This window comes from Phlebotomus papatasi, chromosome 1 (assembly GCF_024763615.1).
Source record: "Phlebotomus papatasi isolate M1 chromosome 1, Ppap_2.1, whole genome shotgun sequence".
Taxonomy (NCBI): domain Eukaryota; kingdom Metazoa; phylum Arthropoda; class Insecta; order Diptera; family Psychodidae; genus Phlebotomus; species Phlebotomus papatasi.
Genome location: NC_077222.1, coordinates 106,232,994 through 106,521,351, shown reverse-complemented (window position 1 = coordinate 106,521,351; position 288,358 = coordinate 106,232,994). Strand labels below are relative to the sequence as shown.

At 34.8% G+C, this 288,358-nt stretch overlaps 16 protein-coding genes across 31 annotated transcripts in view; 9 read left to right on the top strand and 7 right to left on the bottom strand.

Annotated features, from left to right (window-relative positions):
- LOC129799088 (bicaudal D-related protein homolog) overlaps positions 1-24,661 on the top strand; it is an 89,055-nt gene extending 64,394 nt beyond the window's left edge. For both annotated transcript variants that reach the window (XM_055842712.1, XM_055842711.1), the window contains 7 exons: positions 9,252-9,548; positions 14,597-14,785; positions 15,001-15,078; positions 19,171-19,366; positions 19,432-19,694; positions 23,321-23,578; positions 23,655-24,661. In XM_055842712.1, the coding sequence (XP_055698687.1) occupies positions 9,252-9,548; positions 14,597-14,785; positions 15,001-15,078; positions 19,171-19,366; positions 19,432-19,694; positions 23,321-23,578; positions 23,655-23,789 (1,416 nt within the window). In that variant the 3' untranslated portion in view covers positions 23,790-24,661. The remainder of the gene's footprint in view (positions 1-9,251; positions 9,549-14,596; positions 14,786-15,000; positions 15,079-19,170; positions 19,367-19,431; positions 19,695-23,320; positions 23,579-23,654) is intronic.
- Positions 24,662-27,197: 2,536 nt separating this feature from the next.
- On the bottom strand, positions 27,198-47,759 carry LOC129799087 (ectopic P granules protein 5 homolog). Its single transcript, XM_055842710.1, has 5 exons — positions 47,621-47,759; positions 46,800-47,515; positions 37,528-43,049; positions 28,126-28,216; positions 27,198-28,059 (listed from the first exon to the last, which is right to left on the bottom strand). The coding sequence occupies exons 1-5, from the start codon at positions 47,651-47,653 to the stop codon at positions 27,243-27,245; spliced, it is 7,179 nt and encodes a 2,392-aa protein (XP_055698685.1). The 5' UTR covers positions 47,654-47,759; the 3' UTR covers positions 27,198-27,242.
- A 3,703-nt stretch (positions 47,760-51,462) lies between these two features.
- Positions 51,463-52,934, top strand: LOC129799085 (pinin). Its single transcript, XM_055842709.1, has 3 exons — positions 51,463-51,691; positions 51,839-52,443; positions 52,511-52,934. The coding sequence occupies exons 1-3, from the start codon at positions 51,561-51,563 to the stop codon at positions 52,831-52,833; spliced, it is 1,059 nt and encodes a 352-aa protein (XP_055698684.1). The 5' UTR covers positions 51,463-51,560; the 3' UTR covers positions 52,834-52,934.
- Positions 52,935-55,632: 2,698 nt separating this feature from the next.
- Positions 55,633-61,373, top strand: LOC129799083 (uncharacterized). Its single transcript, XM_055842707.1, has 2 exons — positions 55,633-56,346; positions 60,522-61,373. Exons 1-2 carry the CDS (start codon positions 55,681-55,683, stop codon positions 60,585-60,587), a joined length of 732 nt encoding a protein of 243 aa, XP_055698682.1. The 5' UTR covers positions 55,633-55,680; the 3' UTR covers positions 60,588-61,373.
- A 688-nt stretch (positions 61,374-62,061) lies between these two features.
- Positions 62,062-96,172, bottom strand: LOC129799082 (la-related protein 1). The gene is made up of 8 exons (XM_055842706.1): positions 95,328-96,172; positions 94,552-95,097; positions 89,925-90,033; positions 89,745-89,842; positions 73,496-74,412; positions 66,910-68,885; positions 63,458-63,773; positions 62,062-62,505 (listed from the first exon to the last, which is right to left on the bottom strand). Exons 2-8 carry the CDS (start codon positions 95,092-95,094, stop codon positions 62,232-62,234), a joined length of 4,233 nt encoding a protein of 1,410 aa, XP_055698681.1. The 5' UTR covers positions 95,095-95,097; positions 95,328-96,172; the 3' UTR covers positions 62,062-62,231.
- LOC129799084 (peptidoglycan-recognition protein SC2-like) lies at positions 83,531-84,374 on the top strand. The gene is made up of 2 exons (XM_055842708.1): positions 83,531-83,620; positions 83,717-84,374. Exons 1-2 carry the CDS (start codon positions 83,560-83,562, stop codon positions 84,232-84,234), a joined length of 579 nt encoding a protein of 192 aa, XP_055698683.1. The 5' UTR covers positions 83,531-83,559; the 3' UTR covers positions 84,235-84,374.
- Positions 96,173-100,416: 4,244 nt separating the features above from the next.
- On the top strand, positions 100,417-108,482 carry LOC129799073 (endoplasmic reticulum metallopeptidase 1-like). The gene is made up of 6 exons (XM_055842691.1): positions 100,417-100,511; positions 100,571-100,607; positions 100,677-102,152; positions 106,784-106,968; positions 107,028-107,186; positions 107,748-108,482. Exons 1-6 carry the CDS (start codon positions 100,503-100,505, stop codon positions 108,408-108,410), a joined length of 2,529 nt encoding a protein of 842 aa, XP_055698666.1. The 5' UTR covers positions 100,417-100,502; the 3' UTR covers positions 108,411-108,482.
- Positions 108,483-108,559: 77 nt separating this feature from the next.
- On the bottom strand, positions 108,560-169,081 carry LOC129799078 (multiple coagulation factor deficiency protein 2 homolog). 2 transcript variants are annotated; one of them, XM_055842700.1, is made up of 5 exons: positions 168,870-169,081; positions 117,689-117,900; positions 117,369-117,625; positions 113,745-113,893; positions 108,560-108,963 (listed from the first exon to the last, which is right to left on the bottom strand). In XM_055842700.1, the coding sequence occupies exons 2-5, from the start codon at positions 117,785-117,787 to the stop codon at positions 108,770-108,772; spliced, it is 699 nt and encodes a 232-aa protein (XP_055698675.1). In that variant the 5' UTR covers positions 117,788-117,900; positions 168,870-169,081; the 3' UTR covers positions 108,560-108,769. The 2 variants fall into 2 exon arrangements, with proteins under 2 accessions (XP_055698675.1, XP_055698676.1); XM_055842701.1 differs by lacking the exon at positions 108,560-108,963 and adding an exon at positions 113,139-113,602.
- On the top strand, positions 120,326-121,749 carry LOC129799074 (transcription initiation factor TFIID subunit 7). Its single transcript, XM_055842692.1, has 2 exons — positions 120,326-120,524; positions 120,591-121,749. Exons 1-2 carry the CDS (start codon positions 120,438-120,440, stop codon positions 121,692-121,694), a joined length of 1,191 nt encoding a protein of 396 aa, XP_055698667.1. The 5' UTR covers positions 120,326-120,437; the 3' UTR covers positions 121,695-121,749.
- LOC129799081 (putative riboflavin kinase) lies at positions 125,931-126,971 on the bottom strand. The gene is made up of 3 exons (XM_055842705.1): positions 126,613-126,971; positions 126,381-126,532; positions 125,931-126,320 (listed from the first exon to the last, which is right to left on the bottom strand). The coding sequence occupies exons 1-3, from the start codon at positions 126,698-126,700 to the stop codon at positions 126,093-126,095; spliced, it is 468 nt and encodes a 155-aa protein (XP_055698680.1). The 5' UTR covers positions 126,701-126,971; the 3' UTR covers positions 125,931-126,092.
- LOC129799075 (gastrula zinc finger protein xLCGF3.1-like) lies at positions 130,176-136,223 on the top strand. Its single transcript, XM_055842694.1, has 3 exons — positions 130,176-130,479; positions 130,548-131,228; positions 135,896-136,223. Exons 1-3 carry the CDS (start codon positions 130,333-130,335, stop codon positions 136,166-136,168), a joined length of 1,101 nt encoding a protein of 366 aa, XP_055698669.1. The 5' UTR covers positions 130,176-130,332; the 3' UTR covers positions 136,169-136,223.
- On the bottom strand, positions 136,162-137,441 carry LOC129799080 (peroxiredoxin-5, mitochondrial). Its single transcript, XM_055842704.1, has 2 exons — positions 137,267-137,441; positions 136,162-136,844 (listed from the first exon to the last, which is right to left on the bottom strand). The coding sequence occupies exons 1-2, from the start codon at positions 137,351-137,353 to the stop codon at positions 136,383-136,385; spliced, it is 549 nt and encodes a 182-aa protein (XP_055698679.1). The 5' UTR covers positions 137,354-137,441; the 3' UTR covers positions 136,162-136,382.
- On the bottom strand, positions 141,027-141,941 carry LOC129799079 (DNA polymerase zeta subunit 2). Its single transcript, XM_055842703.1, has 2 exons — positions 141,829-141,941; positions 141,027-141,772 (listed from the first exon to the last, which is right to left on the bottom strand). Exons 1-2 carry the CDS (start codon positions 141,833-141,835, stop codon positions 141,198-141,200), a joined length of 582 nt encoding a protein of 193 aa, XP_055698678.1. The 5' UTR covers positions 141,836-141,941; the 3' UTR covers positions 141,027-141,197.
- LOC129799077 (cobalamin trafficking protein CblD-like) lies at positions 145,557-146,749 on the top strand. The gene is made up of 3 exons (XM_055842699.1): positions 145,557-145,819; positions 145,938-146,254; positions 146,325-146,749. Exons 1-3 carry the CDS (start codon positions 145,669-145,671, stop codon positions 146,595-146,597), a joined length of 741 nt encoding a protein of 246 aa, XP_055698674.1. The 5' UTR covers positions 145,557-145,668; the 3' UTR covers positions 146,598-146,749.
- LOC129799076 (transmembrane protein 198) lies at positions 147,970-168,844 on the top strand. Of its 4 annotated transcripts, none has more exons than XM_055842695.1 (6): positions 147,970-151,104; positions 154,630-154,939; positions 155,194-155,407; positions 163,687-164,000; positions 164,075-164,395; positions 168,038-168,844. In XM_055842695.1, the coding sequence occupies exons 2-6, from the start codon at positions 154,886-154,888 to the stop codon at positions 168,143-168,145; spliced, it is 1,011 nt and encodes a 336-aa protein (XP_055698670.1). In that variant the 5' UTR covers positions 147,970-151,104; positions 154,630-154,885; the 3' UTR covers positions 168,146-168,844. The 4 variants fall into 4 exon arrangements, with proteins under 4 accessions (XP_055698670.1, XP_055698671.1, XP_055698673.1 ...); XM_055842696.1 differs by having other exon boundaries at positions 147,970-151,215; XM_055842698.1 differs by lacking the exon at positions 154,630-154,939.
- Positions 169,082-169,498: 417 nt separating the features above from the next.
- Positions 169,499-203,493, bottom strand: LOC129799071 (lachesin-like). 11 transcript variants are annotated; one of them, XM_055842687.1, is made up of 7 exons: positions 202,972-203,493; positions 194,357-194,653; positions 186,734-186,945; positions 186,237-186,447; positions 180,460-180,587; positions 170,036-170,204; positions 169,499-169,784 (listed from the first exon to the last, which is right to left on the bottom strand). In XM_055842687.1, exons 2-7 carry the CDS (start codon positions 194,427-194,429, stop codon positions 169,639-169,641), a joined length of 939 nt encoding a protein of 312 aa, XP_055698662.1. In that variant the 5' UTR covers positions 194,430-194,653; positions 202,972-203,493; the 3' UTR covers positions 169,499-169,638. The 11 variants fall into 11 exon arrangements, with proteins under 11 accessions (XP_055698662.1, XP_055698657.1, XP_055698665.1 ...); XM_055842682.1 differs by having other exon boundaries at positions 169,499-169,802; positions 202,967-203,486; XM_055842690.1 differs by having other exon boundaries at positions 202,967-203,486.
- Between the last annotated feature and the right edge of the window lie 84,865 nt (positions 203,494-288,358).

Below are 288,358 nucleotides of genomic sequence, written 5' to 3'. Positions count from 1 at the left end.
TTTCAGGGCTTGATTTCATAAATCCAAGTTGAAATTTAGAGTAAAAATAAACCTTGATTTGTAATGTTACACTCGATTTTTCACTATTTTACGATGCTTCCTCTAGAAAATAAGAAAATAAAACGATAAGAGAGTCATGAAGTTTGTCTAACTTTCTTTTGGTTAATTCAGGGTTAGATTTAGGCTTGAAACAAGCCTCAATTTGGGTACATTTTACACTATATTTCATCATCAATGTTTTCAAAAGACTTTTCTGTTCATAGAACACCAAAAAATACACATTTTGCCTCTAACCTTTTGATGGTTTTTTTAGGGTAAGATTTTAGGTTTGAAGCAAGCCTTAATCTGGGCACATTTTACACTTGATTTTTTCTTCACTGTTTTAAAAATGCTCTTCTGTTCATAGAACACCAAAAATACACATTTTGCCTCCAATCTTGAAATGGTTCGTTTAGGGTTAGATTTTAGTGTTAAAACTGGCTACGATTTGGATACATTTTACACTCGATTTTTCGTCAATGTATTAACGAAATTTTACTTTAAATAAAACACCAAAAAAATTATACAATTTGCCACTACTTGAATGATTCATTTAATGTTAGATTTAGGTGTTAAAACTAGCCCCGATTTAAGGACATTTTACACTCGATTTTTTTCTTTAATGTTTTGAAGAAATTTTTCTCTATATAGACCGCCAAGAAAATTCAATGTGTCTAACCTTCAATTGGGTTCACTCCTTTAAATATTCAACATAGCTTTTCATCTGCATACAACACCGAAAAAAAATCATGCAATTTGCCTATTCAACACGCACTTTTGCTTTCATTTGACTCGATTGTAAATCAATTTAAAGAAAAATCGTTGCTCTCTCTCCGAGTCATTTTGCTGTCTCTGAATCTGTTTTGCTTGCAAGTACCTCTTTCGATGAAATCATGCAATTTATCGAGTACGACCGAGATACATTTGGTGAGAGTGGAGAAAAAATTACCACATGACTATAATTCTACCTCAGCAAATCAATCGAAAGTGAAAAATTCACTGGAAAAATCAATAGCATATTGCAGTATTTCCATGTTTTAATTCCACCCACTTGTTAACACATTTTTCCTTTACTGATCTCTCCCCCACTGATCGCCAAAAGATCAACAAGTTGGAAAATCAATAAGTTCTTGTATTTCATGTTTTTTTTTCTACTGTTGCTGCAAAAATAAAGTTTTGGTCACTCTTCTGTACACCCACGGTCATCAAGCACCTTCTTCTGTGACTTTGCTTGAGGCGGAATTAATTTAGAATGAATAATTTATAGAACCTGAGAATTATGGTAATTTTATGGTGGTCAAAAAAAAAATATACAAGAGAGACGATCAATGCCAACGCAGAGCATTACTTGAGTTGCTAGAGTTGAGGCAAGAGGCATTCAATTGCTATGATGATTGTAATTTTAATAAGCAATAGCTTAACGTTGAATTTAGTTGGATAATCCACAGAACAAGTTCGATTTTCACAACAGATATAAAGTCGTTTAACCATTTAAGGACGAATGGGACACCGGTGTCCCACTCGTCCTTAAAGGGTTCACAAACGATCAAGTTTTAAAATTCAGAATAACTTGAAGTGCCTCTAGGGGTGGTCTACCCAAATTGTTATGTTTAAAAAATTGTTCTCTGAAATTCTTTGAATGAAATTGGCTCATTTTACTACTCGAACTGAAAGAGAAGTTACATAATACGCTTTTTTAAACTTGTTATCAGTCTGGAGTATAAGCGATAGGAGATATCCATTTGCGGTCTTCAGTGACCCACCCCATAAGTGCATATGTTTTTTATCTGCATATGTTTCTAACGTTTTGGAGGTAGTCAAGGTGAATATTCCGTTTATAAAACACCTATGACCAGAAAACTGTTCGATACAGAATTTTCAGGGGTCAAAGTTAAGCCACTTTACAGGGCCTATTTCTCAACCGATTAAATTTGGATTTTTTTGCAAAACTTTAACATTTCCAACCAGGCTACATCGGATCGGTAATGAATCGATAAAACTCGTAATTGATGTAAGTTTATCGAACATTTTTTAAAGGAGTGGCGGCAAAGCGTCCGAGGCTTTGCGAAATCCTCGAACTCGTGACTTAGATACTATACCTAAAAAGCGATTTGCATCATTTACCGTTTCCCGGTTCTGAATCGATTTAAACCGATTCATAAATCAGTCAAAAGATTCCACAAAATAGTTTAAAGAGTAATAAAAATGATTTTTGGGCAAAAATTATTTATCAGTTTATAACTCTTTAAGGACGATTGGAACACCGGTGTCCCATAAAGAAAATAATTTTTCCTGACTACCCAAAGTCATTTTTTTCTTATGTCTGTACATAATTGTAAAGTATAAGGTTGAAGGAATCTAGAATATTTTTTGCAAGTCTCTAGCTATTTGCTAGGTAGTAAATATTTAAACTCAAAAATGGAGAATTTTTAAATACTCAAAATCATAATTGATTTTATTTATTTTTTATACTTCCAATTTTTTTAAGCAAAACCCTTTTGGCAAGAAAAACTACAACACTCATACGTAATATTTTTCATTAAAGCGAAAAATATTATTCATTGGTATTGTCAGGAAAAATTACTTAAATTTTTGGGCTATTTTTGTCCCTATCATTCATAGAAGCACAAAATACACCGAATCAGACTGTGTTGGACTTTTCAAGGTTAGATGTAAGACTTATCATTGATTATGTTTCTTAGTTTAATTTTTATTGTTGATTTTCAGTCCGTAAAAAGTGTCTCGTTGTTAAAGGGATAACCGGTTCATTATCGGTTCACAACCGATTTGAACGGATTTATAAATCACTTAAAATGTTTCCCAAAATACATCTCAGGAGTAAGTTAATTGAATTTCGTATAAAAATTAGCTATCGGTTATGAACCGGTTCATTGCCGGTTAAAAACCATTTGGAACCAGTTCAATATTGTCGAAAATTCCAAAACCTTTCCAACGAGCCAAAACATGACCCCATTCACTCGATAAATACGCTCTCTAAGCTCTTTTTAACTTTTGACCTTGAAAACCCGTTATTAGGAGTAATTCAATGGTATATTCGTAATTTTAAAATTTTTTTTTAATGCACAGAAATGCAAGTGAATTTTACATTTTCATGAAATTAGGGTTTTCTTTACCTGGAAGATAATTATATATTTGGATACATTTCTGATGTAGGGTAACTGTACAAAATTTCGGTACAATTGCATGCAAGCGCCAAAGTCTTTAATTTGTAATGCAATATTTTTAATACAAATTTATTTTTTTCTTACTTTTTTTAAGGAGTGTTGCTTGGAACCTCGTAGACAGTTTATCGTCTCTGTTTTCTCTGAAACTATTCTTAAAGCATTTGAAAATGAATGCAAATATAGACACCGTTTTGGGTTATATTTCGGCCACCTTGATTCTCATAGTTCCTTGTCCTTTTGGAATGCTTGCAAAGTCTTTTTCACATCATATTTTTCGTAAAAACGAAATTTTTTGTTATTTTCTGTATTGTATAATCTCCAGAGTGTGAAAAAATGAAAAATTTATGGAATTTTGAGGAACAAAAGCATCCGAAATTGCAAGCTGGACGAAATTTGATGCAGTTACCCTATATTTCGTTATTTTGTACAGGATTTTTCGGTAATAGTCAGTGGTTTCTCAGTCACCTCAAGAAGAAAAACACCTTTTCAAACTTGTTCAGAGCTTTCAGACCTGTATGGGGACCTTCTCCAGTAGTGGTAAACTAAGGATTTTCTATTAATCGCTATTTCGCGTGGGATTGGAGAGTATCATAACTTTTAAAATATCAGTTGAAAAGTTTTTTAGGAAAATTGTTTTTACTAATTATTATTTTTAAATTAATTGTAACTTTTTGAGGTATAAGTACGAGTTCAAATCCGATGCGATTTGGCGCTTTTTAATACCCACTTCGTAATTTTTTAATTAAATCTACCAACAAAAGATGTCTTTTTTACAAATTTTTTTATCTACTAAAGAAATGTTCTAAGACTTTGGAGTTTCTTAAAGAAAAACAATAAAAAACAATTTTGTAAAGCAGCGTGCTTGGCAAAGAGTCAGGTTGACAAAAATTCAAAAATCCAAACGGCATTTCTTACCGTTACACTACTCTTGCGCAAACGCAATTACATTTAATGCATTTTCTTGAAACCATTGCTCATCTAATTGAAAATTTCTGCGAAAATTCTTCAGTTGCGTGTTTTGAAAGATTATTAGGTCAATAAGGCAGATAAGTCCCCATCAATTAACCAATTAATACAACTATTCATTAGTTACCAATGTAGAAAATCAATGGGTTTTGATCACATAACCGTCTTATGCAAGCCATTCCCGCCCAAAATTCCCCAGTTTACCTCCCCAGAAAAGCCATTAGTGAAAAAATCGCCACAGTGGATGATCTCAAAGCTGATTAATTCCTCAAGAGAGCTGTTTGGACTCTCGAAAACCGGTCGTGAGCTTTTTACTCTCTTGGTGACTTCACCTTAACCTTTGCGTATGAGACGCAGAGACACGCCAGCATAAACATGATTCATAAAGCCATAGACTTTGTGATGTAAGCTCTTGGAGAGATCCTCCTTTTTTTTCTTGATTGGGAAGTTTAATGGTCTCTTCTCCCCCGATTGAACAATTTGCCAGGGGGATCTATTAAGTAACTGCAAGAGAGACATCAAGAAGTGCAATTTATGGAGCTCTGGGCAAGATGAATTTATGGGCAGGAAGTCTATCTTTTGATACACGATCTGTGTGTCTAGCCAATTGATTTCCACTTGAATGCCAATTTTCACTCTTTTATTCCCCTCTGTTTTGTTTTTCTGCTCTTGGTGGAAATGAAAAGTTTCGATACACAACTCTTGATGTCGAAACTATTCAAATTCATGTTGCATCTTCCGGTCAATCTTCACTCTCATTGGAAAACAATCAAGAGATTCCCTCTCTGGGATTTTTGCATCTTCATCTGGTGCAAAAAGTAGAGTATGTCAGTGATTGAAATTGAATTTGGTATCGCGGTCATGTGAATTTTGCTACCTCTTCTGCCAACATTATTTTTTTCTGTCAGCTTCTGCATCTCTTGCATGTCCATCATCAACACTGAATTAATTAACTCTTTGGCCATGAAGTGGCTTGATTTGATGCTTTAAGTGGGTTTTTTTTGTTCCTGCCTCTCTTGAACTTAAATACTTCTGCGTGATTAAAGTGAAGCAATGTCTTGGATGAATTTATGTTGTCAGTTTTTTTCTCATACTCTTTCTTTCTCCCTAAATTATCAATCAAAAATTACATTCTAATTCCCAGCAATAGGCAGACAATTTAACTTTTTTCCCTCAATCTAATCAGAGATGTTTTTTTTTCTTGGATTTGATGAGATTTAAGACTCGCACTTGAATATGCGCAATTTCCTTGTGATTCAGCTTAAAACCACAAGATTGATTTTTCTTGCACGAGACAAGAAATCCCGGAAGGTACTTCATTTAAATTATTCTTACCAATGAAACTTTCCTACGGATGCAACTCGAATGAAATTAACTGGGCGTTTGAAATTTAAAATTAATCACTAGGCTATGTATAAGGGAGTTATAGGCAATATGAACAAGGCGATCTTTTCCTTAATTTTTGTATTAAAGGTATAGAAGAAAATTAATAAGTTAAAAATATTTGTGATCAATAAAATATTCATAGTTTTGGTCAGTAGGGGGAAGTGGGGCTAATTTGAATTGCGGCAGCTTTAAAATAAAAGGTTTTCTCCTATTTTTAAATAGAAATAGATCTTACCGTGATATATTTTAGCTCCACAAACCGATACAGTGACCAGAGCTGAGAATATTAAATAAAATTGAAAAAACCACCCCACAAATTCACACAAAATCTTTTATGATCATTGTAAAGGTTTACTGTTTCACTTTCTTCTGTACAAAGTTCAAAATCGTATGTAAAAATTAATTGAGTGTGTCAAGTCTTAAAAAAATCGATTTTTATGTTAGGGGAATGTGGGGCTATTTCAGACACAATAATTTCTATGGGCTATGTGGTAAAATGCTTTCGTTACGACACAAGTATACCATGTTCAAATCCCTTTTAGGTCACAAGAAAGAGACTTCACTGAGAGATATCCGAAAAAGTTAAAATAACATTCCGGAAATGTTAATTTTACGCTGCAGTATTGATCCGAAATCGGTGTAAATATTATGCTTTTTAGGTGTATTATGGGTTAAAGTTACCCTTTTTCATGTTAATTTTGCACTGAAAAAGGTGTAAAATTAACATTAAAAAATGTTGATATATTTTTACACCTAAAAAGTGTTAAAGTTACGAGGAAAAAAAGTTAATCGCACCCTCTTTTTTTCTCAGTGTTTAAACCATTTTGAAAAACTAATTTTGAATTTGACTAATTTTGAAAAACTTATTTCTGTGGAGGTAATATCCAAATCGCCACCGAAAAGGGATTTCAGTTAATTTAGTTCTTTAATGACGTAGAAAAAAAAGTCTGACAGAAGTACAGATATAATTTTTTGCTCTATTCTTGCTTCGCAAAAAGTCATGTTAAATATTTGCTCGAAGTGACACTCGGAATGCTTGACATCGCGTCTATTTTGATAATATTTTCCTTAATTCTCTTTACTGATTTGAATTCTGGTTCACAAATTCTTCTCTCTTTATATGAATAATTGGGGTTTTTAATAAATTAATGCAAAGAATTCAGTTCCCATTATAGATAATTTCTTTTCTTTTCAAAAAAAAAACATCATCTATTAATCTGTAAGGAACTAGTTCCAAAATATGAACATTCTATCCACAGTATTTCTAGTACATTGATTTAATGGGTTACACTAATAACCCTGATAACACTGTGTAAAAAAAGATTATGAAAAAAATGATGAATAGAAAATTTGTTTGTGATAGGGCCTTATTCCTTCATAAGGGGAAGTGGGGCATATTTGAATTAGGGCAGCTTTAAAATTGGGCTTTTTTCACACATTTCTAAATGGAACTAGACCTTAGCTCTGCTCAACTTAAACCGCACGGCTTTAAACAGCCGAGTTGCACAAAAGTGAATTAAGTTCATGAAAAGGACATTTATTTTTATGAAATTGAAATTCAAACGTTTTGCTAACCTTAAAACCACATCTACACATAACTCACTTCTGCAGCAAACGTTTACGCACTGTTGTTGACGTTGTTGATAATTCAAATGTCTAGAATACCAAAAATTCGAAACAGCCAGCGCTAAAGCGACTAATCTTCTAATATAAAAAAATAGCATTTAGATTTTGAAATTAAATTTCTATAGCTTCAGCACACCTCAGATCAAGAAAATGTCAATAAGTCAAAATTCACATCGCTTTCTTTCTCAATCCTTTTCCATAAGTCTCTCCCAGTCTTTCATACACTTCTTCTTCTTTTAAACATCACACTAAAGTCAATTCAGTTCAGCCTAATTTGAGATACGAGGGACTGGGATAGGCATATTCAAAAATTTTTGAGAAAAAAAGGAGGTAGATTTTGATTTCATAAAATTTTCCTGATCTAAAAGCTGTACCAGAACTGTTCATTTTTCACTAAAAAATCGCCCAATTTGATACTATCAGATAAACTTTTGCTTTAAAATTATTGGATAGCACTTAGTTGTTCTTTTTCTTTATATAGGAGACCGGGGTCATAAATATTGTAATAAATAGGGAGGGTGGTATTTATTCAGAATAAATAGTGGTTAGCTCAATATTTATTCTAAGGCAAACTATAACAGGTCAAAGTGTAATCTTATCTGTGGCTAATTCTGCCTCGGTCTTCCTTATTGTTTTCTGTAAATCAGACAAACTTATTTAGAATTAAAGCGCTCGGGGTCAGTTAAACAAACCCCATTAAAATAATTTCAATGAAAAAGAGAAAAATAAGCAAAATTTAAAATCCGGGCAACGCGGAATTCCGGACAAACCAAATTGTATGTTCGAACTTTGATAATTCTACTAATAAATTTAGTAATTATGCAGATCTACAGTAACTTTGAAAATTATTTACTTTTGAGAGTGTTGTCTGAATATTGATTTGTTAAGAATTTCACGTAGACCGGATTCTAAATTTTTACCTTCGTTCCACTGGTTTTTCAATAAGTATCTGCGAGTTTTTCTCTCAATAAATAAAGCGTTAGAATGTGTACTACTTTTAAAATACATTAAGAATAATTTTGAGACCGTAAGCGAAAATGAACGGATATGGTCCTGCCTTTAATTCAATTTGCTGTCAATTAGACAATTCTTAACCGATTTTGATCACTGGATATTTTGGGAAGGTCATTTCAAGGACAAAAATTTTCTCTAAAAGGCATTCGTTGAACCTATATAGATATCAAAAGGTTATGTAGCTGTTGAGGTCCCACGGGGGTACTTAAAAAGTTTAAGTGTGGAAATATGCTTCATACTGCCCTGCTATCCCCTAATAATGCGAAAATATTGATGTTTTGCAATTAAAATTCCTAAGGAATTTTTTATACTGCCAAAGTTACTGAAGCATTTTTTTTAAATAAGTAACAATTGACCTACGCATTAGAATAGAAAAACAGCTGTAGGGAATTCTAATCGAAAGAAAATTCTAGTAATTAGAAAATACCAAAGAGTACAAATAATTTTCAAAATACTTTGTTTCGTTCCAACGGTTTTATGACAAAATCTCCCTCTTTGTGAATAAAATTTTCTGTTTTATTATTATTATAACACCTTTTTGTACTTTTGGCTGAACAAGCTGCGATAAATGGGATGAATCGAAAGAGAAAAGACGCGAGGAGGCAATCACTTAATCTCCGTGTAATTAGTAAAGAAGAAATATGTTTCAATTAATTTTATATCACTTTGAAGAGATGCACTATCTTCTTTAATGCTATGAAGGAAGATTTTGAAATGTGGAAAAATCTAATTTGACGCCTGCCTGAACTTCAGCTCTCTTGATGGCAAATTGGCCCAAAATCCCGTTGGTAACTTTCCCCTTTTGACCAGAGTTCCGCGGAGTTGAGAAGGTGCTGGAAATTGAAGTTGAAACGGTATCTTGAAGCATAAGATAGTAAATGTATTGAGAGAAGGAACTCCCTCTAACATCTTATCTCACACCTCTAAATCAATCAATTGCTCAGATCTCAATGCTCCATAAATTTATTCATGCTCTTTTGCTATTTATATACTCCCGGCATCTGTTTACAGTCTTGTGCCTTTTTTTCTCCGCAGAACTTGGAGCAGGAGAAACATGTGCTGCGTCGGAAATTGTCTATGGCACAGAGCGATGGGGATCAGAGGGTGTTGGAGTTGCAGGCGGATCTCAAGGAATTTCAGACAAAATTGGAGGCACAGGAGCAAAATGTGCGGCAGGCAGAGCGAGAAAAGACCCTCCTGATTGAGGAACTAACAGCACAGAATGCCCGACTGACATCGCAATTGCAAGAGGCAAATCATCAAGAGGCTCAGCTCACGGCACAATTGCAGGAAGTACGAGATCAGTACAGTTTGCGCAACACGAGTTTACAGGTAAAGTCAAATTATGGGTTAACGAAACACTTGCACAAACACTAATTATCATTTGGCATGGAAATTGGGCAGGAGGGCATTTTTAATCCGTGCTTTTTTTGGCACGTGCAACATAAGATTGATGGCATCACATGCGGGGTCACCATCGTGATAACTCAATTTTCTCACCTATTCCGCAACGTCATTTAGCACATTGTGATTGTTAGGTCGACCCTTTCACAGCGCGATCGTGCATTATTTAGTGTGAGAAAATTGATTCTTTAAATTCGCTCTGTCTTTTATGGGTTACATATCAATTTGTAAGATAAAAGAGGGCTGATTTGAGAACTGATAGTATATCAGTATATCAGTTACTCATGGACTTACTGTTGGATTTCTTTTATATTGATGCGAACAAAGCCAAGAAGGATGAAAGAATTATGGAAATTGAGAAATATGAAAAGCGGAGGTCTTTGTCCTGAACATTTTTTTAGCACATGACTGTTCTCAACTGATTCTGCATTATCGACTTTTCTTTGTGTTGGTTCCTGTCTCGATTGTTTTCCCCAGTCCTCGTCGTGTTCCAAAACCGCCAAACAGTCGTGAGAGGCACCATTTAAAATGAAAAGTCGATAACGCAGAAATACATGAGAACAGCCATGTACTAAAAATGTTTGGAATATTTTTTTAGCACATATCAGTTCTCAAGTAGTTACACATAATCAAATTCTCTTTGTATTGATTGCTGACGCGACTGTTTGATGGTTTTAAACAAAGTAAAAAATGTAATTCCCTCTGGAAATAGTCTATTTTTATGGAATTGAGCATTTTTTACTTTAAAGAAATTCATTTTCTATATACTCATTTTCCCGCAATTTCAGACAATTCAACCAGGTAACACTAAATTTACTTCGGCTTTTAAATTAGCTCAGGTCTGTTTTAGAACATGGCGAAGACTGGGGTAAACAGTCGAGACAAGAATCAACACAAAGAAAGTACGATAATACAGAACCATTTAAGAACAGTTATGTGCTAAAAAAATGTTCAGGAGAAAGATTTCTCCTTTTCTTCTATGGAATACCACCATTAATCACTGATCATAAAATCCAAATCAACATATCCTCAATTCTTCCGGTGTTCGTCAGTAAATTTTCCTCTCTCAAATTAAAAGAATCATGTTTTTTTCTCGAAAGCTTCGGAAAAGGAGAAATCTTTCTCGTAAACATTTTTTTTAGCACTTGACTGTTCTCAATTGCTTCTGTATTATCGTTTATTCCAGAGCTTTAGAGAAAAAACCTGATTCCTTTAATTTGAAATAGGGAAATTTTCTAACGAACACCGGAAGAATTGGAGATAGTTTGCCGTCCAGACTCCAGAAAAACCCAATCAACATCATCAAACGTAGTTTTTTCCTCAAAGTAAATATTATATTTGCTTAAAGTAAATAATATTTTAGTTTTATTTTCAAAAAATTGTATACCCAAGTAGCAAAATTAAACCAATTTAGGGGAAAGTGCCCATGCTTTACACAGTCCCAAGCTTTACAATGACTAAATTTTTCCTATGTTTTTGAATAAATGCGGCTCTGCGATATATTTTAAACAAAAGACACTTTCCCCTAGTTTTTAAAATATAGATGAGATGAGTCACATTTATTGAAAAACATACGAAAAATTCAGGCATTGTAAAGCTTGGGACCGTGTAAAGCATGGGCACTTTCCCCTACACAATTATAAAAATAAATGCCAGCCATCAAATTTGTTCTCTTATTGGTAAGGTAGATAGTTCATAAAAACTTTATTCGCACTCCATTGAAAATACTTGAAGAAGTCCTGAACTCTAACCACTATCTTACCTCAATATTACGTTAATTTTACCTGTAATAAATATATCAGAACTAGGGTTTAAGGAATACCTATTGACACTTTAAGAACTCGTGTCAGGACCTATTGACACCCTACTCTGTACCATTTGGAATACGAAATTTGAACACTTATCCTTATCGAAAAACGTAGATTAATAAAAAAAACGCCATATTACTTACATTTTATTAGATACATTAAATAAATTTCAACATTTTGACAACTGTCAATAAGGGTTCGCTGTCGCAGAGGTGTTCATTCGACCTTAATCAAAGAATAATGTTAGTTAGTTTTGCTAAGTTGACTCAAAGTAAGATTGACGTCAATAATACGTAAATTTTTGTAATCGCAATTAAAAATTTAGTTTTTCTCTCAGTAGTATTATATCTAGAGGGGAAGGAACACTTTTTCGACGCAAATTCTTAAAGCGTTGACAGGTGTTCATTTCACCTTATTATACTTTCTAGACCGCGAATTCTATGTTGAATTGATATCTATATCCTTCAATATTTAGTCATGTAAATATTAGATATATTTTAAGTATTTCTACCTCTAAAAAATTGTTAATTTTTTTTGTAACGGAATTTTTTTTTAGGAAAATTCAAGATTTTTGTGTAATTTAAGAAAAAGAAATTTTGTTTTCTGAGATATTTTAAAAGATAAAATTAATATTTTTGGTAAATTTAAAGAAAAAAATTTAATGTTTAGTGTGAAAGGGAAATTTAGAGTTTTGCGAATTTTGAAAGAGAAATTTAATATACCAGGCAATTTTGAAAACAAAATTCACTATTTTGAGTAACTTTAACCCTTTAAGGACGATTGGGACACCCGTGATCCAAAAATAAAATTTTTCCTACGGCCTTCTAAAGCTGTATTTTGCTCTAAAAAAGTGAAACAAATGTTTTTTTCTGACCCTCGATTTTTGACCTTCCCTTCCTTATAGGGTTAAAAAAGTAATGACCAGCGCACAATAATTTTTGTTTGTAAACTTGTTTTCAAAATTTCTAATGATAATGAGCGAGATGACTAGATTCAGATCTCACTCACTCCCATTGAAATATCAAAAACGTGTTTACTAAACAAAAGTTATTATGCGTTGGACATAAATTTAGTATTTTGGATATTTTTGGAAGGATATTTAGTGTTTTGGCTAATTTTAAAGGGAAATTTTGCATTTTTTTACAACTCTTAAGGATTTAATGTGAAATTTCACGATAATTTTTGCGAAATCAGCATTATTTGAATGAAAGAATTTAGAAGATAATATTATAGCAGTGTATTGATATTTTTATCATGCAATTTCTTACAAATATATTACTCATAATACCATTACTTGTTGAAAAGAAAAAAAAAACAAAAGTTGAATAAAATTAAACTTACCAAATGGTAATTTTTCTGGTAATAATCACCTCATTTTAACGTGGAGATAATTCCCAACTAACAAGTATAATGTACGGGTGCCCAAATAATTATTATGACGATACGATAAAAATAACATTATAATGACTCCATTTTGCAACTTGGGTATTTAATAAGAAAATTGTTTTACTGATTTTATCGTTTTTTTTACATTTCTAAATTTATTTTAATAAAAATCGCCCTTTTTCCTGTTATCAAATTTTAGTCGACAAATTGAATAATGAATGGCCTACATAAAAGTCGTTTTTGGCAAACATTTTTGTGGTAAAGGCAAAACCGATTTTTTAAAATTCTCATAAATTTTATAGCGTAGAACTTTTCACTATTTTTCTTATTTGTCACAAGAAAGCGATTAATAAACCCAGATACTAGGTTTTTATTAAGTATTAGTATTAGTAAGTAAATAAAAGAGGTTAAGTACGATAGTAAGGTTATGTTAAAAATAACTTAAGCCAAAAACATATATATTTGTTCAAGTAGCGATAGCAACAAATATGATTTTGAAGCTCATTTGAAGAATTATTCTCGATATGTAGATGTCCGATCCTATGCCAAAACAAAAAAACATAGAAAACCTAAATTATTTTTTTGTGGTTATCATAATCTAATCCGAGTATCTTTACATTGCATTTATCACATGCTTTATTTATTTTATAAAAAATAGATTTTTATTAAGAGAGAAATTTTTCTTGGACAAGATACTTGTGCAGTTTTAAAAAAAATGTATTATTGGTTATGTAAGGTTATGTAGTTTCGAACATAACCTCACTTTGAAATTTAATTCCTTTACTTAATTTTTATCTAATTATATTGTCTCCATTGTCTCACATTCCCTAAAGTAATTGATATATTATCTAACAAGCAATAATCCTTTCACTTGAATAATTTAAAAATACAGTAGACTCTCTCAAATTCGGGCATATGGGACCGAAATGTCAGCCGAATTAGACAGAAATTCGGGCGACAAACTTTTTGAAATGCAACGATTTTTTATTCATGTGCATATAGATATTGAGTTTACACACTCATATATAACGTAAATTGCATGAAAATCCCTCAATAATGCAAAATCACATCAAAACTAAGACAAACCATGCCAAATTTAAGCATATTTGATTCATTTGATAATCATAATCAAACTTGAAAAATGACAACAAACTTTTTTCAAATGTAACCGCTGCCCGAATTAAAAAGTAGCCCGATCTTAAAAGAGCCGAATTTGCAAGACTCTACTGTATATTCCCTTGTATTTTCTCTGTTGCAATTTAAATGGAACACCCGGTGCTTTAGCATAAAATTTGTATATAAGAAAATATTAAAATGTGAATATTTCCAAGCTAAATTCCCAACTTCATTCTGCAGTTTTTGAATAACCAGAAACATAATTTCTCCTTGCAAAGATAAACTAGATTTAAAATAGTCCATGGGGAAGTTGAATTTACGTTTTTAGAGCTTTCCAAGAAAGTTCTTTAGCAATTTAAGAGAGTCACTTGGGGAAATGCATGGGAATTTTCTTTCGTGTGAAAACTTATGTCAGGGGCCGGAGCTGAGGGAGGGAAGGAGGGCAGAAACTTATGTAAGCCAAAGTGAAAAATGTGGAGATGCAATAACCCAAATATTTTGCCAGCACTGCGATATAAAACATTCATGTTACCATTTTTATGGGCTACTCTCCTCATTCACCTGGGAAAGGTGAGAGACAGAGGGAGAGCTGATGATGAATTTTTCAGCGGGGTAGGAAGGTGAATTTTGAGGTTTATCCTTTTCCCTTTTTGCTTGAATGTTTAGGATCACGTGAGCAGTCTTGAGAGTCTCAAGGATGAGCTGCGCCTTGTGGCTGAGAAGAAGAGTGAACTGGAGAAGCGATTGCAGGCGTGTGTGCGCGAAAGGGATGCCTTGAATGCTGCCTTGGAGGAGGCCTCAGACCGGATACATTCACTGGAGCGCCATGCGAGAGAGCAGGAGACAAAATTACAGGTGAGGTGGTTGTCTTTCTCCGCGGGGGGAGCTCTGTGCGCCGTCACGGTGAATAATTCATTGGGAGCTTGGGATGCTTGGAAGACGGAATCTCCTTTTTGGCGATTCCTTTCTACCAGGAAGCACCATTTGAGTTGATACCGTGGTGGCGAATGGAGCCGGAGGTGGGTGAATTGGACAATAAAGTGTGGAGGTGTCTCTTTATGATGTTCCAGACCACCATTCGGACACTGGATCGCCTCCAGCGGGAGAACAACACGCTGACTGAGCGACTTGAGTATGCGGGCAATCAGGTGAGTGCCATGATGTGAATTCAAATGAGATTGAGGTGTCCTCTCTTCTGCATTTTATCTGTGATTCTTTCATTACCGCAGCTATAGTCATTCTGCGGGTCGGACAAATATCTCCGATCGGTATCGTATTTATACAGTGTCTCGGATTGGAAATGGTGTGTTGTACGAGATAATTGGTGTTGCCCGTGTTGCCATTAATTAAATTTTGTTTTTAACGAGAAAGTCGGCCAAATTAAAATAAAAACCAGCAATCAATTTTGTCTGGTCGCGCCCTTGAATTTAATCCATTTAATCCCTCTGATTCCAAAAATGAGAAGTCGTTAAAATCGGTCTAAGAGCCGACAGACCTGAGGATTAGCCGAAAGATGGCTTAGCGAGTTATATTAGAAATGATGGTTAAACTACATTTCCATCATTTTCCACTAAGTCGTCTCTCGGCTTAAGTCGTAAGTGTGTCTAGGGCATAACCGACAGGACCGATTACCGCTTTTTTACGTGCTTATTGTAAAAACAATCCGACGTAATATAGTTATCTAGAAGGTGATTCCGGAAATCTCGGGAACAAAAATCACTCAGGGAAAGCTCATCAACTTTTTCCAGAGCTTTCGGTTCAGTCTCCAAGCTTTCCTCAAAGACTTGACCACCTTGACCATGAAGGTTTGGAGATTGAGCCAACAGAGCCGACAGCTCTGAAAAAAGCTTATGAGTTGTCCCTGAATGAGTTTTGTTTCCCAAAGATTGCCGGAAGCCCCAACTCAAGGGGTTGACATAAGCTCTGAAAAATGTAACCGGTTTTAATGTATTTTTTCCCCTGTTTTCGTACACATTTCACGAGATATCTTCAAAACTACGTAGGTTGCCAATTTAGGGTTTTCGGTTGCCTCTTCGTTCTTAAATTGGCTTTTATTTTGTATTAGTATTTTTGCTAATTCATTCTACAATGACAGAAAACAGCTAATAAACTCAAAAGTCTTTTCGGCTCGCTAGAAACATAATGTCATGCCCCTGCCCCAACTAGTTGTGTGCCTTTCGACCGAGTTTCATTTAGATTTTGAACCGGTTTAAAGCCCTAAAAAATTTTTAACTTTTCAAAGAAGACAGGGTCAAAAATTGGAGGGTCAGACAAAATCACTTTTTTTAACTTCTGAGAGCAAAACAGGACTTTAGAAGGCCATAAGAAAAAAAATGTTGGGACAGCGGTGTTCCGATCGTCCCTAAAAGGTTAAGCTTTGAAACGTTTAGAAGAAACACACAAGTTTGCAAGAAATCAGACGAGATACTTCGAGTACTTTTATAAGGATAATCCTTAGGCCATCCCTAAGTGTTCTTATGATTCTTGGATCATCCTTAATCATATAAATAAAGCAAAGCTTGCGAAAAACAGAGGTGGAAAGTTACCTGTATCTACGGTATTCTGGTTGTATATAAAGTAAACGAGTTTTACAGGTTGACTGGAAAGCCTGTGTACGTGTACGAAACATGAAAAAGCAAACATAAAAAAAAAGCTGTTCAATGCACTTGATTTAATGATTCTCCAAAATTTTTAATCCATGGTGGTTACGTTTTCCTGAAAGTTTTGAGAGAAATGTTTTCCACAGAGGAATTGCTTCCCGTTTTGGAACAGATGGAAGACTTTGGAAGCTAATTTAGCGGTGTTCAAGTTCAATCAAGCAATTCTATGATAGATTTCTATCGTTTATCGACCGTTATTAACCGTTTTAATCTAGTCCCCGACGAGTGGCCTTCAAAGTTGAAGCCAATTTCTTAATTTCACATACAAATGCGTATGGGAATTTTTCTGCACTCGTGATCGTTATGCTCAATATTTAAAAAGTGAGAAGTTTTTCCGTATTATAAGATACCTTTCCGTATGGAGGGATAAATACACTAAATTTTTGTTTAAATAAATTTTTTCCTTGGAGCACTGTGAGCTGAGTCCGAGATCAATTTAAGAATTGGCTTCAAACAGCTCCATATAAAAAGGCCAACTTGCCAGGCGCTTGGTTTTAATATTCGTACGTTTGTGCGTTCGTTTCTAATTATATTCCTAATGCAAGAATTAGCGTGGACTGTCCAGGAACGTCACCTTTTAATAGGGATGTTTCTACCAGGCTCCCGGTACTCCCTTTACCAAGTTTCGTCGTGGACCAGTGACACTCCTTAACCAGATAAGCCTGGAATTATATTATTACGATTTCTCCAAATAGCGTTCCTAAGTGTTAGTCTGTGAGTTACCCTTCGGAAGGGATATCATAGAGGATCAGTAGAGTTAGTTCATGTAGGGGTCGTAGGGAATGGATCGTTAGGAGGAACGCTGAGGGTCCTGAAGATTCTTGACAGATCTAACATTACAATGTTACGAAAATCGTTAAGATAAAAATCATAACTTACCCTTCGGAAGAAATATCGTAAAGGGTTAAAAAGTATTGAGAGTTAGACCATTTTGGATCGTCGTAAGGAGTAGATCGGTATGAAAAACGCTGAAGGTTCTGGAAAAAACCTCAGACAGCCAAGGCGCTCTTCCATACTAATATCTTAAGACCTCCGCCCCTACACATTCCCTGACGGATCTAACAAATTGAAATCTCGTCTCTGACTTCCTCAAGAAGCTCAAGAAACTTACTTTTCAACAAGTTCTTATTAAATCGTTAACGTGCGCAGGACCACTCTTCCAAACAGCTTTCTCATAAAATAAATGCAGTAAGGGATCAAGGTAGTAACTCGGATCACAGGTTTGATGTTCGGATTTAAAAAATTTAGCAATTTATATTTTTATTAAAACAATTTACAAATATGTGAGAATCGTAAAAAGCTACTTATTTCATCTACGTCAATGCACCCATTTAATTATCTTGGCAGGTCATAAAGTTAATATTTATTTCTATAAATAAGTACGATTTGTTTCACGTGTTTGTTGGATCACAAAGATTTTATTATAATTTTTTAAATATTGTATTTAGAAAGAAAAGTAGGGTAACGTGTGGTATTTCTGAACAAGGTGCTTTTCGGGACATAATATAGGTATTTTGGGACACATCAAAAATGCTATAAATAAATATTTGTTTTCTAATTATTTTTAAGTTCTATATAAAATATTAAGCTCTTTACGTATCAGATAAACACAAGACTTCTGAAATTTTATTTAATTTAAAGCGTGAAATATGCGTGAATTGTGAGTGTCACATTTCACTTTTTACAATACCTTCAATGTGGTCAATTTTGCAGATGTCAACACAAACAGTGCTTAGTTTTTTTTCGAATTAAGTCACTTTAAAAGTGAAATTTAAACAAAATTTTTATGAAAGAGTGAAGTTTAGACCTTATACTTAAAGGTAAATAATCAGGCTCGGTGAAATTTATTTGCATAATAGCGACTTTTGCCTGTCCCGAAATACATACACAACTGTCCCGAAATATACCACCACTTTTACTTCTTTACATATTTTGCTATTTTATATAAAAAATTATGCATTTTTCAACATTTTTCGATCAGAATCTTATTCTGGATAGCATAAGGAACATAAATATTTGTATCAACAAAGAAAAAAATAATTTGAGAAGTCATTAAGCTGTTTGAAACTTGAAAGTGCTAAAAAGTATCCCGAAATACCACACGTTACCCTAATAAAAGAAATGAAAATATTATAAATAATTTAAAACTAATGTTTCCCGTTTTTTTTGTCTGTCGATCAGACCATCATTATTAATTGCAGTAAGTAAGAGGGGGGTCCCTCGAAGTCCCCAAGTTGCTATCTCAAACCAGATAGCTCTACAAGCATGGAAATTTTCAGGAAAATTATTAATTTGGAGTTATCAATAGATAAAAAATGATGAAAACGATTAAGTAGAGTATCTCGGAATTGAAAAAAATTCTATTCATCAAAATTTATTTTTTATGAGTCTCCCAAATTTACAATGAAAGAATCACAGATCCCATGGGCTAGTACAAGCTCATCACTGGGTTTTTTTTACGACACGGCGACTTCATTGAATATTGAAGTTGAGGACCTTGTGGGAAGATTGATGGATAGACGCATGTCATTTTGCTGACGAATCTCTCCTTCATCTGCAATATATTTTTTCTTGCTTCAGGGATCACCCAAATCCACCCAGGGACCACGGTCACTTCTCGCCGAGATGGAGTGCGAGGAGGAGCTCGATGGTACGACGGAGGATCATCAGAATAATCAGCAACACCCGCATCCTATCATCATGGAAGCCAAAGCGGTCTACAAGCAGCTAAAGACACTCTGTGGCACCCTCAAAAGTACCCATGATGATGATTCCGGTAAGCCTAAATCTTCCTAAAAATATCAAACTCTTCCTGATCAATCTCCTCTTGCATTATCCCAGGACTCCATTCGGATCTCTCTCTGGGCTCCATGGACAACACAATCTCCTCCCAGCCATCAGATTTCGGCCTCAATGGTGCCTCCGACAAGGAGCCCTTCCGGCAGGGAATGCTCTCAGCTGCAGCTGATGATCTCATGAGGAGCATCATGGCTCTGGATTCAGTTCACTTCAAAGCGATGCTGGATCAAGCCAGGGCTACAAATGCGGACCAGGAAGACGAATTGAGGCGGCGGCAGGACATTATCATGGAGCTCGAGAGCAAGGTGAGTTCTTTGAAATTCAACACAACACTTCCTCCAGGAAACTTTGGTAAATTGTTAAACAAGAAGCGTGGAATATTTAAAGATGCAATAATTTAGCTCTATAATTTCTCAGTCACGTACAGTACTTTGCAAAATTCTTGGAAGAATATTTCTAAGAAATTTCTTCTCTGCTCTTGAGTTTGTAGAACAAATTGAGAAATTTTCTTATGATTTTTATGATTAAGATTTTAGTTCCACTGAGGCAATTTTGGGCTTCAGGAGAATCTTTATAATTCTTTTTATTCATTTTTTAAATAAAAATAAAATAAATTTAAAAGAAAATAGTCCGTGAATAGATTTTTGTAGGAATCAACAAAGACCCAATGTCGATAGCCCAAACTGTTTTGTCCTCTAGGTCCACAAATTAGAAACGAAAAACTAAAATAATGAATTTAAAAAAAAATCTCGAAATGCTAACAAATTTGAATTGAGAATGAAGAAAGATTGCGTGAGATTGTTAAGAATCTCATTCAAAACGCAGAATTTTATTCATTGAAAAATCATAAAAATATGCAAATATGTTTAGTTTGAGATGGAAAGGCAATATTAAACTCAAAAATAACCCTTACTGTCCTCAGTAGACCTTCAATGAGATTCTTGTAGAATTTTAAGAATTCCCATATGGCTTATACGTTATTTTAAAATTTGAGGTTATCTTAGACATAACCTCAAAATAAGAAACAGGACAAATTTTGTAAGACAAAAATTTGAAACCTATAAAGCCGGCTATACACTTAATAAAATTTACTGCTATATTTCTTTTCAATATCCAATATTGACAAGGATTGCCTTCACATTGTAAAGATTTATTGACATAAAAGTTTGAATATTGAAGAAAATTGTCCAGTGTGTAGGCAATCATTGCAATATTTGTTTCAATATGGAGCATTTTTTTTCGATATTTTATTTCATTATTTTGAATTTCTACACACTAGGCCAAATAATGGCAATAAAAATTTTCAAAGTCACATTGAAATAAAATTTCAAAGAAATTCTAAATATCAAATTTATTTAATATTTCCTTCAATATTTTTTTTAATGATCAGGAATCTTCTTCGTTCAGAACATCACAGAACTGCTGGGATTTCCTTATTCATTAATGAAAATATATCCAAGATCAAAATCCAAGTCAGGACACATCTCTTCCTGCTTCCTCCAGAAAATCCCAGATTCTTGGAATTTCGCTGTATATTTTGTCAAATCTCCCCAAGAACTAGGCTTTGTTAGCACTTCTCACCTGTTTCCTCCAGGAAATCACAGTTCCTCTGGAATTTTGTTGTGCACTTGGTCGAATACACCCAGAATACCGAAGTTGGTCAGAAGATTTCTCCTAGTTCCTCCAGAAATGTCAGATCTTCTGGGATTTTCTTCTGTATTTTGTCAATAACACCCAAGGCACCCAAGTACGTCAGAAAATTTCTCCTGGTTTCTTCGTGAAATCACAGATTTTCTGGGATTTTCTTTTGTATTTTGTCAAAGACGCCCAGAATACTCAAGTTGCTCAGAAGATTTCTCCGGCATCCTCCAGGAAATTACAGATCTTCTGGGATGTTGTTATGTATTTTATGAAATACGCCCAGAAATCTTCTGACTAACTTGGATATTCTGAGCGTGTTTGATAAAATAGACAAAATCTCAGAAGATCTATGATTTCCTGGAGGAATCAGGAGAAATCTTCTGACAAACTTGGGTATTCATGAGCATTCTTGACAAAATACAGAAGAAAATCCCAGAAGATCTGTGATTTCCTGGAGGAACCAGGAAAAATCTTAGACCAACATGAGTATTCCGGATGTACTTGTCAAAAGATACAGTAAAATCGCAAAATCCCAGGTGATCTGAGATTTTCTGAAGAAAGTAGAGGAGAAGTTCTGACAAAGATGGATTTCTGGGAAGAATTGAGCTGCAGATACAGCAGAATCTCTGGTCCTGTTTACGCTGGATATTCTGAGATGTCTTCCTGAAGAGCAATTGTGATCGCCGTCACGCGCTTTATCGTACGTTTTAGCAGTACTTTTTATCATAGAACGCTTCCCGCCATATTGAAAATGTCAATCTTCGGTTTTGGTGCTAAGCGACAAAAATCGAAGTTGGCAGCCTTGAGTCGCTCAGTCATTTTATCAGTATGATATACTAGCATATGCTCGCGTCACGATAGATAAATGATTTTACTATTGTAAAAACTATTTTTTTCAATAATAAATGAGATAATAGCGATTATTTTAATTATTTTAGGTATACCGTGTAAGATATCTTATGTAATTGGAGTGATTAGGGTAGTAATATTGTAAGCGATTTTTCATTGCAGAAAATTCATTTTACAACCGAAAGAAGACTCTTATAACAATTATTAAAAAAAAAACTTCTTAAAATTTTCTATTCGAAGTCCAAAAAATAAAAGAATAATTGTTATATATTCAAGGTAAAATATTCCAACGATAATAGTTATAAAATTCAACTTTGCACTAAAAATAAACTTTTTGCTACAAGAATTGTTGGAATTATTACAAACTTGAGGAAAGGAAATAGAATGAAATCGCTAAACGGCTAAACTGCAAAAAAGGGTGTCTTTTACGGCCCTACTAGCAAATAAAAATTTAATTCACATCGTGGAGATTCGGTAATATTCGGACACCATCTGAGCGAAACTGAGCGTCATTTTTATCATACTATGATAAATAACGTGACGGCGATCACAATTGCTCTTCTGATGTTCATAAACATGCTAATTCCAAAAGTTTTTCGATGTTTGAAAGGAACTGAATCTCTGACTAGACTCGAATGGTATTTTAATAAGTTGTAACATTGAAGTCAATTTGTTCATTGTGTAGGCAAATATTGAAATATTGGTTTCAATATTCGCTTCAATATTGAAGTTTTATTTCAATGTCTCTTTGAAATGCTATTATTGCAATAATTTGCCTAGTATATAGACAGCTTAATATCTGGTTATAATTTATTTACATCTCTAATTCTTCAACTATTTAAATAGCGCTTTTAGCCAGTCTTTTCGTATGTTTCTTTGACCATTTTAGTGCCTTTTTCATTTGAAATTCATTGAAGTTTTCAATTAGAAAAATGAAGGTTAGAATTTCTAAAGAATCCTACTGATATTTTTCGTGATAATGTATACTTTTAATGAAAAGTAGTGTCATTGAAATTGCTGTTTAATAACCTCAAACATTTGAGAAAGTATAACCTTAAAATAGCTACATTACTTAGGAATTTGGAGGTTAAGTTTGTTAATTAACCCTTTAAGGACGATTGGAACACCAGTGTTCCATAAAGAAAATAATTTTTCCTGACTACCTAAAGGTTTTTTTCTTATGCCTGTACATAAATGTAAAGTAGAAGGTTGAAGGAATATAGAATATTTTTTTCAAGTCTCTAGCTATTTGTTATCACTTCACCCATTGAGTGCCCTATAAGTCAGAAACAGTCCTGAGGCATCAAGCAGAGCATTTCTCAATGTTATAGTCTTTTTAACCTCGGAAAAAATATTTCAGGGTTTAAATTTACCACTGAATCCCCTAAAAACGTGTGTTAGATTAACCCCAATTAATCCATTTCAATGTATTTCTTTTTAGTTATCCGTGTGTGAAGTGGAATTGAATAGTGCTCTAGAGGAGAGAGATCAGGCTCGAAAGGATGCAAGTCAGAGTTCCCTGGCACAGGATGAGGCAGTGGCACAGGCGAGACTGGACAGAGACAACGCCGTGTCGAGGAGGACGAAGGCTGAGGTGGATCTTGCGAAGACGCGTGTTGAACTGATGCAGGCTAATGGACAGCTTCTAGAAGCCATTCAGCAGAAAGTTGAGCTGTCTCAGCAACTTGAACAGTGGCAGGTGAGTGTCTTAAAATTCCTGAGATTTTTTTTCTTAGGATATTTGGGAACTAATGAGGGACTTTGACTCATCCTAGATGGATATGCATGAACTGATTGAGGAGCAGATGAAGATGAAACTGAATGAGACAAACAGGAGCAAACAGACCAAATCAGATGCTCCTCCAGTGCCTAAGAGAACGTATAGGATCCTGAGTCTGTTCCAGCGATGATCACCAGGAGTCAACAAAATAAAAACTATTCCTGTGCATTTAATCCTTCACAGATGGCACCACCGCCTACGTCCTTTCCTTCTCACGGGACAGATGGCGCTAGTGCCTCTGTAGCGTACTCACTGAGAGTTTATAGAATTGAGATTTTGTGTGGGAAAGAGCATCCCAAGTACTGCGATAATCCCACGAGGAACATATTCTACCTTCATGTTGTACTTAATTGGACCAAATTAATTTTTAATGTAGCCTAATTCTTTTCCTTCTATTTTTTCCCGTTTTCTACTTCTTCGATGTAGTTTTAACTTCAGCGCTTCTATTACTTCTTCTTTTGATTAATTTATTATCGATTGCGTGTTATTTTTTGCTCCTTCTGTGCTGTTGTTGTACCGAAATGAGAGAGAAATTAATTACATTCCTTAAGAGCCTTCAATGCGTCTCTCATTTGGGGATGAATATGGTTCTATTTGTGGGAATTTAACTGAAATTTCCTGAATTAAACCACGAATGTGCATGAACTTTTGGGCACAACTCTGTGAGCTCCTGTGTCTTATTTTCTAAATAAATAAAAAAAAACAAATAAAACTCGAAAACGACGAAGAATTAATCCCCCAAAGAATTTAAGAGAAATCCTAATTAAGCTTGTTGTCAGGATTTTAACTGATTTTTTTCTATAGATAAATTCTTATACTAAAAAAAAACAATGTTAACTATACTGTGTAAAATCACTCTAAAATGAGAAAATATTTAGTTTAGCCAAGTGAATCCTTTGCACGTCTTTGTAAAATCCTTAAACATTTTACCATGTTGAATTGTGAGAGAGAGAGAAGAGCAGATTGAAAAAGGAATAAAGTTTTTTTGTGGAAAAACACAAATAATTTTTGTTTTATTTAGAATGCGTATTTTTCGTCAAAGGAACGGTAAGAACTCTCAACAATGAACTGGTGCAATTGACTTTAGAGGAATGTATCCGGTGATTGCCAGTGAAAATGTTAGTCACTCTAAGATGAAAACACTTTTTTGGTTTTGCCCAGAGCTTTCGATTCTGATGGGGATCTTCAGTTGACTACTGAAAAAGATCCCCATCAGGATCGAAAGCTCTGGGAAAAACCAAAAAAGTGTTTTCATCTTAGGGTGACTAACATTTTCACTGGCAATCACCAGAGACATCCCTCTAAAATGAACGGTAAGTAATTCAATTGAAAATTGAAATTGAGGTTAGATATAACAGAACCTCAAAAATATGGGAAAAATGTGTAGCCAAATTCTTTTAGTTCTAGGAAAGATTTTTGTAAGCAGTGGGCTCCATTCTCTTTATTAACCAACAAAATTATTGTTTTAGGTTATGTACAGCTTAACCTAAATAATTCAAGATATTGGATCAGATTCTTTGCTAAAAAGATTATATCCAGAATTTTAAATTCTATCCTTATTCATTTATTTAGATTTAGGCGATAAATTAATTCGAAAAATTTCAAATTTTGTTAAACCTAACCTAAAAAAATCAAGACGTATTTTATGTGGCAGTGCCTTTTAATCTGCACTGTAGAGGAATTTTTGATTTTCCGCGACAGAGACCGACTTAATATTAGAAAGATAACTGATCCCGAACCTCCTGGACATGTAAGTCTTTACCATGGTCTTTACTTTACCAAACACATACTCAATTAGGAAATTTCTTGTTCAGTGATCCTTTTTCGAGGTTAAATCTCACATAACCTTTAATTCTAGAGCTACCTCTTTATCGTGTTTATAATAATAATATTTTATTCACAAAAATGATTTTATCAAATCATTAACCCATTCCTTACCATGGTATTACACATTATACGAAAATTTAGTGATTTTAGATGATTTATTCCTGGGAAATTATCCGAATTGCTGTCGGGAATGGGTTTTGTATCTTTAATCCTTCAATTACTTGGGAAAAATAGTCGGACAAAGATGGAAATACACTCAGTCCCGGCATTAAGTCCTTCGGGATTATGCACCTGACGGAATTATGCACATACAATTATGCAAGTTTGCCTACCATCGGGAGTCCATTTGTCAAATCATTTTTGAAATACGCCTGAATGTATACTATGTTGCGACGCGGAAATTTGAAAATATTTTGCTACTTTTCCAGAATAAAATTTTGATTTCTTTTATTAAGGTAAATTTTTTAAATATTCCAACCATTTATTTAAGAACTTTGGCCAAAAGGTACTGTTTACTAATGCATTTCTTTTAAATAGTTGAATCTTTTTGTTTGAACTACTGAGAAACTCTGAGAAATTTTGCTAGAATCTTCCTCGTGTTTTTCGACAATTTTCTGGTCAGAACACCACCGGGAGTGGATATTAGTCTCAATTATTAATGTCCACAATAGCTGCTCCTCATCCAGTAGCGTTTTTCCAAGAACTTTGAGGTGAAACCTCAAAAAATTGAGGAAAATCTGTGGAATCCCGCGTGTCAAAGTCTTCCTCCTGTTTTTTGACAATTTCCTGGTCAGAACACCACCGGGAGTGGATATTAGTCTCAATTATCCCTGTCCACAATAGCTCCTCCTTATTCACTAACGTTTGTCCAGGAAATTTGAACTCAAACCTCAAAAAATTAAGGACAATCTGTGGAATCCTGCAATTCAATGTTTCCCTCTTGTTCTTTGACAAATTCCTGGTCAGAAGACCACCGGGAGTGGATTTTAGTCTGAATTATCCCTGTCTTCAACATCTCCTACTCTCCCAGTAAGAAGTACTCTCCCAGGAAGTTTGGACTGGAATCTCAAAAAAATTGAGGAAATCCCTGGAAAGAGCTACTGTTACTGCTGAAGACCTCACGGAATGGTTTCAGAATTGTCTAGGATATTTTACAGAACACAACTGCATTAAACTTTTCATTCAAATGAGCATCCGAGTTTGATCGAATTCAACAGAGTTAGAAAAAGCATCGCAGTAAGTTTCCATATATTAATATTATCGTAATTTTATTAATTTTCTTCAATGTTATTGCTAAAATTCTTTTTCTATCATGATTCTAAATGAAACAAGGAATAATTCTATTGATTTGGAATGGGGAAAAAATATTTCATCAGTCCAAAAATAAGCGTTAAAGTCGTACTCTGTGAAAAGCATCGGGGTTACCTCTCTTTACTATAAGGACAAAACCAACTGTGTCCTCTACCTTTTAGACAAAAAATCTATCAATTTGCGTAGAAATCAAAAAAAAAATCCTAAATTTAATTTTACTGATTAAACTCAAAAGAGGTTGCATAACAATCCGATTTTTCTTCAACTTGTTACCAAGTTAGAAGTCATACCTAAAGAGATATCAACTTTCGATCTCGGTGACCCCCTGTAAAAAAACATTTCCTGGAAACATCCTAAAAGAAATATCCCCAATCTTAAGAAGCTATTAAAAAAGTCCCTAAAATATTTACAATCCTTTATTTAATAAAAAAGCATCCTGGAATGACTAACTCCACAAAAACTCAATATCACTAAGCAAGTTATCAGTTCCGTAGAACTTCCGGAGGATTGATGCAATATTTTTGCTTTGCTGACTCAAATCTCCGCTGATTTGGTGACTGATCTGCGAAATGGCCTCCCGGTACGGATTGAATTGCTTCGACTGCAGCTCGACATTGAGAGCACAGCGCTCTCGCTCCAAATCACATTCAACGTTGATCACCTTGAGCATTTCAACCATGTAGCATGCCAGACACTTCCACAGCACTTTGGACCTCTTAAGCCGCGTCAGTCCAATTGCATTCAGCACACTCTTTCCCCAGTCATCGGGCTCATTGGCCAGATGCACCAATCTCTTGGTAACATGGACCAGAAACACCCCATTCTCCGGGCTTTGATCGCATTCCCTGAAGCTGACTATGCAGAGAAAACCCCAAAGCAGAGCCACTTTCAGCTCATTCTCCTCCGTCACCTTCGCCCCATTCAGCCGCTCAAACACCAAACCCTTCAATGTTAGTCTCTTCCTAACATCCCTCTCACTCTTTAGCCCTACAGTAGCCCACAAATGCAGACAATGCAGTGATTCCTGCCCAATTAATGTCGGACGCAAATTTACCATGTAACTCCACAGAATCTCCTGCACAAACTTCCATCCAACATTTGAAATTACAGAAGAATTTCTGAAGTAGCTTTCAATAGTCGCTTCCAGGAGCGCATTTAGTGGCTCTGAGGCTTTTCTGCTCATGGCAATTGCATGCAAAAGTGACGTTACAGCAATGGGATTTGCAGTCTCCCAGATTGTGAATCCCTCAACGAGGAGTTTACTAATCACAAGAATCATTTTACTTTGAAGAAATTCAGGGCATTTCGAGGAAAAAAGAGTCACTTACCTGGACGTTGAATCAGCTTCCTGGGGAATTTCTCTGACCATTTCCACGAGGATATTGAGGCCTTCTTTGGGGAACTCCTCCTCTTTCTCCACTGCAAAGAGAAGGATCAAGAATAAGCACGCCTTTATTTGGAATTTTCTAAAATTACTTTCGAGAAAACCATTTTTTATTTTATTTGAATTGTAATATTTTAATAGCCCGGATAAAAGGTAAATTGTTACTCAAGGTGACCATGAGCATAAATTTAGTCCTTAAGTCCTTAATTAAAAGTAGAAACTGAAATAAAAAATGAAATGGACATGTTAATCGAAGCGATGGCAATGCCTACAATGGTGTCAGAAGTGGGATAATAGTCAGTGTTATGATGGAAAATTCACGCAGCTTTCAGAAAGAAAAAAAAACCCAGGAGGGGAATTCTGTAATTTTCGTGGCATTGTCACGCGTGAGTTCGAAACGTGACAATGCCAATCGATCTTGTTTTGTCATATCATATGAGTTCCAAAAATGCAATTTATTGATTTTTTAATGAAATCCCTTTACTTGATGATTTTATGAAAATACAGTACATCTTGGTTCTTCTTCTTCTTCTTCTGTTTTATGTAAGGCTGTCGGACTCACTCGGGTCCATATAGCCACTTTTGTTCACTTAGTTCAAATTTAGGTTTTCCGTTATCCCATGTACTTCACTAATTTCACTATTTTATTTGTATTTTAATTTATTTGTCTCTTGTTTATTATCACTCTTTTTTTTATATCACTTATTATTATTATATCACTTATTGTTGTTATACGATCACAGTTTTTGAATTATTATATGCTCACTTTTATTTCTTTGATATATTTGTAGATCTCTTTATATGTTTTTTCATTTGCTATTTTAAGAATATTTTTTATGCTCACTTTTTCATTATTAATGCACTTATAGTTTTCTCTTATCTTATTAAATTTTCTGCATTGGATCACTATGTGATTTATATCTTCCACGGTTTCGCACTTATCGCATAATTCTGTGTCCTCTTTTTTTATTAGTTTTAGGAACTTTTTGTCACAGCAATGTCCACTTCTAATCCTTTGGATTATTTTTATTTGATCACTTCTTAAATTAATATTTTTGAACCATAGTTTTTTTTCTAATATTCCCTGTCTGATGTCATGGTTGAATTTTCCTTTAGTTTCACAATTTTTTTTCCACAAATTTGTCCATTTTTTCCACATAAATTCTTTTCTTGTTCTGTCCACCTCTTTTCTACTTAAGCTACATTCGATGCATATCCCATCCTTCGTTGCTTCCTTAGCTGCTTTGTCAGCTCTCTCGTTTCCTTTAATATTTATATGCCCAGGGATCCATTGTATGGTAACTTTTGTATTTTTATTAGCGCTCACAATTTCTTTAATTTTGTTTTCGTATATTTTTTTACTCTCTTTTAAAAGTGATAAACATGCGCTCTTGGAGTCTGTTAATATGACTATCTCTTCCGCCTTTTTTGCAACACTGAGTTTGATTGCAATAAATATTGCGATGAGTTCTGTTTCTTTGATCGATATTTTTTGTTTTATTTTGCACTTTAACACTTCTTCCGTTTTTTCGAAAAATATTCCAATTCCTGTGTCTTCGTCAATGATGGATCCATCCGTGAATATTCGCTCTTGATCCTTATATTGGTTTATAGTTTCATATGCGTAAGCTCTCAATTCTTCTGTGCTAGTATCCTTTTTATTGCTCACTTTATTAACTAACTCTTCTTTGATTGTTAGGTTGTCTGGCATTCTTTCACTCTTTCTGTCCCTTGCGATGTCTTGTATGTATTCATGCGATCTCATAATTTCTAATGTTGTTCTTGTCTCGGGGATTCGAAGGTCCATCATTTTCTTTTTAGCTATATATCTAGCTGTAGTATTTTCAAGTTCCATTGCTATAGGTAATTCTGCGCTTTCTGCTAGTATAGTGTTTACTGGCGTCGACTTGACAAAACCAAGGATTGTTCTTAGTGCCTGGTTCGCGATTATCTGCAGTTGGTTGCCTAACTTTTCTTCTGGTACTGCATATTGTATTACTGGTGCTCCATAGATTATTCTCGATTTAACCAGTGCATTGTATACTTCCAACATTCTTTTAGGATGCGCTCCCCCATTCATGTTACTAAATATCTTTAACAGGTTTAGATACGGTTTACATTCTTCCTTAATTTTTCTTATATGAGCCTTGAAATTTAGTCTTTTATCTATAATAACTCCTAATATCTTTTGTACATTAACTTTTTCTATAGCTCTCTCATTGATTTTAATTTCTATGTTATCATTATCTTTAAAGTTCCCAAAAATCATATAATTACATTTTGCTGTGTTTATTTCTAATTTGAGTTTGTCAATTATCTTTGTAAATTCTTCTAAGTAAAATTTCGCATTACTTATTAGTTCTTCATCATTCCTCCCTGCTATTAGTAAGGTGATATCATCTGCGAATTGCATTACTTTACAATGTTCTGAATTTAACTTGTGCACCTTGGTAGTATATAAGTTGAAAAGCAAGGGACTCAATTTACTACCTTGAGGTAATCCTGAATTTGTATTAATAAATTCTGTGTATTCGTTCCCTACTATGTGTACTTTCCTGTTTAATAGGAATTGTTTTATCCAGTTTGTGTATTCTGGCGGAAAATTCATTTTTTTTAATGTTCTTATTAGTATTCTAGTATCTACTCTGTCAAATGCTTTACTTAGATCTGTAGCTATAGAAATTGTCTTCATATTTTTACTTCTATTCTTGTTAACAAATTCCACTAGGTTTAACAAATAGTCATTTACTCCTGTATTTTTCCTAAATCCATACACATTATCATGTAGCAGTTTCTTATCGTTCACAAATTTTTCAATTTTCTTTTTTAGTATCGCATGGAATAGTTTTGCTATATTGTTGATTAAAGATATAGGTCTAAAGTTCTCAATACAAGTATGGTCTTTAAAAGGCTTTGGTATAGGTACTACTTTAATTTTTTTCCAATTTTCAGGTAGCTTTTGACTTCTCCATAGATCATTGAAACTTTTAACTATACTCTCTAGAATTTCTTTGGGCATTAGCTTTAGAATCTTGTTAGATATTTTGTTAATTCCCGGTGCGTTATCTTTACTACTTTTGATTGTATCTATTATTTCATTTAGATCACAGAATTCTTCAGTAACAATAATTTCATTGTGTACGTTATAATCCACTTCATTTTCTGCTTTAAAATTCTTTTCCAAAAATTCTTTTCCTTTTTCTCTTACTTCAAATAGGTTATTTCTTTTCTTGGATCTTTTTTTGTTGAATTTATTAATATTTTCCCATAACTGTCTGGCGGGCATGGACAGATCTAAATTTTGTACAAACTTATCCCATGCCTGTCTTTTCGCTTTTCTTATTTCGATTTTGAGTTTACAAGATACTTTTTTGAGTTCATTTCGTGTGAAAGTGTTCTTAGTTTTATTATAAATTTTCTTTTTTCCTTTTTTTATTTTCCAAAGTTTTTCAATAGTTTCATTCCACCATGCTTTCGGTTTGTACTTGTTATTACTTTCATCTATTACTATAGTGCTCTCTTCTATTATATTCTCTAGGATTTTCTCAACGGTTGCTATATCATGAATTTCTTCTGAATTTATTTTTTTGATTTTTTCTTCTATTTTTTTATAATTAATTTTGTTCCTTACTTTTTTATATCCTACAAATTCATTTGATATTATTTCTATTTTTATTGGGTAGTGATCGGTAATTAAATTCTCTTTATCTACGCTCCAAAATGTATTAGTTAAAAGGTCTTGAGATACAAAAGTTAAATCTATGGCTGAATTTATATCTCTTTGTAAATTTAGGTATGTGCTTTCTCCGTTATTTAGACAAGTAAAATTCGAGTCTAATATTAAATCTGATACTATTTTTCCTCTTCTATCGTTTTTTGATTTGTTCTCCCATAATTCATTATGTGCATTGAAATCTCCCCCTATAATCACATTACATTTCCTATCATACTTATTTATTAGTTTCACTAGATTTTCTTCTACTGTTTTTGGGGTTCTCTCAGGACTTATATAGCAAGATATTATGTTTAAAGTCTTGTTCTCAAAATTCACACTCACCTCACATGTCTCTATGGGAAAACAGTCCGTGTTGTCTAATCTCTTAACATTGTAGTTGTCTCTAACTAAAATTCCAGTTCCTCCATGTCCTTCATCCCTTGGATTTAAAAATACTGAGTAGCCTGAGATCTTAATTTTTTCATCACTTTTAGTCCATATTTCACTTAAAATCGCTATATCTGCTTTAATTTCATTTAGGTAGTGTTCTAAAATGTCCTTATTATGACGCAAACTTCTTATATTTATTTGCACTAAAATCATCATTACTTCTTCTTTGTTATTTTTTTCACGCGATTTCCACTGGTTTTTTTGACTTCCTTCTTTGCCTTGGCAGCATTTCTTGTTGTAACTCCGTACTGTTCAGCAGACCGTGGCTGTTCTTCTGTTTCCTTCTCCAGAGTGTTGTCAAGAAATTCTTCGGATGTTGCAAAACCTTCGAACTCAGAGGAGTTTGATATATTTGCATCAGTATTGTCTGCCTTGTCCTCCCTTTCAGTTTCCTGCTCTTCTGTATCAGTTCTTGCATCTTCCGGATTTAGAGATTGCATGCTCTCAATTTGTTGCTCCTCGCCTTCTTCCCTCACTATATCTATGCGCTCAGAAGTTTGCATTGCACCTTGATTGTCGTTGTGATCAGTCTTTTCATTTTGTTCTCTGTTGATGCTATTTGGGTTGTGCTCTGGTTCTTGTCCATGGCTTGTCGTGTCGTTTGCTGTTGTATTTGAATAACTTTTCTCATTTTTCTGTTCCATGTACATGTATTTTGCCATTCTGTGGGTGATTCTCTCCCTCACACTGATTCTCTGGATTATCATCTCCTCCTGGTAAATCGGGCATTGTGTGGATGACGCGAAGTGCCCGTTTCCGCAGTTTGCACACTTGATTGGACCGATGCATCTCTCACTATGTCCGGGTTCCCCACATCGAAAGCACCTTGCGATCCCTCTGCATCCCGAGCCTTTGTGCCCAAATTTCTGACATTTAAAGCATCGGAGAGGGTTCGGGATGAATTCTCGGGTTGGTAGGTTAAGATATCCTACTTTTATATGAGATGGTCTCTCCGGTGTGTTGAAGGTTAACAGGAAGAGTGGGGTTGCCTCCATTTCTTCCTGGTTCTCCGACCCTTGCACATTATCTGTTCTATTTTGTATTGGCGCTCTCTTTTTCTTGATGTTCTCAATTTCCACTACTCCCTGGCTCGCAAGTTTTTCGAGCAGCTCTTTTTTGTCCCAATATATCATGTACTCATCTCTAACCAGAGCCTTACATTGATTCCATGCTCCATATTCTTCTATTTTCACTGTCATGTTCCCAATTTTTGTAATTTTTTTAAGTTCCTCAGCTTGCTGAGCTGTTTTGGCAGTGATCAAGATGCTCCCGTTTCCTCTACGAACGATTTTTTCCACCTCTCCTACATGATTAAATGCTTCCTCTACCAGATATGGAGGCGCTCGTGCCAACGACTCTCCTTCTACGGACTTTGCCATCAAATATTTCCTTCCTCTTTTGATTACTTCATGCTCCCAGTTCGCTGCTCCTTCTAATTCTCTTCCGATATCCTCTGGCTGGCCCCACATCGGAAAGTTTGCAACATTTCTCGCCGGTGGGGGCTTTTGCTGCCTGCTCTTGAATGGATTCATAGGGACGCCGTCGTTTTTAACCTCAATTTCACTTCTTCTGATTGCTTTTTCCCTCTGAATCAAATTTCTTTGCGTAGTTTCTATTATAATTTAATCCTTCTATTTCAAAATGCGATTTGGACGTTCAATTTGAATTTTACAGCTCTAATTTTTATCCGTATATCAATTTTCCTTACGCTCTGAATTTCATAAGCACTCACCGTATTCGCGCCTACCACGTGATCTCCCACACAGTTGCTGCACTTTACATCTTGGTTGATTTGTTTAACAAAATTCATTGTCATTTTAATTGCCAGAAATCTCAAATAGGTGACTTTTGACAATTTCACGTGAGCTGAATTGGCTATGTCACGGCTACAGAATCGCATTTTCGAAAAAGCTCTCCTAAGATTCGAACCCAATTTGTCATATGACAAATTCTTAAACACTTAATCTTAGGAGAGCTTTTTCGAAAATGCGATTCTGTAGTCGTGACATTGCCGTTTCAGCTCACGTGGCATTGTCAGAAGTCACATATTTGAGATTTCTGGCAATTAAAATGACAATGAATTTTTTTTAAACAAATCAACCAAGACGAACTGTATTTTCATAAAATCATCAAGTAAAGAGATTTCATTAAAAAAATCAATGAATTGCATTTTCGAACTTATATGATATGACAAAAAGAGCTCCCCCATAGCAAAATTCCGCGGAAATTCCAGTTGAAAACTAGCGTTCAATTTGCAAAAAATCCGCGGAATATGACGCAAAAATTTCCACTATGTTTTCCATGGAACTTGGAGCCGGTAATTCCATTGGAATCATAGCTCTCCATGGAATTTCAATTACGAACCACTGGAATTCCAGCGTTAAATTCTGCGGAGTTCCGTGAAACATTTATATGGAAACTCACACATGAAACGTCCACGGGATAAGCTGGAAAAGTCACATGGAAATTTCCACTATTTTTCCATAGGGTTTTATATGGTTTTCTCCGCTTTTTTTCGAATTTCAAACTAATAAAATGGTGTTGTGACAACGTGGATAATTTATTTCCAAACCTTCCGCAAACATTTTTAGTGACTCCTGCGACGAATTATAATATAATTAATTATGCGACACTGCGTTTCGTGTACATTATAGTGAAGTGATTACATTAAATAGGTCGCCAACCTAAAATAAAACTGTTTTTTATATCACACAATATCTATTTTATGAAAAAGTATTTTTTTTTATAAAATAGTTTTTTATTATCTAAAGTGGTAATTCGTTATCGCTGATTCAGTAAAACTTATTAAAATCCCCGTGATCTTTGCTATTTCTTTAATATTCGGAAGTAAAATCACGAAGTGTATGTGACAGCTTCATTTTTTCTCCATTTTATTTTGGTGGAAAAATCCACATAAATTTCACGAACATTCCATGGATATATTCCACAGAAAAAATCCATCAAATTTTCCTTGGAACCTATTATGGAAAATTTCCATGGATTTTTTCAAGGAAAAATACTGGAAAATTCCGAGGAATTTTTCTCTTGTTATTCCTATTCCGCTTTCTTTTCCTATGGGGATATATGGACATACCCCGTCAACTCATTGCTCTATCTGCCGATTTTACTCGGAGGTTTTTTGAATTTTAACGGTATATTCTAGTACATTCAGAGAAAATCTGCAGATTCTCAGCAGAATTTCTGCATTGGAAATCTGTATAGTCTCCATTGTCTCAACAAAAATATTGTTGATTTATCAAGAAACTGTAGAAGTTACAAAGAAAATGGTATGCTCTGCTTAATAAGCATTACCGATTAAACATTTTAGAAAAGCAAAAAGATTCAAGACAAAAATATTTAATAATTTCTTAAAAATCGCCCATGAAATGATACAAAAACACGAAATTTAGGTTGACATTCTGCTTAAAGTTTTCACTTCACTATTCTCTACTTAAAACACGGCGTCACAGAATTCTTCATTTTATATAAACACTGTGATATCACCAAGAACAACTCTATTGAATTTTGCAAACTTCAGTGAAAAATATTCCATCTTTTCAGACACAGCTCTCTGGAAAGTCTGGAATGTAGATAAAAATCTACAGAAAATCGGCAAAATATCTACAGAAATTCGTCAGAGTGTGCACCAGAATTCGTCAGAAAATCTGTAAAAATTTCTGACGAATTTTGTCCCAAGTCCAAATAAAATTCGTAGGAATATCTACAGATTTCTCGGCAGAGATGTAAATATATTCTGCAGAAATCTTAAAGATATCTGACGAAATTATTTGACGGGACATAATATGTTGATGGCTGAACAGCTACTCCGCCTTCTTTTCTTTCATTTCTAATATTCTTATATGAAATGTGTAAGCGAGAATGAAAAAAGAATGATTCTCAGTAGGTTAGACAGAGATACCAGTATTGTTCCCGAAATATATAGATTTTAATGCATTTTATTTTCAATAAATTGTTAATAAACGAATTAAAATAGAAAATTCAAACTAAAAGGAAATGAAAGAATATTAAATTCACTCACTTTTAGGCATTGTAATTGGCGCATAAAATGTTCTAAGTGGGAGAATTATTAGAAGATCGAAAAAAAAACAGAGAAAAAAGGACAATTTTGTGTGCACTTTTTCAAAAAATCTTTAAAAAATATACTTTATTTTCATCCTAAGTTCTTGTGTGTTTACAAGAGTTATAGAGGATGAAATTACGCGTTATTTTAGCTTTATTTGACTACCACCGGATAAAAAGGACCGGAGATATAAATTTTTGAATTTTAGAAAACAGCAAAAAACTAAAAATACATATTTAAAAAAATCTGGACGTGACCCGGACAAACGGACTTCAAATTTGAGATCCCTAAATGACCCTCTAACAAGTTTTGGCACTCTCGTCAAAGACACCCACAAAAACCTAAATTTTGTCGCACAGTGTAATGAGACTTTCTACAAATTATCTATCAGTTGCCATCAATAATCGCATAATATGTATATGCGCTCTGTGTCCTCGTGACCACATTTCTCCTCACAGGGACATTTTTGTTGGTTATGATTTACCATCCTTTCTTCAGATGCATTTTCAGCCTGGACTTTTGTACAGTATTTTCTGTAGAGAATTATCGGTAGAGATTAATCTCTTCCTGACCGAAAAATCAATTTTTTTTTATGTAAATCAACAAGATTTTGACAAGATTCGTACAATATTTTACAAGATTTTTTCAAGAGCTTGTTTAAATATGAAGCCTTAGGAAATTATGACTTTTGTGCACTGGGCTTGGATTTGTCCCATTCAATTTATAGACACAAGAAAAATACCCAAAAAATGAAACTGCCCCTTCTTCGTTAACTCTTTCAGGACTGCAGCATGCTGCAAGCCAATTTCACAATTTTTCTATCAAAAATATCTAAGCTCAGGAATTAATTGAGGTCCTACAAAAAATATCTTACATTTGGACATCCTTTTAGTTTTTAATCATCCAGAAGAATAGGGTTTTTATCAGTTCTGAATAATTAAAAAACATTGTTTTTCATAGAATATTCATATGCTTCTTTGGGTACTCAGAGTCCCAAAAGAGACGAAAGAGTTAAAATACCCCACTTGACTCCTCTGCTTTTAATGGTTTCACGCTCGAAAGTAATTTTATTTTGTTTCTGAGAGAAAAAGGATACTCACATATTTTCTGAACATCCTTCGTCAACCCTTGAAAAATTCCTTGGAAGACTTTCTGACCAGTTTCTGTGGTGAAAAAGTCCTTTCCTTTGTTAATGGATGCCGTTAAGAACTGCAGAATCGTTTTGATGTAGACCAATCGCTTTGTAACAGCTCTTGTGGACTTTGCATCATCTCCAGACAGATCAATCTTTGACACTGTCTTCAGGAGTTTCCATACAGCTTTCTCTACATTCCCTGCCGGGGGATTAGCTTGCAGCTTGGAGCACCATTGAGGTCCAGCGGCGAGGATGAAGATGTTGAGGGTATCAGTGAAAGCTGTATTGTCTACAAAATCCCATGGGAAGGATACTGCAACTTCCTCAAGAACGGCAGCCATTTGATCTCCATAGGCAGCCATTGAGATGAAGAGGGACAGGAGGAGGGATACCGTTTGGCACTTTTCCGTGAAATTCCAGGCTGTTTGATGGAGCTGCAGCCAATTTGTCCAGGGAACTTGCTTTAGAATGTCTGATACGAAATTTATACTTGACACTGAAGCTTTTTGCCGGAATATCCGTGATGTCATGTCCAGGATCTCTGTGCTGGGATCAAAGTATCCCCAGGGCAGTTTCTTGAGAGCTTGATGGATCTCTGTGGTGATGTAGCTGGGAATGAGGGGATTGGAGAAGTTCTTTTCGTACCACTGAAAAATGTGCTTTAGGATGGAATTGCTTCCGGGAATTGAGTCAATGGCGAAGATTGTGCATTTTGTGAAGCCATCGAGGAGTTCATCCGGGCCTTGTCTTGTGGATTCACTCCAGGGCAGGAGGATGGGATTTACTCCGTCTACTTGGGTTTTCAGCCAATTGGCTGGGGATTGAGCTTTAGTGGCATCCAGGACAATTGGAATCAGCCACATTTCGTAGACATTCTGAACACATGGCCAGATCCATTCGGTCAATTGATCAGCCGAAGCTCCGGGAAAGGCTAGGATTGTGGCAGTTGTTGCCGACTGAAGGACAATTGCCATGAAAATGTTGAAGATGCGGTAGAGATGCTTGAATTTCGGGAAGAGTCCATAGATTCCTTCTTTTGTGCGTTCCTGACTGAAGAATTCACTGAGCCAGCGAATTGTCTCTACTAGCTCGATTTGGGACAGGATTTTCTGCTCCTTGGAAAATTTTTCTAGGGTATCTGGGATTGTGGATGCTGAAGCATTTCCCGGAATGCTGTCCAATCCAGCGAGATTGAAGAGAACATTGAAGAGGTCTATTAGAATGTCTCCGGACAAGCCGAGTTTTGTGAATCCCTCAAAGAGATTCTTCAGGACACCATTGTAATTCTGTGGGAATCGATGGGAGAACAACTGGACAAGGTGGGACCGGAGGATTTTGTCATTTGCTGGAGAATTCCTATGATAGGAAACCTTCAAGCCACGCAGAATGAGCTGAGTGAGATCTTCCCTGACAAAGCTCTGCGGTTCATGCAGTTGCAACCAGAAAGACAGTGAGAATCTCTCCAGGATCATCCCAATACTCTCCTGATCACTCCAATTCCCAAAAGCTGCCACGGTAAAGTCATAGATGGCTAGAAATTCCCGCGGCGGAAGCTGTTCCGGGGTGAAAAGTTCAATGAGAAGTTCAGTTAAAAGTGATCCTTTTACCATCACTTCTACGAGTTTCTGACCTTCCTGGGGCAAATGGGATGGCATGAAGATCTTCATGTTCCTTATCACAGACTTTGTAAGGGATCTCGTGGGTGGATACAAGGTCAGGAAATCCGAAGAAGCCTTGAGAGTCTTGAAGAAGATGTCAAAGGAAATCCTGCACAATTCTGTACACTTTCCCATCTTCCGATGCCCACAATTGTCTCCCAGATACTTCAGGGTTTGCTCAATCCTGAGCAGTGCCCTCAGAAGATCCTCCTCGAGCTTCGTCATTGTCCTGTCCAGGAGATTTCCCCTCTCCTGACGATTCTTTGCTATTTGATTTTCAGCTGAGGCAACTGTGATCACTCGATTTTGAGTTATCCGGACATTTGCCGGTCCTGTGCATTCAAACTTCCTTCCTAGGATATTTGCACAAGGCAGGAAACGATAGGATACTTCCTGTTCATTCACCATTCTGCCCTTTTCCAGCTTCCCATAGGCCGTATCCAACTGGCAAATTTCCTTAAGATCTCCCGCATAGGCTTTGGCATATTTCTCCAGGAGATTGAAATCCTTGCTGCATCTGCTTCCAGAAATCAATCCCTCTCTGACGTATTCAGCCGGAGATGGAAGATCTATCCCTGACTGAATCATTTCGGTGGGTTTTTTCCCCACGGGCGTGTCGTATGACATCAATTGCTTCTCTATCTTCTGGGAATACTCCTGAGAAGCCGATTTGACCAGAGATACTGGACATTTTGGTATCTGTCTCCCGATTTTTGCATTCCACTCCTCATAATTCTGCCTCTGATGCCTCAGCAGCGTCCCTAAATTGATAAATTCCGTCCAATCTCTGCGACAGAACAGGAGACGCCTTAAATCCTCATCGTGGCCAGAATCCTTCCCTTCTAGCCATGCGCCGAAAGTCCTGAACATTTTTTCCAATGTTTCATGGAATCTACTTAGAATCTCATCGATTTCTCTCTCATTTTCCGCCTGGGCTTCATGATACGCCCTGGCATGCTCCAATTGTCCTCTTATCTTCTTCATTATCATCTCATCGGACCTGTAGAGCCTATCCCTGACACCTCCCTGACATCCGGACAGCCTCGTGAGGTAGAGAGCAAAGAATCTTTGGCACAAAATCACCAAGATGGAGTGACTAGTGGGGCAGGAAATGATCAAATTGGCCAGTTTGACAAAGACTAAATCCGTGGTTTGATTGTGAGGAGTTCCTAGGGAATTTGCAACCCTTTTAACCAATCCGTCAAGGTTTCTCTCTCCGGAAGACCGCAGAGACAGTTGCTGGACAAATTCCTGCCAGAATCCTGTCTCCCCTTCGAAGACTTCCTGCTGCACATCGAACACCATCAATCCCAGCCAGATTGTGGTCACCGGGAGATTGGGAATCAGTCCGATGGGCGGGGACTTCGAAAGGAAGGACGAGACAGACTTTGAGGGTGTTGCTGTCAATCTGGCTTGAGTTGTCAGGGAGAAAAAGAGCCTCCGGGCCTCAAACCAAGCTTCTGGGACTGTAAATGCAAATTCCAGGACAACATCCAGGATATACAGTGCATTCCAGGAGTTCTTGTAATCCCTGTACTTTGTCAGGCATTGCAGCCAGAGAAGGACAAGTGGAGTCGGTGAAGACAGTCCAAATCTCTGATAATCCATAAACTGAGAGACAATCATCTTCCCAAACAACCCAATAATCCCCGAAACACTCCGGGAGAAGATGATATCGATGGGAATCTTTGAGTAGGAACTGTCAACGGACAAAATCGAATGCAGAAGAGAGTGAAAGGCAGGATTTTCAACGAGACTCTCAGGACAGGGCAGAAAGAGTGGAAAGACAACCTGAAGGCACCTGAGGGCAGTTACCTGATCATCAGTTTTGAAGAGAATCTCCATATTGTGGAAGCTGTACGTAGAGATTTGGGGAATTGAATGACCACGCTGTGTTAGGAGAATTGAGACATATGTGGCAAGATTTCGATTTTCCCTGACCCCCCTCCAAACATCTGTCAAATGCTCCAGTTCCGGAAGTTCCGGAAGAACAATTTCTGGCGAATAAATCACTCCCCAGGGATTTTCTCTGTCCGTGGCATGGAGTTTCAGCACAGAAATCATCTTCCAGCACCATGTTTGGAAGTTCATGATGGTGGACTTGTCCATCATGAGATTCTTCACATTCTCAGCAATGAAATTTGACGGAGTTGAGGAATTTTTCACTGAAGCCTCGTAGATGGTCAAAGCGATCCGGGAATGAAGGGCTGGATGTAGAAACAGCCTTCCATCGTGCCCATAGTTCCAGTTCATGTTGTTAATGACAATCCTGGCCATTCCACTCTCCGCTGACTCCAGTGGACACTGCAGTAGCCATTCCTCAAGGATATCCACAATTCCCGGACCTGGAATCCATTTTTCCATGGGAAGCCTCTTCAGGAGGTAACTTCCGTACGATCTCCCCTCGAGGATGTTCTCCTGGAACTGCAGGATGATGTCACTGATGAGTTCTGGACACTCATCAGCGAGATTAGCTATTAAATCCCTGGCAATCTTGCTGCAATCGTCCTTGGTAGATCCCCGCAGAAAACCAATTTCCAGCAAATCCGTCATGATACTCTGCCTCAAATTCTCATTGACACTGGCCAGATTGGCCAGTGTCTGCAGTAAATAGTGAAGATCTTCCTGTGACACGTCATTAGCCTCAAAAATCTCCACCAAACTATAATCAGCCACTTGATTTTTCGCTTCAATTGTCTCCTGTGCTGAACCCTCCCCAAAATGCGGTGCTCGCATTTTCTCATACAATCCCCGGATGCACTGTGGCGACAATTGCCCAAACGGCAATCCCACGAGATACTGCCAAGACCCAGCAGTCCTGGACAGATAAATCAAATCGCAAGATCTCACTAGAACTTGCTCAAATTCCTTCTGAATCCTCGCTCTGATCATCACATCATTCACCGCCGTGGCTCCCTGGAAGATTCCGTACAGACCCGACCCATACTGAACACACTGAGCCACCAATCTGGCCAGTCTCTTCGTAAACTGCCGATATCTTTCCGTATTGTACGTACACAGTCCCATTCCCAGTGTCTCAATCAAATAACTCGCAAAAGCAAAGAATTGCAGGACAGCATGAGCTGTAACTGCCTCCTTCTTCACCTGATACCCTCCCCCTGGCTTCGGTTCCATCTTCGTGGCCAGACTAAAAATCTCCCTCCAGGGAATCTGATTGAAAATCGCCACAAGATCATTTTCCCTCAACACCAACAAATCCACATCCTCCTCCCCATCGGAATCCACAAAAGACCACTCCCCACCCCCTCCTGCTCCACTCTTGTCCATCCTCGACCAACACAGTATCTCATCCAGGAACTCCGATCTCCTTGCCACTGGCAAAAGGATCGCCTGAAGCACCGTCAAACTGTGCTGCACACAAACATGATTCTGCAAGCCCTCCGCGGAGAATCTCCCCACGGGAACCTGAATCATCCATGCAGCCCAGGAAATAATTCCCGGTGGACACCTCAGTACATGATACAGAATAAACATATGATCAGGCCATGTGGCAACATCCAAAAGTAAATACACCAAAATATTCAACCATTTCTTGAGATTTTCCGCAAAAATCCTATCAACTCCCGGCTTCCTCAGGAAAAAGAATAAAATAGAAATACTCTGTCTCAAATCATCAGATTCCGTGACAAATTCCTGCTTTGATGATCTCAAATGTTGACTTTGGATTCGAACAATCTCCTCGTCAATCTTCATCTTGAGCAGAGCACCAAGTGTTGCACTTTTAACGTATTTATCACAGCAAATGGAGCGAATTTCTGAGAAGTGCCTAGACACCACGTCCAGGAGATTCTCATTGAAAATGGCTTTCCTGCCAAAGGAAATCAAAAGGGAAAAATTTCCCTTGTGAAACAAAATGCAAATGCTGCAAAATGTTTATCAATTCTTTGCAAAAAAAAAGCTAATCTTTGGGCAAACAAAGGGGTCGCTATCTATTGATTTTGCAGTCTGTCTCATTCTCAATGCAACTCGGAAATTGGGAAGAATAATTTATATATTGATACAAATCCGAAAAAGTTAAAATAACATTCCGGAAATGTTAATTTTACCTTGCAGTATTGATCCAAAATCGGTGTAAATATTATGCTTTTTAGGTGTATTAGGGGTTAAAGTTACCCTTTTTCATGTTCATTTTACCCCTAAAAATGTATAAAATTAACATTAAAAAATGTTGATATATTTTTACACTTAAAAAGTATTAAAATTATGAGGAAAAAAAGTTAATCGCACCCCCATTTTTTCTCAGTGATATAAAATTCGTCAAGACAAAGATTTCTGCAGAAGAACTAATCTGTTATAAAAAAAACTTCAAAACTACACATGTGAAGTTGTACAAGTGCAACTTCAAAACTTCAAAAACTTGTAAAAAAAATTTTAAAAAATACGATTGCAAGAAAAAAATAAACAATAAATTATTGAATGCAGGTTCGTAGCAGATAGAACTGATTAGGGATAATGTTCAGTCAATTCAACGATTATTTTTAGCTATATAAATGGAAATTTAGCCAGGAAAATTACCAAAAATCTCATACAACACACCATTTCCGATCCGAGACGCTAACCCATTTTTCGAACAGGCACGAAATCAGGCTCAATAAAAATAGGTGTGATTATGAAGGAATCACACCTAAAAAACAGTATCCGGCAAAAATGTTGCTTGGTTACGCTTGTCAATGTGATCTAAACTAGTCAATTCACAAAGCAATTTGACAAAATTTTCTATGCGAGCGAAAAAATCAGGACACTTTACAATGGCGACAGAGCCTCGAGTGGGTCAGTGGATAGAGTAGTAGCTCTATGCTCTATGCGGCTTTGAATTCGTCCAGTAAATGAATGAATAGTAATGTCAATGGTGCATATTGGCAAAAAAAAGTGAAGCGCCTAAACAATAGAGGCTGGTACGAGAACGAGTTTCGACATGAAAGCGGTACTTCAGTCGATACAAGTATTCGCTGTCACTGATCCCAAACACACACCGAGAAGGGATGCTGTGATATAGTAGCGGCACTGATTGCCCACACAGAGCTGCGATATAGAGCGGCTACCCGTATCGGGGGATAAGATAGAATAAGAGTGGGGAAGCATAAGGGGCCCAATTGGTGGCCTGAATGCAACGAAATATCCGAAATGGAGAACTGACCCCTGGCAAAATCTTATCTCATCTTACAATAATGGCGATGCTCTGGAATGTCATTTTCTCAGAATAAATTGGAATGTCTGATTTGCATATAAAAGGTTACCAAATTGGAAGAAATAATATTTCGTGTTTTATAACGAAATTTTAAACAATAAACTCTACAAGCTAGATTAAATACCAAAAGATAATGCTGAAATTCTAGCGCTAGCAAACCTTTGCTCATTTTATTTCTATAGCTTATCTTTCGAGTTAAGCAATAAAAAATCTTTTTTTTTTGACTTTGTAATTCTGGAAACCTCCTTAAAATTTGATAAGTTTTCATTTTCCTGAATTAAGCCACAATACACTCGAAAAAAGGTAGGTGTCTTAGGTAACCCGAAAGCTTATTTACTACCTCTTCGTGAAAACCAAACAAAAATACATTTTTTAATTTGTAAAAATCTAATTAAAATAATATTATAAAAATTGCAAAAAAAAATTTTAAATCAATTTAGTCAATGTACTTGAAATACTTGAGATAGGATGTTCATATTTTGGGATTATATTCTCACACATTAGTAGATGATTTTTCTGAAAAGAAATAAATTTTTATCTATTATTGGGGCGCGGTCAGTCGCTGTTAAAAACACGTCTTAATTTTTCGTTGGATTTCTTGTGGTGCCATAACTGCAATAATGGCGCGAAGCCATTGCCGGATGTGCCAGATGTGTCAGTGAGAAATTGCAAGTCAAGTTAGTTGAATTCGGACTGTAATGGTGAGCACATCGGCAACAATTAAAATAAAGTGATTTTTCTATTAAATTAAATATCCTAAAAATCAGTGAATTAAATCTAGTGAAATAACAATACTAACCCTAGTGAATTTATTACTAAAAATATTGAAGTTTAATCCCATACAAACAGTGCATAGCAATTCGGCCAGCGGCAACTTGGAGGGATATTATAGTTAATAATTTATCCCTATTACTTTAGGTGAGTCCCTCTACCTCAAGCCACAATATTTTTTTATTTTTGAACTATAAAATTTCATAAATTCAGATTCTCGTCTATCTGATAGAGTAGGCCTTGGCAGATAATTTCACCGGAAAATTTTCAAAAACCGTTGAGAAATGGTATGATCACAACCTCAGGTTTTCCGTTGCTACGTTTTTTTCTAGCAGCTTTATCTTAAATCCATAAAACTATCATTTTCTTTTAGGATATGAATGTGGCTCGTGCTTAACAGTAGGATTTTTTTTTAAGTTTTGGCACAACTTTTTCAAAAAAGTGATAATTTTCAGCCACTTTTTAACATGTTTTATGCTAGAAAATACGTAAAAATCAATATTTATAAAAAACCTCATGTTAAGCACGAGCCAACTACAGTAGACTCTCACTCAATCGGCTCTTATTCAACCGGGCGACAAATTTTGTTGACAATTTTCACATTTAATTATGAAACTAATTCGCTCAAATTCGCTATAGTTCTTCCTATTTTATCGTGATTCTTTATAATTGAGCACTTTTTGTGGAATGTACAAAGGCTTTGACGCCCAAATCTATCGATAAACCGGATGACATTTTGCCCCATATTCCCGATTGAGAGAGAGTCTACTGTATATCTAGAAGAAGTGTGCAGTTTCAGAAATATCGGTTCAGTTGACAACCAATTTTGAAAATGGTGTTTTGAGAAAAACGCGTTTAACCTCGCGTTTAAAGGTTCACAACAATATGCGCGCGCGGGCAAAATGCATAACTAAAACTGCTCTACCCCCGAGAGTTTTACTCCGATTGACTTGAGATTTTCAGAAATTGTGCTTTACTTATTATCCTATTTGATAAGCAAATAAAAAAATCGATTTTTTGAAGCCTTCAAACCCGAACTGAATTTAAATTATGTACATTTAATTCATTGCAAACTCCAGAGCAACTATCCCAAAAAACAAATTGGCAACCAGAATTCAAATCAGGAAAGAGAATAGAGGTCAATTTTAATAAATTCGACGGGATGTCATATTTTCCGTCCGTCATTTTTAAGGAAAAAAAATTTGCATGATTTTCCACGAAGTAAGAAAACAATAACAAAATGTATTTCCACCTCTGTCGGGCTATCTTTTCCAAGTAACTAAAGGACTAAAGTAACTAAAAATCTATTCCTGACAGCAATTCGGATAAAAATTGCCTAGGAGTATATCATCTAAATCACTCAATTTGCGTATGATGTATAATATCATGGTAAGGAATGGGTTAATAGAGTAATAACTGGGTTTAATTTTATTAATCTCGATTATTTGATTCTTTAAAATTTTTAAAGCATTTTATCAGAATGAATTTTTTCCAAGTTGCGTTAAGAATGAGACAATCTGTACCCCAAAATATTTATCTTTATTGGCTTTTGAACGATAAACTGATTATTTTTTTTTTGTAAACTAAACAAAAACTTACTTGTAAGAAACCGTTGTGGAGACACGACTCCCATCGCTGCAGGTTCCGGAAAACTTCTGGGAGACACTGATAATGCTCCAGAGCTTTTCCTGATCCTCTTTGCAAAGTCCCTTGACCCTGTCTGCCTCAATCTTTAGGCTTCTGCACTCTGTGAGGGATTGCATGTACTCATGGATGCAATTGTACAAATAATCGTCATTCCTGAGGAAGCTGGGATTCAATTCAGTCTCGATAAATTCTTTCTCCAGTTCCTTGGCGAAAGCCAGAAGATTGTTGGAGTAGAGATCCCGGAGTTGAGCAATTGTGAATGGTTCTATGTGGATTTCCATCTCCTGGGTCTTCTGGAAGGGCACTGCTTCCTTCCGGAGGGTGTCTAGCGTGGGATAGAGAGTTGTGGATGTTTCTTTGGGAATTGGGAGACAAGGAGTGGCTTCTGCTTCGATTGGAGGAGCTGAAGGTGTTGCCACGATTTCAGGGACTTTTTCTGAGGGTTCTTCTTGAGCTTCTGCAGGATTTTCTACTTCCTCTTTGGGGCTTTCTCGTGCTTCTTCTGCAGAGTTCTTTGTCTCCAGGTCAGGAGGATGATGAAATTCTGCAGCAATTGCACTGATTTCATCAATTTTGAGGAGTTCTTCTGGTACTTCTGGCAGTTCTACATTGGAGATGTTTTCCGTTGCCTCACACGGGGATTCCCCGACAATCCTCGTCTTCTTCTTCTGCAAATTCCAAGGAAAACACAAAGAGAATCAATAAAACGCAATATGCAGAAAACCTTGCAATTTTCTCAGCTTCCCGTGGAAAATTTGTAAATATTCCTTTACCTTCTTGGTCCTTGGTTTCTCCAGAGTTGCCATTCCACTAATTTCACTATATTAAACTACAGAATTAGACATAATTTACAAAGAAATACGCAATAAAAATCTGTACACTTTTTCTCTGCACTTTGCTTGCATCACTGTCACTGACTGTCATTTTTGAATTCAACGGTCACTGTGATTAACATCGCAATTTTCACATTTTCCTAGAGTTGTCATGAACAAATTTCAATAGGAATTAGTAGAAAAGGGTATTTAATTGCATTTTCCACTTCAATTTTCAATAAAACTTTCATCTTTTGTTAGTTTTTAATTAATTTTCTGCAGAACCGTGTTTTAGTAAATATTCCGCAAGGGAGCGCGCAGTGTCGAGCATTTTCGCCGCAATTCGCCATCAGGTGCGTAAATACAGTGTTGCCAACTCTAGGAGATTTTCCTTATATTTAGGAGATTCGAGTGTATTTAGGTCCGAAAATTTTGATCTAGGAGTTAGGAGAATTATTTAGAATATTTTTTTTTTTAGAAATTATCGAAATTATCTATAAAATTTATCAGAAAAATTGCGACAAACACAATCTAACATGGAAAATGTCAACAAGAGCATTTAAAAAAGCATTAAATGTGTCTACGAGGATAGTTAAATGGTTCGAATGATTACACACGGCTCTTCGTTATCCGGCTGACTGGGGGGGGGGGGACAAAATGACATTTAGGTTTTTTGAATGATCAACTGTTTTTATATTTTGTGCTGTGTGAATTTATTTTCTTTCTGTCAAAGAACAAGAGAATTTTCTTCATGCTGTGCTTAGGTTTCATTTTTTATCACAATTTTGTATTAAAAACTTCAATACAATGATAATGATACTTTAATTCACACTGGAGAAACTTCATGCTTTATTTTGAATACATCAACCGCCGGTGTTTGGCAGCTGTCACCCGGATAACGAAGTGCCGGATAACGAAGAGCCGTGTGTATCCCTATTTTTATAATTATTATTTTTAATAAAAGTCGATGGCTTTTCCACGACAAAACCCTAACTTTTTTCGTATATTTTTTTTTGCTTGCAAAATTCTCTCTCTTCAAGTAAAACCAGTCAGTTTTATAATTATTTTTAATATGGACATTTTATTTATCTATTACAAGTTTTGTATTTTAAAAAATTCTATAGAACTGTCTTTATTATGATTAATAAAAATTACCTTGAATTTGTTTCAGAGAAAATTGAGTTTTATAAACTAAAAAAGAAACAAAAAGTCTTTAGAATTCATGCATTTTGGAAGCGAAATATCATCCAATTTATGGAGAAATTTGGACGTAGAACAATAGTATGAAAAGCAAGTTTTTTTTTAATTATATAATCGATATAAATTTACAAAGTCTTAATAATAATTGCAAACTTGTCAAGAAAACTTCTATGCAAACAATCAGACCACAACAAAAAAATCGAATGCGAATTTGAGCAGAAAACATTTGTTTCCGCTATTTGGCAAACATAATCAAAATTGAAAAATGTAACCAAACTTTCTATCAAAAATTAGCATCAATATGTGTGCTTCAAAAAACTTGCCTTCACATTGGTATGAATTTTTGATAAAAAAATGGGTTTTTGAAGTAAATTTGTATGGTAGGCAATTTCTTCCTAGAATCAATTCAATTAAAGGTAATTTTCGTAAAAAAAAATTGAAAGAAATTACTCGTTACCCATTGGAACAAAATTCAACAGTAATTTTTGAAGAAAAACATCACGATTCGAGATTATTTTTCATGAACATTTGTTGTTTCACTGCTGGAAAAATGATAAATGCGTTTGGGGACGTTCCTTGGGATAATGTTTAGTACATTTTTGTGGAAAATATCCCTAAAATGTAAAAGAAGGTTTTTCTGGGGATTTTATTCCTGGTGGAATCCACTGCAGCTATGAAGAAAGGAACATTTCTTCTCGCTTTTTTTCTTCTGTTGAAAATGTTTTTGGGATTAACGCGAAAAAACGATTTTTATCCACAGCAAGCTGCGAATATTACGATCACGCAATATTCAAGAAAGTAAGGACAAAATTCTGAGGTTATATTCACGTATTCCAGAAAGTCAATAGAGATGCAAAAGAATTCGTCAAAGAAACATGTAAAAAGAAAAACAACAAAGTGAAAATAGTATGGGAAAGTCAAAAAATCAAGCTGAGATTACGTTAAAAGGGGAAAAAATGTGTGGAAATGTTCCTTCCTTCAAAGCTGGAGATTCCACCAGAATGAAATCCCCAAAAAAACACTCTTCTTTTGCATTTTTAGGATATTGTCTACAAAAATTCACTAAATACTATCCTAAGGAACTTCCACAAACACTTTTCTCACATTTTTCAGCAGCGAAACAACAAATTTTCGTGAAAAACAATCACAAGAGCAAGAGACTTGGGAATACACTCGACTCTTCGTTATCCGGCTGACTGGGGGACAAAATGACATTTAGGTTTTTAGAATGATCAACGGTTTTTCTATTTTGTGCTGTGTGAATTTATTTTCTGTCTGACAAAGAACAAGAGAATTTTCTTCATGGTATGCTTATGTTTCATTTTTTATCACAATTATGTATTAAAAACTTCGATAAAGTGATAATAATACTTTAATTCACACTGGAGAAACTTCATGCTTATTAAAAATAATTTTGAATACATCAAGCGCCAGTGTTTGGCAGCTGTCACCCGGATAACAAAGTGCCGGATAACGAAGAGCTGAGTGTACATAATTTTAATTTATTTGCATGGCCGAAATTACACTCAAAGTGGCCGAAATTAGAAGCTCGCCGAAATTTGGCACACTTACCCTAATAATCATAAAAATAGGGATAATCATTCGAACTATCCTCCTATTCCGTTTTCTGATAAACTAACAAAATTTTTTTTGTTTTCCATCCAACAGAAAAAAATTGCATGTGAAAATTATTAAGGATATACGCACGCAATAAATATTTTTGCCAAAGCAATACTCCCATAGTGAATATTACTTGGAAGGACCTTAGTGGCAGCTGCTGCCAATTTAGTTTTCAATGTTATTTTTTATAGTGAAGAATATATCATTTCGCCTGGAGACCTGATCGAATGCGTGCAGAATTTATCTGGCTATTTTTTCGTTATAAAATTTTTAATAAAAATTAAATATTAATGTAAATATGTTGCAAAAACAAAAAACTGCCCTCGGAAGGACCAAGTGGCAGTTGCTGCCATTTGCATTTTATATGGGACTTTGACGTTCTGCAGATGTAATTTTCTTGATTGTTAGTGTATAAAAGCCTTAAAAGAACAAATTGAAAGTGTTTTTACAAATGATTAAGAAGAATTATGGGAAATATTGAACTGGGAAATATGAATAATTTTGGGAATTATTCAATTTTTCTCTTACTTCCCAAAGCCCAAAATCCGTTTTGTTAAGCGAAGTTGATAGAAAATAGTTAATAGTATTAACTATTGTTCGGAAAGTAGAATTTTTGCTTTGAAAAATAAGAGAAAAAAATGAAATATTCAAAGGCTGCCGCATTCAAAGGCAGACTACTTTCCCTTATTCCATGTTTCTGGTAAATATGAAAACATCGAATGGTTAAAAATCTTTAGATACAGTACCCAAGGAGGTGAAATTTCTGATTCAGACACCAGAAAAGAACTGACTAAAGCTTCGAATATAAAAATATAAATAAAAATATCAAAATATTTTGTAAAATCCGATAAATGGCAGCGGCTGCCACTTGGTCCTTCCGTGACACTTTTAGTTAGGGTTCTAGGGGTTCTACGAAGTGTTAAAATTCAAACATTTGAAATTTAGGAGATTTTTGGGAGATTTGAGCATCTCATGTCGCTGAAATGTTGGCAACACTGGTGCGTAAATAAAAATAATAAACGGGGCGAGTTCTATTTCTGTTTTTTGAGCTGGAAAAAGTGCCCAATTACCCGGATAGAGCATGGGTACAGTTATTCTCGAGACGTATGATGATCTCCAGGTGAAGCTGAATGAGGCACGATCGCGTTTGAAGGGCCTAAATGACAATATAAGGCGTGTTGTGGGCAGAGATGTTGTAAACTTTCCACCGAGGTTAGAAAAATGACACTTGCGCGCATATTTTCCCGGAAAATACCCACAAATCCCTTGTTTTTGCTTATCCTCGGCTTGGGGATGTCTTCAGAAGGGATTTGGGCGTGGTTTTTAGGCGGTTTATTTGACTATTTAAATTGATTTCAGGCTGGACAGGAAGCGGCCTTATGAATCGGATTTTGGGGCAAAGGACAATGTTGTGGTCAAGAGGCGCTTCAATAATGACACAAAGTCTGTGTTTAGTCGGCTGTCGGGGCCACCACATCGCGATGAGGAGCAAGAGATGAAGCCCAAGGTGTTTTCCAGGGTGATAAAGGAACTGCCAACGCGGGAGGAGATTGTAGCAGCTCAGGGCCTGGATGAACAGTCCAAGGCACGCAACAGACGCATCTTTGCCGTGAGTCTGCTGGGGACACTGCAAAAATTCTGCCAGGAGGAGTCCAGGCTGAAGCCAAAAGAGGAGAAAAAGGCACAGATTGAGAAGCGACTGGAGGATCAGGCACGTCGGGAGAAAATCAACATGGAGAAGGAACGGAAGAGTCTGTTCAATGATCGGAAGCAGCAGCAGCTGCAGATCAGGCTCCTGGAGCAGAAGATGAGCAAGATGCAGGAGGAGAAGGAATGGGAAGAATCCCAGCGGCCACTGGTGAATTTCATCAAGACAAAAACCAAGCCACATCTTTTCTACAAACCCAAAATCATCTGCAAGAAGACAGAGAGGAAGCTGGCTGACAGCAGGGCAGAGATTGAGAGTAACACTTCCCTCCTGGACCATCCCAAAGCTCCCCAGAATCATTTCCTCCCTTTCTTCATTTTCAGAGTCCATCGAGACGAAGAGGCAGAGCGTCAAAGAGGAAATCGCCGAAATGGAGAAACGCTACAGGTCAGAAGTGGCTCAGCATTCGGATCAGATGCCGTCCAGGGCGTCAGAGATGGCTGATCGGGACATGGACACCGACGGTGAACATCACAGCTCCAACGGACACAGCGATGACGAGACTGAGGGCGTGCAAGTGGCCAGGATCCGGGGACGTTTCGGTGAGGACAATCATCCCCTAAAAACTGTCTTCAAGAAAGAAGACTCCAAGGACAACTTGAAGATGATCATTTCCGTGGTGAATGATCAAGCTGTGACCAACTGAGATCACTTCAGCATTTTTTTCTCTCCCGGATTATTAAAAAAAAACAAAAAAACATCCCTAGAGCACATTGAAATGAAATAAAAATTTAGCCCTTTTGGTAATCTCTCACTTCCTTGCTGTTGAAGGGTTTTTTAGGTGTGATTCCTTCTAATCACAGCTATTGTAATCCTCGGATTTTCTAAAAGTGCTCCGATCGAGCTGAAATTCACAGGGTATATGTTTTGAACATCTCTGATGCCGAAGATCATAAGCCGGCAATTTCGGGTCCGGCTGCCGGCCGTCCGTAATACAGTAGACTCTCACTCAATCGGCTCTTTTTCAATCGGGCGACAAATTTTGTTGTCAATTTTCACGTTTAATTATGAAGCTAATTCGCTCAAATTCGCTATAGCTCTTCCTATTTTATCGTGATTCTTTATAAATTGAGCGCTTTTTGTGGAATTTACAAAGGCTTTGACGCCCAAATCTATCGATAAACCGGATGACATTTTGCCCCAAATGCCCAATTGAGAGAGAGTCTACTGTACGCAATATCTCTGGATTGGATAGAGATATCTTCATAAATTTTTTTTTAATATATCTACGCGCGCGTACGACGATTTCTGTTCTACTAGTCTTTTTTTTTTTGAAAAACTGGTTCTAAACCAATTAAAAATCACGTTTTGTTGTTTATCTCGAAATCCTATTATGCAATTTTGAATTTTTTATGTTTATGCCCAACGCACAATAACTTTTGTTTAGTAAACATGTTTTTGACATTTCTATGGGAGTGAGAGAGACCTAGATCTAGTCATCTTGCTCACTCTCATAGGAAATTTTGAAAACATATTTACAAACAAATGTTATTGTGCGTTGGGCATTATGTTGTAGCCCAGAAAATTTAGACCAATTTAAAAAAAATTAAGTACATTCATCTAGCGGTTCTCGAGATATTTCATTTTGAAGATTTCAATTTTAAGAAAATTTGCTATTAGCGTCAGGCGCAAACAAAATGCGGGAGAAGCGGCGTCGGACAAGCTTTCCCCATATATCGTCAGTTAAATCAGCATTTATCGTAACTTCATTTTTGCGATTTTGAGATATATACATATTTGGAATCAGCGTAATTTTGTTTATTAAACGCACTTGTGAAAAGAAACTTTTGTAAGCCTAATAAAAATTATTTTAAACAAAAATTATCGTAAGTGCCCTTAATTAATAAAAATTTATCAGAATTTGTCGTAATTTCCATTTTTGGGGAAGTTACGACAAATTTCCATACAACATTTTCAGTAATCAGCATTTGCCGTATCTTCTTTTGCTCGTTTGCGTGGCTTGTAATTTACAGCAAAATTTCAATATTTTTCAATAAAACGTTTATAAACTCTTCCAAATATCGAAAGACAGTGCGAATAGTATAACATGAAATCATTTTAATTCTATATTTACGAGAAAAAAGGGAGAAAAAAACCTTTACCCATGTGTCATTAATTCAAAACAAAACAAGCGACATGACACACATAATTTATTCAATAAAACTTATGAAATAAAAGCTTTTAGGGACAGAGGTATAACAGTATTATTTAATAATTTAGTCAAATAAAGGCGCTTATTATCACTAGAATAATTCAAATTAGTATAATGCATTTTAGAAAATTGTCGTAACTTCTCATATTTCCATACATTGAAAGTTACAGCTTTATAAACGATGCAAGTTACGATAAAATATTATTGTGTTTCTTCTAACATATATCTCAATATTTCAGCTTTTAAATCATTTTAAAAAAAATTTCTCGGGTTAATTTACAGTTTATTAGTGTTACTTTTATTATTTTGACTCAAAAGTATTGCATTCGGGGCTCATTTTTAAGAAAAATAATGCTGAACTGAAAATTTCGTCTCCTGAAAAGTTGTCAAAAGGAAGTTACGACAAATGCTGATTTAACTGACGAATATATAGCACTCTCTCACTCTCCTTTTCTCTCTCTCCCTCTCTCAACATGGTGAGTCTATATCCGAAGATTTGAAAGGTGGCATATACAATTCACGATCCGCGATGTCTTTTGCGGATCTTCGCGAGGCGCGAATTTTCTCGCGGATTTTCGCGGGACGCGAAATTTTTCGCGGATTTTTGCGGGTCGTGAAAGTTTTCGCAAATTTTTGTGAATTGAGAAATTTGGCGTATCGAGAAATTTTACGCGGGCTGCGAGATTTTTGCGAATTTTCGCGGGTCGCGAATTTTGGCGGATCGCGAATTTTTTCGCGGATTTTCGCGGGCTGCGAGATTTTCGCGGGTCGCGAAATTTTTGGCTGATTTTCGCGGGTCGCAAATGTTTTCGCGGATTTTTGCGGATCGCAAAATTTTTCGCGAATTTTCGTGAATTGCGAATTTTTTCGCAGATTTTCGCGGGCTGCGAGATTTTCGCGAATTTTCGTGAATCGCGAAATTTTTCGCGGATTTTATCGGATCGCGAAATTTTTCGCGAATCCCGAAATTTTTCGCGGGTCGCAAAATTTTACTAAATTTCAGACACTTATGCATTTCTCGTCCAATTTTCTTAATTTTCCAGTGAAATTTTGCACATATCAAGCCTGAAAGAGGCTCTAAATGGATGTAAAGTTTGAGGCCTCTATCTCTCATAGTTTCCGAGATAATCAACTTTAAAGATTTTCAGATACTTTTATGCATTTCTCATACAATTTTATGTATAAATATCGTTCGAGTTTGCCACAATCCGATTTTGCAACGAAGGAATCACACCTCTATAAGCTGATCTAGGCTTATCACTGGCTTTCCGCTGGAGGGGAGGGGGGAGGAATTCCCAGTTGCTGGGCAACGGGAAAAGAGTCACAGAGTCTCAAAGTGTCATGGGAAATATTTGCTGGAGACGCCGCGTGGCTCCTACAACCAAAACTCCCATTGCAATCCTCCTCCTGGGTCTCGATGGTTCAGGCAAAACCACAATTGGTCACAGTCTCCTCAAAACCCATCCCAAAATCCCTCCCAAAGCCACAGCCGGCTGCCAAGTCTTTCCACTCCGAATCCTCAATCACTCCGTCGAAGTGACAGAAGTCGGTGGGCGGGAGGATGTGCGACCGCTGTGGAAACACTATTTCCTGGACAGCTTTGGCATTATCTACGTCATTGACGGGAGCAAGTGGAAGAGACTGCCGGAATCCCGTGCAATCCTGCAGCAACTCATGCAGAATGAACTTCTTCAGACAAAGCCACTCCTGGTGCTAGTGAATAAGCAGGATCGACGGGATGCAGTGGACCATCTGGACGTCATTGACTTCTTCAACCTCTCAGACTTTGCTGATGCCTTCAAGAGTCCGACTCTCGTGGTTGGAGTTTGTGCCCTCGAGGAGGAATCTAAAGAGCTCACAGAGGGATTCCATTGGCTAGTGACAGCGATTGTGGAGAATTATGAAGTTCTGGTAAAGAGGAACCAAATCCTGAGGGAAATTGTGAATCACAAAGGCAGGAAGGGAAGATCCCTCATCAGGACACTGAGTGCCAGAGTCAGGAAGAAGGTAAGTGATTTCGATTGCTTCTGAATAAATCATAAAAAAAGGTTCTTAAGACTTCTTCAGACTTCAAGTTTAGCTTTAGCCCCCCTAGGGTAGGTTTAGTCACATAACTTAACTTCAATATTATCGGCTTTGGCACACCTTTTAGATCAGGAAAATTTCATGAAATCAAAATTCACATCCTTTTCTTTCACATGCGTTTTGCATTTGTCTGTCTCATTCTCTTGCACTCCAAATTCGAATAATCTAAATTGAAATTATTGCAATGTTTAAAAGAAGAAGAAGAATTAGATAGACATATGCAAAGCGTGTGAGAGAGACATTCGAATTTCGACTTTATGAAATTTTCTTGATCTAAAAAGTGCTCCGGAGCCATATGGAGAAAGTTTTGTATAGGACAATGCAATTATTCCTTCAAGTTTTTGAAACCTTCCTGTTTAGATAAAAGGAGCCTTTTGGTAATATGTAAAAATTCAAACTGGCACGTATTTTAGATCAGGAAAATTTAATTAAATCAAAATTCGCGTCCCTTTTTTTCTCAAAAGATTTCCATAAATCAATCCCATTTTTTTGCACTCAAAATTAGACTGAACTAAATTTAATTTGGTGTGATGTTCAATAGAAGAGTGTGAAAGAGAAGGATAAACATATCGCTCCTTGGAATTGGAAATTACAAGGGAGGGGTCAACTCACTTTTTTGCGATTTTGAGATTCTAATGCACTTAGAAAGAAAATTTAATAAATTTTCAGATTATCATTAAATTTTGTTATTAGAAAAGTTTTTCAAAATTTTAAGATTTTTGATTACTTGCATAGTTTTGTTTGAAGTAAAGGGGCACAAAATATATTCAGCGTTCAAATTTTTGTGAAACAGGGGACTAACTCAAGCAAGTTGATCCCTTGTTATTCTAATTTCAGCAAAATTTGTACATCATTTAGAACGACAAGGAGCTAACTCATTAAAAAAACATATTTTGAGAGGTAAAAATATAAAAGTTTCGATGTTTATATTAGTGCTCATACAAATAGAAAAGAAATAAATTGTTTTTGTTCAGTCATTAAATTGAGATACTTATTTACACAAAGTTGAATCTTTCATGCGGTCTCCTGAAAAATGGCCGAAATTAGTTGGCCCCTTGTAATTTCTATGGAGCGATATGCACCACCATATGCAGAACCTTTCAGAAAGGGATGCAAATTTTTATTTCATGAAATATTCCTGATCTAAAAGCTGTGCTAGAGTCTTTTTTAAAGATAAGAAAAAATCAATTTAGACCAGTAAAAATCCAAAATTTTACTGTCTCATAGGGATCTGTAAAACTTAAATTTAGTATGAGTGAAAACAAATTTGATCTGATAAATTTAACTTTCAAAAAAGGTAAAATTGTCGTATTAATTTTTGTAAGAGGAAATTCAATCGATTGAAATTTTACTTATTTTTAGACTGAAGGCAGAAAAGATTGGCTCTATCTGTCAATTGGAAATCGCAATTGAATTTCAAGTTTTTTTTTTCTTTTACTAAGTATAATTATTTTTTTAGCGATACCATCCAAAAACTCTCCATAATTTCTTTATCCCATTTGGGAGTAGAAAAGATCATATATCTCTTTATCTTACTCTATACTTTCTGTATTGAGTGGCTGTGCTACTGTGGAAACTGGTCTCTGTGAGACAGGTCAGAGTAGCACCGATCGTTGCTGAGATCGGTGGTGTTCTTAAAAAGTTGCAGGTCCTTCCTCTTACGGTACACTTTACTAACTTATATTAATATTTTTACAGATTAAATTGATTTTTTTAGTGGCCTTAATAGTTTTACTGACCTTTCCAACAATCTTACTTACCAATTTTTATTTATGCACTTACTAAAATTTTTTCTTAACGGTTAGTTTTACCAAAACACTGAACAAAAAATGTTTTTGCCATTTCTAAACATTAAGTAATTTCACTGAATTTTAAGAATATTTAAGAGCTAATTGTTCCCTTTACTAATGTATTAAATCCAAAATTCTCAAAGAATTTAACTTATTCTGAACTTATTGAAGCAAAACCATGTGGCTGATCCTACAGATTAAAGAATCTTTTGTGCGAGACAGACCTATATACGGCTTGCTTATCGCAGTTATATTTAAAATAATTATTAAACTACATTCCCATTAGTTTTCCCTTTAACCCGTCTCTCGGATTAAGCCGTAACTCTGTCTAGGGCATTTAGGACCCAAATACAGTAGACTCTCTCTCAATTGGGCATTTGGGGCAAAATGTCATCCGGTTTAGCGATAGATTTGGGCGTCAAAGCCTTTGTAAATTCCACAAAAAGTGCTCAATTATAAAGAATAACGATAAAATAGGAAGAACTACAGCGAATTTGAGCGAATTAGCTTCATAATTAAACGTGAAAATTGTCACGAAATTTTTCGCACGATTGAGCGAGAGTGTACTGTATGCACTTATGAGGAACATCGAAGACTGAAAGCCATTATCTCGTACCGTTTGGCTTTTATACCGGTATCAAATGAACGTTTTTTTTTGGTGATAATTTTAAAGTTTCAAACTTTTTTAGTAATATGATACTTTTGTTTGAGTTCAAACCGATAAAACATTGAAATATCGAAAATTCAGATAGGGAGTACAAAAAATCGGTCTTGCGAAATTCTTAACTTTCTCTTTAGTCTTAAATTTATCGAGGATCTTACGTGGCTTTTCTTCTTAAATAAGACATACCTTCGAATCGGTACAGAAAAAACCTCAACCGGAGAAAGCTCTCAAATTGGGAAGGTTATTACCGTTATTACTGAACGAGAGGAATATGAATCGCATTTTCAAACATTTTACACAAATTTACCTCATAATAATTTTGAATTTGTCATATGACAATGCCATACGATTACAAAATTCATCTACAGGAGATCATTTCGTCTACACTGAGAAAAAAAGAGGGTGCGATTAACTTTTTTTCCTCATAACTTTAACACTTTTTAGGTGTAAAAATATATCAACATTTTGTAATGTTGATTTTACACCATTTTAAGGGTAAAATTAACATGAAAAAGGGTAACTTTAACCCCTAATATACCCAAATTGCGTAATATTTACACCTGTTTCGGATCAATACTGCAGGGTAAAATTACCATTTCCGGAATGTTATTTTAACTTTTTCAGATTTCTCTCAGTATAGACAAACCTATGACCGAAAAATATTTCGACATAGAAGTTTCGAAGTTAAAAGTTCAACTATTCCAAAATTCCTTAAAGTTTAAAGGTTAAAATCTTAAAAATTTGTAATTTAGTAACAAATGTCAATTTTGATGTTTTTTCGTACAACCAGTTTAAATCAATAGTCAACCGCCATGAACACAAAAACTATGCCTAAAATATAATTCACAGAGAGTTCTATGTCGTGATTTCGAGCACTCCGCTAAGCTACGACCTTTTGCTATATGTGAGGAAGAACTTACCTGAAAACCAGGGAATTATTTTAATGAAATTGCAATTCAAACGTTCTGCCATTCTGGAATTCCACAAAACTACACAAAAATTCACTTGTAGCAGACGTTTATATACAACACTATTGTTGGCATTGTGTTGACGATTAAAGTGTGAAGAATATCGAAATGGCTGAACAATCAGCGCTAAATCGGCGAGTACGTGAACTTACACTTTAGGCTTTCGGTAGATTTTCGAATAAGCTTGGCTTGATTTTTAGAGTGGCTTTGTCTCTTCGAAAGGTATGTTCGAACTGAACGGAGTCTTTAATTACTGTGAACTTCTCAGAGCTCCATCTAGTAGCAATTTGATGCTCACTGACATTTATTGTTATTCTTCGTTACAGAAGTCCCCTACTGGGCTACTTTAGAAAACGTATTCGAAAATGAAAGTAATCAAAGGAACTGTTTTCGAAATAAACTAAAAAACATGGTTTTAGAAGGGTAGAGGGATTACAGGGAAAGAAACATCTATAGACATTTTTTAGAGGGGGTCACCGAAGACCGAAAGTTGATATCTCTTACCGTTTAAGCTCCAGTTGTTCTTTCTTTTAATTCGAGAATTAACAAAAACTTTTAAACCCATGATTTTCCAGTAAAATCTCAGAAGAAACTAAACCTTGTAGACTTTCTCAAGACTTAAACCTCCAATCTATGAGAAATATTAATCCAACTTAACCCTTTCCACCTTTCCAGAAACGTTCCCTGGGCAGAAAAATAGCCAGAAATCGTCCCAGAACGGCTCCTCATCCTCAAGACTGACCTCGAGATGCCAAAAGGAAACAGCACTGGACAAAAGGATTTTCTCATCCGGGAAAATTAATACAAGAATCTTATTTGGTGTTGAAATCTTTTTTTTCTCATTTTCTCTCATTTTCTTTTGATTATTTTTCAATCCAAAAAAAGTCATTCAACGATGTTACATTTTTTTGTTGTTTTTTTTTTGTATATCTCCATCATTAAAAATATAGAGTGTTTAAATGTAATAATAATTATTAAAGGTAATTCAAGGTTTTCTCTCTTGTATATGCATATTGTTTAGTAAAATCAATTATGATTATCCGTGTTTTTTTTTTTCTTCTTTACAGTAAGAATCTTATTTCTTTTTTTTGACGCATTTTTTTCTATATTATTTTTTTTTGGGATATATTTTTTTGTTTTTTACTTCGTTTTTTTTTATTGTTTTTTTTTCATTTCTTTTTGTTTTGCAGCCCAGAAGACAAGAACAAAAATTATCTAAATTTAAAAAATGCGCACGTTTTTGTTGTTGTTGTTGCTTTTTCTCAGTGTCTTGCAGTTATAAGAAGCCTTCGATTGGCCAAGTGTTTTTTTTTCGCATTTTCTTAAAACTATTTCACTTCATTATGTTTTCTCTCTCTTATTTTTTTTTCTTTTAAAGTATATATATTACAAATTTTATATCATTTCATTAAGACTAAATTTTATTTTTTTTGTATATTTTTTCTTAGTTTTTTTTCTCATCAGTGTAAATATTCTATCTCTCATTTATTTTTTATTTTTAACACACTCGCATTATATTTTAATAAGTTTTTTTTTCATCATTTTATCATTTCACAAGTACAATTCTAAACGTGTATCATTATGTTTTTTTTCTTCTTTTAAATCAAGTTTCTTCTGCTTCTTCAATTATGGTATTTGTAATTAATTAAAAAAAAACAGAGTTTTGAAAAAAGACAAAGAAAAATTATAAACTAGCAGGGCTATAAGTGAATAACAGAAAAAAATAAGAACGAAAAAAAAAGTGGATCAAAGAAGATTTGAACCGTTGATTTTAGCATTGACTCTCTCCTTTCTCTTTCTCTCCTTCAGTTTAATATCGTTTTAGCGCATTTCTTTTTTTTAATTTTCACGGATAATTTTGTAGTAATGTTTGTCAAAAAAAAACCTTTGGGACTTTGATAAATTCCTCAAAATTCTCTTCTTCAGAATTATTAATTATTTCTCCATTTCTTTTTACAACCGATTTTCTCTTTTTCGCAATATCATTTCATCAGTTTGCCATTATCAAATCGTGTGTCTCCACTTAGCGCAGGGAAGATCCCCATTTACCCCACGGACTGTTCTCTCTCTCCCCGTCTCTTTCCTTCAAGTGATTTTTCTTTTTTCCCTCAAAATCTTTTCAAATGCCTTTAGTTCTCGACACACGCGCACGTAATACACGAAATCTTTGTTATTTTTTTCTTGTGCTTTCCCCGCTTCTCATTCAACATTGAGACATTGTAACACCTTGTTTTATTTTATTTCTTTCTTTATCATCGAAGAGAGACGCATAGCGAAAAGTCCCATTTGGCACTTTTCCAACTCAAATTCTCGAGGGGGAGGGGGTCATCATTTGTAAATTGAAAAATATAATGTAAGTATTAGAGGAAAAAGAAAATGTCTGACTCACTTCTTGCTACTCGTCGGAGCATCAATTTTGGACTTTTTCGCCTGAATCTTGTTGCCTCCTTCGGCACCTTTGGTCACTGAAGTCGATGCACTGGCATCAGTGGCAGCTGATGTACTTGGGATTGATGGATCACGATTTGAGGGTCCGTCCGTTGATGCATAACAGTGACTCTGCTGGGACTTTGTCAATTGCTGTGGCTGATTTCGCTTGTACGAGCGCATAGTTGAACCAAAAGAACCTGCTCTTGTGCGTTGATTGCTTCCTCCAATTCTGCATTGAAACACAAATTCCACGAAAAAAAAAGTTTAGCCGAGACACAAACCAAACTTATGACATAAGAGCCCAATCACAAGTACATTTTGATTCTCCAATAGTGTCTTGGATAAAAGGTAAATGGAACTCTATTTGCAGAAAAAGTCGTTGAAGTTCGAAGAATTCAAATTCAATTTCGAATTTTCATACTAAATTTTCGAAAAAGTTGGGGAAAATTTATCAAATATCACACTAAAAAGCTGGCAAAAGAGTTACTCAGTGATTATGGAGTGATTAAATACTGGGGCGAGAACAGTAAACGTCGTTGTTCAGTTTTTTTCCAGATAATGCAGAAGCAAAAGAGAACCAGCCAAGTACTAAAAAAAATTTCAGAACAACGATTTCTCCTTTCCCCTTTTGATTGCTATTCCACAGGGAAAAAGTTTCTCCTGAATATTGTTTTTAGTACAGGACTGTTCTCATGTGCTTCAGCGTTATCGACTTTTTTTTTGTATTGGTTCCTGTCACGACTGTTTGGTGGTTTTAAAACACGGTGAAACTGGGGAAAATAGTCGTAACAAGAACCAATCCAAAGAAGAGTTGATAATACAGAAGTAAAAGAGAACCGGCCAGGTACTAAAAAAATATTCAAGTCAACGATTTCTCCTTTTCCTTTTTCATTGCTATTCCAAAAGGAAAATGTTTCTCCAAAATATTTTTTTTAGTACAGGAATGTTCTGATGTGCTGCTGCATTATCGACTTTTCTCTTTTTGTTTTAGAACACGGCGAGGACTGTAGAAAACAATAGACAGAAACCAACTCAAAGAAAAGTCGATAACGCAAAAGCACTTTAGAACAGTCTTGTGCTAAAAAAAATTTGAGGAGAGATTTTTTTTTAATTTAAATAGCACAATGATCCGCTAAACATGCCTCTGGCCTGAAAATAAATTTGAATAGTGGAATTCTTACCTTCTATCACGATTTTGCTGAATATTTCGATTTCCAAGAGACCCAACAATCGGCCTAACTTCTTGCTCGCGTTCTCCAGCTGACGTTGTAGCACCTTCACTCTCCGACACACTTCGGTGACGCCTTTTGTCCGGAGATGTTCTCAGGGTTCCAACACCCTGCAACATCTCATCCAGCTGAGGTTCAACCACACGGAAATCCTCGATTGTCTTGAATTTGGACAAGAATTCACTGAGAACCGGATCAACGGTCAATTTCTTCGAGTTCTTGTAGTACTTGATGAATGCCCAGAATTTTTCCAATCCATATAATTGCCCTGGAAAATTTATTTAAAAAAATATATTTCCCTTCATTCCCTTGCATATTAATTCCATTATTCATACTGATTCCCTCCCTCCCTTCCTCTTCATTCCATCAAACAACATTTTGTGGCAAATACAATTTCCTCACTTAATTGATTTTATGAACATTTTACGGTAGTATGACAACACTGTAATAATATCACTCTATTCCTCTGCTTTTTTTCTCCACACAAACTCTCTCTCTCTTGCTTTCACCAATGAGCAGCAAAGGGGTTCATTCGGAAATTGGATGAAAGAAAAAATATGAAAATTTATGTCGAGTTGATTATATTCTTTACGCTATTCTACGACTGTTTATTGAAAACAAGTCATAAGTTCCTAATGAAAACGATAATAATTCAGACTCGCCACATAAAATTCGCACGCGAATGACGAAATATGAAAAATTCTGCTGAGAAAATTTACGATTCTATGTTGTTTTGAGTTATTTAACAAGATTGAAATGTTTCTGCGGAAATATAATTGATAAATTGGATGGAATTCTATTGAATATAAATTGAATAATAAATGCAATTTTGTCAAGGGGCATGTCATTTAGAGATTGATGAATTAATATCTTTTTATATTTCGCTTAACTATTTCTTAATAATATTTCTTGTCAAATGACAGATCTGTTCTAAAAACGACTTTTCCAAATAAATCAAAAATTATAAAATACGATAACATCGAATTAAATAAGTTTTTATGGAAATATTATATTATAAATAGCATTAAAAAACTATAAGAGCTTTTAATAACAAAAAGCATGCAGGTGATGCTTTTTTAGTACAGTTATGTACTAAAATGCCATAAAAATCATGTTCTTTCTAGTAAAAAATTGGATATTATTGCTGAATGAATCTTCAAAACTTATTTTAACGATATTGCAGAGAAAAGCAATTCACTTTTTTCTGATTGTCATCCAAATAAGAACGATTTTCAAGCTATTGATTGGGTTAGTTAATATTGAAATAAACTAAAATAAATTGATTAGATTAAAAAATCCTAAAGAATTTAAAACAAAACCTGCCAGACATTTATTTGTCAAACTTTATTTATTGGATACTTGAAAAGAAATTTTTAGTACACACATGTACTAAAAATAAGATTGAAATATATGAAAGAAAATTATTTACAGCATGTGATATTATTTCTCCCCTAATCTCTTATGGCCTCTGCACACTAGTAGAAATTTCTTTAAAAAATTCATTTTTAAAGCAAATTTCCCCTATCATTATAGGCAAAAATGTCAGAATTATTTAAAAAAGGCATTTTTTGACGAAAAGTGCTTCTAGTGTGTAGACACCATTATACAATAAAGCAATTGACAGAATGGACAGGGATGAGGCATAAAGTTGTGTTTTTTTAATCAATTTACACGTCAATGAATTATTATTTTACTAAAGGATTATAAACAAACATAAATAATTTATGCAATCTGAGTTCTAAAAAATCTCAGCTGAAAAATATGAATATCCTAATACTTTTCTTGTTAGAAAAATAGTAGAAATTTTCCCAATGCGGAAAAAAAGTTTGAGTTTTAGAAGAATGGTAACGGACACCCTCCATGAAGTACTAAAAAAAATGTAAATGAAGACCTAGATCAGAATGATTTAGGTTATAAAACATATTCAAAGATTCAAAACAGAAAAAATGGCAGATTCCCTTGAAATTTTTTCTAAAACTTTGTGATGTACTAAAAAAACAATTTTATTTATATTTTAATAAAATACAAAATTTTCTAAAATTATATGGAAAAGAATAAAAAGCACTTTAATTCACTAATTCTATTCAGGTAACTTTTAACCACAAAAAGTGTCAAAAAATACTGGCATTTTCTGGGTTCATTCAGAAAAGTTTAAATTTGAACCATTTGAACATTTCAAATATTTCAAATTTTTCAATGTTTGAATTCACTTGAAAATATATGGAATTTTCAAAGAATTCTTTGAGGAAGAAACAAAAATTCTGAATGTTTCAGAAGTGTCGATCTCGACGCAATGGGCAAAAAGACCAAAAACAATTGAGAGCGCCGATCTAAAACAGTTATTGGATGAAGATGATAAGATTTATCATTCGAAGGCAATAAGCGTGACTCAAAAAGTATTTTCAAGCCTTTACGCGTGTTAGAAGAAAATTAAAAGAAGTGATAGTGTATGCCGCATGAGTTGGCTGAAAGAGAACTCCTTTTGAAGGCTGAACCCCTTTTGAGAGTGTCAAAGTAACTCAAATCTGTGTTATATTTATTTGGTCGGTGGTCGCGACTAGCGGCGCGAGAAAACCCCCCTAGCTCGCTACAATATTTTTTTGTTGCGAAAATACCAAATATTCCGGAAAATGTTCAGTGACAAAATCAAAGAAATGATTTAGTACATGTTTGTACTAAAAACAATTTTTGCCTCTAATTTTTAAACTAGTTGCTGTTTTCGTATGTACATTTCTGAGTTTTTCCCTATTTTGAAAATTGACTTCTGGTTTTTTTTGGTTTAGTACTAAATTCTTGTTATTTTGAATTTAGTACTTTTTGATTTCGATAGAACTCAATTTAAATATATAATGTGATTTTTTATCATGTGGAACTTCATAGTCAGTTTTGAATCTTGTTTGAATTTGTGTCATATTTATTTGGTCGGTGGTCGCGTCTAGCGGCGCGAAAAAACCCCTAGTTCGCTACAATATTTCTTTTTGCGAGAATACTAAATATTTGGGAAAATGTTCAGTGACAAAATCAATTAAATGATTTAGTACATGTTTGTACTAAAAACAATTCTTGCCACTAATTTTTAAACTAGTTGCTGTTTTTCGTATTTTCGCTTCTGATTTTTTCCTTATTTTGAAAATTGACTTCTGATTTATTTTTGGTTTAGTACTAAATTCTTGTAAATCGAATTTAGTACTCTTGAATTTCGATAGAAATCAAATTAAATATATTATAATGAGATTTTTTATCATCTAGAACTTCATAGTTTTGAATCTCGTTTTTTTTTAGTTTGAAAGAAACGTATTTCATTTAGTACAAAAAAATTAAGTAATGACATGTCCCTGGACTAACCCAAAAAATATCCCTGCTGAAAGGAAAAACAAATAGAGAAAGGAAAGCTTTCCACTGACCTTTTTCATAATCTCTAATGGTCTCCACTTGGAAGTCTTCATAGAGATGCGGCCTGAACTTCTTCTCCAGTCCATACGAGTAGAAACGGAAGAGACACTCGAGTCCATAGCGAAATCCAGATTCAGCATCTTCCATGGCCAATTGCCTGAATTCATCGTACATGCTCTTGTTGAAGTTCTCACGCAGGAAGAATGACCAGAAACGGAAGAGGGTATTCATTTCCTGTGACTGTCCCGGACCCATTCTCTTGCGATCCTTTAGGCATCGATGGTGATATTTGTAGTAGGCCTGCTGCGTGAAATTGTTTTCCTTGAGCAATGCATGGGAGGGATGTTGAAAAACTGGCAAACTCTGTGGCACTGAAGATCCATAACTGGATGCCGTTGGACTTGTACCCGTCGAACTGCCCATACTCGATGTCCGTGGCCGATGTTCAACGACATCCATCACCCAACCGACATGACTCTCAACCGGTGGATTGGTCGAATGTCGCGTCTTGCGCTTCCTTGGTGTCCTCGGATCCACCAATTCATCCTTGTTCACAGCATAGAAACGTGCTTTCCTGTGGGCACTTGTATTGTTGGCCTCGAAGGTGCCATCGTCAGCCTCATGGCCAGCTTCGACTGCTGCAGCCAATCCCACTTCTGAAAATGTAGGCGGTGGCGGCGGAGGAACATCCGGGTTAATCTTTTTGGCAGTACGCGGTACAAATCTCTCAAAATCCTCCTGGGTAATCACATTGACTGTCTTGTAGCTATTTGACATTGGACGTCGATTTGTCATCCAAAGATCCTCTTCGTAATTTATCAATCCATCATTAATCACCTGTTCCAGATCCTGTGCAATCTTTGTCCTTGTCGTCCAATCACCCGTCCTATCGTATCCCTCATGCTTGGGTGTCCGATGACTCGTCACTTGAGTCACAATCAAAATCTTATTGATATCCCTGTCTGGCAATTCATAATCCTCCGATTCGTCATCTGACCAATTTTCTGTGAAATGATTGATCCTCCCGGACGTTGGAATATCCAATTCTTCGTCAAATTGAAAATCCAATTCTTCCTTTTCAGCCACTGGAGGTCTTCCATTTCCACTTCCACTTCCTCCTTTTGCAGCAGACCCCGCACTTCCTGGTCCATTGGCTCCAGTTGGCTTTGGTGTTGTCTCCTTGCTGTTATTGTGCTTCGATCTTCGTTTAACTTCACGCCATAAATCCGAATCACTCTCTTCTCCCTCTCCTACCTCATCCCCACCACCGCCACTTCTCCTAAATTTATTGTCAGTCATCACACTAGCCACCTCAGCATCCTCCCTTCCTCCTGCTCCTCCTCCTCCTCCTCCGGCTCCTCCTGTTCCCTTTGGCACCTGATCACGTCGTTCTCCCTTGAGCTTGCCCGGAGGCACAAATTCTGGCACATCGGGATTCAAGTCTTCCTTAACTGCAATCCCATTCTCCTCCACAATCTTCCTCCCTACTCCTCCTCCTCCCCCTGCTCCTCCTCCCGCCCCCTCCACTGCCCCAGATCTCGTACGAAAATTCCTGGGCACTGGTGGAGGTGGTATTTTACTGAGTGGTGTCGCCACCAACTGAGGTGCACCAGTAGCTGGTGTTGCTTCAACAGCCGGCACTGCAATTGGTGCCACTGGAGCAACAGCAGCAGCAGCAACAGCTGCTGATGGTGCAGGAGAAGGTACAGCAGTGGAATTGGGTGCAACAACTTGAGGTCCAAGGGTATCAATTGTCGATATAATTGGCCATTTGGCCGGATCTGACTTAGTTCTCAATTTGAAATCATTGACAATTTCTAATTTATCTGACTCACGAATGGCCTCAATGATGAGGGCAGTGTCAGCATTGAGGGCCTGAACACGATTGAACGATGCTATGAGGGTCACTGGTATAAATCCCTCAGGATCCATCTTGCGACGCAAAAAGAAATCACGCAGTAGATTCTCCTCACTGAAGTAGTACTCTCTGTTGACGGTCAATACACGGAATGCAAAAAAAAACAGTATAAAAATTTGAACGGGAAATAACTTTAGGCCACGCCTTCAAAGTTTTGTTTTATGACCAATTAGAGTTTCATCAACTCTAAAGAATTATTTTAATTATTTGCACAAGTTTCGCGACTTAGAAAAAAATGCCATCACTTTTAATTTAGCAAAGATCTTGTCTATTGAAAAATAGGCCACGCCCCCTGTATAATTATTCAACAGAACTGACGTAAAGATAAACCGAAAAAAACCGGCGAGAGATTGGAATATATGGCAGCTTAGAAAAACCGGTCACGGAAACTTATTGTTACAACATTTTAATGCTGAGATTGAGTTGTGCGTGTTTTAAACATGGGTTTGGAAAGCGTTTTATGCTGGCGCTGTGCGTGTTTTAAACACAATCTTAGAGACCGTTTTGTGCTTGCGCTATAGGTAATTTATGCTTGAGCGGTGCGTGTTTTACATACTGTAGAAGCAATAAAACCCGCCATAAGCAACAAAGGCTCTGCTTTGGCAAAATTCCCACTCTTTTCGAGACAATAGTCTCCTGCCCAGGACCAGAACCTCTGAGGGTGGTGAAGACGACTGTCAAGCGAGTATCTTGTAGGACTATTAGTAAAGAATAGGCATGCAAGTAGAGAAAGGGATAATTCTCTCTCTTTTCTTGACGGACGGACCGTCGTGCAGTGCAGACGTGTTTAGGAATTCGCAGACAGTCTGGGGCCTACGCCAGCTTATTTGTTCACAAGCCGGTCCATTCCCCATTTAAATAAATTGTTAATCCGCATTGCCCCCACAATACGAACTTAGAGACCGTCCTGTGCTTGAGCGTGTTTGTCACATGACCTTAGTGACCGTTTTGTGCTAGCGCTGTACGTGTTTTACACACGATTTTAGAGAGCATTTTTAGCTTGCGCTGTGCGTGTTTTGCAAGCGATTATAGGGATCACTGAGAAAAATGGGAGCAAGGAAGGAACCTCCACGCGTATTTAGGGTTTCTTCGGAACTAAATCGGTGCTCTTGGACAGTCCCCGGGGACTGACTAATCCTTCCACCACGAGGCTAAAATTGAGTGTCGAAAAAAAACACACGACATGTGTGAATTTTATGCCTCGACACGATTAATTAAGAGAAATCCGAAAAAGTTAAAATAACATTCCGAAAATGTTAATTTTACCCTGCATTATTGATCCAAAATCGGTGTAAATATCACCCTTTTTAGGTGCATTAGGGGTTAAAGATACCCTGTTTCATGTTAATTTTACCCTTAATAAGGTGTAAAATTAACATTAAAAACTGTTGATATATTTTTACACCTAAAAACTGTTAAATTTCTGAGGAAAAATGTTAATCGCACCCTCTATTTTTCTCATTGATGTTTTTTGCTAGCGCAGTGCGTATTTTGCACACGATCTTAGAGAGCGTTTTGTGTTCGCGCTGTACGTGTTTTACCCACCATTTAAGACAGCGTATAAAAAATAAAAAAAGAAAATTAAAAGAATTATAAAAAAAAACTAAAAAAAGCATCGTGAAAAATTTACGGGAAAGTTATTCTGTTGGTGACAAAAAAATTGTGGAGCACAGGTTTCAAAGGAAAACAATTATGGAATTTGTGTAAATGTGAAAACAGGGTCAATGGAAAAAATATATAAGTTTTTGAGTGCAAAAATTGTGAAAAAAAATTTAATATAAATATTTTTGTATAAACCTCTTTTAGAAAAAAAGACTACAAAGTGTCCCAGGCTTTGCGAAATGATCAAACTCATGACTTCGATGGTATACGGCAAAAGTACTTTTGCATCAGGCAAAAGTACTTTTGCCTGATTACAGGCTCGCAACCAATTTGACCCAATTTATAAAACACTCAAAACATTGTACAAAATATTTTAGGAGTAATATAACTGAATTTCAGGTAAAGCATGTCCGAAAATGAAAAAAAGTCGAACAACACGTTTCGGATCAAACCGAAAAGTAATTTTGGAGGGGTAGGGGAGGGGTGGGGGGAAAATTAGAGGCATTTTAATGATCCTTGGGTCGACTTATGGGGGGGTCCCCCGAAGGTCCTAAATCTCTATCATTAACCGTTTGGCCTCTAGGGCCATCGACGACCCCGCCATCTTCAGGGCCGATGCAGAACCTCGCTAGACCGTTTTGAATAAATTTCATGTCTATGATATCTGTCTTATTATATTGAACATTTTGAGAGGTCAGGGAATCGAAAAGAAAAAAAAACTTGAAACACTCTATACAGGAGGCGTGGTTTATTGTATTTTTGCTACTGAAGGCCATCAAAAGAGCCCACAAATAAAATTATGATAGTGAGGTTTTTGCTTTCGTGACGCAAGCTTTCAATTCTAAAGTAAACTCTAAAATTTAATTAGTCATATCTTCTGAAGCTTCTGAAGTAAGCGTGGCCTAAAAATTAGTTTTGTGTGGAGCTTGATGTGTAAGTTGAATAACTTGAATTTCTATCGTAAATGGTCAAATATTGTTTAATCTATCAATAATAATTACCAGGGAGTTAGTCAAAATTTCAGGACTAATTACTCTATAAATTAATTATAAATACTTTAATTAAATAAATTCAATTTTTCGATGGAAAATATAGTCCAAAAATTGAGTAAAAAAAAGTAATTTATAAAATTCGATTAATTTATCAATTTTTTGCTTTGTCTAGAAAAAAACATTTAGTAAAAAAATATTTTGAACTCTTCTTGTAAATTTGAAGACAAAAAGAGTAATTATGTTATTCCAATGAAAAATGAACGTATTTTTTCAGCATTTTACTGTTCTGAAGTACTTCTGCATTAACGATTACACAGTTCTTGTTATGTCCCAAAACTACCAAACAGTCGTAACAGGAACCAATACAAAAAAAGTCGATAACGCAGTAGCACATGAGGAGAGTCATGTACTAAAAAAAATATTCAGAAGAACCATTTTCCCTTTGGAATTGCAAATGAAAAGGAAAAGGAGAAATCGTCCTGAACATTTTTTAGTAGATGTCTGGTTCACTTGTGCTACAGCATGATCGACTCTTCTTTGTGTTTGTTCCTGTTTTGACTATTTTCCCCAGTCCTTGCTGTGTTCTAAAACCTTCAAATAGTCACGACAGGAACCAACAAATAAAAAAGACGATACCGTAAAACACTTGAGAACATTTGTTTTATAAAACATAGAAAATCTTTCTTCTGAACATTTTTTAATACATAACTGTTCTCAAGTACTTCTGAATTATCTACTCTTCTTTGTGTTGGTTCCTATCTTGACTGATGTTCTCCATTTCTTGCTATGTTCTATAACCACCAAACAGTCGTGATAAGAACCAATACAAAAAAGTCGATAACGCAAAAGCACAAGAGAACAGTCATGTACTAAAAAAATATTTAGAAGAATCATTTTCCCTTTGAAATAGCAATGAAAAGGAAAGGGAGAAATCGCTGCCCTGAATATTTTATTTAGTACATGGCTGATTCAATTGTGTTACTGCATGATTGTTTTTTTTGTGTTGATTCCTGTCTCGTCTGTTTTTCCTCAGTTCTCGCTGTGTTCTAAAACCGCCATATAGTCCGAACAGGAACCAACATAAAGAAAAGCCGATAACGCAAAACACTTGAGAACAGTTCTTTTATAAAACATAGAAAATCTTTCTTCTGAATATTTTTTAGTACATGACAGTTCTCAAGTGCTTCTGAATTATCTACTCTTCTTTGTGTTGGTTCCTATCTTGACTGATGTTCCCCAGTTCTTGCTGTGTTCTTAAACCACCAAACAGTCATGATAGGAACTAATACAAAAAAAATTCGATAACGCAGAAGCACATGAGAACAATCATGTACTAAAAAAATATATTCAGAGGAACCATTTTCCCTTTTGCAATGAAGAGAATAAAGGAGAAATATTTGTCCTGAACATTTTTTTAGTACATAGCTGGTTCACTTGTGCTACTGCATGATAGATTTTTTTTGTGTTGGTTCTTGTCTCGTCTGTTTTTTCTCAGTTCTTGTCGTGTTCTAAAAATGCCAAATAGTCCGGGCAGGAACCAAGAAAAAGAAAAGACGATAAAGCAGAAGCACTTGAGAACAGTCGTTCTATGAAACATAAAATCTTCCTTCTGAATACTTTTTAGTACATGACTGTTCTCAAGTGCTTCTGCATTATCGACTTTTCTTTGTGTTGGTTCCTGTTATGACTATTTTCCTCTCAATCCTCGTCGTGTTCCAAAGCCATGAAACAGTCAAGACAGGAACCAATACAGAGAAAAGCCAATAATACAGAAGCAAACGAGACCATTCGTGTACTAAAAAATGTTTAGGAGAAAGATTTCCTTTTTTTAATTTTTCATTGGAATAGCACCATAACTCTAAAAATTAGTTAATAATATTTAAAATAAGTTCATTTTAGATCAATTCGAGTAACTTTTAGTCGATTTTTCCTATCAAATTCAAGTCGAAATTATTTTTAAAAAAAATATTCACTTTGAAATTCAAATTATTCTTTTATCCTCATTTCACTTTTAAGGTCTTTTAGTCAAGTAATAATGGAAAAAATGTAGAAAAATCTGGAATTGAAAGCAGGTAAAGTACTTACATTTGTCTCTTGATGCACTCCTTAAGACTAGGCTGATCCATGGTCGGATATGCTGGGACCCCGTTGAAGTAGTAGGTACCCATGAAAGGCAACATGTAGGCAGCCGCCAAGTCGGCACCCTGCTTGGCCACCGTAAACTCCCTGAAGCGCTCGGGATCGTGCATGATGACATGCGGATCCACGGGCGAGGCTGTGCTGACAGTACGCGAAGCCCGTCCACCGCCGCGTCTGGGCGCCGGCCCAGCTCCATTGTGATGCACACTGGCAGCTGAAGAGCGTCCTGAGTTGCCCCCCTTGAACCTCCGATTGCTCCTGCCAGAATATTCAGGTCCCCCACGACGTCCCCCATGCGGAGGTCCTCCATAGAAATCCCCCCCACGATTGCCTCCTCCTCCTCCTCCTCCTGCTCCTCCATGGTGGAAGTCATCGCGTCCTCCACCACCTCGTTTCCCCGCACGCGTTGGCTTGGACACATCGATATCCAACGGTACCCATTTCTGCCGGAATCCCCGGCGATTGTTATTGCTGCCACTTCCACCAGGAGCACCTCCTGCTCCTGCAGATCCCGGAGCCGCCTCGGAAAAGGTGGCTTCGTGACTTGTGCCATTGTTCCGAGCATGATCATCCGGCTGTGCACGTGGCACAGACGATGATTCAGCTTTTGGCATAGCCGCCGCTGTCGATGACGCCGCCACCGCCGGCGGTTCTCTCTCCGGAGCTGGGATTTTATTGGCTGGTGGTGGCGGTATTGGGGATTCAACAGGTGCTGTCTGTGCTGTTACATTGGGAGACTTTTTCACGTCACTGGCAACTGTAGCAGCAGCAGCACCAGCAGCACCACTTGTACCACCATTTCCCCCATTTCCTGGGACACCACCCAAAAGTGGCCAATCGCCAACATTTGTAAAATCACTCGCCTGCAAAATACACAGAGGCCGAAAAACTCCCATTAGCTACTTTCCCGCCAGCCCAAAAAAATCTCCGTCCATCAACTGGACAAAAGTAGCACCAGAAAATTGCTTTTCTCTCTTTTTTTTGACGAAAAAATATCCCATAAAATTTCCAGCAACAACAACAAAAAGACATTCAAAGTGCCCTAGACTTTGCAGAATGCTCGAATTTGTAACTTTCAAGTGCATTCAAACTCACAACTTTGAGAATTCCCTACACTTATCACTGTTTCGAAGACCTTTCAAACAAAGGTAAACTTGTTCAAATCGATTGAGAAATGCACACTTTAGAGCCTTTGTAATCTTTGACTTTGAAAAATAACTTGAAATCAGAAATTTTCTAGTGTTCGTCAGATCGTCAGAGTGAAAACAGGGAAACTATATAAATAAAAAAAAAAATACTTTTCTTTTTTTCCACCCTGCCCTTTGGCTCTTACTGTTCAAGTTTATTGGGCCGTGGTCCAAATTTGCGCTACGTTTATAATCTCAAATTATTTACCCTCATTTATTTCGATTACAGCGTCAATCTTCAACCTATCGTCAGCATCTATACATCTTTTCAACATACATTCCATTTTGCGATCATCCACAAAATATTTTCTGAAAACTCAATTTTTTCCAATATTTTTGGTAAAAACTAGGCAATAATGGCTCTGGCATACGTTTTAGATCAGGAAAATTTCATAAAATCCAAATGCACATCCCTTTCTTTCTTAAAAATTTTGCATATGTCTATCCTGCTCTTTTGCACTCTTCTTCTTCATATTTTTACATCAGACCAAATTAAATTTAGTTCAGTCCAATATCTAGACCCAAAGAGTGGGACAGACATATGCAAAACTTTTAAGAAAGGGACGCGAATTTAGTTTTCATGAAATTTTACTGATCTAGAAGGTGTGCCGGAGGTATAATGGCTCCGGCACACCTTTTAGATCAGGAAAATTTCATGAAATCGAAATTCGAAACCGTTTCTTTCTCACATGTTTTGAATATGGCTATCTCATGCTTTCGCATATCAAATTCGATTGAGCAAAATTGAATTTGGAGTGATGTTTAAGAGAAAAAGAAGAGTGCGAGAGAATTAAATACATATTCAAAACGTGTGAGAAAGAAAGGGATCCGTATTTTGACTTTATGAAATTTTCCTGATCTGGCTCCGACACACCTTTTAGATCAAAAAAATTTCATAAAGTCGAGATTCGAGTCCTTTTCTGTCTCACGTGCTTTGAATATCTCTATCTCATTCTTTAGCACTCTTCATCTTCTTTTATACATTACTCCAACTTCAATTTAGCTCAATCGAATTTGGAGTGCGAAAGAAAGAGTGAATTTAGAATGTGAATTTTGATTACATATAAAAAAAAACAGAAAAAATGCATAGCAATGCAACTCAATTCAGTAAAATGCAATCAATTTAAATTGTGTCATTTGCTCTGTTGCCTAAATTAATTAGCATCGCTCTATTAGGGCCAAATCAGAATTGAATTGTCTTGCGGAAAATTGATGTCTGTAAAATCCTGCTAATTTTGAAAAATTTAATAGATTTAAATTGACATACATATAATGACAATCAAATTTAATTTTCAAATTCAAATACTGATTAAAATTCACTAAATTGAAAAGCTGTAAAAGATTAGTAATGGCTCCGGTACACCTTTTAGGATCTAAAAGGTTTGCCGGGGACATAAGAAAATAAATTCAGTGAATTATGCTTCTGGCACACCTTTTAGATCAGGAAAATTTCATGGAATCAAAATTCACCTATATTTTTTTCTCAAACGTTTTGTGCATTTCTTTCCAATTCTTTTTTCTCAAAAACTGAATTGAACTAAATTAAATTTGCTGTGATCTTAAAAAGAATAAGAAGAGTACAAGAAAAGGAGACAGTCATACGGAAAACGTTTGAGAGAGAAATAGAACTTAAATTTCATAAAATTTTCCTGATCTAAAAGTAGTGTCGTTCCTATTTAAAAATAAATTTGATCAGCAAAAAAATGTTAGTTATGACTCCGTCACATCTTTTAGATTAGGAAAATGTCATGTAATCGAAATTCACAAATCTTTCTTTCTCTAACGTTTTAGATATGTCTATCCTATTCTTACGGACTGTTCTTCTTCATTTAAAGATCAGACCAATTTAATTTAGTTTAATCTAATTTTGAGCGCGAAAGAATGCAAAACGCGTGAGAAAGAAAGTGATGTGAATTTTAATTTCATGAAATTTTCTTGGTTTAAAAGGTGTACCAAAGCCCATAGTACTCCTTCTGGCGGAACGGATTTAAAATAAATAAAATTTCATAGAATCAAAATTCACATACTTTTCTTTCAGAAAAATGTACACATATGTATCTATCCCACTTTTTGTCATTCAAAATTGAAGTGAACTAAATTGAATTTGTTGTGACGTTCAAAAGAAACGGAAGAAAAGTGCAAGAGTGGACATATGCAAAATTTCTGAAAAAGAAAAGGACGTGAATTTTGATTCACGAAATTTTCCTTATCTAAATCGTGTCGTGAAAACAATTGGCTAAGAGGGAAATTAAAAAAAAAATTTCTCGATACATATTCGTCTGAACTAAAACATGAAGGAAATTAAGGTTATGTTAATTATCTCATGGCTAACTTATGAAGAAGTTTCCTTGAGACCACAAGTCACTATCACTAACTGTTTAGTCTCTAGACCTTATGCTCTAGACATATTTACGACTTAAGCCAAGAGACAGCTTAATGTAATTATAATCAAAATAATTATTAGACTAAATTCCCATCAGTTTCTCATTAACTAAGCCGTTTCTCGGCTTAAGCTGAGAGACGGCTTAGTCAGAAACTGATGGAAAGGTAATTTGATCTATATTTTGATTATAATTACTCTAAGCCATCTGTCGGCTTAAGTCGTAAGGGCCTTGACAGATTTGAGGATTAGGCCGGTTTCAGACTAGAGGTTTAGCCCAGTTCCCGAATGTCTCAAAATCTTAAATACCGAGAAATTTTATTGCCTTTTGAGAGCCTAATAGATCATTTGTCCTTAATAATCCAATCTTAAGTTAATTTTTTCCAAAAAATCGTGATTTATAAAAAAATATAGAGTAGTTAAGCCATATAGCTGAACCTTAGGTCTGAAGCCCGTATTAGCCGAGAGACGACTTAGCGTAATTATATCTGAAATAAGTGTTAAACTACACTTCTATCATTTTCCACTATGCTGTCTCTTGGCTTAAGTCGTAAGTGTGTCTAGGACATTGCACTGACAGCAAATGTCAGTTTTTCTGCAAATTGTCAAATTCAGAAAATTGTCAAACCGTTAACTTCCAAAACTGTCAAATACCATTGCTGTCTCCACCAAATCGAGCAATCACAGAAAATTAGAGCAGGGGAACTCCCCCAAAATCCACAACAAAAAAATTCATTGAGAAATGAATGATTTATTGCGTGATTGAGTTGGGATCAAGAGACATCGTGCTGCCATTGGGATGACGACAAGGAAAAAGATATACACAAGAAATTACAAAGTAAAAAAAAAACATAAGACGATAGAGTACAGAGAATTGGACTTTTGCACACAGAACCAAGAAAAATTTTTCACCCAGAATTCTCTGCTAATTCTTTGGAATTTGTACATGCGAATGATTAATTGCCGTCGCGGAGGCAATCCATGGGGGGAGCACAAGAAATTCACATACTCCTCTCTCTGTCTCTCACACAAGAAAGATCTAATCAGTAAGCCTTTTTGCGAATTGCCATTCACAGGCCAGGAACATTTGTTCTCTTCCTGATCACGAGCTTCAAGCACACCACAGCATGACCACCTGGGATGAGAGGGTTGATTTCAATGAGATTTCCCAAATTGATCTTTCGCGTGGAATGTTTCAGATATCATAAATAATTTTTTGGTGCTATTTTGGAACTTTTATGGCAGAGAAAGCTCTTAAGATTAGCAACAACAGTAGCAATGTTTACTATGCAGATTCTTTTTGTTTTTCTTTTTCTTTTTCACTTTCAGAGTTCAGAGACACTGAAAAGTGAATTACCTAAAACTTTCTTTTCATGATAGTAGTCAGAGAACTACCCTTGGTCCGTAAATTGTATTCAAAAGAATTAGAAGGAAAACGATATTTGAAGCTAGGAAAAATATTCTTAGGCAACATTTCAGATACGACAATTGCATATTATCCAATAGAATTTTTTGCAAAATTTAATAAGTCAAATAAAATGTCACTATGACATAACAACCGATAAGCTCCAACAATTTTTAATAAATATTTTGAATATCAATAAATTATATAACTTCACGGGAAACATGTATTCAAAATCGTATTTTTTCTGCAAATATATCTATGCAAATTCAACAGCTGTTAATTATTGTTTAATACAATTTCTTCATGGAAATGTGCGACAATAATAAAATTAACGACTTTGCTGTTTGATAACTACTTGAAAGGGAGATCGGAAAAGTCAGGAAAGTTAAATATAGTCACTCTTTTCTGTCGAACGACATGACTTTTAGATTTTTATCGTTCTTTTTTTTTGCAAAAGTCTTTAAGCGACTAATAAATTCTCCCATACTGTATTGAAAAGATGAAGATAAATTAAATGTTTATTTAAAAAAAAACTAAACAACTTCATTTATTTAGAAGAAATCTATCACACTTAAATATTTCAACATTTTTATTATTCATTTTTCGGTCATAATTATAATTGAAATTATTACTCAAAAATTGTAGTTTTGACAAAGACAAGCAGTACAATTACAAGGAATATATTAGATATTAGAATGTATCATAACCATAATAAAAAATGCATAATGAGAATTTAACAAAATCATATTAGTTGAGCTTTTAGATATCCGTAAACAAAAACATTACTATTCAAAATAATCATGCCAAAAAATCACTATTTCTGAATAGAGCCTACAATTTTCAAAAAGTTTCTAAATTCAATTAACCCATTCCTTACCATGGTATTATACATCATACGCAAATCAAGTGATTTTAGATGATTTATTCCTGAGCAACTGATACTCAAATTGCTGTCCGGAATGAATTTTTGGTTACTTTAGTCCTTCAATTACTTGGAAAAAATAGTCCGACAGAGATGGAAATACATTTTGTTGTTCTTTTGTTGCTTGTCAGAAGGTCATGCAAAATTTATTGCTGAACATCAACATTTTCGACATCCCGTCAAATTTGTTAAAATTGGCCTTCATTCTCTTTCCTGATTTGACCGGCTTCAGACCTAAGGCTTAGCTATATGGCTTAATTGGTCTAATTTATTATCAATTACAATTTTTTGGAAAAAATATAGGGTAAAGTGGTACAAGTTGGACAATGGTACAATGTGGACAGGGTTTTTTGTCTTGATAAATTTAGTACTTCATTTTTATTTGCATATTTGTAATGCTTTAGTTTTATAATTTGGTTCCTTGTGCTTAAAAACAAATTTTGTACTGTATTTATCAAGAAAAAATCCATTTCCAACTTGTATCGCCGAATTGTCCAACTTGTAACACTAATTCCAAATTATATCACTTTACCCTACTTAGAATTGGATTACTAAAGATAAATGACCTATTAGGCTCTCAAAAAGCAATAAAATTGCTCGCTATTTAGGATTTTGAGACCTACGGGAACTGGGCTAAACCTCTAGTCTGAAGCCCGTATAAGAGATTCTTCTTATTTTCACTTGGCTAGTAACGTGGCCTATCTAGGTCATGGGTGCTTAGAGGTCTTCCCTTCCTGAAACCGAGGGATTTATGAAAATCAATAAAAGTCTTCAATAGAAACTTTGGTGTTTTCCTTTCAGTTGCAAGACAATTAAAGGTGATTGCAAGTGAATTCGGGTCTTTGAAAAATCCTTTATGGAGACCAAGGCTTATTGCGATCAATTGCATCGACCCAGCTCTGTGGCTTACCCAAACTCTACCAGGTCATGTCATTGACTGCCTGACAATGTCTTCTGTCAGCCAATCCCCTACACGGCGGGCAACAGAACTATACCACCAATAAAAGGTCTTGCTTGGAGCGAGAGGCGGGAAATATGAATTTCCCGTGAACAGAGAAGGGAATCCACCAGCCAGGCTCTATTTCCCTAATACAGGCTTCAGACTAGAGGCATAGCTCAGTTCCCGAAAGCCTCAAAAATCTAAATAACAAACAATTTTGTAGATTTCTCAAAATCTAATGGATAAATTGCCTTTAATATCTAATCCAGAGCAAGAGTTTCCTCAAAAATCTTGCTTGATAAGGAATTAGAGGATTTAAGCCATATGGCTAAGCCTCAGGTCTGAAGCCGGTATAACAGGTGAAAAATCTCATCAACACAAAGAGTTCTAACAAGAAGGGTTCTCCTACCCATATAACCATAACCATAACTGCTACTTTTAATAATTTGAGAAGTTTCAATAGCGCACTGAACAAAATTACTTGCCTTGATAGCAAAGGCCCTTGTTACGATCCTAAGTCAAAAGTAAATTAAGATGGTAAATCAGAGCAATAAAGGGGTGGCAAAGCGTTTCAAGCTTTGCGAAGTACTTGAACTTGTGACTTAGATGCTGTAAATAATTTTTTTTTAGCACGATTTACCGTTTACTGGTTCAAAAGCGATTTAAACCGATTCATAAATTACTCAAACACCCAAAATAGTTTAACATTTTAACGACGAGAAACTTTTTACGGACCGAAAATCTACAATAAAAATTAAACCAATAAACAAAATTTGTGAAACGTTTTACATCTAACTTTGGAAAGTTCCACAGAGTCTGATTCGGTGCATTTTTTACCTCTACGTGCGATAGGGACAAAAATAGCCCGAAAATTTAAGTATTTTTTCTGACAATAACAACAAATAATAATTTTCAGTCTAATGAAAAATATTACGTATGAGTAATGTAGTTTTTATTCCCAAAAGGGTTTTGCTTAAAAAAAATTGGAAGTATAAAAAATAAATAAAATCAATTATGAATTTGAGAATTTAAAAATTCGTCATTTTTAAGCTTAAATATTTAGTATAATAGTAAATAGCTGGAGACTGGCAAAAAAATATCCTAGATTCGTTCAACTTTCTGCTTTGCAATGAAGTACAAACATAAGGAAAAAATAACTTTGGGTAATCAGGAAAAATTATTTTCTTTATGGGACACCGGTGTTCCAATCGTCCTTAGAGGGTTAAAAGTAATAAAATTGATTTTCTGATAATTTTTTTACCGGTTCTTCGGACTTGTTAGAAATTTCAAGACCTTTCCAACGAGCCCAAAAGTGATATCATTCGGATGAGGAATGCGTTCTCTATAGCTTTTTAAACCTTTGTCCTTGAAAACTCGTTATTAGGAGTGATGCAACGGTATTTTCGTATAAGGACGAAATTTGCGCTCGGATAATCTCTAAATTATATGCAAAAATGAGAAAAATAAATTGCATGACGCATTTTCGAGAACTTCGAAAACAACATGGTTTTGGAGGAGAAAGAGAAAGGTTTTGAGATTTGCGGAAACTTCAGAATTCCAAAATTCTACAAAAATACGGCCCTTTGGAGGGTAAGACCGTCTTCAGACTAGAGGTTTAGCCTAGTTTTCGAAGGTCTGAAAATCCTAAATAGCAACCAATTAAATTTGTTCTTCTTATTCAAATAGATTACTTTCCTTTAGTAGTCCATTTCTGAGTCAAAAAAAGGTAAGCCTTATGGCTAAGCTTTAGGTTTGAAGCCCGTATAAGGTATATGGTAACTTTATGGCCTCTACACACTAGTAGAAATTTCTTTAAAAAATGCCTTTTTTAAGAAAATTTTCCCTATCCTTATAGGCAGAAACGTCAAAATTTTTTTAAAAAAAGGCAATTTTTGACGAAAATTGCTTCTAGTGTGTAGATACCAAGATCGAGGGTATTATTATATAATACTGCTCTCTTTGTGGAGTTCTAGCAGTAAAATGTATTGGAAAAAGTCAATAAAGGAATGTCGAAAAGAAGTAAATAAATCGGTCAAGGAAATAGTTTAAGGAAGGAGGAAATTTGCCTCCGAAACGTTGTATGAGAGAATAAAGGAGAAGAAAGTATAAAGGTCATCATAGTGTATAACTTCCTTAAATAAAATTGATTTCATGAGAATTATTGATATTTTTAGAAAGTTTGATAACAATTTGTCAATTGAAAATTTTGTAGGACTTTACAAAATTTCACAAAAAAATCAATATAGTTCCAGAGGGATTAGATATGTCACAGTATAGTTGTAGGGCACCACCCTACTTTCCTGTTATTTTGCTAAGAAAATGTCAACAATAAAATTGGCAAAAATTAAACAAGACAACCGCATAAACAACTATAACAGACGCCCAAAATACTATCATGTACAATAAATTAAAATTTAGGCCATTTTCGTATCACAATTAAACAATAAAAAGCTGCTTTTTATTAGAAGTTGTTTTTCATCAGTTCGTTCAACCCCCAAATATACATATTTTATACACAGTTTTCAAAAATATTTTTTCTTTTCCCATCCAAATGAATAAATATTGTGAAAATTGTGACTTTGAACTATTCTGTGACCGCCTTATAACATTGTTTTCTTTTTTTTCCTACGTCAATTCCAATTTCCGGACAAGAGTCACTTGTAAAGTGAAAAAATTCTGTACTTTCCTTTCTCCATAATATCTCAGAATTGTTCTTCAGAAGAAGAAAATGCAATAAAAAAGTAAGTAGAAGCAGTCAATTAATTGAATCTCCCTCCTTCAATCGATTATAAGAAGCCAAGTTGTAAAAATACCGAGTGAGGAGAGTATCTGGATGTTTTTTTTTTGTATCTTTCAATGGACTGTACTGAACGGAAAGAAAGAAATGTCGCAAAAAAAACACGAGATAAATCAATTTACTATGAATTTGGGAAAATCCCTACAATCGTCAGATTGAGAATCTTTTGCTGATAAGACGTAGGTAATCTAATCAAATTGGTCTCCTACACTAAATCTTCTTAATTACGGCGTTACTTGGATCTTTCTTGGCTATATTTTCTTATGATACTATATTTCATAATATTTTTGTTGATAAGAAGATTTTCTGGGGAAGGTATAAAAGTAGCTGGACAGAAGTGTCCAGGGACTATACTTTGTCAGTGAAGTTTACCGTGAACATGAATCGTTTCTTAGCAACACTTGCCGTTCTGTGCGTGGCTTTTGCCGCTGCTCAAGCCAGTAAGTGTTCTTGCCAATTCCCAAGGATAAGTGAATCTCAGGGGAGAAATTAAGGGAGTGAAGGATACTTAAAGAATACTTTGTGCTTTCTTCTAGCCTGCCCCACGATCATCACTCGTGCTCAATGGGGAGCTAGGAATGCCAATACCGGTGCCCTCCCACACGTTCCAGCCCCCTTCGTGGTGGTTCACCACACAGCCGGAGCCTTCTGCTCCACCCAGGCTGCCTGCGCCCAGCAAATGCGTAACATCCAGAGCTGGCACATGGATGGCAATGGCTGGGCTGATATTGGTTACAACTTCTGCGTTGGTGAGTGTGGTCTTGCCTACGAAGGTCGCGGATGGCGTCGTCAGGGAGCTCATGCCCCACCATACAACAACCAATCCGTCGGAGCCTGCGTCTTCGGTACCTTCACTTCCCGTGTGCCCAATGCCGCTGCCCAGCTTGCCCTTCAGCGTCTCATCAACTGTGGCGTTGGCGGTGGACACATTGCCAGCAATTACTGGCTCATTGGACATCGTCAGGCTTCTGCCACTGCCTGCCCAGGCAATGCCTTCTTCAACCTCATCCAAACATGGCCACGCTTCAATCCCAATCCCAGCCCAAGGATGTAAGTCACCAATCTGACTGAATGGAACAACAACAACGCAAGGACAACTACTCATCGTCGTTCTTCTCTTACTCGTGTATGACTGAAGCATGGACATGATAAGAAGGAGGAAAAATAAACTGAAGAAACCTTTCTAACAAAAAAGTTTCATTTGCAAAATAATTCTTGAGTTTTTTCAATTGTTCTTTAGACACCAAAACCGGATCAGGAAACTATTATATATTTTAACGTGAAATTTTTTGACCGAAAACATTAAATAGTAACGTGTTTTCTAAAAGTGATAAAAAAGTGGTTTATTTCTAGAATTAATAACAAGGAATTGTTGCAAAAACAGAATAGTAAAATTAATAATAGAACTCTTAAAATGTTTATCCGGTAGATTTTCACAGAAAACGTTAATAATGAAGAACGTCAATGCTTCCATAGAGCCATAATGAAGTTAAACAATTTGTATGCGACGAATTTCGAAAAAAATGGAGTTCAACTTTCCCTGTTCTTGAATCAGTTACGGAGCTCGAAGTTAGAAACAACAACTTGGAATAGTATAAAATGGAGCTATCTCTTATTGCTCTTAACCATTGAATTTTAACTACATTTTCGAATTCGAAATTTTGAAAAACGTAGTCACGAAAAACGGTAAGGCCGGCTTAAGACCTAAGGATTAGCTCAGTTCTCGATGGTCTAGAAATTCAAAATAGCGACCATTGTTTTTTTTTAATTTAAAGGATCACTTGCCCACGTTGTATTCCAATCTTAAGTGACAATTTTCCAAAAAATCTTGATTAATAGAAATTAGAGAAGTTAAGCCACATGGCTAAGCCTTAGGTCTAAAACCCTTATAATAGATATCAACTACAGAATTTCGATAACGTCAATTAAACATTCCCCTAGAAACGCTGTCTTCCTTCTCCTTTTCATTTTTCTGTTCTCTTTAAAACCGAGCCTTTTGGTATATTTCGAAAACGAACCCAAATCTTTTCTTTCATTTTCGAATAAGTTTAAGCCAAGAATAAGATTACACTGGGGGCTCTCCGTCATATTATTCGCATTCACAGCTGGAGTTTGATTCTCCAATAGTGCCTTAGATAAAATATAAACGGAGCACTATTTGCACAAAAAGTCGTTAATGTTCGAAAAATTCAAACTCAGTTTCAAATTTTCAAACGTCTCAAAATAAATTTTCGCACATGGCGGAGAAATCTCATTAAAAAAATTACACTAAAAAACTGTTATTCTTATTTTTCAGTGATTTTACGGGGAATTATAAATGAAATGAGGCTTTTTCCTTAAATATTGCGCACAAGAAATTAAAAACAGAGATATATTTTGACACCCACTCAAGATACTTCGAAATTCGAAAATTATCTGAGCCGCCACGCGGATGAAATGAGAAGTACAAAAGTATTTTGAAATACATGTTCAAATGATTTTTCCAGGGGTGTGCATGAACCGTTTGAAACCGAAAAAACGTCAAAATAAGTTTGTTCAGGTAGCGTTTTGACCATTGACGTACAAGTTTCATTTGACATTTGTTCGGTTTCAAACGGTTCTTGAACACCTCTAGTTTTTCTCTTGAGCAAACTCCACTTGTAAATAATAATAATAATAATAAGATTCGGCTGATTGGGATCAATGATGACAGATAAAAACGTATGCGAGGAGTATTTTTTGACATTTCCGTGTGTTTTCTCGCTGTCACCGGAATATCAGAGTGCTCTGTGAATCTTCATTCTCCCGATTTACAGCTGGAGTCTGAATCTCCAATAGTGTCTTGGATAAAAAAAAGGCAAATGAAACTCTTTCTATACCCAGCGAGCACAGTTAGCTAAAAAAGGAAGCGTTTTCAGAATTTTTTTGCTGAAAATGCTGCATTTTGTTTTCTAACTATGCTCGCTGGGTATTTGTAGAAGCCGTTGATTCTCGTATTTTTTAAAATTAAGCTGTGAATGTAGCAATTCCTTCGCTCCTTTTTATGGTTATCGATTAACCAAAATCGCTTTAAAAATTTTATCAAAACAGCATAGAAATCAAAATATTGAATGTTACGATCTAGAGAGACTTTTTTTAACGAATGGTCAATAAAAAGAGAGATTTAAAAAAAATAAACAGTAATAGAGAAATAATCCATTCCTCAGTGATACTCAGAACGTAGTTTTGGAGAGAAAGAGAAGAAATGAGAGAAATCAATGTTTTTTTTAGTGAAGTTCCCCTCAGCTTCCCAACTTCTTATTTGTAATTGTTTGACCCCTATATCTTTTAACAGCCAGAAAAAGTGCATTGCATAATTTTCAGAATATTCGAATGAACCATTCCACCTATGCGGATGATCATAAGAAGCGAAATATGACCTTAAAAACCTTCAATTTACTCCTAAATAGTTGTATTTCGGTCGATTTCTAAAGCTGATCCCAATAACAAACGGCAGTGACCTTGAATTATCCTTCTTAAATGGTTTTACAATGTCAAAAGATAAACAAATTATGAATGTCCATTAGAATTCCACTAAAATAAAATTTTTCTTTAAAAAGTCTTTGGGTTGCAGATAAATTTAAGTCTGTTAAATTAGTAATTGACCGGTAATTGCTTTTTAATTAAAAAATAATTGCATTACTTCTACGCTACGCGCTATTTTAACAGGTTTTGTGTTGATTTATGAATTGGTTCAAGGTCAAATCGTTAATGAAGCAGAAAACACAAAAAAAGCAATGGTGAAATGGGTAAGATTTTGCAGAATGCTAGAATTGGTGTTTAAATAAAACGGGGCGAAATATATTTGTGAGTGCTTTTTAGCACTCAATGGGTCAAGTGTGTAGAGCACTCGCTCTATGATGCAAGTGTCCCGGGTTCGAATCCTATTTAGGTCACCAGGATTTTTTCTGGCGTTAAAGGTGTTCAGATTGCATCCTGTGAGCTTCACTGCACTTCATTCCACGGGCATGGGACTGACAACCTCATCCCGTACAAGAAAAAATAATAATGCATGTCTAGAAATCCCCTTGTTGGCAGGCCTTGTTCCTTCATGGAATGTTGTGCCAGCATTATTATTATTATTATTATAATTTCTGCCTAAGAATATATCAAGATTTAAAAATATTTTAATAATTCCTTTTGTCGCTTTCTGTCAAATAAAAATTGAAATTGCAATTTCGATTTCGATTTGAAGAAAGAGACAACTATATTTTATTTTTGTCTGAAAGATGAAGGGGTAAGATTTCATTTGATTGAATTTAATTATAATTAAAAAGGTGTGTCAGCATCATTCTATACTCTTTTTCTTCTTTTGAATATCATAACAAATTTAATTTAGATTTGAGTGCATAAGAGTAGGATAGACATTTGCAAAATTATTGAGAAAGCAAGCGATGGCAAATTTGATGATTTTTTTTTTGTGAAGGATGTGCCGAAAAACATAACTCCCGCACATCTTTTAGTACGGGAAAAAATCATAAAATCAAAATTCAAATCCCTATCTTCCTCTAAAGATCTGCATTTGTCTGTCCTTCTCTTTCACACTCTTCTTCTTCTTCTTTTGAACATCACACTTAATTTAATTTGGTTCAGCCCAATTTTGAGTTCGAAACAGTAGGGTAAACTTATGTAAATCCTTTGAAAAGAAATTTAATTTCACGAAATTTTATAAATCTAAAAGGTGTACCAGAAGCATTATGCCTCCTGCACACCTTTTAGCTCGGTATAATTTCATGAAATCCAAATTCGTTTCTCTTTCTTTATCAAAAGATTGTCATAAGTCTACACCACTCTTTCGAACTGAAAATTCGACTGAACGAAATTTAATTTAGTGCTATGTTCAAAGGAACAAGAAAAGTGCGATAAAATAGGATAGACATATGCAAAGCTTTTAAGAAAGAAAGGGATGTGAATTTTCACTTTATGAAATTTTCCTAATCTAAAACGTGTGCCTGAGCTGTTAGTATAAACTTTGATCTAAATTGAATTTATTGCGATATTTAAAAAAAAAAGAAGAAGAATGAGATAAACATAGGCAAACCATATGAGAAAGGGATTCGAATTTCGACTTCATGAAATTATCCTAATCTAAAAGGTTATGTCGGAGCAATAAAAATTCCCATAAAATACTTTAGTCTTTTCGTGTTCATATAAGCTAAAATCTGCCATAATGGCTCCAGCACACCTTTTAGATCAGGAAAATTTCATGAAGGCGAAATTCGAATCCCTTTCTTTCTCACAGGCTTTGCCTATGTACAGTGCCCGCTCTCTAATCCGGAACGGCGTAATCCGGACGAGTTCTCGACGGTTACACATAAAATATTTTCGAGGTTATGTATGCATGTGTGTTCAGCAATGAAAATGAATTATCTTGTGAAGTTTTTATTTAATAAACGAAGTACAATGGCATAGAATTCTCTAATTATGTCTTTTTAATCTTTTTTAAAACTTTTATACTAATTCTACAAAAAAATCTTACATTATATTTTCGAGACGTTGAACAAATTCAAAAAATCCATCCGGATTACGAAGCGGACATCTGTCATATTGTCTCCCAATCATCCGAATTACAAAGCGGGCACTGTATATCTCACTCTTGCACACTCTTCTTCTTATTTTAAACATCACAACAAATTCAATTTAGATCAATCGAATTTGAAGTGAGAATTTCGATTTCATGAAATTTTCTTGATGTAAAAGGTGTGCCAGAGCCATAAGGACTTGAGATATTTGAGGTTATGTGTTGTCAAAATTGGTTTTTGCGAATAAAGCGCCCCTGGTTTTGGCTCTACAGAGTTCAAATGTACTAGAAAGTTGCAGTATTTCGCAAGACCTTTCATTTGCGCCCTACATCAACAAATTCGGTTAAAGGGTATTTGATATATGACTTCAAATAGCTCAAAAATTTAATATCACGATTTTATAATTTTTTAATTGATCAAAATTGATTCTGTTTCTGGGTGACTTTTCTCCCGAGAATCGAGTAACATTTTCACGTTGAACCTTTTTCAAAAAGAAAAAGCCCATTTAGATAATGTGCTATACAGAAAACTAGGGAGCACTTAATTATCCACTAACGATTGCGATAAAAGGCGATTATGTGTGCATTTCTTGTTGGGAGGAAATTTGTCGTGATAAGTGTTGCCACTTATTTGCATAGAATGGGCCACTTTTCCGTGCACGAGTAACACCCCAAAAACCTCAATGATCAACTTTTGTGCTTCTTCAAATTGGACAAAAAAGAAGGCAAAAGCTCAAAAATGAATTTAATTATTTTTTTTTGTGGGGAGAATTGCCTCTTGAGAAGCCAATTTGAGATTGTTTTCTGCCTGTACAAGTTTCACAAAAAAAAAATTATAAAAATTATCGGTATTTGAATGATTTTTTCCCGAGCTACGGTGTGTGAGGGAGAGAAAAAAAAGCGATAAGGAGACCTCCTACAAGACTTGACCAATGGAAGTTGCTGATAAAGAAGAAAATCTTCGATAGGGAAGTCCCAAGGTGATAACAGAAAGAAAAAAAACTAAATTAAATAATTTTTCCTACCTTATTGCTTTTGTGTTGCTGCTGTTTCTCCTCTTTGAGGATCTTGGCTATATTGGGAGTTTCCTGGACAACCTCTGTTCGGGGTTCAGCTTCGGGAACTGCAGAGAGAAAGTTAGATTTTTTTTTGCGTTAGGTAAATAGAGCTTTTCCTTCCGGAAAGGCAAAATATTTGTGGTCAACCTTTCGATTGTTCTCCAGCTATTCGGCTCTTTTGCTGATCCTTCGGCTGGAGAATCCTCTTGCTCTTGAGCACATCCACCTCAGGCACAATTTCCGTATGATTCTGAATCTGAAATTATCCACGGGGAAAAACAAGTGGTTTTTCATCAATTAGATTTTCTGTTGGAAAAACAACCGGATGGATTTTGATGGAATATTTGAACAAGTGGCTCTAACATTTTTTTAGTCTCACTTTTTTCTCTGTCTCTACGGAGAGTTTATCACGGGTGATATTTCTAATAATCCCACCTTCTGTTAATGTCTTGAAATTCAATATTTTCTGATTAGGCTTAAACGTGGGAAAAGTACTCCTTGCAACTGCCTGATTACGAAAACACATATTGCGTTATTTTTCTGGGACAAATGTTCTGGGGCAAGTGTCCTAGGTTCGAATCCCTTTAAGTTAAAGAAATTTGTTGTTCCTCAATGAGATATTCAGCTGACTTTAACACTTTACTGTTCTCAAGTGCTTCTGCATTATCGACTTTTCGTTGTATTGGTTCTTGTCACGATTTTTTGGTAGTTTTAGAACATAGTGTTGACTGAAGCAATAGTCGTCACAGAAAGCAATGCAAAGAAATGTCGATAACGCAGGAACACTTGGGAACAGTAAAAAAATGTTCCTTTTAAATTGGAAAAGCGAAGAGTGGGAAAACGATCGAGACAGGAACCAACACAAAGAAAAGTCGACAATACAGAAGTAGTTGAGAATAGTAAAGTACTAAAAAAATTCATTTTAAATTGGAATAGCGCCATTAACCGTTTTTTTAACGATTAAGTAATTCCCGGCTGCATGACCGATTTTCTTTAAAATATTTGTTGCTCAAAAACGAAATAAAATGAGTAAATGGTGACTTTTGGTTATGGGAAAAAGTTAGAAAGATATTGCAATTAACATGTTTTTTTTTAGTACTTTACTGTTCTTCAGTGCTTCTGCATTACCCATTTTTCATTGTATTGGTTCAAGTCACGACTGTTTGGTGGTTTTAGAACACTGCGAAGAGTGGGGAAAATAGTCGAGACAGGAACCAACAGAAAGAAAAGTCGATAATACAGAAGCAGTTGAGAACAGTAAAGTACTAAAAAAATTTCATTTTCCATTGGAATAGCATCATTAACCGTTTTTTTTTCAGTTAAGAAATATTTCTTGGTTGCATGGCTAATTTCTTTAAAATATTTGTAGTTAGAAGGATATTGCAATTCTCTTCTAGACCAAACCATAAATAATGGTGCTATTCCAATGAAAAATTAACATGTTTTTTTTTAGTACTTTACTGTTCTTAAGTGCTTCTGCATTATTGATTTTTCTTTCTGTTGGCTCCTTTCGCGGCTGTTTGGTGGTTTCAGACAGTGAGGACTGGGGAAAGATGTTGACACAGGAACCAAAACGAAGAAAGTCGATAATGCAGAACAGTCATGTACTAAAAAATAGTACTTTTTGATAACAGTAATAAAATAATTTAGTACTTTACTGTTCTCAACTGCTGCTTATTTTTTCTTTACGTTAGTACCTGTGACGACTGTTTTCTTCAGTCAACACCGTGTACTAAAACCACCAAACAGTCGTGAAAGGAACCAACACAAAGAAAACTCGATAATACAGAAGCATTTGAGAACAGTAAAGTGCTAAAAAAAAAACATTTACTTTTTAATTGGAATAAGACCATAAATATCAACATTTTCTATGGAAAATGTTTGAATTTTTCCATTGACTAGGGGAACGGTACTAACTTTCGATGTAATTGCATATTAAGGACGAAAGTCTTAAGTTTGAAATGTACTAATTTTTATGCATACCACTTGCAATCATTTTCTTTCAATTAGGTTTTGTAAGTGTGCCTTATCCTTGATATATCACATTATCCTATAACTAAAAACTAAAGCAATAAAAAAGGCATCAATTGGTTGTATTTTCAGAAGGGGGCGTGGCCTACTTCTCATTGATGATATCTTAAGTAATTTATTTTAAACTTTCATATAGAAAATTTACAAAGAGTTGGAATATCTTTGGTTTCTTTGTATAAAGTTTGTAAGAGGCGGAGCTTAATTTCTTATCTCCAGAGTTCTTTCAGCTGACAAAAATAAATTAATATGGGAGGCTTTCATTACATTAAGCTATGACTCTCCTTATGCCAAAAATAGACACAGGCTGATCCTGGAGAATACTCAGCTCGAAAAATTTGGCGGTGAAGGATCAGCCAAAACTATCATGTACTGAGGATTTTGGATCAAGGATTAGCGTTTACAGCGTGAATTTCTATTAAATCTCCACACTTTGATTGCTGAAAGACTTCTTAAGTGCAATATCAATGGATTTTTCGTACAGAAAGATGCACTTTGACCTTCTCATTACTCTAATCTTAACGCATTTTAAGATTTTGCGACATTGCGTACTATTACTCTCCATGTTTATTTTACGCCATTGACATTTCGAAAAGCACCTAAAAACACCCAAAGAGAAGCTTTTTATTTTCAGCACTGGCGCTGATGTCGCCTAAACCCCTTAATTTCACTAGACTTCATGCATGAATTTAGAAGATCAGCCTGATCCTCCAAATTTTAGGCTGATCCCTGAGTGTATCAACACCAATCCTCATTTTTCGATCCTAAGTCGATCGGCGGAGCTTAATTCATTATTGAGGAATTTATTTTAGCTACTGTTTAGGTACTGTTGGGTTTTTTTTTAAACGGCTTAAGGTAATTATAATCAAACTAATCATCAGATTGATATTTTCATCAGTTTCGGATTAATCCGTTTTTCGGCTCAAGTCGAAAGACGGATTAGTCAGAATTTGATGGAAATGTAAGTGTGTCCAGGAGGGGAAATCTGTAACGCTCTGGCAATGCCATATGACCAATTGGGTTTGAATCTCAAGAGAGCTTTTTCGAAAATGCGATTCTGTAACCGTGATATTGCCATTTCAGCTCACGTGGTATTGTCAGAAGTCACATTAAGATTCCTGGCAATTCAAATGACAATGAATGTTGTTAAACAAATCAACCAAGACGACGTACTGTATTTTCATAAAATAATCAAGTAAAGGGATTTCATTAAAAAAATCAATGAATTGCATTTTCGAACTTATATGATATGACAAAAAAAGCTTGATTGGCATTGTCAGGTTTCGAACTCACGCGTGACAATGCCACGAAAATTACAGAATTCCCCTACAGGAGGGGAATTCTGTAACGCTCTTTCAATGCCGCATAACAAATTGGGTTTGAATCTCAGGACGGCTTTTTCGAAAATGCGATTCTGTAGCCGTGACATTGCCGTTTCAGCTCACGTGGCATTGTCAGAAGTCACATATTTGAGATTTATGGCAATTCAAATGACAATGAATTTTGTTAAACAAATCAACCAAGACATACTGTATTTTCATAAAATCATCAAGGGATTTCATTAAAAATTCAATGAATTGTATTTTCGAACTCATATGATATGACAAAAAAGCAACGAATAGCATTGTCAGGTTTCGAACTCACGCGTGACAATGCCATAAAAATTACAGAATTCCTCTATAGGTCATTATAGGGAAAAATATCTAGGGTGGAATGATAACTTTTCGACACTATCGAATCGATAATATCGATAAATCTATATCTGTTAGATAAAATGAATGTCGGCATTTTACGCATTGTTGAGACATTTATTGTGACATTCTTAAAAGAATGTAAATGTTAATAAATATCTGTAGTAGTTACAGGAAGCGCAGCTATCGTTTAAATTTTTCAGAATCGACAATCGATAGTATCGAAAACAAGTTATCATGTCACCGCTGATTAGTTTCCGTTCTCTTCTTTCAACTACTTGTTTCTGTCCTTTAATATCCGATAAAAAAAGAAGATCCGCCCTTATTTCTATTTCGGATATGTTTGGAGTTAAACGGGCTTCAGACCTAGGGCTTAGCCATGTGGCTTAACTTGTCTAATTTCTTATCAATCAAGATTTTTTTGGAAAATTATCACTTAAGTTTAGACAATATGGGCAAGTGATCATTTAAATTTGAAAATACCCATGAAATTGTTTGCTATTTTGAATTTCTAGACCATCGGGAACTGGGCAAAATCTTTGGTGTGAAGCCGGTCTAACGGCGTTTTCACACTTGCACATTAAAATTTTAATGTGATTCACATTAATTGTCGCTTGTGAGAGTCCAAATATGTTATTTGTGTCTTTGAGTCGCTTAATATTTGGGGTTTTTCCGTTTATTGATAAAGAAGTGGACTTGGCCTCCAAAAATAAGTTTAAATTTACCTAAAGCATAAATATTTTTCACATTAAAAAATTAAAGAGAAAATCGCATTAATTTTTCGCATTAATGCTATAAATCAATTTATATCAAATTTTGCGGGCCAAGTCTCCCTTTTTATCAACAAATAGATCAAATTTTGAATATAAAATGATGCAAACACACAAATTACACATTTGTACTCTCACCAGCGACAATTAATGTGAATCATATTAAAATTTTAAGGTGCAAGTGTGATAACACAGTCCACTTTAAGAATCTCAATGGCAATAAGTTGATTTGGGTTTAACATCGACAGAGAAAAAAAAGTGATCTCAAGGCTATGGAAAACTCACCTTCCAGGCATTCACAGTGGGAATAGGAGCTTCGACAAATTTCTTAGGAGCCTCCTCCTTGACTTTCTCCTGCCCAATTGTCCCATTCGTCGAACTATCCGTCGACGTTGTCGAGCCATTCCCATTGGCCGATGGCGGCTTCCCATCTGGCACCTTTTTGGGCAGTTTTCGATCAGCTGTGGCCTTTGCACTGGGCTCCGGACGAGCTGCCTTCAGCTGCTGTCGCTTCTCCTTGCGACGCTCCTTCTTGGTCAACGATGCCACTGGGATGAAACTATCATCATCCTCTGGTTCACCAGCTGCCATCCCACGAGCCTCCTTGGCTGCTGTGTCTGATACTTTGGACTGATCCTCGGGATTCTTATCACCCAGGACATTCTCCTTGTTATTGTCATTTCTCTGTTTCATCTCAACCATCGAATGGCCCCCAGCAGCCTTCAAACTGTTCACCACGTTGGCGTACGATGAGCTGGCAGCTGCTGAGGATGTGCCATGATCCGATGGATTGAGTGTGGTATTCTTCTCCAGCGTTTTCGTTGCCATAACCTTAAAAAAGACAGTGACACACTGACATGTCTGCGGGACGGAATTGGACCGTCTGGAGCGTGGTAGAGCTCGCCGGAAGCGCGGGGAATGCCTCCAGGGGGTAGAGGGAGATCCCTTGAAGGGATTTTGGGGGAAAATCCCGGGGCAGGGGACGAAAGAATTGGACAAAAAGGGGTCCAAAGAGATTGGGAGATAGAAGTATTGGAGATATTACACAATAAAGTACGTACGTTTGTGAAAATGTCTCGGTGTATTTGTAGGCTGGTGTTTTTATGATGCCACCGCACTCACTCGCACTCCCTGGCCAGGTCCTATCTCTGTCCCACTCACAGATTATCGAAGAGAAAAATATAATTCAACACGACACGATGAGAGACACTCTAATCACCGCGACGTGTTATGAGCACATCATGTTTGGACAAGAGGGGCTCTGTGGGATGTCGGACTGGGATACCTTTCCCTGGTCACCACTGCTGCACAATGCCCCACGGGATCACAGCAATCCGGAGACACCAAAAAATCAGAGCGCCAGTGTATTGGTGTGCAAAAAAAAGTCCTCTCTCTCTCTCTCACTCACTCACACAAAAAAAGCCACTCTCTTTTGGGGGCTCCGGGGAAATGGACACGAAATCACACTCCCTCGTTGCACAGCGTGCACAAATGTCGCAGGTTACTGCGAATTCGCCACCAGCGTGGAAAATTTCAACTTGAGATTGAGGCAAATGGTTAACACGAATTGCCCCCTTTTATGGCTGGATTTTGAGACGAGTGAAAAAAAAAAGAAAAAAAAACGTCACTTTGATCGCGACACGAACCCGACAAGGTGCAAACTGCGCCCCGAAGGAAGATGTATTTTTCCTCAGTGATAACACTTAGCACGCAATTTTCACCCTTTTCGCACAACTCACGCACACAAAATCACACTTATGGGCTGCCCAGCGTCAATGGTAGACACTTTTGAGCACTTTTCACGCGATTAACCACCTATTTTTCACGAAATTAACACAATTTCTTGCACACACTTCCATGTGGTTCTCGTGCCGAAAGGAGACCGACTTTTGACAACGCCACCCCGTCAAATTCCGTCCTTTGGAATTCCACCAGAACTCTCCAACGACATGTCTACTCTTTCCAACCCTTTCCCAAATTGCAATCTTTGAAAAAAATCACTTTGTGCCTTCTATATTTCAAGATTATTAGGAGAGTAGAAAAATACATAAATACCGTATAATTCCTTCCCAATTCCACAAATTAATCTCAAATTTCCACGCAAAAAGTCTAAACAACGGACATGAATGATTCTCTTATCCCTCTTATCCAAAGATAAATTCTCTACCGGGCTTTGGTTGGATAACGACAAAGGCGACATCTGTTTTCGCTTCCCGCGCTCTTTTTCTGAATTTTTGCATGAATAACGATCATTTCACACGTGGTTTTTTTGAAAATACTTTGCATCGTGATGAATAAAAAATATAAGAAATAAGAAAATCGAATGGTGAAAGGTAGTAAAACGAGCTAAGAATATGCTAATATAAAGCGACTTTTAGTAGAGTTAAAAAGTTCATAAATGGTCATAAAGCAGCATTAGCGTGCTATTCCAATGAAAAAGAAACATTTTTTTAGCACATTACTGCTCCCAAGTGCTTCTGCATTATCGATTTTTCTTGAAGTTGGTTTCTGTGAAGATTTTTGCTCAGTCAACATCGTGTTCTGAAACGAAAACGACCAAACAATCGCGACAAGAACCAATACAAAGAAGAGTCGATAATGCAGAAACACTTGAGAACAGTTAAATGCAATAAAAAACATTGTCCATTTCTCATCAGATTAGCATCATTATGGTGATTATGGTGCTACCCGGAGTAAAAATCGACCCCTCAGAATAAGAAACGAATAACTCGCAGTGGGCAAATTTTACAGGAGAGCGATTTGAAGCTGAGATTTTACATGCAGAGGATTTTTTAGATTTAAAATCTCTATAACTCTGAAAATATTTAATTTTCGAGTATAATATTTACAGAGAAGGTACAGGGTATGAAAAAATAACCAGAAAGCGAATAGAATGATTTCTGTAAAAAATCGAGTTGTTCGACTTATATTCTGACAAGTCGAAATGAACATAATTTTTTTTAGCACTTTACTGTCCCCAAGTGCTTCTACATAATCAACTTTTCTTGCATTGGGTTTCTGTAAAGACTTTTTGATGGTTTCAGAACATAGCGAAGGATGGGGAAAACAGCCAAGACAGGAACCAACAGAAAGAAAAGTCGATAATGCAGTATAGTCGTATACTAATAAAAATCAGAGGGCCAATTTTTGAAACTCTCACTCGCACCCGTGAGCTCTTCAGTGGTCGAGAAAAATTGACTAGCACGTCCTGCAGTTTCTTGAGTACGTGCAATGAGTAGGTACTTTATGTTATAAAGGAGTCGTTACCGAAGAATTTGATTCTGCCGGGTGTGCGAGTTGATTTCTCTCGGCCTCTAAACAGCTCGCGGGTGCGAGTGGAAGTTTCAAAAATTAGTCTTCAGAAATAGCAATGGAAACCAGTGAAAGTTCAAGAAAGAAAAGAACAGCTTAGAAAATTCTAACTCATCCCAAAGCTCTTGACTCCATGCCTTCCTTATGGCCTCTACACATTTGAAGCAATTTCAGTCAAAAGTCGCTTTTTTAAGGAAATTTTTGGCACAGTTGCAAGTGGAACAATTTCATTGGCCACTTTAAAATTTTTCACAATTTGTCTTGCGAGTCTGAGCCGAAAGCTTTGGGAAGTATCAGAATTTTCTTAAGTGCCTCTTCTTTCCTCGACGATCATCGGTTGCCACTGTTCTTTATTATCCGCTAGGAAATATTTCTATAAAAAGGGCAAACTTTTCCCTTAAACATTTTTTTTAGTACATGCCTGTTCTCAAAAACTTTTTTTTAGTACACGACTGTTCCGCATTATCGAATTTTCATTGTATTGGTTTAGTTCCTGTATTGAGACCATTCCTCGTAAATTTTCATTGGAATAGCAACATTATTGTATCAAAAGAATATTTTCTAAATTTCTTGAACCGCACAGTACTGTACAAATAAATTTCAGAAATAATTTATGAATTCTCTTTGAAATTGACCAATTCTCAAATTCGAAAAGAGTATTTCAGAGATTATACAAGAGATGCTTAAAGATCATTCTAAGGATTATAAATGACTTTGCAAATATTCAAAAGGATAATTATAATATTTTATGTTTTTAAAATTAAAAAAAAAAACATTTTAAGTTAAGTCTTTTCTCTCGTGGATAAATTGTTGATAAAGACATTCTCTTCTTACATGGTGGATTGAGCATAACTCTGCAACATAAAATGTCTTGCTTTTTAGAGGTTAGGCACAAGATAACCTTACAGTTTTTGAACTAACCTATCGATCAAAGGAGAGCAAAAGATCCATTATCTTTATGAATTATGTTTTTATTAAAATTAGACTTAACATCACTTCATAATTACCTGTTAAAAGGTGAATTTGAATTTCATGCATCCTAAGACTTTCCCTCATATTCAGCGGACTACTGACTGGAAGGATAGAGAAGCTGATCATGAAGAAACACATTTTTTCTCTCCGTTATTTTCCATTTTCTGAAGACATCTTTAACTCGTCTGTTAAATTTTTAAAGGTGAAATTAAATATTTTTATTAAACCCAAAAGTCTAGTTATTTCTAAAACGCGTGCTCCAATGTATTTGTTGACAATTCTGGGACAGGATTTCTACAAAATACCATACTTTTTCCCAGGTAACTCCCGTACCAATTCACAACATAACCTTTTGCGGAAAAACCAGAATCAATCTTAAAAATGTGGCTTCGATTAACTCGTTCGCACATTTTTATACCACCAAGCTTACCTCTCAGCCTTATTCACTTAAAAAATCACCTAACAATGCGAGGTTATACTGAACATAACCTCAAAAAACCTATTCAAATTTCGAATAAAACAAATTCCAAAATTTTCTGCGGAAATTAACAATTATTTTTCCCTTTTTCATTTAAGAGTCAAATAAAACAATTTAATTAAAGATCTTAATTGAATTCTTCGTTTTCATTTTATTCAAAAATACATTGTTCATAAGAAGAATTAAAACATAAACACTTTCGATTTCGAGACATTTAAAGTGGTCAGGGACGTCAGGGACTATTATATTTCGGAGGTTAGAATTTCATGTATTTGAAATAAAAAGAATTTTTAGGTTAGTGTTTTTTTTTGTCCTTAATAAAGTATTAAAATAAGAATTTTTCTGCACTATATACACGGTCTTAAATTTTTAAGGTTAGATGCAATACAACCTGAAACCTTTGAATTAAACTCTATTGTCCAAGAAGGAGAAGGAAAAGGATTCATTGCTGTATGATTTTGGTTTATAAGAATTATACTTAACACTCTTAACATCGTTTCATGTTTCATAATAACGCCCTACACAAAAAGAATCGGAATTATCCTCAAAAATAACTTTCCTGAATTTGACTAAGCTACCTGGCCATCTGCTTACTTCTAATTCTAATACTTTAGTAAGTATCCTGGGTTAAAGTATGCATAGGCTTTAATCTCTCGTTTGAACAAATCACCTAGCAATGTGAGGTTATGTTTCAAATAACCTTAAAAACTCTGTCCTAATTTTGAACGAAACAATATTTAAAAATCTCTGAAAAGCAATTATTTTTCTAAATTTCTCCTTTGTTCAGACAAATAGAAGGATTTGAAATACAATTCTGATTCTTTTTTAAAGAATTTAATCCAAAATATATCAGATTCTAAGCTCAATTGTAAAAAATTGTAATATGAGGTATAATGGGCCTTAGTTACTTCAATTAACTTAATTATTTCTTGTTCATTTCCGGATGTGGAACCCAAACAGAAAGAGATATCGACCTTCGATCTTTGGTTCGAAAATTTAGTTATTTATAAACTCAATCAAATTAAAATGTAACTGTACAAAGTTTGTGTATTCAGAGGATTTTCTAAGATCTATTCTACGATAGATTCCAAGACCTTTTCAATGGTAGCATAATTGTTGCAATTTGTTGAACCGTTTAGCAGATATAAACCAGAAAACAGAAGAAAATCTACAAAACCAGGATTTTTTTCAAAATGGCGGCTATCAGAATGATATTCCGAAGGCCTTGGTATGAAGCTATTTGAATTCCTAACTGAATACTCCCAGGATGATACATATGACTGCTCTAGCTTACTCCTTCTTGCTAAGGAATTTTAATAAGGATACTAACAAACAAAAAAAGCCCTCCGGGCGGTCGAAAGCAAGATTTTCCTCCGTTTGAAGAATTTTCATTGCGCATGTCCGTCCCTCTGCAGATGAAGAATACAGCAGGATTTTCTACTTTTCCATCAATTTTCTCAATATTTCTGCATAAATGTACAGTGTAAGTGTCTTCAGGATTCCCTCCACATCAAACTCAATTAATAAAATTGATCTTTGCAGAAGGAATGCAGGAGAAAAATCCTCAATCCCAATTGTGGTGAGTTTTCCTGGCAGGAGGGAAAAGCCCCTTTTTCCCAAGGCCCTATAAAAATTCCCTGACTTTCAGATTACCCCAAGAAGAACGTCCACAATGTTGCAGAGAAGTGGTCAGTTGTTGGTCTCCTTATGATCTTTATTTGTTGGCAAATCTCAAGGAGTCTGCATCAATGGAGTTTTGATGGGGAAGATGATTTCTCAAAGAGAGTTCAAGGAAGCCTAAAGTCTCTCAATGAACGCCTAAAAACCAAGGAGCTAAATTCGACGATAGATTTTCTGAAGGAAGAAATCTCAAGGATTGAGAAAAATGCTCATGGTGAGCAGAAAATCTCCGTGGAGAGTAGAAGTGTGTCTGGATCCTATCAAGATGGAAGGACAACCAAAGTTTATCACAATATTGAAGCCATTTCGGTGAAAATTGAAGGAAGAAGCAGGGATTCCTTCATCGTGGCTATTGGGAATGGGCAGTTTCTCTACGAATCTGCCCTCGGAAGTGGTCATGAGGGAGCAAATCTCTGCATTGTCCTAGAAATCCTGAAAAGTCTCACACAAAGCGCGGGAAAACCTAGAAATGCCCTAATATTTACATTCAGTGGACTCCAAGAGTTCCTGACCGAGGAAAAAGCCCATCCATGGAAAAAGGACATTCGTGGGATGGTTTTCCTGCCACATTTTGGATCTAATGGACGACACACAGTTCAATTCAGCAGCTTTAATTCTCACTTCCTGGTCAATTCCTACGCCAGGACAGTTCCTCATGCCTCCGCCCAAGTGGCTCTTGAAGAGATTGCTCAAGTGACAGGCCTTGCACGGGACTACGGACTGGGATTTTTCTCAGACAAGCTCAAAGTCCCAGCAATCGGTTTCATTCCCCAAGAAGAATTTTTCTACAGAACAAAGTTCGATTCTGCAGATTCTGTTACTCTGTCAGGGATTCAGAGATTGTCCAGGAGTCTCCTGCCCCTTCTTCAGGACCTCTCTGCAATATCCCAACTAGATTACAATCCCCCCGGAATCTACTTTGACTTCCTGGGGATCTCAATCTTTCACCTAAGTCGTCAAATGGGAGCCTTCCTCGTGATTCTAGTATCCATCCTGGCCGTGGCTGTGCCTTTCACATCCCTGGCCCACTCCACCAGAGACTTCCACGCGAGATTCATCTGGATTGAGGCACTGTCCACCTTCATCTCAGCCACAATGGCTGTCTTCGTGACTGCCACTGTGATCTATGCCATTGCCGTGAATCTCGACGCCAGCGGAAAGCCAATGGCCTGGTATGGGAATCACTGGCTCGCAATTGGACTCTACATTGTTCCCACCCTTGCCCTGCTCTGCTTCATTCACATCCGCAAAGCTAATCCCGAGGCACCGATAAGTCTCGGGCTGAGAGTTCAAAGTGCTCTCCTGGGCATCAATTTGGCATGGATTGTTGTTGCTGGGGGACTTTTATTCAGTGGATACAGGCTGTTTTACCTGCCAATGATTCTCCTGGGATTGTCTCTCATCCCAACGGTCATCATTTGGCTTTTTAATCTTCAGAATACAGGTGAGATTTTTAATTTTTTATAAAAGGTGCATTGTCTACTCTTGTAGACAATTCAGGTAGACAATTCAAGTTTTATTTATTTGTGTTTTTTTTTTATAAACAAAAATAGTTTTGCAGGTCATTTTGCTAAAATCGATCAAGAAATTATTTGAAAAGTCCTCTTTAAAAAATTACACGTTCGTCATCCGGAATCCTAAAGTGAATTTACAGGATATAGGTTATGTAAAACTTAACCTAGCAAAATAAAAAAAAAACACGGGACTTTTTCAATACGTAATGTTAGTAAGTGATTTTGACTACTTTATCCGTATACAAATTTAAGATAATTCTAGAATCTGAAATCAAATTTTCAGAGACACGTTCACATCCTTTACATTTTTGAGGTTAAAGTTTAATGCTTCTAAAATTTAAAGAAGATTCTAATCTAGTCCCTGGCTAAAGGTTTTTTTTATATGGAGCTGTTTGAAGCCAACTCATAAATTTCTTCCAAACTCAGCTTACACTTCGAGTTACGAAAAACTTTTTAGATGGAAATATAGAATATTTATCCCTCTTCCCAAGGCATAGAGTCCTGTACATAAGGCACACCTCAATTGTGACATATATCGTGTAACGGTCACGAGTGCAGAAAAATTTCCATACAAATCTGTATGTGAATGTGAGAAAGTGGCTTCAACTTTAAAGCCCACTTACCAGGGGGTAGATTCTAATAGATTTTTCCGCATGGATAGAAAATTTATGAAAACTTCTAGACAATCTAGGCAGCAGGTTCAGAAATTTTGCCAGATAAAATATACCTTATTTACTTTTATTTTGTTATAAGAGATTAAATTCGAATGTTAGGCTATGTCAAATATAACCTAATCACAAGCTTCCAATATTCCGTTTTTACGCAATTTTGTATGCAAACCAGTCACTTGGCATAATATGACTCATTCCCCTAATTAGCCAAAAGACTAATTTGAAAACTTGCAGGTCATGTTACATCTAACCTTAAAAATTCAAAGTGGTAATTTTCTAAGTAATCAGTTAGCAATAAAAATTTAAGCTGGATATAACTTTAAAACACATTCGAATTACGGGAGTAGAAAATCCGAAAATCGTTTGGAAGTGAAAATCACTCAGGATTATGCATCAATTTTTTCAGATCTTTACGCTCGGTCTCTAAGCCTTTATCAGTGGCTAAAGAAAATAAAGAGAGAGCCCTTTTTATTCATGAGTTCAACAGTAGGGGAAAGTACTCTCCCTTCGAATGTTCCTGCCTTCGTATAATGTGAATTTTCTTTAAGTTTTACTAAGACACTTAAACATTTCTATTAAATATTAGTTAGTTATAATAAATTATTGATAATTATGTGAAAATCTCTCAGAAAAAGTGTAAGAAATTCATATTATTCGAAGGCATGAACGTTCGAAGGGAGAGTACTTTCCCCTACAGCATTTTTTTATCCAACTTACTCAAGTTGTGTATTGTTGAACTTATGAATAAAAAAGTTGTATAAAGGGATAGCCGACGGATGTAGAAGTGAGCTAGATTTTTCAGAACATCTGAATCAAACATTGTGAATCAAACACACAATGTCACCAGAGTTTTCGACACTTATCGTGTCTTCCTCAGTGGTTCTTGGTTGGTCCACCAAGAACGGACTGCCAGTCCATTTGCTGTATAAAAGAAAGAAGAAAATTCGCTCCTAACCAAATTCAAAAAACTGAAATTCTGTGTTTGATTCATAAGATTTGATCAACAAATTCCAACGCTCACAGGAAGGACAGATTGTCCTGAAAAACCTAGATATGAATAAAAAAGGCTGGAACCTCTTTATTTGATCCAGCCACTGACAAAGTCTTGGGGACTGAACTGAATCTTGAAAACTAGAAAAAGTCATTTTCACTTTCCAACGATTTTCGGATTCCCCATTATTGAGATCTAATTATCTCAATAATGAAGTGCAGTAGGGGGAGGCTTTGATCGTTCGCATATACGCTACCTTCGGACACTTCATATTTCTCCCATATTCCTTTATGAATCTGACATATGGCTTTATATTGTAATAGCTAACCTTAAATCCCATCTTTCCTGAAAAAATTGAGAGTCTAATCCTTTTTTCCTAGTTTCAGGAAGCAAAAAATAAAAACAGGTCAAAAACTGTAATTTTGCTGTGCAATATTTCATACGATTGTGCAGAATTAATATCACTTTTCTGAAAAACTACTATCACAGAGGGTAGAAGGGTTATTAGGAATCAGATTTAAGTAAAAATCTTTTAGGCTGAACAGACACTTTTTGTGGGTGGAACAAAATTCACAAACTTGACTCAGATTCATCGATCGCAAATAGAAGACTGCTTCTTTCAGATATTTTCCAGGAAACTTCATTTTAGATACGATCCCTCATATTCACATCTATTGTAATCTACCGATTTGATCCATCACTAAAAAGGAAAACTTAAAAATCGTAAAATTGATAAACAAGAAGTAATTTGACTCAAATAGGTTGCAGTTGAGTAATTATTAAGCAATTTTGCATTTCTTTGATATAAAAATATTTTTCAAGCTTGCACAAACTGAATGTGCAATGAAAGAATCACATCTGTAATAAGCTCATACAGTTTACAACTGGTTTTTGACAATCTTTGACATAACCTCACTATTGTGTTGTTTTGCATGACAAAGAAAAGAAACTGTCCGTAAGAAGATGTTTTGTGAAAATTTTAGCTTGTTCACCTGCTGAAGCTCAATATCTGTGCTAAATCCCGATTCCTGCAGCTGCAGGAACAGAGAAATCTTCAATGATGCACATTCAAACGTTTTTGTGCATATCCGGCTCCGTGGAGGAATGGTGGAATCTTGTGTAGTCTTCTCTCTTGCAGAGTTTTAGTCAATTTTTAGCTTTAAAAACTTATTGATTCGTGTAAATTTGGTGATATTTGGACTTTTCAAGAAAGTATTCATCAGATTTAACCGTTTCCGGAGTGAAATTCTCGTAGAATCAAGCAAAAAAATGGTTTTTAATGTCAATAAAACATCTCTCAGGAAAGTTCCAAAAAAGTGATATTAAAATGTTTTATTCCTTATAAAAATGGGTTAATCAAGTAGATTAGAGTTCCCTTTAAACAATGATGTGCAACTTTTAGTGTCCGGTGCAAAATTTACGGTGAAAATGGGGTGTTCAATGATGGCGTGAATCGTGTGCGATAATAGAAACTTGATTCATCTATCGGATAAATCGCCATTAAATTTTCATTTTCCTCTGGAGGAAAATCTAAGGATTTCCTGGAATTTTGTTTGGTGGGATTATGAACCTTATAAGTAAGACATTTTTTTGGCATAGTTGGAGAATCCATACGGTTTGCATGGTAGTCAGAAAAAATCACTGAACTTGAACATCATTTTAGTATGCGAAAGTTCAAAGCCTCCCCCTAGTAAATTTTTCCACCTGTACGTGATTTTACCTCCAATTCGAAACCTGATGAAGAGGACATTCATCCTCAAAACGTCGTGAAGAATTAAAGAGTAAAAATCAAGAGAGCTCTATTTTTCCGTACATTATCTGCTACGTTTCTCTGGCTCGTAATGAGTCGAAAACGCATTGAAGTGCACATGGCAATTGGTTGAGATCAGTGGCAAAGACAATCAAAACTAGTGCCCCCAAAGCTCAGTTGATAGAGCATTCGCCTAGACAGCAAAAGGCCCCCAATTTCAAGCCTAGATGGAGGCAGAATTTTTTTCCTGTCTCTATTTGGGTTAAATTTGTAGATTGAGAGTATCTAGTTCTGATTGTCGCCTCTCTGTGCACAAACACAAAATTTTCTGGGATTACGTACCAAGCAAACAGAAGTCTGTTCAACAGTCTCACAATAAAAAAGATATTTCACAATACTGTAGGTTATGTTGTGCTTATCCTCAAAATTTAGAGATACAGTACGACTCCAATAGTCAAGATATTTGATTCTTAACCTGCAATATTTTAAGTTATTAATTCTTATAGTTACTATTTCACTCGTTAAAAATTGTCTCTGATTCTTACTTAACAAAAGTGGTTTAAAAGTTTAGCATTAAACCTGGAATTTTACATAATTTTACACGGTGTTTAAAATTTTTAGGGGTTGCTCTATCGGAGTCGTACTGTATGTTCTGTTAATAATGTTTTTTTTTTTATTAAAAGAATGAGACTAAACTAAATCAATAAACTTACCATTGAAAAAAAACTAAATACTTTTTAAGTTCAGAGGTTTTATATTAATCTCTTTGATAAGATTTGAGGTTATATTTTTTTCTTTTGCAAAAAAATCACTTTAAAAATAGGCTTTATTTCTCAAATAGGGTAAATGAGGGAAGTATTTCGAACTCAAAAATTTCCCTGTATAGGACAATTTGCTTTTCCGAGGTTAGGCCATATATAACCTCAAAAATAAAAATAACTTTCTTTTATCAACCAGCTGAATCTGGCGAATCTATTCCATTGCTTCTTTTCATAATTCTTCTTTATTGTTTTCTTCTTTTAATTTTTTATCTTTTTAACTTTTTCTCTTTCTACTTTTGGAGTAATGTTTAGAGTGTTTGTTTACAGTAAACAATTCTGTAATCATTCCAACCCACAAAATTCGTTTGCATTTTTTAAATATTTTCAGTGAATCTTTGGCTCTACGTCCACCTCGGCGGCCAAATGCTCATCATGGTGTGGACCTGTTCCATCTACCACGCCACCATTCACATGCTAATCCCAAGGACTGCCACTCTTGGAGCCACTCAAAATCCGGACGTGGCTATTGGAGCTGTCTGTGCTACTTTCACATTCTTCATCACCAGCTACATGGTGAGACTGAATGTGTGGGTCACATTTTGGCCACTCACTTATGCTAATACCCTCCCCAGGTTCCCCTGACGCTGCTCCTGCCGCAGCGGAAACACCTGGTTTACGGTTTGATGGGGACTTTTCTCATCTTCCGTCTCATTTTGGCCAACAGTGGACTAGAATTTCCCTACAGAGACGATTCCCAGATTCCTCCAAAGCCACAGAGGCTCATTCTCATGGTAATTTCATTGACAGAAATCCGAAAAAGTTAAAATAACATTCCGGAAATGTTTATTTTACCCTGAAGTATTGATCCGAAATCGGTGTTAATATTATGCTTTTTAGGTGTATTAGGGGTTAAAAATACCCCTTTTCATGTTAATTTTACCCTTAAAAAAGGTGTGAAATTAACACTAAAAAATGTTGATATATTTTTACACCAAAAAAGTGTTAAATTGCTGAGGAAAAAATATTAATCGCACCGTCTTTTTTTCTCAGTGATGTTTTTTGCTAGTGCTGTGCGTGGTTTGCACGATCTGACAGAGCGTTTTATGTTGGCGCGTACGTGTTTTACCCACGATTTAAGACAGCGTTTAAAAAAATAAAAAAAAGAAAATTAAAAGAATTATATAAAAAAAAACTAAAAAAAGCATCGTTATGAGGAAAAACGTTAATCGCATCCCGGTTTTTTCTCAGTCTCTGAATTTGAAGTGCCGTTGATAGGTTTCTTTTTGCAACTTGACTTTATACTTCGGCCGAGAAATTCCAATAAAATTACTTAAAGGGAAATTGTTTTGCAGCACACCTTGAGGACTTTTTACGACACTGGGGGTAGGATTAGGTACACAGATTCGGGTTTCTGGATGCAGGAGCTGGATAGAAACTCCCGGAAGACTCTAGAGAGCCTATCAGCTCCCGGAACGCCAATTCCTCAGAATGATGGTGATCTCTGTTCGGTAGATGTGGCCTGTGGAATGCCATTTCACCGTGAGGATCACCTGAAAACTGGAGGATTCTGGCTTCCAGCTTCCGGACCTCTGATTCGCGAACATACGCATTTGAAGCTGGAAACACGCAAAGCAGTGACTCCAGCTGTTCATCAACTGGATCTGTCACTGATCCCGAAGAGACAAATGGCTCTAGTTATTCGTCCCAGGACAAATGTCTCCCTGATCCAATGGACTCTGGGCAGAGAAATCCCTCCAATGATGGATTTTTACAGCAATAGAAGCCACTTTGTGAACATTGAAAGTGGTTTCCCGGGAGATTTGTTCAATTTTACGCTTACCATGAAGATTTCCGAAGGATCAGTCCCGGAAATTCTCGTGGATATCCTCCTAGTGGCCATATTTAGGAATCTCTCAGCAGAATTTACGCCTACATTCACAAATATGCTAGTGAAGATTCCACCCTGGGCATCAGCATCACCCTCCCTGGCCACAGTCAAGGGATACAGTTTCTAATTCATCCATTTTCATCATTCCCAGGATTATAACGGATCAAATTTAAATCTCAGCACATTTGACAGGTTTTTTCACTCATAAGCTTTTCAACTCCTCTGCAACATTTTTGACATTTTTCACTCAAAAAAAATTTTAGAGATGTAGAAAAATTTACATCAGCAAATCATGTATTTTATTGAAAACCCATTTTCCTCTCCCTTTCAAATCAGAAGGGCAGAAAAACTTGTCTTACAGCATTATATTGAGGCAATATGATCTTTAAAAAAAAATGTTAAAAAAATCGAAGAATTTTGTGCTATGTACAAGAAATATTTACAAAGAAAAAAAAACAATGCAAATATACTGAAAAAAAATCTATTTTAATTTTTCTTGACCATATCAGGATTTGCTTTGAGGTCATCAGCACGATTTTGTGCATTTTCCGAATTGATATACTCATGATACTCAATCAGGCCATCCTTGTTCCTATCCATCATTCCCATGACACTCTCAACAATCGTCTCCAATTGTTCATCAGTGTACGTAGCATGTTCTTTGTCTTGAAATCCCTCATCTACAAGCGTTTCAGTGCAGATCAGCGGAAGATTTCACCGGAATTTATCCAAAGAGAGACAGATTAGAGACTACATCATTTTGAATTTAGATTATGCTAGGTGAGATTCTTATTAAAAGGTTTTAATGCTTGCTTTGAAGCTTAAAGTTTGAGGTTATGTGCTAAAATGATTGGGCGATTACAGCGCCAATCGTGTTCATTTTACAAACTTTAAATATTCTTAAAAGTTGTAGTATTTTCCAAGACCTTTCATTTGCACTATTAATGATGAAAAACGGTTAATTGGAATTTAAGATATGTCTCTTGTTGCGTGGAAACTTTGACAGCTGTTGGACTTTAGGGCACAATTCAATAAAAAGAAACATTTTAACTACATTAATTTGTCATTTCTTTATTTTTATCACCCGTTTATGCGTCCATCGCCGTCTTATAGTTCATTCCAACCTCTAACACAAAACGATGGAAAAGCTTACACCTACACCGATCGTATGTTGTCAAAAAACGATAAATTTTGAAAGAGGAATTCCCTTTTTTACCCTCTTGAATTAATAAATTCATGGTAATCGATCAAGCCATCCTTGTTCATATCCATGATTGTCAAGGCATGCTCAACAACTTTCTCCAGTTGGGCATCAGTATAAGTAGCTGCATTTGCTTGCTGTTTTGTGCCCTCGCCTATTTATTAAAGTTTTCGCGCCAAATTGTGAAAGCCATTATCAGAATTTGTCCAAAAAGTCAGATTACAGATCACTGACAAGCTTTTTCAGCATTTTAGGTGAGATTCTTAATCGATTATCAATTCAATATGGCGCTGTAACGTAATTCTTTTTTAAAGCTTTGAAATAGTTTATAAAAAAATGATAATTGACTGAAGATATGATATGAAAATGGTTCTTAATAATTAGATAAATCCCAATCTAAACTGAAGAATTAATTTCATTATTCTACTTCGTTTTCGCTTCATTTTTATTTATTTTTTGAATACATTGTCATGGAATTGTTCTCAATTTCGCCGTGTCTGGTCCCATTTTCGCCGGGCAACTGTTTCTAAGTCGCCGCTCAAGTCGTCTACAGCGCCACGCTTTACCACTTCTGAGATAATCAGAATTCCTTATACTACTTATACTCAACAGAGAGAGGATTATACATTATATATCCTTCAATATCTCGACTCTTTACCTTCTAAGGCAGGAGTAAACAAAAACTGTTTGAAACTAAATAAACGTCAAAATAAGCTTGTCCGATAGCATAGTTTTGACGGTTTTGATGAGCATTGAAGTAAAATTTTCATATGATATTATTTGTTCGATTTCAAACGGTTCTTGCTGACCTCTGCTCCAAGGGATTGTATTTTGGTAGAATTTTGGAAATCAGAACTTTCGAATTCCGCCAGCTCTAAAGGTCAAACGGTTAGAGACAGAGACTTAAGAACTTTAGGGAACTCCCCATAAGTCATGGGACCATTAACATGTCCATCATGTTCCCCCATCCCTCCCCTTTCCCTCCAAAACCATGTATTTAGAGATTACCCAGGTGGATGTGTCGTCCTTGAACGAAAATATCGTTGAAACAGTCTTATTAGGGGGAAGTGGGGCTACATTGAGCTGTGGGGCTACATTGTTATACGATATTTTCGCTTATTTCTCAAGGAAACTGTGTTTTAACATGATGTAATTTGAATAGATAAAACAATCATGGATCTAAATAAAATAATTGTAAAAACCAGCTTGATTTAGAAATAGGCGAAAAAGTCGTATAACAATCTAGCCCCACAGCTCAAAGTAGCCCCACTTCCCCCTAACAATTTTTCAAGGTCAAATGTTATTAAGACTCTTTTAGACAAGGCTGAGCAAGAACCGTTTGAAATTGTATAAACGTCAAAATAAATTTGTCCACGTATTTGATCATTGACGTATAAATTTTCATTTGACATTTGTTCGATTTCAAAAGATTGTGGCTCATCTCTGTTCTAGAAACAGAATTTCTCAACCGAATGGTATCATATTGGAAAGGTCTTGGAATTCCTGATCAGTCTGAACCAGTTTCAATCGGTTATGATTCAGTCATGATTTGGTTCATAACCGATAACTAATTTTTATCCGCAATTTAATTATATTACTCCCAAGGTATTTTGGGCAATATTTTGAGTGATTTATAAAGCGGTTAAAATCGGTAATGAACAAATAATTAACTGGCTATGAACCGATAAGTATTTTTTGTCCGAAAACCAAATCTATTACTATTAAAACTATTTTGGGCAATCTTTTGTGTGATCGGTTTTAGGAACGTGTTTATCACGTTTAGATTTAGAACAAGGGGAACTCATTCCAATTTTTTCTGACAAAGGTTTCTGGTTTCTCGAATTTCGCGATGCAAAAATAAGTTTCTCGGGTTTCGCGAAGCGTTTCTCGGACAATCGATAAAGGTATGAGGTACCTCTTGTTTTAGATTCAGAATTTCGATGTTTCGGGATTCTGTATTTCACGTTTCTGGTCTCTCGAGTTTCGCAATGGAAAAACTGCGTTTCTTGGGTTTCGCGATGCATTTTTTTTTTGGGTTTCTCGGGTTTCGGGATGCAATTATTGGATTTCTCGAGTTTTGAGATGGAAAGAGTGGATTTCTTAATGTAATTTTTGAGTTTCTCGGGTCTGACGATGCAACTTTTGGGTTTTTTTTTGGGTTTTCGGGGTGCAAAAATTGGTTTTCTCGGGTTTCGCGATATAAAATTCGTGAGTTTCGTGATGCAATTCTTGGATTTCTCGGGTTTCGCGATGCAAAAACTGGAATTCTCGGGTTTCACTATGCAATTCTTGGGTTTCTTGGGTTTCACGATGCAATTTTTGAGTTTCGCAATGCAACTCTCGGATTTCACAATGCAATTCTTGAGTATCTCGGGTTTCGAAATATATAGAGTGGTTTTCTCGTGTTTTGCGATGCAATTTTTAGGTTTCGCGACGCAACTCATGGACTTCGCGATGGAATTATCCGGTTTCCCTGGTTCCACAATTCAATTCTTGGTTTACTCGGGTTTCACGATGCAATTCTAGAGTTTCACGATGCAGTTCTTGGGTGGGTATTTCTGGTTTCGTGATGCACAGAGTGGTTTTCTCGTGTTTCGCGATGCAATTTTTTGGTTTCGCGATGCGATTGTTCGGTTTCTAAGGTTCCACAATGGAATTCTTGGTGTACTCGGGTTTCGCGATGTAATTCTTGGGCTTCTTAGGTTTTGCGATGCAATTCTTGAGTTTCTCGATATAATTCTTGGATTTTGAGATGCAATACTTGGATTTCACGATGTCATTCTTGGGTATCTCGGGTTTTACGATACACAGAGTGGTTTTTTCGGATTTCGCAATGCAATTCTTGGGTTTCTCGCGTTTCGCGATGCAATTCTTGGGTTTCGTGATGCAATACTTGGGTTTCGCGATGCAATTATAGATTTTCTCCGGTTTTGCGAAGCAATTCTTGAGGTTCGCGATGCAATTCTTGGGTTTTTCGGTTTTCGCGATATATTTCTCGAGATTCTCGGGTTTCACGAAGCGTTTCTCGGACAATTAACAAGGGTTTCTCAATATGAGTTACCCTTTGGTTTACAATTTCGCGCAATTTAAAGTTCTTTTCTGGTGCTTTTAGTAACTTAATAAAGTTTAATTTTTTATAGTACTCAATAGCGATATTCTGTAACTGTATGACAAAGTCATATAACAAATTTTAAACTCGTTATGTGGTAAATTTCGGATAAACGAAAATGCGATTTTTTACAATCACTGAGGGCTTCATATAAGTCCTTACAATGGACATTCGAAGCTCATTAAGTCTTCATTAATGACGTATTGCTCTCAAGTTACCATGAAAAAGTCATATGACATTATCATTTGTTGCAGAATTCCCCCACAGGTTTGAGATAAAAATCGATCCCAGGATCTCAGATCTACTGAGACCAGTAATCTATCCACCATAAAACCACGAATTCTTATAGTTTTCCTGTACAAATCTTTATTTGGTTGAAATAAAAGTTATCACCTTGTATAAGAATCTCACCTAATCGAAAACATCAGAAGCACAGAAATCTCAAAGACTACAAAATTCAGAAGCTGGATGTGCCTGAAAATTCCTCCACCGACAGATGGCATGATTTTTGAAGACAGGAAAAGACAAAAAGAAAAGAGCAATGGTAACAATGGAAAAAAAAACTTTATAATCTCTCAGGGGAATGTCACAAAGAAAAAAAATTTCTCAAGTATTCGAGGGAAGAACTTAAAAACAAAAAAATAACCTCTGTACAACATAAAATAAGAGAGATTCTGAGCAAAATTTCACGGAAGAAAAATTAAGTGGAGAGAAACAGAGATTCAGTCTCTTTTTCTTTGAAGGTCCGTCACACTTTTGTCCACCATCTCGCTTCTTCTTCTTCTTTTTTCTGTCCAAGACAGTGAAGAGACCTTTGAAAATCTTTAAGGTCTCTGCTGTTTAGCTGCCTTCTGCTGTGCCTTTATGAACTCAGGATAGTCAATGTAACCATCTCGACTGAGATCATCCATCTGGAGTATAGGATCAATGAGAGCTACAAGTTCTTCATCCGAGAACAATTTCTCCTCAATCTGAGGCTGACCCTCATGATGTTCTTTACTTCCTTGCTCTACATGCAGATGATAGCACCCCCAGGAAAAATAATGACAAAAGCATCAACATACGAACAATGTGGATGCCAAGAGAAGCGAGAGAGATTACAATTAGGAACAAGACTCAAAGGAAGGACAAACAAAAACCAAGTCACTTACCGTGCCAGTGAATCAGTGATTTGATCAATTCGCATCCGTCCAGTTTGTTGTTATTGTCCGAATCGTGCATCTTGAAGTAATGGAATTGCAATTCCTGCTCAGTCATTTTGCTGGTATCAATCGGAACATCTAAATGTTCCTTGATGTGGCTATTGGGAATTGAGTAATATCATTTATGCCCAGGTGCGCAATAAAACACCACAAAAATGTCAGGAAAAAATTGCCCTGCTATCGCACTTTTTCGAGCATGAAGATAATTTCCCACATGGCAGGTATAACATGTGGAATTTTCTGTTTGAGCAGAATTCTCATTTTGATGCTCAATGTTTAGATTTCACTTTCATTTCACCTGAATAAATATTTAACAGTCAGTGGCTCTGGAAATTTCCCAGTTAAAAAATGAGGAGAAAGAGATCAATAAGGTAGAAAAGACTTCTGATTTATGATCAATTAAATTACTTATAAGGATTCAAGGAAGAAGAGTTAGCCGACACATATACCAAAGTATAAGAAACACGTCGTGCTTAACTTGCAATTTTCTCTTAATAAAATAATAATGAGTCTTGGGTTGGTTTGTATCACGGTAATTTTAGGGTATTTTCCTTCTAACTAATTTTCTTTCCAGTTCTTACAATTTTTCATGGTAAGTTCTCTTTCTATTTTTCCTATTTTTGGGTGAAAATTTCAAATACAAGGAGTAGTTGAGTAGTTCCAGAAAAATAGTTATCCAAGACACACACCAGACAGTTTATAAATGACAAATATTCTAACATTACCACCACGGAGACTTCATTTCATGCTTTTCAAATCAAATAGCATTTTCTTCTTAAAAATATAATGTTTGTAGACCTGGATGGAAATTAAGTAACTTCTGATATGGCAGTTAACAGGTTTCCATGATGTGTGACTTAGCTAATTATGGAAATCATAGCGTATTTTTCTCCTAAATCTCGTTGAAATTTAAACATTTTTCAGTGGTAATTTTTCTTGCAATTTTCAGTCGAAAATTCTAAGTTTATCATAATAAAGTAGTTCAACAAAAATAGTAATCCAAGACACACACCATATAGTTGATAAATGACAAAAATTCTTTGATTATTACTGCAGGGTAATCAGTTTTTGCTTTTCAAATCAAATAGCATTTTCTCCTTAAAATTAGAACGTTTATAGATTCACCTGGATATTAAGTCACTCTTGAGAGTGTCGTTAACAAGTTTTCACTGTAAGAGTCTTGGGTTGCTTTGTGATCACGAAAATCTTAGGGTATTTTTCTTCTAACTAATTTTCTGTACAGTTCTTACAATTTTCAATGGTAAGTTCTTTTTCTATTTTCCCTATTTTCGGCTGAAAATTTCAAATACAAGGAGTAGTTCCAGAAAAATAGCTATCTAAGATACACACTAGATAGTTGATAAATGACAAATATTCTAACATTACCACCACGGAGACTTCATTTCATGCTATTCAAATCAAATAGCATTTTCTTCTTGACATTAGAACGTTTATAGATCCAGCTGGAAATTGAGTCACTCTGGGAAGTGTAGTTACAAGGTTTCTATGCTGTGTGTCTTAGCTAATTATAGAAAGCACTTTTCTCATAATTCTCGTTGAAATTTTCACAATTTCAGTGGTAATTTTTCTTCCTGTTTTCAGTCGAAAATTTGAGGTAGATGAAAATTAAGTAATACAACAAAAAAGTAGTGATCCAGGACACACACCATATACTCGATAAATCATAAAAAAGCAGTAATAATAATAAATTATTACTGCGGTAAATTCATCATCTGCTACTCAAATATAAGAGCATTTTCGTCTTTCAATTAAAACATTTGTAGATCAAATTTGAAATAAGCAACCCTTGGCACTGGAGTCAACAGGTTTCCAAGGTGTGTCTTAGGTCTTCATGAAAAATTACAGAGATTTTTTCTTATTCTCATTGCAATTTTCTCAACTTTCAATAGTAATTTTTCTTCTTGTTTTCAGTAGAAAATTTGATCTGTATTCTAATGAAATAGTACCACAAAAATAGTAATTCGATACACACACATTAAATAATGGATAAATGACAAAAGAGCTAAGGTTATCACTGCGGTAAATTCATTCAGATTGAAATTAAGTAACTCTTGACAGGGCAGTCAACAGGTTTTCCTGGTGTATGTCTTAGCTCATCATGGAAATTATAGTGTCGTATTCTTCTAAATTTCATTGCGACTTTCCAATTGCAATTGAATTGTAATTTTTCTTCCTGTTTTCAGTCGAAAATTTCCACTATATCATAATAAAGTATTACCACAAAAAATAGTAATCCAAGACACACACCAGAATGCAGATAAATGACAAAAAATCTGTGAGATTATTACTGCGGCGTATCCAGTTTTTGCTTTTCAAATCAAATAGCATTTTCTTTTTTAAAATAAAGTGATTGTAGATTTAGTTGGAAATTAAGTAACTCTTGACAATGCAGTCAACAGGTTTCCATGGCGTGTGTCTTAGGTAAGAGAATGTATAAAAAGAAAGAGGTAGAGAAAATTGAAAAAAATTATACAATTTCTGTTTAAAAGCTATTCTGCCTTCCATGACTTAAGAGTAGACCGCACTGGCATAAGTAATTTTCTTGCTCACAAATTCAAATATGGAACTTTTATCATTTCTTTCTGAAAGACTTTCGTTTCGTAATAGAAAAATAACTCAGACACGAACCCAAAAAAAATTCTCAAAAAAAATGACTTGGGAGTTTTCCTCATCAGATTCACTAGTATTTCATTACTTATATGAAACTTCTGTTTCGTTTAAAAAGGAACTAAAACAAAAAATAAAGATTACTCACGACAGATCGATCATTTAGATTTTATGGTATGTGTCTCGGCTAACAGTGAATATTTTATGCTCCATTTTTCTTTTTGTTGAGCTATTTGAAATTTTTTCTGATCTAATTTTTGCGAGAGTGAACGAATTTTTTTGTTTTACTTAAGAATTAAAAAAAACTATTTAAATAAATTAATGAACTTTGTAAAATTTTCATTCAGATTTTGTAATATGAGAAACATTCTCAATTGCAAAAAATAAATTTTACATGTTTTTTATTACATAAAAATAATCAAAAACAAATAAATAGTAGAATATTTTAAAGAAAAATCTATTTTTTATTGAAATATTCATAAAAAATATTTTGATAATATAAGAAAAAAAATAAATATCAAAATGAGGTTGTCGTTCTCATACGAAAAAAAAGTCGTAAGAAAATTTTAAGTTTTCAATCGATTAAGATTTTAAATTTATAATTTTTGAATTTACAAGAATTTCACGTAATTTTCCTTTTTTTTGGTAATTTTAGTTTTAATTTTTAAGTACCAAATACATTGCACCAATTCATCAAACACGAAAGCTCTTTATCTTATCTTTTGCAACAAAAAAAAATGTTTGGGAATTCCGCCATCAAGCCAAATAAATAAGTCCGGACAATTAATCCCGCATGTTCTTCAATTTCTTATTTTTTCAATTTTTTTTAAATAAAAAATTAAAAAAAAAACAAAAATTGATATAAATTACGCTTCAAAAAAGGCATGTAAAAAAGTGCGTAGAAAAAAGGGCAGCTAAAAGAGAAACCAATCAAATGCTACTCACTCTCTCTCTTCTTGGATATTGCCGGGATTGAGGACCTGCGGAGGCTGACCATGGTGCCCATGGGGCGGATGTTGTTGTTGCTGAGGAACTTGCTGATGATGCTGTTGCTGCTGCTGCTGAGGGACCTGCTGATGATGTTGCTGTGGCGGAGGCTGCTGATGCTGTTGCGGCGGTGGTGGAGCATGTTGCTGCTGCTGGTACTGCGGCTGATTAGGCACTTGCTGTTGATACTGTGGCACCTGCTGTGGCGGGGGTTGCTGCAAAGTATCGCCAAGTCCATTAGTAAAGTAGTCTACCGGCTAAATCCTTGGGCTACTTACGTATTGACCTGGTGGGACTCCGGGAGCTACTCTCTGACTCAGTGCAACATGCACTAATACCAGAAAAATCACTGGTTCTATGCTGGACAGGGACTTCATGTCACTTCACTTGATCAGTCAAACATCCAAAAAGCCCCAAGGAGCGGCGAAAGTAGCTGGAAACTGCGGAAGTTCTTGTCGTGTTGGAACTTGGATTTTGGCGATTTTTTCACCTGTCACGAAAAAAACCGTCCGTTGCAATTGTGACACGTGTAAAATACGCAAAATGCACATTAAATTACGCGTATTATACTTAAGATACACAATTTGAATCTAAAAAAAAAACGGAGTCGCTGGAGTACTCGGAGTTCTTTGAGACCTCTGAAACATAGACTCAGAGGTCTCATGAAAATACACTTCATCGAGAAAATTTGCATACCCACAGGGGTTTTCTTTTGAATAAATCCGACGTAGAACGAATTTCGCGCGTAGTAACAGTAGTCAAAACAAAAAAAAATCAACTCTATTTAAAAGAAATGCATTAGCAAACAGTACTTTTTGGCCAGAGTTCTTTAAGAAATGGTTAGAATATTTAAAAATTTTATCTTTATAAAAAAAATTAAAGTTTTATTCTGAAAATGAAGCAATGTTTTTAAATTTCACGCATCGCAACATAATAGGGGAGACTGGGGCAAGTCACAAATCGAAAATTTCAAAATTCAATATCTTCCAAGATAAAAAAGATAGCGGCTTAAATTTTTTCCATAAAATAGCCTCCAAAGACCTTCTTCGATGTTGTGTGTTTCTTAGAATTCGAACAAGGAATTTAAAAAATAAAATATATCGAAATTTTTAAACCTATTTTTGAAATATTTTCCTTGAAGAATATATCAATTATTACTTACTTATTCTTCAAAATTTATGCACTGGGAATTATTTTCTAAATGATTTGGATTCTTTGAATACGGAACAGATATCTCTTTTAAAATTTTACAAAGATTCTTTTCTCAATAAATCTTTTTTTTTTATTAAAAACGAAAATTTGCGGTAAAAAGTAACACAAAAGATATGGAACAAAAAAGTAACAAAGATCGAATCAATTTCTGATGGCTCACGGCGAAATGAAATCTCATTGCCATGTCTTGCCGGTTGTTGTTTGTATTGGTCAAACGATTTGCAGTTTTTTGTGTGTTTTTTTTCTAAAATAGTTTGAGAAGCGTTATGCTCGTTCAGATAGAGAAAACTGTGTTTTACAAAGATGCAGAGGAATAAATTTCCCATAAAAATATGTTATCCAGGTATTTTTTTTAATTTGCGGAAGCCCATAACAAAACGAATAAAAATGTTATAATATCCCATACCTGATACTACGAAAACGGCTCGATAACTGTATTTCCTTACAAAATAGAGGAAAATTACTTTCATAAAGTTGTATAGCGGAAAGCTCATGTAACTTGTAAAAAAAATATCCGTTTTGTAACTTTTTGCCCCAGTCTTCCCTATACATATTTATTTCAAAAATGATTTCATAAATTGACTCCCAATGGTAGACAAATTAGCATAATTTAATGTGCATAATTCCGTTAGGTGTATAATCCCGAAGTGCATAATGCCAGAAGAAGAATACATGATTTAAAAGGGATATTATACAATAAGGCGTAGATAACTGTGCTGTTCACGGGTCATTCGTTATGAAAATTGTGCCGATTTTTCGATCTCATGTCGACCTGTCAATTTCGTGCCGATATGCGGTATGCCGATTCGGCAAAATTTCCGCAGAAATTCCGCGATACGTATTTAAACGAACCACACAGTTTAAACGAGCCAAGCCACATAAGTTTAAACGAACGTTATTATTCTTCATAATAGCGAACTGACATTTAAATCTGCCAAGTTTTCGCTAAAATCGTACCAATCTGCCGATTTTTGCTAAGCAATATGCTGATTTGTCGATTTATAGCCAAATTATGCCGATCTGTCAATTTGTAGCTCCAGATTGACCAATTTTGCCGATCGCCGCTCACGATGCACTCTGAGATCCACTTATTCACCCCTTGTCACACAAGGTTGGTGTCAAAAAGCAAATGGCGGGAATTGGTGGAAACTGTTACATTTGACGTCTAGATTTATGGGGACGAGCGCACCCAAAAAGTTTGAACAAATTTTTTGAAAATTTAAGAAAGATTAAAATTTATACTATTTGTAATTGTTCGTTATCATAATAATCGTCTCGAGAGGTTTTTTCTTATTCTGTTCTAGAAATATAAAAAAAAAGTCATAATATCTTCACTATTTTTGACCAAAAAATATTTTAGCTCGGAGTCAATTGGGATCCTGCAAAAAATATCATAGATTTGGACATCCTTATAGTTTGCAATTATCCATAAAAATCGGATTTCTATCGATTCTAAGTAGTCTAAAAAATTCTTTTTCCAGAGCCCCAAAGGAGACGAAAGTGTTAAAAGATCACTATTCCTAATGATTTTACACGAAAAAAAAAACAACTTTTCTTGGGATATAAAATTATCTCAAACGTGCGACTTTCTTTTAAGACAGAGCGAGTAAAGTTATATATTTATACATAAATAGGTCTTCAGTATTTTTCTATGTCATATTTTCATAATTAATTACATGTAATCAAGACGCGTAAAATATTACGCAGTCTTCTGTTTATTTTACGTGAGCTGTCAAGTTTGGGAGTGTTTCTTTTTTTGTTTGCTGATTTTACTGGAAAATTTGCGTTTTCCTGCATTGAAAATCGCTTCGAGACATGCCAGAGAAAACAAAGCATCCCGCAGATTCCCGGAGGGATGATGGGCATGAGCTGGAGACGCAGCTAATTCTGAGAGTGCCAGAAGTAAGTCCTGCCTTTTAATCTAACCTCAAAATCCCTTGAAGTCTTGATTTCTTTTTTTTTGTCCAGGAGCCTGCTAAGGCCCTCCGGGAAGCCATACAGTCAGGAGCCAACAATCTCAAGGATCGCCTGAACATCCGGCTGGAGAATGACATCCGCTACGGCGAGGTCTGCTTCGACAATTGGTACATGTACGCTAAAGTTGTGGATTTGCCCACAATCATTGAATCCCTCAAGACCATCGACAACAAGAGTTTCTACAAGACGGCTGACATCTGCCAGATGATGATATGCAAATTTGAGCCTGAACTTCCGACTCCCGTCGAAGAGGAATCCCCGAATAAGAACAAGAAGAAGGATCCAAACAAGGTGGACAAGAAGTTCCTCTGGCCTCATGGAGTTACTCCACCATGCAAGAACATCCGGAAGCGACGGTTCCGGAAGACGCTGAAGAAGAAGTACGTGGAGGCTCCGGAGATTGAGAAGGAAGTCAAGAGACTCCTCAGGGTTGACAATGAAGCTGTGAGTGTCAAATGGGAAATCATTGACGAAGAGGAAGAACGAAAGCCCGGTGACAAGGCATCCGGGAGCAAGCCAGGAAGTTCCAGGGAGAACAAAACCAAGGCTGGACAGAAGCCTGGGAGAGACGCTGAAGGCATCAGTGGATCTCAGAGTTTGGATGTTGGAGAACATGACATCTTCGGCGGGGAAGTGTCATCCTCTGACGACGAGGACAATAACATCAATGTCCTGGACTTGGATGAAACCAGTCGCCTCTCAGCCGATGACAGTAGACTCTCAGACTCCAATTCCATGCACCTGGAGGATCTCAGTCGAGGTGAATTCCACAGCCCTCGGAAAGGTTCCGGGAATGGAATGCTGGATCAAGCTGGCCCCTCAAGAGCACCTGGCCAGCGTCGGGACTTCTACGGTGATCCCCACGATTCCGACAACGAAGGAGACTACCGCGAAAACAGCCACGCCCGGATCAGTGAACTTCGTCAGCAACTGGATGAACTTCGTCTCCAGCGGATGCAGAAGGAGCAGGAGATTTCTTCGATTGAGAATCAGACACTCCGTCAGAGGATGCAAGACACCCTGGACAGCGTGGTCAGGCAGATCAGCAGCAAGGAGATGGAATTGCAGGAACTGGAGGGGATTGGTCTGCCTTGAAATCCTTCTGAACTTTACAAATTTCCTCAATAAAGATTTTGGTGATTAAAAAAAATTTCTTGTCTTTTTTCCGAGCTCTTCAGAACGTCTAAGCTTGATGGAATTGCCGCTGGAGGCGTTGTAAAACAAAATCAGGAAGAAATGCAACCTATGCAACAAAAAATAATTTTTTAAGGGGTAGTTCATTGGAGAAACACAAATCACAAAGAAATATTTCTAGAAACATTGAAACGTTTTCAGAAACACAAAAAAGGGTATTCCAATAAACGTTTTTAGAAACCCAAAAATTTGTTCAAGAAATACAGAAGCGAAAACGCATCCAAAGAACAGGGAAAGCCTCCAAAAATTAAGGAAATATTTCTGGAAACACGAAAAAACGATTCTAGGAATGCAAAATCGTTTTTAGAAGATATCAAAACGCTTTTAGAAATTCGAAAATCTATCCAACAAAAATAAAATCGCCTTTAAAGAACAAGTAAACATTTCTAGAGTCTCGAGAACGTTTCTAGTAAATACACTGAAACGGCCAAGGTTTCGTAAAAACACGAAATCATCTACAAAAAGAAAAAGCACCGTTTTTAAAAAATTGAAAGTCTATTCAAGAGATACGGAAAAATTGCAATAAATACAGAAACATTTCTAGCAACGCGTTAACGTTTCCAGAAACACGAAAACGATTTTAGAAATGCAAAATCGTTTTTAGAAGATATCAAAACGCTTTTAGAAATTCGAAAATCTATCCAACAAAAATAAAATCGCCTTTAAAGAACAAGTAAACATTTCTAGAGCCTCGAATACGTTTCTAGTAAATACACTGAAACGGCCAAGGTTTCGTAAAAACTTGAAATCATCTACAAAAAATATAGAAGCGTTTTCAAAAAATTGAAAGTATACAGAAAAACCTCCAGTAAACACAAAAACCATTTTAGAAATGCAGAAACGTTTTTAGGGACGCAGAATAATAAGAAACATTTTTTTAATGCTAAAATGTGTTCAAGAAACAGGAAAACATTCCTAGAAACACAAATATGTTTCTGGATAGAAAAAAAAAAAACAAATCGTCTTCGAAACAAAAAAACGTAAAAACGCTTTTAAAAATTCCAAAATATATCCAAAGAACATTAAACCACTTTCAAAAATTAGAATAACAGTTCCAGAGACCCGAAAACGTGTTAAGAAACACAGGTATGTTTTTAAAAATGCAAAAACATATTAAAAATCACGAAATCGCTAAAAAAGATAAGAGAACATTTCGAGAAACACAGAAAGATTTCGACAAACTCGAAATTGCCTCCGAAACGTTTCTAATTTTTTTAAGGGGCAAGAAAACGCCTGCAAGCACTGATACGTTTTTAGAACCTCAGAATCATCTCCAAAATTTTGGAAATGTTTTTAAAAGTGCAAAAAACATGTTAATAAATCACGAAATCGTCTTTTAAAAAATAGGGGAACATCTCGAGAAACGCAGAAACATTTCCACAAACTCGAAATCGCCATAAAAAATCGAAAATGCATTCATGGGACGCAGAAACGCCTCCGAGCAATATGAAAGATATAAAAAACATTCTAGAGATTCCAAAACGCATTTGAGAAACAGAAAAACGAATCCAAGATATTAGGAAACACATTTAGAAATACGAAACTAGATGGCAGAAACGGAGAAACATTTCCAGACTTTCCGAGTTGTCCCTAGAAACACTGATACGTTTCTAGAACCTCAAAATAATACTCAAAAAATTCGAAAATGTTTTTAATAATGCAAAAACATATTCAGATATCACGAAATTAATTTTAAAAATAAGGGAACATTTCGAGAAACACCGAAAAGGTTCCAGAAACACCAAATCGACAATAAAAAAATGTCGAAACCTTTCTGAAACATCAATTTTTTTCAATTTAATCTCAATTTCAATAAATAAAAAAAAATTGGACAAAGAAACGCCTCAAAGCAATATGATAGATACAAAAACATTTCTAGAGACTGTAAAACGTTTTTGGAAACTCAAAATCATTACCAAAAAATGTGAACATATTTGAAAATATGAAAGCGCATTTAAGAAATAGGAAAATGAATACAAGAAGTTAGGGAACATATTTAGCAAGTCGAAACCAAATAGCAAAAACACAGAAACATTTATAGACCCTCAGAAACGTCTCTAGAAACACAGATATGTTTCTGGAACCTCAGAATCATCTCCAAAAACTTCAAAAAATGCAGAAACATGTTCAAAAATCACAAAATTGTTTTTAAAAATAAAGGAACATTTCCAGAAACTCAAAATCGCCTCTAAATTGTCGAAACTTTTTCTGGAATTCTAAAACATTTTTGGAAACCCAAAATCCCTTTCAAAAAAATGTAAACCTTTTTAAAAAATATGAAAGCGCATTCCAGAAACAGAAAAATTACTCCAAAAAATTAGAAAACATATCTAGCAATATGAAACCAAATGGCAAAAACACAGAAACATTTCTAGACCTTCGGAAACGCCTCTAGAAACACAGATATGTTTCTGGAACCTCAGAATCATCTTCAAAAACTTCAAGAAATCTTTTTAAAAATGCAGAAACACGTTCAAAAATCACAAAATTGTTTTTAAAAATAAAGAAACATTATTTCGAGAAACACATAACATTTTCAGAAACTCGGAATCGCTTCAATAAAGCGTCGAAGCTTTTTCTGGAATTCTAAAACGTTTTAGGTAACCCAAAATCGTTTCCAAAAAAAATGTAAACATTTCTAGAAATGTCAAAATGCACTCGAGAAACAGGAAAATGACTCCAAGTAATTAGAAACATCTCTAGAAATACAAAAACGATTCTAGGAACGGAGAAACCATTTTAGAATCTCAGAATAACCTCCAATATTATACGGAAATGTTTCTAAAAATGCAAAACAACGTCCAAAAACACGGAATCATTTCCAGAGAATAAGTAAATATTTCTAGAAATACGTAAATGTTTCTAGATACTCGGAATCAGCTGCAAAATTCTGGATTTGTTAAAATTTCCTTCAACAAATATATGGTAACGTTTTATGAAACAGGGAAATGCATTCAAGAATCGCAATTTTTAAACATTCAAAAGAAAAAGCGATAAAAAAACATGATCAGATCCAAGGGGTAACTCATATTGAGAAGCCCTTGTTGATTGTCCGAGAAACGTTTTACGAAACCCGAGAAACCAAAAACTCTTGTCAGTTTGTTTGTCTGTTTTTGTTTTCTTTTAAGAACAGAATTCATACAATGAAGTTTAATGCACATTACGAATTTAATCAAAAGGCGTTGCGTTAGAAAAAAAAATAAATAAAAAAAATGAAAAACTAGTTCTAAAAAATTGATTTTGGTCTTTGAAAAAAAAAATCATTAAAATGATGAAAATAAAGAAATGAACATTGGAGCATAAATCGACCACTCAGAATATAAATTGAACAACTCGATTTTTTACAAAAATCGTTTTATTCGCTTTTTGGATACTTCCTTATACCCTCTACTTTCTCTGTGAATATTATACTTGAAAGACAATTATTTTCAAAGTTATAGAGATTTTAAATGAGAACAATCATATATACTCTACGTGTAAAATCTCCTCTTCAAATCGCTCTCTTGTAAACTTTGCCTACTGCGAGTTGTTCGTTTCTTATTCTGAGCAGTCGAAATATTCCTTCATTTACTTTATGAATTCAATACCAGAACTACGAAAAATTTTAAGTAATAAATCTGTATTCTTTGGAACATTTAAGTTTAATGAATCCGATATTAGAGGCGTTACAGAAGCAGAAACAATAAATAAAAAAGAAAAATTATCTTGAAGAAGTTTGAGTTTGTTAATTACTGCTTTGTACGATAAGGTTGATGTACAAAGGCTCTGAGCTCCATTTAATAAATTTTAGAAAGTCCCAGCTTCGTAAAAACGCCGCCAGGGGTGATAAAGGTTCTTGGTTTCTCAGGCTTCGTAAAGCATTTTTTCGGCTTGTAGTTTTCTTGAAGTGTTTCTCAGGCAATTGCCGAATGTTTCTCAACTGTACGTGAAGTTTCACGAAATCCGAGAAACTCTAAAATGTTTCACGAAACCTGAGAAACCAGAAACGCCAGAAACCTTTGTCAGTCAAAATGGGAATGAGTTACCCCTTCCTTTTTTTCAATTTTAATTTCTCAATTGCGATCTTTTCAGAACATCTAAGCTTCCTAAAATCGTCACTAGGGGCACTACAGTCACTGAAGCGAAAGGAATTCACAATTCACTGAACTCTTATTCCTGATGTGAATTTGTATATTGGTCACTCTAAGTACATGCAATTTTCACAGATTTAAAGGCAACATTCACGCAATTCGGCTAAATCCTAGAAATTAGAGAGATTTTGTTCTCCTGGGAATTATTGGAGCTAGTCTGTGTGACGTCCTATAGATGCCCATTGATTGTTGTGCTGCTGAAAAAGGGATCACTCTGGAATTTCAAAAATTCCGGCCTATTGAGCAATTCCTTGGCATCCTCAACGTCCTTATTGATGGCTTTCTTGAGGTTTTCCAGTGTTGTAAAATTTGTTTCTGGCCTGAGGTAGTGCACTACACAGACCTTCAAGGTCTGATCATAGAAATCTTCCGGAAACTGATGCAGAATATGTGTTTCCTAGGAGACAAAATCCCTCATCAACTCAATGGAAACTTCTCGAAAATCCCATGTTCTTACCATTGATTTCTCTTTGTTGTCAAAGAAGGGATTCCATCCTACACTCATGACCATTTTATGGACATCTCCAGTGTCCACTTGAGCCCATCCACAGTAGATTCCCGTGGCAAAATCACTGGGCAGTGACCTTACAACTTCAACAGGAAAATTTGCTAAAAATTCCAAGAGAAAGAGAGAAGAATTCACATTGAAAGAAATCTCTGAATATCTTCTGATTACTGAGGAATGTTACCTGTCGGGAAGCCCATCTCAGTTCCTCTGCGAAAGCCACGAATCACCTTCCCGGACACGAAAAGCGGAAGAATTTCTTTTACAAGCATTTTCACGTGCTAGAAATTTCACAATCTCTGGGTCAAACTTTCAATTAAAACACTACGAATTACGAATACGTTGACGCAATTATATCTTATCGTTTCCGAAGATTCTACTTCTCACCATGATTTTACGCGGACTCCACAACTCATTGGCTTTAATTGGGAATGTGCACTTTCAGTGTCGCGGAAAAACTCGCTGATTTGTTGCTTTTTCCAGCACTTTTTATTCCTCTTGGTATTCAAGGTGGCTAGAGAGTTAGAAAGAGACGGACTGCAGTACCCCCAAGGTAAGGTGAATCATTACAAGATTCCTAAACCCCTTCTGTGGCCTATATTGATTCACAGAGTTTGACTGAGAATTTTGAGAGAACACATTTTTTATCAACAAAATTTTCAGTTGATTATTTTTTTTACGGCTTATAGATTTCATTTTAAAAATATTTAATTTTAGTACATGTACTAAAATGTGTCATAAAAGTGGAATACAGGAATAAACGAATTGAAAAAGAAGTAAAGGTACAAATTTGGCTGTATTTGAGCCTTTTAGTATTTATCTCGATATTAAAAAAAATTATTAACACTGCGACGATCTTTTAGTACACCTTTTAGTTTAGATGCACGGTATAAGATTATATTCTTTTGAAACTTTAGGGTTAATTAAGAGCCATTGAAGAAGGAATAAGAGAGGTATTGCAACAAAAATTGTAAATTTAAAATATTTTGATCTAGTACGTGTACTAAAATGGTAAAAAAACTTAAGTGACAGTGCTATTTCAATGAAAAATGAACATATTTTTTTAGCACTTGATTGTTCTCAAATACTCCTACATAATCGAATTTTCTTTGTTCTGATTCCTGTCATGACTTTTTGGTGATTTTAGAACACAGTGAAAACACTGGGGACAACAGTCAAGGCAAAAACCAACAGAAAGAATAATTGATAACACAGGAGCACATGAAAACAGTAAAGTTCTAAAAAACATATAGAAAAGAGATTCCCCTGAACATTTTTTTTTAGCACATGACCATTTTTAAGTGCTTCTGTATTATCAACTTTTCTTTGTGTTGATTCCTGTCTCGATTGTTTTTTCAGCTCTCCTCGATGTGTTCCAAAACTACCAAACAGTGGGCACATCATCATCATTTACAATCGCTTATCCTTATTGGGGTCGCAGGCCCATGACATCTTCAGGAAAATGTTCGGGTTCGATCTCAAGGCGCTCCAAGTCAAGATTCTGAATTTGATTCAGACACCTTGTCCTAGGTCTGCCTAGAGGACGAGGTCTCCTTACAATGGCTTGCATAGTTTTTCTGGAGAATTTTCCAGCGGTAACTGACGTTGTGTAGAATTTTAAAAACTTGAGAGATAACCTCCTTCTGGGTACGTCAGTGATGTGTCAATTTTCAGGGAGAAGAAAAAAACACACAAGATTCTTTTCCAAAGCTTTCGGCGCTGCAGTGCGCCTTCCTCAGTGCTAAAATTGTGATATTGTTTCTGAAAATTGTCTCAACTACCTCCACAGCATATTGGACCAATGTCCAGTGCAGTGTTACTGCAGAGAAATCCCTAAATTCCCTGTGTACCCTCATTAGGAGTAGTGGAGGTAGTTGAGACAATTTTCAGAGATAATATCACAATTTCAGCACTGAGGAAGGCGCACTGCAGCGCCGAGTTTTGGCAAAAAATCTTGTGTGTTGTTTTCTTGTCCCTCAAAAGAGAAACACCACTAACGCACCCGGAAGGAGGTTATCTCCCTAAGTTTTTAAAATTTATGGGATATCTTTTTCATTTACTAAAAAATCGTTAAGGTGAAAGATTTCCTTTTTTCATTTATCATCGAATAGGACCATGACTTATTTTTAGTACACGATTCGTTTTTGGAAGTATATTTGGAGGGATGTAGAATTTAGTACACCGTAAAAATATAAATTCTTTTTTTACGTTAAGTATGGTAAAATGGGGTAATTTGGAACCATTTACAATTTGGAACATTTGAGATTTTCTCAGTGTTTTAGAGATTTAAAAGGAAGAAATCTGTTCCTTTTCTTGTGAGGCGTATTTTTTCTATTTTGCGGTCTTTGTTTTCTCTTTGCTCATTTGGAACAATGAGAAAATCTCAAGTGTCCCAAATTGTAAATGGTTCCAAATTACCTCATTTTACCCTACATGTACTAATATTAAAATAGTTCACAGAAAAATACTATTAATTGAGCAAAAATCAATTTCTTTGTCATGCTTGATGTTTTTAGTATTTTGTACTGAAATGATAAATTTCAGAAAAAATGGAAGTGTCTGTTTTTAGTATAACTTTTAAATTCAAGGTATAAGATTATTTTGATTTGAATGTATTTAAATTTAGAAGCATTAGAAGGGATAAAGAAATCATTGCTGGAGAAATGCTCTGATTTGCAATTGCAATCAAATGCAATTCTTTTGGTGTATATTTGATTTAAAATTTAAATACTTCATTTTTAGTACATACATGGAATTGAGGAAGTAAAGTAAATTTATGTTAGATTTGTAAATTTTGCTTTAGTACAATGTTTGTTTTAGATGTTCGATTGTGTCAGTATAGTATAGAACCACATTTAAAAAAATATATCTTTTTAGTACTAATCGTCTACTCAAAAAGAAACTGTCCTAAGTGCATTTAATTTGTATTAGCATTTGTTGCTAATGACGCATCATGAAGCGTCGTTTGCTACGATTGCAGATACAAAGAAAATGCAGTTAGAACAGTTTCATTGTGAGGAGACGTAATATAAATTACACGCCATATAAGGCCTACAAAAACGATGGAAAATTTAGTAAATTAAGGCGGCATGCAAATTTTACTAGTTTTGAGAAATTTTGAAAAGCTTTATTGTTCCTAAAATTGCTTAAGGAATATTTCAAGAATTATTTTATTATTTTTTTTTAGTACAAGAAATATGCAAAGAAATGCTGATTAATTTATTAAATATTTCTCATCTAAATATGTTTTTTGGAACAGTAGAGAGGAATAGTAGGAATAAAACATTGAAATGCTTGCAATTTTTAGAATGAAAATTTAGTACACGAATGTACTAAAATTTTGAATGTAGAAAGTTGCATTTAATATATGAAATATATTGAAAAATCATTTCAAAAAGGTGTGATTATGTAGGAATCACACTTAAAAATCGAATATGAGTAGCTCTTACAACGTGTACTAAAAATCAGTTTAAAAAAAAATCAAAGACAATACTGCGATATTTTTTTCTCCCAATAAATTCAAGATAAATATTTTATTTTTTAAAATTATTTTCCTAAATTTTAGCAGTAAAATTTGTAAATAATTTCTTTTTTAATAAATAATTAATAATTTTATTATTAAAATGTATTTTATTCTCTCTTGGACTCTTTTGTACTCTTGCATGAATTCGTTTAGTAATTTTCTATGGATAAATGGAAAGCATATAGCAGGGCCAAGAAGAAGACTCAGAGATTCACCAGCTGACAATTTCATGACAGTGTCAATTTTTGTGTACGTTCTGCGATTCCTACAAGACGAGTATCTGGTATCTCTGTCCATTCTCACTTCTCTGAGATAAATAACTGACCAAGAAAGCGATATCACTCGCTCTTTTGAACTGGAATCTCCAAAGATAAGAAAATAATGAGCGAGGGAACAGAACCAGGGCCAAAAAAGTGCCGAACTTGCTTGGAGGAGTCTCCTGAAGTGGAGTCTCTCTACCAGATAACAGAAATTTCCAGGAAAATTGCAGATTTGGCGACGTTTCTTAAGGAACTGACTGATCTTGAGGTAATTAATCCCTGAAAAATCATGAAACCCTGCTCCGGAAAAATAAATTCCTGATCTCCCTCTTCCAGTGCGATGAAAATGACGGATTGCCGGCTTTTATCTGCCTGGAGTGTGTCAAAGAAATATCCCGAGCTGTAACGTTCAAGGAGAAGTGCATAAATTCCGACAATGTCCTGCGAGGAAGGAATGTCGCGAAAAACACAGAGAATCCTTCTGAATACCAAGTAGAACCTGAGAAAAAGCCTCGGGAATCCAAGAGAAAGAAAGGTACCACAAAGACAAGGAAGAAGGGAACAAAATCTCAATCAGGACCTCCCTTTAAATGCGACATTTGCTGCAAAATCCTCAGCAATTCGGGTTCCTATCGCTATCACATGCGTCTCCATTCTGATGAGACTCCCTACCTCTGCAGTCAATGCGGGGAAAAATTTAAGACCAGAAATGCCTACGATGGCCACATGATGACCCACAATTCCAACAATCCTCACACTTGCAACATCTGCGGGAAGTCCTACAGACAGGCAGCATCCCTGAGGTGCCATGTCCTCAATCACACCGGAGAAAAGCCATTCCTGTGTGTCCTTTGCGGAAAAGGAATGACCCAGAAAAGTGGCTACAAGAAACACATGCTAACGCATACGGGAGATAAGCCCCATACTTGCGATGTTTGCCATAAATCCTTCAGATACTCAAGCAACCTACACGTCCACCGAAGATCTCACAGCGACAAGAAGCCTTACGTTTGTGGGGTAAGTTGGATATTCCAGAAAAATCTAACAAAATATATCTTTAGGAATTATTAGTTTATGGGGGGTCACTGAAGATCAAAAGTCGATATCTCTCACCGTTTGGCCTCTGTTATATGCAATCGGGTTGCAAAATTAATTTTTGACTAAATTAGTTAAGAAAAATGGTGCTATCCAAGTGAAAAATGAAAAGGAAAAATTTTTCTCCTGAATAGTTTTTTTTAGTACATGACTTTAGTACATGTGCTTGTGCATTATCGACTTTTCTCTTTTTTTGGTTCATGTCATAACTGTTAGGTGGTTTTAAAACACGATGAAAACTAAAGAAAATAGTCGAGACGGGAACCATCACAAATTTGATAATGCAGAAGCAAAAGAGAATCAGCCATGTACTAAAAAAAAAGTTCAGTGCAAAGATTTCTACTTTTCCCTTTTCATTGCTATTCCGAAAGGAAAATTTTTCTCCTGAATAGTTTTTTTAGTACATGACTTTAGTACATGTGCTTCTGCATTATCGACTTTTCTCTTTTTTTTTTTTGGTTCATGTCATAACTGTTAGGTGGTTTTAAAACACGGTGAAAACTGAGGAAAATTGTCGAGACAGGAATTAATACAGTCGATAATGAAGAAGCAAAAGAGAACGAGCCATGTACTAAAAAAAATGTTCAAGACAACGATTTCTCCTTTTCCTCTTCTGAATTAGTTTTTCCTTTCCTGTAGGGAAATTCTGTAACAGTATGACAATGTCATAAGACAAATTTAAAAACTTTAATGTGATAAATACGAAAAAATATCAAAACCAAGATTTATGTCAGTTATTAGAAGCTTCATAGTGATCCTTTGCAATCATCATTCGATGCTCATCGGGCTTTAATGATATCCTGTTCCTGAATTTACCACAATAATTTGTCATTTGACATTGTTATATCATTACAGAATTCCCCTACTGAATAGTTTTTTTTTTAGTACATGATTGCTCTCATGCTTCTGCTTTATCGACTTTTCTTTGTGTTGGTTTGGTGATTTGGAACTCAACGAGGACTGAGGAAAACAGCTGTGACACGAACCACGAACCAACCCGAGAAAAGTCGACAAAGCAGAAGCACTTACAAGTCTGTACTAAAAAAAATTGTTTATTGTCATGTACTAAAAATTCCTTTATTATACACCTCAAATCCAAATCTTGAAAAAAAACTAAAATGGCGTTTGAAATATTTTTTTTAATCAGGATCTCTTGAGACGATTGCAATATTTGTGACACCTATAAATTCCCTTGAAATGCTAATGAACTGATATACGCAAAATCTATCTAAACTGAACTAATTACAAACTAATAAATTTTAAAAAAATATTCCAATTGCTTTTTAAAGTCATTATGTTAAGATTTAAATGTTAATTGCCTAATTACATTTTGCTGTGGAGTTTTTTTTTTTAAGAAGTTGCTGAGTGCAAGCGTCATAATTTCCTAATCTCAGTCTGACTTAATATTCATTGATTCATAGTAAAATAAAAAGCAAGAATTGCAGACGACTTAGGGAATTAGTATAAGTTATTAACCCTCATGCGCTCTTGGAACCTTAAAAAAAACTATAAATAATCCTTCAAATATTTTGGTTTAAAAAACATAAAAAATACAAAATTAATTAAATAATTAAAAAAAATACAAAAGATTCTCAGAAAAAAATCGCTTATAAGATTATTGTAAAATCTTGTTACTCAGCATAGCAAAATAACAAGATGTTTGGTTATTCCTGTCGCCATGGGGATTCTTGTTAAATCTTGTAAAAGTATTGTCAAAATCTTGTTTTTTTTTAACCAAAAAAAAAAAAACAACAACGCCAATTTTTCGGTTGAGAACAGTCTTTAAAGTTTCTGTTTGAACAAAAAGCATACCGGCGCATAGTTCCTATATCAGAAGCGTGCAAGAACCGTTGAAACCGAATAATCGTCAAATGAAACATATACAGTAGAGTCTCGTTATAGTCCTTATTTGGTTTCAGATTTGACACTTGGGTCGCACTATAGTCCATGTCATTTTTTTAAAATGATCAACGACTTTTAGTATTGAAATTGCTCGACGGCTTCCACTTTCTTTGCGATTGTGGTACTTGTCCTCGCTCTCTTCATTATGGATCACAATTATCACAACTACTTAGTAAAGTTTGCCAAAAATATTAAAATAATTATGCTTGTTGCGTACAAAAAACATAACCTAACATAAAATCAGTGCTTTGAAATCAACGGTCGATAAATTGTGGACTATAGAGCGATGGCCTATAGCGAGACTCTACTGTATGTTAAAATACACGATAAAATAATATACCCCTACAGTAGAGTTTCTCAAATTTGAACATTTAGGGGGTATAGATGACATTTCTCACTCCTCAAATTTGAACGATATATTTAAAAACGTAACAGAATTCATGTGAAATGCACTTTCCATCAATTAAGATAAACAACTTTAGAGAATATATCAATGTAATTTATTGTGAAATAAATGGAATTTGTTGCGGAAATTAATATAATACGATAATATTGAGGAAATACCAGAGAAAAATGCCACTCTACGCAAAACTTTCTTGACAAAACCTCAAATTTTACATTTTGAACTCAACTGTCGTTCAAATTTGAGGAACTCGACTGTATTTTTTTTTCGCCCAAAAAAGTTCCTGGCCAGAGATACATGGCGCCAAAGATGGCGTCTCGCGCTTCATTCGTCAATTTAGATTTTTAGCAAATATTTCAAAATGCTCTATCTCGCGAACGGGTTGAGATTTCTTCTTATTCTTTTATTTATTTGAAAGATAATTTTATACTCTTTAAAACGACATATTCGTTTTCATATTATCTGCTGAAATTTTTTTGTAACGGTCTTTTGAATTTTTTTAAAAAAATTTAAAAATTATTTTTTCTCAAAAACTCCATTCTCAAAATTTTTAATTTTTTTACTGTTGATCAGTAACATTGAGTACTATATTCCCTGAAAAGGCGAGCTTCTATTTTTGCGCTTATTTTTTTAAAAAAATATTCAAAATTTCATAACATTTTCAAAAAAGAAAAAATACCAGTTAAACTCAAAATTTTGAGTTCAACTTTTCAGGGAATACAGTACTCCACAATACTTATAAACAGTTAAAAAATCAAAAATTTTCGAAATCGCGTTATTGAAAAAATTTTTTTTTGATTTTTCAAATGAAAATATATTTTATATAAGTTTTTGACTACTTACTGTTAATTATAAATAATTACAGTACTCTCGCAAATTCGGCTCTTTTAAGATCGGGCTACTTTTTAATTCGGGCAGCGGTTACATTTGAAAAACGTTTGTTGTCATTTTTCAAGTTTGATTATGATTATCAAATGAATCAAATATGCTCAAATTTGTCATGGTTTGTCTTAGTTTTGATGTGCTTTTGCATTATTGAGGGATTTTCATGCAATTTACGTTATATGAGTGTGTAAACTCAATATCTATATGCACATGAATAAAAAATCGTTGCATTTCAAAAAGTTTGTCGCCCGAATTTCTGTCTAATTCGGCTGACATTTCGGTCCCATATGCCCGAATTTGAGAGAGTCTACTGTAATAAAGATAATTTTGCCCATTTTACTTCATTGCTTAAAATCAGGGAAAGTGTCTCGGATTAATACAAAATGGAGTCTTGTACGAGATAATTGGTTTTGCTCATGGCTAAATTTCCGATTAACCAGACAATTGAAAAACGAAATAGACAGTAACCAGTGACTAATTGTGATTGCTTACATTCCAGAATTTGACCTCTGGTTTTAAAAAAAAAATGTGCTGGGAAGACCTACGGTTGATAATGATTAGAGTACATTAAAATCAGTTTTTCACAAAGCCTTCTCTCGACTAAAGCTGTAAGTCTGTCTAGGGCATATTTTCTGATCAATTTTACATTTTTACTGATTAAAATAATTAATTTGCAATTTTATTTTTGAAATTCACCGGAAATAAGCAAAAATTTTAGCTTTTTTGGCTAAAAAAATATTAGAATATTAAATAATACGAGTCATTTAGCGTTAAAGGGTTAAGCGGGACAACTTACCCGTTTCAGGGTTAAAGAAAGTTCCCATTTAGAGTAATTGGTAGCGAACTAATAAAGTGCGATAATTAAATTCTTACACCTGAAAAATCTTAATAAAACCTCTGTCACGAAGGGGCATTTCAGTTTAGCAAAATTTATGTTCTTAATTCGATTTTGTTGATTTTTTTTTGACAGAATTTGTGTTCTGTTTTCTGCCACTTGTATTTCTCCCAATTAATCTTATGCAAATAAATTTGCAGAAGCTTAAAACCAATAGAAAACAAATTTGTTGATAACACGGAGTTGATGAATATCTGTTCTGGGTGAATTCTAAAAGTTCTCTCTGAATACAGTTCCCATGAGCATAATCCAGCGAAAAATTCATGAAAGGTATTTCATTTGGATAATTTTAGTATAGTCCTTGACCTAGATTTATTCACAGAATAGCTGCTAAGGTGAATTAATTTATAATTAATCTCACATGTCTCATCCAGACTCTGGATTCCAGAGAGAGAGAGAATGGATGACTTGTGCATTGGTTAATTCGCGTTGTTGTGCGATTTTCTTCAAGGGAGTAATCACAAAGAATTTCAAAGTAGTTCTGTGTTTTTTCTCTTATCGCAGGAATGTTCCAAGCGATTTCACACTAAAGAACAACTAAAGCGACATGTTCTTATTCATACCGGATCAAAGCCCTATTCCTGTGAGTACTGCAGCAAAAGTTTCAATCGCCGGAGCACGCTGAAAGTCCACAGATTCCTGCACACCGGAGAGAGAAAGTACAAATGCAGCCAGTGCCCAAAGAGTTACATCCAGCAACACTGTCTAATCAGCCACATGACCAGTCATGCTAAGACTCCTGGGCAGGGGACCAGTGAAAGTCAGTCGAGTGTTTAAGAAGTTCGTTTTTTATTTCGTGAAGTATTCGAATGATAAATTTTTCTCTAAAATATATTGGATTTTTTTCTTGTGTGAGAATTCACTTCCTTATCCGAATAGCGCCTACATTTCAAGAAGAGTGATATAGCTAGGTTCTAGGGGATTCTACGTGGGTAATAGAAAAGGCTCTGATATTCAAATGCTTTTGAGGCATTTCAGGTTTGCAAGGGATTTAATTTAGTTTGAGTTTATTGGCCAGGGAACAGGTAAGTCCCGTTCCATCGGGCTCAACATTGAGTGACTTGACAACTCCATCCTCAACCACCATTGAGTACCGCTTGGACCGAAATCCGCCCAGCGGAGGTAGATCTACGCCCAAATCAACGGCCTTTGTAAATGCACCGTTCGGATCAGCCAACATTCGAACCTTTCCCCCAGCTGACTGATCCTTCCCCCAAGCTGACATCACAAAAGGATCATTGACGGAGACACAGACAATCTCACTCACTCCCTGTGCCTTCAACTCCTCAGCCTTCTCCACATAGCCCGGCAAATGAGTCTTGGAGCAGCCCGGAGTAAAAGCTCCAGGAACAGCAAACAGAATCACCTTCTTGTTGCGACACAAATCACCAGTATTGACCTTATTGGCTGGTGAATCCTCAAACAAATCAGCACTCGGCAACTTGTCACCTTCCTACTCTCCCACGGTGTCCATTGTTCCAGCAAAAAGGGGGAAAGAGCCCGCGGTTAGTTGAATTATTTAACAGTTAAGCAAACACAATTGAAGGTAATTCTCTGGACATTAAAATTTCATTCCCCACCCCTCCCCAAATCAATATTGACGCGGCAGATTCCCATGAGATTTCATGCCAGAGGTCATCTCTCTTCCCAAATCTCCCAGCATCATCCAAAATCCAAATCTTCCAGAGATAAATCCCTCCCATTTTTGAATCGTCACGACCTCACGAGCCCCAACACCAATTCCCAATCGCGCGTTTCTTCTCTATCTTATCAGTGCCAATGTATTATTCTTTTATTGCCAATTAGTTATGTAACGACACTGTAGTATTGGCCCCCTCCAGGAACACTAAATGGGTTTACAGAAGGAATTTTTACCTTAATCTGGACCATTTTGGACGTCGAGAATGCTCTCCAAGTGCTCACAGCGATCCGTCTCGTGACAAATAAACTTTGCGAATGCATCGGTTCTCAAGCTTTTTTCTCTCCCCAAATCGATGCCTACTCTTTTAGCTCACTTCGGTCTCCCCAAACCGGCTCCCACTGTCAACCTTCGCTGGACTTCGGGAGCATTCTCTGCTGAGAATTTACTACACGGATTCTTTGAGTAGAATATTACAAGAACAAGAGACGCATAATACGGTCTTCAGACCTAAGGTTTAGCCCGTTTTTAGACGTATGGTTTAAGTGGAAATCGTGGCTTAAGCTGTCTACACACTAGGCAAATTTTATTGCAATAATAACATTTCAAATTGACATTGAAATAAAATTTCAATATTGAAGCGAATATTGAAACCAATATTTCAATATTTGCCTACATACTAGAGAAATTGACTTCAATATTAAAACCTCAATATTACAATTTATTAAAATATTACTCTAGTCAGAGATTCAGTTCCTTTCAATCATCGAAAACATCTCTTGGAATTAGCATGTTTATGAACATGAAAACATCTCAGAATATCATCATAGACAGCACCAGAGATTCTGCTGTATGTCCTGCTCAATTCTTCTGACTAACTATGGTATTTTGGGTGTTCTCGACAAAATGCACAAGAAAATCCCCAGAAGATATGTGATTGCCTGGAGGAATCAGCAGGAATCTTCTGACCAACTTGGGTATTTAGGGTGTTGTTAACAAAATACAAAAAAAAATCCCAGAAGATCTGTGATTTCTGGAGGAACCAGGAGAAATCATCTAACCAACTTTGGTATCTTGGATGTGCTTGACAAAATACAAAAGAAAATCGAACAAAATCTGTGATTTCCTGGTGGAACCTGGAGAAATCTTCTGACCAACTTATGTATCTTGTGTGTTCTTAATAAAATACAACAAAATATCCCAGAAGATCTGTGATTTCCTGGAGGAATCAGGAGAAATCTTCTGACCACCTTGGGTATCTTGGGTGTACTTAACAAAATACAAAAGAAAACCCCAGAAGATCTACAGTAGACTCTCACTCAATCGGCTCTTTTTCAATCGGGCGACAAATTTTGTTGACAATTTTCACTTTTAATTATGAAACTAATTCGCTCAAATTCGCTGTAGTTCTTCCTATTTTATCGTGATTCTTTATAATCGAGCGCTATTTGTGGAATTTACAAAGGTTTTGACGCTCAATTCTATCGCTAAACCGGATGACATTTTGCCTCATATTCCCGATTGAGAGAGAGTCCACTGTATGATTTCCTGGAGAAATCAACTGAAATCTTCTGACTGAGTTGAATATTTTAGGTATACAGTAGAGCCTCGCTATAGGCCATATTTGGTTCCAGATTGTACACTTGGGTCGCACTATAGTCCATGCCACTTTTTAAAATTAATCAACGACATTTAGTATTGAAATTGCTCGACGGCTTTCCACTTTCTTTGCGATTGTGGTACTTTTCCTCGCTCTTAACATTATGGATCACAATTATCACAACTACTCAATAAAGTTTGCCAAAAATATTAAAATAATTATGACAACATTTCATGTCGCGTACTAAAAAACATAACCTAACTTAAAATCAGTGTTTTGAAATCAACGGACGATAAATTGTGGTCTATAGAGCGGTGACCTATAGCGGGACTCTACTGTACTTAAAAAAATTAAATATATATATTTTAAGCATTTGTGAGATCATTATATTTGGTGGCGACCAAAATCCTGAAAATTAAATCCTTCGTAGCCAAAATCCCGAAGTCAAAATCCTGAAAAAGACAAAATCCGAAAAATTGTTTTCTCGTATCAGTTCTAATGTGGGGAAAATAACCTACAATGATTTTTGGCAAAGCTTGTTATAAGTTTCAGTGTCCTACACAATATAAAGACAAAAAAAAAACAATCGGTGGCATCCAAAATCCCTGAAAGTTAAAATATCGAATGCTCAAAATCTTGATAAGGACGAAATTATTCGGAGGATGTGTTGAATAATTTCCTAAAACACAGAAAATTTCCCTTTGCATCCATAGCAAGCACGGGTGAAATCATGGGAGTAGCTACGACACTTTTAAGAATTCGGGGTTTTGGCTTTCGGAATTTCGGCGTTCAGGATTTTGTCTTTTCGGGAATTTGACCTATCTATTTAGGATTTTGACTCATTCGGGATGTTGGCTATCAGTGATTTTGAGTTATTCGGGATATTAACCGATCGGGAATTTTGGTACTTCGACTTATTCGGGATTTTGGGTTTTGGGGATTCCGACCCATTTGGGAGCTTGGCTTATTCTAAATTTTGATTTTTTTTTTTGATTTTGGATTTTCTGGATTTTGACCCACTCGAAACTTTCGCTTATTCTGGATTTTGGCTTATTTGAGATTTTGGCCCAGTGAGATTTTGGCTTTAGGGATCATGGTTATTCCGGATTTTGGCTTTCGGAATTTTGGCTTTCAAGATTTTGACTTTCAGGATTTTGACGATTGGGATTTTATCGCTCGGATTTTTGGCTTTCAGAAATTAGGCTTTCTAGATATTTTTCCCATTTGGATTTTTTTCATTCGGAGTTGTGCCTTTTCGAGATTTTGACTTTCGGGATCTTGATGTTCGGGATTTTAGCTTTCGGAATTTTTGACTCATTCGGGATTTTGGCCCAAATGGAATTTTGGGCTGTCGGCATTTCGACCCATTCGGAACTTTGGCTTATTCGGGATTTTGGCTTTTTTTTGGAATTTTGATCCACTAGGGATTTTAGCCCATTCGGGATTTTGGCCCCTTCGGAATTTTGGCTTTTCAGGATTTAGATTTGTTCGGGAATTTGGCTTATTCAGAATTTTAGCCCATTCGTGTTTTTGTTTTTTGAGATTTTAGTGTTTGGGATTTAAACGTTCGAGATTTTGGATTTTTGGGATTTCGACATTCAGGACTTTACGGTTCATTTTGGTTTTCAGATTTTGACCCATTCGGGATTTTGGCTTTCAGGATTTCGCCTTTTCGGCATTTTCAACCCATTCTGATATTTCCCTATTCGGGATTTCGATGCATTCGGGACTTTACTTATTCAAGATTTTTGGCTTTGTGAGAATTTTGAGCTATCCGGGATTTGAGCTTTTTCGGGATTTTGACCGGAACTTCAAGTGAACATGTTATTGAAAATTTTTCTTACCAAATGTGGTAACAGCCTCATGAAAACTTTATCTTAAAAAATCTGTTTTATTGCTATATCGAGAAAGGAGAATCTATAGACTTTTCTCCCTCGAAAATTTCTACTTTTATTAGGATGTCACGCTGTTTCTCCGTCTGCCCGTCTGTTACCATATTTACAGGTGAAACGGTTAGAGATAGAGACTTAGAACCTACTCGATTTTTCTAGATAAAATGTTCAAAATGCTCTAGAGATCTTATTTCTCGACCGATTTAGACAAGTTTGGGTTCGTTGGAAAGGTCTTGGAATCCCTGACAAGCCTTCTTCAAAAATTAATATGAATTTAACAACTGATTTTTTTTTATTATTTCTGAAAAATAATAGTGCAGACTTGTTGGTAATTTCAAGGCCTTTCAAATAAATCCAATCCTGGCAAAATCCAATGAGAAATTCTCATTATATAAGGATTTTAAGATTTAAACTTGAAAAATGTTGGAGAGAAGAAATCGAGGTCATTGACATTTTCAAGGTGCGAGAAGAATTTAGCTTTGCAGGGGAATTTAAAGATTTTCATTTTTATTTGTTTATTTCATTCTTATTCAACCTTAAAATTAATTAAAATACTAACAAATGCATTATCTTGGATGAAAATGAGTTTTCTTTCGCCTGGAGGGGATCAATTGCTCACAGATAATTCCCCTTCCAGAGTTTTCCAATCGAGGTTCCCGCAGAAGAGATACTCTCTCAAACTCTGTACTCTTCTGCATAAATCTGCAATCCGACGTACGGAGCTGTCGTGATGGGCAGGAGAGTGGCTGTTTGCTTCTCTTCGGGCGACATGTCCCCGGCTTTGAGCCACGGGAAGCCCTCCAGTTGCTTGTTCCCGGCCAAGGAGACAAAAGCCGATTGCGTTGTGTGCAAGACAATCTTGAAATTCGTGTCTCCCTGCAGAGGTTTCAGACCCTTCAGTCTTCCCTCGAGCACAGCAATGGACCTCTTGATGTTCTCCTCAAATTCAATGAGATACTTGTCATCGGATCCAATCTCGTGGAGATCTTCAATGTCAAAGATGTAATTTTCGAGAATGTTGTCATTTTGGTAGAGGATCATTTCGACTTTGTGGAGCTTCTTGATTCTCTTGAGAGTCCTCACGGTCTCCAGGATACTCTTGAGGTAATCATTGAGAGGTGGGTAGATGGATTTGTAGACAAATGTGCTGAAGGATCGGCGCTTCCTGAATATCGCACTCGGATAGACTTGACGTCCGTAGAGGATGTAGTTCATGTAGACTTCCAGGACCTCAACAATTAGATCATCATCTGGGAAATTTAAATTCTTAGAAATCTGAGAAGATTTGCTAGAAAAGGTCACTCACTTTCCATTTTGTTGCTGGAATTCTCTTTTTATAAAATTCAGGAGCTTCGGTGATGTTTTGTTTACACAATTTTTCATGAATGAAAAACGCGCGGACCGAAGCAAGGAACCCGGCTTAACATAAATGACTGGGTAATATTTGGTATTATTATAGGCATTAATAAATAAAAGATAAAACATAAAATTTAGAAAACTGTTTTTAACTCTTTCGCGTCCATAGGGTAATGTCATGACTCGGGGAAAAAAGTTTTTTTTGGGTATTTACATTAATTGAAATCTATCTGTTCGTGCACGACATCATAATAGAAGGATGTAAGATTCTTGGCTCATTTTCTCAAGACTCCAGTTAGATTTCAATTAATGTAAATAGCCAAAAAGAAACTTTTTTCCCCGGGTCATATATGACCCTATGGACGCGAAAGAGTTAAGAGACTGAGGTTGATGGTTGCCAATACGGGACCTTGGGATATTAAAAAACCTTGGATCCGGAAATCGCGGAACCTAGAAATCTCGGGATATTGCATAGTTTTTGATATCGGGATTTCGAAAACCGGGATCCTAAAATTCCGGATTTTCGGCATCCGGAAATCTCGAAATTCGAGATTAGTTAAGTATTTTAATCACGGAATCCTGAGTTTTGAAAAATTCTGAGATTTTGCAAACCCCTTTGAGGTGGACATGAACTCTGAACTGACTGCCAGGAGCTATTCCTATAATTGTATATACTTAACAAAGTTAGGGGTACACGTGACGAATTTTCGACCAATATTTGCATTCAAAATTAGGATTTAGGAGGCATTAGGTGAAAATAATATAAGGAAATTGAATAAATAAAACGTAAATGCGATAAACGGTGAGCAAAAAAACTGTACGAAAAATTGTAGCAAAAAAAACCCTATAGTTTTTTTTCTCACCGTTTATCGCATTTTCCTTTTATTTCTTCAATTTTCTTATATTATTTTCGCCTAGTCCCACCGAATATGAGATAAGGTAATACGGTAATTAAAAATTTACGTAAGAATTTGCAATGAAAATGCGTAAATTAATAAAATACGGTGAGGCTTTGACGGTGACGGTGAGTATTTTACTGTCAGTGGGATTCTGCCATTAGATTGATTTTCAATTAATACTACAACAAAATCTAACGCTAAATTCACGATTATGACCTGAGAAGACTGGTTACTGCGCGATTATTCAATTAGACAATTCTTTGGTTATAAAGAGGAATTTAAACAAGAATAATAGAAATGAATGTGACTAAATATTTCGAGATTTGAAATATAACTTGATACAGGGATTCGATGAGCAAACGAATTGAACGAAATCTGTATCATAGCTGAAGACAAGTGGTCCTTGATATTCACAGCACACATCCCAAATGACCATCAGAAAAATATCAGAAAAGGACCTCTATAGGAAGTCTTAAAAATTCAAAAAGGACCAGATTTTATCGATGCTCAAAAAAGGTTATGCTTCATGACGTGAATGAGTTGCTTCGCTTGCCCATTAGAGGCCAGTTGCCGAATATCAGCTTCTCTGATGAGCAAAATTATCCCGATTAAGCAGTCCGTTGACAAGTAAAATGCTTTGAGAAAGGTCATACGTTAATTTGGACATTTAAATGACCACCGGAAGTCAAGGACAAGGACCTACATTTTTTATAATACGGACTTCTGTGATAGCAAATTATATTTTTCTGGGGATCTAGGATTGATGCGTCAAAATTAATATCAATTGTTATCGGGATATTGCCCTGAAAGGAGCATTAAAGTCGTGGGTACGCAAAAAATCGGTTAAGAAAAGTGGATGATCCAAAAAGCCTCGACATCGTCACAGAAATCGCGCATTGTACAAAATTGGCTAAAAAACCAACGTATCGTTATGGATTTCGAGTGCACATTGGCTTTCATGGTTATCAAATGCAAATTCTGTCTGTTTCTCCAAAAAGAGCATTTTGTTGGCCAAAATGTCATGACTAAAAAGTACCAGAGTATTCATTTGCTGAAGACAGCCCTTTGTCTTGGATGAGCTCTCATTCCAGAAACTCACTCATGGGCATCGTGCGACGTGCGATGTGTTCATTGATTAACACAGGTACACAGGGCTATATCTCGTATTCCAGATGTAGTTTTTTTTCAAAATTTTAAAAAGATTTTCAAGGGAGAATAGTCAAATTCGGTTCCGAAATTATGGTCCTAGAAGAACTTTTAATATAAGATTAAAAGATTACCAGGATCCAGGACAATAAACCCTCGGAGTTCTTGTAAAAGAAGCAACAACGAATTACGGAGGAACGGCTGCAGCGATCTTGATGAAATTCGGTATAGGGTCAGAGTATGACTTAAACTTTTTATTCATTCATACCACCCCCATTCTGGTAGCCCCCATGCAAAATGAAAGTGTTTTACATTATAACACTTTTCTGAGAAGAAGTTTAGGTCAGGTTAGGTTAGATAAAGGTTATGTAAGACGTGTATCGGTTCTGCGGCTAAAGGCCCTGCTGTTATTTTGAATCCCTTTTGAATTATTGGGTAGACAAAGTGCCTTGATCTTAGGGTTAGCGCTCGGAGTGCGGAGGTGAAGGGTGTGTATCTTTATCGCCATATAGTGACCTTTTTTTTTCAATGGGCATAAGACTATGGGCAGGGAGCACTCATGCTTTTCTTTGGCATAACGCTCTTGCAGATAATCACTTGTTCTTCAGCTTTGAGTACAAACGCACCATTAACACTTGGAAGGACCCTAGTGGCAGCCGCTGCCAATTTAATTTTCAATTTTATTCTTTATAGTGAAGAATATATTATTTCGTAGACCCGATTGAATGCGTGCAGAATTTATCTGGCTATTTTTTCGTTATAAAATTTTTAATAAAAATTAAATATTATTGTAAATATATTGCAAAAACAAAAAAACTGCACTCGGAAGAACCAAGTGGCAGTTGCTGCCATATGCATTTTATATGGGACTTTGACGTTCTGCAGATGTAATTTTCTTGACTGTTAGTGTATAAAAGCCTTAAAATAAGAACAAATTGAAAGTGTTTTTGCAAATTATTGAGAAGAATTATGGGAAATATTGAATTGGGAAATATGTATGAAATATGAATAATTATGGGAATTATTCAATTTTTCTCTTATTTACCAAAGCTCAAAATCCATTTTGTTAAGCGAAGTTAATAGAAAATAGTTAATAGTATTAACTATTGTTCATATGTAGAATTTTTGCTTTGAAAAATAAGAGAAAAATTGAAATATTCAAAGGCTGCCGCATTCAAAGGCAGACCACTTTCTCTGACGCCATGATTCTGATAAAAATGAAAACATCGAATGGTTAAAAATCTTTAGATACAGTACCCAAGGAGGTGAAATTTCTGATTCAGACACCAGAAAAGAACTGACTGAGGCTCCGAATGTTAAAATATATGTAAAAATATTAAAATATTATGTAAAATCCGATAAGTGGCAGCGGCTGCCACTTGGTCCTTCCGTGACACTTTTAGTTAGGGTTCTTCGAAGTGTTAACAAACTTTGAGTCCAAACGCACCAGACGTGCTACTGTGCCAGAATTTCCAAGAATAAGCAGAAAAAAAAATCGCTGGTATCAAGATTTGAACCCTTGGACGTTGAACTTCATACAGGGAATTATCCTTAACGTTACCTACTGGTAAGTGATACAATACCAGATACAAAACATTTTGCTCCTGTGAAGACACGGTCAGCTGGGTCTTACAAAAATCAGCTGATTCTGACGGATTGACCAGAGATTGTCACTCAAAGTGAGAGAGACTGAAAACCTTGGCGCATAGATAAATTCAATTTGATCGCATATAAAACGTAAAATTATGTCAATATTGTTGCTCAAGCGAATAAAATTTAGTGCAAATGCTACAGAGGCTGCCATGCTCATGGGATACTTTCGAAGCTATTCCCGGAAAAGTGATCCCAAAAACATTGATTCCTCGTACAAAATTGTGAAAATCCGTGACTTTCAAGGTGAGTAAAAAGAGAGTTCCCACAAAATGCGTCTCAGAATGAAATTCCTGAAGTTTGTTTACAATTCATCAAACGTCCTCTTATCACTCAAATTGCGCGTTGATCTTTCTAAAAATAGACGATGGGGGACCCCTTGGTGGAGAAGGAGGATCTCTGGCACTGTTTTCTCCTAGTCGTTTCTACTTGCCTGGATCCCTGGGACCAGCTTGGCTGACGCAATCTAGCACAATATCAACTAATATCATCCTCGAGGATCTTGTAGATTTCCAGTCAAAATCCCTCAATAAGTTCCACGTTTCTTGCCAAAAGTGTCCCCTTTTGATAAGAAATACCCTCAAGGAGCTCTTCCCTACAGTTCCTGAGGCAGCTTCGGCTAATGAAGTCACCCTGTTAACCCTGACATCGCCCACAGAGACAGAAATCAGTGCGAAAAGTGTAAGAAGATGCATCCTGCCAGTTCCCAATCTCAAGAACTTCCTCCTAACCAAACCCTATCGACTTTCAGTTTGTCCTCGTGGCCAGAGAAATCTGCAGTCGACTGAGACATACAGGACACTGGGCAGACTTTATCAATCCCTTCAGTGGGAAACCCTTCTATTCCTACAGTGGATCCGATCTCTACACCATCGACGAGAGATTCCGGGGATTCGGGATGAAGATTGAGGATGCGAATCAATGCAGAGTCATCAGTGCAGACAACGATTTAACATTCTCCGGTAATGTGTTCACAAATGCTCCAGCTAGTTTGGACATCATTCGTTCCCTTTTGGATGAATAATAGGTTTTTACACCTCCTTTTCTCTCTTTTGGATCCCTACGTGCATCCCGCGTGAAAGACATGAAAAATCGCCTCAAAGTCAAGTGTACAAGAACTTGTAGATAAATTGTAAATTATTCTTGTAAACAAATTTGTATTCTTAAGGCACGTCATTTGCTATTATTTTTATTTTCGGAGATTGTTTTGTTTGTGCAGAACGTGCAGAGTAATTAGCACAAATAATTTTTGCCGTTACGTAACTGTCACTTTGAATTTGACGTCAACTGTCATTATCGTCGAAGATCCACGAAAGGCAACGGAGTTGTGCGATTATTATTTTTTTTTTTTGAAAAGGGATAGAAATTGGTAAATGGGAAATTATTGGATAATTATTGAAATTATTTGCCATAAAACCAAAAATACTTTATTTATGGTTGCCAGATGCAAGTAATTTAAAAAAAAGTGACAAGAGGAACTTTGACAGTTCAGTGTCAATGACGTTCACTGTCATTTGCGTGTATGTTGTTGTATAAAGTTTTTATAGCATATTTTGGTTTTAAATTAGCCTTTTCGTTTGGCAAAATGTTGCCTCGTTGCTTGCTTTAAAATGTGATGAAACTATCAGTAAAATGACATTGTCTTATTAATTTTGACGTTTCGTTTCTAAAACGTCCTATTTGAGAATTGTCAGGATCTCTACAATTTTTCATGTAAGTACCTAAATTTAAATCGTAAACCTCATTTAGCAGGAAAGATAGATTTGGCCTGGCGGGGGTTATGAAAGCAATAACTTAAATTTTAAATTTGCTGTAGAAATGACAGAGTTGTCAAATAAAAATACGTTTTTTTTTTAAAGTACTTCTCATTTATAAGAATTGAAAATTTTGAAATGTGACTATTATTTAGTTATAATTCATACATCTTCTTTTTTGAATATTTGATATTTTATCTCATTGACTGTTAGTAGAAAATTTTACCGTTCGCTGAAAATTTTACTGTTCTCAGAAAATTTTACTGTTCCAAGAAAATTTTAGTGTTCACAGAAAATTTTAGACTTTGCTGAAAATTTTACTGTTTGCAAGAAATTTTACTGTTCCCAAAAATATTAGTGTTCCCTGAAAATTTTAAAGTTGCCAGAAATTTTACTGTTCTCAAAAATGTTTATTTTTGGCTAAAAATTTTACTGTTCTCAGAAATATTAGTGTTCCATGAAAATTTTACAGTTCAAAGAAACTGCTGTTCACAGAAAATTTTAGTCTACGCTGAAAACTTTACTACTCGCAGGAAATTTTTCTGTTCCCAGAAAATTTTACTGTTCACAGAAAATTTTAGTTCCCAGAAATTTTATTTTTGGATAAAAATTTTACTGTTCTCAGAAAATATTAGAGTTCCCTGAAAATTTTACTATTCTCAAAAAATTTTACTGTTCCCAGAAAAATTTACTGATCACAGAAAATTTTAGTCTTCACTGAAAGCTTTACTGTTCGCAAGAAATTTTACTATTCTCAGAAAATATTAGTGTTCCCTGAAACTTTTACAGTTCCCACAAAATATACTGTGATCAAAAAATTTTATTGTTGGCTAAAAATTTTACTGTTCACAGAAAATTTAAGTCTTCGATGAAAATTTTACTGTTCGCAGGAAATTTTACTGTTCCCAGAAAATTGAATTGAATTGAATTGAATTTATTTCATCTCATTCTTGATCTTTCCCACCCCCCATGCGGCCACCGCCGTCTTAGCGTTGATTCCAACCTCCAGGACTAAACGGTGGAAATGTCCTTTCTCTGGTTGTATGTTACGGATTTTACAATATGTTTTACATTTCATTGGGGATGGGCCAGTCAAAAAGAGAGAGCAAGATTGCCAAGCTAATCTAGTCAGCTGTATGGCAATCTATTTTCAGCCTAATTGCATAACTTCTCATAATCACCACTTTTACTGCTCTCAGAAAATATTAGTATTCCCTGAAGATTTTACAGTTCTTAGAAATGTTACTGTTCTCAGAAAATTTTATTGTTCGCTGAAAATTTTACTGTTCGCAAGAAATTTTACTGTACCCTGATAATTTTACTGTTCACAGGAAACTTTACTGTTTTCAGAAAATTTTATTGTTCGCAAGAAATTTTTCTGTTGCCAGAAAATGTTTCTGTTCTCAGAAAATATTAGTGTTCCTTGAAAATTTGCCAGTTCCCAGAAATTTTACTGTTCTCAAAAAATTTTATTTATGGCTAAAAATTTTACTGTTCACAGAAAATATTAGTTTTTGCTGAAAATGTTATTGTTTGCAGGAAATTTTTCTGTTCCTAGAAAATATTTCTGTTCTCAGAAAATATTAGTGTTTCCTGAAAATTTTACAGTTCCCAACATTTTTACTGTTCTCAGAAAATTTTATTTTTGGCTAAAAAATTTACTGTTCACAGAAAATTTTAGTCTGTTGAAAATTTTACTGTTAGTAAGACATTTTACTCTTCCCAGAAAATTTCACTGTTATCAGAAATATTAGTGTTCCATGAAAATTCTACAGTTCCCAGAAATTTTGCTGTTCGCTGAAAATTTCACAGTTCCCAGAATTTTTACTGTTCTAAGAAAATTTTACTTGATTCAGAGAATTTTAGTCGTCACTGAAAATTTTACTGTTCTCTGATAATTTTACTATTCTCAGAAAATTTTACTATTAGCAGAAAATTTTGCTGTTCGCTGAAAATTTTATTGTTTTGCGGATAATATTACTGTTCCCAGATAAATATACTGTTTGCAAAGAATTTTACTATTTGCAGAAAATTTGACTGTATCCAAAAATTTTATTATCCGCTGAAAATTTTACTGTTCCCAAAAAATTTAACTGTTTCTAGACAATTTTATTGTTAGCAGAAAATTTCACTGCTCCAAGATTTTTTTCTTCTTGCTAAAATTTGTACTGTACCCAGAAAATTTTGCTATTTGTGAACAAATTTTACTGTTCCCATTAAATTTTACTATTTGCTGAAAGTTTGACTGTTCACAGAAAATGTTAGAGTTCTTCAAAAAAAATTTACTGTGTCCAGAATATTTTACTGTTCCCACAAATATTACCGTTTTGTTTTTAATTTTTAAAAATTGGACAAATTCTTGGGCACAGATTATAAAGTAAAGATAACTCAGAAGAATTTGATATTTCGATTTAGGGTAGAATCACAAAAATTAGAAATTTGAACAAATAATTGGTTAGTAAATAATAATTCATAAAAGGATCATAAATCCATGTAAATCAAACCGAACGCACTTAATATTTTATGACTTGTCCATTTTCCTTTTGCACAATCTGTTGTAGTTTTTGATTTAAATCACAATTAATCATAAATGTTTTCAAAAACTCTCCTAAGGGGATTTTTAAATTTTTGACAGCTGTCATTTTGACAGCAAATTCAAAATTTTCCGTTAAAACTGCCATGAATCCCTGGTAGGTTTGAATTTTGAATGTAACTGCCATTCTCAGCTGTTACACCCGAACCAAGTGACAGAGAAAAGTATTATGGGAGAATTCCCCGCCAGTGTTTATGATTCCTGACCCACCCTCCTAAAGTTCCAATCAGCAGCGCAGAAAAACCCTGCAAATGTACACGATGAGGGGTTTGTCTGCGCACAAGTTGCGTATGTCCTGAAAATTCTCCTTTCCCATAGAGATTCTTCACATTACTCTCCCCTTTTGCCTTTTACATCGTGTTTGTTGTTCGTATTTGGGTCTGGAAGGAGGATTGCAGCGTCCCAAATAGCCAAAGAGAAAGAAGGTTGTGAAGCGCATTTTTGTCCTTTATGCTACAAAGTGCTCAAAAGTAGGATAAATGTGAATCTTGCTGCATATTTTTTTTGTGGTGCAGAAAATCTCTGTGAAATATTGTCATTTGTTGCTCTTTTTTAGTCTTTTATTTCTTTTTTTTTATTGCGAGACTAATCAAAAGTGTGTTGAAAAATTTATACTGTCCACAATTTACGCATCAGTGATTTTTTTCCAACCAAAACCCAGACAATTGCTGTCCATCAAATTGGAGATCTGAGTAAATTAAACAGAGGAAGGAATTTAGTGTTTTATAAACGTTTTAGAATTTTCGGACAAGGTATACGCCTTTTTGTGTTCCAAAAAATTTGTTCTGGGGGACATTTTCCTGATTTTCCGTGCTAGGAGGAGGGAATCGTTGAAATTAAAATATCATTTTGTGATGGAAATATCTCGGGAAAGAGTGTGAGGTGCAGAGAGGAATTTATTCGGTAAAGTGAAAAGCAATAAATGGGTGGGAAGGAGAATCATCGATGGTGTCTCCTTTTTCCGTCTACGGCACTTCTATGTGGTCTGCTGCAGATATGTTGATAGTCACAGTGGAAAATGTAAGGAATTCCTCCAATGTATTGATTCTCGGGCACAACAAAAACACCCTGTGGAGGTACCAAATACTCAGTGCAGAAATTCAGTGAAGAGACAAAACAAGGAGGAAAAACATTGTGCACTTTTTGGTGAAAAAAATCGATAATAATAATAAATGTGAAAAAGGGTAAGGATACCACCAGGACATTGACCATACACCCAAAAAAAAAGAGCCACAAACCCCCAAAAATAGGCTAAACTAAAAAAGAGAGACAAAGGTGAAGATGATAAAAAAAGGGTGCGTTCACGAAATTGGCAGGAGACAAAGAGGATTTACAAAAGGACCTTTTCGCCTTTTGCTCTGTGAAAAATATTCCCCACATGTATCCCGTCTGACCATCAATTGTTTAGAAATTGATTCTATAAAAATCATTGTGTCGTCATCTCTTGAAAACAAGTTCATTTTTTCCTTTTAAGTGGACTGAATCATTGTCCCAGCATCCATTGTAGTGCTTACCAAAGTTGTATTTGTAATAATATTCCAATAACATGAGTGTATTTAGAAATTATCCGCTGTGTGGCGCTAGGACTTTAGATCAAGCAGTGACCTAGATACAGAAGATTAAAGTTGAAAGTTTTGAGTTTAATAAGACCTTTTGTTTAAGTTATAGATAGGGTAAGTGTGCCTAATTCCGGCCAGCTTGTAATTTCGGCCACCTTTTTTATTCCAAGAATTTCCATGAACTTTTAGATTTTACGTACTCTAAAGATTATACAATGCAAAAGAATAACAAAAAATGTAGCTACGACAAACGAGATGACGTGGAAAAGATATTGGAAGAATTCTCGAAGGGCAAGGAACTATGAGAATGAAGGTGGCCGAAATAGGGCACCAAAGCTATGTCTATATTTTTATTCATTTTAAAATGTATTAAGAATGATTTTAGAGTAAATAAAGACGGTAAACTCTTTACAAGGTTCCATGCAACACTCTTTCAGAAGAAAGAATAAAAAAATCAATTTGTATTTAAAATATTACATTTCAAACTTGAGACTTTGACGCTTGCATGCAACTATGCCGAAATTTGGCACACTTACCCTAATTCGGATTGTTTAATAAATACCGGAGATATAGAGATGTCAAAATTTCTAACTTTGAACGCCTGTATCTAGGCAAAATTTTAGATCTAGATCGGATTATTTAGGGTAAATGTCCTAATTCTAAACCATTTCCAGACGCTTAAACTTTGACAGAAGATTCAACACATTAAGTTCATATTTTTTCTGAAGAGAATTACATAAATTTTGCTCCTTGACTCTTCTAGAATGTTACTGTTTAGTGAAAATTCTTTAGATATAATTCGAAAACTTCTTAAATACAAGAAAAATACGCGAGTGTAAAATGCTTCTATTGTAAATAAAATAATCCAAATGGAGACAAGGGAAAGTTTCTAATTGGAGACAAACAGTGTAAGTGAAACCGCGACTAAAGGCTTCCAAAACCTTGTTAAGTTGCTCTTTAGTGCAGGATTTGTTCTTACTCCTGGTCTTTTCTCCTTTCCCATCTAAAACAATAAGAAAATCTCTCCAAAAAAATCATATTTTCGGGGTTTCCTATTGAAGCATTTGCAGACACTTCAGAAAAACCCTTTTTGTTCACAAAATAGGTAATTATTTCATTTGAAAACTTCACGTACCGTTAGCAATAAAAGTTAGCACTTAAATAATTAAAATTAGCCAGAAATATGACATATATGTTAAACAAAATGAATAAACAACAATCACCTCATTGTGTTTTTCATTGGAAAACATGGTCGATCGATGAAAAATTCAATGGTGAAAAGGTACACTTTTAATTTTTCTGAGAAATTAACAAATTAAAATTTGTGAATATGAATGCATTTTCGCTTTATTTGGAGCAAAATTAACTAAATAATTCAACTGTGGTATAGAAAATATATAAATATAATAATTTATTACTGTATTTATCATGAAATCAATGACGTTTCCATTTGGAGTAGCGAAAAATTTCCATTTGGAGCAGGTTTTGAATTAGCTTAATTTACCCTATGTGTTCTAAAGGTGCATTGATATTAGTTACAACACATTGAAATGGCAGTTTAATACAATGGCTCTCGAAGAGACAAAGCCATTCTGTCATTTTGAATTTCGGTATTTTTGACACTTCAATCGTCAAAAATGTCAGAAATACCGTGCAAACGTTTGATGCAAAAAGTTAATTTTTGCGTAGTTTTGTGAAATTTAAGTATGAGAGATCGTTTTAATTGCAATTTTATTAAAATAAGGTATAGTGCCCTCGAGTCGACCGGTTCCTCGACTCGACCGATGGTCAATATTTGAATGTTTTAATGGTTAATTTCTATAAAATTGTCACTGATTCGTATTTATTTATGGAATAATTGACCTATTAATGTTAGATCATACGCCAAATATTAGTACAAATATAAATAAATTGAATAAATAACTCTACCGGTCTAATTGAGGAATCGGTCGACTTGAGGGCACTTTACCTTAAATGTCTTTTCATGAATTTGCTCACTCTTTTGTGTAATTTATCGGTTTAAGGTTTAAACGTTCGAACTTCCAACTGGGTTTCAACTAATTTCTCTCTGATATACCTTCGAATCAGTAGAGAAGAAATCTCAACCAGAGAGAGCTGTCAAATCGGGAAGGCTATTACTGAACGAGAGAATAAGTTTAATACAATAATTAGAACAACATCGATCCCCGATATCAAAAAATATCCGTAAAGTTATAATCAAAGGAAAAAACCGCAAAAGCCAGTACAAAGTAACGAGTCTTGCGGTTTATAATTTTGTAACCTCAGTATATGGCTTAGATGTTATACCTCAAAAGTACTTTCGCATCATTTACGGTTTACCGATTCGAAATCTATTAAAACTATTTCATAAAATACTCAAAAGATCGACCGAAATAGCTTAGGAGTAATACAAGAGTAATACAAGATAAAGAGTAATACAATGATTTTGTGATAAAAATTACTTAATGGTTATGGTCCAGGTAGCGTTTTGAGCATTGACGTACAATTTCCATTTGACGTTTGTTCGGTTTCAAACGGTTCTTGCACACCTCTGAATTACTTATATTCGAGGTTTCATTGTACCTATTATTTTTAAGTTTGCTTATTATTACAATGCTTTTGTGTCGGAAGATTCTGCTGATCATAGGTCAGCAGATGTGAGTACGGAAGAAGCGCGCGTGACGGTCTTGTCTATCACGCCACGTAAGGCCTATAATCTAGGAAAATCTTTCTGTCAATTGGTATACTGCTTTAATTCTTAATTAGAAGATAGTTTAAGATCTTTAAATGACCGACCATTCTCTAGAACTAGGGAAGTTAGTAAAACCAACACAAGAGGCGCTGTAGTCTGATATCTGCCAGAAGGCATAGAAAAATCGAACAAAAACGATTTTGCCATTCTCTCTTTTGTGTTTTGATAGAGAATTTTATTTATTTATTACGGTTATTCCATTGACCGGATAAATCTCAGGGGCTTTAATATTGCATGGAATGAAAAGAAACGAGCAATAAAGAATCAATTTCTTTAGTCAGTCGCTAAAATACGAAATACGAAATGAATAGCAATGGTCAGCCGGGATTCACCCTACTGAAAAATTATGCAATCAATTTATAAATTCCACTTTTCTGCCATATTCTGGCTCTTCTCAGCAAATACTCTTCAAATGCCAGACACAGTACAAAAAAAAGCGCAACTGAGCCAAAATCACTCCAGACAACAAAAGAATCTTCCCACAGTGAAGAAGACTTTCTAATTGGATAAAAAAAACAGGACACTGCCACAAATTATAAAATTTACACAAATTCAAATTGACAAACCATCCTTCAAGAGTTATTCTCTACAAAAATTGTAAAATCTAAATTATAAAACCGTAAAGTATCGTATTTAGAGAGGAGAGACACTGCAATGAATTTTGTGCAGAGTGAAGAAGTAGCAAAAATTTGGCCATTTCTCCTTCAAGTAAGTGCCCCTTCTTAAAGATTATTCACCCTTCGTGCGCCATCCTCATCTCATTAAGTCGTCTCTATGTTCATTTTTTTTTATCAAAAGCGAAAAAGACCCAAATTCAGTCGCTCTCACCGTCAGCATATTCACCGAAAAATTCAACATTTTGCACTAACATCTCAATTGACACAGATTCACATATGACTCAGTCCTCCCTCTGCCCATTCCACCCACTTTCACTTTTTTTTGTGTCGTCTCCACCTTCGCAGGGTGTAATGGACACATCAATATGTCCCACAAGTCAGCCGGATATGATAGAGGTCCTCCTCTGGACCACATGCGCCGTCTTTGGCTTCGTCTACATGATGCTGGGCTACCGATGCCTCAGAGCAATTGGATTTCTCACGGGATTGGCAGCAGGAGCAGGATGCGTCTTGTGGCTGCAGAGACACAAAGCACTCCTCGGTAGTCCCGGAGATTCAGGTACTTTGTTCATCTTTGCATTACATTTTTCTTTTACTATCTCCCTGTGAATTTACCCGGAACTACGCCCTAGTGAATTCTTCTTTCTCTCGATTCTCCATGGAATTCCGACGAAAATATTTTGTCACTGAATATTTTATTTTATTTTTAAAAATATACGAAAATTGAGGTGAAATTTTCTGGCAACGTAAACCGAGAGGAGAAATAGGGCAGAAACATAATGAATCTTATAATTTTAGACACGCGGAATCCTTTGTTTTAAATTTCATCCCAAAAATACGATCGATTTCAAAATTCGTTGCTTAACCCAGCGAGCACAGTTAGCAGAATAAAATAGGATTTTCAGCATTTTTTTGCTGAATCGGTCTGCTGGCCAATCAGCAGCTCTAGAACAAAAAGTGCTAAGCAAATACATAAAAATGGCACTGTTTAGCGCTCGCAGTGGATGATGGCAGAACTAAATACTGCCGGTAGATGGCGCCAGGAAGCATTTAGCAGCAAATTTTCTCTTTCATTTTCTTTTTCTCTCAAAATGTCAAAATGGACTTGGAATTTCCCCTGAAATTATTTATCAACTTGGGGGATATTATAATCACGATTTTTATTACTTATATTATTATAGGAATTATGCTGCGGTATGCTGCCTATAGAGAATGGTCAAATAAGAGTATTAAACATACTCCCGACCAAAAATGTTGCATTTTTTAGTGAATTGCGTCATTATTTTCCCGAGAAAAAAAATATTTTTTTTCTGAGCAAATATTCAGTCGGGGGTTATAAAATTATTCATTATTTATGAAAAATATGTTTTTTCTTTTGCAAATAGCATATTTTCCTCAATTTTCGCAATTAAATATTGGCATCTTTCCTGGAACAGCCATTGATGTATTATGCTCACAGTCGGTCACAACTATTGTAATTGATCTTGAAACAGGATTTTTCTACTTTTTTAACTTTTTTATGGTAAATAAAGTTGCAGATGCATTTAAAAAAATCCATTTAAAAGTTGTGACTCCCCCGCTTAAGTCTTTTGCCTCTTTTGGGACTCTGAGTACACAAAGCAGCATATGAATACTTTGTGGAAAACAATGTTTTTTTTTAATTATTCAGAACTGATAAAAGTCCTATTCTTGTGTATGATTACAAACTATAAGGATGTCTAAATGTAAATTATTTTTTGTAGGACCTCAATTAATTTCTGAGCAAAGATATTTTTGATTTAAAAAAAAAGTGAAATTGGCTTACAGTATATGCTGCGGTCCGGAAAGAGTTAATGAGTTCAATAATGCCTTTTAAAAATACTACAAAAAAATTTCTATGGATACTACAAAATAAAATATAATTGTTTTATCACAATTTAAGTTGAAAAATTTACATAAAAGCGTTTTTGTTTGTTGCGGCAAATGCGGAAAATATATATTTTTTTATGTTATAAAATGTTTTATATTTTACAAGTGAAATAAATGTATGATCCGTGCACGATGCATATGCATAATGTATATGCTGCACTTTTCTATTTATAAATTTTCGATTATAAATTTTCTAAAGCGCATTTTTACGCAAAAAACTACTTTTATTATCGTGGTAAAATAACAAACCAACAATTATCGTTTTTTTAATACTGTACGTATTCTTTTTTAAATGAAAAATTTATTTAATTTGATGATTCATTTTTTAAATTAAAATGATATGCATTTATATTTTTTAGAAGAGAGTTTTTAAATACCTTTAAAGTCAGGAAAATATGCTAATTTGTTGGAAATCATTTCAAATAATTTTGAGTAGACTGTGTGTATACCATTAAATAAAAATTATAGAGTGTCTAAATTCTATATGTTCTTGATCTTCTTGGTATTTCCATGAGGTTTCGAAGTTTTTTCAATATTTCTCGAATTTAGAATTCATTAAATATCAAAATATCTTGAGAATTCCCAAGAATTTCTTGGGTTATTAATTTTCTAAAATCACAGCGGACAAGAATTCTTGGCAATGCAATTTTAATTTAGGTGTAGTATATTTTTTTTATAAATGAATTCACAATATTTTTTGATAAAATTAGACAAAAAAATTAAATTTATTGGTCGGAAAAGGTTTAAGAATACATATTATTCAAAATATATTATAAATATGATTTTTTAAAATTTTTGTGAATTTTAAATTTTTTGCTTTATTTTTTAATGTCAAATGTGGTTATTGTAAGAATCATAAAATTGTAATAATGGAAAAGGTTAACCTTAGCTTCTACTCAACTCAGCAAAGACAAAAACCAAGTGCATTAAAGTCTCTCACTCGATTGAGGAAAAAGAATAACTTTGACTAATTGCCACTGCGATCGCTAGTGTAACTTCGAGGTCAGCAGAGCTCAGCTGAAAAAATATATGTTTTCAGCTGATTTGAAAAAGCTTAGCATTTGGTGCTCGCTGGGAAGTGCCGTTATACAGTTCCAAATTTAAATTTGACGTTTACGAGGTTTACGAGCAATCGAAGATATACGAAAGTAACCGATATGTTGCGAGAAATTTATAATGCTAAAATTCTAAAATCTAACACAGAGGGAACCCTTATTGACACTTTCGTCAAAATGTTGAAATTTATTTAATGTGTCTAATAAAATGTAATATGGCGTATTTTTATTAATCTACGTTTTTCGATAAGGATAAGTGTTCAAATTTCGTATTACAAATGGTACAGAGTAGGGTGTCAATAGGTCCTGACACAAATTCTTAAAGTGTCAGTAGGTGTTCCTTTACTGAGTCTTCAAGTAATATTTTAGACATCAGGTATAAATGACGCTAGCGGCATTGGACACATATCCAAAGTTGAATTTATTTATAGCAAGAACCGTTTGAATTTGAATAAACGTCAAAATAAATTTTGTCCAAATAGCGTTTGTGACCATTGACGTATAAATTCATTTGACATTTATTCGGTTTCAAATGGTTCTTGCTCACCTCTGTTTTAGAGGTTATTCATCTGTCAACAATAACCAATGACAATATCGGTAAGTAAATCGCAACAAAAAATTCCAACAACTGACGTGTCAAAAACAAAAACAGTATTTGCTGCTTTAGTACTTTAATTTTAATAAAAAACTAGTAAAGGATGCCATTTGGTTAAAAATGTCTACAGCGAACATGTACCACCCATAATCACCTGAGAAAATTGATTCAAAAGTCTCAAAAAGGCCACTTTAACGCAAAGGACCAAAAGACCAAAACCAATTAATGGCGCCGATCCGACAGCTTTACTGGATGAAGCGAGAGGATAGTAAACATAGTTTTTCGAGGTATTTTCAAACTGTCAAAAATGGATGCTTAAAAGTTTAAATATTTAACTGTTTCCGTATTTCCAAATCCGAAATACGGAACCTTTCCCCTATCAAAGTATTAAAACCGAAAGCATGACCAAATTTCTTTGGAAGAAGATAATATTATGCGTTTTCCTTCAAGTGATACTATCAATGAGCATGACTGCCGATCAAATTCGATCATGTATTGATCGAAAACCGGCCAAAATCGGTCAAAAACACGAGCGAATGATATTACAATATGATAACGTTCATAATGGAATTGTACTTCTTTTAAAATGCTAAATTGGGATGTCTTATTGACCTTCCTCTACTCTCCAGACACCCTTTCCATTATTCTTTCTTCGGCGAATTGTAAAAATGCAATTTTGAAAAACTGCAAAATTGGGTTGATAAACGGTTTTGGTTCAAAAACGACTCATTTTATCAGCCTGGTGTTCATGTTTTGCCGAAAGACATGGCAAAAAATATGCAGCTAGCGAGTACCGGAACTTCAAATGTACCATTTTTTAAAAGGTTTTCTAGAAAACTTTTTTCAACTTGTCACACGGCTCAAGGCCAAACGATAGAAGATATCGTCTTCCGGTCTTCGACGTCCTTTTTCCATAAGTCAAAATTATCTCGGGCAATCTTTTTCTTTTTTTCCTCATCACCTTCATTCCTTTCCAAAACCCATGTTTTTTGGTTTATTTCGAAAACGGCTTCAACGATTTCTTTCATTTTCGAATATGTTTTGGGGGTGGTCAAGGAGAATATTTCGTCTTTGGACACCTATGTTCGAAAACCATTTCGATACCAAATTGTCGAATGTCAAAGTTTAACGACTTTGGAGGGCCTATTTTTCAAGAGATTTGCTTCTATTTGGATAATTTTGCAAGATCTTGAAATATCTGCATCGGACTTAATCGTCGGTAAGTAATCGGTAAACGGTAAAAGATATCGACTTCCGCTTTTCAATGACCCCCCCCCCTATAAGTTAATATTATCTAGGACAGTCTTTTTGCATTAGCAAAAAAGAAAAAGTTTAAAAAGAATAGTTAATATCTTGGTCCCAAATTGATATGTTCTATTCCGTAACTTTGTGAAAACCAGATATTGCTCTTTCAATGTTCTTAATTAAATTTTATGTAAAAGGAAACAAGGAAAATAAAAAACAAGTTCTGAGATATAATTTTTCGAAATAAAATCTGAATCTTGAATTTATTGTTTTTTTGTTCTTTTTAATAAATTTTAATGGTGTTTTGAAGTGTTAAGATTACAGTTGTTTGATAATTTTAAAATTGTTTTTGGGAATGAAAAAAAATATACAGTATGTTTTTAAATATATTTGACAGATTTGATGTAATGTCACTTTGATAGAAAATTTATAACTTTAAAGACGACAAAGATTCTTTCGAACTAATTGTTGTAAAATGTGTTCATCCTGCCCAAGTGGCACTGCATGTGCATGGCAAGAGTGCCATTGCATTAGGCCTAGAAAATGTCATTTTAACGTAATTTTATCTTAGCACTATGACAAAAATTTTACTAGTTGGTCAATGAAAATCGTCATCAATGAAAATCAATGAGAGTCGTTCTGGCGACTTTACGATCACCATTATGTTAATATTTCATCTTCAATTTTGTTTTTCCCTTGTTTGACATATTTACGTTTCTATTAATTTCGTAATTAATTACTTTTTTGTTTAAATTCAAGCAGTAATTAAGCGGTCTATTTTCTTATTTTCCATTTACCTGGTTATAAAATTGAAAACTAGGTTGATAAAGTTTCCTCTACTGGTTTGTTGTTGTATAAAGTTTCAATCAACGCTTTTAAAATAACATAAACAGAAAATTTTATGGGAAAAGTTTAAGCTATATTTTAAAGCTGGGGAAAATGTTTTCACAGCGCTGTGTCAACACAAAACTCCAGTATACCATTCAAATTCATTCTAGAGCTGAATTTCACCCATTTCATCCAATCTATGCAATTTCTCTTAATGTCCTGAAGGTAAGCCAATAGCCCCACCGACCCCACCCCATATGCTTCTCTACTCACCCGATCTAAACCGTAAAGATTAAAACCAATGGCTAATTAACTTGTTTTTCAAGCTAATGAGATTTAAGATTCATTTATTTTAATTTTTTAGAAAGGTTTGAGAGCTTCCTTAAACGTTTTGAATTATTTAAGTGAAAGGGAATCATGAGGAAGGTGAATAGAAAAAAGTTATTAAACAGCTGAAGCTTAAAAGAAGTTACAGCTTTTGGTGTATATTCTTAAATTTACGACAATTAAGCATTCATGTTTTATTGTCTTTATAATCGAAAGCGGGTAAATGAGTTTTTTTGTAGATTTAGAGACGTCCTTCAAAAGTCTACAACTTTCGAAATTTCGTTAAGGACCTTTCGAAATTAATTTCGAAAAGGACTTTCCGAAATCGGCCTTTCCAATGTCCCTTAGGGTTTTATTCTAAAGGTTATTAATGCTAAGACGGCAATAGCTGTAAACAGGGTGGTTGTATAGAGCGGTGATAATTGCTGAAATATATATATTTTTTAAATTTGAGGTTCGACTATGCCTAAGGAAAATATTATACTACTATTATTATTATATTTTTATATTATTTTATTTTACCATTTTTAAATTTTGTGTAAATGGTGTCTCACAAAGAGAAACCAGAGCGGCGAACCCTGAAATGTTCCGGAAACATCGAGAAACCTTAATCGTTCGTAAAATCATATAAGAACGGTTTTACGAAACTCAAGAGATCTTTAGGATTTGCGTAGTCCGAAAAAACTTGAAAACGGTTTTGCAAAATTAGTCCAACATTTAAGTTTGGTGAATCACGATAAAGTTTTGGATTTTGCGGAACCAGAGAAACTTGTAAGGTTATCGGGATAAAACCTTAAAAAAACATTTAAAGTTAAGGAACCTTTATGCCAGGGTTTAATTCAATTTGAGAAACATTTAGAAAGTTTTTCGAAGCCAGTGAAACCTGTTAACTTATTGGGACCGAACTTTAGGAAGTATCCTTAAGGTTAATGAACGTTTTGAAGGGTTTTACGAAACCTGAGAAAACTTAAATCAGTTCCGCGATATCCAAAAAATTTTGGAAAAGGTTTTGCAAAGCTCGTTCAATTTACAATTTTACGAAACCAGAGAAACTTGAAGGTTTCTCGGGTTAAAACCTTAGGAAGTATCCAAAACTAAAAAAAAAGCTTTAATAGAGAATTTAACGAGGCTTAAGAACCCTTTCGGAAGTTTTGCGTTCCTCAATAAATCTTTGGGTTCACAAAATCGGAAAAATCTTGTAAAGGGCATTGCAAAGCTTGCACAACTTGTGCGTTTAGCGAAATCCGAATTCTTAATTGATTTTCCGAAACCAGATATACCTATTAACTTCTTGGCACCGAACCTTAGAAAGCGTCCTTAAGGTTAATGAACATGAAAACTTAAAATCGGTTCTGGGACATCCAAAAAATCTTGGGAAAAGTTTTTCCGGTTTTTCAAAGCACGTTCAAATTCTGTGCTTAGAAAAATACTTCACCAATTTATTATTTTCCCGAATCAGTGAAACTTCTAGTTTTAGCGGGATAGAACCCTATACAGGCTTTAGACCTAAGGTTTAGCCTGACTTCTCTAGATACATATCAGTCGAAAATTTTTGTAAAATTTTGACTTAGAAATGGACTATTAAGGATTAATCTATTTGAATCAAAAACACAAATTAAATTGGTTGCTATTTAGGATTTTGAGCCCTTCGGAAACTAGGCTAAGCCTCTAGTCTGACGACGGTTCTACGAAACATCTGTAAGGTTAAGAAACCTCAAGTAGAGGACTTAAGGAGAAATGTTTCAGAAGAATTTCGGTTCGACAGAATGTAGCAGGAAATAGACGGAAATCCCTGCCATATTCGATACCTGATGAAGAGGACATCCATCCTCGAAACGTCGTAGAGAATAAAATTGTGAAAATCAAGAGAGGTTCAGTGTCTCCGTCTATTTCCTGTGACTTAAGGAGGCTTTAGAAACCTTAGGAAAGTTTTGTGAAACTTAAAAGACTTTTAGGTCTCCTGAAGTCCGAAATATCTTGGAAAAGGTGCTAGTCAAAAGCTAGTGTAACCTTTAGGATTAGTGAAATCGGATCAAATTTTAGATATTGTTAAATTACAGAAACCTGTAAAATGAAGGAAATGTCAGTAAACAAGGTAAACAACTTAACGAAGCTCAAGAAATGTTCAAGCCTCCCGAAATCCGAAAAGTTTTGGAAAGGGTTTTACAAAGCTACTATAACCTAGAATTAGCGAAATCGGTTCCACTTGAGAAACCATAGAAATTTGTAAAATTAAGGAACCTTTAGTAGAGGACTTAACGAAACTCAAGAAAAGCACAGGCCTCCCGAAACTTGAAAAAAATTGGAAAAGGTTTCGTGAAGCTTTTGCAACTTTTGCGTTTAGCAAAACCCGAATGATTAATAGACTATGCGAAACCAGAGAAACCTTCAGGATAAAACTTTAGGAATCATCCTTAAGGTTTAAAGTTAAGCTACGTTTAGGTCTCAATGGTTTCATAAAATTGGACAAACCTTTAATCGGATCCCAGAAATCTGAAAAAAAAATTATGAAGGGTTTTGGAAAACTCGTGTAACTTTTTAGGATTAGCGAAACCTTAGAAACCTGTTAGATAAAGGGACTCCAATAGTGGACTTAACGAAACTTGCCTTGCGAAACTCAGGAAATCCAGGAGAATCTTTCAAACCTCTAGTAATCTTCAATATTTAGCGAAACCTTAGAAACCATAGGTACTCCTGTAAATCTATAGCAAACCCCTTACATTAATCCAGAAAAAATCAAAGCTCTAAATTCAAATATCGCGTGAATGGAGCGTTTATCGAGAGAATTCATTTGGAGGAGAAATTGAGGTTTTCCCCTGGCGAATTAGAGATGTTGACCTGTTTTCCTGACCTCTCGCTCTTTTCTCTGCTGTTAATTAGCTCTGGCCGTGGCTGCTGGTCTCTGTGGTGCTATGCTCGGTTCCACCCACCCCGTGGCGTCTGCATTAGTGAGTGCAATAGCCGGAGCAATAATTGCTGGAGCAACAATGGTCCTCTGCATCGCCACAATGCCCGATCACGAATTCGGGGAGCGTGAGATTGTTGTGGCTGTATCTGGGGGTGCTGTTATATTTGCTGTGATGACTTTATGCTGTGCTAAATTGATTACGATCGTCTCATCGAGCGTCATTGGTTCCACAATGGTCCTATTGTCCGTGGACTTTTTTCTCCACAGTCTCGAAACGGTTAAATGGGTAGGACGACAAATTAAGCAAAAGAAGTCCTTTTTCCGCGTAGCGAACATTCATCTCTTATTTTTTTTTTGCAGATTATGGACATCAAACCCACAACAATGCCTCCTCCTCCTTGTTGGGGAGGTGTCATCATGTGTTCATGGCCAGTGACAGCACTCGTGGGAGTTCTGGCGCAGTGCTTCATCACAGCTTGGCGTTTGGATCACAAGAAGCGTCCTCAGCCGTACCGGAGACGCTTGGAAGCCCCAATAACCGTTCGAGGACTTCCGGAAATTCCCGCCAATCGTCCACCCAACCCTCCAGCCCGACCCAGAGAGACCCGAGAGGAGGCCAGACAGAGGAAGTTCCGGTATTTGTATCACATCCGCACCTCGAGAGGGGACATCATCTCACAGGTGGGTGCTTTCGCAGAGATGCTTATCGTAAATGGCAAATTGCCATCAATTGGGGTATACTAGGGTGAGATTCTTCACAAATCCAACTCTTGCGGTTTTTTACAATGAATTGTATTTCTTTGATTGGACTAAAACGTGCCCAAAGTGTTTATTGCAACTCCCTGATCGTGAAAACTTAGCAAAAAACTGATTTTGACATTATTTAAATAGCTAAAAGTTATAGAAACATTGCAGGTTTATAAAATCACCACTAGTGGCGCCACTGTAAAATAAAAACGATAAAAACTCTATTTTTCAGAGTTTTAATTGTCTTGGATATTTTGCAATATTTTATCTTTTTAGTTTTTCAACATATTTTTTTTCTTTTTATCCCGAAATATTTAAATTATATTCTTTATCATTGTTTAAGTAACGTTAGAAGGTGTAAATTAATTTATGAGACCTAAAAGTTTTGGCTATTAGGGTAAATTAAGCTAATTCAAAACCTGTTCCAAATGGAAATTTTTCGCTACTTCAAATGGAAACATCATTTTTTCCATGATAAATACAGTACTAAATTATTATATTTATATATTTTCTATACCACAGTTGCATTCTTTAGTTAATTTTACTCTAAATAAAGCGAAAATCCATTCATATTCACAAATTTTAATTTATAAATTTCTCAGAATAATTAAAAGTGTATTTTTTCATTATCGAATTTTTCATCGATCAATCATGTTTTCGAATGAAAAACACAATAGGATGATGGTTCTTTATTCCTTTTTTTTACATTTAGGGTAAGTGTGCCAAATTTCGGCATAGTTGCATGCAAGCGCCAAAGTCCCAAGTTTGAAATGTAATATCTTTAATAGAAATTTGATTTTTTTATTACCTCTTTTTAAGGAGTGTTGCTTAGAAAGAACCTTATAAATAGTTTATCGTCTTTATTTACTCCAAAATCATGTCTAATATATTTTAAAATGAATAAAAATGTAGACATAGTTTTGGTACCCTATTTCGGCCACCTTCATTCTCATAGTTCCTTGCCCTTCAGGAATTCTTCTAATGCCTTTTTCACGTTGTCTCGTTTGTCGAAGTTACATTTTTTGTTATTCTTTTGCATTGTATAATCTCTAGAGTACGTAAAATCTAAAAGTTCTTGGAAATTCGAGGAACAAAAAAGGTGGCCGAAATTGCAAACTGGCTGGAATTTGGCACACTTACCCTATTCCTTTTTTTTTTTTTTACATTTATGTAATATTTCTGGCAAAATTATGAGAAATTAAGTGTTAACCATTATTGTTAATGGTACGTGAGGTTTTCAAATGAAATAATTTTACTTGTTTCGTGAACAAAAAGTGTTTTTCTGAAGTGTCTGCAAATGATACACTATTCGTCTCCAATTAGAAACTTACTCTTGTTCCCATTTGGATTAATTTGTTTCCAATAGAAGCATTTCACGCTCGAGTATTTTTCTTGTATTTAAGAACTTTTCAAATTATATCTAAAGAATTTTCACTAAACAGTAAGATTCTAGAAGAGTCAAGGAGCAAATTTATGTAATTCTCTTCAAAAAAAATATGAACTTAATGCGTTGAATCTTCTGTCAAAGTTAAAGTGTCTGGAAATGGTTTTGAATTAGGACATTTACCCTAAACCTTATTCTTTTATTTGGGGAAAGGTTTGTCATGGAAATTGCGGTTATGTTCAGCCTAACCTAGAATAATTCCGGCAGATGGATAATTTGGATTCCAAAAACAGTTAAGATTAATATATTCTGTCAATTCTCCCACTTTAAATATCAATAACTTACTTTTATACTTAAATTCCAAATTATTGAAACTGGAGGGAAAAGTACTCTCCCTTTGAACGTTCATGCCTTAGAATATTGTGAATTTTCTTTTAGTTTTCCTAAATGATTTGCACATTTCTATCAAATATTAGTTGGCTTATCATCAATTGTTGATAATTCCGTGATAATTTAGTGTAAATCTCTTACGAAAAACAAAAGAAATTCACATTAACGTTCGAAGCGAGAGCACTTTCCTCTATTAAGTTTGAGCTTTAGAAAGCGTTTTTTAAGGTTGATTTTTCAAGTTCCAGATTTTTATTGCATTTTGAAGAAAAAATAATGCTAAATTGCTCAATTTGTTTCCCACGATATCAATACTAACTTGAAAAGTAACAAGGGCCTCGATATTGACTAATTTTCGAGGTTAGATGCAACATAACCTCAGATTAAAAAAAAACACCTTTTGGAATAGTAAGTGGATGATGAAATGAAATTTTAAGTAAGTTCTTTTCGTTGTAGCTAAATTATCTTTAAAAAGAAGATCTTACACTTAGACTATATTTTGAATATTTAAGGTTAGGCCGAATATTAGTTGTAATTTCTTGGATTAGTTGATTTGCTGAGTAGAAGGAGCTCTTTGATACATTTTTTCTGCATTGACGCGTCGTGTGATTTTTTTCATAATTTTTGGATACATTTTAGAGGTTATCTAGAAGGACATTTCGTCCTTATACGAAAATACAGCTGAATCATTCCTAAAAACGAATTTTCAAGATCATAAAGTAACAAAGACTCTATAGAGCGCATTTATCAACCTATTGGTATCATGTTCGAGAATTTCGTACACCCTCAGTGGGACTTTATAAACATCTACGAACAAAGTTACGAAACATTTTTTTCTATGTACATTTGAAAGTTAAAAAAAAACATAATCCCTAATCTTTTTATTATTTTGTTAAAATTTTAGTTTATGTTATGAAGTTATTACCGTAACAACAAAATTAGAGAACTAAACACAATGTTTTGTTTTTTTTTTCTCAGGATAAAAAGGCATGTAGAAACGATATTTTCGAATTTTTATTTTGAAAATCAAGTGGCTAAATTGAAAAATTTTATATTGGATCTAATTTTCTTATTTTTCCACTAGGTTAATTCGATAAGTCTTAGGTTATGTTGACTTCCCCTTCCAACAGCGGCTTTTTCTGACATTAAGTCTCTTAATTTACTGAGTAGAATAAATGTTTAAAATAATTTTTTTTTTAAATAATTCTTAAAACTTAAAATTCATCTAATCTAACCTCAGAAATTCAATGAGAATTTTATGAGAAAGAATTTGAGATAATTTTATGATTTTTTTTTAGAATTTGATGAAAGAAAATTGAAATCTAAATTACACTTAGATTTTTTGGAAAGATCTAACCTCCTTTTTAAGGTTAGTTTAGACATAACCTAAAATTATGTAATAACTTCTTTAACAAATAAGATAATCAGGCGAAATATCAGTCCTATAGCCAATAAATTTAATGAATAACTGCTTTTATAAAAGGAACTATTGCACTTACGACTAAGTCGAGAGACGGCTTAACATAATTATAATCAAAATAATGATTTGACTAAATTTCCATCAGTTTCTAAACTGACTAATCAGTTTCTCGGCTTAAGCCGGGAGACAGATTAGTCAGAAACTGATGGAAATGTAATCTGATTATTATTTTGAGAATAGTTCCGTTAAGCCGTCTCTCGGTTTAAGTCGTAAGTATGTTTAGGGCATAATGAGTGCTTGTAAGAAGCATTTCGAGTGGAATTAAGAATCACATTTACCGTAGCCTATTCGAGGATTATTACTGACTTTCCCTGTTTCTTTTCAGAATTGCGCTTCCGCCCTTCAAAAGCATATTCAACCCCATTCAGGATCATCATCAGAGCACTCAACTCACATGACTCATCTCCCGGATTCCGTGGACACGAAATCTTGAGAGCGTTGCTCAAACATTTACTATTAAGTCTCTGTGTACATTAGCGTTCTTCTTTTGTCCAGAGGACCTGTGCACTTCTTAGAGAAGAGACCCAGTCTCAGCAGAAACGTATTCAAAATACAAGGAAAATTTAATCAAAGACACTAATTGCTAAAAAAAAAAACAAATTATATAAATATTTAAAGTCTGAATATTAAATATTCAGCCATATATTTCTCTGTAGATTCTCATTGATAGCAACTTAAGCATTTTAGAAAAGAAGACAAAATTTCAGAACACTTCTTCCTGGGCCACTTGGCCCCAAAAACATACGAACTCCTGGCAGAATTTCCCGCCAAAAAGCAGTTCCCCGGAAAAGAGGGAGGATTTTTTCATTGGAATTCCTTTTCAGAGACAATATCGTAATAAAAATCCATTTGTTGACACAAAGCTTCCAAGATACATTATCAATGGAGTTCAATGTTATTTACCAAGAGATGTAAATTAGGTGTAAGGACAAGAAATCGAGGGACAAAAAGGATGTGGCTTCCGGAAGCCATCCGGATGGCCACATTGAGTGATGAACAAAAATTTATTGTAACGACAAAATCTGCTCAAAAACTATGTTGAGGATTCAATCAAAGTTTATATTATGTGAGAAGCGTTCTTATATGTTGTATTTATATTATAAAATAAAGAAAATTCATTGAGAATGGAAAATTTTGGGGGCATTTTTCTCACTAACCTCACTTTCCGGCGATGGCAGCTTCCAGTTGAAATTCCTTCGAAGATTGCAGACGATTTGGGGTAAATTGCACAGAAATCACAACAAGGGGATTTTCACTATTGAAATACACTTGGGTGATTGAGAAAATTGGGGATTTTTAAGGTTTTTCACGAGTTTTTCTGAGACTTGGAAAAGCTTGTTCATCGCAGCAACTGAAAAAGTTTTGTACTGTTGCTACGTTGAATCGCTAGTGGCGCTGTAACCGCGCGGGGCGAAATACAGCGAAAGAAGGAACGCGCGCGAAAATGTGAAAATTCGTGGAAATCGTTGTGAAAATTGTGGAAAAATTGTGTGAAAAATGTTCTTTGATAATTCTACTAGTGAAATGTGATGGAAAATACCGAAATGGCAAGAGAAAACTGAGGGAATCGAGGTAAGTTTTATTGTCTACATTTTTCTCCAATGTCACCTTTAATTTTCCTGATTTTTCCTGAAAATATTGCTATTTCCTTATATCCTTTGAAAATTTGTAAGAATCAGTATCCAAACATTACAATCTATCAAATATCTATGAAAAACCAGTAGGTTCTCAGTGGAAAATACCCTTTTCCAAGGAAACATGAAAGGGTTGAGTAAAACACAAAAAATGACGATTTTCCGGATTTTCCGCTTATATTTTGATGTTAAAAATTATTGCTATTTTGATTTAGAGTCTCTCGAGACTTGTCCACATCCACAAAGAATGTCTCTTTAGCCTCTAAAAAAACATTGATACACGTTCACTCTCCTAAATATTCCGGGCACGGTAGATGGTCATCGATGTGGAGAAATTCACATTGGCCAGAAAGATAATCCCCAGGGATATCAGGACACAGTTGATCCAATTCCGTGAGAGGCCAATTGAGGCCGTTTGCATGGCTTCGGGATGTTCACCTGAAATGATAGCCCGAACTGCCTTCAGAATTAATACTAAAATCCCCAAGAAATCGGCTGATGAATGTACATGAGGATTTTCCCGAAGGAATTACAATATGCAGTGTCTCTCCTTGTAAATATGCAGGATTCTCCTTCGGCACTTCCTCACCGCAGATACTGGCAGTATTTGGTTGAATTTTAATATTGCCGAAGCCGGGAGGAAGCGCCGAAGGAGGGATTTGGTACATCATTCCACAAGGATCCTTTACCATTTAACACATGAACTCTAACACTGGCAACATCTGCATTTGATGGGGAACAGGAATATTTGCCAGAATCCGCCAAGTCGGCATTCTGTATTAACAGGTGAGACGTGGTGACATCTCCTTTCTCCGTTATCACCGATACGCCTCCTCGAGTGCTGTCGTAGTTAATCACCTGCAGGCAAATTTGCATTTTATTAGTCAAAAGATTACAATCAATTGGAAATTACACGATTCATAGCATTCAAAGGTAATTTCGATCCGCCTAATGAGCAATTAAGAATTGTGGAAATTATGGTATTATTGGTCGTCATTAAACTAATCTCATAACGTTTTCTTAAGATCTCAAAGTCGATATCTTAATCCTGAACCCGTTTAAAATGTTGCTCAATGGGTAGCATTTTGAGCAAAATCGTCAATAAATTCTTAGTAAATTTAGTTAGTAATGGCTCCGGTACACCTTTTAGATCAGGAAAATTTCATGAAGTCGAAATTGGAATCCTTCTCTTTCTCACACGTTTTTCATTATGTCTATCTCACTCTTCGCACTCCAAATCCGATTTAGTTAAATTGAACTTATTGTGATGTTTAAAAGAAGAAGAAGAGTGCAAAAGAGTGTGATAGACATACGCAAAACGTGTGAGAAAGAGAAGGATTCGAATTTTGATTTCATGAAATTTTCCTGGTCTAAAAGGTGTGCCGGAGGCATTGAAAACCAACTTTTTAAAACTTCGCGTTGAAATGGAAAAAAGACTTTAAATTTTCTCAACAACTTTTTGGGGCACTCACTGGTTCTTAAATTCCATTTTGTTCTTATAATCTATCAAAAAAAACTTTTAATTTCCTCATGAAATATTCTAGGGCGCTCCTCTAGTTCTTAAAATTCATTTTGTCCTTGTCCTTATCTATCAAAATTTTGCGTTGAAGTAAAGACAAAGCTATTTTAATTCCCTCACTTTCTGGAGCGTCCAATTGTCTTGTTTTAAAGGCTTTCTGGCGCCCATAAAACACTAAAAATGCATTTCGCTCTTATATTTTTGCATGATTTCATGTTGAAGTACAGCAGACTCTCTCAAATTCGGGCATTTGGGATCGAAATGTCAACCGAATTAGAGAGAAATTCGGGCGTCAAGTTGTTTGAAATGTAACGATTTTTTGTTCATTTGCATACTCATATTGAGTTTACATGTTATTGCTATTATAAATTGCATGAATACCACTTAATAATGCAAAATCACATCAAATCTAAGACAAATCATGACAAATATGAGCATATTTTTTTCATTTGATAATTATAATCGACCTTGAAAAATGTCAGCAAACTATTTTCGAATTTAACTGCTGCCCGAATTAAAATGTACCCCGATCTTAAAAGAGCCGAATTAGCGAGAGTCTACTGTAAAAAGGGACACTTTAAATTCCTTCAGGTGCTTTTTGGGGGCCCCTAATTTCTTGCAGAGTTTGTTTTGGCGCTTCTCTTGCTCCTAAAACGCATTTTTTCCTTATATTTTTTCAATATTTCGAGTTGAAATAAAAAAATACTTTAAATAATATTAAATTAAAATTGTTCTGAAAATACGCGCAGCTCTAGTATAAGATGGTCCAGATTATGCATAAAACTCGTACTTCTCAGATATTGTACATAAAATCTATATAGATCAAACATAAAACGGCTTATATTGTGCTGAAAACGCGCACAGCTGTTGAACCTAAAACAATTAAGATTAAGGAAATTGTTAAAAATCTAGTTTCAATTTTGTTTGAGCTATGCAGGACTTATGCTCTATTTTAACCATTTTATTCTTGAGCTATGCTCGGCTGTACCGGTTTTGAAGAGTACCAACTGTTTTAAGAAGTTTAACAGCTGTGAATGTTTTCTGCACAATCTTAACCATTTCATGCTTAAACTGTGCATGGGAATGTTCTAAAATCAATATTAATCAAAATACCATTCTTCAAAATTTTGATTTTATACTGTTGATCAACATTGAGCACTACATTCCTTGAAAAGGAGAAAGGTTTAATTTTGCTAGGACACAATAACCGATTTTTACTAACAAAAAAAATCACTTTTTTCTTTATTAAAATTGAGTTTTTACTGGTTGAAGTTACAGTTTATAAACATCACGACCATAAAAACGTTTTATAGATCAATATCGTGGAAACTAAATCGAAGTTAATCAATAAAAAAATTTTGTAAGTAAAACAGTAATTTTGGTCAGTAAAAATTCAGTAAGTTAGTTATGCCTTTAGCACACCTTTTCGATCGGTAAAATTTCATGAAATAAAAATTCGTGTCCTCTTCTTTCTCTAAAGATTTGCATAGTCTATCCCATTCCATCGATCTTGAGATTTGGACTAAATTAAATTAAATTTGTCCTGATTTTTAAATAAAGAAGAAGATTATGAAAGAGTAGGACAGGCACATCCAAAACTTTTAAGAAAGAAAGGGATGTGATATTTGCAGGGATATTTGACTTTATGAAATTTTCCTGATCTAAAAGGTGTGCTGGAGCCATTATGGTTACAGCACGCCTTTTAGATCAAGAAAATTTCATGAAACCAAAATTCACTAACCCTTTTATACTCAAACGTTTCGCATATGTTTCTCTTACCGTTTCGCTCTCAAAATTAGATTGACCTAAATTGAATTTGGTGTGAAGCTTAAAAGAAGAAAAAGCGTGCGAAGAAATGGAATGGACTATGCAAAAAATTTGGGGCCTGAATTGCGATTTTATGAAATTTTCTTGGTCTAAAAGGTGTGCCGGAGCTATTATAAATTTAAATTGAGGGATAGTACAATCTGTATAAAGACAAAATTTGGTCAGTTGAACGATCTATTTTCGTTAGATAAAACCAACCAACCTTTTACTGAACAAAAATTATTACTTTCACTGGCTAAATTTATTCTTTTCCCTGAACAAATTAATTTGTTCAGTAAAAATTTAAATTTGGTTAGAAAAAGATCAATTTTTATTCATTAAGACTCCGCTACATTTTAAATCAGAAAAAAATTATGAAATCGGAATTCACGCACCTTTTCTTACTACATTGAATTTGTTGTGATGTTGAAAAGAAAAAGAAGAGTTCAAAAGAGTAGAACAGACATATTAAAAACGTTTTAAAAGGAAAGTCATATGAATTACGTGTTCATGAAATTTTTCTGATTTAAAGCCTGACGGAGTCTGTATGGCTTCGGCACACCTTTTAGGTCAGGAAAATTTCATAAAGTCAAAATTCACATCCCTTAATTTTTCTCTAAAGCTTTGCATATGTCTATCCTACTTTTTCGCATCCTTATTTTTCTTCTTCTTCTTCTTATTTTGAACATCACACCAAATTAAATTCAGTTAAGTTAAATTCAATTATGGTTAGATCCAGCTTCCTTTAGAAATACGCAAAAAGTACCGTTTTCTTCTGCGTTAGCGTTTTTTGGTATACATTTTGAATCAGGAAAATTTCATGAAATCAAAATTCATTTCAATTTAATTCTCTAACAATTTGTAAATTTATATCCCACTTTAAAGTATTCAAAATCATATTTTACTAAAGTGAAAATGTAGTGAAATCCGTTTAATTTGGAACAGTTCGGTACACCTTTTTGATCAGAAAAATTTCGTAAAGTCAAAATTCATTTTAGTTTCGTTCTCTAATATTTTGCATATGGTATATTCTACTCTATTGTATTAAAAATTCCATTTAACTAAAATAAAATTGCAGTAAAATTCGTTTGTATTGCCTCTAGTACACAATTTAGATTAGGAATATTTCATGAAATCAAAATTTATTTCAATTTCGTTTTCTAAAATTTGACATATGCTATATACCACTCATTTGCATTCAAAATCCGATCTCACAAATATAAAATTGTACTGAAATTCGTTTGTTTTGCTTCCGGCACACCTTTTAGATCAGGAACATTTCGTGAAATCAAAATTCATTTCAATTTCGTTTTGTAACATTTTGCATATGAATATTTTACTTTTCGTATTCGATTGAAATCCCATTTAACTAGAATAAAATTGTAGCAAAATTTATTTGTCTTGGCTCCGGTACACCTATTAGATCACGTGAATTTTATGAAATCAAAATTCTTTTTTTCTCAAACGTTTTCACATGGCTATGTATTTCTTTCGCACTCTTCTTCTTCTTCTTCTTTTGAACGTCACAACAAATTGAATTTCGTTCAATCGAATTTTAAGTGCAACAGAGTGAGATAAACATTTACGAAACGTTTAAGAAACAACGGTATATGTGTAATTTTGATTTCATAAAATTGTCATACCGTAAAAGTTGTGCTAGAGCCATAGTGTCCTATATTTTTTTACCAACCGAAATTTAATTTTCGAACTGAACAAAAATATTAAAGAGCCTTGTTTTCATATAATGAGCTCTATAAAAATAATATTCAAAAAAAAACATGATAGAGAATTTTGGTGTGTTAATAATAAGTGTTTAAAATAAATAAATGTTTCATTATGTGAAATAAACTTGGGGAAAATATTTCGAATTACGGGGAAAATAAAATTGAAACAAATTATTGGTTGTAGAACTTGAATACCGATTAATTTAAATTATTGTGTTCGCCTTATAATTTATTTTAATATGTACTAAATATATTTTCACACGTAGTATGAATTATCGCACAAAGAATTACCGTTTGTATAATTTAATTTAATTTTAAAGTGAGAAAAGCGTTCAAATGAAAAATCAAAATACATTTTATTGCCGTACTAAATGAGTATTACTCAGGAATAATTCTCGCAATGAATTAAAAAAACTGAAAATTTTCTTTTTCATTCACGAAGTTGAAGATATAATGGTTCTTGGGGGGTTTTAATTGCAATTTAACTGGCGCAATTAAAATTAGTGAAATTGTGTGTAATAGTTTTGTGGGAAATAATGGAAATGATGGAGAGAATAGAGATATCTCTAGGAATTATGGTATCCACCTTCAATTGAACATCCTCGGTCAAAATTCTCATTAGATTTGCGTGATTATAGCGATATTTGGCATGGAAAATTCGTATTGTACTTAATTGAATGGGGCTTCAAATATGAACCAATTGCAGAGAGATCAAATGGGAAAATCGATTTTGAATGTTGCGGAAACAACAGATGCATTTGATATAGGAGGATGGGGGCAGTTTCAAACAGCTGATGCTTTTTTGAGACCATTTGCCAAAGGTTTATGAACTATTTCCAAGCTGAATATAAACAATTTCTGTCCGGTTTTGGCTACTTGACAATTTTGTATGCTAGAGACTGACCCACTTTCCCCTATTTAATGGAAATTTTCCCTCTTGTTATTTAATACTAAATCCTTGAATATTAGTTTTTTGAATGCAAAAATTTCCTATTTTTATTGATTTGGACCAGACAATCAAACAATGTTTAAAATACGAAAAGTTAGTTTTTTAAACCTTTTTTCTGGTCTTTCGAAAATTTCATTAGACTAACGTCTCTTTAACTTTAATGTCACTTGTGACATTTGAAGTGACAGACCATTTCAAAATATCGCCTGAAACTATTCCATATTAAGCCTTTCCCATTAATCTCATAAAAACGTAAATTAGTCCACATTAGTTTTATGGAATCGTTATGGAGATTAGCACAGAAAAGCTTTATAAACCCCATTTTAAATGTTGGCACGAAATAATGCGTCTAAATTTATATTCTCCAAAACTTAAAAAGGTCTCGGAATATTATAGAATTTACATTTGACAAGCTTTTATCCATAAATTTGACAGGTTTACTCTCCATGCTTTTTCTCAAGGGCTTAAGAAAGCTCGAAACCTATTTTATAAAATAAAAAATGAATATGACTGTAATTTCGGACACCTTGATTGTAATTTTGGACAGTTGATATTCCGAGGACTCCCGTTTTCGTCCAGTTTTTAATAATCTAACTTACCAAGTCCTCCTCTTGTTTATGAAAAGGAACCGTAGGACGTTTCAAGGAGCCGGAAACTTTCTACATAATTCAATAAAGAGAGGACTTTTGCACCTCAAGTACGAGTATATTTTTGTATGCCCTTGCCCTTCTGGTACTTCTCTAAGACTTCTTTCACTGCGTCCTGTTCATAGAGGTGACACTTCTTTATTACTTTAGGCATTATACAACCTAACCACCAAAAACTTAAGTTTTTTTTTAGAATTTCGATAAACAAAACAACTGTCCAAAATAAGAAACATAATTTCTGTAATTAATCTCTGAAAAAAATATCTATTTTTTGCACGAAAAACGTAATTCGCAAGGAATATTTCACTTGAGTTCTAATGAACAAATAATGGTTAACGTAAAATAACATAATATTTAAAGAATGTTTGAACTTTTAAATAAGTATAAATTCAAAGTTCTGTCATATTTCTCATAAGGAACTGCTCACACTGAAGTTTCAACAAAACAAATTTAATTAAAATGATAAATATTAAACATTTAACGAATGAAGTGTTAAAATCTTATAAAAGAATACACCATGATTTTACCCTCAGTGTCCAAAATTACAAGCTATCCCAAATTTGAGAGGAAGACTGTTGTGGAAGAATGCGGTCCAGCATGTGGAATGGGTGTGGAACGTAAGTTTCCCTACACAATAAAGCAAGACGCAAGAAGGCGTCAATTTTCCGACAAATGTCGTTATTTGTAGTGTCCAACTTTACCCAAAAACTGTCCAAAATTATAAGCTGTCCCAAATTACAAATACTTTCTCTATATTTTGGGACTTTTTACGACATTTTTGTTTTCTTCCATTGTATAATCTCCAGAGTATCGAAAAACTAATTATTCATGTAAATGTGAGAAACAAAAGAAGTAAAAGTCTGTTCGAATCTCAGCAGAGCTTTTTCGAGAAAGTGATTCTGTAACTGTGACATTGTCATGTGACAATGTCAGAAGTCACATTTTTTTTTTAGATTTCTGGTAATTCAAATGAAAATTTTAACACACTTCCTCATTCACTGCACGGAATGTTACAGAATAACTTTTATAGCAATTCCTACCCTGGGCAGACTAAAGCCCAAAATAGATACAGGTATCGGCTTAGGGATCAGCCCAAAATTTGGAGGATCAGGCTGATTTTCTAAATTCATGAGGTCTAGTAAAATCGGGTATTAGGCGACATCTGCGCCAGTGCTGAAAATAAAAAGCTTCATTTTGGGTGTTTTTGGGTATTTTTCGAAATGTCAATTGGGTGAAAAAACATGGAGACTAATGGTACGCAATGTTGCAAAATCTGTATGAAAAATGTATTGATATTGGACTTAAGAAGTCTTTCTGCAATCAAAAAACGCAAAATTTACGCAAAAAATGATAATCTTTGATCCTAAATCCTCAGTTTTGGCTGATCTTTTACCGCCAAATTTTTCGAGCTGAGTATTCTCGAAGATGAGCCTCTGTCTATTTTCGGCATAACGACTTAAGCCGAGAGATGGCTTATTGGGAAGCTGATGGGAATGTAGTTTAATCGATATTTTGATTTTAATTAAGTTAAGCCGCTTCTTGGCTGAAGTCATAAATCTGACCAGTAGGGGAATGTAGGTATGGTTCGCACAGAGTGAAACTTCAAACGATGCGAATTTTCTTTTTGTTTACAAAGAGCTAGTTCGTCATTTCTTAGCCATAAGAAAAATAATTATTAAGCTCATGAATCGTGATGAGAAATGGTAAGTCAGTTCTTTGCAAACAGAGAGAAAATTCGCATCGTTTGAAGGTTCACTCTGTGCAAACCATGCGTACATTCCCCTACATAAAGCGGTCTTCAGATTAGATGTTTAGCCTAGTTCCCGAAAGCCTCAGAATCTTAAATAGCGAGCAATTTTATTGATTTTTTGAGAACCTATCCTTAATTTATCTTTAATAATCCATTCCTAATTTATTTTTTTTTCAAAAAAAAGTGATTGATAAGAAATTAGAGCAGTTGAGCCATATGGCTAAACATTTGGTCTAAATCCCATATAAAACTTTAGTCTGAAGACCGCTTTAGGTTTGAAGATCGTATAAGAGTAAAACCATTCCAGGAGGGGAATTCTGTAACGCTCTGGCAATGCCATATGACAAATTGGGTTCGAATCTTAGGAGAGCTTTTTCGGAAATGCGATTCTGTAGCCGTGACATTGCCATTTCAGCTCACGTGGCATTGTCAGAAGTCTCATATTTGAGATTTCTGGCAATTCAAATGACAATGAATTTTGTTAAACAAATCAACCAAGACATACTGTATTTTCGTAAAATCATCAAGGGATTTCATTAAAAATTCAATGAGTATTTTCGAACTCATATGATATGACAAAAAAAGCTCGAATGGCATTGTCAGGTTTCTAACTCACGCGTGACAATGCCACGAAAATTACAGAATTCCCCTACAGGGGCCTTTTCTCTAAGACCGTCTTCAGACTAGAGGTTTATCCTAGTCACCGAAGGTCTCAAAATCCTAAATAGCAACCAATTTAATTTGTTCTTCTGAGCCAAATAGATTATTATCAATTAATAGTCCATTTCTAAATCAAAATTTTCCAAAAGTTTTCGACTGCTAAGAATCTAGAGAAGTTAAGCATTATGGCTAAGCCTTATGCGCTAGACACGCTTACGACTTAAGCCGAGAAACGGCTTAGTGGAAAATGATAGAAATGCGGTTTAACCATTATTTCGGATATAATTACGCTAAGTTGTCTCTCGGCTAATCCTCAAGTCTATGGAGGCCCTTAGGTCTTAAGCCCGTATAAACCGATTTGGACAAATTTGGATTCTTTTGAAAGCTCTTGAAATTTTCAAACCGACTGCATAGATCTCAATCGGTAATGGTTAGATAAAATGGTTCACTGGTAAAAATAAAAGGGTCAAATTGACCCTTTTCAAAAGGATGGATCGTATTTGACCCTTTGAAAGGTTCACTTTTGTATCTCTTGAAATTTAGTATGCACATTTATCACGAATAATCATGTTTTATTGTAAACTTATTACTGATATCATATTTCTCTCATCTGAGCGAACACCAAAGATCACTTTTTCATTGTTTTTTTATTCGTTTATTCCGGAATTAAATAGATGTCAAAACCGTGACCCTTTTGAAGGGTACCTGGTGACCCTTTCAAAGAGTGAAATATGATCCATCCTTTGGAAAAGGGTCAATTTGACCCTTTTATTTTTACCAGTGTTATTGATTTATATAACAACGACTATAACAATCTACAATCGTATTCTATCGATTTTTATGGGTCCTTGGGCTTGTTATATACGAGCATTCCGCCAAGATGGAACGCTTTGCTACTGTTTTTTTTTTTTCCGAAATTACTAAATAGAAAAAGTTAATACCCGGAAGTTTAAGTTGAGGAACAAAAGTTTTCTTAAAGTTTTTCTGACTACGTTTTTTGTCTGCGTAAGTCAGATTATCCGTAGTTCGAGAAGCGTAATAAAACGTAGATGGGGAAGGAGAAAGTTAAAGGTGAAATTTACCAAATTATTAAGAATTAAGATGCAAGAAACGTTTCATTGCATATGCATCGATCATCATTCTTATTATTATACAATCGTGATAGAACATATTTTATAAAATAACATGTCTAAAGTTGAAAATGCTTGGAATGTAGACAAAATGGGAATTTTCAATTGATATTCTGGCATTTTCGTAGCTGAAAAACCTTTCCCTCGGGGCGTAATGCTAAAAACTCTGGGGTAAATTGAATTTCCGTGGGAATATTTTGTATATATATTAGACAATATGTTTTTTTCACTAAAAAGAAGATACTTCTTAAGAGGAAAAAAAAGGAAGGGAAGGAGAGAGACTTGTCGAATTTTCTCACGCATTATTGATAAAGTATTTCAATTTGAAGCGATGATGATGATTGAAGAATTAAATTGGCAATATTATTCCTGTCACGCCACAATGTTTCATCATCATCATTTCTCATTTGGGTAATGCCAATTATTTCGTGCTGTATAGAACACAGCCGCAGAAAATATTGGGGTTTTGGGTAAAATTCGCATCTGGTATTCCACATCAAGGAATTTCGTTTCAGAAAACTATTTTCACACTCTGTGTGAAATTTCGCATTCCTGAAGATAAAATTAAATGAATAGTTGAATGGGAATTCAGAGCGTGACTTAAACTTCTCCATAACACTGATTTCAAAAGGAAGAATTGAAGAAAATTTCTTTAATCCTTTTTGGGAAGCGAATTTCAAGAAAATTTATTCACTGTGAATAGATCAATTCAAACTAATTTAATTTTTGGTGGGGAAAAGTTTTCAAGAATCTAACACTAAATTTTGTAAACTTCATTCTAAAACATTAAAAGTCAACGTGTAATGTTCTCTCCTTACACGAAAACTTTCTAATGGATAGTTGAACGTCGTACGACCACATCCTTCCCGTCCCCTTCCTGGTTTATCTCTTAAGAAAATTGTTAATGAAATTGTGTTAAATTTCATACCTCATCGTGATGAAACCAAAATATGTATGCAGGTGGGTCAGCACTGTATTTAATTGAGCAGGTTAGATTAATGGTGCTTCCTTTCTCCACATGAAGGTCCGGTCCGCCAAAAATTGTGGCCGTTGGAACTGGATTGAATTGCATAAAGTGTCCGCAGAGAAATAAAAGAAATAAAAAGGAAGAAAAATTGTCAGAGAAATTCACATTTTGACATAATATTTTCTCACGAAAAGACAAAAGTACTGCACGAGTGATTCTAGAAAATATAATAGTTTAAGTAAATTTAATAATATTCTTGCGGATGTGACTTTCTCATAAAATACGTCATGTCATGAACTATATTAGAGAAAATTCTTTTCGCTATGCTACTTTTCCTAGATTCAATTAGTTTTTTGTGACATTTTGAAATATTACAGTACTTTCGAAATTGAACCATTTTTGGTTAATATTGAGAATAGAAACCATTATCATCGGTTTATTTATGAAAAATTGAAAATGTTGATAGAAATACAAATCTTATCTTGTTTTCTTTTATATTTATTTTTTGTATTCAAGAGCCTTGTGTAAAACTACAAATTCGAATATATCATTGATAGTGGTGTAGGGGAAAGCTTTCAGTCTTCGAATACACTTTGAATTCGTACAGTCCATATTTTTCCGATATTCCTTTAATGAATCTGATCTAATATTTTCAAGAAATAGCCAGTCTCAAGTTACATTATTTCCCGATTCATTAGTTCAGATTCATTAAAGAACTACGGGAAATACCTGAAAAGAGACATGGGTCAAATCTACTACCACTATAGAAAAAACATTGAGTTGTCCGAAACTTGCGTCGTCCGAAAGTAGAATGCTTTCTCCTACTGAATCAATTGCCTTTTGTAAGCAATAATAAGTTTGAATTTTCACAAAAAATTGCCTGTTGGGGAATTCTGTAATACTCTGGCAATGACTATGTTCGATTCCCAGGAGAACTTTTTCGAAAATGTGATTGCGTAGTTCTGACATTACCATTTCAGCTTATGTGGCTTTGTCAGAAGTTTCTGGCAATTAAAATGATAATAAAACTTATAAAATAAATCAATTAAGATGGATTGTATTTGCATAACATAAATAATTAAGATATTTCTTTAAAAAATCAAAAATTGCATTTTCGAACTCTGTGAAATACGAAAAAAGCACGATTGGCTTTCTTTCTGTACAGAAGTAGATCTTGAAAAATTCGAAAATCTATTTGAAGATCCAAAAAAGACTTTCTTACTTCTTAATACTTTCGCAAGGTGACGGAAGTTACATCCTGTTCGAATTTCGAAGTGCTCAAATGTCAAAATGTGACGGTCTTCGCATTGTTGTGAGGAAAAAAAACAGAAGAACGACGTTTGCTGTTCTTGCCTCAGTATTTAATCACTCCATAACGACTGAGTAATTCTTTTGGCCGCTTTTTGGTGTGATATTTGATAAATTTTCCCCACATTGTTCGAAAATTTAGTATGAAAATTCGAAATTGAATTTGAATTCTTCGAACATTAACGACTTTTTGTGCAAATAGAGTTCCATTGACCTTTTATCCAAGACACTATTGGAGAATCAAAATCTACTTCTGTTTGGGCTCATTGTCAGATTTCGAACTGATGTGTGACAATGCCACAAAAAATACAGAATTCCCCTATTGGTAATAAAATAGAACAGTTTAATTTAAATGAACAAACCTTAGGCCTGTAGAGGAATTCTCTAACATTTTGGTCATTTTGGTAATGCCATATGACACATTTCGTTCGAATCTCAGCAGAGGTTTTTCGAAAAAGTGATTTTGTAACCGTAGCATTGACATGTGACAATGTCAGAGAAGTCACATATTTGGGATTTCTAGCAATTAAAATAACAATTATTTTATAAAACAAATCTGTTAAGACGCACTGCATTATCGAAATATCATTATCACGGTGTAAGCCACTTACACCGTTGCATAAGATTGAGATTGAATTGTGCAAAATCTGAATATACAGTAGACTCTCTCAAATTCGGGCATATGGGACCGAAATGTCAGCCGAATTAGACAGAAATTCGGGCGACAAACTTTTTGAAATGCAACGATTTTTTATTCATGTGCTGTAGATATTGAGTTTATACACTCATATTTGTGGTAAGTTTCATAAAAAACCCCTCAATAATGCAAAATCACATCAAAACTAAGACAAAACATGCCAAATTTGAGCATATTTGATTCATTTGATAATCATAATCAAACTTGAAAAATGACAACAAACTTTTTTCAAATGTAACCGCTGCCCGAATTAAAAAGTAGCCCGATCTTAAAAGAGCCGAATTTGCGAGAGTCTACTGTAATCCAACCTTTTTGTGAGTTTAGAAACGATAAAAATATAATTCTAAATTTCGAAAAGGATTTTTTGTTTAATTTCGAGTAAATAATTTCAGCTGAATTATTATGAATTATTGTATAAAAATATGCTTTTCGAATGTTTCTTATCACCTTAATAAGTCTCTCATTTAAAATATCTCATTGTCTTGTAATATTTTAAAAAGAGATTACTTTTTAGCCTTGCTCTTCATAGCTTTTTCATTTCTTTAAAGGAAGCTGAAAAAACCATAAAAAAAAAGTACAATAAACCTCAATCTAATGCGACGGTGCACAGGGAGTTCCGGGATTATGCAGATTTTCGAGACCGAAAAAACCGAATGAATTATGCATTCAGAAGATTTGCATACTCTTAGGAGATTACTTTCGAATAATTTATAGAAACTCCGTAATAGTTGTTGTTGGTTTTTTTTTGTTTTTTTTCTCAGTTTAAACGGATATATATGAAATTCTATTCAATTGCACCATCAGTTTTAGAAGATTTCCCCGAATGGTTTGTTTCTTAGATAAAATCTCCCTGCCGTCTGGTAGGATTCTCTTCATTGTGCTAAAGAAAAAAGCTCAAGCAGATTTTCTATCTTATTTCGAAAAATTGAAAAGTTGTAGCTTAAGCTTTACCTCAGTGACATATTTTAGTGAATTATATTTGAATATTTCGAACACTTATGGTTGACAAAAACAAATGTATAAGAAGAACATGAAATAAAACTTCCCTGGAGCAATATGAAAAAATAAGTTATAGATAAATGAATAGAATTTCGAATATATTCACAGAATCTTCTTCAGAACGTGATCAAATTGCAAAATGAACCATTTTATATAGCTGTGCAATTTTTCATCTGAAAAATGGAAATTATTCAAGTATTCGCAGCCTCTAGGTGTCTTAAGTCATTTAAAGAAAATATAAATTATTGAATATGACATGCGATGTTTCCAAAGTTTTGCAATATTAGCATAAAACTCTGCAATTCCTGCTGTAGGGTTATTTTGATATATGGAATGAGTTCTTCATATCCTTCTTTTTTTTGCATACGATTATTATTAACCATAATTATATTCACTAGAATATGACTTCGAAACTTTTCGAATCAAAATACGGAATTTGACAAATTTTCAATTTTAGCCGAGACACATTTGAGGTTATTATAACGATTATAGCATACCATGGAGATATTTTATTATAGAAACGAACCTCAAGGGAAAATTTACGAAGCCACACTTATATGTAGCACAGTAAGATGTATATTTCGAAATCCCTTCATTTACAGGAAGAGGGATAGACAGTCTTAACAATATTAATACAGTAGAGTCTCCTAAATTCGAACGCTCGGGGGGTATTTTTGACATTTCTCACCTACCAAATTCGAACGACTTTTTCAGAACTAACGATATTTTTGTAAGATTGAATTGTACTTTTAATCAAATTCCCGTACTTTTTTACAAGTCTTAGTGGTAACAAACTTCTTTTTATTTTATATGATCATAATGTATGTAAGCATTCAGGAAGAAGCGCATAAATATGATTTTCATTAATCCAGAATACGCACTTTTTAACATAACCTCACAATTGACATTTTGAATACAAACGGCGTTCGAATTTAAGAGATTCAGATTTGAGAGACTCTACTGTATATTGGTTGGAAATGAAATTACTTGAGGCGACAAATAATTGTTAAGCAATTGCTCTCAAGAAATATTTGAAATATTGGGAAAGAATATAGCAATAATATTTTTTATACGAAGATTTTTAGACAGCTAATTGTCAGTTCGGACTGTTCGGGCATTAATAAAGTCATTTCAGTCAGTAAAAATTCATATTTTGGTAATTAAATCAATACAAAATTTTTCAGAAATTATTCTAAATTGTGTTTAAGTTTGCGAGATGATTAATAACTTTTCACTATTATTTGCCAATAATGGCCCTGTTCTGTAATAATCTTCCGAAAAAAGTCACTCCAAAACTAACCTAAACCTATTCGAAAACCGACTAGAGGTTTAAAGTGCAAGTTCACATATTCGCCGCTTTGGAGCTGGCAGTTATTTCAATTTGAATTTTCGCTTTCTTGACACCACAATCGCCAATAACGTCAACACCGTACACTGAGAAAAAAGAGAGGGTGCGATTAACTTTTTTTCCTCATAACTTTAACACTTTTTAAGTGTAAAAATATATCAACATCTTTTAATGTTAATTTTACACCTTTCTAAGATTAAAGTTAACATGAAAAGGGTTAATTTAACCCCTAATACACCTAAAAAGGATAATATTTACACCGATTTCGGATCAATACAGCAGGGTAAAATTAACATTTCCGGAATGTTATTTTAACTTTTTCGAATTTCTCTTAGTTAGTGTAGACAGCACTGCGTAAGTTTGTTGCAAAAAGTGCATTTTTGCGTAATTTTGGTTGAATTTCAGGACAGCAGAACGTTTTTATTAAAATACAGTAGCAGAGGCTCTGAGATCTGAATCTCTCAAATTCGAACGACGCGACGGTTGAGTTCAAAATGTCAAATGTGGGGTTGTCTTTAAGCATTCGTATTGTAGAAGAATAAAAACCATATTTCTGTGCTGCTTCCTGAATATATTAAAACACTTAATATTTGTAAAATAATAAAAAAAAGAAATACGTAATCACAAAGATTTATAAGAAAGTCTTTCCGTACAGAAGTAGATCTTGAAAAATACGAAAATCTATTTGAAAATCCAAAAAAGAGACTTTCTTACTTCTTGATAATTCCGCAAGGTGGCTGATGTACATCCTGTTCGAATGTCGAAGTGCTCAAGTGTCAAAATGTGACGGTCTTCACTTTGTTATGAGGAAAAAAACTGAACAACGATGTTTACTGTTCTCGTCCCAGTATTTAATCACTCCATAACCACTGAGTAATTCTTTTGGCCGCTTTTTAGTGTGATATTTGATAAATTTTCCCCAACTTGTTCGAAAATTTAGTATGAAAATTCGAAAATTGAATTTGAATTCTTCGAACTTCAACGACTTTTTGTGCAAATAGAGTTCCATTTATCTTTCATCCAAGACACTATTGGAGAATCAAAATCTACTTGTGTTTACACTCATTGCCTCTTTTAATGAACTTTTCACTTTAATTTTAGAATTTCCAACAGGTTTTTAGGAAAATTCTTTGTGATATTCTTTCGAATCGGTACAGTATAAGCCTCAATCGGAGAGAACTTTCAAATCGGAAAGGTTATTATTGAACGTAAGGATTCTGACCTGAAATTTTTGACACTCTCGTCCTTAAAGGGTTAATATTTCCTCTGACACGTTGAATTTAGGTAAAGCAAATCTCACTCTGAATTAGAGTCCTATTCAAATTTAAGCCTAACTTGTCCAAAGTATATCCGTCATCGAGAATGTATTGCATTGCAAATACTTACCTACGACATTGAGATAGACAAAGTAGCTGAGTATAGGCTGTGTTGATATTTGACACTCATATACTCCAGCATCTCTCTTTTGCACCCACTTAATCTGCAAAGTCCAGTCATCGGATTCCCTATGATAGACAGTTTGAAACCTCTGGTCTGTGGTGTACACATAGCTGCCCACAGTGAGTATGTGAATGTCTCGTTGTCGTATCCAGGAAACCTTAGAACAAGTTTATTATTGAGTGGAAAATTTTCATGAAAATAGCACAACAGTGGAAAATGTCTCTATGTACAAGAGTGTTGAAGGAAGACCTAAACTATTTTGGAAAGAGTCTCTCAGACAGAGAGTATAGAGTTTGTTTCTGTGGGAGTTGTTCTATGTATAGCACGGGAGAAAGAAAAGTCTGATGGGGTGTGGGTGGAGAAAAAAGACAAAAGGAATACCACATAAATGTATCTCTGTGTTGTGCTGAAAATCCCTCAAAAAGTTTGTTACGAAAACTTACTGTTTTATTGCCCAAGTTTCGAACACGACAATTGAGATAAGCGGATTTTCCAACAAGGGCTGTCACATTCGAAAGGGTCATCGGATCAAAATAGGGCTCTGCATAGCTCGATGGTGATGATGATGAATATAGCCATGTGGTGGTTTCAATATTGAGGTGAGAATTGAAATCCTCAATAAATTCATCAGCCATTCCAACATTGAGGATAACACCTACGGAAGGAGTCAGAGAGATATACTTAGTAAAACGAAACAATGGGCTACAGCATTGCGGTATGTTCGGTATGCTCGATCAGTGAATTTGTTACTTTTTAAACGCGAATATCTCCTAAACTAGAAGAGATAGACCCCCCAAAGTTGGCATAAAAAAAAATTTTTTTAGGCATATTTTGTATGCAAATCTTTAAACGCGAATATCTCCTAAACTAGAAGAGATAGACCCCCCAAAGTTGGCATCAAAAAAAATTGTTTTGGCATATTTTGTATGCAAATCTTTAAACGCGAATATCTCCTAAACTAGAAGAGATAGACCCCCCAAAGTTGGCATCAAAAAAAAATTTTTTTAGGCATATTTTGTATGCAAATCTTTAAACGCGAATATCTCCTAAACTAGAAGAGATAGACCCCCCAAAGTTGGCATCAAAAAAAATTTTTTTTTAGGCATATTTTGTATGCAAATCTTTAAACGCGAATATCTCCTAAACTAGAAGAGATAGACCCCCCAAAGTTGGCATCAAAAAAAATGTTTTTAGGCATATTTTGTATGCAAATCTTTAAACCCGAATATCTCCTAAACTAGAAGAGATAGACCCCCCAAAGTTGGCATCAAAAAAAAAATTGTTTAGGCATATTTTGTATGCAAATCTTTAAACGCGAATATCTCCTAAACTAGAAGAGATAGACCCCCCAAAGTTGGCATCAAAAAAAATTTTTTTTAGGCATATTTTGTATGCAAATCTTTAAACGCGAATATCTCCTAAACTAGAAGAGATAGACCCCCCAAAGTTGGCATCAAAAAAAATGTTTTTAGGCATATTTTGTATGCAAATCTTTAAACGCGAATATCTCCTAAACTAGAAGAGATAGACCCCCCAAAGTTGGCATCAAAAAAAAAATTGTTTTAGGCATATTTTGTATGCAAATCTTTAAACGCGAATATCTCCTAAACTAGAAGAGATAGACCCCCCAAAGTTGGCATCAAAAAAAATTTTTTTTAGGCATATTTTGTATGCAAATCTTTAAACGCGAATATCTCCTAAACTAGAAGAGATAGACCCCCCAAAGTTGGCATCAAAAAAAATGTTTTTAGGCATATTTTGTATGCAAATCTTTAAACGCGAATATCTCCTAAACTAGAAGAGATAGACCCCCCAAAGTTGGCATCAAAAAAAAAATTGTTTTAGGCATATTTTGTATGCAAATCTTTAAACGCGAATATCTCCTAAACTAGAAGAGATAGACCCCCAAAGTTGGCATCAAAAAAAAATTTTTTTTAGGCATATTTTGTATGCAAATATTTAAACGCGAATATCTCCTAAACTAGAAGAGATAGACCCCCCAAAGTTGGCATCAAAAAAAATGTTTTTAGGCATATTTTGTATGCAAATCTTTAAACCCGAATATCTCCTAAACTAGAAGAGATAGACCCCCCAAAGTTGGCATCAAAAAAAAATTGTTTAGGCATATTTTGTATGCAAATCTTTAAACGCGAATATCTCCTAAACTAGAAGAGATAGACCCCCCAAAGTTGGCATCAAAAAAAAAATTTTTTTTAGGCATATTTTGTATGCAAATCTTTATTTTTGTATGCAAATCTTTTTGTCCTATAGTTTTTATCATCAGGCCCATTAAATTGCTTTGCAATTTTTTTGAATTGAAATAGAGGTTTGTTTACGTAATACTCCTTACAACTATTAAAATAAAATAGAAAGTCTGTTTTGAGTCATAAAAACCAGGATATTTTTATCTGTAATCTTCTTTTAGAAACAAAAATATCCTGTGAAAGCTTTATATTCTCAGTATTTACAAAAGTCTGTGCTTTTCAAAATCAGTCGTAACCACGAAGAAAAAGAAAATAAATAACCACAAAATTAAGCGGAGATATTTTCTTAGTGGAGGTATTATAAAATCCTTTGATTTCGTATTTAAGATAAACAACTTTTATTTTTCCTTCCTCTAAAAATTCTCTTGGTGAAATACTTCTTCCTAGAACTTGGAAGCAAGCTTGTCAGTAAATCTATATCTCTTATCATTTGGTTTCTAGGTCGGCAACACGTAGGGGGAAGTGGGAGTCCTATGAAGTGAGGCAGCTTTGAAATTGTGTTTTTTCTTCTATTTTAAATAGAATTGAGCCCTATCATGATATAATTTATCTTCGAAATTAGTTTACTTAGCTAAATTATATTAATAAGGTCCAGTTTCGGAAATTCAGTTTTCGGAATTTCAGAATTCTAAAATTTCTATTTCGAAATTCGAAATCGAAACTCATTAAATTCAAAATCGATTGATTGTTACATTTTCTCTGTGGAGTTCGAGCAATAAGGAGAGTCTTTTGGGGTATATATAACTTGGGTTTAGAAGGGATAAAGGTCACAAAGGGATTGTAAAAATAGTTTTTGCAGGTGCGATGCTAACTAAAATGTTTAAAGTAGATATGACAGCAAAGGGATGGAAAAAAAGACAGTTGGAAAAGTTTGCCGAGTGAAAAAGTGGTATACGATCTCTTATTTGTTCTAGCTGGATTTGTCTCATTTTGTGTAAATTGAAGAAAATACAACAGTGAGTCAATGTAGCCTCAAGTAGAAATTTTGCCTTTTATATCACAAAGTTGTCTGACTTTCTTGTCTTCATGCTCCTTCATATACCTCCCTCCCTCCCCATAACTTGTCCCATTGAGTTTCATCCAAAAAGCCAAAGAACTGAGGGTGTAGTTACTTGGGATAAAATTGTAAAATATATTATATACATACATACAAAGTTAGTTAACTCGAACATGACATGTACATGAGTCTGGGGAAATATGAAAAATGGAATGGGTATCTGAGGATGTGCAAAAGGGATGAATTTAGTGGGAGTTAATGAATTAGGTGACTCCTGTTATTGTTATATTCGTCTCATGATTTTCTCGTATTCATCCATGTTGTTATTGTGATGTTTTTCTACCCATTTCTTCAGCACATTGCAAAATCATTTTCCAGAGATGTTCACAGGGAGATGTAGCTTTTTTTATGCTACTCGAATGTTCTCTATCTTGTGTTTACTGTTTACACTATTGCTCTACAGAATTTTAAATGAGAATTTCACCTCAAATGTCCTCCATATCTGATTTAACCCTTGCACGAGGACTGTGAATTCCGACATTTGAGAAAATGTTGTTTTTTGCATTCTTAAAAATCAGCATAAAATGAATAGAGCTAATGTTTTTGTACTAGCTTTTTTAGGACAGTTTAGACAAATATATCTGTTGGTAAATTACTTTTTTGATACTTTCAGTCAGTAATTTTTACTAAAAATTGAAGAACGGTCAGCCCCACCAGGACGTACAAAAATTCAGAAGTGGGATTGAGTCACATTTTACTCATTCGATACGGCACAGTGGGTGAATCCCACTTCTGAATTTTTGTAGGCTTTTCGTGTGAATGGTTTACAGTTTAAAAAAGTAATTGACCAACAGGTATATTTGTTCAAATTGTCTAAAAAGGGTTAATTAAATAAATTATTTTTCAATAAAAAAAGAAGTTTTGCCTGATACTTTCTGACAAATGACAGATGAATAGTCCCATATAACACGTCAGTCAGAAAGTCCGTAGAATAAGAATTTTTTTCATCAAATTCAGTTTTACTTATCAAGAGAACGTCGATAAGACGATAAAGAGTTTTCAACTAAGGTAAAGTGCCCTCGCTCGCCCGGTTCCTCATCCCGACCCGTAGATTTATTTATTCAATTTATTTATATTTGCTATAATATTTTGCGTATGATTTAACATTAATAGATCAATCATGCCATGAATAATACGAACCAGTGACAAATTCATAAATATTGACAAAATTGACCATCAAATATTTAATGAACTCACCGGTCGAGTGAGGGTACTTTAACTTATTTTCCAATTTTTTATCTCATCTAAAAAGGAATCTCTGAAAAACGTTCTAAAACAGGTCATAATTTCAGTTTTTGAGTAAAATTTCTCGGTGATCCATTTTTGCTGATAGCATCTGCTGAAGGACTAGTTCAAACACAATTTTGTAGCAAAAATGCTACAGACGCCCTCACCGGAGCTAGTTGGAGCACCCTTTCTCACTAGTAGCCCTGAAAAGAGTCCCCATGGTACCATTCCAAGAGCCGCGAATATGGCGTCCTTACATTTTCACGGATGAAGTCCTATTGAGGAGCCGATTCGTATGCCACCTTCGGGATAATGCATTGGGCGCTTATTCTTCATCTCTTGGCGGAGTCTAACGATATAATGCTTGTGAAGTTAGCCGTTATACAAGGAGTAACTCATATTGAAAAACTCTCGTCAATTGTCTGAGAAACCCGATTTTTGCATCGCGAAACCCAGGAATCCCAAAAATTGCATTGCAAAACCCGAAGAACCCAGTCTTTGCATCGCGAAACCCAAGAAACCAGAAACCCTTGTCAGTTATCCCTTGTCGTTATAGCACTCCTCAGAGTCAGCACTGTCAGCACCCACCTGAACAGTGTTTGGTACCGTTCGCTTAGAAGAGTCTTCGTCCGGACTGGCTTTCTTTCTCCAACACCTCTAGGCTCAACAGTCCTACTGCAATTTTACGAATTATTGCTTCGTTTTTGGTTTTCTGTTTTGGTCAAAAATGGACAAAAATGGCCAAATTAAGGGAGCCAGGTCCCGTAATTTCACTTTGGGGTTGTGCAACAAAATATAGTGGATTTTTTGACGTTTTTTCGACATAGGGGAAACCGGGGCAGAATTAGCTAGCAAATAAAATTTTTCATTGCGTATAATTTTCTGAAAGAATGTTTGTACCAGGCTGTTAAATATTTCAATGAATAGGAAAGAATATGTTTACTTCGAGTAAGTAGTGGTTTCCTCAATATTTCTTCTAAGGCAGGCTATAATATCCCACTATCTAATACCATGCGTGGTTAATTCTGCCCCGGTCTCCCCTTTTGATATCTTTTGGTTGTCCAGATCATTCAGCGACATTTCTGCTTGTAGTGCCACAGTGTAAGTCCGAAAACCAAATCTGAATTATCCTAATTATCTGAATAATCCTAAGTGTCCCTATAGGAACCAAGTAATTCTGAGTTTTTGGACCAGATAATCATGAGGTCATTATCGGAGATGCTTATAATACGGTTATCAATCCTGAGTCGAAACTCTGGGTCGGCAAATAGCGTTTTACAGATGTATTTGGGTTTCATTTTCTTAAATTTTAACACTTTTTTTTTGTATATTCTGTAAGGATTTTCCAAAAAATTGAACAATTGACGACGCAGTTAAATTCCAACAGTATCTCTGAACAACTAGCATTTAAATTCTTTTAACAAAATGGGTAACAAACCAAAGTTGCTCGATTTCGTAAATCGAAAAGATATCCCAGGGGACACTTCTTTGTGTTTCAGGTTCCTTTGTGCAAATTGAAAACACTTTGGTTCCGTTCAGTATAACCTTTCGAAGAAATAAAGCCACTCCAAAGCCAAGCCACACCTATTCGAAAAACTACCGGAAGCCTAAAGTGCAAGTTCACGTACTCGCCGCTTTAGCGCTGATTGTTCTGCCAGTTCGAATTTCGGTATTCTTTACACTTCAATTGTCAACAATTTTAATAACTGTGGGTTTAATAACCAACGGGTTCCTAGGTAAGTTCTCTCTGATACACCTTCGAATCGGTACAGAAACCTCAACCGGAGGGAGCTCTTAAATAGAGAAGGTTATTACTGAACGAGAGGTTTATTTATAGTCTCTTGGTTTTCGTGGTGAAAGGATCAGTCAATTAAAGGGTTTGTCCAGGAGTATCGATTTATCTCTGAAAACTTAGCTCTTAATACGGGTGGAGGCTCCTTAATTGTTGCAAATTAAGCCGAGAGAAGGTTTAATGCAATTATAATCAAAATAATCATTTGACTGAATTCCATAAGTTTCCCACTAACAAAAGTCGTCTCTTGGCTTAAGTCGTAAGTGCTAGGGCATAAGTCAACAGTCCAGTATTGTAAATAAACTCATATTGATATAAGGGACATAACTCTTTTAGTTTATAAGGGACTAGATCTTTTTCGTAAGCTTTGCTTTAATTCTAAGTCCAGTGACCATAAGGGCACTTAAGGATGCTCTAAAGACCATCCATAAGTGCTAGAATTAAAGCAAAGCTTATACGAAAAGCAAGGCTACAAAGTCATTTGTATTTACGCTTTTCTCTGATTGGCCAGATCTTTGAATACTTTTAACTTCTAGCCAATCAGAAAGTGCGATTGGTTTAAATAAATTAATTAAACGTGATAATTAATTGAGAAAAGAAATTCGATATTTTCTTTGTACTCTTGTCCTAACCCTAATCTTTCCGGTATGGCCAAGCAATTAGGAGCTCCTTAGAAGAAAAAAGGAAAGATCGAGAGTTCCGAAAACGGAAATTGTTTGAAGTTGGAAAGAAAAATAAGAATGATGGTGCGAAATTCATAAAGTGAACATAAATTTTTTTTTCTTCCGTGAAATTAAATATTTTCACTCCCTCCCTCTTTCATCGTTTCGTCTTTTATACCCTCAAATTCATCTGCAAATATAAAATCTCCACTTGCGACGGAGAAGATGTTTTCTGGTCAAATTATTTCATTTCGCCCAGCAATCGTTAAATTTGATATTTGGGAAGTTTTTGGGGGTTTCGGTTGGTTCTCAAGAAAATTAATGGGCATGATTAGAGTGCTTCTTCTTGAGCGTGAAATTCTTCCAGAAGCTATGTACAATTTTCTATATATTTGCACAATTTTTTTTCTTCATTCAGCATCTCTGGGGGTTCTTTCTTCCTAGAATGTTTTCTGTTGTGCTCCTATCTTGCATGTTTGCTAAATTAACATGACTAGAGCTACCACAATTATGCATAAACATGATTATGTGGTGGATATGGGAGCTTTTTGGCTTTGTGAACTCGCCTCTATAAATTACATTCTTCATTATTCTCTTTCTGTTGTGGTATATTTTTTTTTTAATTTAAACAGAGAAAAAAATAACTTTGTCAACAATGCGAAAGAGATTCTAGAATAATTTATCTTTTAATTAAATATTTTCATTAATGCACTTTTTTTCACTTTGAAACATTGTGTGCAAAGTACCTATTTGAGATTAGAATATTTTTTAGCGTGTTTGCGTGAAATAAGTTGTTTTTGTTTCAAAATATTCTAATTTTCAGGATAATTATAACACAAAGCGATAAATGCAGCATTTACTGAATTCATTGCTATTAAATGAAATTAAATAGGTTTTAATGAAGTTCCACTGACAAAGTATATTATTCAAAATTATAAAATTACCCGAATGTTTGACATTTTGGTCAATATGATATTTAATAAAGCAATTAGTGTTAATTTTTTTAAATGGTAAAATAAATATCCGCGGTAAAAAAATATATTTCTTTTATTGTTATACTTTACCTGGTATGAAAATTGTAATTACATATATTATGAGACCTTTCATAATATCCAGTATCATCACGTCATATTTCATTGATTGTGAATTCAATAGAGTTTTTCAAAAGAATTAAAGGGAGATTTATTTCTCCCTCATGCACTGTTTTCACATAACTAATTAAATATCGGTGGGTAGATTATTTTGTTCTTGTTTTTTTATTTTATTACACTTGGTATGGAGTTTTTTTTTATTTATAGACGAGGTTTAAATGGTTAATCGAATTTTCTAGCTGATGTTAAATAAAGTGCCTAACGATGTCTCTTTTTTATTTCACATTTAAATCATATTAATTTTATGTCTTTCCAATTATATTTTCAACAAATTTCCATTGAATGTGGAATGGAAAAATTTTCAGCCAATAGAAACATACAATCTATTCAGAAATAATAATATAGTTCATTTGTTAAATATATTCAATTTGTTTTTGTACATGCAAATTGCATATTTTTGTGAGGATTATAATACATATTTCGAATTACATTTTTGAATCTGTCCCATAGAGAATTAAAAAAAATAAATTGGAAATAAATACAAAACTCATTGGGGCTGGACCTGGAATTACGTTCATTGTATTAATTTGTAACCATTGGAAGTTATAAAGCTGTTTGAATTTATGTTCGAAAATTTGTTAGAACTTATCGGAACGTAAATAAAAGTTTACATATTTCTTATTAGGTTGCTGAGAGTAGTTTTTCTTTAAATATCAAAATTAGGGGAAGTGGGGCAGCTTTCAAAATAGACTTTTTTCTTTTAATTTTGAAAGGAATTGGGACTTATCATAAATTTAGATTCACAAGTGGTTTGCCAAGCTAAATCATATCATGGTGAAGTCCAGTTCCATATAAAAATAGGAGAAAAAGCCCAATTTTAAAGCTGCCCCAATTCAAAGTCGGCCCAGTTCCCTCTACGTTTTAACAACTAAACCAACAACTGATAGATATCAAAATTGTACTAGGATATACTTCAGTCACCACGTGGACGAAACGAGAAGTGACTTTTTTTGGTTTTCGAATCCGATTTTCGAATACTTAAAATAGTACTTAAGAATTTGTGGGTACCGGTCATAATCTAGAATGCTAACATATTGAACGCACATGATCCCGAAAGACAAAATCCCACTAGATTCAAAATCTCGAAAAGCCAAAATACCGAATATATCAAAATACCAAAAAGCTAAAATTTGAGAAATCATTGGTCTCACTTGTTGGGACAAGGAGAAATTGTTGGCTAGTCAATATTTTGTCTCTTTAGGAATTATGGTCGTCTTGGAGTCCGGCACTATTTTGACTATTTTTGATTTTGATTTTTCGATATTTTAGCCTTCGGAATTTTATTTCTTTCGGGATTTTGGCTTTTACAATTTTGGCATTTAAGATTTTGGGGTTAAGGATTTTGATTTTCAAGATTTCGACTTATTGGCTACATTAAGTAATAACCTTTCGAAGAAACAAAACGACTGCAAAGCCAAGCCAAATCTATTCGAAAATCTACCGGAAGACTAAAGTATAAGTTCATATACTCTCCGCTTTTATCGCTGATTGTTCTGCAATTTCGAATTTCGAATTTGTGTAGTTTCGTGAAGTTTCAGAATGGCAGAACGTTTGAATTGCAATTTCATTCCAATGAAATGTCCTTTGTGTAATTCGTCGATTTAAGAGTTCGAACTTCCAACGGGTTTCTAGGTAAGTTCTCTCTGATATACCTTCGAATCGGTAGATAAAAAAACTCAATCGGAGAGAACTCTCGAATCGGGAAGATTATTACTGAACGAGAGGATTTGGGATGTTGGCTTTCGGAATTTTGGCTGCCACCTGAAATTATGTAAGCCTCGACCTTTGAATTTTAATATCTTATTAAAAAATTGCAATGTTAGAAACTACCTCTAACATTACATTTCTTACCATTTTACCCAAAGAAAAAAATGTTTTTTTAATTATTAAGAGCAGTTGGTCTCTTTTCGAACAAAAAAAGAAGGAATCTTAAAAATTGCAATATTCGAAAGCTGAAGTATTCGAAAGTTCACCATCTTTCTTTACGTATCAATATAATGAAGAACGAGCTTTTCGGGTAGGGTCAGGTTCCGAACATGTCGATCTTCGAATATTGCATTTTTTACCTTTTTTCACACAGTAGAAATTATGTTTATTTTTAACTATCAGGAGCAGGGAGTCTGCATTCGAACTCGAAAAGAAATATCCGAAAAATTGCAATGCTCCAAGGCTTAGGTGTTCGACCTTAGTCTATGAAAACAGGACTACTCCCTTATAATAATAATAATCCAATTGTTTTCTGCAGCGCAGGTTGATCGACACTATCACAATGTCGCTCTACATTGTAATATTGAGTTCCGAATTGATCGATCAACATTTCGTTTAGCTCTCTTTTGGGACGTCGCATTGTATGACAACGCTGAACGATTTATAATCATTTGTACATTAAATTTGCGTAATTTGACAATTAAATTTGCGTAATGTGTAAATACGACCTACTGTCCTAGAGTTTCTGCCGTTTACCTGGTAAAGCTGGTAATGGTCAGTCGGCGGTAGACCAACAAAACAGAATTTTGAGATAATAAAAACCTTATCTTATTGCATCTTATTTTCGCAAGCATTGTCGAACAAAATTTGTTTTACGTGCTTTATGCGTTAATTCTATGAAAATGGCAAAGAATTTTCTATGTTTTCACATAAGTTCTATGACAAATTTTAATGATAATGTCGAAACTAGTTAACCTTAATTTCGAAGGTGAAACTTTTTCTCAGATGATTCGTAAGATTCATTATAAAGTTGAATAAACAAAATATAGACAACATAGAAAGGCACTCTCAAAAACATAGAATTAAATAAAAAGAGAAAGCAAGAAAGGTTCGTTATACAACGTTTTTTTGTTTAAAATTTAAATTTCAAATTACCCAGAGAGCACAGTTAGCTGAAAAAGTAGCGTTTTCAGCATATTTTTGATGAGTTGATCAGTAAAAATATGCTGACTAGTCAGCAGTTCTTGAACAAAAAGTGCTAACTAAATATATGGAAATAGCACTGCCTTGCGAGTGTCGTGTTAAAGTTAGCAGAATTCAGCTGAAAATACATATGTTTTTAGCTGAATTGAAATCGGCTAGCATTTGGTGCTCGCTGACTATTTCGGAGAATCTTTTCTCGGATTATCTATGTTTTGACATAAATTCTATAATAAACTTTCTTGATATGTCGAAACTTGCCTTTATGCCCATAATTTTAATTCCGAATAAGAAACATTTCCACAGACGTTCTGGAAGATTTATTATAAAACTTGCCTAAAACGTAGACAATATAGAAAGCCACTTTCAAAACATAGAAAACATAGAATTCATAAAAAATTTAAAATAAGCCACGTTCTCGTAGAATTTCGGACGACATTCGTTACACAGTGTAATATTTTGTGTAAAATTTAAATTTCGAATTAAATTCAGTTTGAAGTAACGTTCATTTTTAGATCATTGACCGGTCGAAACTATTTCTGAAAATGTTTTTCTTCCGGGAAAAGAATGTTATGAGAAAAGTTCTCATGGTATGAATAAATGTGGTTGGTGTTAATTGTCGCTTTCTGAGTAAATCCTACTAGAGACTTCTTAAAAAGCAATTAGTTCATGCTTTATTCACGAATTCTGTGTGTGTGTTTGTGTGTGAATGTGTCGTGATTTGGAATGGTCATAAATCACAAAAGTATTTGTCCCCACAAGACATTTTCCTCTATTCTGCTGTACATAAAACATTTGATGCTTGGGGTATGTGGGGATGGAGAAATTCTCGGTATGAAGAATCAAGGAAGAAAATTTTCTCTTGATGGTATTTTGGCTTTATATCAAACAAAGAGCCTCAAGAACATGGGAGATGCTACTTCTTCCACCAAGGAAAATAGCTTCTGGGGAGAAAGGACGTTTCGAAATCGATGCAAATAATCAAGTTACGATACGGTAAATTACTCACTAAGGGATGCAGGAGGTTGGGTGGAAGTGGAAGTGCTTTAAGTGCGGAATTAGGTGAGCTGGGGGACTTTTTGGGGGTGGAAAAGAAGCTCAGGAAAGTATGGAGGTGAATTGGAGAAATTGATGATGAGCAAAAGTGGAGAAAATAGTGCTTTTTTTGTTTTGAAGTTTACCGTACACGGTGGAAGGGTGAAAAATAGAAAACATTTTACCCTATAAGTGGCAAATTGAGTTTAGACGGAGATGTATCGTATTTGAGAAAAGTGCATCAATTGCAGGTGGTTTGCAATAAATTAACCAACATTGAACAAACGTTTTGTGGATATAATATACTTTTTCACTCCCTCTTTTATGCTACCATTTTCTCCGATATTTTATTTGTATGTGACTTTTGTGTATTGCATTAACATTGAGTTATTTGATAAATCATTCTGTTTTCCTTGTGTTCATGAAACCATAAATAAATAGAAAAGAACAATGTTTAGTATGCCCAAGGATTGTTGGTTTCTGACATTTACTGCCAAGTCTCCAATACACCAGAAAAAATATTATCAATCAGGATAGATTTGTTGGTAAACAATTTTGAAAATATTGATGAAAAATGTTTTATTTACCCTCCATGGACTGACTGTATTGGGACGAAAGGGTGGCATTTTGTTAGCGAAATATTTACTTAAAAACGATTTTTTGGACTGTTGCATAATTTTTGTTATTACTTTGTTAGTTGAAACTAGGACATGGTTATGATTTTATTTATTTAAATAAAAAAATAAAACTTAGCATTTAATGCCTCCCAACGTTATGGACGGAATTGCGGAACTGAATGAGTCATGAATCCGACACTGTCTTAAAGGCCTCTACACACTAGGAGCATTTTTTAAATGCTTTTTTAAGGCCTGTATACATTGGGAATAATTTTCGTCAAAACTTGATTTTTTTAAGGAAATCCTTTGCACACAAATTCGTTTTGACGAAGATTGTTTCTAATGTAGACGCCATAATTCAGTTTATAAACTCTTAGGGGGTCTACACATTGTAAGCAGTTATCGTCAAAAATTGCTTTCTTGAAGGAAATCGTTCGCACTGTTGGTAAAAACGTCAAAATTCTGTCAAAAATGCAGTTTTTGACGAAAATTGCTCCCAATGTATAGAGGCTTTTAGAAGATTGGCAGCTAACGTCATCTACACATCATAATATATTTCTTGTGAGAATTTTCCGAACTTTTTGTTGTATGTTAATTGTATTTATGTACAGAGAATTTCCAATCAGAGCAAAGTGACACTCAAACCATCCAAACCATCCATTAGAAAAATTCTTGCCTCCACCCAGCATTGAACTGGAGTCCTCTCGTTAACTAGACGAGTGCTCTACCAACTGAACTCTTAGAGGTCACATGCTCTGCTTAACTTACTACACGACCTTAACCAATTGCACTGCGCACTGCAGTTGGAAATTTTTGTCAAAAATGAGCTTGAAGAAGTGTGCTTCAAAAAATTTCCCTACACTCTGATATGTTTTTTTTTTTGGCAAAAAGATGTGTTTTTGAAGAAAATATGTTTAATGTGTAGGCAATTTCTTCAAAAATCATATCCAGTTCGAGGTAATTTTCATAAAAAAAAATTTGAAGGAAATTACCCACTACACATTGGAACAAAATTCAACAAAGTTATTTTTGACAGGATTTTTAAAAGAAACTATCAAGATTCGGGATTGTTTTTCATGAAAATTTGTTGCTTTCTTCTGGAAAAACTGAGAACAGCGTTTGTGACTATAGACAACAAACTATGAATCTCATGTAATATTTGTTGATGAGAATAAAGATAAAGTTTTAAGGTTATGTTCGCGCATTCCGGAAAGTCAATAGAGCTGCCATAGAATTCAACAATAGAGTACGAAACCATTGTATTGAAGAACAATTCAGGAGTACACAGATGCATTAATTTCCGGAAATTTTTAGAGAAAAATTAGAGGGAATGTTCCTTTTTTAAAGCTTGGATGGAACCAGGAACGACATTTTCAGAAAAAACACTATTTCTTCGCATTTTTTGGAAATTTTCAACATAAATTTCTCTAAATAATATCCTAAGAAACACTTTTATCAGTTTTTCCAGCAGAAAACAACAAATAATCATGAAAAACAATCAAAACAGCAAGAGAATTGGGATTTGATAGTAATCTGTCAAAAATTTTTGAAATAAAATAAACACAATATGGCGGCATTTTTCTTCAAAAAATCCTTCAAAAATAGGGATTTTTGTTTCAATTTTTTTAGAAATTATTTTTGATGAAATCAGCTACAAAGTGTATACTCCTTAATACTAAACTGTTTTAAAATTTTGAACTTAAAGAATTTCTTGTGATTTTCACAAAAAATTAAATAAGTATACTAGACTCTTCAATATTGGAATGATTGGGAACGAAAATGACAAATAAATACCATGTGAAAAAGGCGATTACACTGGGCTCTCCGATATTCGATTCGACTAGAGAAATTTATGTCCATATTCAAACAAATTCCCTACGCTGCTGTGGGAAAAACTCTTTAATATGGACATAAATTTCTCTAGTGTGTAGATGCCATTAAGGAAACATCATTTTAACAAACTCATAACAGAATCTTATATTCTTAAAAAAAAAACATCTGTTCAAAAATATAACCTTAAAATGGTATAACTCTTGTTTAAATACACACAGAAAAATGGAAAATTCTTAAACAGAAACACCCAGGAATTTAATTTCAAATCCCATCCAATGAATGCCAATGCACTAATACTAAATCCTTGAACATTTAGTTTTAGTTGCAATTTGGAACTCCGTAGAGATTTTGCATTTTACAGCTAATGCAGAACTTAAGTTCCCGATCTCTTAGCTTGAAAGAGCTAGGGATTCTAGCCCATTTCTTTCGCTCAGAGCTTCTAAACTTAAACGCCTCGGGGATTCACGTCCAATTTAAGTTCCCAGGATCTTATATATTCTTAAATTTAGAGTCAAATTTTTTCTGTGTGTAGCCTTTTCAATTGAGTGAAATTCATTCTATTGAAATTTTACTTCTTACTCTTTCAAACTAAAATAAGATATATTTGTCTCTTTCTGTCAAATGAAATGTGAAATTTCAATTTCATTTTCAATTTTAATTTCAATTGTCATTTGACAGAAAGGGACCGCTACATCTGATTTCAGTTTGAAAAATTCCACATTCTTTGATTCCAGTCCATCTGAAAGTTTACAATGAATGTGGAATTTCTCGAAAGTTAAGCGTACAGCGCGTTCGACATATGTCAACCCAGTCGACGACCGAACCAATCAATCCAAATCTTTCATTCCCGTGACAAGCCCAATACTATGGGTTTGTCAAGTGTGCTTATGGGTAGTGAAAGGTTGCTTCGCGGCTCTTATGTCAGGTAACTACTCAGTCTTCAGCGAGTGAGCATCAGTCGCCGTGGACGGTTCACTTTCATGAAGTGAAATATGGGTGGGACCGGTTGGACCTTCAAGTCCCCAGTTCTCCTTTAATATTCTGTCAATCTTTAAAAAAAAATCCCTTTTTTTTATTCTTATTCTTCTACAAAGTTGTTAGTACGACTGTAAAACAGGTCGCCAGAAATTTTCTGACATTAAACGTTTTAGAAATGAATCCAGTGTATTCCACTGAATTTTGGATCAGGGATTAGGGTCTTAAGTTTGAAATTTAAAGGCCGTTTAAGTGGTTTAAGTATTTAAATTTTGAAAAAAGTGATTTAGTCATTACATTACCTCCGCTTCTGACTGAGCCATAGTTCAGCTAATCCTCAAACTCTGCGAAGGGTATTAGTTACCTAATAACAGACCGGTATCCGGGATAAAATTGAATTAGATTCGTATCAATCTCTTCCTTTTCTACTGCAATTTAGATCAAAATATCCAGCCAGCATTTTAAGTGGCAATTATTCAGCTTCACAGTCACAAAAGAAGATAAAATCGGAGAAATGGTTAAAAAAGATGGTATAGAAAATAGAAATGTTACGTACAAGTTTTTGAAAGTTTTCATTGTGAAAACGGACAAGATAGGAGGGATCTTGCGAGGGCGAGGAAAAAAAGGACTATTGAAAAGGCTTTGTGGAAGCTATGGGTGGAATTGAAAAGGAGAAAGTGTGATTCACATTATTGGAGTCTCAAGTATCTGTGAAATATTTCTTTTCTCCCTTCCCTACCAAACCCTCCCCCGGCTTTTGGAGCACTGTGCTTTGAGAAGGAGAGTCTCTATTATGTAGTATTAGGAGATAGAAGAGGGTGATAAATGGAAAGTATTGGTTGATCCAGAGGGGTGCTTTTAGTGAGGGAAATGTCGTGAATTCTTATGAGTTTATCGCAATTGGAAAATATTTTAGTAGAGGCGAGAATGGTGGAAAATTCTTTATATGTTTTGGAAGGGGGTGAAAGGGGGTGGAGAGGGTGGATGGGGGTGGGTGTAGGGTGGTGAGAATGGCAAGAATTTCACTTGCATAAATTCTCTGATGGGACAGTATTACTTTCAGAATTTATATGTCTAAATATTGGCAAAATTTTTCCATTTTTTTGGCTGTCGCATTTTTTTTTCTGGCTGTTTGTTGGTCCTGGACCCAACGTACCCTACCCATTTATCACTGTTTTGTTGTGCGGGGTGCGAATAACAAAAATGCGGATGGAGGGGTTAAAAATCACAGGATAGACGAGAGAAAAAAATGTTGTTTGTTATATGGAGCTATTTTTTTGCCTTCTCGTCTCAAATTTTGACATGGAATTCCGGAAGGAGGAAATGGACTGAGGTACGGGGAGAAAAAAACGAACACCCGGTGATGGAAAAAGCTCAATGAGGAGAGCTTTTTGGAATACTTTTTTTTCAGCACTAATGGGATTTTGCTTTTCGCACGTCTGTCTCTATTTTTTTGAGGGATATTTTGAGGTCACGTCACAAACACTGAACTGATCCGATTGATAAGCAATTTGGCATCTTCACGAATCGCACGTCCAAGAGATGGATGATTTTTCACAGGAGATCTCCATGGGGATGTGGAAACACGGTGGCACCACCAAAATAGGACTGGGTGACGTCCTGTCGCGACGCATTTGGCATTGCCATGATGAGGAGATGATACACTGTGGGGAGCGCGCGCCAAACTCAGGGAGGGTACCCCAACTGGGATGTCTGGATGGGTGGGAAAGAGACCGAAGGAGCTGAATTATCCTGGTCGGATGGTGTCCGGACACCAGTCGAGATGATTCGTGGTGGAGAACAAGGTGCGACTGCGCGAGTCAATATCTCCACCATCAGTCCCCTTCTTCGGGATCAGATGAGCAGCCGGGGCGGCACAGATTCATGGGCGGCTGCCAGGAAAGATATTCCCTGTAGCCGCCACCAATATTGAACATAGTGTCCGGGATCAAGGGAGATGAATGTCTTCCTGAATTGCCTACGATGCATAAAATCCAGCGAATCCTCCCCTTCAAAATCCATCTCAAAATATAGAACACTGAACCTCCCTCAAGAAATATTCCCTGACACAGTTATACATAAAAATTTCTTTAACTTATTTACTTATTTACAATATTACTATTGCTCCTATAATACCCCTCGATATGAACTTCTTAACTCAACACTCCCATTTGATTGAGTTTTCATTTCCTCCTTGTCTCTTACCGCTCTCCTCAACCACCCCCAACTTGGGAAAACTGCTGATATTAAACGGTGGGAAGGTTCATATACCTCGAAGGGGAGACACCCGTGGAATTTTTTTTACTCATTCACCTCAACTTTTTTTCCGTGGGCTCACGAAAATATATATCAAGTTGTTGATTCAGAGGCTTTGGCTTATTTTTTCCCTCTCTTGAGCTGAGATTTTCACATTTTTTGGCGAGTATTATAATTTTAAAATGTGTTTTGAGGTATTTCAAGCACAAAAAGTGCTTGTTGATAAATGTATGAAATTATATGAAATTTTTATTAACAGAGTTGTGTACATAAACAGGAGGGTAGATTATGATTTAAAACAGGATTAGCTTGCACAAAATTCCTACTAAATTTTGCAAACTATGTATAAGTCACTAATATGAACATAAAAAACGATTGTAAACAACTCCATATGGACATTTTACTTCGCATTTAGTAGTAACAGCTTAAAGATACTGAAAGCCACTTGAAACTTTGATAAACTTCGCTTCTTGAAGTTGTACGGAAAAGACTTGCAAAACAACCTTTAGAAAAAAAGGAAAATTATGCAAGGGTGTTTTCTTGTATATTTTCAAGGTAGAGGAATGGGGGTAGATTAAGCGAAAGATCCAAACTAAGATATAAGCTTAAAGAATTAGGGTAAATGTCCTAATTCAAAACAATTTCTAGACGCTTTAACTTAGACAGAAGATTCAACACAATAAGTTCATATTTTTTCTGAAGAGAATTACATAAATTTGCTCCTTGACCCTTCTAGAATGTTACTGTTTAGTGAAAATTCTTTAGATATAACTTGAAAACTTCTTAAATACAAAAGAAATACACGAGCGTAAAATGCTTCTATTGGAAACATATTAATCCAATTGGAGACAAGGGAAAGTTTCTAATTGGAAACAAACGGTGTAACTGAAACTGCGACGAAAGGCTTCCAAAACCTTGTTGAGTTGCTCCTGAGTGCAGGATTTGTCCTTGTTCCTTGTCTTTTCTCCTTTCCCTTCATAAACAATAAGAAAATCTCTCAAAAAATCATATTTCCGGGGTTTCCTATTGAAGCATTTGCAGACACTTCAGAAAAACCCTTTTTGTTCACGAAATAGGTAATTATTTCATTTGAAAACTTCACGTATCGTTAACCACAAAGATTAGCACTTAATTTAACTAAAATTATACAGAAATGTGACATTAAATGTTAAACAAAACGAATAAACAACAATCACCTCATTGTTTTTTCATTGGAAAACATGGTCAATCGTTGAAAAATTCAATGGTAAAAAGGTACACTTTTAATTTTTCTGAGAAATTAACAAATAAAAATTTGTGAATATGAATGGATTTTCGCTTTATTTGGAGCAAAATTAAATAAATAATGAAACTGTGGTATAGAAAATATATAAATATAGTAATTTAGTACTGTATTTATCATGAAAACAATGATGTTTCCATTTGGAGTAGCGAAAAATTTCCATTTGGAGCAGGTTTTGAATTAGCTTAATTTACCCTAGGGAAATATTAACAAGTTTCATATTTTCATTTAAGCCAAAGTTTTTATGAATCTTGTTAGGGGGAAGTGGGGCACCTTTTAAATTGGGATTTTTGTGCAGCTAAATTATATCACAATAAGGCTGAATCTTACTTAAAAATAGGTGAAAATTCCGAATTTCAAAGGTGCCCCACTTACAAAGGTGCCCCACTTCCCCCTATGCTTGAATTTAAGGAATATAACAAATTGAACATCTTATTTGAAATGTTTATTGGAGAAGGCGAATTTTATCCTTAAAGACCCTTTCAAAGGTCTTGGAAACCATCCTATAGTGGTTCAATACTGAGCTAAATCCCGTTTTGAGTGTCTTGGATAAAATAGAGAGTTCGAAAGCTTTTTATTTACTTTTAAACGCATTGGCAAGTTGGAGGAAAGTGTCCATATGCTTTGCAAGATCCCAAGCTTTATAATTACTAAATTTTTCCTATATTTCTGAATAAATGTGACTCAGCAATATATTTTAAAGACAGGACACTTTCCCCTAATTTTTAAAATAAGGGGTCGATGAGTCACATTTATTCAAAAACATAGGAGAAAAATGTAGGGGAAAGTGGCGTGCCTTTGAATGCTTCAATTTTTCTCTTATTTCCCAAAGCTAAAATTCCATTTTCTTAATCGAAGTTAATACAAAATAGTTAATAGTATTAATTATAGTTCACAAAATAGAATTTTTGCTTTGAGAAATAAGAGAAAAATTGATGCATTCAAAGGCTGCCGCATTCAAAGGCGCAGACCACTTTCCCCTAGTCATTATGAAGCTTAGGACCTTGCAAAGCATGGGCTCTTTACCCTACACGAATAAGTGTTTCATTTACATTTATAACCTTTTAAATGTTGATCTAAATTTTTTATGCTTAAGAGCTGTTTTAAATTGTCACAGAAAATCTCCCTTTACTGGTTCTATTCTGAAGAAAATCCCATCTTGAGTGTCTTGGCTAAAATAGGAAACCCGGCAGATTTTATTTTATTTTAAAGCATTGAGAAGAAGCATATTTTTAACAATAAGCTTTTTAAATACTCAGTTGAAGTCGTCATCCTTAAGGATCTGTTTAAACCTTTTCGGTAAATCTTTTTTAGTTGTTAAATCTTGAGCTATATCTCAATATGACTGTTTTGGCTAAAATAGAAAGTCGGGTAGACTTTATTTTATTTAAAGCATTGAGAAGTTGCATTAATGAGTGTTTCATTCAGAATTATGAACTCTTAAATGTCGATCTAAAATTTTTATTCTTAACGACCAATTAAACCGACACAGAAAATTTCGCTTGATGTTTCGATCCGGGCGTAAATCCCAATTGGAGTATCTTGGCTAAAATAGAACTCTGTTAGATTTTATATTTTATTTGAAGCATTAGAAGTTGCATATGAATGAGTGTATCATCAACAGTTATGAGATTTCTAATATTAATCAAAATTTCTGTCGTGAATTGCTCATTTAAACTGTCACGAAAAATTTCCGCTAATGGTTTATTCCTGAGTTAAATCCCGTTTTGGTGTCTTGGCTAAAATACAAAGTCTGGCAGATTTCATTTAATTTAAAAGTATTAGGAAATCGAATGAATTAGTATTGTTGCATTAATAATAATTCTAGTCGCCAGGATATAAGCCGAATTAGTCGTTTTTTTTTGCTAAATTCGTTTTTTTTTAGATTTTCCGGTATAATAAATATTTGTGAATATTATACCGGAAAATTAATTATTCCCAAAATTATAGAGGTTTCAAATCTTAAAAATCTTATACTCAAGATGTAAAATTTCAGATTTAAATCGTTCTTCTACAAAGTTGGTCATCCACGACTTATTCGTTTTATGTTTTGAGCCGTCGATTTTAGTTTTAAAATATGCTAAAATTATTCCTTTTTTTTGATAATGAAGAGAATATTAGTAACATTATCATTTTCATAAAATTCTTTTTTTGTAGAATTTTGAGCTAATAATGTCACCAATTAATACCTTAGAAATTGATGTAAAGAATAATAATAGACTTCTTGAATTAAGCGAATTTTCTTTCTCTTGGTTTCTGTCACGACTGTTTTGGTGGTTTTAAAGTACAGCAGGAGAGGGGAAAACAGTCGAGATTTGAACCAGTACAGAGCACAGTAAAGTTCTGAAAAAAAATCTGTTAATTTTTCATTGGAATAAGTTTTTTAGAACTTTACTGTTCTGTAGTAAATACTTCTGCATTATCGACTGTTCTTTTCATCAGTTTCTGTCCCGACTATTTTTCCCACTCCTTGGCTTGTTCTAAAACTACTAAACAGTCGTGACAGAAACCAATGCAATAACACAAAAACTCTTGGGCTCACGTACCAAGTGAGCAGAAGTCTATTCAAAAACACTTACAATCCAAAGAAAAGTCAACCGATTTGTAGACGCATTTAAGAACAGTAAATTGATAAACCAAAAATGTTCATTTTTCAATGGAACAGCAACATTATTTAATTATTTAATTGAAAACGCCCCCTTTCTCTCTACACATCGGATAATGTTGAAGAATTGAGATTTTTGAAAATTTGTCGAACAAAAAACTCTTTAGAGACTTCATTCACCGAATAATCTGTTATAATTCTGTTATAACTTCCCTAGGTGTGTCCTGACTAAAATAGAAAGTCTGATAGAGTGAATACGAACTTTCGTCACACGATGCTTCAATTATTGTTTTTTATATGATTCATTAGACTTTGAATTCTTTCTTTGAAATTTTTAGTGAGGGTAAAAATACATTGGGTTAAAATTGATTGGAGGACTCCTATTTCGAAAGGGAGATTTCGAACTAAAATAGTTCGAAATAGTTTATGTTTGAAGTGGTGGAATTTAAAGTTTAATTAAATTAGTGACAATGAATTCAGAATAGGTCCGCTCTGGAAGTTTTATTTTTCAAGTAAGACTTTTTGAGCGATATTGTTTTACTACGTTGCGAGAACTCAAATGATGAGTGATATTGACTCGAGGTCTTTCGGTAGATCCTTCCACTACAAACTGATCTTAAATAGTGAAAAGATAAAGTCTTTTTTTCAATTAAAAGTAACATTTTTTAAAAGTCTGATTCCGATTTCTCTTTTAATTTTAAAACTCATGAGAGATAATTAAGAATTTTGTGAGATGGGTGGGGGTCACCAAAGAAGGAGAGTCGATATCTTGTACCGTTTAGGCTGAAAGGCTGGTTTCAAATTGATTTTCGAATTCCTCAAACTCCACTTAATAGTAAAAAAGCTGCTTCTTGTTTGGGTTTTCAAGTTCTTCGTGAACTAGGCTAAACCTTTAGTCTAAAACCGATGGGACAGTTCCTTAATATCAGGCACAGGCTTTGGGTTTCTTATGGAGAGAATAACATTTTTAGGCCTATGATAGTTTACTTTAAAAAATGTCTAATACACCAACGAATTTTATATAAATGAGTCACCACATGTTATCTTCGAATCTTCGATAGATATTCGAAAGAAATTTCGAATACTTTTCTAGGTTCGAAGTGTAGTGCTTTAATACGAAGTATTGCACTTCTGATCAATATTAAAGGCACCATGGACATTTTTTTTAGAGAATTTATAAAATAATCTGATATCGGATTTAAGTTGAATAAAAAACTAGTATCATTTTCTCCTGCAATTTCTGATTTTTTTCAAGGCTTCTTCTCAATTGACTGCTGAACAATTGGCTGCTGAAGCAGAATGAGACGATGTAGTCATTAATTGACTTTCATTTGAGACTTTTAGTTTTCCTCCCATTGAATTTGATCGTGCAACTGAACTGAGGAAAGGTGAATGTTTACTCACAGATTGACTTTTGTGCTATTCTTTTTCTGTATTTTCTATCTTTTCTCCCCCTATTTTCATTCTATTTTTTGTCCCCTGTCCTTTTGCTTCCGAAACACTCTTTTCAGATCATGTAGAATTCACAAACAAGTCAAGTGCTTAAATGCCCTTCTTTTGCGATCCTGACTGATGGTAAGTGAAGGGAATTTCGAACAATTGTATTTTGTGTGTTCCATGAGATTCATTGATTTATATCTCAATTTCTCGTTTTTCTGACTTGGTAAGTCCCATTCCATGAAAATCTATTTTTCTCCAAAGGGGTTGGGGGTTTGTTTGTGCTGAAGAAAAGTGTGGTGAACCTTTTGTGGGGGCTAGTGGGAGAAGATGACGACAAAATATCTAATTATTCTTATCCGTTAGCGTTTTTGTATCAAAGGTGCGATGTTCCATCTTCATCCTTTTCCACCCTCATTTCATTCACTCCTCCATCACTCTGCAAATAACATTGAATGGATGCGACAAGAGATTACTGGGAACATTTTGGGGGATTTTGATGATGACATCGGATGTGATACTGAGGGTAGCGGCAAAAAAAAAGATCGAGGATAAGTTACAGAGAAGAGGAATATATGGTGGAAATTTTTGGGTGGGAAAAGATGTGTCAGTAGCAGAAGAACATTTTCGAGGATATAATTTATTCAAGTCAATTGGCCACCACCAATTTCATTCATTTCTGTTCTCCATGTTAATTCCCGTGTTTTCTCCACCCTCCAATGTTCGCTTCCCTCTAACATAGTCAATTTCCACTTTGTACCCATTTTCCATTTTCTCACCCTCATTCATATTATTGTGGACCTCACAGACTCCCTCAAAAAATTATTATCACACTAATGAGACGTCGAGATGGGAAAAGTGTTGGCGTGGGTGTGGGAGTAAAGAATGTGTACGATGCCTGAGGCAGAACATCAGAGTTGAAGTACTCCGAATATAGATGAAAGATAAATTATTCTAAATATTGCTCAATCAATCTAGATAATGACTGTTTCATGAATGACAGAAGATCCTTTACACATTAAGAAAAAAACGGGGATACGATTAACTTTTTTACCTCATAACTTTCACATTTTTTAGGTGTAAAATATATCAAAGTTTTTTAATGTTAATTTTACACTTTTTAAGTGTAAAATTAACATGAAAAGGCGTAACTTTAACCCATAATACACTTATAAAGCATAATATTTACACCGATTTCGGATCAATACTGCAGGGTAAAATAAACATGTAATTAATATTATATCGCACATTGAATATTATAACGACGGATCTTGGTTTTTGTCAATTTTGAGATATTGCTGTATACTGATAGTAAATTTATTAAATATTCATTATATTTAATAATCTCAACAACTTTGTTAGAAATATTTTTCATAATTTTGAGTATTTGTCAAGCTTGCAGAACAAAAATAGTATAAAAGTGGCGTATAATTATTTCTCTGAGTGTTTTGAGTGTTACAATGACGTTATCTGACGAATTATACGCCACTATTCCACTGACCATGAATCCTACGCCACTGTATCACTAAATGGCATTCATTTTTTGACATTTCGAGGAATAAACAGTGACAACAACCTACATAGTTCGCTCGTGCAGTGCAGTCGATTGTTTTTTAGAAAGAAATTGCAAGATGGAAAAGGTTTACAATGGACCACTGCCTCTAAAAGACACAAAGAAACGTGATCTTATTTCTTTGTGTGAGGGAAGTCTTATTCCAAAAATGCACCACACATTTTATCAAAATCTTGACTAAATTGTAAAAGTAAATATTCCAAACTTGACTTTTTTATATAAAAAATGTCAATTTTATATAGAGTACAAAAAGATCTGAAGAAATGAAATGGATTCATGGACAAATAAAATGAAATACAAATAAAATACACATCTTTTCATTATTTATTTTTAATTTCAATGGGTCTATGATTTTTAAAATTTATTTATGGTCGAACAACAAAAGAAATATTGTTGAAATTCAATAAAAAATAATTCTATTAAAATTTAAATTACTAAACAAGAGGCGTATCTTACAATCCTTGTTTGGATTTTTAGTATTACAGTGACGTATAATATTTTGGCAGTTTTGCCGCATAAGTGTAAAAGTGACGGATCATTTTTTAATTTTTTAAATAACTTTATTTTTGGGTAATAAAAGTCCAACATTTCGAGTTCCACATATGTGCTCTATCCAGTGGAATCATATACAAATAATCTTTAAAATTTGTGAATGAAAATAAGAAAATACTATGAAATTTAGTTTTTGAGGCCGTCTCCTGAAAAATGCTGAAATCTGACATCCGCCATGTGCGATATGTAAAACAATGAGACATAAAAATATGTTTTTTTCACTATTCATAAATAGGCAAATAACATGACTTGATCAATAATTTTTTAAAATCTGAAAAAATACTTTTTAATAATTTTTTATAGTAATTATATAGATAATTTTTAAGAAACTTTGACATAATGATACGTAAAAGAACTTGCAATTTGGTATATTTGCAATAATTGCAATTCAAATATAATACATTGATATATTTTCTATATTTTTTATGACCATTTAATCAGAAATTAGAGCTAGAAGAAAGTGTTTCAAATTGAAGAGTTGATGAAGAATTATTTAGCTTTTTTTGTATATTTAAGAAGCTAATAAAGAATTAGGAATTAAGAATTTTTTGTTCGTAATACAAAGGGGTTAAACACACGATGCACAGAAAAAACCAAAATATATATTTTTAAATTAATCTTCAGTAAAAACATAATTGTGCATAAAACCCGCAAAGCTTAAGTTAAAAAAGGGTTGTCACAGAACCGGCATTGGTTCAGCATAAAAGGTTATTATTGTGTTCAAATTGCGCGCAACTTAAGCTTTAAATGATTTCACTTGTATGTAAAGCACTCATAGCTTTAACACGAAAATGTTAAAATTGCAAATAAAGAGCGCACAGCTTCAGCACAAGACGGTTACAATTGAATATAAAATCGTCACAGCTTCCGAACGAAACGTTTAGCAATTTTGATCGTTTTACTCGGATTCTGTGCAGATTTTGTTAAAAATCAATACAATATCTTAATTTTTGTATAAATTTTAGTTTAATACGTTAGTTTCAGTTTAATAACAGAGCACTATGGTTTCTAGAACATTAATTTATAGTCAAAGAAATACGGTATAGACCTTTTTTTTTAAACTTCTCTATTTCTACCTCTTACGACGTTTCGGAGATTGTATGTCTCCTTCCTCAGGTATGGGTAGGTATGGGGAAGTTTGTATCAGGTTTGTGGGAAATTACTTGGACAATTACATACACTTGGACTTCATATATCACTTTTCGGAACGACGTTACCATTTGGATGGTTTGACACAAATTCTGTGTCAAACAGAAGGAAGGAGACATCCAATCTCCGAAACGTCGTAAGAGGTGGAAATAGACAAGTTTAAAAAAAGGTCTATACCGTGTTTCTTTGACTATAAATTAATTACCTAAAAAGACCGAGAACACAATTCAAGTTTCTTGAATATTAAAAAAAATATTTTTGTAAACATTCATTACTACAGAATCAGTGTTAGCAAGGAGAGACTGATTCTCTTCATGAACATTGTTTTCTGGGATGTGATGTCTTGGACAAGGCATATAGCAAAATCAAAAGAAAAAAAATGTCGTTAATAAGAAAGAAAGAAATAAGTCTTAATTTGAATGATTTTCACAATTTTGATGATGAACTGAAACCACAGAACAATTGGAAAACTCCCTGAGCATGTAGATACAGTAGACTCTCACTAATTTGGCTCTTTTAAGATCTGTATACTCTTTAATTTGGGCAGCAGTTAAATTTGAAATAAGTTTGCGGACATTTTTGACATTTGCTTTTGTTAAATGAAGCAAATATGCTCAAATTTTGCATTTTTTTGTTGATTATGATATTATTTTGCATTATTAAGGGTTTTCGTGGAAGTTAAGTTAACCCTCTAACGGGTAAAACCGCCTCCAGGCGGTCTTCACAAAAATCATATTTACGGCGACAATAAATGTTTTATTTATTTAAAATTGCTATAGTGTCGTCGATAATAGTCTTATAAACATCTCTTGAAAGTTTGAACTTATTTTGACTCTTCGTTTTGCTGCTATTCCCAGTTTTGTGTGACAGGTCAGAGAAAAAGCAACAAAAAATATTAGTGCGAAAAAACTCATTTCCAATTTCCATAAAAACACCAATTTAAAATTATCTGACTAAAATAAATTCATTTTTTACTGAAAGATATGTCATTCTACTTTGAATATTTTATTTAAAAAATTTGAAAAAACTAAAAATGTGAATTTTAGAAGCAAAAAGAGTTTCAAAAATTTTTTATATTTTCTCACCTAGCGCCTAAACTAAAAAAGATAATGAAAAATGGATGGTTTTTTCGACTTTATTGGATCATAATTATCCTAGAAAGCACTGTTTTAGAACTTTTTTCGCATATTAAAGTAAACACCGTTAGAGGGTTAAATATCGGTATGCAAACTTGATATAAGTATGTAGATAAACAAAAAATCGTTGTATTTCAAACAATTTGACGCCAGAATTTCTCTCTAATTCGGATGATATTTTGGTTCTTCATGCCCGAATCTGAGAGTCTACTGTATAGAAGTTCAAAAATTATTAATCTTTTACATGGTTACTATTATATTGGTTCAACCTGGTAGGAGAAATGGAATTGGGATTGCCAGTAAATTACATCATGCATTTTAGACGACAAGCTTTACAGCAAAAAGCCGTAAAATATTTTACAGATTACAACGAAATCTTTGATTGAGTAAAAAAATTTGAACTTAATATTTGATCGGTATCAATCAATTTTACATTTTTTACATTTTAACTTTACATGTTAAAAATATAGCACATGTTAAAGGCTAATCGTCCAACCCTGCTCTTTGTCAGCTCGCTCTAGAAATGTAGCAGAGGCCGCTGTCGAAAAGTTTATCCTATCGGAGGCTCCTTACGAGTTTTCGTACCGTAAATGCGGACGAATTTGACCCCATCCTGTTCGTAAGCTTTTCTTTATTTCTAGAACTGAAGGATGGTCTTTACCGCTCCGATCAACTATGTTTGATCGGTGAGAACCGTTCTTAAACATTAGAATTAAAGAAAAGCTTACGAACAGGAGGATAACAACCATGCTTTTACGGGGAGTGGTTGTTAACTCTTCGCCCAACCCTCTCTAGAAGGATCAGATCCCTTGTTCGTTAGCCTAACTGAGGTTGGTAACCCAATCTTCTATCACTCACCTAAGTGTACTGGGGCCTACCAGGCATCTAGCCCGCTTGGTGGTGAACATAGGAATTGAGGGGAACAGGCTATGTGTCACATTACCCTCCTCCTCCCATTTAGACCCCCTCTTACTCAATTAACCCATTAAGTCAATGTACCAGAAATACTTGAGGTAGAATGTTCATGTTTTGGGATTAGTTTCCTACAGACTACAATTTTCAAAAAATTCATCAAATTTTTTGAAAAGAATTTTTTTTAATCTATTATGAGGGCGCGGGGAGCCCCTGTCAAACACATGTCTTTACGGTTGCTGAATTTAAATTCTGTGCCTTAATTCATTACAAACTCTATTGATTTAGATAGAGTAACTATCCAAGAAAACAAATTGGCAACTAGAATTCAAATCAGGAAAGAGGATAAAGGCCAATTTTAACAAATTCGACGGGATGTCGAATTTTCCGTTCGCTATTTTGAGCAAAAATTTTGCATGACCCTCTGCGAAACAAGAAAACAATAACAAAATGTATTTTTATCTCTGTCGGACAATTTTTCCCAAGTAATTGAAGAACTAAAGTTACTAAAAGTCCATTCCCGACAGCAATTCGGATAAAAGTTGCCCAGAAATAAATCATCTAAAATTACTCAATTTGCGTATGATGTATAATACCATGGTAAGGAATGGGTTAAATAATATTTTGCCTTTTGAACCTTAGAGCTTTTCAATAATCCACTGGGCCCCTGGATAAAAACGTTTCGTATATTTAAGAAAGATTAATTTAAGCTTTTATCTGTCAGGTTGACAACTCTGTAAGGTTGTTGACAACAAGCACAGTGCTCAAAGAGTACTGTTAAACTTGACATTCCTTGTAAAAATCTTTAGGATCGTATTATAATCCACGAGTGCGTTAGACAGTTGGTAATATAAGAAACTTTTAAACTCAAAAGAGCTTGAAATTGCTGACATATAGAGAGTGAAGTTTTTGGTTGAAAATAATGAAGGTGTAATATTTCATGTATTATTGTCTCCTTGTGTGTCATGTTGATGATATCATGGTGACGTTTCATCTTAACACACTTTCTGTGTCTCTTACTCATTAATTCATCAAATACGCCATAAGGATGTGGGTGAGAAGTTATTTTTTTTGCGTGGGAATTCCGTTGAGGTGAGGTGAATATCTGAAGAAACCGTTTTTAGGACACATCACCGAATTCGGATATGCTATAAATTGATTTGTGAAGAAAGTTTTGTATTCAGTTTGAAAAACTTTTATCTATATTTATTCTAGACTAGGTTATGTAGTCGGTGTGACATGCACAGATTGGAAAAATAGAAATAAGGAAATATTTTATCGGGTGGCAGATGATGCACTTAAACTATTTCTATTTCCTCGTCCTCTCCATAAATTCTTTTCACATCATTCGCCATTGGGTTTTGACCTTACTCTGGTGAACTGTAATCGTAAGATAGTCTTTTCAATTGAATTTTCACACAAGGGAAATGCGATTTTTTCCTCATGGCAGGAGAATGTCTCAAGGAATCAGGGGTGGTAAGGGACTTGGAGGCATAAAGGGGTTTAACGGAGAAGACAAAATTTCCAGATAAACTTAAATTTTGTATCATGTGACACGCTTTTCTTTGGTGCTTTTCCGAATTTTTCCATCCACGGTATGTCTGGCGGGAGTTTTTTTCTTTCGTTATCTCATCTCTTTTCGTTATTTTACCCACATACAACTTGGTGAGTTATCTTAGTGAATGAAATTCCGACAAATTGAGCTTATGTCAAAGGGGATTTCTTTTAGAGTTATTTAAGAAAAGCAAAAGACGAGTTGAATTGAGAGCCAAGGGGTGTAAAAGATGTAGATCAGAACATAATTTTGTTCAAATTGATCCAAACGAAATCTCTTGCAATAGTCAGTGGCATGTGCTCCGGCACAGTCGTTGCAGAGTTATGTTTTGCATACATTCATCGTCAATGTGTTCATATCCTTGGCGTCGTCTGCACTTGGTATACTGTACTATTTTTGAACTGGGGTAGCTACGGTCCCCCTGCTTAAAAATATTCTAAAGTAGAAAGTTTGAGGAATGCTTAAAGGAAAAACTTTCTCAGAGTACCATTATAATGCAATTTCATTATATAAACACACATTTCATAGTTTAAAAAATGTTGAATGTTTAACGAAGCAGAGCAGGATAAACGATGCAAATGGAAATCAAGCATCATCTGTATGAATTTTTCTGTATATGTGTATATGTTGTACTATGGGAAGAATTTTCTATTAGATTTGAATCAAGTGATGTGTAAATGTTCCAAAATATATCTACATTTGGTTCGGGAGAATTTTTAGGGGAGAAATTCTCCTCCTATATAGAACATTCTATGTGAATGAAGAGAGAGAATTGTATATTGCATGTTTGCTTTTAATTTTCCCAATTGTTTATAGTATTTATTTGCTGATGGTTTTTCCTTCTATATTGCACGTTAAATAAATATTTCATGTTGCTTTTTCCTTCTTCGTTGGTGCTCTTTTTTTTTTGAAATCTTGTCATAGTAGTTCATATTCATAATTTTTAATGGAATTTTTAGTATTTTTCCCCCATTGTCTTTTATTTTACTTATTTTATTTTAACAATATTTTCTATGAGGTATTTATGGGCTATTTTATTTTACAACATTCTCTACGCGGCTTTTATAGAACTTTGTTTTGCTAGTAGATCTACCATAAATTTGATTTTCTTTTGATGGCCACAAAGTTTATTAAGTTTGCCCAAAATACAAATTTACTAGAAAGAAAAAATCAATCTGTGCTTCTACTGAATAGGGGAGAGCGGGGAGAGGATCAAAATATGTGCAATCTAAAGACAAATCAATGGGTATTTGTCTTCATCTTCAAAGCTCATTTTGATGCATCTTACTCAAAAAGTTTAGAGCTTTTTCAGAGTTAGCAATGATTGGACTGAAATTGAAGTTGCAATTCCTTTCAATTTTTCTTTTGCCATGCTCTTATTGCTCCAACTTATAATTTATCGACTGAACTTTGGAACTTATAATAACTTAGAATACACGTGCTTTATATTGCCCAATAAAGACAACAACATATAAAATGTGAAATACGACAAGAATAGGGGGAGATGGGGCTACATTGAAAATGCTATTATTCGCATAATTCGAAGAAATATGCGAAATAGCGTTTTTGGCGTAGATCTAGCTCAATGTAGCCCCCTCTTCCTATATTCTTTGAATTTTCAAATTGACATACAGAGATCTTTTCGAATTCGAAATTAGAGGTTCACATATTCACCACCTGAGCGTTGGTTGTATTATCTGTTCGAACATTCAGTTTTCGACAAATGACAAGATTGCTCCATTTACAGCTGAAGTTTAAAAAATGTTAAAATCGGTTTGCAAAGCCAAAGAAAAGATATTTTCACTTCTCGTTTCGTCCGCATGGTGGCCGAAGTACATTCTGTTTGAATTTCGAATTTATTTTGAATATCAAAATTTACCTGGTTTTACTTTGTTGTGTGGAATATCAAATGACAGATAAATGGTTTTAACGGCTTCTTAGTGTGATATTTCATAAATTTTTTTACACCCTGTGCGATAATTTAAATTGAAAGTTCGAAATAGATTGTTATTTTTCGAAAATCAACCACTTTTCGTGCAAATAGAATTCTATTTACTTTTCATCCAAGTGGGGTACCTTTTAATTGGAGTAGCTTTAAAATTGGGTTTTTTCTCCTAATCCTAAATTAAACTGGATCTTATTATGATATAATTTTGCTCAACAAATAAATTGCGAAGCCAAATTACATCATAATAAGGCTCAGTTCCATTTAAAAATAGGAAAGAAAGGACAATTTCAAAGGTACTTCAATTCAAAGGTGGCCTACTTCCTCCTAAAACTTTTAACAGCGTCTTATTAGTGTAATATTTCATAAAATTCGCTAGATTGTTCGAATTTTTTTTTGAAATTTCGAAATTGAGTTTGAATTCTTCGAACATTGTCGAATTTTTGTGCAAATAGAGTTGTATTTACTTTTTATTCAAGGGATCATTGAAATATCAAACTCCAGCTGTGAATGGGAAGACTCAATGTTCTTAAAGTCAGGATTTGATTCTTAATCCTCTCGTTCAGTAATAACCTTTGTGATTTGAGAGTTCTCTACGGTTGATGTTTTTCCTTTAGAGATTTGAAGGTATATCAGAGAGAACTTACCTAAAAACGCGTTGGAAGTTCGAACGTTTAAACCGACGAGTTACACAAAAGTGAGCAAGTTCATGAAATGGACATTTATTTTAATAAAATTGCAATTCAAACATTCTGACATCCTGAAATACTACAAATCTACACAAAAATTTACTTTTTACAGCAAACATTTGCACACTGTTGTTGACATTGTTGACGATTGAAGTGTCAAGAATATCGAAATTCGAAATGGCAGAACAATCAGCGCTAAGGCGGAGGGTATATGAACTTACACTTTAGGCTTCCGGTAGATTTTCGAATAGGTTTGGCTTGGCTTTGAAATGTCTCTTCGAAAGGTTATTACTGAACAGAGCCAATAAGTGTCTCGGATAAAAAGTAAACTGCTTCCCGTTTGCACAAAATGACGTTGTGGTTGTGTAAATATCGGGAACTATGGTCAAAATAGGTCTCATGACCTAAGACCTGGGTAAGGGGGGTTAGGTAAGGGGGGATACAAAAAAAAAAAACAAAATGGCGTTGAAGTTCTAAAAATTCAAACAGAGTTTCGAATTAGCTTTCTAAAAGATAGCCTAATTTTATAAATGTTTGCCAAGTACGCCACGATAAGTATGTTGTGAAAGGATTTATTGAGTGATTATGAAGAGATATAATGCAATAGAATGAGGATATAATAAGCCTTGTTGTTTTGACTGTCTTAAAATAAAGTGGCGACTGATACATGTTGACGTTTGAGTTACTTAGAAATTCAAACAGAAAATATTATTATTAAACAGAAAAATTAAACAGATAGAGGAGACTGGGGCAGAATTAGCCAAGGATTTTTTCATTGCATAAAATTCGTAAAAAATGTTTGTATCAGGCTAATAAATATTTTATTGAATAGGAAGGTAGGTGTTTACTTCGAATAAATAATGGTAGCCCCTGTCTTCTCTATCTTTTTGCTTTTAATTCACATTTTGTGCATTGTTAAAATAACAAATAATGCGTGGGTTGAAAATTTCAAACATTTAGCCGATTTTTAATAATACCTTTTATGGGACGTGGGGCAGTTTCACGCAGCTGAAGCTCTTCTTTAGGATTTATATACCGAGCTTTTTTGAACTACAAGGGGTCCCGGGATTCTGCATTTCAGAAATATTTACCTGACGCGGGATTATAAACATGCACAATTATGCAAATTGATCTACCATTAGGAGTTAATGTGCAAATTATTGGGGAAATATTTCTAAATGTATGCAAAATTTTGATGACGTAAATTTGCCGCCGAATACGGCCGAAAAACTAGTGCTTAAATATTTTTTATAAGAAAATAAAGGAGATGAACTCCAGATACATCAGGAGGGTTCAATCCTTTCAGGACAGGAATACACAGAATACCTCTCCAATGCTTTCGGCACTTCAACATGCTTTTTCTCAGTAGTCAAATCTGTGATTTGTCTCTGAAATTTTTTTCGCAAACTCTACTCAGTACTCTAATTGAGGATTTACAGGTTGCCACCGTCTTAGCGTTGGTAACCAACATAAGACAAATAAGATGATAAAAAAAAGAAAAGAAAAATAAAAAGCAGCCTAAGACGCCGAAAAGGTTTAGATAAGCTGCCGTTTCCTCTTTCTAGGAAGTTCTTTCCAGAGAATTACTCGAAGAGGGAGTAATTCTAATATCCAATTTTTAGACCCTCTTATTTTTAGAAGGTTCATATTTTCTGTTCGAACTTTCGGTATTACGAACGAGTACTAAAGTGATTAAGTATTCAATTTTTAATTTTAATTATTTTCATATTTTTTATCACACTTTTTAATTATTTTAAATTTTTGAGATGTAATTTCTATATCTTATTATTTTAATTTTTAATTCTAAATAAACAATAAAGAAGTTCACACCGATAATAAATTGTAGGCAGTTAGTTTTTTAAGAAGTTTAGTTGTGATTTACGAATAATTCAAATCGGTTTTGATCAGTAGGGGGCACTTTCATTCAGGCTGATTTTTTTTCAAGATTTTTTCTGGAATTGTTATCTTTCTTTAATTTATGCTTTTGGCAACATAAAAAAATTTCACTATATTATTTTAGTCATGATTAAAATATTTCCAAAAATATGCAGGAAGCTGCCTCACACTCTCCTACATTTACAAATAATTTTGATTTCGAGCATTCTGCGAATATTCTTCACCATTGCTTTCGCATTGCATTTTCATCATGGTTTTTGCAAGAGCAAGTATCCAACATTGGAAGCACAGAAGATGGTCTATTTTTCATAGTTGAAATGAATTTCATCTTTCCTAACCAAGATATTGTCAGTATAATATTTTTCTCAATCTTGGGGCTAAGAAAGGAATGAAGAATGGTGAATGAGGAGACACACAGAGAATTTTATATGAGTAAAAGAAAGAAGATTGGTGGTTTGTGGGGATATTGAATAAATTTACTTGTGAGCTTTTTATTCACTTTCACCATCAACGCACCATTTGGCATTTCTATCCTTTTTTCCTCTCTGTGTTTTTCTTGTTGCCTCTTCGGGATCATCTCTGGTGAGTATCTTGTGGTCGGTTCTATCATGGCATATCATATTAAGAACAAGTGTAGTGAAGATGAAGGAAGAGGTTTGGTTGATGTATTAAATGGAAAAATAAATGGATGAATGTATGTTGTTCTGCTTCTTCTTGCTGTTCAACTTCTTTCAAAGCTTTTTTTTTTGTGGGTGCTTCCACATAAAGATCCTTCGTCCCTTTGCCCAGGACCAAATGACACCGGGTCTGCTTGAGTGAAAAACCATCGTTAAAGCTATGACTGATTTTTTTTTGTGCTAAGGCAGGGTGTGAAGGAGTCTACAACAATAGAGATGGCAAAAAGGAAACTGAAATAAATGGTTTTGAGAGATTGTGAAGAGTATAATGGCAGAAAAAAGCCTGAAATCTGTAATTTCCCAGGTTGTGTTTTCTTCGAATAATTTCCAAATCTTCGTTACGTGACGTGCATAGAATTGTACAATTCTTTGTGGATTTCTCCTTCTCAGTTCCATTAGAATTGGTATTCTTGCAAAATTGAACTGTTTGGTTTTGTTTGTCCTTGGAAATTGTGCGATTCTTTCCTTTGATAGCTACTAAATTGAACCCATTTCCTCTATTTAGCTGCCGGGCTTGTCCTTTGGTATTTTCCAGCGATTGCACTGCTTTTTTTTATAAAATTGACTGGACAATTTATTGAGGGTGGTTACTGTTTGAAATTACCTGGTGGGGACAATGGAGAATTAGAAACGTCCTCCTTGAGGATATCGCTAACCCCGCTACCTTTAAACTCGTGAGCTACCTGTCTAACAAAGAATTAGACGTGGATATTCGACTCGAAGGACCAGCGTGCTGATTCCAAACTTTTATATGCTACATAAGTCAGACTAGATAGCTTCATTGAGATGGCTGTTTATGTGAGAGCCGTACACTGAGAAAAAAAGAGGGTGCGATTAACTTTTTTCCTCATAACTTTAACACTTTTTAGGTGTAAAAATATATCAACATTTTTTAATGTTAATTTTACACCTTTTTAAGGGTAAAATTAACATGAAAAAGGGTACCTTTAACCCGTAATACACCTAAAAAGGGTAATATTTACACCAATTTTGGATCAATACTGCAGGGTAAAATTAGCATTTCCGGAATGTTACTTTAACTTTTTCGGATTTCTCTCGGTGTAAGATGCCGAAGTGTCATACTTTAGGGAAGGGTGTTGGATTTTTAAAATATTTTGAAATTTTAAGCAGAATAATAGGTTTCTCTTTGATTAAATATCACAAAATTTTCTTTTACAGGACCCTCTTTTTTTCTGTCAACAGTGACAGACGTAGTGACAACTTCACAACTAACTATCTTGATGACATTTAGAGGATACACATACCTCCGTGTGACTAGGTAAGTGTAAATTGCCAAAATTAAGAAAATTCACTCGCAGAAAATACCCCTTATAAAATATATATGAAGGACACTGTTTTGCGCTCGTAGCGGTGAGTAACGGAATTAATGAACGAATGTTGCAGGCAGTGTAGTAAAGCTGTCATTGAAAATATCAAATATTTTCCAAGAGATTTCTTTTCATTTCCAATGTTATGTAAAATTTTTATAGTAATTTCTAGTAAATATAAAAATAAATAATAAATAAAAGTAAGTATCTAGTAGACACGGTTCTCACCGATCATATTACGTTAGATTGGATCAGTAAAGACGATCTTTAAAAGCTAGAACTAAAGAAAAGCTTACAGGATGGAGTCGAAGTAGCCCACGGAGTACAAAAATCCGGCCCTAAATTAAGAACTGCCATTCAAATCTTAGCGTTAAGGGCCAAAGTAATGCCTAAAGCTGGGTGGTAATTAAAGCCTCAGTACTTGGTCCGCTTAGTCTGAAATGAAAAAAGAATCCTGTATTTCCTTAAGAACATTCGTAGGATTTAAAGAAAAATAATGTACACTACGTACGGGTGACTTTGTTCCCCTGCTGTTCGTCAGCTTTTCTTTAATTCAAGTACAGTACCCGCTTCGTAATCCGGATGAATTTTTTGAATTTGTTCAACGTCTCGAGAATATAATACAAGGTTTTGTCTTGAATTACGATAGAAGTTTTAAAGAAGTTTAAAGACAATTAGAGAATTCTATGCTATTATACTTCATTTATTAAACAAAAACATCACAGGATAATTCATTTTCATTGCTAAACACTCGTGCATACATAACCTCAAAAAGATTTTAAATGTAACCGTCGAGAACTCGTCCGGATTACGCCGATCCGGATTAGAGAGCGGGCACTGTACATAAGAATGGTCTTTACAGATCGGATCATCTATGTCCTATCCGTGAAGACCAACCTTAAGTAAATAGATTAAAGAAAACCTTAGGAAAAGTAGGGGGAGTAAAGTCTCTTAGCTTTTTGTAAGCTTGTTTTTAATTCTAGCAATTGAAGATGGCCTTCATTGATCAGATCTAAATACTAGTGTCCGATATTTAGATTTTCAAGGATGGTCTTCACTGTTTAGAAATTAGTAGATCGGATCGGTTAAGTCCATCCTCAAGTGATAGAATTAAAGACAAGCTTACGAAGAACAAGAGCAAATTCCCTCACTCCGGAGCTCTGAGAAATCAGCATCTACGGTAATTTATGGTTATAAAAAAGTCTTATTAAACACAAAAAAATAAAAAAAAATAAAAATCAAATAATGATAACATTAATTCGTAAGTGGAAGACCAATTCTACTGATTTAGAAAATTAAGTACAACAACGAGACCTGATTTAGGGGAAATGGTTCTAATTTTGTCCAGTTTCTTATTTTGGACACTTTGAGGATAACATTGGACACTAAAAATAAATTGATTAAAATGATGGATTTTTATTCCAATATTTGATGAATAATGAATTCTATCTAAATATTTGTTCTTTTTGGAATATTTTAACACTAAATACGTTAAAATTTGAATATGATTTGAGTTGAAATTGCTTTGTTGAAAATTCAGTGTGAGCAATTGCTTACGAGAAATATGACAGAACTTCGTGGCTTACTTCAGTCTTATTTAGTTTTGGTGAAGTACTAACAAAGTTTGTTCGCTGTTTTTGAGTGATATTATTGAATATTCATTGAATATTGTGTTGATTCACGTTACTGATGATTTGTACATTTGACCTGAAGTGAGATTTGCCTTGTGAATTATATTTTTCGTGTGAAAAATGGGAAATTTTTTAAGACATTCACCAGTGAGGTGATGATTCTTATTTTGGACAGGTGTTTTTCTCACGAAATTTCGTGAAGTTTTAGCTTTTGTGATGACTAGGTTGGACAAATGCCTGGAGAAATGAAGGAGCATCATCTCTACGAAAGAGATGCAGTGAGAAATGCCTTGAAAGGCTCCCGGAAAGGGCAGGGAATGAGCGAATCCGCACGTACTTGGAGTACCGAAGTCAACTCACTTTAATGAATGATATGGAAAGTTTCTGGGCTTTTTGTGACATTCCACGTTTCCCTTACATGACCAGGAAGAGGACTTGGTAAGATTGGTTCATAAAATGAAGAACAATGGGCATCCTGTTGAGGCGGATTAGCTGTCCAAATTTACAGACAAGTTGTAAAAAATTAATAACCAAGTTGTCCAAAATAAGAGTCAAATTCACCTCTACATATCAATTCATTTTTAAACGTATTAAAACTAATTTTAGTAAAACTGAGATGATAAATAGCTTGCCAAGTTTCTAAACAATCCTTCTGAAAAGAGAGTAACAAGAAAAGTCAATTAGTATTGAAAATATGGCACTTCAAACTTAGAATATCGATGCTTATATGCAGACTGTCCAAAATTATAAGCACTTCCCCTATGCCTTATTGCTACATATTTTTTTTTACAATAAAATATAATCTAAAATATTTAAAGGATAAAAAGAACACGTTATATATTTACCAGGTAAACTTGAAAAAATTAAACTTTAACTGAAGCACGGGTTTTGACCTGGTTATGATTTATTCCTTAACTTTTTGATCCCTTCCTCAGGTCTACAAGTTAATCAAGATGTTTTGTTTATACATTTAATTCTAACGCGAAATCTTGATGGAATATAAGGACAAAATATCCGTTAAACACTAAACCTACCCGACTGTTTTAGATCGTTTTCCCTAGCGCGCTCGATAAAATGACAGACCGAAGTAGGATAGGATACTCAACAAATTTTTCTTGGAAAGGAGGAAAAAAAATAAAATTTAAACACTAAAAAATATAATATACATGAATATTTTAAGAAATTTTAAGAAATATTTTGATTTTGAAAGTTTCAAAGTTTAAAAAAGTATTTAAAATTTTTAGTTTTTGTTAGCGACATTGTACCTTTTAAATATGTGTTAATTTTAAAAAGTTTTTAAACCGGTCAATTTGACTGGTCTTAATAGATTTAGTGTTAAAAGGCAGGGGGTCTTTTGCAAATAAATTCATATAAGTTGACTTTTCTGAAAATAATGGCGCCCCTTGGTTTGGTTTTTAAGCTGACATCCAAGGCTGTATGGAAGCTCTTAAGTTACCATTGCCTCCGTTCCGAAAAAAATCAACGTTTTTGTAACAAAATGTTCTAGTAAAGTGTGTTCTAGTGAGTTTTTCTGATAGCTTTAATTCTACGTACGTCATTTGAAGAGTAAACTTCGCAACTTCAAAAACTAAATTGCCTCTTGGTTCATAACCGGTGTAAAACCGATTAAAACCGATTTAGGCTTGTCAGAAATTCTGAGACTTTTCCAGCGAGACCGAAGTTGAGCACTAATGATTCAAAATGAAGGCATGGAATCGTTCACTTTAAAGATATAACGTCATTTGAAAGGCTTTAAATTTCGGACAATTTTGAATTGAGTTGGTTTTAATTTTAATTTTTTTGATCAATTTTATACACCCTGGAATTTATTTGTAAAATTAAACTACTTTTAATAGAAAGTCACGACTCACGAGTTCAAGCATTCTGCAGAATTGGAACACCGCCATCCTTATATTAAGGTATTCTTCTACACAACCAATCAGCCCTAAGTACAGATGAGCACAATTGTCCTTTATCTATTCCCTTACGTTATGATAATGCTTTGGTCATTGGCTCCGTTGGCTCCTTAATGTGTCTTGAAAGTTTTCTTTGAATTGTCATCATTGTGAAATTGCATGAAAATTTCGCCCATACGTGAAAAAGTTTAATAAGATGGACATGACGAAAAGAAAAACTATATTCATATTGTGTCGCTTGGCTTTTAAATTATCGAATTAGGAAAATTTGCTATCGCAGACGATTCTGTTAAGTGAGACTTGGTGAGATGTGAATATTCAATAGCGGTATCTTTTGTTACATTTTCGATCGATTGCACAAATTATATATACGTCTGTTATCGTCACTCTTGTCGTTGGAGCTATATTTGCAAATCTCATTGACACAATGCAGTGAGCTTCTTGTTAGAGGAATAAAGACGTGTCTCAGCTCTTAATACCCCCACTCGACAGGGGATTTCTGTTTCTGAAATTTTCCAAATGCCGTATGCACAGAGAAGGGGGACAGTTCTGAAGGTTGGTGGTGTGGAAAACTGATGGGTGCTTTGTCGTGGTCTGTCGAATGGATTAACACCCAGATATTAAAATAATGATTGATGGAATTCATTTTCATCGTTATTCATTTCAATCCCGCGTGTTGGGTGCTCATTGTGGCCCTTCTGTTCCCCTGAAATTCATTTCAGATGGCGGGCATGATTTTCCGAAATGGGAGGCGACAGGGGGTGGTGGGCCTGAAGATTTTTGGGGGATGGTGGTGTCGGATGAAGGGCGTGGTGTGCAACCTACATAAGCACTCGATGGTCGTAACTCAATAAAATGATGAAGTCATGAAAAACTTGTGCGTATGAAAGAGAATCCCCCGTAACACTATATATTCCTTTCATCCATTTGAGTTCTGTGAAATCGTTAATCAGACTTTCAGGAGATGAGCACAAGGATACGAATATTTGATGTGGCAGGATGAATAATAATAAATGAAATATTGAGGCTGAAGAGATGAAGTTGAAGGGTTTGGTCTGACAAGCAGGAATCACCAAAAAATTTATAAGCCAATTTTGGTCTCTTCCACGTCAGTTGCGATAGGGGAGAGCAGGGAAAGTTGGAATACTTTTTGTTCAGGTGTGATAATTTTATAAATTCTGTATTGTCAGATCAAAATAACCAAGGACTTGGAAAGCGGGCATTACTCTTGTTAAGGCTCTGTTGATGTAACTCGTAGCTAAGGATCGACTGACTGTCTCTTGAGAGCGTACCATCAGAAAGCACATTAGCGATCAGAAGGCTAACTCTAAGGGACAAGGCATATTACGTACCCAATCTTTAATATATTTTTTTAATTCTAGAATATAAGCATACTCTTCACCGATTCGATCTACTAAACGGATTTAAATTACCGAAGACCGTTCTTGGAGATCTGAAGATCGAACATTAGTAGATCTGCTCGATGAGGGCCATCCTCAAGTGCTAAAATTATAAAGAAGTTAATAAAAAGCTAAGTGAATTTGCTCTCCCTGCTTTTCATACGCTTTTCTTTAATTCTATTCACTTAAGGATAGTCTTCAGCGATCGGACGTGGATGATCCGATCGGTAAAGACCATCCTAAAGTTTAAGAAATCCCTATATCTAAGAAAAGCTCAAGAGAATCCAATTCACCTGAGACTTGCTTTGCCACGGCAAATGCTGTTCTCGGGTTGGTATCACGGTGGGCCTCGCAAAATGATCTCCTCCTTAACCCGGGAAAGTCACAGGCGTTACTGATTTCCGGTGGGAGAGTGCGTCCCACTCCTCTTCCTCTTTACCTTAATGGAGAGGTTATTCCTTACGTCCATAAAGCCAAAAATCTTGGAATGATTTTCAATGATTCCTTGGCTTGGGACGACCATGTTTCCTATATTGGCAAAAGAATTAATTTTTCCCTTTATACTCTTCGAAGACATCAATTCTTCACTCCTCAGGATGTTCGAATGCTTCTTGTTCGTGCCCTGCTCCTTCCCCTTTTCTCTTATGGTGCTGAACTTTACTTCTCTTGCGATGCGGCGTCGATGCGTCGCCTTACAATTACTTTTAACAACTGTATTCGTTACATTTTTAATTTGCGTCCGTTTGACCACGTTTCACCTTACTATGCTAGAGTCTTGGGGACTACTCTGCCACTCTTCCTGCAGTCACGTGCGGTTGAATTCATATGTCGTGTTCTTCACTTCCGTCAACCTGGTTATCTGGCGGATTTTCTTCAGCCGGGTTCGTCCTCTAGGTCTTCGTGCCTCGTTGTGCCGGGATCGCGGAGCCGTATTCTGCATTGCTCCCTCTTCATTGAGGGAGTAACTCTCTGGAACGAACTTCCTAGAGAGAAGAAACGGCGGCTTATCCAAAGCTTTTTAGCGTCTTAGACTGTTTTTGATTTTCCTTTTATTTGTTAATTTTGCTTTCTCTTTTGTAAATTTCTTTTTGATGACGCAGATGGCTCATACAACCTGAGAAGGAGTTTTCCACCGTTTTCACTCTGGAGGTTGGTCACCAACACTAAGACGGCGGTGGCCGCTACTACTCAAACATGAAATTCTTTAAACTCTGTATTTCTGAAATATGCTTTCAAGAGCACTAGCTCAAAAGCAGTCATATATATATAATAATAATAATAATAATAAAAGAAGACAGGCAAAGTCACCCCTGTTGGCCTACCTCACCCGCATCTACGACAAATGTAAACAATGCTCTCGTTCAGTAATAAACTTATCGATTTGAGAGCTCTCTTCGGTTGACGTTTTACCTTTACCGATTCGAAGGTGTATCAGAGAGAACTTACCTAAAAACTTGTTGGAAGTTTAACCGTTTAAATCGGCAAGTTTCACAAAAGTGAATAACTCTGAAATTCCACAAAACTACTCAAAAATTCACTTTTGCACTAAACGTTTGCACACTCTTTTTGATATTACTGACGATTGAAGTGTCAAGAATATCGAAATTCGAAATGGCAGATCAATCTTGAACTTGCACTGTAGTCTTCCGGTAGATTTTCGAATAGATTTGGCTTGGCTTTGGAGTGGCTTTGCCTCATCGAAAGGTTACTACTGAACGGAGCCAATCTAGATGTGACTGCAATGAATCAATTTCAGATTTGAGATCTTTAATGGCTCCGTTGAGTAATAACCTTTCGAAGAGACAAAGCCACTCCAAAGCCAAGCCAAACCTATTCGAAAATCTACCGGAAGCCTAAAGTACAAGTTCACGTACCCACCGCTCTAGCGGTGGTTGTTCTGCTATTTTGAATTTCGATATTCTTGACACTTCAGTCATGAACAATGTCAACAACACTGTGCAAACGTTTACTGCAAAATGTGAATTTTCGTGTAGTTTTGTAGACTTCCAGGTTAGCAGAACGTTTGAATTGTAATTTTATTAAGATAAATGTCCATTTCATGAACTTGCTCAGTTTTGTGTAACTCGTCGGTTTAAACGTTCGAACTTCCAACGGGTTTTTAGGTAAGTTCTCTCTGATTCACCCTCCAATCGGTAAAGGAAAACCTCAACCGGAGAGAGCTCTCAAATCGGGAAGGTTATTACTGAACGAGAGGAATGGAATCTCTGACAAATTTTTCTGATATTTTTTACAATCTCAGATTTTGTGGTCCGAGGTGAAATGCGACCTCGTCAGATCGCTAAAAATTGATTTTTCCTGGCCGTCCCGTCCGGAGTACACACGCTTCTGGAGAGAGAACGGAGAGAGATATCGACAAACGGTTTTTGGCAAAGTTTCAATGTCGATAGGTGACTAGAAGTTAATGATACCAGATCCACTTCCGCACCCCCTCTTCAGCCATTTTGGAATACCACCAAATTTTGTTTTCTCAATAACTCAGCCCCTATAGCATCGATCGATCTCAAATTTTAGTATGTAATAGCTGAGCCTAAGACCTTTGGATTCCAAAAGAAAAAAAATTAAGGTCTTCTGACTTCCCTTACCTGTAAGTCAATTCTGAACATCTTTTTGGTAAGATGTAAGATAATTTTCATTAAAAATGTAAATGTATGTGTGAATACAGTGAAAGAAAAAAGTACATTTCGTGTGGCGCTGGTGGTGGTCGCGCACTTTCGCAAATCGATATATCTTTTTCTTACCTATTTAGAAAAAAATCGTTTTTGTAAGATTGTTGGATTTGTTGGAGATTACAACCAAATAAAGATTTCATGCATTAAACGGTAAATCTTAATTCTAGGGAAAAGCACTGCACATGTAGACAATAAGTTGGGATCGTCACCCGAAGAAAATTATTTCTTGAAAATCGTTCAAGAAAATCGTTCGATGTGTTTCATTAGTAACTATTGCAAAACATTTTTCAAAAAACTGATTTTTTTTATTATTTACTGTTTACCTTCTAGATATTTAAATAACATTCTGTACAGAAATAATATTTAGATTCGTTTTCAGAAACGAGATCATTTAAAATTTCGTTATTAAAATTATAAGTTAAAGTTTCGAAAGCTTATTCAGTCGGATGTAGGATAATTGTAGATAGTTTATCGTCTTTTCCCTAAAACCGTTTTTTAAAGAATTTGAAAATAAATAAAAGTATAGACACAGCTTTGAGTAATATTTCGGACACCTTGACTTTTGTAAGACATTGCTCTTCCGGAGTTTTTCAAAGTCTCTTCCGATCGTCTCGTTTGTCGAAATGACATTTTTCTGTTTCTTATTCTTTGTTTTGGCATAAAAAACGAAAAATAAATGTATATCTGAGGAACAAAATGAGTGGCCGAAATTGAAAACTGGCCGAAATTTGGTACAGTTACCCTAATACGTTATACGTTTACCCTAATACGTTACCCTAATACGTTTAAAAAACCAAACTTTCGTCTTGTCAGATTTTGGAAAAATTATTTTTATGCATTTTATGCATTTTTACATTATTTGGAAATTTGCATGAATTTTTTTTCGTTTTTGAATAGGGGACACCGGGGTAGAATTAACCACTAAATAAAATTTTCCATTGCATATAATTTGTACAAAAAATGTTTGTATGAGGCTGATAAATATTTCGAAAAAATCGATTTCGAAAGCAGACTATTATCTAATACTATACGTGGCTAAACTGCCCCGGTCTCCCCTACATAAATTTTAAAGCAGTTTGAAATAATATAGTATTTTAGATTTACTTTTGTCCTGTCCCAATTGATAGAGATATTTTCCTGATATATTTTCTCACAGAACGTAAACTAAATACATTTTCCGATAGTTTTTACTCAGGAAGTTTAATACTACTTTCACATAAAACATGAATTTTTATAAGTCTTTGTGATATACCGGAATTCCTGAAATGTTTTTGTTTAGGAAAATTATTCATCTTGTCATAAATTCCCTCGTTTTCCCTAGTTGCTTTTATTTTACCGTCAGTTCACTTGAATTCATTTGAATTTTTCATTTTTGTTCTTTCTGGAAAATCGAAAAGAGGAAACCATATTCTTACTGCTAAATAACTTTAGTATCATTGCAATATATCTCTTTGGGAATATAATATCTATGAAAGTGTTTATTGCGGTAACTCAATGAAATTTATGCGAAAAATCTTTTATTTGAATTAAAGAAGTTCCTCACTGCAAATAAATTGAATGCTATCAATGATTTCAAAATTAATTTTGCAAATAGCTTTTGATTGTTTATGTCGAATTTGTTGGTATATTAAATTTAAATTTATTTCTCATATCTTCAGATAAATTTAAGCATTTATTGAGTCTCTCTGCTTCAGATCTAGAATTTTGTTATTTATATAGATATTCACATATATTGCCAAACATCTGACACATCATTTGAATTATTTTGGGTCAACAATTTGGTAACAGTTGCGAATATTTTTGTTGGCTCTCGTATATTCCAGTCAAGTATTAAAAAAAAAGAAACGAGACATTCATGGTCAAACGTTTTGTATGTGTTTTGGGAAAAGTTGGAAGGAAACAGGAAATTTTAATGGTGTTTCTGGTGCCAGGATAAAAGTTGAATATTCTTTTTATTAAAATGGGTATCCTTTTGATAATTTGCGAGAGGTTTGTGCTCTCTTTCAATGTTACCCTTCTTTTATGCCGACGATATATTCTAAGTGTTTAGTAAATGTACACGAAAAAATAGAAATCTTGGAAGCGAAAAATAATTAAAAAAATAAAACTTTTGAAGTTAAAATATTTTAGTTTTATCCTAGACACAAACCCTTCTCAACGTTCGTTTTATTTTTTTTCTATTTTCTTGTAAAATATGTTTATTTGTTATCTCGAGTTATCTGAAAAACAAGGCTAATATACTGCAAAGCTACTAATTTTGCGTAGAAAAATTTGAGGAACAAAAATTGTTTCATTTGTCCAAGACTTGAACCTTTTCTCACCGTTTATTTAAATTTTATCCTCTTCTGTTTTTATATCATGTTTTTTTTTGTTTAGTACCTCAAATTATGTGATGAATTAAGCCAGATAATTGTTAATTTGACTAGAAAAAACTTTAGGAGTATAAGTCGCACAGATTATCCAAGACACAAACCTTTTTCACTGTTTATAAGAATTTTGTTTCACCTTTTTCCTATTTTCTTATAAAGTATTTTCATCCATTATCTCAAGCTGTGTGCAAAACCAGCTTAATAACTGCGAATTTTTCTGAGACAAATTATAACAATAAAATCGTTGAGTTTATTATCTAAGACACCAACATTTTTTCGTCGCTTATTACCATTTTGTATATTTTATCAAATCATATTTTTTTATTTAGTACGTCGAACTATGTGATGGTAAGTTTTTTAATTGAAAATTTCTTTCGGAGAAACTGTAGAAGTGAGTGTCGTACAGTTATTCAAGACACAAACCTTTTTTAACTTTTTATTATAATTTTGTTTAATTTTTTTTTTAATTTTCTTCTAAAATATTCTGATTTGTTATCACAAACTTAACAATTTCGAATTATGCTAAGAAAAAATAAATTTAAAACACGTTTAATTTATCCGAGACACTAGAGTTTTCTTATGATTTATTGCAATTTCGTCTTATTTCACCAAATTTTATTACACATACTTTTGTCTAGTATCTCAGACTGTGATGAGTAAGCTTAATAATTGTTACTTGCAATGGGAAAAATTGTGGCAGTACAAGTCGTACAGTTCATCCAAGACACAAACCTTTTCTCACCGTTTATTACAATTTCACCTGTTTTCTCGCATTTCCTCATACAATACAAACATCTAGGATAAAAAAACTATTCGATGATCAAGCTTAATAATTCCTAACTTTGCTGAGAGAATTTATATGAGTAAAAACAGTTTAGTTTTATCCAAGACACATGTGTTTCCTCATCGGTTATTGCAATTTCATCTGATTTCTTTTATTTTCTCATCTATCTAGTATTATCTAGTACTACAAATTATGCAATGTCCAGGCCTAATAATTCATAGTTTTGCTGAGAGAAATTTCACGAGTCAAAATCGTTCAGATTTATCCAAGACACATGTCTTTTCACACCGTTTATAAAATTTTCTCTTATTTTCTCATACAATACAAACATCGAGGATAAAAAAAGAACCATGCGACGCGACGATCAAGTTTAATAATTCCTAATTTTTTAGAGAAGGTATACTACTGAAAATTGTTCAATTTTACCCAAGACACAACTCTTTCCTTACTGTTTAATATAATTTCGTTTTTTTCCTATTTTCTTCTATAACATTTTCATCTAGTATCTCAAACTATGTCATAAATAGCTAAACTTAATAATTGAGAATTTCACTGAGAAAAACTCTATGTGTTAAAATCGCTTGTATTATCCGAGACACTAACTTTTCTATAAAATTGTTATCTGTATAACAGAATAATGTATAACAGAATATGTATAACGGAATGCACGACAAGCAAGCTTTATAATTGGCAATTTGTGTGAGAATCTGGATTCACTGATTAAGTTTTGGAAGAACGGAAAGCCTTGATAGTGACATTAGGGTTATTACGGTTAATATGAATCTTTCCTGAATTCCTGAAACTGTTCTACTGAAAATGTAATGGTTATTTGTCCGAAACCGGCAGTTTAGAATACCAAACTTTGCAAGATTTACATCTCACAAGGATTAGTTTTTTCAGGGTTAGAATTTGGTGTTAAATCAACCCCTAAGTAGTGTTATGTTGTACACTTGATATTTTTTCAGTATTTAAATTGAGTTAAAAGAGGAAATCTGTTTAAAATATTTAAGTTTTTCTCACCTCAGTGATGTTTTTGTGAGTAAGAGAAGGTAAAGTTTGCATTCAATGGTAAATTCTGTTTCGTTTTGGTTGGAAAAGATCTGAATAGCCTAGGAATATTAAATGTATTCCCATGCAAAAGGGATAAAAGTTGAAATGCACTTTCATGGGATAATTTCTCTGTATATAGTTTGAGTTTAGGTGGATTTTACGGAAAGTATAAAAGTGTACCAGGGTGCGATGTATTCAGTAAATTTGGATTTGTGCGGTTTTAGAGTACTTTGGGGCAAAAATCAGTTAAAACTCTCTCACCCGAAATGACATCAAAACTAATGTCTAATTCAAATTGTTACACTGTGAAAGTTTCAATGAAAATTCGTTGGAGGAGTGCTTTCATTGTGTAGAGGAGCTTTATTCAAATTTTCGTGATGAAATGAATGACTTTACTAAGTGAATAATTCTGTCTGCCTGCAACTGATGCTAATGAGGGCAAAGAATGCTGGTAACTTTTAAACGAAGTCAATGGTTTGGGATGAAAAGTGAGCAAGAGAGTTGTGTGGCTGTTCTCTGAGGGATGGGGGGGATGCTAAAGTGTGGTGTGGTCGGAAGGATGTTGAAACTTGAGAATTTAAATGGTAAAATGGGCAAAATATGTATATATAGACCTAGAAGACTATTGCAATGCGGCAGACCCAGAGGACACGATATGCTTTACGTGGTTTTCTTCTAAGACAGTTTATGTGAGATATCAAATGAAGAAACTTGTTTCTCTCCTACTGGAATACCTTGTAGCAATTTTCTTTTTCCAAACCAATTTAAACAATTTTTCCCTCTGTTGTTGCATCTGAAACGTGAAAGACTGCAACTGTGAGAGAAATGATGGAATATGTATAAAAAGGAACTTCATTTTAGAGATAAAATATCATATAACCTTTATTTCAAGGGGCTGATATTCTATACTAACCTGTGATGGAATATTTGTAATTCAAAGACCTTTCAAAGAAATCCAAGTTTGTTCAAAAGAAGTTCAGTAATACGCTCTCCAGGGCTGTTATACTTTTGATCTTTAAAAAATTGAAGATGGAATATTTCAAGGGCATTGCGCGAAAGTGTAATATCTAAATAATTCAAGGAAGTTTCATTGATGCTTCTTTTTGGTATAGTACATAAGAATCAAAGTAGAAGCTTTTCCAGCTATTTAACCATCCCCCTTGACTTAAAGCACAAGTTGAGGAAAAATCAAGTTGTTTATCAACTTCCATACTTGTACCGAAGAATGTGAATGATTTCACTGGAACATTATTCTTGTTGCTTCTTTTGCAAAACTATTAAAAAATACATCGTTTAAAATAACAAAGTAAAGTTCAAAGAGAGAGTTTTTCACAACTTGTCACCGACCTGGAGCTTAAACGGTAAGAGGTATCAATTTTCGGTCTTCGGTGACAACCATTCCCATCAGAACTTCTTCCTTTTCCATATTTTCCTCTTCTTTGGATATGTTTATGAGGTAATCCAGGTGAACATTTCGTCCATTCATACCTATGACCTTAAAAATCGCCATATTGAATTTTTTAAGGTCAAATTTTGACCACTGTGAAGCTCTTAATTTCCAACCGCTTTGGTTAAATTTGGTTTATTTTGAAAGGTCTTGAAATTCCCAACCTAGCTGTATCAGTCTCGAACGGTAATGAATCCGTTAAGTACCCGTAAATTACTAATTGTTAACTGGAGCATCAGTAAACATGGGGTAGTTTTAAACACTTCTTTTATTTAAATTACATATTAGACTTGAGAGGACGAGACCTATTATGAAATCATACACACCTTAGGGATCATTATCGACATAACTCCAAGTAGTACTGCCCCAGTGTCTCCTATCTTTCTGGATCTTTTGCTAAATTTGAACTTTTTACCCCATTAGAGGTCAAACGGTAAGAGATAGCAAAGTCTGGTGTTTGGAGGACTCACCATAAGTCGATCGAAACTTTATTGGGACCCTTATATTTTCCCAGTCCTTACCTTCCCCTACAAAACCATATTTTTGATTTATTTTGAAAATGATTTCTCTTAAAGAATTCCTAAAAATCCACTTTTAATCCAATGATTCCAATCTGAGTTAGAGTTTACTGAAAAACTCAATAAAAATCCTTCACTATGACCTTAAATATTTAAATATCGATTGTTGCATTCAGTAGTATTCTGTTAAATATCTACAGCCTCATAATGTATTGGTTATGTACAGGGACACGAATTAAATAATGTCAGAAAAACAACTTTTCAGGAGAGCTATTTGAATTGGCGATCGATATCCATTCGATAAAGTGGATATCGAGGCGTCAATATACGCTTAAAAGTGGTTCTCTAACGGCCTCTACAGACTAGGAGCAATTTTTTTTTAAAAAGTGCCTTTTAATGGTGTCTACACACTAGAAGCAATTTTTGTCAAAAATTGCTTTTTTTTAAAAAAAAATCTGACATTTCTACCTACAAGGATAGGGGAAATTTTCTTTAAAAAGGCATTTTTTAAAGAAATTGCTCCTAGTGTGTAGATGCCTTAAGAAAAATTTCGCCTATCCTTGTAGGCAGAAACGTCAAAATGGCAATTTTTGACGAAAATTGCTTCTAGTGTGTAGACACCATAAGCCAGTTTTCTTACTTGACCCATTTCTGCACTGATTTAATAGCTTTTGACGGATTTAGGCAAATAACTATACAAAAACGTTCTCATGGATTTCATAGTAACATTCGTGAAAAAAGTTGGGTTAAAGCTTGTGAATAATGTTCGAAAATATTCGAACAAACCTTGATAAACTTAGTGGGTTTTCTAAACTCTAAGCTGGCTAAAGAAAAACAAGAAGACATTTTCATTAAGAAATTGCTGGGAAATTACGATAAAAAATTGAATGAAAAATGCTCTTTCAAAAACTTTGCCGTGGTTTATTTCGGAACTTATTCGAAATATTCAATACTATGATTATTTAATGCAGATATGAGAAGCTTGAAAAATATTCCTTAAAAGCTCTTTTAAGCTCATATTGTACCTTTTTTTCAAAAGATTTCATAAAATTTAAAATTCGATTTTGTGCAACGTTTCTTTGAAAATAGATTAAAATTAATCTAATTTTAATCTAAATCGAGTAATTTCGGGCTTTTTAGAAAGCTTAAGATTCAACAAAAACCATTTCAAAAGCTAGTAGACATCTTTTAGTGTCTTGGCTAAAAGATAAACGGAACTCTATGTCGTTAAAGTTCGATGAAATCAAACTTGATTTCGAATATTAAAATTAAATTTTCGCATAAGTTGGGGGAGAATTTGTGAAATATTGTTTTAAAAAGCTGTTTAAAGAATTAATTAGTGAGAAATGAGAGGAATCATAATTGATCAAGAATATTGTGAGCGTCATTTCCTTAAAATGAAGACTGACACTTCGTAATTCGAACAGAAAGTATTTAAGTCACCACGTGGACAAAATGAGAAGTAAAAATAATTTTCTTGGCTTTCGAACCCGATCTTCGAATTTTTTAAACTGCACCTCCACTGAGAGAAATCTAAAAAAGTTAAAATAACATTCCGGAAATGTTTATTTTACCATGCAGTATTGATCCAAAATCGGTGTGAATATTACCCTTTTTAGGTGTATTGGGGGTTAAAGTTACCCTATTTCATGTTAATTTTATCCTTAAAAGGTGTAAGGTTTAGGTTTGAGTGCGAATGAGTAGAATGGCATTTTCAATTTCAATATTTTGAGATATAAAGGATGTAAACTTTGATTTTATAAAATTCTCTTAATTTAAAAGGTATGCCTGAGGCATTAGGAATACACTTCAGACATTTAACAATGGAAATTTGCAAAGAAATGTTTCAATATTTATTTAATTAATAATTAAAGTAATGAGAATGTCGATGAAGTACAGAAATAAGTCAAGAGAACTTGAAGGAAATTTCGAACTCCATGTGAATTAATTTCGTAAAACTATCTACTTGAAAATCATTTAATTTCAATGAGTTTTCAATACTTTCAATAGCTTTTCTTACAATTTTCTCTCTATATTGATTTTGCTTCTTTACTCCATGTAAGATGAAAACTTTCAAGAAATTAAATTTCACCCTCGAGATTGTAATAATCAATTTGAAAGTATTCTCATTACTTAACTACATTATTTAATTATGCCAGTGCGAAACAGTATTAGGGTAACAGGGGTGAGAGAAAATCAAGTTGAGTGCTTAAGTTGGGTAACGAAAGCTGGGGCAGTTTTATTCATGCATGAATTTATAAATTTTGTTTTCTGGTAATTGGGAATTGGTCTATACATTTTTAGACTCTATTTTATAAAAAAACCAATAAATAAGAACCGGGTGTAAATAATTTATTATTTAATTTTTTTAATTGTTCGTATCAATTTAAATTAACAGCAATATTTTATGGTTTATTTTGCTGAGTGTTCAACTCACAGGATGTCTTAAAATTCAAATTGAACTCATTGGATATATCATTTCTAACTAAATGCTACTAATGGGAATTTGATAATTCCTAAGAGTCACTGCTTTAAGTATAAATTTTCAACATTTTCTTTTGTTATTCAATAATATCTTAAATTTCTGCTTGATGCAATTTCTTAACAAAGTTGTTTTAAGTGAAAATAAAGGTATTTCCTATATAAATATCGCACATTTTTATTACACTGACGACACGTGTCAATTTTAGAGTTAGTTATTTAATTTTGTTAGAAATAGGGTAAGGGCCCATAATTTTGGACAGGGTGCTCATAAGCATCAGTGATTTAAGTTTGAAGTGCGATATTTTCAATACTAATTGGCTTTTTTTGTTACTTTCTTTTGAAAAGGGTTTTTTAGAAACTTGGCAAGGGTTCATTGTCTTTGTTTTTACTGAAATTAGTCTTAATACATTTAAAAATAAATTAATATGTAGAGGTGAATTCGACTCGAATTTTGGACACCTTGGCTATACATTTGGACAGCTAATCCGCCTGAACAGGATGCCCATTGTTCTTCATTTCATGAACCAATCTTACCAAGTCCTCTTTCTGTTCATGTAAGGGAAACGTAGAATGTCACAAGAAGCCCGGAAACTTTCCATATCATTCAATAAAGTGAGTTGACTTCGGTACTCCAAGTACGCGCGGATTCGCGCATTCCCTAGTCTTTCCGGGAGCCTTTCAAGGCTTTTCTCACTACATCTCCTTCGTAGAGATAATGCTCCTTTGTTTCTTCAGATATTTCCATAACCTAGTCATCACAAAAGCTAAAAGTTTACAAAATTTCGAGAGAAAAACTCCTGTCCAAAATAAGGAGTATCACCTCGATGACCTCACTGGTGAACCTTTTAGAAAATTGCCCATTTTTCACACGAAAAACGTAATTCACAAGGCAAGTCTCACTTCAGGTCAAATGTACAAATCACCATTAATGTGAATTCAATGAATATTTATTAATGTCACTGAAAAACAGCGAGAAAGAATTTTTAGTACTTCACCACAGCTAAATAAGCCTGAAGTAAACACGAAGTTCTGTCATATTTCTCGTAAGCAATTTCTCACACTGAATTTTCAACAAAGCAATTTTAACTCAAATCATATTCAAAATCTAACGTATTTAGTTTTAAAATCTTCCAAAAAGAACAAATATTTAGATATAATTCATTATTCATCAAATATTGGAATAAAAATCCATAATTTCAATCAATTTATTTTTAGTGTCCAATTTTATCTTCAAAGTGTCCAAAATAAGAAACTGGACAAAATTATGAGCCTTTCCCCTATTTGAGTTTTTCTTGTTTTCTCTTTGAGTTGAAACAATATACAAAAAACGTACTATAACCATGGTAAAGAAACAGATGTGAATTAATTCACATCTAGATGACCCAATTTAAATTCTCTCACACATAGTGTAGGAAGATGCGACAAGAAACAAGTGAGAAAATAGCAAGAGGGAATAATTGCAAAACCCACCAACACACCCTATAAATTTCCACAAAAGTCTCTTCAGCAGTGCAAGCAATTAAAAGCCATCATCATCGCCACCATCATTGCCGCCCATCCAGCAAACGCCCCCAAATCACACATTCACCCACCATCCCACCTTGTCACTTTTCTTGTACTTCATCCCCCTTGTATTTTCTCTTTTGCTATGCATTAGGACATGTCTTTTAGCTCCAATGTATACACAAAACTTCCCAGAGAGTGTCTGTCCTCGCCTCCCATTGTCCCCCCATCAACATTGTCATCATCGTGTTACGTAGTACGGGTATAGTTTTCGTCATGACACACTCTTCCCTGTCCTCCAGACAATAAAAGCCACCCCACGGCCCCGTCTCCAGCCATTTAAGCAATTAATGGTGCTGATCATCCAACGAACACACAACACCAATGGCACACTTCAAACTTATTTGTAAGACCACTTTCGTCATACCAAAGTCGAGAGTATATATGTCTACAAAGAGCAAAATTTGAAGTTAAGGTTCTCCCTGAGCTTTCGCACTAACAATCCCGATCACATCTCTCATCAAAATCACACACTCTCTGGAACACAAGAAACTATACGTTCAAAGTTGCCTCATCCAACTCTATATCCCCACAGTATTCCTCTCACATTCACCCCAAAAACTAAATATCACACAAGACGTGCAAGACAGCAGAAAATGCCCCAGGGATCCACATTTTGACTGGCAAGACAATTCAAATTGAAGAAGGTAAGGCAGAAGGTTGAAATTTGAGACTATTCACAAATTTCAATAAGAAACATCTAATTTTCTACACAATTAGCCATGATATAGTAGTATCTTAAATGGAAGAATACAAGGGCCATTAATTGATACCCCAACATTGCAACATTATAAGGCTAAATAATAAAAGAGAATAGGGGATTGGAGGGTAGTTTGCAACAGGAACAGTTCAACACATTGCATTTCTTTTTCACAATCCGACCTTAAAGAACTATTTCAAGACTTATTTTTTAAGAATTTTTCTGAAAATTGAAGGTAGGGGGAAGTGGGGCACATTTGAATTGGGGCAGCTTTGAAATTGAGCTGTTTTCTCCTATTTTTAAATGAAACTGGACCTTATTATAATATAATTTAGCTCAACAAACCAATTGCGAAGCTAAATTACGTCATGATAAGGCTCAATTCAATTTAAAAATAGGAGAAAAAAGCCCAATTTCAAAGGTGCCCCAATTCAAAGGTGCCCCACTTCCCCCTATGGTAAGATGGGGTAATTTGGAGCCATGTCTATTTTGAAATTTTGACAATTTCTTACTGTATCAGCTGGTCAAAAAGAAAAAGAAAACCACGAAGAAGTACAAGACATTACATTTGAGAGTACTTCTTTCTTGTTTTTCTCCTTTTGGCATCTGAATCTGTTAGGAAATCTCAATGTTCCGAATTAGACATGATTCCAAATTACCCCATCTTACCGTAAGTTAGAATAGTTCGAGGAAGTTTATCAGAATCAATTCTTAACAATCTTATCTACTATAATCCTGATAAAATCTCATGTCTTTCGCTCTGACCGTAACTTTTCCAGGATGTGTCTCGCAAGTCCCTGATCAAGAATCATGACCGTATCAAGGAAGGGGCAGGGAGGGGCTGCTTCATCGCCTACAATGTTTAAGAAACAAAAAAACATAACACTGAAAACAACGAAAAAAAGATTAGCTTACGTTAATGATATTTTCACAATAAAAGCATCTTTACTGAATTGAAAGGTCTTTTGTTGAATCTTATTAGCTAAAATGCATGAAACGTTGCACAAAATTTAAAATTTAAAACTTCAAACTGGATTTTGGGGACAGGACATTAGGAAACTTCTGATCAACTTATCCAAAAGAAATAGCATTTTTTTGTTGTTGCCCCAAAATAATCAAAATCGGTGCAGCGTTAAATTTTTGGTGAACTTTTGAAAGAAAATTTACAGAAAGTTTTGCAAAATCCGTAGAATCCATGAAAACGATTTTGTAGCTTTGTCCAATTTCGTTAAAATCATCAAAATCGGTGCAGATATGCATCCAATAATAGAATTTCCTAAAATAGCAGTTCCTCAGCGTTTAAATATTTATTTAAGGTTCTACTAATGGATTTGACTTATCTTTCATTAAGATTGGACTAAAATTGTTGTTTGTTTTCGAAAACATTTTTTTGTGGGTTAATCACAGCGAACAGACTGGGCTTTTATACATGGTCATTGCTTTTTAACGCCTTCATTGCTTTTTTACACGTGGAAAAAATTATCAAAAAATTGCGGCACCAAACCAATTTTTGCACTAATTCGTCTAATTTGACTAAGTCGTCTCGATGAACACTTTTGAATGATAGTTCAAAAATTCACTACTGATGACGCTGTAGTAACGTAAAGACTAGAAAATTCAAACTCACTTTTCTCATAAAGGGTATTGTGCAAATTGATTATATTTTAGAGTGTTATAATTTGAGTTCAATCCGTATCTCAAGTTTCTATCCTCAAGTTTCTCAAGTTCAATCCGTATCTATTGAGTTCAATTCCGTCTTTCTGAATATTCTTGCTTTTATAGGGAAAGGTTGTCTGTCCTTAGCCCAAGCCTCTTTAAATGGACCAGGTCCCTTGTTTGGCTGCTCCAGATTTGTGACTTATCACTGGGGTTGGTTACCCAATCTTCTGTCACACTACACTGGGTCACGCTTTTTTCCACCTAGTTACAAGTATAATTTGCGAACGCAATATTCCCAAAAACACTCCCAAAACATTCCTAGAACGTAAATTGCCAAAAAATACCCCAAATTCTGTTAAATTTTCCCTTTAGGTCATTAGGTAGCTCATGGTCCGGGAGTGTAAGTTACCCACAAAATTCACAAATTTATATAAAACCTCTCTCTAGTCTCTCCACTTCAGGATATAATCCGGTAGTATTATACTACTACTTACCCACCAAGGGGTCGTATTTTGGTAGAATTATGTAAATCTGATGTTTCGGGTTTTATTGACGTAACGCTGTGCATCTGTGTATCCGGATGTTGCCAGCTCTAGAGGCGAAACGGTTAGAGAAAGAGACTTGGGATCTTCGCGTTATTTCCCCATAACTCGATCAAAGGATCGTTAACCATGTTTTTTTTGGGATTTTTTGAAAACACTTCGTGCGATTTTTTTACAGTTTTGGATGTTTCAGAAATCATCCAGTTGAACATTTCGTCCTTATACGAAAATACCGATGAATCATTCCTAAGAACGGGCATTGAAGGTCAAAAGGTCAAAAGTTAAAAAAAAGATCTACACAGAAAAAAGTATTTTGTAAAATTATTCGTAAATATTTACGAATTTCTATGGAAGAATTCTCGACTCGACTAATAATAATAATATGGGTGAATTTCGGAATGCTCGTGAATCGTAATCCACAAACAAGTACGTAAAATTTTACACTTTTTTCACAAACATTGTTAGCAACATGATCACTTGACGAGCATTTTTTGTATTTTTACAAACATTTGTTCGTAAATGTTCGTAAACACACAAAAAATGTTCGTAAAATTTTGTCATTTGTTCGTAAATGTTCGTAAAGTGTTCGTCAGATAAACAAAAACTTACGAACATTTTTTGTGTGTTTACGAACATTTACGAACAAATGTTTGTAAAAATACAAACAATGCTCGTCAAATGATTATCTTACGAATGATGTGAAAAAAGTACAAAATTTTACGAACTTGTTTGTGGGTTATACGATTTACAAGCATTTCGTAAGTCCTCCATGGTAATTCACAAACATTTACGAACATTTTTACAAAATTTTTTTTTTTCTGTGTAGAGAGCGTATTTCTTAACCTAATGGTATCATATTTGAGTTCGTTGGACAGGTCTTGGAATTTCCGATAAAACTGAACTGTGTCCCATCAGTTTTGAACCGGTAATGAATCGGTTCATAACCGACAACTGACTTTAATACGAAATTAAAATTGTACTGCGACAAGGGCATTAACTGTATGATAAATAAATAAAATAAAAAAAATATATATTTCTCTTGTGATGTATTTTGGACAATGTTTTTAGTGATTTTAAAATCGGTACAAATCGGTTCTAAACCGGTAATGAACCGGTTGTGAACTGATAAATAATTCTCGCCCGAAAATCAGTTCTATTGTTCTTAAAACTATTTTTGTGATTTATGAATCGGTTTAAATCGGTTGAGAACCGGTGAACGGTAAATGATCCGAAAGTACTTCTGGTGTATAGCATCTAAGTTACGAGTAAAAATTGTTGCTAATTTCTTTACCAAGACCGGTTTATAATTTAGAAAATTATCGTACTGCGTAATTTAAATTTAATAAAAAGACTTTGATAAGGATACAAGCAAAGCAAGACTGCAGCAAATTGGCAAAAAAATTAGAACAAATGGTAAGTATAAAAATTAAAAATGGAAAAGTTAGTGAAATGCTATTGGAAAAGAAAAAAAATAAAGAAGTTCCAAAATTGAATTTAAAGAATATCGGTCATACTTTTATAAATTATCAATCAAACTTAATAAAAATTAAATTAAATTTCTTAAATAGATAACTTTGCTCATTTCTTCGCTATATTTTTCTGCAAAAAAAAGAGTGTATATAGAATAACAATCTGCGAAGTGCAATTGAAAGCTCACGATATTTATTGTTATTCCTTGCGGGGAAAAAAGTCAGAATGAAAAATCATGATGAAGAGTTTTTTCTTTAGGAGTATTTCTTGAATTTTCTTTTCTTTCTTGCCTCATATTTTTGCTATTGGGGAAAAATGGGCGAAAAGCTGAAGAAATTAAAGGAAAAAAGTCAGTGAGGCAGTGAGTGAAGAAATTTTAATATTTCTGTGCAATTTTTGTTGTTGGCATTTAATGAAATAAATAGGAATGCTTTTTACTTCCTATTTTTTTATTTAAAGAAAAATAATAAAATGCTGCCTTTTTTAACACCATTCTCTGAGAAAAAGTATGACTTACATTGGATGAATAATGTTTTTAATGAATCTCTGAAGAGAACATATTGTGAATGGCGAGTCAAATAAAAGTAATTCAAAGTGAATGTTGTAAGAGGAATATAATGGAAAATCGTGATGGAAATATTAATACGAGTTCTTGCTTTTATTTATGCAAGATTCTTTCTTTGGTGAATTTTTGATGTATGCATTTCTAAATAATTTATTTTCATTGCAGAATGCTGGTGTTGAACCATCAAAAGCTCCCAAAAGCTCAACTATATGTAGAATATCTTTTGAGTGAGTACATGAGTGTTTTATGGATTTGTTAACCCAAATTGATTGTCTATTCTTTGGCATATGAATCAAATATTGATGTATCTTAGTTTGTGGCAAGTATTACTTGATAAATTGTAAAAAGTTTCCTTGGTAGAGTGCTTGTTCAACAAGAAAAAAATGCATTGAAACATTTTGTCGAATACTAATGAGATTGCCAGACTATTTGCATGATGCCAAGAAAAATGGGTCAAATTAATTTTTATTCAGCCACAAAGTTTTAATGGATTTTTCACTGTCAATAATAAAATTTAATACTTTATGCTTCATCGCTGCTGGATTGAGAGAATAAGGTGTATATTATGCGAAAAAAGAAATAGAAAAAAATTGCGATCAATGAAAGAAAGAACGTGCTGCAAGAACATAATACATTTTACTTCATATTGGCTTTCGAATTTATCCCCGTTCACTTATTTTAATTGCAATTTAACCTCAATTTATGGTAAAATGTTAAGACTTATGCGAAGTGGGTTGAGTTTGAACAAGTGGAGAGGATTGAAGTTTAAATTATGAAACTTTTTCATTCTCTACCCTCAATGTGAATGTTCCACTTGGGGTATGCTATATGGGCACCAAGCATAGATGAATTTGAGTGGAAAGTTAAAGCTCTTAATGACACTTTAAAAATTAATGGAGAGTGCAATTTTAATTTATTCATCTAATTGAATTGAAATTTTGACCAAAAAGTTTTTGAGTGAAATTTAATTTTCAATTTTTCCATCCTCATTTCATCGTCTTCGATGTCACTTTACTTCTCTTTTTATTATGGCAATTTTTCACTCAAGCCACAATTATTTTCTGATTATGTCTTCTTATTAGCTACAGTCTAGAAACTTAACTTGGATTTTGCCAGAACTTTTGGCAGGTAAGCAGAGATTTTATCATTTACTAACACATTACGTGCTTATTAAGTACGATTGGTGGGGGATAGTACTCCCCTTTCGAACGTTCATGCCTTCGAATAATGTGAATTTCTTTTACTTTTCCTCAGAGATTTCCACATGATTATCACATAATTATCAATAATTAATAATAAGCTAACTAATATTTCATAGAAATGTTTAAGTTTCTTACACTGAGAAAAATCCGAAAAAGTTAAAATAACATTCCGGAAATGTTAATTTTACCCTGCTGTATTGATCCAAAATCTGTGTAAATATTACCCTTTTTAGGTCTATTAGGATTTAAAGTTACGCTTTTTCATATTAATTTTACTATTAAAAAGTTGTAAAATTAACATAAAAAATGTTGATATATTTTTACACCTAAACAGTGTTAAAGTTCTAAGGAAAAAAAGTTAATCGCATCCTCTTTTTTTCTCAGTATAGGAAAACAAGAAAATTCACATTATTCGAAGTTATGAACGTTCGAAGGGAGAGTACTTTCCCCTAATAATCCAACGAAAATTAGGTGGCAGTGTTCCAGCTTTGCTGAACGTTCGAACTCATGGTATAGAGCATTCCATGAATTGGTTTTTCGTATGATCTTTTGGTGCTTACTGGTCTACTAGGGATGAAATTGCTTCGTAAGTCACAAAAGGATTTCAAAATAAAAAAAGGTAAAAAATGATCATTTACGACCGTTCTGGCCTGAGTTATAAACATAAGGACAAACAAAAATCTAATGACGAGAAAGATAAGTCAATCAGGAATATTTAATCGATGTATTATACTGATTTCAAGAACAGTTAAACTTTGACTTTCGAAAATTCAAGATGACGATCTCGTCCGTCCCGTCCGTCCCGTCCGTCCCGTCCGTCCCGTCCGTCCCGTCCGTCCCGTCCGTCCCGTCCGTCCCGTCCGTCCCGTCCGTCCCGTCCGTCCCGTCCGTCCCGTCCGTCCCGTCCGTCCCGTCCGTCCCGTCCGTCCCGTCCATCCCGTCCGTCCCGTCCGTCCCGTCCGTCCCGTCCGTCCCGTCCGTCCCGTCCGTCCCGTCCGTCCCGTCCGTCCCGTCCGTCCCGTCCGTCCCGTCCGTCCCGTCCGTCCCGTCCGTCCCGTCCGTCCCGTCCGTCCCGTCCGTCCCGTCCGTCCCGTCCGTCCCGTCCGTCCCGTCCGTCCCGTCCGTCCCGTCCGTCCCGTCCGTCCCGTCCGTCCCGTCTGTCCCGTCTGTGTGATTCTTTACCCTGAAAATTACCAGAAATTACCATGGGCTTATTTCTGGTCTCAGAACACGGCGAAGAGTCGGAAAAATTGTCGATACAGGAACCAAGGTTAAGAAAAGTCGATAATGCAGAAGCATTTGAGTACAGTAAAGTACTAAAAAAAATATGTTCTTTTTTCATTGGAGAAACACCTCAACTTTATTTTAGCTCTTGTGTTTGAGAATATCGCTGAGTCTCTCCACTTTGTCGCATACTTTTCGCTTCAAAAGAACCTGCAACATTTCAAAGGATCAGCTTCATACCAATTTATCCACAATTTTATGAATTTTTTCCTGCAGAAACATTATTTCTATATCTATTAAATATATCCAACCTAATTGTTTTCTGTCCATTATCTTCTGAAATATATTTCTTTGTCACTTTGCTGATGAGAAATATTTTTTTCGGTCTCCGTCACTTCTTGTTTTGTGGCACAGTGGAATGACGTGAAATAATTGTGATTTCTGTAGATATTTTATTGTCACTCACGATGATTGTGAGTTTTGTGGTGCGTTTTTCTTTCCATGAGGGCTTAGAACGCTGCAGCACAATGGGAAAGAAACAAGAAAATTCTTTTCCAAACCGTTTAGCAATATTTCAATCACTACAACCCCAAGATACCTAATCGTGATATTTGTATTTGGAGCAAAAATTGTAGCACAATACACAATTGTTAATAATATAGAATTAATGATGAACTAGGTCACAGGATAAGCTCTATATAAGAAGCTGAGGAACGACTTGTTTATTCCTGAAAATTTGATTTCAAGAAGTTGCTAAGTGTCACTCCATAATAAACCTTAAAAATGATTTTATCTTGCGAAGACGTTGCTATTTACCTCTGAGATTCTCCCAGATTTATTGCTAAGATCTTGAATATTTAATAGAGTTTTCTCATGGAGAATTTTCCTGTGTTTCCTCTACCTGTAGACAGAGCTTCATAAAAGTTTCGCAAACTTCCAGATTTAGTTAATTGCATCATAAAATTTTCAGCACAATGCCAAATTATTGTTTTGTCACTGTACACAGTGAATAATATCGCTAAGTTATTCATTTTTTTTTTAAAGAAAAATTATCAAGGTATCGATAGTTTTTTGAGTATCAATTTTAATGCAAGAGAAACTTCTTATTTTTTATGGCCAGGCGGTTATCTTATTTATGGCCACTTTGTGTGTGGTAATGTAAGAAAAAACTGAAAGAAGAAGAAATGTCATGTATTTTATATTTAAATAAAATAAAGAGCTAATTAAATAGGGGAAAGCGCGCTACTTTTGGACGATTTAAGCTTCGAACAACGTCAATTTTTTAAAATATATTTTTAATAAATTTCACCCATTGAAATATTTTATTTTAATTACTAGTCGAATGCCTGAAATTTCAAGAAAAAAGCTATGGGTGAAATCCCCTAAGAACATAGAAAAAACATCGACTTGTCCGAAGCTTCAGTCGCCTGAAGATAGCGCGCTTTTCCCTATTTCACGATTTTCCATTTATGAGACAAGGATAAAAAATAATAAGATCGGATGCAATACAAACAAATTGATGAAGCTTTAGAAGGGGCGTGGCATCTCATTAAATTTATTTATTTAAATATTATTACACTTTTTTAGTTTTCTAATTTATTTTCTGTCATTTGACAATTTATACGAAAAATAGATTTCAAATTTATCAGATTTTAGGTGTTTTATGTACGATAAGACAGCTATGGGTGTGGCCTAAATATTTAGGGGCGTGGCGTTCATAATTTTACTAATGATTTAATTGTAACCTTTCGGAGAAGACATTACCCACGCAATGAACAGTGAAAATATTTAAAAAAAAAAATTGATTATCTATATCACCTACGGTAGTTGTGACCTAAAACTATTGTACATCACTCCGGTCACACCTTTAATTATTTTTAAAGAATGTTCATAGATAACATAGTTTATCTAGAAGGAAAAAAACACAATATTTTCTCAATAGAATAATTTGCTTTAGGGTTCACACTGTTGTGTTTATGTGTATTTGACAGCGAGGAATTCTATCTTTGCAATTTTAATTAAAAATTTATAATTTTTCAACAGCTATGTCTTTTATTTACTCTGTTTTTTTCACCATCCGGCTGACAAAATTTTCTTGACAAAAGCACTTATTTGTTGACTTTGTCTCTTTTATCCTTGTGCCTTCACTGCCTCTGGGATGAAGCCAAAAAAATTGTATGTTTTTTTTTCCTGAACATGTCAATACAGGAGCTTTTCTTTACTTTGTGTGCTTAATTTTACCTCATGATAGAAAAGATGTTCTTTTTGAGATTTTAGGATTTTAGAAAAGTAGGGGAGAATGGGGATACTTAAGATAGGACAAATTCGAGGTACCTTAAAGCTTAAAGGTCAATTGGTGGAGATTTTCGTTGTAGTATTCAGGTGACGTTGTCTCTATTATAATAATTTTCTACAACATCTATGCAGAAAGGGTAAATTTGTTTATGCCACGTCCACTTGGCAGCCATGCCCTCTAGTTACAAGTTTCGCCTTTATTTAAAACATAGAATTCTATCAAATGTTTGGAGGTATTGTTTAAACTTCTGGACAAAGCGGAACAAATGGATTATTAATTGTTCACTTGGGAGCAATGCCATTTCATGCCTTGTGCCATGTTTCATCCTTATCTAAAACATAGAATTCTATAATATGCCTAGAAATATTGTTGTAACTTCTTGGCGAAAGGATAATTAAACAATGCCGCGATCACTTGGAAGCCATGTCTAATTGTGACTTATGTCATGTTTGGTCTTTATTAAAAACATAGAATTTTATCAAATATCTGGAAGGATTATTCAAACTTATGGACAATGGGATTATTAAATATTGCGGCGCTCACTTAGGAGCAGTGTCGTATTGCGATTTATGGAATATTTATATCGTTTTTATTCAAAACATAGAATTCTACCGGTTGCCACAAAAGATTGTTCCAACTTCTGGGAAAAAGGATAATTAAATAATGTTATTCTCACTTGGAAGCAAAATCGCCTCTTAAATTGTGCCATGTTTCGTCCTCATTCAAAACATAGAATTCATTCGATGTCTCGAGGAATTGTTGAGTGCTACAGTCACTTGGAAGCCATTTCTACTTGTCATATAAAGTTTATCACAAGTGGCAGTTTATGGCGAAATCTCCCTTGTCCAAAATATAGAATTCTATCAGCTTTCCTAAAAATTGTTAAAAAGGTAAAGGAATAATTGAAAAATGCCGCGCTTTTTTAGAAGTCATGCTCACTTGTGACATGTTCCGTCCTCATCCAAAACTTAGAATTCTATCCGCTGTCTCGGAAAATTGTTGCAGCTTATGGAAAAAGAATGATTGAGTAATGCCATGTTTACTTGGAAGCCACGTCCACTTGTAACATGTTCCGTCCTTATCCAAAACATAGAATTCTATCAGCTTTCGCAAAAATTGTTAAAAACTCTGGGCAAAGGAATAATTGAATAATGCCGCGCTCTTTTAGGAGTCATGCTCACTTGTGACATGTTCCGTCCTTATCCAAAACATAGAATTCTATCAGCTGTCTCGAAATATTGTTGAAATTTTTGGACCAAGGATAAAAGCCGTAATTAAATAATGCCGCACTCACTTGGATTGGAAGCCATGCCCACTTGTGACATGTTTTGTCCTTATCAAAAACATAGAATTTTGTCCGCTGTCTGGAAAAATTATTTGAACTTCTGGGCAAAGGCATGATTGACTTATGCCACGCCTGGTTTTACGTCACGACTGCTTCTCGTGTGTATTGCCCTATCCAAGCCTTCTCATTGGGAAACAAATTCTGATTATGCATCCTAAATCTCCCCGCATTCCCCTATTAGAAAAAAGTAGTCGATTAGAAAGAAGAAGCTCAACATTTCGATTTTAATTTCAATCTTTAGTAAATCCCTTTGATAATGCCAGTCTGATGATGTTCCTTTCATCTCATCTGGCTTCATGTGGCTTTTACAAACGATTGAGGGCAAATATTAATTACCATGGGAATGGTATGTATTGTTGATGAGGGAATATTTTATGCTGTAATGTATTGATATTCAGCAAAATGGCTAGTTGTTTGTGGCATTGAATTTACTTGGAATGTGATTAAATTTTGTGATTTTGAATTATTCGTTTTGGGGTGGGACACTGTATCAACACTTCACCCTCATGTCATATCAATTAGTTCAATGTACTCTGGATGAGGTTTGGTGCGAATATCTAGTGCATTTTACCCGGGATAGGCCCTACATAGAGTGAATTTTGAGAGTCCAAATAATAATACGAGTAGGTGCGGAAATTTGTTGATTAATGGCAATATCAACACAACAGAAAATGTTTACTTGTTTCTCCATTTATGCGAGTTAACTCTGTCATTTTTGCCATAACCCAAAATTGCAGTTTGTGGAATGAGTTGAAAATTTAAATTATTTATTGCTGAATTTTGTGGGTGAAATATTATTTGCGAAGGGTTCAAAATTACAACTTTTCAGACGAGAGTGTGGATAAAATAGTCATTTGATATAATCACTTCCGCTAACAATTTTTTATACATACATTATGTATCTCACAGATCCAGAAAAAAGCTTTTACTTGATTTTCGATTATATGTTTATGTTTATGTGAAAATTTCATAATTTTGCTATTTTTTTCTCTGGTTCAGTGGCTTTTCTCTTCTACATACTTGACATGTTAATATTTGATTGCAAAATGATTGCAATAGTATTAATACATATTTACGCGTTGCAATTTCCACATGGGGTTAATGCATAACTTTTATATTTACATTTAAAACATAAATACGGACACTCGTAAGCTGATGGTATCCTGGAAGGCAAATTACCGTGGTTCAGGGGAAAAATATATTACGTACGGGAAAATGATGTGCAAATTAACTTGCATTAATTTTTGAATTATTCAATGTTACGCTTTTAAGTTTTCTCACACATTCAATTGAAATTTACAACCATAATTAATCTAACTCATTAAAAATTTTCATTTAGTTTTGGCGAAAGGATGCCAGTTAAATGAGAGAAATGTTATAATTTATTCAATTTGGTTCTCTTAATATTTTGTGAGGCTATAATGAGAGTTAGATAGGAGCTCAAGGGAACAAGGAATATTCTCTACATCCACTCAAAATATTTGTTGTGTATGAACGCGGAAAAAATGGTAAAAGAAAAAGATAACACAAAAAACTTTGATATGAAAGTTATTTTGTTTTTGAAAATTTATTAAAGAGTAATTACGTTTTTGCGTGGGGAACCATATTTTTCCATATTCATATATGAGATGCTTAATTTCGTGCTTAGTATTTTGTAAAGGATTTTGTGCACTAATTCCTGTTATATTTACCTGTTTACCTGGGGTGACATGATAACTTATTTTCGATACTATTAACTGTCGATTCTGAAAACTTTAAACGATAGCTGTACTTCCTGTAACTAATATAGATGCTTATCAACAGTCTCATTCTTTTAAAAATGTCACAATGAATAGTCCAACAATCCGTAAAAATTCGACATTCACTTAATCTAACAGATATAGATTTATCGATACTATCGATTCGATAGTGTCGAAAAGTTATTAGTTATTCCACCCCTGGTATATCGCTCACGGTTTACAATAACTGGAAGCCAATCAGCCGAACAGTCGATCAACCAATTAGCAGATCAGTCGATCTGCCGATTAGCTAATCACGTAATGTACCAGTCAACTGATTACGTTATCAGCTAATTAGTTAATCATTTGATCAACTGGTTATTCGGTCGACTGATTGCTTGATTAGCCAATCAGTTGTTCAGCTGATCAGATAATGAGTCAAACAGTTAATAAGCTGACCACATGATCAAATATATAGCAAGTCAATCGATCAGTCAATCAACCGATTAGCCGATCCGAAGATCTGCTTATTAGATATTTAAGCAATCAGCAAGCCGATCGGCTGATCACATAACCAGTCAATCAGTCGATCAGCTGATCAACTGGTTATGTTATTCGGTCGACTGATTGCTTGATCAGCCAATCAGTTGTTCAGCTGCTCAGATAATGAGCAAATCAGTTAAAAAGCTAACAACACGATCAAATATACTGTCAGTCAATCGATCCAATCAACAGATCAACAGATCATCAATCAACAGATTAGCCGATTAGAAGTTCTCCTGATCAGATATTTAAGCAATCAGCAAGCCGATCAGCTGATCACATAACCAGTCAATCAGTCGATCAGCCAATTAATCGATCAGCCGATCAGATGTTCTACCAATCAGTCGATCAGCTTATCACCTGCTTATCCGGTCAAATAATTGCTTGATCAGCCAATCAGTTGTTCAGCCGATCTGTCGATCAGCCGACCAGCTGATCAGTTGATCAGCCGATCAGATAATCAGCCAATCAATTGATAATAAGCTGACAATACGATCAAATATTCAGCCAGTCAGTCAACCGATTACCCGATCTGTAGATCTCCCGATCAGATATTCAAATAAACAGCCTATCAGCGCATTACATAACCAGTCAATAAGTCGATCAGCTGATCAGATATTTAACCATTCAGTCGATCAGCCGATCAGACAATTAGCTTATCACGTGGTTTACCAGCCAACTGATTACCTTATCAGCAAATCAGTCGATCAACTGATCAGATGATCACCTGATTAGTCGGTCAACTGATTGCTTTAACAGATAATCACTTGATCAGCTGACCAGATGATCAAATATTCAGCCAATCAGTTGTTCAGCCTGAAGTCTTTAAAGAAGAGTAAGTCTTCAATATACTCTGGCTTGAAATACTTCATATTTTCCCGTATTCCTTTAATGTATCTGATCTATTTTTTAAGGAAATGTGTGACTTAAGACTGAATAGTAAACTATATTGCCATTAGATCAGATTCATTAAAGAATTTGAGAAAAATAAACTGCTCGAAGCCAGAGTGTTTGCGAAGCCTGAAAGCCTTCCCGTAATATTCTCTATTCTCTCTATAAAGCGTGTCCACGATGAGATTGTTTCCAAGAATAATGCTTTAAAAATTTTAAATTTTAAAGTCTATATAATATTAAAAAAAAGAAAAATATTTTTTGAAACTTTAATTCTTTGTAGCTTTATTAAGATATATAGGTTTTTTTATTCAAGTATTTGATTGGCGAAATCTCGAATCTTCTTCTTGAGCCCTCTCATCAAGTTCTGTACAAGATCATCACCGTAGTTCTTGGTTGTTTCGTTCCATTTTTTCTTGAAGTCCTTGATGTTCTCAACGCGCTTAGTCTTCTTCTTCAGATCGTATTTGATAATAGCCCAATATGTTTCAACTGGACGGAGATTTGGAGTGTTTGGCGGATTCATCTTCATGGGTACATAACGAACGTCGTTCTTCTTGTACCATTCTCCAAATCTCGATCTCCAATACCCCGATTTTTTCCAAATCCAGGTTTCTGGGCAGTGGTTTTACTGTCGAGGAATCGAAGAATCACTCTCCGGACGGTCTGGCGTGAGGTATTTGTGAGTTTCCCAAGGTCCGCGTAATTTTAGATTTAGATTTATTCAATATATTGCTTTTGAGCTTGCACTCTTGAAAGCTTAATACACAAAAAAAAAATTCCAGAGATACATATAAATAAAACAAATAAATAAATAAATGAATGTGGTCAGGAAGTATTCTATTGCGCCCACCGGCGTCTGAGTGTTGATGACCAACCTACTCCAGAGTAAAACGGTGGAAAACTCCTTCTCAGGTTGTATAAGCCATCTGCATCATTAAAGAGAAAAAAAATCTTCCTGACCAGAAAACGAGAAAAAAAAATCAAAATAAGAAAGCAAGACTACGGCGCCAAAAAGGTTTGGATAAGCCGCCGTTTCTCTTCTCTAGGAAGTTCATTCCAGAGAATAACTCCCTCAACAAAGAGGGAATTGTGAAGAATGCGGCTCCCCGATCTCGGCACGGCGAGGCACGAAGACCTAACAGAAGGACCCGGCACTAGGAACTCCGTCAGATAACCAGGCTGACGACTTTTAAGAAGACGGCAAAGAAAGTCCACAGCACGTGATTGTAGGAAAAGAGGCAAAGTGGTTCCAAGAACTTGAGTATAATAAGGAGATACATGATCATAAGGACGAAGATTAAATATATAGCGTATACAATTATTAAAAGTGATTACGAGGCGACGCATTGATGCCGCGTCACAAGAGAAAAATAGTTCAGCACCGTAGGAGAAGAGAGGAACGAGAAGGGCACGAACAAGAAGCAGTCGAATGCCCTGAGGAGTGAAGAACTGATGTCTTCGAAGAGTAAATAAGGAAAAGTTAATTCTTTTACTTATATAGGAAACGTGGTCGTCCCAAGCCAATGAATCATTGAAAATGATTCCAAGATTTCTAGCTTTGTGGACGTAGGGAATGGCCTCACCATTGAGCCAAAGAGGATGGGAATTGGGACGTAATCTTCCACTCGCAATCAGCAATGCCTGAGACTTCGTCGGGTTGAGGAGGAGAGTATTATTACTTGCCCAAGTGGAAATAAGTACCAATGCAGCATTAGCCTTAGCAAAGCAAGCATCAGGGGAAGTTAGATCACCAAAGCAGTATATTTGGAGGTCATCAGCATAAAAGTGAAAATTAATATTGCAATTTTGTAATGTGATAGCTAAGTCATTAATATACATAGAAAAAAAGAGGGGGCCAAGAACTGATCCTTGGCCTATACCTTTAAGAAGTGCTAATGGAGAAGAAATTATGCCATTATAATTGACTGACTGAGATCGCCCAACTAAGTACGACTCAATTAACTTAACACTCGTAGAAGAAAATAAATAAGAGGAATGAAGTTTGAAAAGAAAAAGAGAATGATCAATGCTATCAAAAGCCTTGGAGAAATCTAAAAGGATTAAGAGTGCAAACTGCTTCCTGTCAAGTGCGATACTGAGATCGTGATTCACTCGCAACAACGCAGTAATGGTGCTGTGAGATTTTCGAAACCCAGATTGATTTCAGAATTGATTTCAGAATTTTTTAGATACGTGTACACGATCAGTTCCCTTCTCTTTTCCATTATTATTTCGTATCTCAGTGAAAAATGAACATAATTTGATGAGAGTTTCACAAAAAGAAAGGTAAAAACACGTGTTATGTTTACATACAACGAAAATACGGAGCTAGTGACATCTGTCATTAAAATATCAAATCATTTGGAACAATCTTATCGTGGACACGCTTTATTTTCTCTATATTTTCCATATATTTTTTAAGCCATTACAAGACTCACATAAACAAGATCATAAACCTATAGAGGGACACTGAAGAACTGGATGTGCCAGGCGCCACCCATTTTTCATTTCTTACACTGGGGGCAGTTATGTAACAATGAGTTCCAAGCAATCTTGCAACATCCATAAGAATGGTAGGAATTGGGCGTATCAAAACTATACAGGATTAATATTGGTAGGAATCGACCGCCGTCGACTGGGTTGACATGTGTTGAGTAGACATACGCTCTACAATTTTTATTTCATTATGTCTATATTTTGTCTATATAGTCATTGTACAGAGACTGTAATAGCTGTGTTCGTGTAAACGGATCCAAATCGGAAGGTTTTCAAGTGGGTGTTGGACTGCGTCAAGGGTGTGTTCTATCACCATTGTTGTTCATAATATACATGGACAAGATTATGGAACGCAGTCTGGGGCGGAATGCGATTCGTATTGGGGATTTCAGGGTGAGCCATCTCCTCTATGCAGATGATTTGGTTCTTTTTGGATCTTCCGAAGAAGAGCTTCAGCGCACACTTGACCGATTTGTAAATGTTTGTGCCGAAACAGGTATGAAGGTGAACGTGGGTAAGTCGGAAGTAATGGTGATTTCCCGACAATCTGTCGAATGCACTCTACATGTTAGTGGAGACTCATTGACACAGGTGGAGAAGTTCAAGTATCTCGGGGTGTTATTCACGAGTGATGGTAGGATGGAGGCAGAACTCTCGTCGCGAATCGGTCAGGCTTCTGCAGTAATGAGGGAGCTTGGCAGAAGCGTGCTGAGGAAGGTCGAGCTTAGTCAATTGGCTAAATTATCGGTCTTTAAAGCTGTGTTCATTCCTATTCTCACCTATGGTCATGAGATTTGGGTAATGACCGAAAGGGTAAGATCGCGAGTACAAGCTGCCGAGATGAGGTACCTTCGAGCGGTTAAGGGAATCACTCGTAGAGATCGAGTGAGGAATGTGGCCGTTCGTGAGGAACTAAGAGTCGAGGAGTTGCTTCTTCGGGTTGAGAGATCACAACTTCGATGGTATGGACATGTTCAACGCATGAATGAAGAAAGATTCCCCAGAAAAGCTATGCAAGCCATTGTGAGGAGACCTCGGCCTCGAGGCAGACCTAGGACAAGGTGGCTGAATCAAATTCAGAATCTTGCCTTGGAACGCCTCGGGATCGAACCCGAACATCTTCCTGAAGTGGCGGAGGATCGACAAGCGTGGGCTATTAAAATGGATGTCATGGGCCCGCGACCTCAATAGGGATAAGAGGTTGAAAATGAATGAATTTGTCTATATTTTACTGTTCGAACTCCGCAGAGAGAGCAGTCTGAATAATACCGAGATTTTGAGTTATATAATTTCGACTCCTTACTCTCTAAGCGGTCCTATTTTTGTAGATTTGGAAATTTGAAGTTTGGAGTTTTTTGGCGTCACGCTATCTGTGTGTTTGTAAGTCTGTCCATTTGTCCGTTCGGTTTTTACCACGACTAGAGCCCAAACTGTTAGAGATCGAGACCTGAGATCTTTGGAGGACCCCCATAAATCGACTTAAGGACCATTTACATGCCACTGATTTCCCCACATCGCTCCCTTTCACTCCAAAACTTTGTTTTTTTTTTGGATATTAATAACCGTTTTTCAAGGTCTAAGATTAAAAGGGTTCTAGAGAACGTATTTATCAACCGAATGTGGTCATGCTTGGGCTCGTTGGAAAGGCCTTGGAATTTCCGATAAAACTGAACGAGTTCCATTCGGTTCTGAATCCTATTCATAACCTATTAATCCTATTCATAACCTATAATTTATATCCTATTCATAAAATTAATTTTTATCCAAAATTCCATTATATTACTCATAAATTATTTTGGGCAATGTTTTGAGTGATTTAAAAATCCGTTCAAATCGGTTGTGAACCAGTAATAAATCGATAAGTAATTTTTGTCCGAAAATGAATTTTATTACCATTAAACGATTTTGGGTTTCTATTGAGTGATTTATGAATCGGTTTAAATCGGTTAAGAACCGGTAAACAGTAAATGATGTGAAAGTAATTTGAAGTGGCGGTATTTAAGTAAGAAGTTTGTGCATTTAGCAAAGCCTGTGAAACTTTGCCATCCCTTTTTGTTAATAATGAACTCTGAGTCCTATGGTCTCTACACACTAGAAACATTTATGTACATATTGAAGAGTTTCTCCTACACAAGCGTAGGGAAAGTGCTTCAATATGGACATAATTCTCTCTAGTGTGTAGAGGCCATTAGATACAAACTATTACTTCAATATAAAAATATGGATTAAATCTAAAATTAATATCATTAGCAAAAGATTAGCTGTGTTAACTAATAATTTGTAAATTCTTAGTAATCATTTGTTGTATTAACTAATGATTAATAAAATATATTCTCCTTTTCCTTCGCTCTAAATCTTCAATTCCATCGCAATTTTCTTTCACTTTTCACTGTGTGATACCAATTTGGTGAGAAAAAGCTCAGCCGAAAACCATTGAAGCGGAGAAATGCTGTGAAAGGCATGAAAAAATGTCCTTAATATTGAATTGTATCCTTTTGTATCATATCGTGTAAATATTTGGTGGTGAAAAACCATTCATGGAATATGATATAAATTGAGAATGAATTTGGGGATGTGGAAAATGAACATATATATAATACATCTTACTCTCTTTGGACAATTCCCTATATAATATCCTCAGCTTTCCCCTTTTGACGAACAAAATATCGTGAAATTTGAGAAAATGCCAGAGGAATAGTTTTCTGTGAAAACATTTTGTGTATTCAGTTTATTGAAACAGCATTCTTCATTCAATATTCATTCAAAAATAACATGTCACAGTACATCAATTTTTTTGTTCTGTCTTATCCAAGAAATTGTAACTTCATGTGTAGGAAGATTATGGTACGTGAAAAATAAACATAGTCAGGAGACGTTCTAGCAAAATTCCAATTTTCAATTGGAAAGAAAAATAATCTGTCACGTTTCAATGATTTATTTTTCATCTTACAACTCTTTAAATTTTTCACTGGTAGACACGAAATGAGGACGAGAGTGGATTCTCAGAGTAAATATACAAGAGGCAATAGTGCAACTTTCTACCAGGGACTTTTAGCTGAAGTTGCAACAAATTGAAAATTCCTCGCCAGAATTTCACTTGGGAGGAAAAATTTATTTTCAAGCAGTTCAACATAAAACATTTTACTTTATTCCACTTCTTTGGCAAATCCATTCAACAATTGAATACATCTACCCAATCACCATTCAAATCCACTTACTGCTGATATTCACAATCAATATCGACTTGGACACTTCTCCCCTTGAAGACACAGTAACTGAAGCAACTTAAAACCAAGTTTAAAAACAATTTTTTTTATAGGAAAACTTTGAATAATTGAAATGCCAGTTGAAATTTTGGCACTACCTGAGGGATTTATTGTAGATATGCCGAGATTCTTTGCATCTTGGCAAAAGATCTAGACAGAGCATTTGATAAAAGAACCATAAACAATTTAAGATAATACACACTCTCCTAATATATTCATTCATAACCTCACATAACCTCACTGTAACCTATATGATTTTTGCGAGGATTATTTACGCAGTTTCCGAGATATAGGGGACAACTTTCAGACTCCGCACACACTCCAACTTTGATTACTTCATATTTTTTCCATATTTCTTTAATGAAACAGATCTAGCTATTTGGTTTTAGGGCATTCTGGGGCAGTCGTAAATTTGGGGTAGCAGTAAAATCTGCGATTTTTCTTAATTATATATTAGATATCAAGGGACGAAAGTAATATTAATTCGTAGATTCTCTTGAGATCCTTGTCCAGTGAAGGAATGGTCGACATGTAGGCAAAAAATCTTTATTTACAACTACCCCGTGATTACTACTGCCCCAGTTTCCCCTAAGTGACACATTTTTTTGATAACCTTTCCCTATATAAAAAACGGTTTAAAATCTATTTGCAAAAGATTTCAAAAAGGTTGTGGAATCGAAGCTTTGTTATGAAAAGTTAAAAGATTTAATAGAAAGAATAATATCTTCTAAACCGGAGATATTACGTACTACGGCTATTCGGCTAGCTTGATCTCGAAAGGTGGTTAGTAAATTACAGACTCAGGGATATTCAAGATATATAGACTCTGTGAATATTGGACTCTGGGGCCCATCAAGCCTAATAAAAATGAAGATATTTTTCACTTTTCCTTATAAAAATTTTGCATATATTGCACCGCGACTTAAAAAAATTTCCTCGTAGTTCTTGTATTATTTCGGCGAGCATTATGAAATATGTATTTTTAGATAGCTTTTAGTGCACGATTTCGAAATGTATCAGACTGATAAGTCAATTCTCTTTAGGAATGCCAATAGTCTTCAGTGCTTCTATGCAAAAACGTATGGAAAAATGAAATGTCGAGAGGCCCCTGATTGGACTAGTCGGAGGTGGTTGACTAAATCAGAAGATTACAATAGGTGTGAGGTGTGACTTTTAAACGAGTGGCGTTCTATGCTTTCCGAAATTGTTTCATTTTGTCATTCAGAAGGTACTTTCGCGGTATTTTCGTTCAGGCTTGTCAATAATTCGAAGACCTTTCCAATGAGCTCAAACATGATTCCATTCGGTTGAGAACTACGTTCTCTATAGCCTTTTATACATTTGACCTTGAAAAACCGTTATTATGGCTCTGGCACACCTTTTAGATCAGGAAAATTTCACGAAGTCGAAATTCGAATCCTTTTCTTTCTCACATGCTTTGCATATGTCTATCTCATTCTCTCGCACTCTTCTTCTTCTTTTAAACATCACTCCAAATTCAATTTAGCTCAATCGAATTTGGTATGCGAAAGAATGAGACAGTCATTTGCAAAACACGTGAGAAAAAGAGGGATTCGAATTTCGACTTCATGAAATTTTCCTGATCTAAAAGGTGTGCCGGGGCCATTAGGATTGATTCAATGGTTTTTTCATATCACGACGAAATGAATGCCTGGGTTGTATGTATGCCTATACATTTTGGACCGTTTATGTCGTTTTTGGTCGCAATTATCGTCAATTCCTCATAACAATTCTCGTAGAAAATTACAAATGTCATTTAACTAACGCCCTCTATGGCGATGGAGGAAACTGAACTGAATCCCTTTCAAAAATTTAAATTTAAAATAACGATTTTCAGTTAGAAAGTATTTGAGCGTAATGAGTGCAATAGTATTCGATTCTTAGAGATGTTTTGCTACTGAAAACTATCAGGAATGATTAGTATTAAATTAGAGGATATTAATCTCTCCTACTACTTTCAGAAAAAAATAAAGAATTAAAAAAGGAAAATATGTAGATATTAGATTATTATAAAAAAATATAAATAAATATTTTTATTTAATATTTCCGACTCAAGTTGTGAAATTCTATTTTTGACACTACGACTAAAGTAGTCTAAATCAGAAATCTGCAATAATTATAAATGGTTCTTCTGTTTGTGACGTTTTTGAGCTCTAATTCGAGAATATAAGGGAAGAGCACCCCGTATCGAAATGTTAAGAGACATAATTGATATTTATTGAAAATATTAGCCTCAAAATACTATTAGGTATTTTTGTGTATGCTAATCGGTATATTAGAGATCCATTTAACTGCATCTGTGCATTTGACTTTTAAATTTTTACGATTAATTAATAAAAAAATAGGTGTAATCGCAACTATGTACTCTGTACTTCAGATCGTCACGAATTTAATCAGATGTCTCACGGAAAATTGGTTTTATAAATTAAATCTGATGTAATGCACTGCATTCTTGTGAGAGTTAAATGTTAAAAAGTAGCTAATTTTTAAAAATTCATTTGAATTGGTGCAACAATATGGTAATAACCTGACGATCCGAGGAATAATGCCGAACGCTGGTACTCTTCTCTTATACGTTTTTTTATTATAAACGTTTTTTGTATTACAAAAATAATATTTTTAGCATAAAGCGAAGTCTTTTTCTAAACGTGGCACTTTTAGGATAATCTGGATTTTTGAGTTTGATAAAAAGAAAGTGAAAAATAGTAATCCAACTGTTGAAGAAAATTCAAATTAGATTTTAGTCGTTTCTTTTAAATTCAAACGCCAAATGTGTTCAGCTGACTATTTCACCAGACCGGGTTTTTAATTTCAACGAAAATACCTTGTTGACACCAGAAAATGGAAATGTATTGGCCAGGAAAGGTTCACGTGTTGTGCCAGTTCTTAAAAATTATGAACCGAAGGAATGTGCCACAACATTCTTCATGGTGTCTGCTTCTGGCCACTGAGAAAAAAGAGGCTACGATTAACTTTTTTTCGTCATAACTTTACACTTTTCGAGTGTAAAAATATATCAACATTTTTTAATGTTAATTTTACACCTTTTGAGGGTAAAATCAACATGAAAAAGGGTTACTTTAACCCATAATAAACCTAAAAAGGGTAATATTTACACCGATATTGGATCAATACTGCAGGGTAAAATTAACATTTCCGGAATGTTATTTTAACTTTTTCAGATTTGTCTCAGTGGCCAACTTGTTCCTCTAATTGTTGTTCATAAAACTGATATTACACCAAAGATTGCCTTTCACATTAAATGTTAAACGAAATAATTCAATAAAAATTTTAAAAATGTAATAAAAAAATATTTTCTCGTTTTAATATGCTTCTAAATTGAGTGATCCATTTAGAAGACCATTTGACCCAATTAGCGAAAAGGCGACCCGGTTAGTGCATGCTAACATGTTTCAGTATTATCATTATTTTATATATTTTCTTTATTATTTTTGATATTTCTTTTTATATTAAGTTTCTTAATGGAATAGTGAATAATTCTATAGATTTAGATGAAATAAGAATGAATTTCATCAGTCCAAAAACAAGCGTTTAAGTAGCTCTCTACAGAAAACGATCCAGTTACTGCATTAAGAGAAAAATTCAATTTTTACTAAAAATATTTCATTTCAAACTTGAGAATTTGGCGCTTGCATGCATGCCAAATTCTCAAGAGAATTTGGCGCTATGCCGAAATTTGGCACACCTACCCTATTATTTATTTTATTCATTTTTTTTTAAATTTGTTTTTTAAATTGTATTTTTCTAATATATAAGAACACGGGATGAGTAAGCTGAATAATAATGAATTTGGTTGAGGACTGTTGTTTATGCTATTCTGGCTTTCAATTCAAATCAATCGTTCTGACTAACTAATTAATAATCAAAAGCATGTCCCGTAAATCTAATCTATTATACACAAACATAATAGTTTCTCTCATTCACAATATTATTAATAAATTTGTTAGAATACAGAATTAAATATCCCTTCTCTAAGTCGTATATACGGATTATTTGAAATGTATTTAATTATAAAGCAACATTATTTCATTAATTTCTAAATATATAACTTATGAGGACAGTACAGAACAAACCATTCTCTAAAAAGGTAAATATTCTCTCTTGTAGCAAAATGGCACGATGTTCATGCATTTTCTGCTATAACATTTAATAAACATAACATATTCTACATACATATTTCATATTGCGACAAAACTGTCACGGATGGTGGAGCTTTTCATGTATAAAGTTGAATTCATTTCCATCATGTGAATGTCTATTTACATAGCCACAGAATCGACAATATATAATATATGTAGTATTTATTGTTGAAAAGCAAGAGAGGAACTTTTGCAATTTAGATTTAATTTCAAACATGATTGAGCATTAATCTGAATTTTCGACAATGTTCCACCCAATGTCCCTGATAATGATGGTTTGCGGTGAAGAAATTTCATTCACCACTCGAACGTCTCTTCTCCTCCTGGCACTTCCGCAAGACCATATTCTGTGGAATTGTCTTCTTTTTCCAAAAGCTCCATGCCCTAGAGTCGTGGGGATTATGGGGAGAATATATGAAAACGACTTTTTCAAAAGCTCGAAGCGCTTGAACTTAGGAAAATTAACTGTAACCAAATGATATTACGGGGAAATCGAGTTGGAATGAATGGAAATTCTTTAAATCAGCAAAATACTTCATTTTGAAAATATGAACATCAAGCTTAGAGTTTTCCATTTGAAAGAAAATTCCTCGAAGAATTTGGGGCTATTTGAGGATTTCTCAAACTCTTTTGTTGTTATTTACGGAAGCGTTTTCACCTTAAGTTGTACATTTTTCTGCTTACCTTTTCCAACCACTTTACCCTCAAGTTGATTATTACTTAACATAAAGGACATCTCAATCAAATCGAGCTTTTATGCCAATTCCATTGAAATAGAAAAAAATAAGTAAGTGAAAAAGATCTAAAGGACAGTTGTTGACGAGCATCTGGTCAGGACAGGAAGATATCTCTCTATTTTCCCACAGTAGTTCTACATAATCCACAACATAAATCTCACTGCGAAGTAGTATAAATCAAATTTAGAGTAGGGGAAATGCTTCTAATTTTGTCCAGTTTCTTATTTTGGACACTTTGAGGATAACATTGGACACTAAAAATAAATTGATTAAAATGATGGATTTTTATTCCAATATTTGATGAATAATGAATTCTATCTAAATATTTGTTCTTTTTGGAAGATTTTAACACTAAATACGTTAAAATTTGAATATGATTTGAGTTGAAATTGCTTTGTTGAAAATTCAGTGTGAGCAATTGCTTACGAGAAATATGACAGAACTTCGTGGCTTACTTCAGTCTTATTTAGTTTTGGTGAAGTACTAACAAAGTTTGTTCGCTGTTTTTGAGTGATATTATTGAATATTCATTGAATATTGTGTTGATTCACGTTACTGATGATTTGTACATTTGACCTGAAGTGAGATTTGCCTTGTGAATTAGATTTTTCGTGTGAAAAATGGGAATTTTTTTAAGACATTCACCAGTGAGGTGATGATTCTTATTTTGGACAGTTGTTTTTCTCACGAAATTTCGTGAAGTTTTAGCTTTTGTGATGACTAGGTTGGACAAATGCCTGGAGAAATGAAGGAGCATCATCTCTACGAAAGAGATGCAGTGAGAAATGCCTTGAAAGGGTCCCGGAAAGGGCAGGGAATGAGCGAATCCGCACGTACTTGGAGTACCGAAGTCAACTCACTTTAATGAATGATATGGAAAGTTTCTGGGCTTCTTGTGACATTCCACGTTTCCCTTACATGACCAGGAAGAGGACTTGGTAAGATTGGTTCATAAAATGAAGAACAATGGGCATCCTGTTGAGGCGGATTAGCTGTCCAAATTTACAGACAAGTTGTAAAAATTAATAACCAAGTTGTCCAAAATAAGAGTCAAATTCACCTCTACATATCAATTCATTTTTAAACGTATTAAAACTAATTTTAGTAAAAATGAGATGATAAATAGCTTGCCAAGTTTCTAAACAATCCTTCTGAAAAGAGAGTAACAAGAAAAGTCAATTAGTATTGAAAATATGGCACTTCAAACTTAGGATATCGATGCTTATATGCAGACTGTCCAAAATTATAAGCACTTCCCCTACATCAAATTTTATTTGCAGTGAATAATTTATGAATATATTTGTGCAATTTTTAATTTACGCAAATTTTTTCTCTGCTTCGAGGCGTATAGAATGGAGAATTCTCAAGAATTTTCCATTCGTTTAATATTATTATTATTGTGCAAATTTTCCTATTCATCAAGTGAAAAGCTCTTCATTTGCATTTTCTGCAGAAAGCTACAAGGAAATTCTAAAGTCTCTTTACTTTCATACCATAACGATTTTGTTGTCCTTAAGTCTCTTCATTTGGCCAAAAGACCCACCTGAAAAGTGACATTCTTTTCTGTGCAAAAGCTTCTCACGTGCAGGTATTACCTTCAGTGGCGGAAATTCTATGAATATTTAACATTTATTAATTTACAATTCACCTCCTACAGTCTCCCTTGTATACTGTTTTTTTTTCTACAGCCACACCTTTCTCATTTCCTTTATTTTTCTCAGATCTAAAGATAATGCACATGTACACATAATTTTATATTAGCGCGATATCTGTAATGTACACTTGAATAAAATCTGAAAAAAACTGTACAAGCTTTTTTTCCTAAGCATGAAATATAATAAAAATATGAAATTTAGAATTCTAACAGGAAAAACGAGCCACGCCTTAAAAAAATATCCACGCCCACAACTAAAGTTTTGTATCAGCAATTAGATCAATCAGACTCGTTTTAAATCAGTGAATGCTTTTAAGCACTCAATTGTAAACTATTAAACTATCATGCAAGAATATAAGTTATTCTTAAAAAACTGTAGATAAAAATTAACGACTTCAAGTGAAGATGAGGGACAAAATGGGCGTGGCATCAACGTTTCCCTTACCGGATTTTACAACAAATGTAATGCTTGAAAAGTTTAGAATTTTTTTTGTGTAAGGACATTGGGCTAAAATGTATGAGAGTTGGTCTATGTGGCGACCAAGCATGGGACTATGCGCATTTTATGGGTAATGGTGTAGGATGAAAAACTACCAAGACCCAGGACGATATTCGCCGGGAGTCCTTGTAAAAACGCCTCACGCTGGTAAAAGTAAAAGGATCAAATTGATTCGAATTTCATCCTTTTGCAAAGGATAGATCAAATTTCGAAATCTGAATGCACATTTTTCATAATAGAACATATTACACTAGATCCCGGCATTATGCATATTTTCGGGACCGAACAAAACGCGCGAAATGGCATTACGCATCGAGAAAATTAGCATACCCGCAGGGGCTTTCTTTTGAATAAATCTTCCGTAGAATGAATTTTGCGCGGAGTAAAAGTAGTTCAAACAAAAAGATTCAACTGTTTAATAGAAATGCATTAACAAACACTACTTTTTGGCCAGAGTTCTTCAATAAATGGTTAGAATATTAAAAAAAATTACCTTAATAAAAGAACTTAAAGATTTATTCTGAAAAAGTAGCAAATTGTTTTCAAATTTCCCGCGTCGCAACCTAGTATACATTCAGGCGTATTTCAAATATGATCTCATAAATTGACTCCAAAGGGTAGCCAAACTTGCATGTGCATAATTCCGTCAGGTGCGTAATCCCGAAGGACATAATGCCGGGACTGAGTGTAATTTGATCCATCCTTTGCAAAAGGATCAATTTGACCCTTTTATTTTTACCAATCCTTTAGTAAAATACTATTTTGACATCGAATTACTCAACATCAGCTAAAGGGATTTTCATGAAATTCGGTATGGAGTCAATGTATGACTTAAGCTATTTATCCATGGATACTACCCACTCTCCCCACCCCTCCATTCAGTAGTTCCCATACAAAATATGAACTTTTTCCACTATAACTCCTCTCTGAGAAGAAGTAGAAATCAGAAACTTGGCCTAAGATCATGGGCAATGGAAGGCTCTTTAACCGTGTATATATACGTTTCCCCTCACTACTCCTTCCCACAGTCGCCATACAAAATGAGGACTTTTTTCACTAAAAACTCCTCTCTGAGAAAAGGTAAAAAGCTGAAACTCGGCATGGGAACAAGGCTATCCTGTCATATAAAATCTGATTATGTTTTCAAAAGAAAATAAATAAATAAGGAAAAGTGCCCTCGCCCGATCGGTAGATTTATTCAATTTATTTATATTTGCACTAATATTTTGAGTATGATCTAATATTAACAGGTCAATCATTCCATGAATAATATGAACCAGTGACAAATTCATAAAAATTGGCTAAATTGACTATGAAACCCGATCGAGTGAGGGTACTTTACCTTCTATAAATCACAGTTAGAAGAATAAGTCAAAATATGTAATGATTCTACTGAAATCGATGAATACAATGAGGAAATATCTCTCTATAACATATTGAAGATATCATACATCCATATTATAAGATCATTAAAATCGGTTGAATAGTTTCGAAACTTAACACATTTCATGTTAATTGAAAATTTTGATAACCTGGAGCGTCCCTTGAAGTCAACTTGTGAGCTTATTTATACCGTCATTTTGTAGGATTTTTCGAGACCTTTTGTTTGAGTATTCATTGATTAAATTCGGTTGATAAATCTCTGAGATATAAGGTTTAAAGTTTTGACTTTGAGCCATTATGTTTCAATGTCCTCCCACGCATGTTAAGCATTGTAAAGGCTTATTCTTTTCCTTAAAAAAGACAGTATAAATGCACACACTTCAGATAAGAGATTATTTTTCTTCTACGAAAATTGTTTTTCTTTTTTGCTAGAGAACTTTTCCCCCATGGTTTAGAACTTTGGTCCTAGAACAATTTTTTTTACCTATACCATGGCCTATTCAATGATATAGGTCTCATTTTTGGTCGCACGATAGACCACTTTGGCCCATCGACTTTTGTACAGAACGGGTTAATGTTTACGAGTAAGAATTTTTATCGGAAGAATTCCGGAAGGGCAAGAAATTATGAGAATTAAGGTGACCGATATAGGCCACCAAAGCTATGTCTACATATGTATTCATTTTAAAATGTATTAAGAATGATTTTAGGGAAAATAAAGAGGATAAACTGTCTATAAGGTTCCAAGCAACACTCCTTTACGCCGTTATCACACTTGCACATTAAAATTTTAATGTGATTCACATTATGTCGCTTGTGAGCGTCCAAATATGTTATTTGTGACTTTGAGTCACTTAATATTTGGGGTTTTTCTATTTATTGATAAAGAAGTGGACTTGGCCTGCAAAAATAAGTTTAAATTTACCTAAAGCATAAATATTTTTCACATTAAAAAATTAAAGAGAAAATCGCATTAATTTTTTGCATTAATGCTACAAATAAATTTATATCAAATTTTGCGGGCCAAGTCTACCTTATTATCAACAAATAGATCAAATTTTGAATATAAAATGATTCAAGCACACAAATTACACATTTGGACTCTCACCAGCGACAATTAATGTGAATCATATTGAAATTTGAATGTGCAAGTGTGACACAGTAAAAAGAAGTAACGAAAAAGAACAATTTGTAACAAAAATATTGCATTTTAAACTTAAGACTTTGGCGCTTGCATGTAACTATGCCGAAAGTTGGCACACGTACCCTATGAATTTCACTATAAGCCTATATGAGAGTAGTGCGAAGCCTGAAAGCTTTGCTTTAGTTACTTCTAACTTACCACTTATCGGCAGTATTGCTCATAATACTCACATTTCCATTTTGATTCTAGTGAGTAATACAAATTGAACGTATTACAAAACTTTTCATTTTATAAAAAAACATAATAAAAATTCTTAACAAACACTTGCAGTCCAAGTATCAGGTGAATCTTGGCAACTATTCAAGTCAAGACTTTTCAAGATTGTTGCCATTTATTTTTGAGGATTATGTGCAGAAGCATTGGTGATTTTCTCACGTCGACAACTTTGAAAAAGTCACTCAATACAGCCAATACAGCCAATTTGAAAACACTCCTAACTTCATTTATATGTGAATCGTGTTACTAAATTGTCATTCTCTTCATCACAATCCATTTGTGATTCTACCAACTCAATACAGAAATTGTTTATGTGGAGATGAAGTTATTGGATTAGACGATAGCGTACGGTTTTCGAGTAAGCAATATAAGTATGAAAAGTATAAGAGAAATATTTTTCAAACAATCTCGAAATTCACATTGGACATTGAACAAACTGACGGGCTTTTGCTTATAATGTTTATATCCAAACATCTAGTTCTTATTCTGTGATATTTACTAAAAGCAGCACATGATACTCTCATTCAGTCTTAAGCAATTCTCAACAGCAAAAACTCTTTGCTGGATTAAAAAGACAAAACATAAGGAGGACATGTATAGTTAAGGTTAGTTATTTTGGCATCTTCTGAATTGTATAAAGCTGAAATTCTAGAACAACTATCACCATGCATTAAAATATGTACACATCAGCAATTGAAATGAATCTTGAACTAAGCCATTCATTTTTACTCGCTCAATTACATTATTTTTCTTACAAAACATTTGGCAAAAATTGCCAACCCATTTTTTTTACTCAAGATACATTGCATAAATGCTTTGGAGAAATTCCATAAAATATTCATCCCTTTGTTTAACTTCCAAAATCTCAAAATTGGGTCCACTGCTTTTTTTCTGGTTGATTTTTGCAGATTGTATAAAATATACCCAAGTAGCAATTTCTGACCACAATTACAAAATGAGGTAATTGAAACGTAACTCTTAAATATATTTTACATTACTTTGAACCCAGTAATTTTAAGGAATTTTGCACTTGTTTTCCAGAATTATTCAATTCTTATTTGTGAAAAATATTTTTGTGACAAAATTAGAAACTCTGAAACTGGGAAAGCTGGAAAATTAAATTTACACTGGAATTTTTTGGAGTCAACCAAGTTGTTGACAATTAAAGTGCGATATTCTTTTAATTCACAGCTCGAGTTTGATTCCCAAGGAGTGTCTTGGGTCAAAATTAATTAAAACTCTATGTGTACAAAATGTCGTTGGAGTTCGAAAAATTGAAATCCAGTTTCGAATTTTCAAATTACAATTTTGCACAATTCACGAAGTATTGCACTAAGAAACTGTTAAAAGTATTATGATCAGCGCACAATAACTTTTGTTTGTAAACATGTTTTCAAAATTTCTCTCTTCAAATTCTCTCTCACTCTCGTTGAAATGTCAAAAATATGTTTACTAAACAAAAGTTATTGTGCGTTGGGCATTACTCAGTGATTATGAGGAGAATAATACTAAAATGATCTTTGTTACTCTGATTTTCTACATAACAACATTCGAAATTCGAACAGGAAGTACGATATAGGTACATACAATGTTCCATAGAGGAACTTAAGCCTTCCCTCAAGGGGAGTTCGGAAGATCCATTATTATTTTTTCTTCTACGGGATGTGATTGTCAATCCCATGTCACATGAAATTAAGTATAGTGAAGCTCACTGTATGCAATTCGAACACCTTTAACGTCAGAAAAATTCCTGGTGACCTAAAGAGGATTCGAACTCATTGAATGCCCATACTCTCAAATTCGAACGCTTGGACAGCTTGGACATAAATAAATGTCATTTCTCACCTCTTAAATTCGAACAATATTTTGAAAGATAACGGAATTCATTGTGAGATTTAATTGTACTTAAGATCAAATGCCCATGCTTTCTCACAGAATTAGAGAGTTCTTTAGCCAATTTGTTGACCATAATGGTCACATTTGGTCAAAAAGGGGCTAGGCCAAGACTAAACAATATTTTATCGCTTTTACTTTATAAGTTGGTTCCTTTGGACCAACAAATTCATTAAATAGTACATCCTCTATGTACTATTTCATAACTATTCATTATTACGTAGGCCTTATTTTACGATCTTTGTAAATATTGGAATTTTCGTTGGAAAGGTCTTAAAATTCCTAGTAAGCTTGTGCCAATTTCAATCATGAACCGGTAATGAACCGGTTCATAACCGCTAACTAATTCTTATCCAAAATTCAATTATAATACTCCTAAGATATTTTGAGCAATATTTTGGGCAATTTATAAATCGCTTCAAATCGGTTATGAACCGGTAATGAATCAGTCATGAATAGATGAATAATTTTTGTCCGAAAATTAATTCAATTATACTTAAGATCTATTTTGGGGGATCTTTTGAGTGATTTATGAATTCGTTTAAATCTTTTGAGGACCGGTAAACGGTATATGATGTGAAAATATAGTGTCTAAGTCACGAATTCGAGCACTTCGCAAAGCATGGGACACTTTGCCACCCTGTTTTCATTCGTTAAATGCGTTTGTATTTATGCGTTATGTGTTTGTTTATGTTTATGTTTATGCGTTAAAATACAAACGCTAATTGTCCCGATTCAGTAATTCTTTGGGTGTTTCTCTACACCAGGGGTGAGCAAGAACCGTTTGAAACAGAATAAACGTTAAATTAAGTTTGTCTAGGTAGCGTTTTGACCATTGTCGTACAATTTTCATTTGACATCTGTTCAGTTTCAAACGATTCTTGGTCACTTCTTCTTTACACAGAAAAAAATATGTTGTAAAATTGTTCGTAAATGTTTGTGAATTCTAGCGACTTAAGAGATGCTTGTAAATCGTGCAACTGGTATAACTCATTAAAGAGTTAGTGAAAGTTTACAATATTTTCAAAAACATTTTTTGTAACATTATCACTTGACGAACTCTTTACGATGTACGAACAGTTGTTCGTAAATCTCTGTTTGGCTGGCAAAACTTTACGAGCGAATTACAAAATTTTACGAACATTTACGAACAAATGTTTGTAGAAGAACAAGAAAATGCTCTTCAAGTGTTCTTTTTACGAAGAATGTTTGTGAATAAAGTATAAACTTTTACGTACTTTTTAGTAGGTTTTACGATTTACGAGCATTTAGTAATTCCCCAGTGCAGTGTAAATTAGACAAACATTTACGAACAATCTTACGAAATGTTTCTTTTCCATGTAAAGTGTAGTGGGCCTCTTTTGAATTAGGGCAGCTTTGAAATTGAGCAATTTTGACGCATTTTTGAATGAAACTGAGCCATATCTTCATACAATTCTGCTTGACAGTTGGTTTGTGGAGCTAAATTTTTATCATTCACAAGTAGAGCTTGAAAAATTCGAAGATCTATTTGAAGAGCCAAAAAAGAGACATTCTTACTTCTTGATACTTTCGCAAGGTGGCTGAAGTACATTCTGTTCGAATTTCGAAGTGCTCAAGTTTCAAAATGTGTTGGTCTTTGTTGTGAGGAAAAACACAAATTGTTTCTGTCCCATTTTTTAATCACTCCATAATCACTGAGTAAATCTTTTGCGAGCTTTTTAGTGCAAAATTTCATAAATCTGCCTTGTTCGAAAATTTAGTATAAAAATTTTAAATTGAATTTGAATTCATCGAACATCCGAATTGAGTTCCATTTACCTTTTATCCAAGACACTATCGGAGAATCGAACTCTACTTGTGTTTGTACCCATTGTGTCATTATAAGGTCCAGTTTCATTTAAATATAAGAGAAAAAGCCTAATTTTAAAATGCAAATAAACAAAATATTTTGACAAGCATAACAAGGAATAAAAGTTCTAACTGGTAATAAATCGGTAATAAACTTGTAATATTTTGGTAATTGACTGGTAATATGTATTATTTCGTATTAAAAATTTAGTTTTTTTAATTGCAGGATATTTTAGAAATAACCTTTCTACTTTTATTGAAAAATCAATCGGATAATGTGAATTGTCTGTGACTTTATGCATTTATTTTTAATTATTGAATTTTGAGATTACATAGGTTAGACTAAAATTATCAAACTGTCCCCTACTTGTAGTTTAATTGAAGAATATAAGATAAAGGGACACAAATTAATCTGAAGATTAAACTTGGATGGGTTCTGTTTTCAGGAAGCCTTGTATCATTGTCCCATTGAATAGGTTTAATTTCCATTTAGTCTGTGGAAGCAAGAGGTCACGCAGGGGATGTTCTTAATGAGGAGAGAGAGAGAGTGAGAGAGAGAGAGAGAGAGTTAGAGTGGTTGGGTCTGGGGTCTGGGGTTTGGAGGAAGGTGGTCTTTGGGAAACTGATGAAGGTGAAAGAGGTGAAGTGATATTTGGACGATTGGGGTGGTTTATATAATATATGAGGGTACACTATAATGAATTATCACAAAGCATAAATCATATTGGGGCTTATTGCAAATTGTAAGCAAATCGAATTCTAAACACAAATTAATGCTCATTGTATTAGGTTCGTATGTGATGTAATTATATTTGGGGAATTAGGTGGAGAAGTTGCGATAGAGGACAAGGGATAGGCTATTTGTGCAACGTCGTAGTTCATGTGTGAGAATTCAATGTCTAATATTTGTACAAGGGTGTGTACATCATCTCTCCCAAACTCTATTACATTGCTGGGGTATTATTTTATTCTAGGTGAATCGTGGAGTTGGAATTGAGATAAGGCAAAAGAGACAATTCATAAATGTGTACGTTGGAAATAGGTGGAAATAGTATTATGTATTTTGTAATAATATAGGGTGCCAGAAGAGGAGCTGACGGTGGGAGCTTTGTTGTGAAATTGTTCAAACGATCTCATAAATAATTGAGCACACGGTATTTGCTCCAATATTCCCTTCCATAGTGCTATTCTCTCCCGTTGAGCAATTTTAGTGCTAAGGGTGGATGAAAATAGGGTGTAGTATGTGAAAATGTTGAGAAAGCTCGTGCCAAAGTTTGGATAATTGTATAGATTATAGTTTATTGCTAACATTTGTGTCATATTTCCACCACCTCCCTGGCAGACAATTCTCTATAGTGTCCACGGGAGAGTAAATTGGATGATAGTGTGAAGAAGCAGGGCATGGGGACAAGGAAAGAAAGCTCTGCAGGATGTGCAAAATGTTCTGTGTGGGAGGATGGTAATTTTAGGTTGTACTTCGGCTTAACCATTGTTGGCATATTTTGTGTCAATTTCCACCGATAATGAGTGCTTGAGAAAATATTTTGCACCAAATATTCTGAGGGTGGAACCATGAAGTGCTACAATGGTTGAGTGAGAAATATGATGGTCCAAACTATTTCTAGGCTCATGCAGTGGCTATTTTGTCAGGGAATTTTTCATTCTGCCTCACAAACTAAATCCGGAGCTTTTGTACAAAGGCTTTTGACCAAGATATCGCAGCTATTGTCATCTAGGTAGAAAAGATGCTTGCTTGTACTCTAACGTGATAACGTACATAGATAATTTCTAGGATGATAATTTTTACTTCACTGACCTTTCCCATTTCTTTAAGTCGTCAATGTCTGATGAGTTCGTAAACCAAGTTAAATAGTAGTATTGCAGCTTGAACTGAACATGATGAGAACGTGAATAGCTCAGCATAATTTAACTATACAGAAAAAAAAATGTAAAATTGTTTGTAAATGTTTGTGAATTCCCATTGGGGACTTACGGAATGGTGCTAAAACCCACAAACAATTTCATAAAAAATTGTTCGTGACACTACCACTTGACGATCATTTTTTATTCCTTTACAAACATTTCGACCGCTCAGAATAAGAAACGAACAACTCGCAGTAGGCAAATTTTACTGGAGAGCAATTTTAAGCTGAGATTTTACATGCAAAGTATAGGATTTTTGAGATTTAAAATCTCTATTACTTTGAAAATTATTATTTTTAACTCTTTCGTCTCTTTTGGGACTCTGAGTACCCAAAGTAGCATATGAATATTCAGTGAAAAACAATGTTTTTTAATTATTCAGAACTAATAAAAATCCTATTCTTGTGGATGATTAAAAACTATACGGATGTCCAAATGTAAGATATTTTTTGTAGAACCTCAATTAATTCCTGAGCTTAGATATTTTTGATTAAAAAAAGATGAAATTGGCTTGCAGCATTGCTGCGGTCCGGAAAGAGTTAAAGTACAATATTCACAGGAAGGGTAGAGGGTATAAAGAAGTATCCAAAAAGCGAATGAAACTATTTTTGTAAAAAGTCGAGTTGTTCGACTTATATTCTGAGTGGTCGGTTTGTTCGTAAAAGTTCGTAAACACACAAAAGATGTTTGTAAAATTTTGTCATTTGTTCGTAATTTTTTCCAGACAAACAAAAATGTACGAACAAATGACAAAATTTAACGAACATTTTTTTGTATATTTACGAAGTTTTACGAACAAATATTTGCAAAGGAATAAAAAATGATCGTCAATGATAATGTTACGAACAATGTTTGTGAAGAAGTACAAACATTCAGCGAACTTTTTTGTGGCTTATTTGATTTACGAACATATTGTAAGTCTTCAGTGGGAATTTGCAAATATTTGTGTACCTAATCACACTTTAGCGATTCAAAATAACGGCGGGGCTTTTAGCCGCGGAATCGATACCCGTCTTTCACATTTATGATCAGTATTTGAGTAAAAACTTTCAGAAGAATAGGTATTTATTTTATTAGTTTTGTTCGAAAATCATATTTGCTTAGAAAAAAATTTGGCCAGTATGTAGAACATCGCTCAACGGCTTTATTTGAATTTGAATTTAGTCCCCTCTAGAGTAGTATCATAGTCACCTTCGTATCTATGCTCACTGGGATAGAAGTCGTCACTTGAGGTGTGACGTCTTGAGGAGGGCTATGCGCATGTCTATTCTATTCAGTCAGTCTCGCGCCGATCGTCAAAGAGTGCGTTTGGGGTTGCGCTGGGGTTAGCCCTCCAATGGGTAACTATAAATCTCCCGCGAGTTCTAGAATACACGTTGGTGACTCGGTCGCGATTTAGTTAATAATCCTCCGGTTAATTGGGGTTTTCTACAAGTATAAGTATTTAACTATATATTATATTAATCGTATCGAGATATATTCATTACAAAGGTAATCATTTTTACAATGTCCATATCCCGTGTTAGAAGAATCTGCTAGTCCGTTTGTAGACTCGCCCAGGAGCGCCTTTTCCGCATTGTACTCTGAATTCAGAAGAACAATCCCTCCGTAGTTGTTGCAATGTAGTCTGTCTCCTTTCTCGTATACTAGGACAACTGTAGCCACGTTCCAGTCATTAGGCATCGTCTCCGAGCTTTATGGTTAGCTGAGATTCTTTACAAACTCTTTTTCAAGTGTAATTAATGATGATGAACTGGCGCAATGTACTTTGAGAGGGACTTTGAGAGGGAGAGGGACTTCCGAAAACATTATTTAGTCGACCACTGAAGAAGGTCCACATCGGGACCGAAAGCTCTGGGCAAGACGAAAAAAGTGTTTTCATCTTAGGGTGACCTTTTTTCACTGGCGAACACCGGAAAGTCCCTCTCTTTTTCAAGTATTGAATGGCTATAGCAACCTCCGTCCAGCCTGAAGCCTTTTTCTCCTAGTCAATGCCGTCTTTCTTCTCGATCCCCCCTGATTCAGATTCTGTTGCATTAAGGAAGGTCTTGAAGAATTCTTCCTATGTCCCTAGCACATGTTCTGTCTGAATTAAGGTGCTTTCTGACTGGTCCTTGTACAAAGATAGTTTCGGTTGATAGCCCCGTCGCTGAGATGATACAGCCTGATAACAGGCTCTTCTCTCATCCGCTGCAGTGCCTCTATGTCCTCCAATTCAATGGTTCCATTTCATACTATTCCATCTCGTTACTCGAACGTCGTATGACCATAAAATTTTCACCAGTTGTAGATCTCGGTCCGAGGAACAACATATCTGTCGGAGTAATATAATCCTAAATCGACTTAGAATAGTATGGAATAGAGCCGTCGAATTGCCCTTTGAGATAGTCTCTCTTAGCCCTCCTAATCAGTTTCTGCGTTTCTTTACGTATTGCCCTGTACTCCTCCGACATTTCCCTGGAGATTCTGACTAACGTGTCTTCTTTTCTGCGTGATATTCGGACCAATGGATTCTACTACTGCACCGAGTAATGTCCCCTTTGCAGCTTTCTATTCTGCATCTACCGTCTCCTGCAGAGGAATTCTGTAACAGTATGACAATGTCATTTGACAAATTTTCATGCTAAACTCTATAGTAGAAGAAAGTTAAGGCCCAGTGAGCGTCTAATGGTTATTGCAAGCATCTCTGAGAAGCTCTCATAACTAATATGAGTCGCATTTTTAATTAGTTCTTCCGAATTTACCACATTTATTTATGAAAAAGTGAGAAAACACAAGATTTGAGTGAGTAGATGATTGGAAAATTGTAAAATGAATTGAGAAATAAAAAAGTGCTCTTTCCCGCCAGAGCCACTGAGGAAGGCTTGGAGTCTGAGCCGAAAGCTTTGGGAAAAATCTTGAATTTTCTAAGCTGACCCTCTTTTCCTCGACGTTCACCGGTTCCCATTAGTAGTAGATAACCCGTTGGGTAACATTTTCACTTACCACATAAAGAATTTCAAAATTTGTCATATGACATTGTGATACTGACATTGTCATTGGATGTCTCTCTCTTAAAGGAGAGATTACCTCCTTGACAATCGCTGTTACAAGGAAGTGATTCGTGCCACCATCAGCATCTCTCCATGCTCTCACGTCCAGGATAGAGACCTATCCCCTTGCCTTTGCCAATTTGAGACAAGGACATGATCTATCACGGGTGACATGATAACTTATTTTCGATACCATCGACTGTCGATTCTGAAAAATTTAAAGGATAGCAGGACTTTCAGTAACTAATACAGATAGGTATTTATAAACAGTCACATCTTTTTAAGAATGTCACTTAATCTTACAGATACGTATTTATCGATACTATCGATTCGATAGTGTCGAAAAATTATCATTCCATCCCAGGTTTCGTTCCACTCCATCGTTTGACCTCCATGTGACCTTGTGGATGTTCTTGTGCAGAAACATGGTATTGCTGACGGTCATGTCCCTCTCCATCGCAAAACTGACACTTCTATTTTGACAGGCATTGCTTCTTGGGTATTCTGTCCCTAGTATTTCTCACATTGAGAAGCTCTTTCAACAGTTAGAACACCCAAGAATCAAAGCTTCCGCAAAGAAATCATGTTTATTTGGGTATTTTTTCTTCCGTCTCAAAAAGAAGCAATAAGATGACAGAAATATCATAAAATAAAAAGCTCAATGGTATATTTTGTACATTTGGGAGATTATATATTTCTTTTCTTCTTTTCCTAGTTCTTCTAATCTTATGCCCCATGCCATTCAATCTCTCAATTGTCCAAATAGGATGAATTTAGGTGATTTGGGGACGATGTAGGAGATATTTATTGTGCTGATACGACAAATTAGTCAAAGTTGAAATGGGAGGTGAATTGTATTAGAATATCCTATGATGTGGCATTATGGTAATTTGGAGGTTACAAAACTGTGTTTTATTCTTTTTTCTTAGTCGGGATCTGGGGGGGGGCGCTAAGGGTAGGGGGAGGGTGGAATAATATATAGAAAAAGAAATATATTTTTCATTTAGAAGTTCCCAATGTGATTTGTAAGCCTTGGAAAGAAATTTCCCATATTAACATTCTTCCAGTCATACATGGACAATTGATTTGAAAAGTTTTATTAGTTTTTCGTATACAATGTTGTAGATTTTCCTCGTGCTCTTGTGCACAATGGTTTACTCAGGGGTTTACTGTTGTATAGTGCGATGACGATGATGTTTACTACCTCGTTAAATTAAAACTTTGTACACTCTTCATTTGAAGTGGGAAAAATAGGAAACATTGTTGGGTACGAGGGAAAACTGCGAGAGTTAGGAATGATTATGAGGTAGTTGAGGGTGTAAAATGAAGAATGTAAGCTAAAGGGGTGGCATGTAAAGTGTAGATGATTTAGTATGAATGACGAATAAGCAAATAGCGCAGATAAATTAATAGTTTTTGACAAACTCAACTTCTATTGTTATGACAGCATGAATACGGAAAATTTTGCACTGTTGTGAAGCCAAGAGAAAAGACAGTAATTACTATTAACATTTAACTATGTTGAATTTTAAACGACTCTGCGGAAAATATGAAGAGTCATGTTAAGTATGTTATTTTTGGTGCTCATTCTTCCCACACCCCGCCGCGCCCCTTTTTAAAAATTCTCTCAAAAGTTGAGGTAAATTGTCGGAAAATATGCTTTTTAGGGAGGAGGAGGTACTACATTGTGACAAATTGAAATATTTCACCGAAATATTTTCACTTGATGGAATATTTGGGCTCCTTTTCGCGTTGTGAATGCCACAGAAAATGTGATTTTGCGTCTCTTCTCCGATATTTCCTCATCATTCATACTAATAACTCATCATTTATTGCTGTTCATATGAAAAATTGACGCAATGACTCAACTTAAAATTTTCTTCCGGCTGTATTTATTGAAATTTTATTTCAGAGCTTATTGTAAAGTTAGGCTGAAAGAGCTTTTTGATACACCAGGCTGTAGAATTTATTTTCTCAGTCTTCTCTTCATTTACTGAAGGATAGAGTCATGGTACCCCATATTGCTACTTTACTGAAGCTATCTTATAATATTTTCATATGCTTATGACCTTGGAATACTCCTTGTAAAAATTTCTGAAGGTCAAAGGATAAAAATCTCTGATGAAAAAATCACACGCTTTGCGCATATGTCTATCTCACTCTCTCGCACTCTTCTTCTTCTTTTAAACATCACGACAAATTCAATTTGGCTCAGTCAAATTTAGAGTGCGAAAGAATGAGATAGACATATGCGAATCACGAGAGAAAGAAAAGGGTGTGAATTTTGATTTCATGGAATTTTTTTAGTCTAAAAGATGTACCGGAGCCAAAAGGTCTTGAATTTTCGTCCCGACAAATTTCAACTGTTTTTAATATGTGGTAATATAATTGGATGAAGCATTGGAGTCACTTCACAAAGAAAAACACTTCTTCAATCTTGCCCAGAGCTTTCGGTCCCGAATATGGACCTTCTTCAGTGGCTACAAGGATTTATACATTTATTTTAGAATTACATTTAAATTACAAGGTCATTTTTTCATTGGACAAGTTCAATTTCACTCGACTAAACTATGTTTTTTGTACTTTATGAGAATCGTTATTTTTTGTGGGATTGGGAGATATCATCACTTTTAAGCTTGCTTTCAAGTTTTGGGAAGGTTTTTTTGGAAAATTTTTATTCTGTACTTAAATGACAGTTACTCGGCAACTCTTCCGAAGATTTCGCTAGATTCATCTCACTCAATTCGCCATTTTCGCCATTTCAATTAAATGTTTGAATAGAATTTTCGTGCCAAAAATAGCCTTTGGAAAATAACTTGAAAAGCGCTTTTCTCGTTCAAATAGAGAAAATGCTGTTATACAAAAGGGTGTATAGGAATAAATTTCCTACGAAAATATGTCACCTAGATATTTTTTTTTAAATTTACGGAAGCCTGTAATAAAGCGAATCAAAATGTGATAATTTTTCCCCATGCCTGATACTATTCACCCCAGCATTTTTGAGAATGGTCTCAAAATTACCTTTTAGAAAACGACTTGTGTATAGAATTTCCATTCTATAAGACCTCTTAAAAATAAGAGACAAAAGACGGTTGGATTTTGAATATGCATGGTGGGAGAGAGAAGGAGGAAAAAGTGGTGAATAAGATCAGCTGGAAAGAAAGTAGGGGAATGAGCGGGAATTACGTAAGACTTGATTTTGCAAAGAGACGTGAGGAGAGAAAATTAGAAGTTTATTTTGTGAATTATTATAAAAATATTAACTTAAAATACAGAAAAACGACAGTGACGTAGAGTTAAACTGTGTTCAGTCTAGTAAGAGGAGAATTGGTGTAAATAAATAATTGGTGAAGGTGATAATTGTGTTTTTCTGCTGTGGTGCACTTGGTGAAGGGCATTTGGCGGTCTTTGAGGGAACGTCTTCTGGAAAAGCCAGCCGCCTACGTTCCGGATCACTTGAATACATTTAATAAAGGAATATATATTTCCAGGTAAACTGGGCAGGAAGAAGAGGGTATTAAATATCACAGAATCCTATCACAGAGAAATTATTGTTTACCACAGGTACGTGAATATCACAAACGGTAGAAGGAAGCCCAAGAAACACACAGTCCCTGACAGATTTATAACACCACAATATATTTATAGGTAATTCTCCACAACTTGATAAATGTATTTCCTTACAAAATAGAGGGAAATTACCAATAAAATCAAATATAAAAATATAAAATAAATAAAATAGTAAAATAATAAAATTATAAATACGCAGAGCGGTAAATTACCTACAAAATTGTGCTAATCAGAAATTTCTAGGGCGCTCGGATAGCTTGTAAAAAAAATTCCGTTTTGTTACTTTTTGCCCCAGTCTTCTTTATTTTTTGAACTCGTAATTATAAATGGATCAAATTAACATGTTCTGTTATGATAAATGTGCATTCGAATTTTTGAATTTCATCCATCCTCTGTGAAAGGATCAAATTTGGATCAATTTGATCCTTTTGCATGTACCAGTGTAAGATATTTCATGTTTTACCTAAAACTTTTACGAAAAATTTTGATTTTACTTAATTTTTGAGAAATTTGATATGTTTCTGATGAAAAAGTAACCAAAGAATGCAGATATGGTAGGGTGGAATCTCTACTTCTCGCCAGTGCCCCACTTTTCGCCACATATATTGAAATCGCTATTTTTCGCGATTTATAAAATAAATGGGCCGCAAAGTTCTTTGTATTTTTATGGCTGCTACGTATAGAGTCAAAAAATAATTATTATTTGTTTTGCATTTACGATTTTAAGCATTTTTTAGAGGAATATTTTAAGCAAGTGCAGCGAATCTAATATTTCTTACCAAATATACTAAGTCATCAAATTTTCATCGAGCAAGAAATACCTTTTTGGATCAATAATTTGTCCATTGAATATTTAATTACACTTGTGGAATACATAAAATTTGTACTTAGTTAATTAATATTTAATTTTATATTATTTTTATATAAAAATGAGGCGTGGAGAAAAGTGGTTATATTCTGGAATGGATTTTACCACCTGTCGTCATATCTTCTCAATAGGTACCGCTAACTTCACTTCGTAGATTCTCAGTTGTCAAATCTGCTTTGTTTACTTTCTGCAATAGACCTATAATTTGATTTCTCAAATTAAAGTGAAGAAAAATCGTTTAAAGTGAGTAATAATAGGGTGATCATGAGGGAAAAGAAATGCTGATATAACATTGACTAAAATAATCGAGTTTGGACCTTTTCAAGTGGATGGCGAGAAGTGGTTACAAAACTGGCGAAAAGTGGTGAAAAGTTGAGACGAAGTTGTTATTTTTGCATTGTTAATAAAAATCATTTTTTAAGCAGTTCAGCGTTAAATTCTAGGACTATTGTTTTCACGAATCTAGAGCCAATACGTCTATGTAGTTTTTTGTCAAATTTGAGTTATCTTGTAATAAGAGTTCAAAAGTTATAATAAAATTTATACCTCTTTTTCCTAAACATGGCGATAAGTGGTTACTCCACCCTATATTTTTTCAATTTTTTTAAAGGTGATGTAAATGGTCCTTCTTCGCGATGTTCTTATCGTTTGTCCAGTTGAAACAGGTAAGAAATCTCAATGATTTAAAATTACTAAATCTTACCCTAGTATTTTAGTATTTAATTTCGAGTATATGACCTTAGTAATGTAAAGTGCCCTTGAGCCGACAGGTTCCTCGACTCGACCGATGGTTAATATTTGTGAATGTTTTAATGGTGAATTTCTATAAAATTGTCACTGATTCGTATTTATTTATGGAATAAATGACCTATTATTGTTAGATCATACGCCAAATATTAGTGCAAAGATAAATAAATTGAATAAATAACTCTACCGGTCCAATTAAGGAACCGGTCGACTTGAGGGCACTTTACCTTAATATAAAAATTTCGAAAATTTCATGAAACTTTCATGGGCATATTTTTTGTTTTATAAATTCCCAAAAAAACGTAGGAGACGTAGAATGACTAAATTTATTAAAAACCTTTAACTGCAAAAGGAAGTATTGTTATTCATTGAAGTACCTAAACTAGCAGTAGGTAGTGTCTCGACGGTATAATCTCTTGAAAGAATTTATTAAAAGTGGAAACCTTGTGTAAACTTTAACACTTTTCCTGCAATTCTGAGGGAAACATTGTAGTTCTTCACGAAAGTCACTCTTTTGTTGGACAAGGAAAGTTTTGTAACGTAACTATGAGGAAGAAAAATATTTTTACATCCTCCCAACAAGCTTTTTTTTGTAAAGCTTCAGAATAAAAACCCAGAACATAAAGTTCTTTTGTTAAAGGTATAACTTTCGAATTGTTGTTGCGTCTGTTAACATTTGTTGACGTAAGAACGTTTTTGTAAGGGCCTCAATGCTGCTAATTAAGTTTATGGTACACTTTTTTCATTTATTAATCATTTACGGTTATTATGAAGTTTGTGGATTTGGAGTTAAAATTTTAAGCCTTTCATATTTAGATTCCCTATTTATATGCTGAAGTTGTGATAAAAGAGATGATATCTCGAAAATTGCGATAACTTTTTGAACGGGATATAAAATTGTTGCAAAAGAAATTGAAAAGTATCCCCCAGGAGTAATTTGAAGGCGATTTGTTGATGTGAAAAGTTCTCTTTGATTTTTTTCTTAAATTCTTCACTGAAAATTTCATCTGCTTTGCCTCTTTTCTCGATGTCCTTATCTATACGTAGACCGTAAAGGTACACAATTTCACGTAGATTCTGGGAAAAACATTGATGTCTAAACCTGAAAGAATGTCTTGAATAATGAAGAAGAGAAATATAAAAGTTGAGATGTGTTTTGTAGATATGTGATGAGAGCTATTCTCACTTCCGACGACATTTCCTCAACTTTTCTTCCTTAAACCGCCCACCTTTTGTTCTCCATCCCCCGTCAAAAAAAAAACCGTTCATAAAACGAAAGTCTGATAGTCATTTAATTATTCAGGGAGGTTTTTAGTGTTCTTTCGTGTCTTCATTCACCTTCTCGCGAATGTCATATCATAAGTGGAAAGTCAGTAATTCCGTTTGCAATGGCACGAAGCAACAAAAAAAAAGCTTGAGAAAAAGAAATTTAGAAGTTAAATGAAATGAACTTGGGTTTAACTTGAATTTCCTCCCTAAACTCTTCATGCATTTTCCCTCCAGGGTTCTTCATGTTCTATGCATCTTAGAACATAGTTTTAAATTGAGTACTTTCCCTATCCTGAGTTATTTTACTTCTTCCTTAGCAACCTAATTGAATTTTTAATTAACGAATTCACGAGAGTGTGTCAATAAACGACGACAAACATCCGTCCACTCTGTAGACTTTCCTCTTAGGAAAATATTTAGGTTTGGTTTTATTAGTGTCATTAAAAAGATCAGACTATCTAATTATAATCTCGCTCTTATTACTCGAGACTTAGCAGAAAATACTTTAGTGTTGTGCACGTTACTACGAAACTTTACTGTTTTCTTTGGTGAAATTTATTTTTTATCTTGTAAGATAATGCTAAGAATGCAAGACTTTATTACTATTTTTGGTTGGAAAATATCTATTTTACCTAAATTGGTAAATCAAGAATTTAGATAAGCCCCGCCCATATTTTTCATATGCCATGCCATTTTTATTAGAGACTATGATAGTTTGATATTGAAATCTTTTTCCGCTGGCTGTTACAAGTTTGAGAGAAGAGGTTGGTCATCAACGCTAAGACGGCGGTGGCCGCTAATAATTACAATGTACTTGTGTTGTTCCTTATAAGCATTGTTGATGAATATCTATCTATCTATCTATCTAAGCTTTTGCAGTTCCTTCCATGAAAATATAGGCCACGCCTTTTACTTAAGGAACGATTGTATAGTGTATGCCACGCCCACTTCAACCACACGCCCATTTGTTGTAAGCTTTTTCTCATTCAAGTTTATTTACGCTGTTCATGAAGACATGAAGAGTCGTAACAATATAGAAACTATCATAGTCATTTTTGTATTATTTGCATAATTTTTGAATTTTTACGGCCTATTCTACAATTGTTTACCCAGTCGACGGTTCAACGCAACTAAAGCCTTGATTATTGGTTTATTTATGATTTATTAAATGATTTTGAAGATTTCTTATCAAAAATGCGAGCAAAACACACTGAAATAACACATTTACAATCAAGGCTAAAATTCATGCGAGAAACGTATATAGCAATGAGTAACTAAAGGAGGCAAGTATCGTGAGGAACGGTATTCTTGCGAATTTGGCCGGAGATTACGACGGCAGTAAGGAAAATCAAAGGCCAAAGAATTTAACTTCACAAATGCTTTATTTACTTCACAATTGACATGAAAATAATTCACAGAATCTAGTGTAGCTTATAGCGCACACAGGAGAATTTCGCACTACAGAGTAGAGGGACAGTTACGGAAGCAGGATAGCTGTGGCAAGGTTTTCACTTACTCGTGCGCTGAAAATTAACTCGAGCTCAAACTTATCTGTTGAAGCACATATACTCAATTTACTTTGTTGCAGGTATAAGTTGCTTACTTGAAGTATAGGGGTAACTTTAAAATTCACTAATGGACGGCTCTCGTCCATTAAAGAGCGTAATGCAGCATTCCCCAGGCAGAGTATGCCTCAAAGCAGGTAATCTTAATAATAAGAGGCCTGAATGGGGGACTGACTATTGATCAGGCTTCCAATCTCTACTCCCCTCGCTGCGTAAGGCCCTTGACAGATTTGAGGATTGGCCGAGAGACGGCTTAGCGTAATTATATTAGAAATAATGGTTAAAGTGCATTTCCATCATTTTCCACTCTCAGGCTTAAGTCGTAAGTGTGTCTAGGGCATAAGGTGAAGTTATTACTCTCAGCAATAAGGGAGACCGGGGCAAATGAGCCACGGATAGAATTAGACAGCGTAATGTGTGAGGATCTCATGGCTAAGTGGGAAGTGTGGTGTATCCACGGCCCAGAGATCTCTCGTTCAAGCGACGAACACTGCCCAGTACTTAGTACTTACTTAGTGCTTACATATGGGCTACGTCCCAATGAGAGACAAGGCCTTGTTTGTAACAATATTGCTTTTTACGGGAAGGAACAGATCCCTTGTTCGTTAGCCTCAGGTTTGTGACTTCTCACTGGAGTTGGGAACCCAACCTTCTATCACTCACCTGAGTCTACCGGGGCATAACAGGCAGCTAGCTCTCTTGGTGGTGAATATAGGAATTGAGAGGACGAGTATAGCTATCGCATAACCCCTTAATTTAGACCCCAACCGTGCCTAGTATAAATCAAGAAATACCACTTGCCTCTTCGAACAGTATAGCATATCACTGTGGCTTTGACAGATAACTGCGACCTCGTTTGTACCAGAATATATAGGCGCAACCTTCTCAATGAAACTTTCCGCATTTGTACTCTTCTACTCTAGAATACCCAGGAGTCGTCTCTGTCAAGCAACGATATCTCTGCTCTTGTTGTATCATCGTTAAAGTGTATCGTTACATTAGGATTTTATCCAGAGTCTTTGAAGCTTGGCCTTGATTGTTCCAAGCGTACATAGGTGGAAAGCTATGGGAAATAGCCCGAATTTTTAAATCAAATCGGAACATCACTCTGACTTTGACCTTTAATTAAATAACCACAGGAATACTCATTTCTTTTGAGTTCTGAAATAAGGTATCAGGGAAGGATAGGCTTTAATTCCGATAGGAGTCGATG

What these genes read in the sequence shown, in the direction of transcription:
- LOC129799087 (XM_055842710.1), bottom strand. Translation starts at nt 47,653, where the DNA reads ATGGCAACTCTGGAGAAACCAAGGACCAAGAAG. An exon ending in AGAAACCAAGGACCAAGAAG is followed by an intron (nt 47,516 to 47,620) that starts GTAAAGGAATAT and finishes TGGAATTTGCAG; the next exon opens with AAGAAGAAGACGAGGATTGT. An exon ending in GAAGGATGTTCAGAAAATAT is followed by an intron (nt 28,217 to 37,527) that starts GTGAGTATCCTT and finishes TTCTCTTTGCAG; the next exon opens with TGGAGAAAGAGGAGGAGTTC.
- LOC129799085 (XM_055842709.1), top strand. Translation starts at nt 51,561, where the DNA reads ATGGGTACAGTTATTCTCGAGACGTATGATGATCTCCAGGTGAAGCTG. An exon ending in GTTGTAAACTTTCCACCGAG is followed by an intron (nt 51,692 to 51,838) that starts GTTAGAAAAATG and finishes AATTGATTTCAG; the next exon opens with GCTGGACAGGAAGCGGCCTT. An exon ending in CAGCAGGGCAGAGATTGAGA is followed by an intron (nt 52,444 to 52,510) that starts GTAACACTTCCC and finishes CTTCATTTTCAG; the next exon opens with AGTCCATCGAGACGAAGAGG.
- LOC129799083 (XM_055842707.1), top strand. Translation starts at nt 55,681, where the DNA reads ATGGGAAATATTTGCTGGAGACGCCGCGTGGCTCCTACAACCAAAACT. An exon ending in GTGCCAGAGTCAGGAAGAAG is followed by an intron (nt 56,347 to 60,521) that starts GTAAGTGATTTC and finishes CCACCTTTCCAG; the next exon opens with AAACGTTCCCTGGGCAGAAA.
- LOC129799084 (XM_055842708.1), top strand. Translation starts at nt 83,560, where the DNA reads ATGAATCGTTTCTTAGCAACACTTGCCGTTCTGTGCGTGGCTTTTGCC. An exon ending in TTTTGCCGCTGCTCAAGCCA is followed by an intron (nt 83,621 to 83,716) that starts GTAAGTGTTCTT and finishes GCTTTCTTCTAG; the next exon opens with CCTGCCCCACGATCATCACT.
- LOC129799082 (XM_055842706.1), bottom strand. Translation starts at nt 95,094, where the DNA reads ATGGCAACGAAAACGCTGGAGAAGAATACCACACTCAATCCATCGGAT. An exon ending in AGCTGGAGAACAATCGAAAG is followed by an intron (nt 89,843 to 89,924) that starts GTTGACCACAAA and finishes TTCTCTCTGCAG; the next exon opens with TTCCCGAAGCTGAACCCCGA. An exon ending in AGCAACACAAAAGCAATAAG is followed by an intron (nt 74,413 to 89,744) that starts GTAGGAAAAATT and finishes TGTATTTTGCAG; the next exon opens with GCGAGTGATTTTACAAATGT.
- LOC129799073 (XM_055842691.1), top strand. An exon ending in AATCCTCAATCCCAATTGTG is followed by an intron (nt 100,608 to 100,676) that starts GTGAGTTTTCCT and finishes CCTGACTTTCAG; the next exon opens with ATTACCCCAAGAAGAACGTC. An exon ending in CACAGAGGCTCATTCTCATG is followed by an intron (nt 107,187 to 107,747) that starts GTAATTTCATTG and finishes ATTGTTTTGCAG; the next exon opens with CACACCTTGAGGACTTTTTA.
- LOC129799078 (XM_055842700.1), bottom strand. Translation starts at nt 117,787, where the DNA reads ATGAAGTCCCTGTCCAGCATAGAACCAGTGATTTTTCTGGTATTAGTG. An exon ending in AATATCCAAGAAGAGAGAGA is followed by an intron (nt 113,894 to 117,368) that starts GTGAGTAGCATT and finishes AATTCCCAATAG; the next exon opens with CCACATCAAGGAACATTTAG. An exon ending in ATCACTGATTCACTGGCACG is followed by an intron (nt 108,964 to 113,744) that starts GTAAGTGACTTG and finishes AAACGCTTGTAG; the next exon opens with ATGAGGGATTTCAAGACAAA.
- LOC129799074 (XM_055842692.1), top strand. Translation starts at nt 120,438, where the DNA reads ATGCCAGAGAAAACAAAGCATCCCGCAGATTCCCGGAGGGATGATGGG. An exon ending in TAATTCTGAGAGTGCCAGAA is followed by an intron (nt 120,525 to 120,590) that starts GTAAGTCCTGCC and finishes TTTTTTGTCCAG; the next exon opens with GAGCCTGCTAAGGCCCTCCG.
- LOC129799081 (XM_055842705.1), bottom strand. Translation starts at nt 126,700, where the DNA reads ATGCTTGTAAAAGAAATTCTTCCGCTTTTCGTGTCCGGGAAGGTGATT. An exon ending in TGAGATGGGCTTCCCGACAG is followed by an intron (nt 126,533 to 126,612) that starts GTAACATTCCTC and finishes TGGAATTTTTAG; the next exon opens with CAAATTTTCCTGTTGAAGTT. An exon ending in ACAACAAAGAGAAATCAATG is followed by an intron (nt 126,321 to 126,380) that starts GTAAGAACATGG and finishes TTTGTCTCCTAG; the next exon opens with GAAACACATATTCTGCATCA.
- LOC129799075 (XM_055842694.1), top strand. Translation starts at nt 130,333, where the DNA reads ATGAGCGAGGGAACAGAACCAGGGCCAAAAAAGTGCCGAACTTGCTTG. An exon ending in AGGAACTGACTGATCTTGAG is followed by an intron (nt 130,480 to 130,547) that starts GTAATTAATCCC and finishes TCCCTCTTCCAG; the next exon opens with TGCGATGAAAATGACGGATT. An exon ending in AGAAGCCTTACGTTTGTGGG is followed by an intron (nt 131,229 to 135,895) that starts GTAAGTTGGATA and finishes CTCTTATCGCAG; the next exon opens with GAATGTTCCAAGCGATTTCA.
- LOC129799080 (XM_055842704.1), bottom strand. Translation starts at nt 137,353, where the DNA reads ATGCATTCGCAAAGTTTATTTGTCACGAGACGGATCGCTGTGAGCACT. An exon ending in CCAAAATGGTCCAGATTAAG is followed by an intron (nt 136,845 to 137,266) that starts GTAAAAATTCCT and finishes GTGGGAGAGTAG; the next exon opens with GAAGGTGACAAGTTGCCGAG.
- LOC129799077 (XM_055842699.1), top strand. Translation starts at nt 145,669, where the DNA reads ATGTCAATATTGTTGCTCAAGCGAATAAAATTTAGTGCAAATGCTACA. An exon ending in GAAAATCCGTGACTTTCAAG is followed by an intron (nt 145,820 to 145,937) that starts GTGAGTAAAAAG and finishes TTCTAAAAATAG; the next exon opens with ACGATGGGGGACCCCTTGGT. An exon ending in CAGAAATCAGTGCGAAAAGT is followed by an intron (nt 146,255 to 146,324) that starts GTAAGAAGATGC and finishes ATCGACTTTCAG; the next exon opens with TTTGTCCTCGTGGCCAGAGA.
- LOC129799076 (XM_055842695.1), top strand. Translation starts at nt 154,886, where the DNA reads ATGAATTTTGTGCAGAGTGAAGAAGTAGCAAAAATTTGGCCATTTCTC. An exon ending in TTTGGCCATTTCTCCTTCAA is followed by an intron (nt 154,940 to 155,193) that starts GTAAGTGCCCCT and finishes CCACCTTCGCAG; the next exon opens with GGTGTAATGGACACATCAAT. An exon ending in GAGGGGACATCATCTCACAG is followed by an intron (nt 164,396 to 168,037) that starts GTGGGTGCTTTC and finishes GTTTCTTTTCAG; the next exon opens with AATTGCGCTTCCGCCCTTCA.
- LOC129799071 (XM_055842682.1), bottom strand. Translation starts at nt 194,429, where the DNA reads ATGAAATATGACGTGATGATACTGGATATTATGAAAGGTCTCATAATA. An exon ending in TGTCTATCTCAATGTCGTAG is followed by an intron (nt 180,588 to 186,236) that starts GTAAGTATTTGC and finishes AATTCAATCCAG; the next exon opens with TTCCAACGGCCACAATTTTT. An exon ending in TAGAGTTCATGTGTTAAATG is followed by an intron (nt 169,803 to 170,035) that starts GTAAAGGATCCT and finishes TTCTGAAGGCAG; the next exon opens with TTCGGGCTATCATTTCAGGT.